Genomic DNA, 243,793 nt, shown 5'->3' with positions numbered 1-243,793 from the left:
GTATCTGGAGATAACGTGGATTTATGGTACAGCGCAGTACCATGTGTGTGTGTGTGTGTGACACTGTCAGCAAGTGGGATGTGATAGAGTGAACTGATGAGTGTGGGAAACCATGCGATGAGCGGGTCACAGGAAACAAGATATCATACCTGACCCTCTTTAATCCGCACCGTGAAATGATCTCTACACGTACGCTCGCACACGCACGCACACACAGGCCATGTAGTATGTGAGCATGCTGCACAAATATTATTCTTTCAGTATTCATTTGGATGTTTTTAAACAAACACGCTCCTAGTGTCTGGGTGTTCCAGCAGCAATGGTGAGGCCCATTAGCGTCCATGGATGAGTGGCAAAGACTCACATGAAGGATGTGCAGGGGGGTCAAAAAGGTACCGGCAGCGAGACGAGACGAAAAAAAAACACCGGGGATGAGAATGAGGAGACAAGATGGTAGTAGCAGAGCAGGATATTATTTCATGCGGCTATAATGAGGAGTTCTAAGTAACAAAAGGCCGTGATGGATGGCATGCAAATGTATTCAAATGCACTGCTTGTATGTCATTTGTAAGGGAAAGTGTCGAAAGAATGCCTTAACACCGAGGAATGATGGTTTTTAAAGTAGTAATACGCTGTGTTTAAGAAGGAATTAATGGGATCAAATGAAATCATTTTGTGTTTTATTCATTGGGTTGCTGGGCAGGGAAACAGCACATTAGCTGATTTGATTGATTTGTAATGTTAGAAAGCAATTATTGGGTTACTTGGTTTGTGCATGGCGTTGAGAAAAATACAGATGTGGATTTTGACCTCCAATTGTTTAAAAGTGTTACTTAAAATCCCTTTAAAGACAAGAGAAATCTTGTTTTCACGTAGAAAGTTTGTAAGTTGGCGGAAAATGTAACGATTTGACGTTTAGCTGAAAAATAATGCCGTAAATGTCTGCCAATTGAAATGAGCAGGACATTACTGTTTTTATATAACCCTAACCCTATATGTATGGATACTTGACCGGGTTATAATAGTTTTTCATTACAGTTTTTGTTTTAATTGTCAGTTTTAATTATTTTAGGTTATTTATTATAGGTTTTATTTGATTCGTTTTGAAAGGGTTTCATTTTAGTTGAGTTTTTAGATTTAGTATCAGTTTTGTTTTTTTAAACACTACATGGAGCATTTTAATGCACAATAAATTCTTTTAAAAAAGAATAAATGTACACTATTAACTAACAGAGACAAAAAAAAAAACAGCGGCGAAATTGAAATGGCACAGATCTTGCTTCCATAACAAAGCTTGTCCTGAAATATTTAAATCACCTGTGCGCTTGCTGACGTCTTGCTGAGCAAGTGGGTCGTGGTTTTTCAGGTGAAGGCGGCGCTGACCTTTTGTGTTGTAGCGGCGGCTGCATGAAAGCAAGTGGCACACAAAGAGTTCTATTAAGTAGAGAAGCAGATATCATGAGGGGGGGGGGGGGGGACAAGAACTGTCGGTAACAGTCGTGAGTTAAAACAACACACACGTGGATGGATAGAACCAGGCCGGAGTTATTAATTCTCTCTGTGAAATACGAAATATTCTCTGTGCATATTTCTCCAGCCAGGATGGGAATCATTGTTGTGTGTAATTATGAAGACAATGTTCAGAGGGATTATCAAAGAAGTGAGGGGGAGATAAGGAAGCGGCAGATGAAGAGGGTGCGGGCACAAGAAGAAAGGCAGCGAAGAAGGAGGCGAGGGGGGGGGGGAGGCGAGGAAGGCCGAGGAAAAGAGAGAGTAAAGATTACCTCTTCTCTATTTGCGGAGCTATCGTTCCCCTCTCCCGCCTCCTTGCTTCCGTCTCTGGCTGTATTAGCATGATAAAGATGTGGCGGAATAGGGCAGCCGGCAGGTCTTTGGACACGCAGACAATGCTATCGCCCGAGCAGGCGTGTGGAGAGCAGCTACCGTGGGACCCTGCGAGGCACATAAACGCCATCACGCATGTAGGCGCCGATACAAAGCCGCGCAAACATGTCAACACGCACGCGGAGCAGAGCGCGTACGGATTAGAGTGCCCGCGAGGATTTCCGCTTCAAGAGGGAACATGCGCTGAAAGAAAACTGGCTATGTTTACATCTTTGCACTTTGATCAAGGTTGTCAAATCAGGTGATTGATACAAGTACGGGTTTTAGAGCATATAGGTGTCAAACTCAAGGCCAGATACGGCTCGTCGCATCATTTTATGACAAATTGTGGATCGAATTGCTAATTGTGGACACTTTTAAAAAAACTATAGATATTGCTAGCAATTTCTATTATCATTTTTCAAATCTTTTTTACTCGTCTCAAAGCTAGTTAACTCATCAGTTGTGAGTCATAATGGCCCTGCGAAGGTAACTGAGTACAATGCGGCCCGCCACGAAAATGAGTTTGACACCCCTGCTTTCGAGTAAACATTACATTTCCTCATTCTCGAGCACCGCTGAATAGTAAATGTGCATGCAATTTAGCATTCACATTTTTATACAAACAACAAATAAGACCAAGAACAAAAGTTATCAATTCATTTGCAAGTCCCCCCCCCACTTTCTCAGCTGACTATCTGCTCTGGGAACATCATTAAGGCTCTTGCCGGCTAATCAGTGACACACACACACACAAACAGCCGTTCACAAACGGATGGAGCTTCTTCAGAGATCTGGAACATTCTCCGGGTCAGGCTTGGAGCCACGGGCCCTGTGGGACGCCGGGCCACCCCACTGCTTGAGTGTCGGGCCGGGGCATGTCTCCAGACTGCAGGCTCGTGACGAGTACACACACACACGTACTCTAGCGGGGGCCCGTGTGTAAACATACTGTACGCACCATCATGGATGACAGCGAGTGCATGAGCCTGTGACGTCCGTCCGAGCGTAACACATACACTCTGTGAAAACACATGGAACTGTACAAACAGCCGCGGCGCTAGAGAGTTCCATCTCACGGTGACAAAAGCCTCATTCACTCACGGATAGCAAGAAAAGTAGCACGCTAACAAATGTGTCAAAATGTTCAAATGGTAGAAATTTCAACTCTTGAACTTGTCATAGAACATTTCATCATCATCACAAACACTCGTAGAAGATTATCCCTCTCTGATAGGTTGCCGCGTTACCACAACAAGCTTTTTCAAATGTGTCAGATGCACAAACATGCAAGTGGAAGGCGACATTACAGCTGTCATTATCACACGTGAAAGGGCTTTCCATTCTCTCGCTCACGTTTGCGACCAAGGCTCGAGACGGTGAGGAGCGTCGAAGCTGTTGCGACAAATAAAGTTGCGCATCTCCCAGCTTAGCATTAAACGCGCGAAGGCAGCGCTCCCTGCCAATCTGAGGCGCAACCTTAATCCATCTTTTATCCTTCCGTGCATCTTCTGCTGCTGTCAACCCCCACCCCAAAAAAAAAAAAAAAAAAACTGCCATCCATCTCATCAATCCCCTACTAACAATCGGGGTTTTGTCAACGGGTTTTTTCCATTATTGTGTTGCAGTGAGACCGACCGCACGTCTCACCTCTGCAAAATGGTGGAAGAAAAAAGGTCAGAAAAATGCACTTGGATCCAGAAACGGAAAAGTGTAGTTTGCTATCAACTTCATTGACTTCTGTTTGGCTTTTTATGTGGAGGATGAAAAGTGTGGCTGATTTATTGTGTTCCTGCGGTGGATGTTTTAATGGAAATTGGCAGACATCTTTGTCTGCGTGTGAAAAGTTGTCGTGAGTGGAGGAAAGAGAAAGAAACAGCTGTTGCTTGATGTCCCACTGGACACACAATTACTTGTGTTCACCTGGGACGGAAGGTATCATTAAAAAAATAAAAATAAAAATACAATATACTTCACAAAAAAAAACAGTTTGTTGAAAAATGATAAGCTTGTAATTAATCAAAATTTTTGTCGCATTAAATCTACAACAAAAAGTGTCGCAAAAAGAGACAAAAAAAAGATTATTTTGATTTCCAAGTACAAGTGATGATGTAATGCATACACACAATATAATGTCATAGCTAGTAAAGTTTGTTAAATATTTTTTTTTCCCCCACTGGTCATTTGACAAATATATTTTGCCACCCAAAGATAATTTTTTTTATAAAATTTTCTACAGGAATATACTGTAAATCCTGCCAATTTTTCCTCATTTAAACATACCCTTACAAATACACCGTCATAGGTCAAAGGTCACCTGGACTTTAGAATCTTGGGAGGTGATACAATGTTCATCTCATATGCAATGCACAAACACACCTCGGCGTAAAGTGAGCTTGAGCAGGAGGGGGGGGGGGGGGAACTAATTGTTTCTAGACAAGGCGACCTGAGAGGCACCGGAAGGGAGGACGGGAGCAAATGAGCGAAGGAGACGGGGAGGAAAGCGAGGGGCTATAAATTAAGGAGGTGCCGGATATTCGCTTTCCACATGGCTTTCGCTTCACAGACAACCACGGATACTTTATCTCTGATGAGACCACACACACACACACACACACACACACACACCGTTGTCCATATGAAATGATAGCACCTTGACGAGGCCCTCTGCAAAACAAACCACTCAATAACCGGCAGATAATGGAGGCTGCAGGTCAGGCTTCAACATAAACGCGCGCACACGCACACAGACACACTCACGCCATTGTCTGGCCACTAGTTATTAGCGCCCGTGCTAAGAGAGTTTATCCATAAGTGACCTTAATTAAGTGGCTAGCGCCATTAGCCACGCGGCTAAGAGGCTAAGAGCCACCAATCTGCATGTGAATGTGTGTGTTTTTATGCTAATGGCTTCTCAGAGGTGTGCGGTGGAATACTAAACGAGAGGCTCCGCGCGAAGCTGCCCAGGCGAGACAGTTTAGATAAGTTACTCATGAGGGACAAAGACAAAAAACAGAGCGGAGGGCTAGAGGGGCTACTTCAAATGCAACCGAGGGCCTCCATTTACATGCACTGGCGCGCACACACACACAACCAAAACTACCCGTTAGAGGGGAAACATGACTTTTTTTGTCATTAGCTATGAAAACAAAAAATTATTCTGATCACATTTGGAGATACCCCCCAAAAAAGATGTTGTTAGTATATTATGCTCAGCAAAAACAAATCCTTTTTATTCATATAATTTTATCCAGGTCACTGAGCTAATTAGAAACTTTATGAAGCAGCCACCCCTCAATGTCCGCAAAAGTTTTCTAACAAGTTTCATTGAATTGAAAATTTTTTCACATCTATCCAGCCTCAACAAAAAACATTTTGGCCTACTCAGCTCAAGGTATTACGTCTCAAGTTGGTTGCACAAATGATCCAGAAGGTAACGACTGACTTGCAGGTTCTTACTCGCTTGTTCTTTTTAGACCTTTGAATTTTACTGCACTGGGGACTGTTTAAAAAAAAAAAAAACAGTCCATGTTCCTTGCAGGGTTGAACTGATATTTTTTAAGTATAGTTTTAATATGTAGTTGTGTCATTAGCCAATACAACAAAAATCATTAATGTCTACTGACTTGGCTTCACCTGTCCAGAGGTCCCCGTGTTTTTGTTGTTGCTGTAGCTAATGGATTCTCGCCATATTGCCTCATAAAAGCTGGGGTCGCTGGTTCAAAGGTCGCCGCTCCCCCTTTGATGTGACCCGGACATCCTGGGAGGAAGAGGAAGCAGAGGAAGAGGATTCTTCATGGATTAGTTGTAAAACACACACGCGGCCTCATTGAGTGTCAACGTGTTTATATAATCAATCACAGCCATTGCTCACAATAACCTGCAATCCTTGCGTATAATTTTTTTTTCCAAACATTAATTCAAGACTATATGTGAATAGATTTTATTTGAAAGTTCGGTTTTCGACTACAAAGTTAAATACAACTGATCTGTGCTTAAGCAGCAATTTTTCCGTATAGCACTAGAGGGAGCTCTATCTAGCTCATTAGGAGTCGACCTTGAAACGTCGTAAACCGAGGACCCCGAGAAGCATGTGGGGGTCATTTGTCGGTCAGAAATATGAAGACTTTCTCAGCTGTCAGCGCTTTTAGGGCAACAACCATGCACGCCGCCGTCCTCCCTGGACTTCAACTTCTACATCATGTCCAGTCTTCCTCCATTATCTTTTTACCTCCTACACTCAAACCACCTGACCAGCATTAACTCCCTTCGCTTCTGTCTTTCGCTCCTTCTTGTTCTTAACTCGTTGGTCCGCTCTCCACGCGTTGGGCCAAATAGATTTTCAATTATGTGCTGAGTGCCTGGAAGCTTTTGTATTTCCCAACCTGACCCCGATACAGCTCACACTCCTGCGCCTCCACTTCCAGCCTAATGGAGTGGCGGCAAGGGTAGCAAATGTCTTCTGTCTTCACTCCAATTTGAGTGCTTAACTTTATTAGTCCACACCTAATTTTAGAAAAAAAACAAAATCTTCTTCAACATAGTAGTTTATTAATCGTGATAAAAATATTTTTTTAAATTGCTAATATTTAGAAACTGCTTTTGTATTTACTGGGGCTGTCTTTGTGCGATATCATCTTATGTCATAATCATCCAAAACCTAGATATGAAAAACACCAGATATAAAAAGAAAAACTTTTTAATGTCACTTCAACCTCAAGAGTTCGTAAAGTTTTCACTCACTTTCAGCTCGACTTCAAAATGATTAACAATGTCGCCTCTTTAGTCATCTCCACGCATTCACAACAACTATTTGCAATTATGCTCATGAAGTCCTCAAACACGGCCTCTCGCCGCATGCATGCCTGCTTGCCGGCGCGTGTTCATTCCAGTTAAGCGGGGCGAGGGGTCAAAGGTCAATGGCCTAATGCCTTATCGCGTATGCACCGTAGGCAACCTTATTACGGCGAGCTTAGACAACAAACACACACACGTGAATACGTTTATCGTCTGCATGCACGGCTGGGCCGCCGGGTTTTGTTTGGCGCTTCCTTGTTTGCGGCCTAGGGGCCTGTCGGGCGCACGCACACACACACGTAGAATCAGTATAAAGGGAGAAAGGGAGAAGGCCTGAGTGCTGCAAAGAGCCTATTAAAACAGATTGTCCCCCCCCCAATGAAGTCATGACCTCGTCCCATGCAAGCTGGCAAAAAAAAAAAAATCCCCCGCTCTATCTGAGCAACTGTGTGCATAATTGTTTTCGTACAGGCTATGAATAGAATTAGAAGACAACTTAAATAAGATGGCACTCAACAGGGAGCAAGGCCGAGCAACCCTGATTTGTTCGACATCATGGATTTAAAGTCATCTTTAAGGCATTAAGGTAGCGCCATTCGCTTGTGGCTTCCAACTTGGTGATTCTTTTCGAACTATTTTATACCAAAAAAAAAAAATCACAGAATATATTTATTTATGTATTGAAAGAAAAGGAAAAATAATAGCAACATTTGGATTAGCGTTGTGTCTGGCCAGTTTGGTCTTTTTTTTATATACTAAAATTTTTTTTTTGTTCCAAGTTTTTTACTCAACTTTAAAGGATGCTAACGTGGGATGAAGATTGTCTGTTTTCAAGATACTCCAGCATCTTTACTGTCAAATAGTTTTTTTTTCCCAACGCATTTCAAATAAAAGAAAACAATTTGTGGCAGCCGCAGGTTTGTGCTTTTAATGGACATTGTCGCCTAAATATAAATGCTCCTATTTGAAGTTAATGTGTGAGAACAGATGGCCGATTGGGAGCGCAACCGGCGAGAACAAGTCGGCCTTCAAAGGAGGGGAAGAGGACCAAACTAAATAATTGCCTCCAAAATTGTTTTCCAATTAGCCTCATGAATCAAACCTCTGCCCTTTCGTGTGCGTGCGTGTGTGGGTGTAGGCGTGGCGTGGCTTTGTTAAGGCCTGAATGAGTCCTTGATGGGCGCAGCAGCTTGGGTCTCTGAGGGGAGGAGGTGAGGTGGGGGGGTCGACAAGAGGGGGGGTGTAAGTTGATAATTGCAAGGGAACTTGGAATCATTCTGTCCATGCCACTCCTCCCACCAACACACACAGTAGCGTTGAGAGGCGGTCGCTTAAACAAAGTGTACCAACCCACCTCCCATAATTCCCATCTCTTTGTCTGTCTCTGACGCTCCACTTTGCCTTTCTGCCAGAGCGTGTGTGTGTGTGTGTGTGTGTGTGTGTGCAGTAGGTGGTGTTACAATCTAGCCTCAGCTGCTGCTGTGTGCGAGGGTGAATTACACGCCGTAGTGGAGTGTTGACAGGAGCAGCTGGACATCAGTGAGCCATAGGGCGTGTGTGTGTTTGTGTGTGTGTGTGTCTATGTGTATATGTGTGTGGCGCCCCCCTCTGGTGCAAAACTAGATTGCAAATACAAGCAGGGTGGACTGGACTTGACAAGCGCAAGACCATGGTGAGTCAGGGCCAGCACAGCAAAGCGCTGACCTACATTTAGAACATTTACAACCAGATTTTTATTTATATTACACACACACACACACACACTCCTTCGCTCTTTACCGCTCAACACTTTCAATATTTGCAATGACTCATTGCCTTCTTGCCTCCTTGACTTTGTTGCCTTCTCCTGGCGTCTTTCCCTGAGATTCCCTACACACATCTTTCTTGGCACTCTAAGAGTTTCATTTGTGTGTTTGACCTATCAGAGAGCCAAAGCGTGCCAAAAAAGAGAGGCCTCATAAAGACATCGCCATCCTCACGGCTGAGTGCGGTCAGAAAAGGAAGAACAGTGATGATGCATGCAGCAGAGTATGAAACACAAACGTCATCCGAGATGTTAATCACACGGTTGCTATCTTTGACCCTTCACCGCCCTCCGTTTTCGTCTTACAATCCTCATACTCCATCAACGGCAAACTCCGCGTCAACATCTTTAAATCGTACCAAACCCGAGCTCCAGTAATAAATCTGACGGCGGCTCGTCCCGCAAACACGTGAGTTATACGTCCCCGATTCTCTGGCGCAGCTCACGAGCGTGAACCCTCCGCCTCGTCCTTCATAAATATCCTTTGTGATGTCACCGGCCTGTCACTGCGGTTTGGAACCGGTGCAAAAAAACGCGATGATTTGGGTTTCGAACAAGCACGTTGGTGAAGCTACTTGAACATCTGTCAAAACAGAAGCTTCCATTTACTGTAGTTAGCCTTTTTACAGCATCCCATGAACATCACCCGTTCTATGAGACGAATTTAACATTCAGATTTTGGGCTCTCCAAAATTCCATTCCAGTGTCATACAGAAAGATTGTGTCAGAAAAGTCACGACAACATCGGCAACACTAATATATATACTGTATGAAATGGGCGAATGTAAAAATCATATATTTAACCTAATCAGGATTGACGTACAGGAGGTCATAAAAACTTGATTCTGTGAGAAACTACCAATAACCAAAAAATCAATGAAGCCTGTAAATAAAGTGGCCATTGTGCCCGCTCATTGTAGAGATAAACTGTCCGATAGCAGCAGGCATATGATTTGGCAGGTGGGAGGTGACAGAGAGGTGTTGAGGGGATTGCGGGGTAGGGCTGGGGGGGGGGGCTTTCAGCGAGGGACGTGGCGCATATACATCACTTCATCTTTAATTAGCTGTCATCAGCTTCTCTCCACAGAGGAAGCGGCCACTGATAATTAACCATCAAACTCGCTCTCGCCCCGTGTGGCAGAAAGAGGAGATAAGGACGCGTTTGGCTAAAGCGTCATAATAATCAAATGTGACTGGATTAAAGGCGGCGAGGGATCTTGGCGATTAAATAAACGACTCAGTGAGAAGTAACAGGAAGAGTTGCCGAATTATGCAGCCCATGGTTTCCAAGGTAACTCACACTTACTGCCCTCAACATGATTATCGCTTGTTTGGTGTGAAAAGATCCTCTTTGTTATTAGTGTACCCAGCGAGGATATAAAGGTGCCCTTTGCACTGCCTGACTTTTCTTTTCTCGAGAAGGAAAAACATGAAAACCAGGCTGTAGACAAGAGCAGCTAATTAGAGAGAAAACAGCGTAAGTGGACATATGCGCACCGAGAGACGCGTCGGCCAACACTCGACGGGACGGCGCCGTGGGGGTGCGGGCCGGCGGGCCGCTACGGACGCATGTTGTGGTTTGAACGCCGCACGCCGCTGGCACCGACGAGCCGGAGGCCCCGCGTGGAGCGGCGAGGAAGGGGAGGAGGCCGTCGGGCCCGCCGCAACCTGTCCTCTGCGTGGTGTTTGTGTAGTGAGCTGCTCTCGAGTGCTTTAATTGGATTACGCTTCATGAGGAAACAAGCTCATGAGAGCAGCAGCACAATAGCAAGCCAAAGAAGCCGGTTCGCCGATTTGAGAGGCAAAAATTACGTCTCGTTTAAACACATGCTATAGCAGAAATTAACAATCACAGATTTTTCACGCTACCAAAATCTGGGCTGGACGTACGCACGTTATAATACTTCAATGCGTTTGTGTCACCTTGCACGTGCAAAGCCAGGTACTAGCTACAAGCTAGCATTAAGTTTCGGTTAGCGACTGTTGTGGCTAAATGCTACAAAGTTGCTCTTCCGTCAATAATGATCACTTCCATGACTGCGAATGAGCGCAAATTACGAGTCTCGTTCTCATAAAGGCACGACGAGGAGTAATGCGGAGAAGTCGTGCTAATTGCTACGATAATCTTACGAAAGATCAGAAATAAGTGCTCGAGTAATCCAGTACACTTTTTTGATACAAATCTGTTTGGAATTGCCTTCAAGTGAAGCGTTTCCAACTTTGAACAGCATAATAGCAGGAATTTTAATTTCTTTAATTAATTTAAAAGTGTCTAGAGACACAGTACGGTTTATATCAAGAGAATGTATGCTAACCATTGATCTGGCGTGCAGGGGTACTAAAGCGCAACATTACATATTTAGTTTGTACTAAATGTAAACCCTTAAATGGTTTCTTTCATGTTTGTAATGAATCTTCACTTGCCGCCTTTACAATGACGAGAGGGGTTAAAATAATCAATCTCCTGGGAGAAGGTGGAGAGCAAACAAAATAAACAAACAGAGAATCTTTTGAAATGACACCTGTGAAAATATTAGAACATCCATCGTCGTTGACGACACAGATGCTCAAGCTATCTCCGTCTGGAGCGGAGGATGAGGAGCGAGTTATAGAGGAGGATGAGAGGAGGTGAAGACCACAAAGTAAGACCTCCAATGAAAGAGGAGGCCAGAAAAATATTTTGCAGACTCCAATTTAACTGTCTACTTTTGTTTTGCAAATATCTTCAGCTCTTCTGTTTGTGAGCGTTTTTAGGTGTTGTGCTTTTGGGTTTGCATCGGAAATGTTCTGCATTAATAAAGTCAAACATCTTAAGGCACAACCGTTGATGGAAAAAGAAATGACAGCAGAGATGGGCCCAAAAAAAAAAATGCGATGGAAAGAAATAGAGGAGGAGTAGAAAAGTGATTACAGGGTCAGTTCGGTTTGGTCCATTAGCTGCGTTTTGGACAGAAAAAAAAATCCATGGAGTAAAATGGGAGCCAAATCATTTCATCAGCTCCTCTGCCCTAATTGCAGCCATATGCAATTTTAAAGGCCTCTCTTCCTTTCTAATGGCTCCCTCGAGGAAGTCATGCTTAATTGCTGCAGCTGGCCACGAGACTTGTCTTTTTCTCTCATCCTTCGCTCCTCTTCTCCTTCTCCTCCTCCCCCCTATGGGACTCACTGTCCAATTGACAAGTTGACATGTGGAAAATACAAGAAACTCTACAAGCTCTAAGAAGGGGCGTGGTTTCAAAATTCAGGTCATTTAATTTGATTTGACTTTTACACCGCTGGCCGAATATTTGCGGTGATGATTATCAGCAAGTAACACAACTGCTAAAAAAATACTCAGATGCTACTACCGTATTTTCCGCACTATAAGGCGCACCGGCTTATAAGGCGCACCTTCAATGAATGGCCCATTTTAAAACTTTGTCCATATATAAGGTGCTCCGGATTATAAAGCGCATAGAATAAATAACGTTGCTCAGACGTTAATGCAATCATAATATAGTAACACTCGAAATAGTGAAAACACAATATATCAATAACTCAAGGTTGCTCAAACGTTAATATCTATAAGGCGCACCGGATTATAAGGCGCATTATTGGCTTTTGAGAATATTGGAAGTTTTTAGGTGCACATTATAGTGCGAAAAATACGGTAGTAGGATTGATAAGTTTTGATCAAATAAACTCTTTAAAAATATTCGGCAACTACCATGCAGATATTTTTCCTAAAAACTTATACCTCATGTATTTACGGAAAACAAAAAGGAAGCAGGATGCATATGTGAACAAAAGTCATACATTACGAGTTGGCAAAAGGTGGACCTCCAAACAAGCAAGAGAAAAAAAAAGGATGAAAAGCAGCACGGGAGGGACGGCACAGATGGACAGACGGCGAGCAGGAAGTGGAGAACTCAACCTGCCTCGGCTGTGAGGGGCACCTGCTTCGCGGCGGGACCTCCTCTCCCCGTCATGTCCTAATCAAATTTACTACTACCCCCCCTCCCCATTCCCCGACCACAAGAAGAATCCGAACAAGAGTCCCACTGAGTGTTACATTCAAATAATAGTCACCTCCAGCTACACTCACAGTATGGGACGTTCACAAAGGTGTGCTAAATCTGCACACACACACAAAAATACACACGCTCACTCACACAAAAAGAACCAAGTACCAAAAAGAAGCGACAGACCTGCTTCCCTTTGTCATAATGTCAATAAAGCAATGTTTATCAAGTGTGTATCGCTCCTTCAAAATTTTCATTGGATATGTCTCCATCCCGTCTGTAATTCACATTCCCTCTCACTACTCCGACGTTAGAAGAGAGCGAGGGAGCGAGCAAGAGAGGTGTCACTTTCAGTGAAACAGCTTAATTCCGATGTCAATGAATTAATTAGATGTGTTAATGAGCTAGCGACAGCTCACCCAAATTAAATTAATACCGTAATAGCCTCAGACAGCGAGAATTAGCTTACCCATTTCAGTAAACGCTTTCTGGAGTGCGTCTGCGCACACACACACACTCACACACTCGAACAACAGCCAGCCCCGCAAGCAAATCAGCATCCAGATGTAATTAAGTGACTAATTAGAGAAGCCTTCAGTGTCTCGCCCTCCCCTTCGCTGGGTCCTTCCTATGAGCATCATGCGAGTTCATTTTCAAACTCATAATTGTGACGCGGTGATTTCCGAAAGTTCAACAGCTTGGAATTCCAACCTAATGTCGATATTTTATCCAAAGGTCCAACATGTTTAAGTATGATCTAGAACTTCACAATTATGATCCCAACATTGTTTGGGTTGTAATGTTGTGCTTAGTCGGCTTGTGAGAGAGAGAGAGAGCGAGAGAGCATGGACTCTGCAGGGATGGAGCTGTTCACACAAACACCATCTGTTAACAACAGGCTCACCTGCTAGCAAACATTTAGCTCAGGATCCATCTCACCTGCTCTTCATCTCTCGCTCACATATACACACACACACACACAATTCGGCAATGTCAAAGCAGAGGATAAACTAATTTCCCACTTAGTCAACTTGACAATATCACCTGCGTTGTAACCTAGCGGATCTCCGGAGAATTCTTGCAATGTGTTTGCATGCCCGACCAAAAGAAAAACGACTTCAAAAATGTAGACGTAGAAAAAAAACAGAACGTTTGACACCTTGGAGAAACTTGAAAATTATCGAGTGGGAGAAACCTATGAGGGGAGGGAAGGAAGTGAGAAAAGAGGGAGATGGAGACTATTACCAAAGGTGTATGACTAAATTAACTTCTCATCAACACTAATTAGCCCCTTGTTCCTTTCTTCCCTCCAGGTAATACGATGAGCTGTGCACTTGTGTGTGTGTGTGTGTACCTATGTGTGTGTGTGTGCGTGCAACAGTAAGCACACGAGCCAATTTTCAGTGCACTTTATTTCCATTGCTGTATTTAACTAATAACCAATTTCATTAAGATTGCTTTTACTTTGAAATCGATGATCAACATTTTTGCCAGTTCTCTGAAATAATCCTAAATTATAGGCATGTTTTTATGCGATGCATCGATTAAACAACAAAATTATATTGAAATGTTTTTATAAAATTATACATGACAAAAAACACATTATCAAACCAATAACAATTAGTTTTGTAGTAAGCTCTTTAGGAATAAGTCGTGCTAGCAACAGCTGTAGCTAACATTGGCTTTTTCGCCCAAAGGTTGATGCTAGCACTGCAATTTTGTTGAAGCTTTCTGCGACTATCAGAAATACACACTTTCATAATCGCACGTCGTGTGGAACAGTTTGAGCATCAGCCTGTGTACCGTACCTCACTGTATATTAAAAAATGTACAAAAACATCACCCCTCTCCTTAGAGAAAAGACTAGCACCCGCTACTAGCATACAAACATTAGCGGTAAGAGATGCATAAGAGCGGTGAGGTAAACAGTCAAAGACTCATTGCTCTTTTTCCAAATGCAAAAGGGAAAGCATAATCAGATTATTCAAAGAGATGCTAATTAGAACCGTCTTCCCTCCAAAAGATGCTATTATGGAAATGACGAAATGAAAACTAGTCATGAAATGCCACAAAAGAAACGAGGCTCACTTTTGTTTGTTGTTATGTGTTTTGTTTTCCTTATTCTTTTGTCTTCTGTTGGTGTTTGTACAAAGATAGAATTTAACGGCTGTGGGTAAATAAACTGATATAATACATATTCATGCTTCTTGAGATCCAACAAAGGTAGCTTTGCGTACGTTTTATATCCTCTGTTCCCAATCCCTCTTGCAGTAGCCCGCTCTTCCTTAATTATCCTCCTTTCCTTTAAATGCAGCACCTCCCAAACAAGGCGACGTTGTTTTCCGCTAATCCCGTATTTTTTTACGCTTTCGACGCAAAATCCCGTTCACCTGAGGTAAGCGTACGCGAGCTGAAAATAAACGGGGGCTCTTAACGCGCAATGCCAGTGTCGACGTCACCTGGAACAATTCTAATTACAATAACATTGTCTGCTAATCCTTTAAATGGGAGCCAAGCGCTAAATCAGTTTGATGACGCTCCGCTTAGCTAGGTTTCGCTGGTTGGAGCGGTAATCCTCGAAACCAAAACACTAATCTCTTCTCCGCGTCCGAGCCGGGCGGACGGGAAGCACAAAGTTGCAGAAGAGATGCAAAGTTTCCGTTTTTTTTCCCTTTACAAGCGGCTCACGCAGAATTACATGCTAGCATCCGTGACCGTGTTTGTGCGTTCATGGTAAATCACGCTGCGTCGAGCTGGTGAAACATTCAAATCTTGTGTAGAACAAAAAGGATCGACAGAGGCCAGTTTGTCTTGAGATGCCGGGCCAAGAAAATGATTGCGAGCCACGGTAACATTATGCACACTTTGAACATCACCATCACAACAGCAAGTGAGCGACTGAGAAAAGAAGTGAATGCTAATATTTAGCCAACATGCTAAAGAGCGTTTCAAAGCATTAGCTCATCTTAACGTTGACAAAACATGAACCTGCTATGACAAAGTCAAAGTCAAAGTCAGCTTTGTATCTATAATAACAATAGATACATAAATTGATATCAGTACCGAGAATGTTAGCATTTGCTAACTTAGCTATAGCTTGAACAAGACAGTTGTGGTTGTCAACTCAGTTTCAACCACCTTCATTTACCGGCTCTCTTTAAACTAACTTTCACCATCCACTGTTTACACATGATTTCTAAGTCAATTAGCTTCCCTGAAAAAAAAAAACAACCAAATAAATACACTTCTGACAGGTAATAATACAAAATAATGACTTAACCTCGTCTCCCGTTTCCTCCTAATTATTCAAAGTGAGCGCTCTGATTCGTCGGTTCTCTTCAATTAGCGTCGTGTTAATTAAAGAGCATCATCATCATCATCACGTTCTCGTCAGTAATTAAACGCCTGAGTGTGATTACTTAACACAGCAGGGCTCCTGATGATTCATTCGCCGTCTGGTCCTTTTTATGAGTGTACGTGCGTGCGCGTGTGTGTGTGTGTGTGTGTGTGTACATATAACATTTTGTGATGCTAGAGCAAAGGAACAGATTCTCCCAGTCACACTGCATATTAAACACCGCAATAAACGCTGCATATGCAAAGACGCATGAATGTGTGTGTGTGTCCGAGGAAGCCGTGCATGTGTGTGTGTGTGTGTAGCTCAGTGGCTGATGAGGTGTCAGGAGGAAGTAAATTGCCTATCAAGAGAGCTCTGCCTATTATTATTTGTGTGCGTGTGTCAGAGGCCTTTGCGTGCTCGTCTGGCTAATTAGCAATCACAAGACACACCGATGTGTGATGACCTGGGAAAACCACAACAAGACATGCTAACAACATGGAGGAGAACGACTATCCTGCGTTTGAATGAAAGAAGACTGAGGACAATGAGACAGCAGAGGGTGCAGCAAGGTGGAGACTATGGAGTATCGTATTCGGTGCGGCGTGATTGAGTCGTGCAAAAACTCAAACCGTCTGGTTGCAAGTAAAACATCTCTGTTGGACGCACGCTAATTGAATGCACGTACATATGTGGATGTGTGTGCGTGGGTGTGAGTTGAGAAAGTGCGCAAGACGTTTGTTAACCTACCGGCTTACGATGGATATTAAACCGGCAAACACACACGTACGCGCGCATGCACACACACGGGTGTACTCGGCAGGTGAGCATAGCTGAGTTGACACTTTGTCAGCACTGTGTAATTTGACATAATGAATGCAAGCATCGTTACTGCTGTTAATTGGCCATACTAATTATACTCGGAGGATGTCATTAGATGGAAACGGATGCCAACTGTGTGTGTCTATGCGTGTGTGTTTTAGTGCAGTGTGGGGCAGTGCAGGTGTGTGTTTGTGTTAAAAGGGGCTGAGCGGTAATCCAATTCACATTCTTGTTAAAAAAAAAAAAAATCTGCAAAGTCATCTCATCGATGCCCGAGTTGTAAATGACATTCATCTCTGTGGAATTTACAAAACCAATTCATTACAAAAAAAAAAGATGGCCACACTACAATAAAGAATCACCTTATGGGCGTTTCCGGGTACCGATAGTGTTAGCTAACATACTAGCCTAAACAAGAGCTAGCGCGCACACTATTAGCGCCCGTAATCAAATTCTTGGCTATGGTCTTGCAAATCCACTCATGACAGCCCACTTATGTTGAACACGAGCAGAGCTGCAGCCTTTTAGTTTGGCCTCTCCGAAAAAGCGCGTAAAAGCTTCATCACGGGCCGCGCTGATGAAATTAGCGCCTATTAGCGCCCCCGAGCCCCATCCCCGCCCAACCCTTCCTGCCCCTTTGCTCGGCCCACTCCCACTTCCTCGCCGCGCTCTCACTTGGAGTAGTGTGTAGATTTAATTTGCCGCCACGACTCAGGAGCCACTTAGCAATATCTCACTGTGTGCGCGAATTGATTGATTAGGCCTTATCTTGTTATCTGGCTCTGTGGTCGTTTGATAGGCCTGTTTGTTCTCTCACGCCTTTTCTCTGTATCTTTTTGCCTCATGTAATTTCACGCCCCCCCGTGTATGCGTGTCGGCCTCCAGCCTCTCGGTCTACTTTCTCCCCGTAAATGTGGGAATCGGACACTGATTAGGAGGGATAGCCTTGCAAGATCGGAATTAGGAAATTACACGGTTACGTCGTTGCCGACCCCCACTTTATCCCCACGCATGCCTCTCCTGCCACAAAGACAATATTGTAACGGAGAATGTGCTTGAATTGCTTTGTTCATGATGGCTAACTCTGTCTGTCTCCAGAGCTGATGTTGTTTCTGCTCAAGGGAGTTGGTACTTCGACAATATGAGCCAATTTATTACTAAATATGGTGGATGGTTACTTACCAAACATTTGCATTAGCAGAGCAGACATGAACGGCCATCATAGAGCCCAGAGGCTTAAACTACTGCTGTTCCTCATCAGCAATCCCAGCAAAGTCAAATTCCGAGTTAAAACCACAAAAAAGAATAAAATCCCAAATTTGCCAGCACTGAATGCATGCTAAAATAAATCGGCTTGACTTTTAGGTGAAATGTATTTTAATATGCAGAAGGTGGAAAAGGGCACACAGAGGTGAAGACTAAAGATGTTTTTTTTTCAACGTGCGCCGTGACAGACGGCAGCGAGCAGGCAACACGTGACTCCCAGCAGAGACCAGCGAGCCCCCCACATCATTAACACCTCCCGCCGTGCTCCGCCGGGCCTCAACCGACCGGGGACCGCCGAGGCAAAGAGCGAAGACGAAGGAAAACGCTAGAAATGCGTGCTATGTGCTATTTCCCCGACTGATCCTCACTTATTTGCAAATGAGTCAAGAGCAATTAAGTGTGCCCGACGGTAAACAAACAGTACAGCTCAAACATGGTGGACATCCGGCAGAAGAACGTCAAGACAAGGAGGGCGACACAAAGCCAGGAAAGAGAGACGAGGAGGAGCAAGAAGAGGTAATCATCAAGTCCCAGCAGACAGATCGAAGCTGAGTGGATTCTATCGTACGGCATCTCTCATTTGTATGCTAATTTACGCTATTAACACACACACACGCACACACAGAGCAGGAGCTCAGGGCGTGGCTTAATAAATACTCTCTGATTGCTGTTTGTTTTAGAGATGATGCTTTGTATTGTGGTCTATGCGTATGAAATCCTACTAAAGAATTTTATTTTGTGTTAAATCCAAGAAAATTTGCATCACGTCGGATCAAATTCTGCACACGCTACATTTCGTATGAAATTTAACTGAACTGGTTCATAAATAAAGCCGTTGTATTTCTTTTTAAATGTAATACTAAACACGCTTTCTTGTATGAAACATTATATTTTTTTTGTATCAAATCCTTCATTTTATTTTGAAAAACAACTCAAAATCAGAGTGACTTCTTACATTTTGGCATAATCTGAAAGAATACTCTCGACTCCTCAGTACGGCAGTAATATTAATCGCTCTCTGCAGAGGATAAAGATGATATGCCTGTGATGAAGTGATGAATAATTAAAAAAAAAAACTGATTAAGGTTTTGTTTACTGACACATAAAGACAAAACATACTGTTTAGTGATGTGCATTCACGCTTTGATTTGTGTCTAAAATGAAATGCTTACTGAAGCATGTTGGTGAGTTTGAAACTATTGTGATTAACTTTGAGGCCTGAGAAATGTTGGCGATTCACATCACTCGCATAGCTACAAAAGAAAAATAGCAATTCTTTAAGAAGCTTAAAATGTGTGTACGCGCCATGCTCACATTTTGACACACGCTAATCATCACTTGACTGCCTCATGTCACACACACTTAGAGAAACACAAAGACTCAGATGTCAAGCGAAATTCTCAAAGGACTGTCTCGCTGTCGACGTGTGTGTATGTACAGACCTCATGCGAAGGGTTGCCACGGGCGACATCCACAGGTCCGTGTGGACTTTCTTCGGCCGTAATGGTTTTTCCAGGGCTGGCGTGTTAAAACAAACTGGGAAGGAAAAAATAATGAAAAACTGTGTTAACTTTTTAAACCCCAATCCCTCCCCCCCACCCACAAAAAGTGATTTACTAACCAGTGCGCCGTGGTAAATTAGCGTCCTCCAATTTCTCTGGTCGAAAAACTCTTTCCAGTGGTGCCTTTACAACAAACGGGGCAATTTGGTTGGGGAACATATCTCAAAGTAAATTACACAAAACAGAGATGAAACTTTATGTATTTAAAAAACAAAAAACAAACAACAAAAGATTGCCTAATCTAAAATTCCATAATACAGTCTACTAAAGTTGCATCTACTCTATGTGGCAGTTACAAAGCTTTTAACAAATGTACAGACAATACTCAGGCATATATATTTTATATTATTTGGGACAAACGACAACTATATTGCAGATTACAGTCACTAAAAGTTTACACCATAAAAAGCCATAATTAATCACGATTGGTTGTTTAATTCCTTGGATCAGGTGACACTGACGTCTTAAAAAGCACTTATGTGAAAATGAAATATTTACAAATTTGCGATTCAAACCCCGGAAATAAAAAAGGGGTTGAATTATGTCTCAGTTGGAATTGATTGGATTATCTTACCTTAATGCCTCGAAAATTTTGAGAGGGCCCAGTGGACAGCTCCATGACAGTAGTCCAAAAAACACCCAAAACAATCGGCTGCTGCCACACAAACGACACCACTTTTTTTTTTCTGAATGAAAATTGACTGAGAATTCTATTAATTGACATAGAAGGTCATAAACTTCTTCGTGGTGCAAACAAAACACCCTTGTTGCTAAGCTAACGGTCAGACCAGACCGTAAATATGTTGTGTTTAATCATTCAAATCACCTGCGTATTTTTTTTTTCAGATATGAAAACAATGCCGCATCACGTGGTGCGGAACGGTTTTAACGTAAAATCTATTCCTTGGCTCAAAGGGTTGAAAACTACTTCCCTAAAATTAATACATGAAAAAACAATTGTTTTACAAAAGACGATGCAGTCGGCTAATGACTCGTTGATTCCTTAAGCGCTAACCGGCATAGATGAAAAGGCACATGTTGTCCTCTAGTGGCAAAAAAACGTCATTGCAACATGTTCACTTGGCAATAAAATTCTAATTGGATTGTGTGGAGACATTTAATGTTAATTATTGCGGTCGTCCTTTATAGTGGTGCGGAATCGACTACAACTAAGATATATTTTCCTCTCATAATTTTTATTTTACCAATACCTGATCCAAGCACCAGCCAGGACAGAAACATAAACTATTCAATATAAATCAGTGGTTCTTAACCTTGTTGGAGGTACCGAACTCCACCCGTTTCATATGCGCATTCACCGAACCCCTCGTTAGTGATTTATTTTGTGTGTGTGTGTGTGTGTGTGTGTTAAATTCTAGAAATATATATTTTTTACTGGTGCACAAAATGAGCCATGCATGAACATCACCTTGTTCAAAGAACCAAACCAACACAATGCGTGAACTCACAACAAATTACATACCGGTGAATCAGAATTTACACAATAAATCAGGTTTGTTCGGACCTCCTCAGCGGAGGCTCTGTCGAACCCCTGAGACCCACTCACCGAACCCCTAGGGTTCGATCGAACCCAGGTTAAGGACCACTGGTCTAGACAATATCAATATACAGTAGCGTACTCGGCATAAGTGTTCATTAAAAACCAAGACACTTTATATTCCTCCAATAATACCTGCGGCACTCTGATCGGTCTTGGTACTACGACATACAATTGTAGCTGGAGAAAGTATGCAATAAGAACAAAGACACTCACACACACCCGCACTTAGCCATCGACTCCACGTTTCAGTTAACCTGCGCTTTGTCAATTTGTCCTGTCAAACGGTGCAAGTACGTCGACTACGTACACACTTGCGTGGGGCGGTAAAAGCCATGCTCACGCAGGTGCTTCAAAGACTTAGAGTTCAATAAGTCAGCCATTTTGGTTTAGGGAACCGACAATGGCATTTTGTAGCGGCACTAAAAAAAAATACAAAAAAAAATTCCCCACACAAACAATAAAAAACAATCAGGCTTGAAAATCTGATGGAAGAACAACATCGTATTGAATCCCCACTCCAATATTGTTCCAATAAAATCTGTTTTGTTTTTTTTCTTTTTGCAGGATTTGCTTCCAAATGATGGCCTAGGCATTGCTTACACGATTGTGTCCAAACGATTTCGGGCTTAAGATGTCCACATCTCACGAAAGAAAAACAAGCCGTGCCGCCAATGGTACACAACTGAGGCTCAATAGAGGCTCAGAGGTATTTCAGTGATGCGCCAGTCGTTGATGGGTGTGTGTGTGTGCGTGTGCGTGTGCGTGTGGGCGTGTGCGTGTCCACAATCGTGGTCATTGTGATTTTTCGAGTCATTTTTTAATTAGGTTGGATGTCTTTTTGTTAGCATAGATTTCCTCGACAAAATATAAATATTAGATGGATTATTTAATCGTTTCACTTTATCACTTTAAGCACAGTACTACATACAAATTGTTGCCATCTATGTTAATTAGTCTTGTCAGTTTTCATTCTTAAAAAGTGCTATTTGGTCTGTATGTATTTACTCCAAATGTTAGCGAAAGTAAGCTCCAATAATTAGTAAGGCTCTTTATCCTTTCCATATAATTTTTCTTTTCATTTAATTTTGTTTTTTCAACTTGGGTCACTATGAAGCATGTACTTTTGGCAAAGAGAAAAACACACGCACAATTTCATCCTTGGTGGATGCAGCAAGTTTGTTCAACACTCACGCAATGATTAATCAATCAAACATATGGTGTGTGTGTGTCATTCAAGCCCTAAATGTAGCCGCCGTTTGTGAATGAGCTCATTCAAAACAAAACAAAGATCGACGACTTTATTGAAGATAGGGAAAAAAGAACAATTGAGCAGCAAATCAAAGGAAAAGCAAATCTAACTCCATGCATGAGCTTAATCCATGACTAAATGCGCCAAAACTTACCAACTAACTAAATGCGCCTACAGTGGCAGCAAATGTAAGCTTAATCAACGACTAAATGCGCCTATGGTGGCAATTCAATGGCAAAATGTACAGTGGCAAATCAATGGTCGGAGAATGCATGCAGAGACCAATCAATGGCGGGCGGGCGGGCGGGCTGCCTGGCGCTGGCTTTTTCTGCCTCCACCTTCAGCGTGCTGTGCTGTGCTGTCTTCTAGGCGGCCAGCTGAAGCAGCAGATGCACCAGGGTGACCGTCACCAGCAGAGCAGGTGAGTAGGACAGGACGCTGCCGCTGCCACCGCCGGCGCCGCTGCCGCCTCCGCCTCCGGAATTGTTGTTGTGCACAACAACTGTGTCAGTGGTATTGTCGCGGCCGCCGCCGCCGCCGCCGCCGCCCGTAGTTGTCGGCTTTTTGGTGGTGAGGCTGCTGTCGCTCGGTTTCGGATCTGAATGGGAGAATGGCAATTGGAAAAGGTCAGCTGGCAACGTTTGAACTTGCCGCACACTTTTGCGCGCAGCACCGCGAGTGCGCTTTGTAAAGGAAAAAGTGCCGCTGAATGGGCTAGCTTCTTGGTTAGCTTCCACTGCCAATGAAATGCAAAATGGTTCCGGCTCAATCAAAGCTTTTCGGGTCTCGTACCACCGAGTGGATTGTGCAACATCAAACTCACCCGGAAAGTTGACAGTGAAGGACTCAGTCTGGTCGGTGTTGTAGGTGGCCTTGTAGGTTCCCTTGTCGGCTGGTGCCAGGGTGTTGAGTATCAGACCTTCGTCCTTGGTTCCTGGTTTCACGCAGCCGGTGGGGAGATCGCCGTCCACTTTCGTCCAGGTGACAATACCAGTAGAAACTGATCCTGAGATTCTCAATTTGAGGTTTTCGCCCCGCTTGCCATTGCATATCACGGTAGATCCCGTTTCTCCTCCAAAGCAGTCGGCCACTGCCAGCACAAGAAAAGCAGATGTACATTCTGGTAACACGGGATGGATTGTGAGTGTACATTTAGCAAAATTGTTTGGTAATCATTTGGCTAAGGTGCTGTCATGTGCACCTTCTAGTTTTTCTCACTCAAGCCTGCAAATGTGTGTGCGTGCGTGATTGTGCCTATATCAAGAAATGGTGCACAAAAAGCTTTCGTGTGGCGAGCGGCTTTCCTGCAACATCAAACCTTGGATGGAAAAATGTTCTTCGTCGCCCTGTTTGCCGCCCGAGAACTTTGCCTCGTCTTCGTCGTCCAGGTTGTTGATCGTCAGGGTAGCCTCGGTGACTCCACCTGGGTACTTGGAGTCGTCGGCCGAAATCGTGTCCTCCCCCTTCTTCCACTTGATTGAGCTGACAGTTCCGTCTTTGAGCCCCAATTTGATGATGCCATCCGGCTTGCCCTGGCACAGCCCGGGTGTGGCGCTGGGGCCACCTAAGCAGTCCACCACTGCCAGCACAAGAAAAGCAGAATCACTCACTCTGGTCTGTGCGCAAAGTACATTGGAGCAGAGACTGTGGCGCTAAGTGGACCCTTTGAAAAGGACGCCGAGATGTATTTTGGTCAAATTTTGGACATTTTTCTCCAACTTTTCTCCTGAGCATAAGAGAGTTTCCCTGTGTGGAGTGTGTGCGTGTTGTCCCTGTGGGCGTGCCTCCCCCCCACACACACACACACACATTCCTAAAACATGCGAAGGAAACGGTGCACAAGAAGCTTTCGTGCGGCCAGCGGCTGTCCTGCAACATCTAACCTTTGACCTGGAACTTTTCCACTGGTGATACGTTTTTGGCCGTGTACTCTCCATCGTCCGGTACATCCAGGGTACTGATCGTCAGGTCTTTGCCCTCCATCGTGTACTTGTTGCTGGGGGTAATGTCGCTCGCTCCCTTCTGCCAGGTGGCAAGAGTCACACCGGTAGGAAGAGCGCCATTGACTTTCAATTTGAGCGCTCCGCCCTTCTTGCCGTTGCACGGCACAGCTGTGCCAGCAGTGTTGCCCTCGCATTCTGGTGTCCCCTCCACCAGCACTGCAAAAGCAGAAGAGGGCAAAGTATCACCCACTCTGGTCTGGTCTGTGTGCAAAGTACACATTTGAGGAAAGAATGGCTATTTGCCATGTTCATTCCTGAATATGAATTTTGCCATTGTAAATTGTTGTCTTTGTTATTTACGTGACACCACTGGATCCGAATTGTGTCGGTCTTGTCTTCTTTTCGAGGAGTGTTGTTTCAAACAAAAACAAAGGGAACATATTTGGATGACCTCTACTCCTCCCTCCCCACCAAGTTGTGTTTGTAAAAGCAAAATGTGATTCCCTTGGTTTCTGAATCTATTATTTTGTACAAAAAACGTCATGTTCTGTTTGAAAATGCAAAATGTGATTATTGGTCTTTTTTTGGTGGTAAAACAAACCAAATCTATTCGAAATAGTGTATACTGACTGCAATGAAAGCGGTTCGAAATGTTTTGTCATGAAAGCGGTTAGAAATGTTTTGTTTTATAGGTTTTCTGTGAAACCAAATTAACATTTGGATTAGAGAAAAAAAAAGCATGTGCTGTTTGAAAAATTAAAAAAAAAATCTAAATTGATTCTTTATAGTGTAGACCGTTTGCAATTAGTGGTTTTAAATATTCTTATATATTTATAAGATACTATATTGAAGTATTCTTTTAAATAGGGGTTCTTTGGTAACATTTTGATTATTGAACATGCAAAATGTGATTTCCTTTGTTTAAAAAAAATCTGAATTTAGTCTTAAAGACATTTGAATGTTTTTTTTAAAGGCTTTCTTTAAAATCATGTCTTTTAATTGTTTGAAAAAAGGTTTGAATTCAGTCTTAACAGTGGTTGCAATGATAGTTTCCACGAGTGGTTTGGAATGTTTTCTTTTTTGTTTGTTTTTTTTAGAATTTCTTTGAAATCAAGGTAACACATTTTAATGATCTATATTCAAAAAACGCCATGTTTGGTTGGAAAATGTATAATGTGATTTTTTTTTAGAATTTCTTTGAAATCAAGGTAACGATCTATATTCAAAAAACGCCATGTTTGGTTGGAAAATGTATAATGTGATTTTTTTTTAGAATTTCTTTGAAATCAAGGTAACGATCTATATTCAAAAAACGCCATGTTTGGTTGGAAAATGTATAATGTGATTTTTTTTTAGAATTTCTTTGAAATCAAGGTAACGATCTATATTCAAAAAACGCCATGTTTGGTTGGAAAATGTATAATGTGATTTTTTTTTTAGAATTTCTTTGAAATCAAGGTAACACATTTTAATGATCTATATTCAAAAAACGCCATGTTTGGTTGGAAAATGTACAATGTGACTCCCTTTAAACAAAAATCGGAATTCATTCCTAATAGTTTGCTATTAAAGTTTCCACGAGTGGTTTTGATTTTTTTTTTTTTTTTAAATATAGGCTTTCTTTGAAATCAAGGTAACATGTTATCTAGATTAAAAAAACGCCATGTTTGCTTGGAAAATGTATAATGTGACTACCTTGAATTGTGTAAAACAAAAATCAGAATTCATTCCTAATAGTTTGCTTTTAAAGTTTCCATGAGTGGTTTTGATTATTTTTATTTTAAAATATAGGCTTTCTTTGAAATCAAGGGAACATGTTATCTAGATTAAAAAAAAAAAACGCCATGTTTGGTTGGGAAATGTAAAATGTGACTCCCTTTAATTGTTTAAAACAAAAATCAGAATTCATTCCTAATAGTTTGCTATTAAAGTTTCCACGAGTGGTTTCGATTTTTTTTTTTTTTTAAATATAGGCTTTCTTTGAAATCAAGGTAACATGTTATCTAGATTAAAAAAACGCCATGTTTGCTTGGAAAATGTATAATGTGACTCCCTTGAATTGTGTAAAACAAAAATCAGAATTCATTCCTAATAGTTTGCTTTTAAAGTTTCCATGAGTGGTTTTGATTATTTTTATTTTAAAATATAGGCTTTCTTTGAAATCAAGGGAACATGTTATCTAGATTTAAAAAAAAAACGCCATGTTTGGTTGGGAAATGTAAAATGTGACTCCCTTTAATTGTTTAAAACAAAAATCAGAATTAATTCCTAATAGTTTGCTATTAAAGTTTCCACGAGTGGTTTCGATTTTTTTTTTTTTAAATATAGGCTTTGTTTGAAATCAAGGGAACATGTTATCTAGATTTTAAAAAACGCCATGTTCTGTTTGAAAATGAAAAAGTATTTCAAAAAGTATTTCAATTTATTAACAAAAATCCGAATTTAGTCTTTATAGTGTATAAGTGATGTGGCAGAGAAAAAGCAAGGCACACACACACACACAACAAAGTCCTAAGTCTCCTAAATCCAGTTTTATTCATGCGCCTAAAAGCTTGCGCAAAATGGTTAGCAACATAGGAATTGAATTCAACGCCCTTACCTTGACCAAGTTGCTGGCTGTACACGAGCACCAAGCATAGCAGCTTGGAGAAGTTCATCTTCTTTCGAGGACGACCAGGAAAGAAAGGAGGGAGCGTTCGGCGCTGGAGCTGGATCTGGATCTGGAGGTGCGAGCAGGCCAATCCACTGAATCAAACAAGCCGAAAGAGCTCAGCGAGCGAGCCTCTATAAAGCGCTCAATCGCCGTCATCTTCAATGGCGCGTCGAAAGTTTGCACATTTGTTGCTCGTCGATTGGCTGCATTTGGGAACTTTATGACGAGTGCGCGCGTGCTACACGTACGCAAAAGCGGCCGCGTAACCTTATATAACCCCCTTTGTCTGACGCCATACAGCTGCTTGCTCGTCTCCTTAAAGTCTTTACGGAATGTCATAACTGTTGCGCTTCCGAGTCACGGCGAGCGGCACGTTTTGTCCTTTCAGAAGTCTTTTCGATTCTTTTCCAAATCCACTCAACGGATACAGAGCCATCTCCTCGACATTCGGGTGCCCCTTATCCCGGTGGTGCCTTTAGTGGCAGTAGTAGAAATCGTCGCGATCAGAAAGACATCCAACCTAATTAAGAAATAACTAAAAAAAAAAAAAAATATATATATATATATATATATATATATATATATATATATATATATATATATATATATATATATATATATATATATATATATATATATATATATATATATGACAATGACGACGATTGTGGACACACACAAAGACCATAAAGGAATGCAACGTCACTGAAATAGCCTCTCATAAAGGAATGGAACGTCACTGAAATAGCCTCTATGATTTCACTTGCGTACCATTGGTGCCACGGCTTGTTTTTCCTTTGTGAGATGCGGATATCTTAAGCCCAAAATTGTTTGGACACGATTATGTAAGCAATGCACAGGCCATCTTTCGGAAACAAATCCTGCAAAAATAAAAAAAAGATTTTATTGTAACAATATCGGAGTGGGGATTCATTACGATTTTGTTCATCCCACTGATATTCATGCCGGATTGTTTTTTATTGTTTGTGTGTATAAAAAAAAGTGTTGTTTTTTTTTGTTTTTTTTTTAGTGCCGATACAAAATACCATTGCCAGTTACCTAAAAAAAAAAAAGACTGACTTTTTGAACTCTAACTATTTGAAGCACCTGCGTGAGCCTGGCTTTTACCGCTTCGATTGTAATGAAATACAAACAGTAACCATTATACGAAACCAAATGAAAAACAAAAAAGATCATGAAACTGCAACCAATATAGAATTGGAAATAAAATATGCTAGAGCTTTTCACGCAACATGCAACTGCCAGTTACACCGAAAAGAGGAATGCAATTTGTTTCGTAAATCTACGGGTCTTCAAAAGGGAAACAAACTCTTCATGAAAATAGAAGACATTTGGTTTCAAGTTCCAAACTTTATAATTGTGAGCAAACGTTTCAAACCTTATATAAATGAATGTTATGTTTTTAAATTAGAGGTCCATATCAAAAATTCAGTACATGACAAAAATGGCTTCGAGCGTAATGAAATAGACACAGTAACCATTATGCAATAGCAAATAAAAAGCAATTAAAGATAAAAGCATAAAAGTACAATCAAAATAGAATTAAAAATAAAATGAGCTACAGCTTTTCAGGTAACATGCAACTGCCAATTACCACGACAAGATGAATGCAATTTGTGTTTTATAAATCTAAGGGTCTTCAAAAAGGAAACAAACTTGTCAAGAATAGAAGAAATTTTGTTCATATTCAAAAGTTGTTGCGAGTGACGTCATGCCTCCCGCAACGCCTCCACAGTGCAAAGGCACCCGCCCCGCGATCGACTTGATTGATTGGCCTGAGCTACCAGCAGCAGTTCAAAACCATAAATGCATGTATCACTCAACTTTTTTATCCATCCATCCATCCATCCATCCATCCATCCATCCATCCATCCATCCATCCATCCATCCATCCATCCATCCATCCATCCATCCATGTGTTGATGTTGTGAAAAATGACCACGCCACAACTTGAACAGTGCAAACGTGGTAGGATCAATACTTTTTAGCTCAAATAAAAACAATTAGCCCTTCAAGCACCATCAGTCTAGACCAGTGGTTCTCAACCTTGTTGGAGGTACCGAGCCCCACCAGTTTCATATGCGCATTCACCGAACCCCTCTTTAGTGAAAGATGAAAGTCCTTTTTTCAAGTTCAAGACATCGATGTTTTTTGCTGGCGCACAAAATGAGCTGTGCATGAACATCACCTTGTTCAAAGAACAACACCAACACAATGCATGAACTCACAACGAATTACATACCGGTAAATCAGAATTCACACAATAAATCAGGTTTATAATCAGGTCGAACCCCTGAGACCCACTCACCGAACGAACCCCTGGGGTACGATCAGACCCAGGTTAAGAACCACTGATATAAATCATAGCACACTACAAATACAGGTCAGTTTAACCATATTAGGATAAAAGCCTCTTCAAGTTACCTCTTAATATTAGCGTCCCCAATCCTATTAAAAAGGTAAATATACAATAAATACCATGTTTAACTACAACTTAGCAGGCGGTAAACATGGAAAATGTTGCATCAGAGCCTACGCCCATTTTAAATCATTTCAGATCCAATATGGATCACATCAGCTAGCCAATGTCTGATTTAACAAAGCAGATTATTTTTGTCAAGTCAAAAAAATAAGTGCGGTAAAACTATGTTCCATGATCTATCTATCTATCTATCTATCTATCTATCTATCTATCTATCTATCTATCTATCTATCTATCTATCTATCTATCTATCTATCTATCTATCTATCTATCTATCTATCTATCTATCTATCTATCTATCTATCTATATGTGTGTTAAGTAGATTAAGAGTGTAAGTGGATTAAAATGAACTGAAGCCATCATTAACTTCTCATGCTGAGAAAGACCCCCCCCCCCCCCCCCCCCCGCCCTTCCAGTACCACAAGAGGGCAGCAAATGAGTTTACTGCCAGGCGTCAGCCCTCCTTCTTGCTCCCCCAGGTGAACAGTTTGGATATGGGAGACTTTTTCTTTGGTTTGTCTTTTTTTACACCTGGGAGACGACATTTGGACACATTTAACAATACACCGAAAAGCAACACAGTTCCGCATTTAGCGCAAACATTTGTCAACCCTGTTTATTCACACGACTGAATCTGAAGTTCTAAAATCTGGTGAAATACTTACTAAAATTCTCCATCAGTTTGTTCAGCTCCTGGTCCTCCTCTTCCTCTCTGGTAGAACAGAACAGAGAAAAACAAAGTTGTGATTTCACCTCTGTCAACAACATCGTGTCAGTAGTGTTTGTTTGCAAGCTTACCTTAGCCTGTCTTCGTCCAAACCTTCTACAATGGCATTGCGGCCGTTGACGATCTCCATCAACTTGCTCATCAGCTCTTCTTCTCGCTTGCGTTCAAATGCCGTTTTCAGATGTTCTGTGAAGCATATGACACATTTTCCAGTCTTGAGTCACAGCTGGAGTAGAAGAAAAACAAAAAGAAAGTGAAAGGTGTTTGGTTCCTCACCTGGTTTTTCGATAAGCTTTCGAAGCTCCTGCTCAACACTTGGCTGCTGTTCCTCCAGGTCCTGGGTTTTACCGCTATACAAATACACATAATAGTCAAGCAGGAACTGATGTACGGAGGGAGACCTTCGGGCCAAAAATCTGTCGGACTAATCATTCGACTCGCCGGCGTCTCACATGTAGACGAGCTCAGACTCCCGCCGCATGGCCACCTGCTTGTTCCTGATCAACGTGAACCATTCCACCATCAGCTCGTCCATGAGGGAGTCATCCTCGCCTTCTGAAACGCAAACGGCGAGTCAGTCGTACATATATATAGGGAGTATAAAAAGTCCGCACACCCCTACGCAACTGCCAGGTTTTTGTGATGTAAAACACATAAACAGACCAAGGGGAAGGATTTGACTGAAATTTGACACTCGACTGCGGAAACAAACCGTCTTCGCTGTGCCGGAGTTTGGCCTCCAGCTCCACCCCTCTCTTCTCCAACTGGTTGAGATTATCTTCGATCTCCATCAGCTCCTTCATGATGGCCTCTTTGGGAATGAAGTCGGGCTTCATCTGCACATGAGGGCAGTCAGTGGTAAAGAAGCACAAAGTGACACGTGGCTACTGGTGATGGCGGTAACCCCATCATTAACACAGAAGCATCCAATCGCAGCAATTTTCCCTTGAAGTCACCTTCAAGACTTTTGATTCCGACGATGTTGTCGTGTTTATGGGGTGACCATTACGGATGCCTGAGAAAGCAAAGAATGAGAAAAACAATGCAGGGACTTGCACAGTCACAGGAGGACCCCCGAGCTGCAATAGAGCATCTGCTGATTTGGACCTTGGGATGAAGGAGGGTTCACGGGTCTTAGAGACACCTCGGACAACTCGGAGACTCCGGCGTTCTTAGACGGTACTTCAGTGGAGGACTGAGCTGTGTCGTCTGATCTGTAGTGAAAAAAAAAGGGGCCAACATTATCCATCAATTTAATGACAGAAAGGAATATGTAAAAAAAAAAAAAAAAAAAAAAATGTAAAAAATAAAAAAAACATCAAGAGTCACTAATAAACAAAAAGGCTTACTTTGATTCTTTAGGGACAGGCTTGAGCATGGACCTCCAGTCGCTGGGCATCTCCGTCTCTGCTGACCAAGAACATATTTGTGTGAAATGATATGAAAGTAATCATCAATAAATATTTTAAAGCCATGCTAATGTCAGTACGGTCAAATTGATACCTGAAGTGTTGGGCGGTGCTGGCTTCGAGCCCCCGAGGCTTCTTTCTGGAGCTCTGCTTCCGAGTGGGCTCGTGTCGGAACCGTGCGGCTGCAGGTCGGAGAGGATGGACGGGTTGACTTTGAGCTTCACCCTCGCCCTCCTCGTCTCCGGCTCCTTGGTTCCGGTCTGGACCCGGGTTGTGCTTAAGAAAGGGGTTGAAAGGAGTGTTCAGATCTTCTCCACTGGAAATCAACAGCGTCAAGTATCAGTTGGGGTCCTTACGCTGAATCACTTTTCTTGGCCGGGTCTGCCTTTGGTATTTGCTTACTGTTGTCGTTTTCTTCTTTTGAGAGTTTCTTAGCGGTGTCCACCGCTTTTGCTTTAGCATCCTCACCGACTCCAGGTTTCTTATTACCTCCTTTGCCCTCATCGAAATGCTCCTGTAATCGACTTTTGCCCGTATTGGCAATATTTACAATTGCGACATTACTACGCTGATTTTCATCGTGTTTCTTTACACCCGCTTTGTCGTTGTTAACGTCCACCTTGGTCTGAATTATAACCACCTTGGCGACATTTCTCGCCGCAGATTGATCTCCTTGGGCTTTCTTAACGGGATCATCAGACTTGAACTCTTTCGGGGCGATATCTGCAGTCTTGGTTGCAGGTTTCTTGTCGTCGCTCTCGGCCTCAAAGAACTTCATTTTGGACTGGATGGTCTTGGCCGCGGTGGCAGACGTCCGAGGCGCTGCAACGGGCTTGGTGGTGATGGCAGCCGGTGTAGTGAGAGTGGTGTCGGGAATACTGGGTCGGTTCGTGACTGGACAAGTCTGACTCTGCGTAGCAGCCATGATGAGGTTCAAAGCAGCTCTATGTGGAGATGAAGTTCTGCCAGAGATACCGGAAGGGGGGCTTGGTTTGTGGGGGGTTGAAGCAGGCCTGTTAGGAGATGAAGTTCTGCCGGAGATGCTGGAAGGGGGGCTCGCTTTGTCGGGGTTCGAAGCAGCTCTATGCGGAGGTGAAGTTCTGCCGGAGATGCTGGAAGGGGGGCTTGGTTTGCGGGGGTTTGAAGCAGGTCTATTAGGAGATGAAGTTCTGCCGAAGATGCTGGAAAGAGGACTGGATTTATGTGGGTTTGAAGCAGGCCTATTAGGAGATGAAGTTCTGCCAGAGATGCTGGAAGGTGGGCTTGGTTTGTGGGGGGTTGAAGCTGGCCTATTAGGAGATGAAGTTCTGCCGGAGATGCTGGAAGGGGGGCTTGGTTTGCGGGGGTTTGAAGCAGGCTTATTAGGAGATGAAGTTCTGCCGAAGATGCTGGAGAGAGGGCTGGGTTTATGGGGGTTTGAAGCCGGCCTATTAGGAGAAGACGTTCTGCCGGAAATGCTGGAAGGGGGGCTTGGTTTCTGGGAGTTTGAAGCCGGCCTATCAGGAGCTGAAGTTGTGCCGGAGATGCTGGATGGGGGGCTTGGTTTCTGGGGGTTTGAAGCCGGCCTATTCGGAGATGAAGTTCTGCCGAAGATGCTGGAGAGAGGGTTGGGTTTATGGGGGTTTGAAGCCGGCCTATTAGGAGAAGACGTTCTGCCGGAAATGCTGGAAGGGGGGCTTGGTTTCTGGGAGTTTGAAGCCGGCCTATCAGGAGCTGAAGTTGTGCCGGAGATGCTGGATGGGGGGCTTGGTTTCTGGGGGTTTGAAGCCGGCCTATTCGGAGATGAAGTTCTGCCGGAGATGCTGGATAGCGGGCTGGGTTTCTGGACTAGCGATGAGGGGCCCAGTCTGGGCGGCGCCGTAGGCGTCACCATCACGCTGTTGCTTTTGGCGAGGCCTGTCGAAGGAGGAACACTCGAAGGCGCATCCCTTAGGTGTGAACTTATGATTGGAGGGGCCAGTAACCTAGGAGATGAGGGGTTTGGAAGACAGAAACAGGAAGCAATATCAGAGACACCTGCACAGGCGAATGCGTGACAATAACAAAAACACCATCCTATCGGGTCAGATATGATCAATAAGTCTTACCTTGCGCAGTTCCTGTGGTAGAGCTTCCCGTCAATGAGCTGTCGTTGCACCAGATGAACGTGTTTGTTGCAGGACACGCACTTGTTACTCAGAGTTCCTACTTCGTTGGATTTCTCAGCAGCAACGTCCTGAGAAAGGTTAGGAGTGCTTGCATACATTTGTGTGACATTTTCAACAGCCGCACTTTTTGGTATCGGTTGTACCTGTCGAACGGTTCTGGGTTGTCTCGGGCGGGGGAGAGGTGCTGTGATGTTCGCTAAAGAAGGTGGATTGTTCTCCTTGGCAGGCTTGGATGAAGGGAACACCTTGGACATCACCGGCGCGTTCTTTTTCCCCGACGGCCCATGGGCGAGTGGCTCGGCGGGACGCTTCACCGCCGCCACACCACCAACTGGGAAAAACACAGATGTGTGAGACGTGATGAAGATGATGGGAGGAGAACTAGAGATAGGCGGTGATACTCACTTGGGGAGCGTCCGTGGAAGTAGTTGTAGTACTGCGAGACGTACGTGAGGATACTGAGGCGGTCCGGAACTTTGAGCGCCACCATGTCTTCCGCATCCAAGAGCGCAGGAATTCCGAGCTGCTCTTCGGCGACCCGAAAAGCCTTCAAAGATCACCAGCAGAGGAAAGTAGACTCAAAAATGACTGCTATTTTAATTTCCAGTCAGTGTCTAATTCACAGGCAAGAATGTGATCTTCATTATATGATTTTGTGACATCCATTGATTATCTTTTTACGATCAAACAATTTTTTATGAACGTCTGCATGGGGCTGCCAGATGTTGTAGGGTGGTGCATGGGTTTGGAAAAGCTGTTCGACAACTTCAAATGTTACAAATAAAGAAAGTCAAGCACCAGCAATGGTCATAAATCATTAACCAAGAACATTAAGAACGTGTCGTAAAAACGGATTAAGTTTGCTTTGACAGATGGAACACTGTCCACACTTACGCAATGAACACAAGAGGAATTGTACTATCCCACAGTCCGGACAGATCCGAAGCGAAATAGCAGGAATGCACCTGTGCGGCCAAAGCGTTGACACTTTTTTTTTTTTTTCCTTCTCAAAACATGTTTAAACACTTGAAATCTCTTGAAGCGCTCCCATCCTTTGACATTCCTCCGGAAAATAAATGAAAGCACCCCTACTAAGTAATGTCAATGGAAAATGACAGAACGACTGGTTGGAGTTCCTCAAGGTTCCGCGCTTGAATCAATGTCATTTTAAAAATAATTCATTTTAAAAGCCAAAAGATGGGACACGTGTCGAATTTTACTCATGACGTGAGCTTTCTAGTGATTCCCCTCATTGTTACTCTAAGTACTCTAATTGTAAATTAACTTTACTTAGGAAGTGCAACGAGAAAATGCGTCTTACCAAGCCGTTCTGGAAATTGTGATATATTAGATTCGAGATTATAGTGTGGGGAGGGGCGACTCATGCTAGATGTTGGTAAACTCTTACCAGGTTGTTGTTCTCGTAGACATTTTCTTTCTTTAATGAGTCGAAATCGCTGCAAGAGGGGGAAAGATAATTATTAGGTAACAACTGCCAACTTCCTCATCTGTTCATTCTAAAAGATGAATCTGCCTTCTTGAGTCATGCTCAAGCACCTCATGACAATGACTGACTTTAAACACAGTTAAATCCTCAGTCTTGGATTATCGGAACATTTTGCGTGAGATCACTGAAGCAATGTTTTGTAGTCTGCGACACAAACAGGTTTGAGGGAGATGTTGGGACAAGCCCTTGATATCTGGGAAAAAAATGTATAAAATGAAACAAGGAGCACATCTTACTGTTTTCTACAAACCCAAACAAAAGCACAATTCATGAAAAGTCAGCTTGACCCTAAAACACATATTTTACTCCTTCTTTCCTATTCAACAGTCAAGTTTCAACAAGTTGGTTTCATCTTGCGAAGAAAAAAAAAAAGCACCAACCCACATGGCGGTCCCCAGGGTTCTGTACTTTGCCCAATGCTTTTGCTATTATAACAATTCCAATGCGATCTAAATCAAGACTTGTTTGGAAAAATAAAAATGCCTTTACGGAGAAAACTAGAATGCCATAAATCAACATAAAACAAGGACCTCTGCCAAGGCTAAACAATGTGACTCATTATCACCTCCTCCATTCCAGACCAATAGGTATCGGTATTGTGTAGAAGTGGGTGTGAACTTTAATGTTTTTGTAAAAGAAAAAAAAACAATAGAGGGAAGGGAAAGTCAGATAAGATTTGGAATTATTGACTGATAGGTATCTAGGGAAGTTAAACTAGGATGTGACCAGTAAATATTAACACTGATAATACAACCGACTTGAAATACAGTATTCAAGCTAGTTATATATATTTTCCGTGTTATCATTGGGTAGTTTGGCTTTTTTTTTTTTTAATCACATCACTATGCTAGCAAAGCTATCTTTTGATGGCAGACTGGAACTACTTTGTATGCAAGTGTTGTCCATTGTGTAGTTAAAGACAGCATATAATTACATTTTTACTTTATCCCAAATGACGTTGCAGAGTCCGTTTTTGTTCCTAATATATCCAGTTAGGACCCACTTCTACGTTTACCAAACTAAGTGATTCTACTTAATTACACAAAGCTAGTACTCTTCAAAACTTTAGAGGTAGCCCAGCCAGTTGAGCTTCTTCCTCATTTTTAAGTAGCAACGATCCCAAAGTTAGTCGACTTAACTAGTCTCATGTTTTATGTCGTACTCACATGAGATCCGGTCTGTGTTTGTGAATGATGGCACAGAAAGCCAGGCCGTCGCGGAACGACGTGGTCATGTTAGTGACAGTCACATCCCGGTAGCCATCACACTGGACCCGGCACCACTGCTGGAGAGCCTTTACCGCCGACATCCCGCAGGGCTCGGTGGCAGCTCCGCCGCGGACTCCCTCTCCGCGGTGGTGGATCCCCTCCCCCGACTTGCCCTGCTAAAACCGCGGGGTTTGCCTACGTCCACAGTGGAATACACTCGTGAAACCTTTTTCCTCCACGGCCACGCTGGAGCATGAGGGTTCCTGAGTATGGACGATGCTGCGCCCTCGAGAGTTCACACCGATATCGACCAGTCAGCGGACACCTCTGGAAGGTTGGTCGTGACGTCTATGTGGGCGTGGCTTAATATGCGCATGCGTATACGAATTTACTGTAAATTGTTTTTTTTCCAATAAACACAAGTTCGTAAAGCAAATTTGTGTGGTTGAAAACCCATGTAGTTATCTTTGTATTAAGTTTAATTTTACTGTAAAGTTAAACAAGGACTAACAATAAACAACTTTTATGAGGACTTATGTGCCAAACTGCTGCCTGTTGTTAAATTCTCTGCTCCTAACCAATATTTTTGCTTGCAATTTCTATGTTAGTAAACAAGGCACAATCAGCCTGTCCTGTCTTGTCTGCTGGGTGTGTCAGTTTCACACGCATGCAGCATAATTTTCACATTCATGCAGCATAATTCTTTGGCCCGTAATAAAGCAGGGAGGTGCAAGATAGCTACTAGTCATCTTAATGCCTACATAAATACTGTATAGTGTGACTACTAAACCAGCCATGCATATTTCACACTGATATGGTGCTTAGCTTATTATTTAAAAAAAAAAGTAGTGGGCCCAATAAAGGGGAGATGGAGAGTTTACAAAAATACAGGGGGAAGTCAAGAAAAAAATCTTAAACGTTTTATGTGGCCGGTTTAACAAAGCTAAGAATTACCTAACAATTTTATTAACCGTTTAACAGTCAATTAACTGGAGAGATTTCTCTTACCCCAGCTTCTTTAATTTGAATTTTGCCTGCTCAATTTAGAGCAGTTTGAGGTTCCTGTCTCGGGGTTAGGGTTTCTTTATAATTATAAATATTATCGGTTTGTGGCCATCCTACTGCTGCACAGAGCTAACCTGAACTTCATCTCCAACAACATGAGCGGCCCCAGCCCACAAAAGTTTCACGATAATAACCTCGGTGGTCTCAAGTGATCTTCACTGGTGATATCAGGGCTACTTTTACATCGTGACATATGCATGACCATGACTCACGATGTAACACAAACATTTGCTTTGGTGACATATTAAAGACTTCTTGTATGACACGTGAGCCCAAACTGTGATTAACAATTGTCACCTCATGATTTTTCTACCATTGTAATCACTGATTGCATAAAGATTAGCTTTTTTTTTTTTTTTTTTTTAGCGGATTCAATATGCCTTCCTCATGCTACGAGCACAAAGACAGAAAGTATGCGCGTGGTTGTTATGTTTGTGTCAAGTCTCAAGACCGCAAAGCGCCACGTTTTGAAAGAAAAGCATTCCACGACAGACACAAAAAGAGGAAATCTGTTTTTAGGCGATTTTTATGACTCCCAAAATGTCTCATGCCTATTTTTGCAGGGAATTTATGCTAATCTAACCCCCCTCCCTTTAATGGAACACTACGCAAGAATAGAGTGATTGTAGGCCAAAGCCCACCAGCACCCCCCACACAAATAACTAATCCTCCCAAATCCACACAGGAAATGCCCTTGTCAGAGGAAAATGCTTTTAGACAGACCCCCGCTGCTCTTTTCTCTCTCTCTCTCTTTGGCCCCGCCCCCTTATGACCAACGAATGAGTGATTTACGAATCATCTGGAAATAGTTAGCATGTGAACAGACTGGCTTGTGTACAGCCTTTTAGCATAGGGACTTATATCTAGTGGTTGACTTTGATTCAAGAGGCTTATTTTTAATTTTTGTTTTTGGAAGACCAACACCGACATGGACAGCCACATCGATATTTTTCTCTGACAATACGGTGAAACGGCAAGAAGTGAATTGTAATATGTAATAAAACGTTTTTGGAATGTTCCCTTAGATTTAAGGGTTAAAACTACAAATGTTGATGTTGAGGTGGGGGAGTGAATACAACTGAAAATGGCCATTTCTGTTATTCAAATACTTTAAAACCAAATTTTATTGCTACGCAAACAAAACCGGCCAACATGAAATTTTTTCAGGCAGCAAACAGCAACTTTGCAGGAAAATGCAAACGAAATCACAAGATACCAGTGTTCATCTCATAAATTAGTGCAAAAGAAGCAGCGCTGACAGTTGTCTCCGGGTTACTGCACATCGCTTATTGCCGCTGTGGAGGAATCTCAAAGACGTACTTACATTAAATCCAAATTAAACATCAATGTATTTTTGTTTTTGTGCATTTATGTGCACTGACATATCCGTTTGGACATTTATTCAAACCTTGCCAGGAATGCACCAGCGATGAAAACAAACCCCTTGAGTGAAGTTATAGGGTGCTCACAACCAAGTCACTAAAATAGTCAATAAAAAAAACGTTGGCTGGATTTTTGCTGCATTGAGTGTCTATTTTTTGTCAGTCAGTCAGTCCTTCAGGCTTACTTGGAGAACCACCAGCAGCTACAGTAGAACAAAGCAAGCGGTGGGTCGGTCGCGGGGCTCACAGCCAGCTGATGGTGAAGTTCTGATTGAGGTTAAGGTGGAGATCTGCGACTGTTAAAACCTGCCAGGACGCAGAGACAGTGAAGCAAAGATCAACAAGTGCTACTAAAGCCTAAAAAAACAATCTGCATTCTCAGGCAATAGTGGAAGAGAATTGCAAACTTGTGTATGAATAAAAGCATCTCCTCCACCTCACCTGGTTGCTCCTGTATGCAAAGGCAGCATCTGTGGAGTTGACCAGCACCTTGCTGGGCTTCTTCTTCACGCCGTAGAAAGACACCGACTGCACCGTGATGAGCGAGGCCTCCAAGTGGGCGCGGAGCACCTGCGAGCTCATCGTTTGCTACGGAACCGAGGGAGGAATCAGAAAGTCAGTTGCCATTTTTATTCGGTACACTTTTGTCGTCTACCAAAATAAATTTGCTCTTAGACAATGCCCCACCCCTCACTTCAACAAAGCTCCTTTACACCAGGAAGTCAGCCTTCCTTTTTAATGCAGCTTTTTTTTTTTTGTCTGATGGGTGTGTACAACGTTGTGACAATTGACCCGGTTCTGCAAGTTTCTGCCGCAACGCAACAAGCACGTGTGCGTACGGTACCTGAGCCACGCTGAAGACGATGTAGGCGTACTGGTTGTTCTCAAAGGTGTCGAGGCTCTCTCCGTCGTCCCAGAACAAATCGCCGCAGGCGGTGCCGTTCTCCGATAACGCGGTGACTAGATGAAGAGGCTGCCCGCTGCTCACCCACAAAGTCAAGTTGGGAGTCTGTCAATTGCAATCGCATCCACTCAAAAATAAGGAATCTCCCATTGGCACATTTAAATCCAGTTTGAGGTTTCACTCACTGATTGGAATAAAAAGACCATTGCGATTACCTGCGTCGGAATAATAGATCCTTCCCGCAAATGCAGGTTGATCTTATCGAGGGGAGCAGAGAGTCGCACTTCTTCACCTGTGCTGTTGATCGAGTCGCCCTGGACGGGAGCCGCGCCGGCGGACGTGTAAGAACTCCCCGGCAAAGAGGCAAGAACTCAGCGTTCGTCACTTACCGTGTAGTAGTCATACCACAGACCCTCTGGGAAGTAACCCTCCACAAAGTCGACTTTAGCATCTAACACTGGAGTCACCAGTAGACTCCGCCCCCAGAGGAACTGCTTATCAATATTGTATGTTCTTGTGTCCTTAGGGAATCTATTGAGAGCATTGGGGAGGGGGATAAAAGAAAATATCTAAAAAAATAATCATTTCAATTTGAAAGTGACCTTTCACAAATCTGATAGCAGGAAAGAGCAGCGGCACATGAATCTAAGTGAAGGGTCGATTTTACAAATATTGACAATAAATATATCTTAGTTGCTGTGTTGGCACAGCGTAAAAATGATGATGAGGTCCGTTTAAAATCTCTTTGCCTAAGTTTTTCCCTCCTTTTACTTACTCAAACATGAGCGGCCGAGCAACGGTGTGGCCCTTTGCGTGCGCGTGATGAAAGAGCGTGTAGAGGAGCGGGAAGAGAGAATAGCGTAGCAGCAGAGCTTGCTGCATGGCGACCCTAGCGAACGGGGTGAACGCCGTCGGGTCTTGCGGCTGGAAGCAGAAAAAGAAATGACAACGCAATTCAGTCCAAGAGAAACAATCGTAAATCAATTAGCAGTGACCCCGTGGTTAGTGACGACGCTTTGTGTGTCTTCGGGACGCCGACCTTCATGTCGATGGCGTTGTGGTTGCGAGCAAACGGATAGAAAGCGCCCAATTGTGTCCAGCGGATGCACAGCTCCTCCTCCGGCTGCTCGCTGAAGCCGCAGATGTCTGCTCCCACCAACGGAATGCCCAGGAGGTTAAAAGTCAAGACACCTGAAAGGACATGACACAGACGGAAGCTAAAATGGCAGTCCCTGGAACCGCCACTCTAAATGTCAGAAGAAGGAACTTGAAATATGGCTTTGTGAGTTTCTTGCTGACCCGCTATGGAGGAATAAAGGTCCGGCCATTGACTCCTGTTGTCTCCCAACCAATGGCCAGTGTACATGCCCTGACTGGGGAAGGTGGAGCGAGAGATCACAAAAGGTCTCTTGGCCAAGATCCTCCTCAGAGCGCTGGGAACGTGACAAGACGACCGATCAGAAAGCAAGACAAAGTGGATGTGACTGGTTTCCTCAAACTGTACCGACTTTGCAGATGCTTTGCCTTCCATGAGTCCATACAGGCTATGAAGGTTGTAGTGTGTCGATTGGTTCTGTAATGCGGATGCGCACACTGTTTTGGCCTTCAGAACACCTCCTAGCACACCTAAAAGGCGTATCGGATGTCATGTGACTTGGAACGACATTGATTCTTGCCGGATCAACTTCTCCCACCTGGTGTGTACGGAGGATTATCCAGCTTGTTTGATGGGCAGCTGTTAGTGGATCCATCTACGAAATTTGATGGTTCGTTCATGTCCTAAACAAAATGACAGAGGAGGTTGGGTTTAACGACATGAGGAACATTTGTACACACCCAAAAAAAAAATGTTGCTAGTTCATCCCTATATGGTTGACAAAATTATTAATTATATTAATCAGCTTTATTGACCAAGTTTGTGATACTTACAATCCATAATCCATCAAATGGCACCTGGTCATGGAACCTCTTAAGATTCTCGTACCACCATTCGTGGGTGACATCGTTGGAGAAATCGGGAAATACCGTCAGGCCCGGCCACACCTGGAAAAAGAGACCCGGTTTTTCTTTTCTTTGCGCCCCGTCTTTGAAAGCATCCTCACCTTCCCAACGAGTGTTTTTCCTTCCGCGTCTTTGATGAAAACTCCTTTCTTGAGTCCTTCGTCGTACGGCCAGTAGGATCCTTCAGGCTGGACGCTGCTGATACCGACATCCTGAAGGCAAAGACCATCAGACTCTACCACAAAACAATACGCGAGTACTCGAGGTCTGTCGCGCTTACAATGATCGGCACGTAGCGCTGGTTGTGATGGTGCAGGTCCTCCACCATATCGGGGAGCGTTGAAAAGCTAATCGGGTCAATAGTGAAGTCCAGAATCCGGTCCATGTGGTCGATATCATTCCATTGGACATCCTTGAAACCAAAGACAGGGAGAATTTTTTTTTTTTTAACGTCTTCATGGTTTCCGACAGACTATGCTAATTCCACACTACCTGAGGTATCCCATAGGTCCTCATGCGCTTGACCATCTCCCAGGTGTCGTTGCTGGAGTTATAGCCCCAGCGACACAGGTGGTAACCCAAAGCCCAGTAGATGGGCATCGCCGGACGACCTAAGGACCCCGATCATTGATTGAAATGAAACTCATGTAAGGTACGCATAATGAAAAATAAATATCAGTATATTTACACCTGAAAAAGTATCAGGTACCAAAATGTATGACTCAGTGTCCTTTTGAAGAAAAGAAAAAAAAAAAAAAAAGACCAACACTCAGAGCACCTCTGCCACCTAAATGTTGCAGATGTACAACCACATTTTATTCTAGCGTCATTTTTAAAAAAAGAAATCACTATTTGAGATGATTACACGATCCAAAGTTACCTATTACGTCCAGATACTGTTCAACTACTGATCCGGGATCGGGACCAAGGAAGACGTAAAAGTCGAGGATCCCACCGATTGTGCGCCAGGTGAGGGCCGGGGCAGGCTGCAGGACAACATCTGGAGAAATAGAAAATGGAAGTCAACGGAAAACAAAAGTGGCCTCTGCTCTAATGCCTGCAGTGTCTCAATTAAATATCTTCTTGAATGACTAAATGCCACATCCTTTTTGTGGCTACAAATATGAAACCAATTACATTCAGAGTAAATCTAGTTCCGTGCCTAACAGCAAGTTTTGGAACACGCTGACCCATTGCATTGCTGTTCAGAAGGAAGAACCCATGCGCATTGCTCTCCTTCTCCATTCCAAGATAAAAGGGATGAACTCCATACAGATTTGTTTTAACCTGGAAAGAAACGGACATTATAGAGCGTCATCTACATCAGAAGTCCTCGGTGAAGCTAGGAATGAGGAAGTCCCATCACCGTAGGAGGAACATCCCTGGCCCACATGGTGAGCGTGTTCCACTGGACGTCATGCAGGAAGCTGGAGCGGTGCTCCCCCAAGCCGTAGATGTGTTCGCTGGGCAGGGAGGTGGAGAACTGCAGGAACTGATCGGCGTAAAGGAGAGGAGCCACGGTGGTGTTCAGGCTGAAGGAAAACAAATAGGATGGACCCATGGAGAGATTACAAACTGGATGGATGCAAAAGTGTGAGACCTCATTGTATAACTTACAGGACTGCTCCTGTAGAGATCCTCCTCACGACGAGACCGAACGGCTTCTTGGAGAGCTCCACGCTGTAGTCGGGAGTTTCTGCCTTCTTGGTGAGAGCGGGAACGGCAATGGGAACTTCGTAGCGTGGACTCGAAGGGTCTGTGATCTAGTCGGAGGAAAGGGGGCAGCCTTAAAATGAGGTCCACATTAAGAATGGGCAAGGCATCAATTGAGTAAAAATAATAGCCTGGCAAAAGTGCTTCACTTACCCTGACCCGGAGCCTCGTCTCCGTCTCGTAGCGGACATCCAATTCCAGACTCATAACGTCTGCCGGGTAGTAAGTCTTCACGTCTTTGACAAGCGTAGCTCTCATCCCCAAGCTTGTGTCCTTCATGGACTCGATGGAGTAGGAGGGGAACTCCGGGGAATAGAAACACCAAGGAACACCGTTGCCTCCCGAGGGCTCAGCTTTAGAAGAAGCAGGGATGAAGCAACAGTTCCTCGCTTCGCACATCTCTCTGGTCACCACCACTTCTCTCTCCGGGTAACAGTCAAACCGCCACGCTTCCGGGATGAGCCCGCAAGTTTCCCAGGTCTTGGTGGTGTTGGCTTTGGCCGGCGGCGGGTGTCCGTGAGGCAGCAGGCTCGAGGGGCGGTGAAGCCAGAACATGGTGCCCAACAGCCAGCCGCCGCAGAGGAGAAGAAGCAGACAGCCGATCACCAGGAGCCCCGTGGTGGACGAGCATGGCATACGACGGGGGAGCAGAGAGGCGAATTCCGTGCGTGACGCCTTCGGAGGCAGAGAACATCATCGTTACTGAATAAATCTTTTTATATCTTAATGACAACATCTCATGACGCATGGAGGTGCGTGTTATTTGGCCGTTGGGGAGGGGAATAAACAAAACAAGCTTTACAGCTTAGTAAAATGGAGCAATATTAGTCGTTTTATTCAAAATAAGACACCTGGGAACTGTTTGAAATGGGGAAGGGGGTATAGTTTAAGAAAGTAAAGCTTTCTCAATGGGAAACTTCATTTTTTTTTTCTTATCAAGGGGAAAACACATTTGACTTTTGACATTTGACAGACTTAATAATAACTTATTAACTCACTGGATTTTCGTCCTCGTCGCCAAGTTGATTGACTTCAGATAGCTGGACATCTTCAGGTTTGAGGAGCTGATACGACACCATGACGCTCCCACGTGTGGCTCTGAGATAACCGGCAGGTCAAAGTGCAATAAGAATGGATTTCTCTTTTTGAAGGTAGTTAAAAAGGTTTTTTTTGGGGGGGGAACAATAAATACAAAATTGACTATATCAATTAGATCCCCCACAAAAAAAATGTGTACGTAAGGACTACAAGTAAAACTTTAATCAATTTCCTCCACCATTACTTGAATAATAATCCATAATAAAGGGAAACATTACATACCAACACAAACACAATCACATGCAACATAAAACATCCTATCTTGAAACTTTATTTACAAAGTTTCTTCTTTGTAACATTATATTAATGTTTTCATTTCATAGTATCTGCAGTCAGAATTATCATGTCATGTTTCATACTAAGCAGCTCGTATGAAATGACCGTTCCAGCCATTTTTGCTTGCAATCAACACAACGCTCTTACCTTCGCATATTCCACATTGAATATCACATAAAGACGACTTTAAACGTTTCCCCAAAAAATACAACTAAAGTGGTTCCGTCGTAGAATATTAACTCTATGTAATTGTAAATAATAATTACGATTTCAGCGGATAGTCGCTAGCTAGCTAACTCGATTAGCAACAGCGGCAGCGGTTAGCGTGATGAAGTACAAAACTAAATGAAAGTTTCTTAACCTGCTCTTACCTGAAGGATAATGAGCAGCCAAATTAAGGCATGGGCATGAAGAAAAACATGTTTTACGTTGACTTGGCAATGGCAGACACGGTCCAAGGAGTGTTCGATCAACGCTGACGCAATGTGCGTCTGTTTATTTGTGTGCTGCATTTAAAGGCATCGAAATTTCGAGATTCCGCTCGAGAAACCAAACCAATTCGCCCTGGTTGGATTTAAAATGTCTCTTGCTCATTGTCAACCCTAATCGAGAAACTTTATTGGGTATAAATTCTGTAGCTATAAAGACATTTTAAGAATTCATTAAAGTTCGGTGGCGTTTCGATTTGTCCTTCTTTGACCCCTGTGTTGCGTTCAGGAGTTGCTTCGGAATTTGTGAAAACAAGTATTTTAAGTCATAGCTGCATTAATAATATGAGAGATCAGTAATTGATTTATTTTAAACGCAATTAGTAATACCTGAAATAAATACTTGCCTCAATGATTACAGATTTGTCCTACATTTCAAAATATTGATTAAAGAGTAAAAGCTAATTAGAATGAGCTGTACTTCATAGATATAAAAGTAAAATAACCACAAATTAAATTTGGTAGGAAAAAAGTTGTGACCATGATTTTTATTCTCACCATGAAATTGATTTTAATTTTAGCACAAGGTGAGATTGGCCCCAAGGTTGCTTCAGCGCACACTTGTTGTCTACGTAAAATGGCCAAGCTGCAGTTGGTGCCTCCATGAGGAGCCCTCAAAGAACCCAGCTTGCGAAAGATCCTTGTAGAATTTGGACACAGCTTTTGAGACAGACAAAGCCACAGGGGGGAAAAAATTGCACACTTTCATTCTATTTCCAGAGCGTTTTTTTAGATTTCAAATTCTAGTACAACTTTCTGGAGAAGGGCAACGCAGGCCAAGCACATTTGTGAGTACAAGACTGTCATAAGAATAATAAAAAAACAATATACACAAAGGCAAAATGTTTGTTGGCCGCCATAGGATGAATACAATCAAGTTGCATTTTCACTTTTTTTGCTCCCATTTATAGCACTGTCCTAAAACTAGCAATCTAAAAAGATGCAATATTTGGATAAGGGTATAAGTCACGCACGCACTCGGAATATACGTAGCTCGACTTGTGTGACTTGTGTGTTATTTAATTAAGCTGCGAGTTAAATATTTTTTCCTTAAGAATTAAAACCATCATGTTAATGCTATTGAGGATTCCATGATTTTCATGGAGCCGATTGGTTCAAATTGGCAACAGAGAAATCCTATAAAATGAAAATATTTGGGAAAAATAACATTTTGCCTCATATAACCTTTCAACACTTACACATACACTATGTTTAAAAAGATTTTTAGGGCAAGTGACGCCATTTTAGTCGCAGTAATTTTGACGCGTCGAGTTGGGGAAGTATAAGTCCATTAGTGGACACCAAGTGGCCACCTCCTTAAAAAAAAAAAAAAAAAGGCATTTTGGTGCTTGATCCATAGTCCACAAAAGCAATATTAATCAGAAAACTGCGTTAGAACATATAATAATCAATTTTGACTTGACTTAAATAATATACGTTTTACATGATTTCTCTATTCTGTGGATTTTCATCTTCTACGAAATGGCCCGCAGCAAAATACAAGCTCGGCACCCCTGCTTTCCAGTCAAAAGCGACTCCTGTAGAAACCACACCTCTATCTAGGTGTGCTTTCTAGAAATAAATCCTCTTCACATTTGACACTTTGACTACACACACCAATCCAGGACTTATTGTCCAATATGTCTTCGTCTCCAACGCTGAAGCAGGAGTCCTCCTCCGCCTGCAGGAGCTGGTGCTTCCGCTTATGGAGCCTGAGGCTCTGCGACCGGCTGAAGCCCCGACCGCACACGTCGCAGTTGTACGGCCTCTCGCCCGTGTGGAGCCTCAAGTGATTCTTGAGGCTGGAGGAGCGCGTGAAGGTCTTGTCGCACTCGGGGCAGTTCAGCTTGTCCCCGAAATGGGTTTTCTCATGTTCCCGCAAGCGCCCCGACTGGTTGAAGCTGCGCTCGCACATGGAGCAGTGGTAGGGTTTCTCGCCCGTGTGCGTAAGCCGGTGTCGGTTCATGGCGCCCGAGTGGGCGAAGCACTTGCCGCACTCGGGGCAGGCAAAGGGTTTCTCTCCTGTGTGGACCTTCTGGTGGCCTTTGAGCTGACCCTTCTGGGTGAACTGCTTTCCGCACAGGGCGCACTGGTAAGGTTTCTCGCCCGAGTGGATGCGCATGTGGATTTGCAGCGCCGACATCTTGTGGCAGTCTCTGCCGCATAAGCCGCAGCAGTACGAGCTTGTGATCCTGTTGTTCTTAGGCTGGTCCTTCACCTGGGAGGTCGGCGAGATGATTCCGCCTGATGCATCCTCACCGTCCTTTGGAGGTGCTGTGGAAAAAAAAAAAACAAGCAAGGGACACTTAGGCCTACTATGCCACTGTACTTTCATATTAGCATGTTTCAAAGGTGAGACAATTAATTGACAACAATACACAACAAAAATGACTTGCCTCGCGTTTTCAAAAACGAACCCGACAGAATCTTTGCAGAAATGCACTTACTGTTGATAACATCATCGTCTTCTTCTATTTCCTCCTTCAGGGAAGGTACATTTCTGTCCACGGCAGGACATTCTGTAGCCAGCGCTTCATCTAGTCAACAGAGGAAAAACAAACAAAACTGGGCAGGTTAGTTGGAATCATCCGCATATTATCTGGAAAAGTAACGTGTCATGTTAAAGTACCGCACAAGGGTTCCTCCTCTTCCTCCTCTTTCACGACTACGCTCATGTGCGGGCTGGAAACTTCCTTCGCCTCCGCCTCATCGGAGTTATTTTCAACCTCGGCCGCTTGGTCACAGTTGACCTCCTCTGAGGAGGAGGAAGAAGAGGAAGAGGAGGACGACGAGAAGGTGGCGGAGGCCTGAATGCTTGGTGCGGTTTGAATGACAGACACCTAAAAAAAAGTTAGTCACTTAAAAAGACTGATAATAATCAACTGACTGAACTTCAACTGCTCACCTCAGTGCTGATGCTGTCGACCTCCAGGTCTCGCTCAGATGACTCTCCCGCTGCAGTTTCAACCGCAGATGCTCCATATTTAATCTGCGAGCAAGACTTCCTGTGGTTCCTTAGGGTCCCCGCCAAGGAGAAGTGTCTCCCGCAGTCGCCGCACATGTACGGCTTCTCGCCCGTATGTATCCGAGTGTGCCTCCTGAGCTCGCCGGGCGCCACGAACGACTTGTCGCACTGCGTGCAGCTGTACGGCTTTTCCCCCCTGTGCGTGCGCATGTGCGTGGTCAGGGTCCACTGTTGGGCAAAGGTCTTGCCGCAATCCAAGCAGTGGTAGGGCGTGATTCCGGTGTGGAGCCGCTCGTGGCGCACCAGCGTACCCGACAAGGCAAACCTCTTATCGCAAAAGGAGCACTGATAGGGCCGCTCGCCCGTGTGAGTCCTCTGGTGATCCCGCAGCTCGGCGGCGGAGTTGCAGCTCTTGTCGCAATCCGAGCACGGGAACTTCTTTCTGGTGAAGCCGGCGACCACCTCGGAGTGCATGGCGTCCAGGTGCGTTTTGAGGTGCCAGTGGCGAGAGAAGCTCTTCAAGCAGATGGAGCAGTGGTACGGTCTCTCGCCCGTGTGCGTCCTCCGGTGGAGTCGCAGCTCACCCTGGCTGGCAAAGCGTTTCTCGCAGAAAGTGCACGGAAAGGGCTTTTCTCCCGTGTGGACCCGCTCGTGGATCATAAGCAGACCCTTCTCGGGGAATCTCTTGTCGCACATGGAGCACGGGAAAGGCCTCTCTCCCGAGTGCGTACGCAGGTGGCGCTGGAGTTTGGAGGCGTAAGGGAAGTCTTTCCCGCATACGGAGCAGGTGTGGAACGAGGCCGGCTTTTCATTCTCGCTCTGATGGAACGCCGTGGAGGGAGGTTCTGTGGCTCCGCTGCCTGGGCTGCCACTCTCTCCTGGGTGGAAAAAAAAAAAAGACAGACTTGTAACTGTGAAAACCACACAAAGTTAATGACAGTGCTTGACAGGCCAACTCCAATACGAAAGCGATCCAACTCACGGAGATCAGACAAATCCACTTCTTCACCATCAGAGTTGATCAGGCAACCGATATCTTGCTGCTGCTGCTGTTCCTCTTCGGTCATTGTGATCACGGACCGTCCAAAGCAATCAGGACTCTCCGAGCCCATCTATGTCTATGACAGATCCAGTGATCAACAGTTGATTTATTTATGCTAATTATGATCCAATCAAATTTAAAAATGACATTGGATTAGCCTTTCGGAAATGGATGGATGGGATTTTGTTTAAAATCTGATATGCATGTTTACATAGGTGTGCACTCGTCTGACTAACACTGATTTCTAAACAATGCTTGAGATAAAGTCTAATGGCTTTGGTTTAAATTTGGGGACGGGAGCAAGAAGTTTTTCGTTTACATTTTTGCACAAAATGCGACAAAACATACATCTTGGCAGGCCCATTCTCAACCACTGCCTCCTTGCTGGAAGTCATCCATTGTGAAGCTCAAGGACACCTCAAAAGGGAGGATGCTTTGTTCGAAAGGGAGTGTGCATCGAGCCGGGACGTCACACAAAACGACAATCTAGCTTTAAGTGATGGAATTAACACGACAAACGAGTAAATACGAAGTAGCGTGTAATTATTTAACGTTCCGTTCAACCCAAGTGGATGATTTTCCTGTGCCACTTCACTGAGTTACCAAGCTAGCTTAGCAGCATTAGCCCACTGGGACTGTTTATTTCGCCAGCATTCGTTTTGATAACATTTCTGTATTTAATCACAAACAATTCTCATTAACACACACTCACTCAACTAAACGCATATCAAATGCCACTTTAATTGTTGTTGGTCACTGCTGGGTCTCAGGGTTCACTCGGTAAATTAGCAATTAGCGTTATGATTCGCCATAAAGACGACAACAAGTCCCCCTCCATTAAACACAATTAAGACATCGAGCGGAGATCAGGAAAAAAAAAATTAAGTTTGTCTCGCCTGTCTAACAAAGACATGGACACCAACCTGAGCGTAAATGTCTTCCCTCGGGTTACAAAAAAAAAGTAGTCCTCCACAAAAAAGGTTTCATTGAATATGCCACACAATTCTTCTACTTTTAACCCACATCTTCTCTATTCTAAGTATTAAAATAACTACCAATTGGGTATTCCTACTAATGGCATTGCTCAATCTAATAAAAATTGGTGTTGAGATTTTGTCCGCTTACTTAGCCCTAGAGATAGCACCGCGGGAACTTCCGGTTTATATTTTTTTCCCATTGCACAATAAAAGCTAAACTAAGTTAAGATTCTTGTTGATTATATTCTGTACGGTCAAGTTAATTAACACGACTGGATAAATGTGTCAGGAAAAAAATATTTATTTAACGTAGGCGAGGGGAATTTACAAGCAACATCGAAACTTCCGGTTTGAAATCAAAATAAAAGTCAACTTTTATTGGTTTCAAATGACATCTGCTAGCCAGAAGCTCAGCTGTAATGCTTTGAACGGGTTAGTTTGCGGCCAGCGGGCAAGGCACGAACCTCGTCTATCCCCTAAATCTGTTCAATCTGGGTAGTTTGGAACCCTAATTATATCATGTCAGATCAGAGATTCAATATGTAAACGTGGACACGTAGAAAATTCCATTTCACTACATTGCGATGTTAATTTATATTCCATTATTAAATATAACAAAACAATAATTTGCCTTATCTCTGTGTACAGTGAGTGTGATGGTCTTCCAAACATAAAAAATATAATCAAAACTTCTGTGGCAATTGAATTAGATCCCAATAAATCCACGTTTAATCCTTACATTTATTCTGTTCACATCTGTACATGAATGCATCGTCATAGCAGAAAACAAAACCTTGACACCCGACAGCTTTCACAACACATTCAGCCATAAATGTACAGATTTAATCAGCTAGCCTCTGATCCATAACCAATATTGTCATTATTCGCATATATCCGTCTCTCAAATATATATTTGGATCTTTTTCCGAAGGGCATAAAAATACGGGTGGGCTCTTTATTGGAGGACTTCTCCTGTGGAAATTGGGAGTTTAGAGGGAAGGGAAGGAGCAAAGATGACTTCTAACAGCTTAAAGAAGGGCTTGCAAAAATGTTTCTCAATGGTCATAAACCTACAAGCATCTTCTAACATGGATACACTGGGAGATTCATTAAAGTGAAAAAGTAGGCAAACAACGACATCAGAAGAAAGCATGAAAGAACGCTACCAAGGCACAGAGAGATGCAGAGTAAATAAATAATTGACACCGGGTTGAAGGTGGGGCAGAGGCAGTTTTACTAACCGACAACAGAGGGCGCTCTAGCAGCTCAAACACCCCGATGTCTATCATGAACTATGCTGGATGTACCTTCTAAAGTTTTGAAATATACGATTATCTTTTCAAAACATTTTAGCAGGCCGAGAGGGTTACACCTTGTGCTTGTATGCGTTGTTGCATAATATTTCCATTTCGAGCAAACACACCACCAAAACAACCAGCAAGATTAAAAAGGGAAGTGAATGTATGTTTATTTGGGTTTTGCAGAGGTGGGATTAAGTCATACATGTCTCAAGTCTTAAGTCTGATCTTACTGAGCAAAGGCAAAGTCTTTTTTGTTGTTGTTTTTAACTGACAGATTTTATATACCGTAAGAGTCAAGTTCATTAATACCGAGTCAACATCAAGTCAAGTGAGTCCAAGTCCTCCACCTCTTGTTTTGGTGCCCGCCCTGGGATTCCTGAACACCCATAGTTGCGATCGCTGGCGTAAAAAGAGTGTGAATTATCGGGGGGGGGGGGAAAGGACATTTCGTTATAGGGTGACACGCGCTCAGAACTGGACGACGACAACAGCAACAACGACATCAACAGAGAAACACATGATACACACACGCATACACGAGTTGGGAGCTTCAGTGGACCGCCCTCCTTCATCCACACGTAAGAGAAGCAGGACAACTGCATTCTCTGCAGAAAAGTACACACATGGCCTATTTTGCATGATTTTTTTTTTTAAACCCTCAACTGTCTGCCTCCTGTCTGTCTTCCTTTCCCTTTCGAGTCAGTCCATGTGCTTTGATTTTCTTCTTGTTTGAAGAGATGAGATCGATTGTGCTTCTCAGTCAGCTCAGAGCATCATAGGCCATGTACTGTGAGGTGTGTGTGTGTGCGTGTGTGTGTGTGAGCTCGGTGGGCATCGTCACCCATCAAGTGAAGAACACCTTCTTGGACCCACGGGTCCAAACACACTCTTTTGCAGCCTCCGCAGCGGTTTCCCGACGCTACCCGGCGAAGGACGGACAGGAGGACTCGAAACCCGGGAGCTCAGTCGAGCATGGCGTCCAGTTGGTCGGCCAAGTCGTCAAACATGCTGCCGATGTCATCCAATATGGACACGGTTGTCTTTTTGCTGGAAAGAGGAGAATTTCAATTTGTGCTTGAATCTGTGATGTTGCTTTTCAATAAACTGTAAAGTGCTGTAGCCTCAATGGCCGCTGATCAAGTTTGAAGGCCAGAGGCGCTAATTAAAGCTGTGCTCATTTCAGAACACTTGTAACATTGTGCTGCCCTACTTGTTCAATTCATCCAATCATGAAATAGTTTTTCATGAAGCCCCCCCGCCCCCACCACCAAGTACTTACTCATTTTGTGCATCGTCTTCTTGTATTTTGTGCTCGGCAGCCTGTAAAGCTGCCGCTAAAGATGCGCTGGTCTCCTCCAAACCATGTTGCGCCCCCTTCTCTTCCTCATTATCCTCTTTGTGCTTCTTCTGCTCCCTCTCCTTCCTTCTCTCCTCCTCCTCCTGCACTCCCTGCAAGTCGATGGAGAGTCCAGCGATGGAGGAGCGTGGCGGTTTGACGGGGTGAGGAGACGGCGTGGAGGGACTCTGGGCGGGCGAGGGAGACGTAAGGGGGAGCCCTGGTGATAGGCACGGGGCGGAGGGGGTGTCGGGAGCGGGAAGGGGGGAGGTTTTGGGAGTCGGCGAGGGGGTGGCGGCCGCGGGGCTGGTGGCTGCGGGGCTCACGGCGGTGGAGGCTACGCCAGGTTTTCCTGGTTTGGGTGCTGTTGGAGGGCCGCGAGGTTTGGGCGACACAGGAGGGGGAACACGCTTTGTCTCTGCCGTAAAAAAAATAAGAACTCAATCAATCATTATATATCAAAATTTTCATATTGATGTCTCACCTGGACTGTTGGTCGTGTCAGCGCTATCAGGACCGGGTATCGGGACCCGTCGGGTCGGGGTTGGAGGGTCAGCTTGCGTCTTTCTCAGCGTCACTGAGGAAGGTTTGGGCGAGACCGGTGGCTTTAAGGACTTCCTGGCTTCCATCCACTCACAGCTCTTCTCCGTCCCGTCTGATGCTTCCGACACGGGTCTCCGCCTCAGAACCACGCCACCGTTCTGCTGCTGGCAGCCGTCGCTCGGACTTTTCGAAGAATCTGATTGATTATTGCTTATTTGGCCTTCTGATTGCTCAGCCACTCGATGCCTCCTGCGTATCGTGTCGGAGCCGGTTGTCATGGTGACGACCGTGGGAGACACGGACGCTACGGGGTCCGTCGGAGAAGGGCGAGGTTTCCTCCGAAGTGTCGCCGAGCCGTCTGAGATTTCGGCGGAGGAGGAGATGATAGTGGAGCGGGGCCTCGGTTCTGGACGTTGCTGAGCCGGTACCGGAGGGGCCTCCTCGTTGCCTTCTGGTCCACTGATGGTCCTGCGTCGATTCAGGACGTCATCATCTTCTGATCCAAGGCCGCCTGAGCCGGTCTGGCGACGGAGTGTCGGGGGGCTCACCTGTAGAGTACACTCCCGTTAAGATAAATGTGCGCACACAAACACACACATACACACACACACACTTATATTTATGTATGGAACTCTAAAGAGTGGGGGAACAGTATTTATTTTTGTTTTTGAGGAATTTTTGTGAGTTTCGGTGAACTTATTTTGACATCGGTGGACGTGACTTGGCAGCCTCTTGATCTACCCAATCTTACGGTGGTGAACGGAAGCAAACGAGTGCGGTGAAACACGTGACAAAGACACACAAACACCTGCAGGTAGTTGGGGCTGCTTCCCAGATTCCTCGGCAGGGTTTTGGCTCCGCTCACAATGGACGTCTCGAGCATGGCGGCGAGGCTGCGCACGCTCCCAGAAGCCCCCTCTGACCTCTCCAGGCCCGCCGACTCCTGAGCTCTTAAAGCCGAGCCCAGGCTGCCGCAGTCGCTGGCTCGCCTCTCTCTAAAAGTTGGCAGGCCGAGGAGCCCCTCCCCTGGTGCTTCTCCCTCCCCGTCAGGCCCGGTGATCGAAGAGCAGGACCGCTTGGGCGGCGTTGGCGGCCGACCTTTCCGGCGAGGGCGGAGTGTGACCGACGACTGGCTGCGGTTAACGGTGACGTCGTTGGCGACCGCGGGGCTGCGGGCGGAAGTGCTGCGGCACACGGTGGCGTAGCGCGAGTCTGTTTCGGGGCCAATCAGACTGTGAGTTCTCCGTCGCTCCTCCTCCTCGCTGGGTAGCCGGAGCGTCGGCACAGGCGAATCCGCCGCCGTTGCCTGCCGGGTGGAAGGTCGCGGGCGAGCCCTCGGAGAGGCCTGCTGGTTCTGAGCGTGCTTAGGGGTTTGTGGCGGAGTTTGCGTGGGGGAATTTTGAGAGACACTCGGGCGTGGTTTCGCTAACGGGCTAGAACCACCCTCCCGCTGTTTCCTCGCCTCTGTGCGGGGCTCCGAGACGCTGCCGCCTGGGCTGGATGGAGGTGTGGACGGACTCTGTCGGGCCTCCGCACTGATGTTTCCTCTCTGTAACTCCTTCAGTCTCCTCACTCCTAACATCAGCTTCTTCTGGTGGCCTGAATGAAGACCAGCGGAAGTATGTCAAGAAAACATTTTCAAATATCCCAAATGACTCAGTGGCACCTCACCAAGTTTGGAAATGCCAATCTCCTGAAGATCCTCCAGGCTGATGTCGGAGATGAAGTCGATGTTTTCATAACCGTTCTGCACCAGGACCTGGTAGTACTGACTGAGACTCAAGTGAGAAAGGAAATCTGCCAAATTGCCCTACAAACAAACACACACATAGTGTCCGCTTTTAAATGTGGAGCTGCCAAAACTCCAACGATCCTGCTCGTTTGCAATTTGCGCAGTACACGTGAGAACCTTACGGGCTTGTGGTCTGGCAGCCAATCCCCCGAGGGCAACTTGCTGATCTCCGACATTAACTTCTTCCGATGTCCTGGCTTCATCACCCCGATGGCCGTCATGTCCTTTGACGCAAACAAAAAGGTCAGAAATTTACCACCATCTTAACGCGTCGTCCAAATTTGTGCATAGGTTGCGCAATATTATGTCTCGATAATCGCTAGTGAGTGTCCCCTGCCCTTGAGGGGTTTACATCATCCTGCCGCGTCAGCTTTAATGCGCATGACGGGTGGAGCCTTGACAAACAAATGAGGCGGTACATAAAGAGGGGGGGGGGGGTCTTGACCTTACCTCGGGGGTCATGCGGCTAACGGTGTCTAGATCATATCCCGCCGTGAGGAAGTGGGTGGTGTAGAACTGCAGCTGAAACTCGCCCAGCCATGCCACCACTGCCTGCTTCTAGAACACAAAACACTGCTGCATGAACCTAGCGCAGAGACACAACTCCCTACTAGCACAGAAACTCATCATCTGGGCCAGATATGTTTAGCAGAGCAGAAAAAAAAAAAAAAAAGGCTCTGCATATCTAGATTGCCGTTATTGCTTTTTGTAAGTAGGGTGAACTGACCCTTTAAATAGCTTTTTGGCACACACGCTGAATGATGTCCGCGGTCGTGTCCGAGATAATTCCCTCATTTAGGGCTCCCTGCTCGATTCGGGATGTAATGGGTGAGCTGGCTCAGCAAAGTGAAAAGAAATGACTTTTCATTTTCCCCACCAACAAGGCACTTGAAGGCATTGCCTCGCTCAATGTTGTGCCGAGATCCCGGCGACAAATCACACTCGGCCTGTCTTGATTGAGGAGTTGATTAAGTCGACTTCCTCCGTGACTAAAAGACTTCTCTCTAATTATTTTTGAACTTAAAAATTAATCCATCGTGTGGAGAGCAGAACCATAAGCAAAGGAGAGAGAAAATAGGCCCAAAACTCACTTTCCCATCGTCTTCCTCGGTCTTGCGCTCGAATGGCCGCTGCTCGTGGACATTGGAAGTTGAAGAACCTTTTCGGGGGGGCAGAAAAATATGAATGTCAAAGCAGACGTTTGGATCACTGGATAATTAGAACAGACAGGTGGCCTTTGGAGAGATCAAATGATGACAAACCCGATCCACATCACATTGTGCTATTCTATTTCGGAACGTGTTTTATTTGTGACAAATGTCCTGACTCTTCTGAATGGTTGTGTCGAATCACATCAGAAGTAAAGAATTCACCATTTGTCGGAACTGACTTTGAACAACAAAAAAACTCGTGTTGTATTTTCGCAATACTTTAGCTCTTACTCGCTGATTGCTCGATGGACTGCGACTGCTCCAAGAGATGCTCCTTGGCTTTTACCGACTGGGACAGGACGGTGGCCAGGAGCTAAAAGAACACACAAACACTTTTGCTCCATATAAAGAGATACACGCAAAGCCACTCAAAATAAGTGCACCAAAGCCACAACAAGTACATCGGTAAAAGTTGGGACCAAGCCCGGTGAATGACGTGGGTGTCAGTGTCGAGTTGGCTAGCTGTTAAGTGGCTAGCTGCTTAGCTAATCCGTGTGTTGACATCTTGTACCTTGACCCCCTCAGCTTGCGCATGCAGGCCCGGAGCGTTAAGGCCATGCGTGTTGACCCCCGGCGTCGGTGCCGGATGAGGGCTAGGTGCGGGCGTGGTCAAGACGTGCGTGTTCCCCGAGCCCTGCAGGCTGCTGGACGACCTGGCGCTCCCGAGGCTGCCCACGCTGCCGCTGCGTTCGCCCCCTAGAGGTCGGAGGTGGCAAAAAGCAGTGTCATTTGCAAAGTCAAAAATCAAGCACACGCTGATGTTTACCTGCCAGCGGTTTGCGCAGGACCCAGATGTCCTCACTCGTGCTGCTCTGCTGGCCCAAAGTAGGAGAACCCTGAGGACTCAGCTCCGTGGTCCGTGAACCTGCCACACACGCCAAATGACAAACACTTATGACCAGACACTTTTTTTTTCCTACGTTACACAAGCAAGAACAAGATGTGTACCCGTTGGAATGGCATTTCTGATTAAATAAAAAGTGATCGATATGTTTTGGAAATATTGACATTGTGGGGGAATTGTTTTTTCTTTTTTTCTTCAAAGTCAAATTTCAATTCATTTACACGTAAAATGTACAACTCAACTAAAAATTGTTTGCATGCTATGAAGCCATGGGGTAGGATTTCAAAATCTGAACTCTCAGATTACTAATATTGTATTTTTCCCTCTCTGCCCGTTCAAAAAAACTGACCTGAATATCAAATGTCTCTTATTGCCCAAGAATAAATCTTAAAAGGTTACTATGAAGTGTTCTACTGTATGTACCTGTCTGACTTTGCTGCTCCTGAGAAGTGGAGAGAGGAGTAGACAGAGGAGGAGGCGGAGGAGGAGGAGTGGAGAAAGAAGGCGGAGAGATGGGAAGAGGCACGTACCCGAACGAGGAGAAGCGAGGGAGGGATTGCCCGGTGGGGTGAGGGGTAGGAGGGGAGGGCAGGTGCAAAGGGAGGACCTTGGAAGGGGGGTAGGAGTGTCCGTTGAGCGAGCCAACGGGACAGGGGTTGGGCCTGCGCAGCAGCAGCGTGTGGCACTGCTGGGAGGGGGACAGGCCTGGGCTCGGGCCAGGAGGAGGATGATGAGGAGGGGGGAGGAGGAAGACGGACAAGAAATGCAAAAACAAAAACAACAACACAACACGACAACTCATCAGCCCACTTAAAAAAAACAAAATAAGAACGTAAGAATCATCAGAAGAGAATGTATGAGAAAAAAAACGTACTTGTGTCACCGCAGTAAGAAGAAAAGTATCTATCTCGAAATTGCGTGACTTTCCATTTGAGGGTCATTTCCTGTATGTGAGGTTTCCAATTAAGTTTTTTTTTTTGTCAATCATTATCAATAGTCCAGCAATGTGAAAAACAATCTTGCTGATGCACTTTTGGAAATCACAATGTCCTAGCTGTCCTAGCCACAACAATGTGTATATTTACAGTGGAGTTTTTTTTTTATAATAGAAACGGGAGTGTACACTTATAGAGATAGATGCTTTATTGTTTGTGACGTATGAACAAGCAGCACAAGCATGCACAACAGTAGCCATCATCACCAAGCATCCTTCCTCATGTGAGCACACGGGTCACATGATCACAAGACCAAGAATAGACTTTTCGTTTGACATGCGATGAAGCCGCGGGGAGAAATTGTGTCAGTAAATCTTTACCCACAAACCAACTGGAACCTTCACAAAATGTGCTTGATTTGCGAATACCAACACCAACATTATCTGCCAACCATTGACAAGCTACTCAACATTTTGCTTTATCTTGCAAATAAAACAAAAAAATAAGTCATAGCGTCAAGTCATGACGGCAGCAAACGTAACGTTGGTTGGCGATCCCTGTTGAACTTTACTGTAAAACTAAACAAAATCTTACAAAAGTCTACTAGCTTAAAGCTAACGGGCTAACATATTTGAACTTTGTGATTCAGGCCACTGTCGAATTTTCAAGTTCATAGACTGTATCGCATATCTGGACAGTATGAATACATCAGATCTGAACCATCACCCAGTTTTATTGGCGAGGGAGCTTAGATTTAGGAGTATTACTATCACCAGTCAAAAATTTGAGAGCTTTGGACACCACTTTTAGTCACTGGCGGAGCTAGGATTTTTTTTCCTTGGGGGGCTCCGCCAGTGTTATACAATGTCCAGTGCCGATTTACAGTCTATGGTTGTATTCATTGGGTAGGATGGAATAATAGGAGAAATATATATGGAAAGGAAAAAGATGGGTTGAAGTGATGTTTTGGGTGGGAAAAGCTATGAGTCACATGTTAAAATGGAGCTTGTAAGCTGTCTAACTAATGATTAGCTAGAGCTACATAAAAAGGCCGCTACGCACGCACGCACGCACGCACGCACACACACACACACACACACACACCCACGGCTGTGGTGTGGGTGTTCACCTGCCCTCTTGATGACTTCCACCATGTTGGACGGGAAGTAGCCCACGCGGTCATTTCCTGTGCGATTATCGTGAATGCACCCTTTCCACCGGCCGTCCGAGTGCTGCTCTAAAACCTGCCGACGCAAACAAAGTCACACTCGGAGCGGAAATGGATCAATTAGCTGATAATTTGACACATGATGATTTGACACACGTATCCTGCAGTTCATTTTTTTGTACCGTAATAATGTCTCCCGATTTGATGTTGAGGCTGGTGAGGTCGTAGTTGTTGCAGTAATCCTTCAGCGCTCGCACCTGCATGGCAGCAGAAGCATCTACAAAACACAAGCCGAGCCGAGCAGAGAAGTGCTGAGGTGAACGGCAACGGAGATTTGCAATCTCGAAGCGAAAGAAGACTATCATTTTCATTTTTGTCCAAAATAACAAAATATGAAAAAAGACTTGGTGCATCCTCACTGTGTAATTCCCAACCACACTAATGTAGCAAATGGTCAAATTTGGAATTTGCACTCACCTCTGAGGAGTTGCTTGATCTCACGGCTGGCCTGAGTGGTGGTGAACTGGTTCACAATGTCCAGTGCGGTTTGACTCAGAGTGTTCCTCACTCCGGCACTGATCCCACTCTGAGTGAATAAACAACAGGAATCACGATTACATTTTCTGTGCAATTTCTAATCGACCTGAGAAAAAATAAAAAAATAAAAAAACCTCAAATCCTGCCACTCTATTTAATTTACAACGCTAAGAATGATATTCTTTCTTGCAGTCTTTCTGCTCGCTTGCCTGCATCCTTCTCCTTCAATTGTGGAATGTTCTTCCAGTCTTACATTTACTCAATGAGTCAGTGCAGCCATCATCCAAGAAGACTGACAAAAAAAAAAAGCCCCACAATGACATTTTGCGGCTAAAATTTCCCCATCTCTCAAGCATGACTGACTTGTTTGCTACTCAGACCGTTTTGCACGGAGACTGACAAAAGTGGCAAAAAAAATAATAAAGCAGAACAAATCTAAAGATGCACCAACCAATACAATATAATGAGAATAACAAATAAAAATAAATTACAAACATTTTTAGCATATAACCCCTATAATATTATTAAATAAGTAGCACAGGTGAAGCAACTCAAACTTACTTCCAGCAGGAGGCGCACTACCTCTGTCTTCCCACAGAGGGCAGCCTGATGCAGAGCTGTACCAGACTCGGACTGTCTGTTGATATCAATGCCGGCCTGAATCAGCAACCTGCAACGTGGATTGCAATCGAGCAGTATCACATTGAATTGTCTTTTTACAGACAGTGCAGACTAAAAGTGTTTGATATCACGAGTGACATTTTCAGACCGTATTACGTCCATGTGTCCGTTCTTGGCGGCGAGATGAAGAGGCGACACCCCGTTGGGGTCGGAGGGTTTGGGCTCCAGCATGGCGGCACACATGTTGCTGCTGAGCAGGAGCTGAACCACCTAACACAAATATACCATATTAGATTAAAAAGATGGATGAAATCACGCTTAAATTCACAAATAGGCTTCAAAGTGCACGCAATTAAGTCGGCATTGTCGTTTTGAACTGAATGTCTTCTAATGCTGCATGGGAGCAGTTTTACGCTGCTACTGATACAAATTTAATTAAAAAAAAAATAAGTTATGATTTTTGTTTGGACCAGATCGAAAGGTTGACAGAAAACGATAGGGACCTCTCCTAAAATGTTTATTTATGTCAGTGGTGCCTGGGCCTTCAGCGGGGATTTACCCAACTTAATCCATCTCTTAATACCAATCCCAGCGAAAAACAAAACAAAACATCATACTCCCCATAGATGCTGATTATTACATTTAATAATGTGTCCAGACTGCTAGACATGTTTTGCTCGTTGAAATTGCTTGTAACTCTGCTCCGACGAACCAGTAAATTTGAAATCAAATTGGTCCCATTGCTAATATAGTTTGTATTATATCATGTAGCACTTCTGATTCTGAAAGTTTTGGGTAGATCTTCCCGTGTCAGAGTAACCAGGAAATTTGTAATTTTTAAAAAAAATAATTGCTATTGATGAATATTTGTTGTTGCTAACTTTGTGTAATGACACCATCTAGTGGCTATAAAAAAAATTACACCTCATGACGTTATGAAAAGCAGACATATATTTCAACAAAAATTCCACATCCTCTCACAGGAAGAGTCGTTCAAACATTAGATGACTCTACAGCCTCATGTCCTCCGAATAAGTGGCGCTAACAGCTTGTGGCTAATGCTAGTGGGCTAATGTGGCTAACTGACGCGCTAGCTGTATTTTAGTTTTTCGAGAAGAACATCATTGAGGTAAATAAGCAGAGAAGGCCTTGCTGACCCTGACCACTCACCGGCAATTTCCTCGTGGCGTATTTTTATTTTGCTTTTATTTATACTCACTGCGACGCGTCCAAATTCACAGGCTAGGTCCAGCGGCGTTTTTCCCGCGGTGTCCGAGATACACGTGTTGGACTGGTGTTGCAGCAACATCTCCGACTGCAAAAACACAAAGCGGTGCTTGTAAATGTCACGCTTCATCGCTAAAAAAAAAAATAACACGCACGATACAGAAAAACACAAGTGTTACCCCGTCATAGTGTCCATGCTGAGCAGACAGGTGGAGAGGGATCTGTCCTTCGTCCGACTGTCCGTTGACGGACGAGCCCGCCTTCAGCAGCATTTTCAGTGGTTCAGTCTTGCCTTGCCAGGCGGCGTAATGCAGAGGACGCATCCCTACACAAACACAGGTGACACCCTTAAGCAAACAGATGTCGGGAATATGAAGTCACAGAATTTCTGATTCTGATTTTTTGCATATATCTGTCCTTTCTGACCTTTCGTACCACTGTACTGTAATTCTACAGTCATAGTAAAAAGCATGGTAATGAAAAGGCAACTTCCTTGGCGGAGGTAATAACGATTCTCAGTCGGTAATTTATTGCGGTGTTTGCTGTGAGGCGCATCAGATGATGCCTCTCTCGGGAATTGCCGTCAAATTACTTGTTCCACACTCCGTGACCCCGTTATTACAGCGCAGGAGTGTCAATGCTTCCGGGACCTCCGAGACAAACTGCGGGAGGCCTGCAGAAGAGCTTGTGAATGAAAAAAATATATAATTTTTGAACCAATTTGGCTTATTTTAGAGTGCACCTTTTAACACTTAGGAAAACATGGCTTTTAGTGTACACTACACTGCTTTGAATCTCCGCTGCTATATTTATAAAAATCTTCACCCCCCCCCCCCAGGAAGGATGTTGGCCCAGCTGATTGGCTACCTTCCAGGTTGTCCTTTTTTTCTTCCGAGGCAGGAATCAACAAGGCTGGTTGGTTATCTTGGCATCTTAAGCGACATTTTATCTGCTGGCTGTCTTAACACGGAGAAGGCTAAACGCTTTCCACTGAAGGTGAGGTCCCACATTCACTTTCTGTTTATGAAACATATAAATGGTATAGTCTAAGTCGACTGTGTTGACCCCCACAACGGTTGCCATTTCTCGTAACCTTTTGATTCGTTGTAGAATTAAAAAAATGCTTTGGACCAATAACAAACATGTTACCAGGCCCCTTACAGTTCTCGAGCCAGACTTTGGACCACTGGAATAGGGTCTATAAATCTAGAAATACAACAAGGACGTACACAAAGCCTCCTATATCACTTCAGGAATGCAATGAAGAAATAATTGATGGCTTCCTCGCAACATCTTCTGTGGTGAGCTACTCCAGGAGGTAGAGCACAATGGAGGGGGGTGGGAGTGGGGGGGTCTGCGTCCATTTAGAGACGCACCGTGTATGATGGCAGACTTGGGAAAAGGCAGTCTTCCATCCTGGGGGATTTATGTCTCCCATCTGCCCTGAGACTTCTGTCTTCTCATGTTCTGCCAGACTGCGATGGATGAAGATATTAGAGGAGGATGGCAGTGGGGGGTGAGGGGGGGGGGCTTGAGATAAAAAAAAAAAAAATGAAAATCTGGGCTGTGCTCCTTCCTCTTGGCTCTCGCTCTCACTTCTGCTCTCTTGTTTGCTGTGCACACAAATCTGTCGTTTTGTACAAATATTATTTCGGGCCTCAGAAAGTTCAGCGTTTTATTACGTAACAGGGCCTTGTTTTTCCTCTGTATTTATTGCCACATCTGCTTTTCACAAACAGCATCAACAATAGCGCGGGCACCTTTGTGGGAGCAGCAATAAAACCGTTTTAGATCTGGTGAAATAATTGTTCTATTGTTTTTATTGTGTTACAGTAACCCGGGTTGGCCACAAACCACAACCACAAATCTGTGGTTGTCAGTTTTTATTCTTGTAAAAGAACAACTTTTTTTTTTTTATTCCTGGGGCTGGAGTAAGTCCTCCTTGGCAGTAGTTGGCGCTATGCTACAACAGTTTGACACCTCAGTGAAACATCATCACCTCCAGAAAGGAACGTTTTTTTCCACCATTGGCACAGTGATGTATTTGTTTGTCACAATGACATGCAATATGCAAATATCTTTTTTTTTCTTCTTACCTTTATTGTCTTTAATGTCCACGGCTGCCTGAGCCTCCAGCAGCAGAGAGATCATCTCCTTATTGCCACTCAGAGCAGCATGATGCAGAGGCGACAACCTTCACACATATATAGATGATGTGAAAATGTTACACCTTAACACACACGCATGTGTAAGATCATAACTTGAAGCCGAGTTAATCTTCGGCGCAGAACAGCTCCACCCCTCGGCTCAGTGAAAGAGCGATGTCGGTGGGTGGGGGGTGCAAATGACCTACTTCCATTAATAAGCAATTGCTCTGCCCTAGAGCCTGGCATACACTCATGTGTGTGTGTGTGCATGTGTGAGTGTCTAATGGATCCCCCGTGAATATAAAAGCCGGGCCCTGGAGCTGAATCGACCAATCATCAGTCATTAAACATGCAGCGGGGACCGATGATGCGATTCCAATCAGCGTGTTAAAAAATCCCAAACCAAATGGAACACAATGACAAACCAAGCATACGCGCACATAAAGATCAGCCAATCACAAAGTCTAAAAATAGCCGGAACTCAAGAGTTGTGGATTGTAGGGAACACTGACACACTATTTCAAAAAATGTCCACTCATGTAGCTACAGAGGTGGGAAGTATATATATAAATTTACTCTGGAACATGTATGGAACTTTTTAGATGAATTACAGAGGCCGGAGTCGTTTATATACCTTTGACTTTATCTTGAGTATTTTTTTTCTTAAGAAAAAAATGATTGTATAGACATATTCGACCTCACTTTCAGGTGACAGGAATTGGCAAAATGGCCGCCATTTTGAGAAATTCACGTCAATTTTACTGCTTAATTTTTATTCCACAAACACAATATAATCAGAAGACCGTGTTTGAACTAGTAAGGGCACCTATTATTGTCAAGAAAATATCTGACTTGCCCTTTAAGCATTCATTGACAATTTCAGGCCTGTTCTTCTGTCAAAACTTTCACATTAGCGATCACAAAATAGCATTATGTGAATGAAGATGTTTCTCCTTACCCATCTGCATCCTGAATGTTGACGTTCACCCTCTTGGCTGCTCCGAGGAGCTCTGAAACGCAAGGAGAATTGTTATAGAAATAGTCTACATTTCAATATATGAAAAAAAAAATAAAATACATTAGGGATTCATGTATTCTCGGCTTTACATATTCATTTATTCCCTGCAGGTTTCCGGAACGCCGCAGAATTTTGATGCCCTTTGAGTGCCGCAAAACATAACAGCGGTTCTTCCGGAAAGGGCTGAGCTCAGAGTAACTGACCAATTGAATGGAAGCATAAAGTCACAGTGAGGCTGTGAAGGAGCCTGCAGGGTCACTGCAGCTTGTGAATGACAACTAGTTGCTGTAAAGACTTGAAAGGCCAAAAATTGAGGGAAAAATCTTAGAGCAGCTATTTTGTCCTTACCAGCAGGCTGTAAAAAGTCAAGAAGTGCAAATGAGATGTTCGGGTTATAATAGTCTGAGTTTTTTTTTCAATATTACAGTTCATTTTTGTTTTGTTTTGACTTTTTAGTTAAATTTTGGGACGGGTAAGTGCCTATACCAGGTGTTGGTACCGTGCTGAAACTCGGCTTTATTTCAAGGTATCGGTACTCATGACGATGTCCGATACTAGTATCTGCTGCCCTCTTGTGGACATACAGTAGAAAATTAATTTTAAGCAATTTTAAGTAAAATGATAGAAAGGGCATTAAAAGTACAGTGGTATCGGTACTTGGTATCGGTATCACTGACGACTCAAATGTTCAGCACTCCTACTGGTATTGGTCTAAAAAAGGGTTGTAGAAAATCCCAAATTTATTTCAATTAGTTTTAGAGCAAGTTGGTTAGTTGTTAATTTTTCTGAAATAATAGTTTAATATTATTATTATTTGTAATATTGAGCAGAAATAAATCATATAGTTATGATTACTATTATTCAAATTTGTCTCAACGTATCCTAAAGTCAAGGATGGAAAAACAAAAGTATTTTCCAATTTGCTGCTGGCAGATGTGGGTTTATCTTTGCAAAAAAAAAAGCGCAGCGTGACGGCGTGATTTTTTTTTTTTTTTTTTACCGCATATATATTCCTGATGTTTGGGTGAGTGTGCATGGAAGTGATGTAAGTGTGCGTGTGGGGATAACCTTGATCTTTGAAAGCACATAAGAAGGATGAAGACACCAAACTGCAGCAAGGAATGCTCACACACACACACACACTCAGAGTGCTGGTTTGGTTCTCTGCGTCTACTTTTTTTTTTTTTGGTCAAACCCTCATAATCCATGCACCAGGCCGTAATCTGTCGCTGTTCTGTAATCTGGGCAAAAGCTTTTCCCCTTCTCTCCACATCCCTATCTGCACTTCATCCCTTCATCCTGCTCTCACACTCTAATTTTCCCTGTAATTTGCTAAAGAGTGGCAGCTGATTGGTGGTCGTGCAGTTCTGTTTACACTCTGCAGCTGACAAGCGCGTGTGTGTGTGTGCGTGTGTGTGTGTGTGTGTTTGTTTTTGCCCTCTCTACCGCCATCACTCTTGGATTAACTGTAAAAAAAAAAAAAAAAGCGCCATCCCTTCCCCCCAGTTGGACTAGCAGCGGAATCAATGAGTACAGATATCTGTGTCAACGTCAGACTGTCAGTGAGTCACAAAAGCAAAGCAGCCTGCATCAAAAATAACTAGTAAATAGGATTTTTACAAATGTATATATTTATTTTTATTAAGTAATTGCTTTAGGGATTGGGGATATTAACATAGACAAAGAGTATAAATAAAATCATTTATGCGTAAATTTTAAATATAGAAATATATTTAAATATTTAAATATATGAATTTGATTTTTGGAATTTAAAAATACTTCATTAATTTAGTACTTATCCAGTTTTCATTTATTATCACATTTAAAAAAATGGTGTTATTTATTGTAATGAAAAGTAAAAATAAATATTAAGAAAAGAAACCATTTTGCATGCACTTTTAAATTTTTCCTGGCTGCTGAGTGATATTGAGCATTTTATGCAATTAATTTTCTCATAATCGGTGTCGTTCGGAGTTCAAAATTCCTATATGTTAATTTTAGCCATGACGCTGCAACTGAGACTCTGTTACCGTGGCAACCGCTCGACGTGTCATTGCATATGCAACTCGCATACCGTCCGCCGCTTGGCTATGATCTGATATTCCCGCAACAAACTGATCTCGCACGACAATGCGCTAGAAATCGCCCCGACTTCATTCGCATTCAAGGCCAATGAGCTTGCTGGCGGGCAACTTTTAGGAAGAGACTCTCAGTCTCAAGACCACCTTCTTGAGATACGAAGTGGTGGGGAGTGAGCTTCTCCTGGGTCTTCATTACTAGGATTTCTCAAGTCCTGTTTCACCTCTGTCTGCACATTTGCACACACGTGTAAAAGCGAGCTGAGGCTCACACAATGTGTCGTACAATGTTATTTCTAGCCAAAAATGCTAGTCTAAACATGGTAGTGACTGTGTTTGTGGAATGTGAATTAAGCAGCAAATTGCACCTGCTCCTATCCATCTCAGGAGGCGGCCATTTTGCCACTTCTGGTCGATTGAAAATGACATCACGGTTGCTCAGGGCTCAGCTTGCAAATGTAACATGATTTTGGCTTCTCACGATCATGAAAACATTTTAAGCAAATAAAATTTGCCATTTAAGTTCCTGCTATTAAAATGACCCTGAAACGCTCTTTAATGGATATAGTAACATTCAAAATTACAGACGGGTTGTCATTTCAATTAAATTCAATTCAAAAAGGCAGGGTTGAATATTTTGTGGATATTTACTTACTGAACCAATTGGAGCATTGAAATGGACTCAAGAGTGAATCAAATGAAAACACAACCCGAAGAATCAAAATCAAACTGTAAAGAATAAAAACCGAATCAAAGACTCAAAATCGAATCAAATCGTGAGGTTCGTAACTCATTCGCTCCCTAAGCCAGATTTGTTTTCAGACGACATTAAATCGACGGTAAAGGGTCTGAAAAAGGGTCTGGCGTTGAATTCAACCCGATTAATCGGAATGCATGTCGGCCGGGCCCTAGTAACGATTCTCTAGCCAATATTAATATTCCTGACTGCACAACCTCTCCAATGAAGCCAGAGAGTTGCAGTGATCCTCCAGCAGTGAGGCCTGTTTAATTATTCAGACGTAAATCCGCTCTCCTGTCGCGTCGCACACCTTCCATCACTCACCCTTTAACCTCTCATCGTGACTTCCTTTTTTTACCTTTCCTCCATGCAGCCTCCCAGCTTACTCGCCCTTCCTTTCCTCTCTCTCTCTCGCTCTCTCTCTGTCAGCACACACAGTGGACTGAACACTCAGAGCTGATTTGCTCTGGCATTTGAGGAGAAGCATTTTTCTTCACCGTGGCACTGCTAGCTGAGACGAGTGCAGAGGAGAAAGGGGACTGTCGGGCCCAGCCCAAAGGAGGCGAAATATAACAGAAAGGAGATCCAATCAAAAGGCCAGGCAACGAGGGGGAAACGAGTTGAGGAGGAGGTGAAACAGGCGAGGCGGCGGCGTAAGGCTGCGTTGGCAAGACTGTAATTGAAATCTAATTATCACCTCCAGCCCTCAGATGACACCCCGTCAACAACTCTCGGGCACGTGAGCGCCGGCGTCGTCACGTGCGCTCTCGTCATCATCACACTATTAACATCTGGCGTCTTTACACACCAATAATCCCCCTGTCCCGAGAGCAGTGGGAGGACCTTGGTGCACTTGCATCTCACGCACGCACACACACACACACAACCTGTGTGTGCAGTTTGTCCAGAAATCCCAGAAATATCTTTGCACGCGTGCAACGTCATCACTATGATGCTGACGTCACAACATATATACAGGCATCCTCCCATCCCTTCGTTCCTCTCAAAGAATACGCACACACATCCTCTGTGGATGAGGCTACTTATGCGTAAATGCAAAAAAAACATTTAAATGCAGTTTATGTCCATTTCAATTATCTCAGGTGCAACGTCACACATAAATCACAAACATTTATACTTGGCGCGCGTGTGTGTACGTGTGGTTGTCGGGCATCTACTCACTGGCTTTCCCGGGCCGAGGTCTCTGCAGGAGGCGCTGAACTGTCAGCAAGTCCTCGGTCTTGACGGCCTGGAGAAGCTCCTGGTCCTTCCCCATGTCCTTCACTCCACGTCCCGCCGCTCTCCTCCGCCGTTAATCCGTGCTACATCCCGTCGCCGCTCGGGGCCTCCCTCTGGAGCAGAGGCGCGCGAGGGAACGAGGTGCAGCCCGGGGGACAGAGATGCTCCAATTCGGGGCCCAAGCGGTCCGCCACCGATTCCGCTCCACCACTGCCGTCCCTTTCAGCGTTTCGGCAATTCAACTCGCGTGTGTGTGAGTGCGTGCGTGGATTTCACCGGCTGTACGCGGCGGTGGAGCTCTCGAGCGCCCTCCTCCCAGCTCACGTGTCACGCACGCGCAGGGGGCGCGCGCTCCCTCCTGGCGCCAAAATGATGGACAGGCACGCGCACGACAGGAACACGCGCCACGCCAGTTGCTGTCATCACCTGACCTGAGTTCCTGCGAAATAAATACAGCGGGTGGAGTTCTAGTCTTTCCGTAAACACGTTTGTAACTCAAAACACTCGTATTGACATGAATGAAAGCCTTACCTGAAATATTTTTCAAATATGTTCAAATGTGGACGCGGTGATGATTTTTAAAGACCCTATTTTGGGGGAAGAAGGGAAATAATATACACATAATTACATAATCTGTGACATTATCTCAAGAAATTTAAATGACACAGTACATAAAGAGGAAAATACCCCTGTTACACAAATTAACATTATGATTGGGTTCCAGTAACCTTATTGTTACCCCCGCAACCATTTCTATGCACAGCACATCGACAAAAAATTATGTTTTTCTGCCCTCTAGTGGACAAAACGGCTGCAATAGAGCAGAGGTTTTAATTGCGTGTATACAAATGAGTTGGGTCTCTGGAGGGCCTTCCCACCCATCGAGTGTGAAATTCAACAGACAAATAAAACTTTGATCTGCCTTTTTCTAAAAATGTGTAAATGAGCGAGCCGTTCTGCACTAATTTTCAAAAAATTGCCCCCATAGCAACTTCTCAACGCAAAATGAGGTGACTACTTATGCGTGGTGATGTATCGATGTCCCACATACTTTTGTAATCTGCACTTTTTCCATCCTTGGGGTGTTTGGAGAAAAGCATGTCACAACACATTATTTAGTCACCAGGAAACTGTAATAAATGATTAAAAAGTATTTTAGATAATCCTTTACTCCTTGAATTGGTTGTACATCAAATGAATGGAAGTCTTCTTATAATCCAAAAGTTAAATTAGTATAGAAAACATTTCTGTTAAAACAAAATACTAATATACACATGACCTAAATTGAAATTGTACCAAAGTTGGTAATATCACCAAGATGTGAGGAAGGAGGAGAGTAATTTCTCCCAAAATAATTGATCAAATCGAAAATGCAAGCTCATAACATTTTGTCATTTTCCTGATCCAAAAATACATTGAGAGTTTTTGAGTAAAAATTGAGACTGTTGCTTTAAATTTACTTTTCAGCTGAAAGCCCACGAGGAGGCAGTAGATTTCATTATCGACGTACCTGAGCCGTATATGGGCGTTTTAAAAGTGGGGCTTCCTTATCACTGATCGGAAAGCAAACAATTTTTGACCAGTTTTCTTTGTACTTGGGGATTTTTCGCTGTTGATTTGGTTCATGGATAAATTACAAGCTGCCAGGAATGAAATGCTTGTACCGTATTGGCCCGAATATAAGACGAGTTTTTTTTTTTTGCATTGAAATAAAACTGAAAAAAGGGGGGGTCGTTTTACAGTCGGGGTCTAGACAAAGTCTTTTTTAAAACTTGAGTCTTGAAAAAGAGGGGGTCGTCTTATAATCGAGGTTGTCTTATATTCGGGCGAATACGGTAAGTTATTATTTCAATCAAAATACTTTTTCTTTTTTTTTCGCAGACAAGTCCCTGCAATATACATTTATGTACACAATATAATGTTGCATTCCCACTATATCGAGTAAGGATACGCATGAACATAGTCTTTCACCTCACAACTGAGTCCTGCTAAGTTTCTTATGTTCTCTGCCCCGTACGTCTGAACCAGAGCCCTCCTGCAGATCTGCTTGAGGCACTCAGGCCGCTGCCGGCGATACGGTGTGGTCAGTTTGCGTGACGGGCTGCTGTAGTAAGCCAGCAGATCAAAAAGGGAGGCGAAAGTTTTTTGGCTCCCGCAGAGTCCGAAGAGCAGCTTTTTGAGCACCACACGGACGCTGGTTGGCCCTTCGTCGCTGTGGTAGCTCAAGGTGAAGAAGACGTCCGTCTGCCCGCTGTCTCTGGAAAGACAACATTCCGTCATTTGTTTGTTGTTGTTGCGGCTTGTCCTGTCAGGCGTTGCTACAGCATGAACTGGGAAATTTTACAGCAGATGCCTTTATCTTTGGAATGTTTATTAGTTTTCATATATATTTTTTTTAAATATAGTAATGGAGTATTTTTCATGTGCAAGATTTAAAAAAAAAATCTTCCTCAGCAGGGGCGGCACTAGATCTTATGGATAAAGGGCTTAGCCCCCAGGGGGTCCAAGGGAGGTAAGCAAGTACAGAGTCTAATAACACAACTCACTGCTCTGAAATACTTTAGAAGTCACTGAGATGACATTTTGGAATATTTGAAGAATAACAGGACTCAATGATGTTGAAATCAATCATATTTAGCATCACTTTCGCTTTTAGCTAACTAACTTCCAGACTTGAGTTACCTGATGAGGAAGGTGCCCGGTGAGGTCAGCCAGAGGATTTGGTGCGCCTCCTCCATGTTCATCGATCCCCAGTAGTAGGAACTGTGCTGGAGCTGCTGGTAAGTGCGCTTCACCAGTTTGTACTCCTTCCAGCTGTTGAATGGACGCTGGTGAGTGGGCAAGTTGGCGGCGGAAGCTCCACTCTGTAGAGTACATATTTTGTGTCTGGTTAAAATTTTCAAACATACAGGGCAGATTTTTTGGGGGAGTAGAGGATAAAGAATATATGCCTGCAGAAAGTACGGCGATTGGTGATTTCATCCCACAGAAATGTTTCAAAACCGAAACTTCCTATGACGCTCAAAATAGTATCAGACGTCATGTTTGCGTGAACAGATGCAGGGTGATATTTAAAAGTGAAACTATCATATTTTCAGGTCACTGCCTTGCTTTTGTTCGAGGTTCGCAACGCGAGCCAAGTATGTACCTGACACCAGGTTTCAAGTTGATCGTCTGAGAGGTGGAGATTATGCAAGTGGCTCCATTCCAACATCTCCAGTGGCCTCTCGGCAACATCCTGCTTCTCGTGTTCCGCATTCGGGACTTGTTGAGATGGCGCAGGCTCGTCTGGAGCTTGATTCTGTTTCTTTTGTTTTGAATTCTTTTTCTTTCTTACTGCTCTCTTAAGCTTATCTCTAACCATCCTATAGTATAGGGAAACCTTTGCTGGATGACTGCTGGGTTCACCATTTTCTCCGCCGTTGGCCGCCAGCAAAATCTCAGTTCTGGGCGCCATCAATTGCTCGGTCCATTTTGTGGCACCATGGTTCTTCTATTCCACGTATAAAGAGGAGCACTGGAAGCGTCCTGATGTCACCCCTTGGTTGACTAGAGTTGATAAAGCAATGAAATGCAGATGAGACAGATCATTTATACACGTGGGATTATTTTCAATCGTCTAAAAAAAAAAAAAACAAGGGCGCAGAGGAGGACTTAATTCTTATTTCTGATAACAAATGTGTTGTTTTGCCTTTTTAGATTTAAAATTCTACATAGGTGAGTATATTTTTATGTTAAATCACAATAAAGGAAATTAATTTTACTCTGGAAAACAATGAGCAATGTTTTTGCCTTTTCTCTATCCTGTATTGGGACAAACTAGTAAACAAAAAATCATTTCTGCATTTGTTTTTCAGTTTTAAATGTTGTTTCCCCATTAAGGTGATGGAAATCAAGATATGTTATTAAATACGATTCATTGACTACTTGATAGTTACGGAAATAATTGTTTGCTGCAGCGCTAATTGTTGTTTCGGGGCATATAATTACTTCTAGGTGTTTTACACAGCAACATTTCTTTAATCAGTTTGCCAACTTGTCTTACTAGCTCTGAGAATCTGCTGTATGTCAGTTCAGCATGTAATTAATACATTTGCAAAGAAATTCTGTAACCAATACACAAAGGCATGTCAAGCACTTTGGTTCCCTTTGAAAGATATTTTAAAAGCAATTTGAATTACAATGCTCCATAAATTAAAAACAGCAATTAGGAAAAACACATGACAGACCCTTACATATTGTTTAGCACCTAACCTATGCATGGATTTCGTTTTCAATATTTTTATTTTAAAAAATTTGAAATGTTTTTTTTTTTTTTTAGGGATGAGTGCCCCCCCCCCTTTATTTTATGGAAAACACATTTCAGTGTTTTTTGTGATGTCAAAAATACTTCGATATAAAGACATTTAGAATCATTGTATTTTCTACGCAGATTTTTTCTCTTCGCAATTCTTGTATGTGAAATCTTGATAAACAATGTCACGGGCAATTAAGTTGTATAGCTTAAGAGTTATTCAACATAACATCCAACAAGATGTAAACAAATGTATTTAAATTAAAGAAACGTGCAGGACTAGCCCATCTCCGCTACAATACAATCAAATAAACAAAAATAAAACATGATTGTACTTACTCGAGCTGCAGAGGGTTGTTGCAGCTTGCAACTGGACTGGAATCATTACATTTACTTTCGATTTAACACTTGGAGGAGGAGCACAGTAGAGGAGGTGTGTCAGCTCTCGTTCGGGTTATGCTAAATCACGTGACTTCAAATCAGATAATCGGGAGAGCGTCGACTTTGGCTTTTATTACGACTACTAACTAGGGAATTAATAGCCGGTAAACAGGAAACGTTCATGGTAGCATAGAAAAAAAAACACTAGTTAGTAGTTTCATTAAATTACATCATGGCCTTGCTGATAATAATAATAATAATAATAATAATAATAATAATAATAATAATAATAATAATAATAAACAGCAATCTAAACTAATTACCAAAACAAAATACCATGTACAGATATGCCCCCAAAAGAGATAAAATAGCAATTATATAATATTATAATTTCCTTATTCCTTTTTTCAGATTCAACCCAGGTTCTTTTAAGTACAAACTGAAAAGTATGGAAGCCTATTTCTGCTGGTGAATTTTGCAATGTTTTTTAACTCTCAGAGCTTGCACATTTCTGTTGGGGAAAACAAAACAACCTTTATTATTTTAATCCATGTTATTTTATTAACTGTTACATACCTGATTGGTTGGCGGACATGATATTTTTGTACTGGCGGTGCACAATAAAAGCAGTGATTGAAAAATCACACTTGATAAAATTGTCTAGCCGTGCATTGTTGTGCCTTTTTATATGGTCTCTTTGTTTCTTTCACATAATAAATAATGGATCACAAACTTAACCATGATTTTTTTTTTTTCAGGCAGTGCAGTCCTTCACAGCTTGTTTTTTGTCCTGCCTGTGTATGAAATAGGCCGTCGCCGTTACCAGCAAGATACCATAAGTAGCCAAGACGCACTGGAAGAAAGCAGATAGAGATTTTCCTCACTTCTGGTTGGATGAAGATAAAATGTCCTCATGTACAAGAAATCCTCGAGATATACATTGAAATAGTTTTGTGTCACATACATTTCGGCGCCCCTGCAGCGTGTAGCCATTGAAGTACTTTCTCAAACCGGTCAGCTCCGCCGGTGCTGGTGCTTTAATGCCAAATAGCTGTCTCTGAAATGCCACATGAAAACAAGAATAATTTGCTGCAACTTTTTGACCACGATAATGCTTCCGCACTCAACTTGGTCATTAGTGCGGCATTGGGTTCATGCAAGTGCTTGAGTACTTCCAATCGGTCGTCGACATTTCGGTCTTCTTTGTGTGCTTTTGCTTTTTTGTTTCCTGTAACAATGATTTCTGCTAAAGGTAAGTGCCTCCTTGTGGAATGATAAAGGTTATCTAAAGAGAGGAAACTTCTTATCAGAGTGAAAGTGAAACAATGCAGCACCTTATGAGTCTTATGAGTATGACTACACCTTCCAATTATGATTCAATTCAAAGATAGTTCAAGAAAGTACGACGCAATGAATTTCTTGTTGCCATTTTACATACGTGAATGAAATTATCAGTAATGTCAATGTGGTATTTTCTTTTTTTAAGCGTTCCCCTCCAATAAAGAATGATTAAATAAATATATCAATACATTTGAAACTGTCACTATCCAGTTCGACGCAGTTGCATCTATTAACCCCAAACCGATATTCCGATTCAAATCATTTTTCCAAAATAAACTGGGATGCCATTTTGACTTTAATTGCATTTTGTTATACAACATTCGCAGAGTAGAAAAAAAATATTGCTTACCTTCACCTCTGTTATCAAGTGGCCAAAACTAGTGAGGGGAATACGCGTTTTAACTGGAGACGTCGGCATGACTGAACTGAGATACTTGTTGGACTTGGTTTAAAAGCAAGACTTTATTATAATATGCCACGTTGAAAATATAATCTATTTATTGTCTCTCAGCACGGAACAGAGGACACTTACACAATTTGCTGCACAAGTACAATGTGTTCCGGGTTGCTCTGACGACACCAAATTTCAGCCAATCATAAGGTGGCTTCATCACACTTAACCAATAGACACTTGGCTTTGTGAGCGTCACTCCATTTTGATACACGCTTGACATGTATGTTCAGAGTTTCACCACAGGAGGGAGACATATTCAGGATTATCACCCCACATGACTGCAGATTATGAGACAAATTAAAAATGTCATTTTTCTCCCGGGGTCCGTCCGTCCATCTAGTTTGGCATTATAGTTCTACAATATATTTAAAGAACAACAGGTATAGTTGTGAGTTTAATGGAGTGACAAGATGCAAAATCTGGAATATTAATTATGCTTCTGTTGTGTCGGTTGCAAACAATTTGATTCTTAGAAACTAAAATTTTATAATCTTCTTGATTGTGAGTCATTTTGTTTAAAATCAAATGGGATGGGTCTAAATGTACACTAAGCAGAAGGGGAAGGGTGAAATTAGAGAGAAGCCGCACATAATTTTGTAATTAAGAAAAACACGATTTATATTTTTCATTTTAACATCAGCCATTGTGGTGTTTCCTACAGTAAATACGGTAGAAGAGAGAATTTGTACAAAAGTGGAAAGCGTGGAACCAACCGATTTTGTATCATGTTTATCATATTTTAATCGGCCTTCTTCTGCGGTGTGCAACCTCGCCACTAGGGGTCAGTATAATACAGCCATTGTACAGTACAATTGGGTTTGACAACGTAACATGATTAGACGGACGCAACTAATTGTCGTATTCCCGCAGAGGATAAAGAACATATGTTCATGAGTATAATATTGCCACTCCACGTGTTTCTGCAAGGTCTTTCTTATCTAAATATTTATTTAAATATTCTTATTTAAATATCCATCGCTTAGAGTTTTAACTACCACAGCATCAATGCTAGATTAATTAGCTTGCCCATGGGCTTTTGTATACAAGCAGCAATATAGTTTGATTAATTACAAAATATGTAATTATTTGTTTAGTTTTACAGAATTTCACGTGTGTACTGCTTCTTACTGACAAATTAAAATTGAATGTAAATATAACTTTCCTGTCATGCTACTAGACAATCTGGTCGGTGAGGTTTTACAATACGCCATTAATGGCACGGAGAAACTAGTGGGATCAACTTTAAATCCTGTTTTATTTGGATTGTTTGAACCACAGAGCACTCACATTTTATTTGACAGATGATTGAAAAGAAATTGACATACTAATCTGAATTGTTAAAGGGGTGTGTTTATTTATTTTTGTTGTTGTAAGAATGATAAGAGTTTGCTTTTCTTGTTTGACCACTACATTGAGCGTGCTAATTCCTTAAAATCCACACAAATGCAGCACACCCACAATCTGTCTTGACATGATTATTGCGAAATAGGGGGGAGCGCAGGGAAAGTCCATTTAATACGCGTGCAATTCGAGTTACGATCATGGTCAAAAGTTCATCGCGAGCCGTTCGTATATTCGCATCGTCGTATATCGGGACCGTCGTCGATAGCGCGAGAGCGACAAAAAGGAAGCGAGAGAGGTAAGCAAGCAGAAACACTGACAGTCTATCAACAGGGAAGCAAGGGGGAGAGGGCACGCCGGAAGAAGCAACAGCGAGCATAGAACTCGTCGGAACCGGCCCAAAATCGACAGCAGGGGTAGGGAAAGCGACGATTTGGACGACGACGAGGGGCGGAGGAGGAGGAGAAGAAAAAGACACCTGCACCCCCGCTGCCACCTCCGCCGCGCCTCCTCCCTTCGGAGCCCCCCTCCTCTCATTCCTCTCCCTCGGACCGCCGCCGCCGCCGCCTCCACCATCACCACCACCTCCGCCGCCGCTTCCTCGTTAAGATGGCTGACCCCGGCAGCGACGGAGAGGTGGCGGAGGGCGCGCGCGGCTTTGCCCGTCAGGGCGCCTTACGCCAGAAGAACGTCCACGAGGTGAAGAACCACAAGTTCATCGCGCGCTTCTTCAAGCAGCCCACCTTCTGCAGCCACTGCACCGACTTCATCTGGTGAGGATTGCATGTATGCGTGTGTGTGTATGGACACAGGTGATTCACTTGATGCGGCAGCAGTGTTTCCCGAAATCCGACAATAGCGACAGTTGCACCACGGACGTCCGCGGCTTGGCTTTTTTTTTTTTTTTTTTGCCGCATCGCCACGCAGCCCCATCCGCAGGCACGCGGGGGCCTGCTGCATGCCCATGTGTGTCATTGAATGCGTCATGAGTAATTCACATTATTGGGCGAATACTGAACGGCATTCACCCGATAACGTGCAATGATCATCACGACAAAAATGCTTCATTTACATAATGCACAGCCCATTATTGTTATTTTAGTCTTTCCACATTTCTCAAATGATTCAAACCATTCCATCTTGAAAATGGTCACAAAATTCAGGATCCTGTAGCTTACTATTTTTTCACCTTTCCCCACAGTTTTTATGAATCCACCATATTATACATGATAATTGGCAGACATTTTACGCACTAATCTCCATCTCTCAACCTCCATTTTTCAATAATCCACATTGTCCATGAATATGCACTGTAAATGCACATGATAAACATATTCCATATTTCACTACCAAATCATCCTATTCTAATTTCAACATGTGAACAGTTTATGCTGGAGACCTCGGCTTCTTACGTTATTATTTTTGCTATATGTTAGCATACCTACTGCTAGCATTTGAGCAATTCTAATAAGAAATAGTAAATAGGTGAAATGTGCAATCGTCATCAGCCCTATTGAGTTTCTCACTGTTTTGTAACATTCTCCAATTCCCACGTCAAGTCTTATTGCTCTTGTGTCCGCAGGGGCTTCGGCAAGCAGGGATTCCAATGCCAAGGTAAGAAGACTGCTTGAAGATGGCTGTGGGTTTTCGAGTTTGTTGTCTTAAGTGGGCCTCAGGTCTGCTTTTTGTCACCGGCTGAGCTCTCACTGTGCTGGTGTTGGCTAGTGTTTACGCACAGAGATGAATGAGCAATCAAAAGAGAGTCCACAAAACCCCCCCTCTCACTTTCTTCTCGAGAAATGGTGGGTTTGGAGTGCTGGTGGGCGGATGGTTGATCGTGGACCGGTCGGGTCAAGGTTCACGTCGTCGCCACAGCGACCATTACTCACAGTAGGCCATTGAAAGGGTGACGGACTTTAGTGTGGTTCCCTCCCCCGTAGCACAGGCGGCCTTCACTGAGGTGCTTAGGTGCCATCACTTCATCAGTGAGAGGAAAATGAGTCTTCAGTGACATGGATATTGCCTGTGCATGACCAAGCAAGCTGTGAACTTCTTTTTGATGCTGCCTTGTTTGTTTTTATCACGAAGAACTGTTAATTATACAACACTTGTATATCTATGACCTTGCGTGCCTCCGCTTTTTTTTTTTTTTAAGCTGTGGATTATTCTAGTTCTTCTGTTCTTTTTTTTCCTCACGCAAGAATAACCGGTGAAAGCTTTTTGTATTATCCAACCATGTTGTTTCTGGCTATGTTCCCTGCCCATCAGCAGATCAGAAGCAATTAACCCCGCAGGTCATAGCGGGGTTACTTGTGATGTTATTGATCATCTTCTGTGTTGCTCCAGTGATCAAACAGTAGATCAGCTTCCTTTTGTGGCAGGTTTGTCCGTCAAAGGGAGAAAAGGTTGACGAATTGACTGTACCTTAAGGTCCATGAAAATACAGGGCGTGCCATTGCTTTTGGCGAGTCCATTATGACAGACACGATCCATCTAAAGCTGTATTAGCTTTTTAAATCTCCAAAACGTTGTTGCATAATCAGTGTGGCACAACCACAGTAATAAACATTGCTGTTGGCTACGTCAATGAATAGTCCCCGATGAAAACCCGAGCTGCTTTTTGGGGTCTTAACTAGAACGAGCAGGTGTGTGCAGTGCGCTATCGTGATGGGAGGAGCGCCAGAACGGGAGGAATGTCAGACATGTGGTGTAAACGTGCTCTTACCTGTACGCTCGTGTGACAAAGGTGTCTCCTGTGCCTTCTGGGTGTGTTTCCGTACTGGTTCTGCAGGTGAAGACTTCTCCTTTGAATCCTTCCTTCACATGTTTAATGCAGTGTTTGTTTGCTTGTAGACTCCCACGATCACTATAAGGAAGTCACATTGGTTTAATTTCCTGTGGAAGTGTCTCAGCGTCGTGATGAAATGGTCTGGAAGTCTCTCATATTTTTTGTAGCTTTTATTTTCCTGTGGGTTACACACAGAACTAATTAAATGCGATGTAATCAACAATGGCGTCCAACACAAAAGAGGCAATCCGGCAGTGAGTTTAAATGACATGTCCGTCGCATATATAAAAATTCTCCCCGGCTAACATCGCTGTTGACAAACTTGCAACCTTGGCACTCTTCAAATGTCATCCTTGAGAAGAGTTTGCCTCATAAGGTGTATTTCTTCTTCCAAGCAGGCCAGAAATGACTTCATTGATTTATCTGCAATAATTCATGTCAGCACAAGTGCATCTCCTTCATTACAAGGAGAAGTTTTCATCAGCAAGGAAGAGTCCGTGAATCAGGTCTACTCGACTAACAGGCACATTCAGATTTGTCATTTGGAGTCCCGACTCTCATCCATAATTATTCTGCTCCCGTCAATACGAAAAAGTTAACTGGAGGTGCCGAATTTCATTCTCACGCCGCCGCTTGGCACTCCGTTGGCGGCGGCTCATTTGCAACAGATTTCATTTGCTTTCTGGCAGTAATAACGACAAAACTTGTCACGATCAGATTGGACAGCAAATCCCGATGATCGCTGTTGTTTGAATTGATTGAGCGATCATTGATCGTCAGGTTTGTGTTACAGCTCAGTTTGTTGTTGCCGTCGGAAACAGACAGGGCGAGCAAGCGTGCTTCCACACGTCTTTTAATTGTTTCTACTCTGACGGCACTCAGCCCTTTTGAATTGTATTTTGAGCTAATTATTTCGAAAGAGTTGGCTATTTCAACACACGTTCCCAACCAATTTAGATTTCCTAAACTTCCTCCAAGTAGATATTTGCAGGAATGTTTGTCGAAATGTTTTGATTTGCCGTTAACGCCGCCAGTCACTCGGAAAGGGGCGGCGTCGGTAGGCTCGACTGTCAGGCTCGGCTTGGTTGCTAGGCAACAGAGCAAAGACCTCCACGGCGGGTCACTCGGCCTGTCTTTCTGTTGCATGCCGGAGTGTGTTTTGTGTGTGTGTGTGTGAAGATTTATGAACAGAAGGCTAGAGTGCGACTGTTTGCTGGTGTGCTGTTTCTGCTTTTTCTGACACACTACAAACACACAAATTCTCCACCCAGATGGACACAACCTGATTTTCGCACTGTTTAGCAAACATTCAAGGTTGGAGTGTCTCTTTTGCGAAAGGTGTCTGAAAAGCAGATGTGTGATACTTTTGTAGTGGAAAAGGCAGTCATGAATGAAGACAGATGAGGCCATTCATGATAAAATAATACCAGTAGAGCTTCAAGTTGTGCTGTGAAGCACGTTTTGGTCAGACTGGCACCGAATGAAACTCGGCAGCTTGGAGAGCGGCTGTTCATTATCGAGCAGTCGTTCTGAAATACAGCGAGGTTGATTCCGTTATATCTTTTTTATTTCTCAGCCGATTAATCGGTTCAAATAATTCATATCGGTGGGGCCCTCTGCTCTTTGTAAAACTTTACATTTGGCCTCAGCCGGAGAAAATCCTGCCTTTTATTTTTTTTAGGATTGTGATCAATTCACTAGCTTGGCCATCGAATGACTTTTTAATTTGTACAGCGCTCCTTTTTATAGCTGCATGAATAGTTATTGTGCAATTGCCTTGATGGCAAGTGGCCGGAATAAACTGTATTTAATGTTCAGTGTTTATTAATCACTTAGAGTAGTCTCCATGGTAACAAAGGGTCAGAGCTAGTTCGACCTGCTTTATAAAACAATTGCGATCCTGATTTGTAAAAATCTGTCCTCTGGCCGATGGACTGTGTTGAGGAAGTTAATTCTATCTATCTATCTATCTATCTATCTATCTATCTATCTATCTATCTATCTATCTATCTATCTATCTATCTATCTATCTATCTATCTATCTATCTATCTATCTATCTATCTATCATTAATTAAATCCTTTTATCTATCTATCTATCTATCTATCTATCTATCTATCTATCTATCTATCTATCTATCTATCTATGATTTATTATTTAATTAAATCCTTTTATCTATCTATCTATCTATCTATCTATCTATCTATCTATCTATCTATCTATCTATCTATCTATCTATCTATCTATCTATCTATCTATCTATCATTAATTAAATCCTTTTATCTATCTATCTATCTATCTATCTATCTATCTATCTATCTATCTATCTATCTATCTATCTATCTATCTATCTATCTATCTATCTATAATTTATTATTTAATTAAATCCTTTTATCTATCTATCTATCTATCTATCTATCTATCTATCTATCTATCTATCTATCTATCTATCTATCTATGATTTATTATTTAATTAAATCCTTTTATCTATCTATCTATCTATCTATCTATCTATCTATCTATCTATCTATCTATCTATCTATCTATCTATCTATCTATGATTTATTATTTAATGAAATCCTTTTATTTATTTTTTTTTGCTTTTTATGACCTAATAAACTAAAACATACACAACAGTTTTGCAGAGGCTCATTTGGAGGCTTAGCTGGCTAGCTAGCATTTCTGATGTGATTCCAATGAAGCTCTTAATCGTAACACTATAATGATGCTCAGTTGGGTTACCGGCAATGACCCAACTCCATTCGCTGCTTCCTTCTACTTTGCTTCACAAACAGCCTCAACTTCTCTAAAAGATATTTTGCAAGCTTTCGTAGCTTAATCCAAATGGGGTTTTGCAACATAGCCACGATGTGTTTGTGCTCATCTCGGAGCAGAACGCCAAAACAAATCAACAGGCTTGTTTGACAAGGGTGACGTTAGCTATTGTAGCTTTGCCGAGTTGATTTCGATTCATTCCTCCATGCTGTGATGGAATAAAAGTACAACTAAATATAGGAATTGGCGGGAAGGGAAGCTGGAACAGCTGAAAAACTATTGTGAAATGACTAATGGCACATAATTGACATATTGATGCATCTATTTATATTTTTCGCTTGGTATCGGATTGCAAGTGACAGATTTTTTTTTTCCTCTCTCCTTTCTTGTCACAGTGTGCTGTTTTGTGGTCCACAAGCGCTGTCATGAATTTGTCACCTTTTCCTGTCCGGGTGCCGACAAGGGGCCCGCCTCCGACGTAAGTCAATCAAATATACATTAAATGAATATTTTGATGGTACCTCGACCAATGAGAAGCGTGAGAACAATACCGACGAACTTTAAATTAAAAATTGTCACAAAGTCATTTTATTTTATGTTTATTTATTTTTCATTATTTAATTTTGGCTTTATTTATTTATGTATGTATTTATTTATTTATTTAAGCTTCGCCGCAAGTTTGGAATAGTGGGGCAGTGAATTAATTATCTCCCCCATTGTACATCAGTACGTTTACCCAACCGGATAATTTAATCCTAACCTACCGACTTGTGGAGAAAATGTATTTGGCTAAACCACATCCCACCCTCTGCAACGCTAGGTAGCAATATAGCCGTTTTCAGCTTGTTTTTCCTCTTGACCTCTCGTGTCACATCAAATCAAAGTAGCTTTGGGTAGCTGGTAGCAAACTGGTATAATGCGGCGCCGTCAAACGGATGACCACTTGCTTCGAAAAATGCTCATTTGTCACTTCTTTTCATTTTTCTCTCTCACATTTACCGTTTTCCATCTCAAGGAGATTTTTATTCCATGTATAATGCCAAAGAAAAAGCCGACAACACCACACGCGGGCTCATAATGAAACATTTGGTGCTCGTTGAACGCCATGATTCAAATCAAGAGTTACGGCCTCAGGTTGCGTTCGAATGAAATGTTCACATTAACGTGCTGAGTGAGATCGAGTTAAGATTATTAATGGAATTAGCCATGTCAGCACTTTACGCTCACGCACAAACTCAGTGCCCATTTCCTGTCAACGCGATGACTCCAAATCACATTTCGACGCGCTGTTAAAAGGGGAAAATGTGCTGCGTGGCTGCTTCAACTTAATGGGCCAATAGCTCAAGCGAGTCATGCATCCTTCACTTTCGAGCCTCGTCCAGCCGTGACGTTTAATTCTAAATTGCTTCTGTTATGTGTCTTAGCAGGACCCTCGTAGTAAACACAAGTTTAAGGTGCACACGTACTCCAGTCCGACCTTCTGTGACCACTGCGGCTCGCTCCTCTACGGCCTGATACACCAGGGGATGAAATGTGACCGTACGTAAAGAGTGTGTGTGTATCCTGACACCTAGTGGACACCTTGAAACATCACAGCTGGCTAGAAACAATATGCAAATTCCATTCAGTCCCAAAATGCACAACTTCAGATAAATTTACCTTCACCTGATTTGTTTCTATACAGATATTAGATTTGTGATTGTATTGATCAAATTGGATGATATAAGACATTATTACATTAATAATGCTGAATTGCTTGGATGACGGTGTGTGTGCGCTACCGTGTAGACTGCATGATGAACATCCACAAGCGTTGTGTGGCCAACGTGCCGAGCCTTTGCGGGACGGATCACACCGAGAGGAGAGGGCGTATCCAGATCTCGGCCCGGATCACAGACGACACTTTGACCGTCACCAGTAAGTGCTCCCCCCTACGGTGGACGGAAACACTCACAATAAGGAGGTGGACAGACAAATAGAAAGCCCCTCCTCAACTTCAAAAGAGAGAGAGACCAAAACTGGAAAGTCCATTAGCTGATCAATAATGCAACGATTGGCCCACATGGCCTGTTGGACATTTGTCCATGTGCCAGCTTTGTCTCTCGCAGACAGCTCTGCATTGATTATGGAGCGCAAGCTAAACTGTTGCTAAGTGTTGTCAAATGCAGCCGGGGAGCAAAGCGTTGAGCGTTGGTAATGATGAGCATCTTAAAGACCACGCACGAAAAACAGTATTTGGTCTTGCTCTGTCCCGTATAGTCAAAGAGGCCAAGAACTTGGTCCCGATGGATCCTAACGGCCTGTCAGATCCTTACGTGAAGCTCAAGCTGATCCCTGACCCCAAGAGTGAGAGCAAGCAGAAGACCAAGACCATGAAATGTTGCCTAAACCCTACCTGGAACGAGACCTTCACTTTGTGAGACATCTTCTAAAGAGTCCCGTTTTTATCTTTGTTCTTTCATCACATGTCAAAAGTATCAGATGCCTTCCTTACCTTTGCTTTTATATCTTCGCCTCCATCAGTAACCTGAAAGAAAGCGACAAGGACCGCCGCCTGTCCGTGGAGATCTGGGATTGGGACCTGACCAGCAGGAACGATTTCATGGGTTCTCTGTCCTTCGGGATCTCAGAGCTGCAGAAACAAGGCGTAGACGGGTGGTAAGACGAGAACATGTGTCAGTTTGCTAAGTTCTGTTGACAAGGCTGTGCTGACAAGTATCTAACCTCGGCCCAAGGTTTAAGCTTCTGTCCCAGGAGGAAGGAGAGTATTTCAACGTCCCCGTCCAGCCTGACGGTGAAGATGGCAACGAGGAGCTTCGACAAAAGTTTGAAGTGAGTCGTCTTCTTGATTTGATGTTGCGATCTTTAACTCATTCAGACGTTTCTATTCTCGTCAATGGGAGTGAATGAGTTCATCTCAACATTTGCAACTTGTTTTCTTTCATTGCAGAGGGCAAAAGTCGGTCCGGGGAAAACGTCAGACTCGTCCTCCTCCTCCTCGTCCGTCAGCAAGTATGACAGCAACGGCAACCAGGACCGTATCAAGCTCTCAGACTTCAACTTCATCATGGTTCTGGGAAAGGGCAGCTTTGGCAAGGTGCACTACGTTCTTCCCGCAAGCTGAAGGAAAACTTACTTTTCAAACATTTCCCGATCGTCCGGCTTGCCGTAGGTGATGCTGGCCGAGAGGAAAGGTACGGACGAGTTGTACGCCGTGAAAATCCTGAAGAAAGACGTGGTGATCCAGGATGACGACGTGGAGTGCACCATGGTCGAGAAGCGGGTCCTCGCTCTTGCCGGAAAACCGCCTTTTCTCACACAATTGCATTCCTGTTTCCAGACTATGGTAGGACACAAAAGTAAGATCAAAAATGTCCGCCGTGGGTAACCGATCTTCGTTCGAATCTCCAGGACCGATTGTATTTTGTGATGGAGTATATTAACGGAGGGGACCTAATGTACCAGATCCAACAGGTCGGGAAGTTTAAGGAACCTCATGCAGTGTGAGTAAAGCCTCGTGTGTAAATTTAATGCGTGCATACGATTGCACGATATCGCCAGAAAATCAAAAAGCCTTTCGGTTTTTCAGGTTCTATGCCGCCGAGATCGCCACCGGCCTCTTCTTCCTCCACTCCAAAGGAATTGTGTATCGGTGAGTGTGTTTGTCACCTGAGAACGCCGCGTTTGTTCACAATCCTCCTCGAACCGTAGTATGTACTTATCACCTGCAAGTGTGTCCGTAGGGATCTCAAGCTGGACAACGTGATGCTCGACTCTGAAGGCCACATCAAAATCGCCGACTTCGGCATGTGCAAAGAGAATATGTCCGACGGTGTTACCACTAAGACGTTTTGCGGGACACCCGACTATATCGCCCCTGAGGTTCGTTTACTCTTTACGTTTTTTTTTAAACCTCTTTGAATGAGACTCACTTCTTTGGTGTGAACATTCCAGATCATAGCCTACCAGCCTTACGGAAAATCTGTAGATTGGTGGGCCTTTGGCGTGCTGCTTTATGAAATGCTCGCGGGGCAGGTTGGTCTCGCATTTGCCGAAAAAAGCACAAAATAGTGACGAGAACACTTACTAAGTTGTCGCTTCCGTGTCCAGCCGCCTTTTGACGGGGAGGATGAAGATGAGTTGTTCCAGTCCATCATGGAGCATCACGTGTCCTACCCGAAATCCATGTCCAAAGAAGCTGTGGCCATCTGCAAGGGGGTGAGCCCACATTCAAATGAACTTTCAATACGGATTTGAGTCTTCAATGACACACACGGGAAATAAAAAATGACACACACCTTTGATTAGATTTCTGTGTGATGTCTAGCTGATGACCAAGCACCCGGGTAAGCGTCTGGGCTGCGGTCCCGAAGGCGAGAGGGACATTAAGGAGCACGCCTTCTTCCGTTACATCGACTGGGAAAAACTGGAGAACAAAGAGGTCCAACCGCCTTTCAAGCCAAAATCTGTGAGTACTTGCCCTCTCTGGCTGTTTACTGCCGTGGGAACGATTCACACACAACACAATGTCAGGTAAGTCGGGGTCATTCCTTGCACGCAACCATCGCCCGCACTTTGTCATTGTGGTGATGACTCAGCAATATAGACCAATGGAAATCCGCAGTTCACGAGCTGTGCGATTTTATTGGTTGATGCCATGTTTGCGTTGCCTTTTTTTTGGCTGGGGGGTTGCAGCCTGGGTTATAATAGTTTTATTTTTTTATTTTTTTTTTTATTTCATTTTTATTTATTTTTTTTAGTTCATTCAGATGGAATTATTTATTAGAGCAGGCTTGTTTGTTGATACTTTTTGAAAATGATTTGTTTTCGTTTAGATTTCATGAGATTTTTCTGTTTTGAAATAGTATATGCCATATTTGTCGCGCAATTAATTAAGTCAACTACAATTTTAAAATTATTTGACCTTATATATATATACGGCGATACAGAAATAAATACATTTAAAATGAACCTCCAAAATGAAGCTTTATATTAATTGACAAAAACAAATTTGATGGCAATGTAAGACAGAATTACAGTTAGTATATCTTTTTTTTTTTTTTTAAGAAATATTGTTTTATTTTGTTGGATTTTTTTTCACTTTCGCTTATTTTGTCAGTTTTCTTGAACTATAATAACCCGGGCGGCATCCCTCATCATGCTCACTCCCATCCCTCCATTTTCTCTCTCTCTCTCTTCTCTCCCCTCTTCCACGGCAGTGCGGGCGTGACGCCGAGAACTTTGACCGCTTTTTCACACGCCACCCCCCAGAGCTGACCCCCCCAGATAAGGAGCTAATAGCCAACTTGGACCAGGAAGAATTCCAAGGCTTCACATTTGTTAACCCGGAGTACCATCACGCTACTCACTGACCTCGCTGCACACAAACACACACAAACACACACACACATCAGTGCAATAGTGAGCCAGAAATTACCATCATGAGCATATGCAGGCAAAAAAAAAAAAAAGTCTCACCATTCCTTTAACATGGTAAAAATAAGCGCATGTAAGAAAAGAGAAATATCAAATTTGTAATATCAGCTCTACTGTTTCGATCACAACTGCAGGTTAAACTAAACTAGCCTCTCGGTTTATTTTAGCATATTCATGCTACTAATGAGGAGAATTGTTTAAAAACCCGAAATGACCTTCCTAGGATTGTTTGTAAGTGCTGAATATTAGTCGATTTTAGACACACACCCGCCAAAATATTTGGTACAGTCGTACGAGAGGTCAAAAATGTGATAATCGCACAATTTATTATCATCGTTTACACTGCATCAGGTTGTATTATCGTCTTAGTTAAGACCAAATATTGTTTACAGCTCTTGTATTCGATCCGTGGCTGCCAAAGTGCCAACTGAAAATCATCAGAGTGCAGCTAAGCCAACATCACAAAAAAAAAAAAAAAAAAGACCCGTGCGTGCCAGTTTAGTTGGAGTCGTCCATTTTGGACTGCACATTAGAACAAATGACACGATAACCTCCGAAAAAAAAAATTCATCGTGACGAGATGTGCGTTCAACAAAGTATTGGTCACGTGTCGTCACGCCAGTGAAGACGTTTACGCACTTAAGGCAATGACGGAAAACATAGGGGAAGAAAAAAAATGTAATGAATATATCATTGTTGTGGGTGAAAGAAAAACTTCTATGAATTGTGTTGTTGTTCTGTATGACTGGAAAGTAAGAATATACTCACTGGTGCCTACCAGGACACTTGTGCTGCGTCCGCGTTCTTCTTCCACATCTCCATCTGATAGAAAATAGAAAAACATTTAGAAATTGTTCATTTATGATCTACTTGTGGTTTCGCTAACGGTTCATTGCGCGCGTCACGCTAGCTAGTAAATATTCGAGCGGGTGAGTAGGAGAACCAACTTTTCTTCCTCAGTTCAGCCGGCCGCCAAGACACAAAGGGAGGTAGGCAACGTCAACATTCTTCCTTCATGTGCTCGGTTCACAGCTTCACCTCCTATCCTCTTGTGGAATCTGTTCTATGGATCCTCGTTTGTACTGGAATGTTTCTCTCTGCCGCGCAGGTGTTTGTCTCGGGTCTGTACTGTGACGTCAGCAGGTCTTTTCCGTTTTTTCGTTGTTGTCGTGTTTCCGGGTTTGTTCGCGCTTCTGTTTTTGTCACACTGGGGACCCAAAAGCTCCTGAAACAGAATCAATCATGTAGACTAGATCTTCATAAGTGTAATGAAGCGCAACCTATAAAGGTCAAAGGTCACAGAACCAGCCCTCGAGGACTGGAGTTTGACACCTGTGCAAAATTGATGATGCTAGTCAGAATAAATCTGTACCAAATTATCACAGTTATAAAACTTTTATTAAATATAAGGACGTTGGTCAAACTTGGATGGAATACTGTAGGACCCGAAGATTACAAAAAGTGTCTTTTACTGTCTCACCCCGGCAGATCACTGATCGAAATGTCTTTGTGTCTTTGGACTTGCCTTTCTTTCCCCCTCATCACTGTGCTTTAATGGAACTTTTTTTTCTGCTTCCTGTTTTGTCTCGTTAGTAACGAGTGATGGGAAAATGAAGCTTCAAATTTGCTTCATGAACTAGTTGGTGTATTTTTTTTTGACTCCGCTCGATGGCAGTGACTTGCCTTTTCTTTAAGCCTTTCTTTGAGCCAAATTTGAAGTTTCCTTTTCCCATCACTATTCGTTATACTTTTTGAAATGTTGCCCCAAATGTTTCTTTTTGACTTGATTTTTTTTTCTGTTTGTCAGAAATCTCGCCGCGACGTGGGCAACTTTGACAAGGAGTTCACGAAGATGGCCGTTGAGCTGACTCCGACGGACAAACTCTTCATCATGAATCTGGACCAGAATGAATTTCAAGGCTTCTCCTACACCAACCCCGAGTTTGTTATACAAGTGTAAAAGGGGGGGGGGGATGAAAAATGCCAAAATCTGAACAGACCTGCAGTGTCTTTCCAATCATCTTGTCACATTGCATCCAATCGTAAAGCGGACTACACACCCACAAATGCACGATGTGAGACTGCACAAGTGAGGGCTGCTAACAGCGGGACTGATCTTCTATTCTCTTACACGGTAGCCGAAAAAAAAAAAAAAAAAAAAGAGTCTCTCATAGTGTGCAGACCTCCGCCAAGGCTCAACTGTTGACAAAAGTGAAGGAAGAAAAAACATATTTTCTATGGCTTCTGATTTCAAAGCAAATAATCCAACAATTTGTGTATAGAGCATAATTCTATAATATAAAATATAACACCCCTACTCTAGTACATCAGGTTTCATAATAACAAAAATATAATAATACAGTTCGTTATATTTCAGCAACAGATGGAATTTTGTTTCTAAAATGTCATAGCTCAAAATAACATAGTAGAATCTGTATTGCGTAAGCTTTTATAGGTCAAACTTAAAAACATGAAAATATCTCCAAAACCTGATATGCTAAAGAAAAAAAGTTTTTTTTTTAAATCAGTGTCAAAAATGCAACTCTGATTAAAATTTGCTGTTGACCAGTATTTGGATCGACTTGGGCCAATGTTTTGGATTATCCATTTACCTCATAAAACAACTTTTTATGTTGTTTCATCGAAAATAATCAAGTGTTTTTTATGTTGGATGCAGTTTTGTGCAAATCAGTCATAAGATTTTTGTGTAATCCTGAAAAACCATTTTAATAGCAATCAAAACAAAATTGGTCACTTTTGTGCTTGGCGGAGGTCAACAATAGTTAAAATTGTGTTTCCAGGAGCTCAGTGTCAGCATGTCAATGCGGAGCGCAACAACGAACAATGTCGCAGTGTGTGTATTGATCCACAGGCAGCAGGCATGTTTGTTGTTTATTTCCTTCTCATCTGTCATGAACATTCCATGATCAATATGTCATGTATGTTATGTGCTCACACACACACACACATATGCAAGCATGCACGTGTCTGAGCAGGGTGTAGTAGCGGATGGGATGGTCCGGATTTTGTCCCGAGCTCGCACGTTTTGTCTTCCAAATGAGTCCGTTTTTGACACGAGGCAGCCTGCGCTCTTACCCGAGCCGTACTTTCCAATTAAATTCCGTTCACGCAATAATCAGCAACAATTACTTTCCGATTCATCGTTAAACCTGGAGTTATTAAAATTTGTAATCTTTGGACAAAAGTATTGGGACACAGTTTTGGTGATCTTTGCCAAGAGATTTTATCAAGCGTAATTTAACCCTTTGAAGGTTTTGGGGTATTTCCCCCCCCCCCCGTGAGGCAAAGTGGGCTACGGGTGAGAGCAGAGGTGATTGCTCGAATTCATGCAAAAATGGCTCACAAATGCAAAAGCAACTCTTCCCCAAAAAGGATTTTGAAGGAACATCATCTCTTGTCTCCTTTCTGGTGCCATGTATGCGCTCACCTATAGTGCTATATGTACTGTCTTTGTGGTGCAGCTCCTCCTATGCATGCCATAACTGTATTTGTTGCCCTTTTTATTTTTTAATTCTTAAACACAAATGACTAGAGCTCACAAGATTGCGTGCAATGAACATTTAATAGTTGTACTTGTTCTTATTCTGTATATGTTTCGGTGTATGTGTAAATAGAAAAGGACTCCAAATGGTTTTGATGAGTTTCATCATATCACCTATCATGCTTTTTATTGATTCATTTTTTTTTTTGAATTAGAGCTCCAAGTGATGCTTTTTGAGCATTTTTTTTTGGGACATATTCAAAGTGTGAAGGTCACTGAAAGGATTTGGAGGTGCAATGGCTCGTTCGTCACCGCTTGCAGCCCTAATTGATTTTTTAGGTCGGTTCTGAGTTCAACACTTCCATTTGTGACCGTTTAAAGCAGGGGAAGGAAAAAAAAAAAAAAGAGGGGAACATGGATGTCTACTATGCAAAAGGCAAGCAAAAGAAGAGGAAGACTTGGAAGACTTTTGTATAAATCAACCTGTGTAACAATTACTACTCTCATGTTGCATGCGCCGTCATTACCTGCGCGTGAGGCATCAACATTAAAGTATGAATAGTTCTCTGACTCGGATTCTTGGTCTCTCAACTTTCCAGCCTATTTCTCGAGTTTATCGCCGCAAAGATTGGAATTCAAATGACATAGAAGTGATTAAAAGTGAAAATTAAAAAAAAGATTGTACATTTTGGTAACAGGATTTTTTTTGGTAGGATTGACAACTGGTCTAAACATCGACCACACAATTTGGGAGTCATGGGTTCAAATGTAGATTGTTAAAATAATTGAGTAAAAAAATAACGCAATTTGCTGGTATTGCAAAACAACAATATGGCTTATTTTGCATAAAACAACCACTAAAATTTTGAAAAACTATCACAAAAAATTGGGTTGGATTGAAGTCGTGGATTAACCAAAATTGGTTTGATCCATGTGCTTATCAAATTTTATCCATAACTTTTTGCTCCAACCAAGCAAGCTCTAATATCAACAAGGGCTGGAGCTTTGTCAAATTTGAAATCTGATTGGTTCAAGAAAAAGTCTCAACGCTATGATGGCTCAAATTGCTAAAGATTGTTAAAGCCCGAGGCAAATTATATGGATTAACACGTCAACACAGAGGCTGGATTCTGATTGGACACACACACACACACACACACGAGTGGTGGGGGACATGCTGCAATGAGTGTCAAGCAGCATCTCCATCCCGGTAGACCCTGTTGCACATACCGAGAGGTTGTTGTACTAACCTTTTGTCTCATCTGCTGCTCTCAAAGAATTCCTTCATTTTTTTTGTCCACTTCAATACAAAAGGACTCCTAAAAAAAAAAAAAAAGCACAATGTTTACTTTCAAAAGACGACCAGCAAAGTCAATTGGCATTCAAGCAAGTGAATACAAGCAGAGATAAAAGGCAGCTTTTTGGGGGTTTTTTTTGGGGGGGGAGGCATGAGGCTGTGCAACCGGGGTGTGATGATGCTGATGACAACGGCGGGGGCCTTTTGTGCCTTCAGCCTCATGACCATCGCGGTGGGGACCGACTACTGGCTGTACTCGCGCGGGATGTGCCGCTCCAAGAACCTGGGCGACAACGAGACGGTCCGCAAGAATGAGGAGGTGCTCACCCACTCGGGTTTGTGGAGGACATGCTGCACTGAAGGTACAAAAAATTAATAATAACAGTTTTTAATGTAATATTATAGTTAAAATCATTGTATGACTATACAGCATCATTTTAATTGTTGCAATGGAATCTTGATCATGACATGAGTTGGCTCACTATTTGGCAAGCAGAGCTAATTTATTTAATCAAATTCTTTTGACTGTATTAATGAAGGGTTTTTAAAATTGAGTCATCCATTCACCAACCAGCAGTGACTATTTAGATAACGATACTGCCATTGGTTTATAGTTCCAAAACAGTGTTATGTATTCTCTATATTCTGTTATTTTCTGAAAATAAATAAATGAATAGAATTTTTTAATTTTCTTAAAATAAATGAACAGAATTTTTAGGATTAAAAAAGTGTTAATTATTTTGTCAGGTTTCACTAAATGTTTTGTACCGCCTCACTGGTGCTCGTCTCCCTTTTTTCCACAATAAGTTTGGTTTTGGTAACCATGGTGATGGTCCCACGTCATCAATACTGCTCATCAGGACATATTCATCAATATATCCCATGTGACGCATGCATGGGGGGTCAAAAGGCATTGCGAGCAGCACGCCAAGTTGGAATTTCGAGTGCGCACTTGACAAAACTGAATGGACTCTAACCTCATATGAAACCTTATCAAAGTTCACACACCACCAAGTTTAGAGCAGAACTGAAGCCAAGCCAGAGCAGGGAGATCAATACGGAAGTCCATCAGATGATGCGCATCCCATTAAGCATTATGCAATTCACTCTTTTCAAGAGCATGTAAAGTGGACTGGGTCAAAGAGACAGAGTTAGTCATGCTGTAAAATAACACAGCAAAGTACTATAATATTACGAAAAACATTTACAGTCATGTTTGCTTCTCTTTAGGAACATTCCGAGGTGTTTGCAAAGACATCGATCACTTTGCAGAGGATGCCGACTACGAGCAGGATGCCGCAGAATATTTACTACGTGAGTTCCTGCTGTGATTCGAAAGTCACTCAAAAATGTATGGAATTTATTGCCATTGCACATGCGCAATAGCAATGACATAAGACGCAATGACCAACAGAGGGCGACAGAACTGAGAAGGTTTCTTAAATGAGAAAGAAAAACATAAGGAAAAGAAAGAGGCAAGCTTGGCTCAGAGTGAACATAAACGTAACTCGGGATTTGGTGTAAACACAGTTTTTCCTTTCAGGGGCGGTGCGAGCATCCAGCCTCTTCCCGATCCTCAGTGTGGGCTTGTTGTTCCTCGGAGGTGTGTGCGTGGCGGCCAGCGAGTTCTACAAGTCACGCTACAACGTCATCCTGACAGCAGGCATTCTATTTGTCTCTGCAGGTGTGCAACACGCAGACACTAAGGCACAAATCCTGGTTTTGAACTAAGTCTGCAAAGGCCTAATTATTGGATGACTGGGAAAATTATGAACCAGAGAGTCATAGTTTGGTGGATGTGAGTGACGTGCTGGATACATTCTAAAAACAGTTGGATCAAAAATAACCCAAATTGGGTAAAAAAAAAAAAGTGAACCAACCTTTTGGGTTATTGATCTCAACCAAAAAGTCAGATCGAAAAAAACAACCCCATACAATAGCGCCAAATTGGGGAGCTAAATTGAGAGCTAGCTTAAGGGGTCCATGAAACATTTTTTTTTTTTCAAAACAGTCTCTATAGAGAATGTAAGCAAATGTGGGGGGAAAAAATTCCCAGAAAAATTACAAAAAATACTCTAAATGCCGATTATCTGGCCTGGCTGGAACCTGGGTGGCATATTTCGAGGGGTGTCAGTGCCACCTTGGCACCCCTTCTAGCTCCGCCCATGTCCTGATTGTCAATAAGTGTTTACCGAGTTTTTTTTTTGACTCTTCACTTGTCACTCTTCAGGTTTGAGTAACATCATCGGCATCATCGTGTACATATCGGCCAACTCCGGAGATCCCAGCCAGAGTGACAACAAGAAGAGCTACTCCTACGGCTGGTCCTTCTACTTCGGGGCGCTGTCTTTCGTCCTGGCCGAGATGGTGGGCGTTTTGGCGGTGCACGTGTTCATCGAGAAGCACCGGCAGCTCCGTACCAACGGCCGACCCTCCCTGGTCAAACCGCCCGTCTCGCGTGGCTCGTCCAACTATCGCAACCGCTACTACAACAACCGCCCTCACAGGCACAGCAGCAGGAGTAACCACAGCGGCACCGTCGACTTCGCCCCCGACTCACTGCGAACGTCCCTGGTGCGGGAAGCGTCGCTCTCATCGGAGGCCAAGATGGCCGCCTTGCCGGGGTTGCCCCCTCCGGTTAGCTCGGAGTACATGCTTTACACGCTGAAGGACGCGGACGTGTTGTTGGACAGTTTAACGGCCGCGCCTCGGGACGATGATGACATACTGCCTGGAATGTGTGCGAACAGCAAGAGAACCACTCCGGTCTGACGCAAGACGAGATGACCTCTTGTTTAAGAAGAGCACAGAGACTCTGATGACAGAAACAATTACAAAAAGTGGTTCTCAAATTTTTTACACCCTAAAAACGCCCGACAAGTTCCACCATCATAACTAAAATGACATTAGCACACTCCCGTCACTAAGGGGGGGGAATAGAGGGCTGCAGAAATGCTTATTCCCAGGCATGAATCTAAAAAAATTGTGATTTTTATTTTATCATAACAATATACCTTCGAAACAACAACGCTAAGAACTCATCAATGCCAAGCAGGCTACGGACAAAAAACATTGACAACAAAACCTTTCTTTCTGAAGCAGATAAATCACTGACTTGTCTAAATGCCGTAGTAAAGCGTCAACTAGTGAGACGGAGGACTTAATAATTAATAATAATTAATAATAATTGCCGTTCATGTGGACCCCTCAACTCTCGATTCGGGTGATGGGTCGAGCTTAGTTTAGTAGGCCAGTAAGACCTTCAAAAAAAAAAATAATAATCATCTTACCACATCTGTGTGGATTCAAATTCATTTGTGTCCCATTATTTTTGACTTGTACACTGAATAAAGATTTCTCAGAAACTTATCATTTCAGTGCCTTGTGGTACCTCTCGTGTGACGAGAGCCAGGCGTGTTTTCCCGTAAAAGCGTGTGGGGGGCTTCACAGAAGGAATCCAATGATAAAGGAAAGCTGGCGTCCTGCCAGCTAGCGGGAACGCACTTAAAATTCCAAAGTAAATATAGGATATTTTACGCGATGAATTTTGCGTTGCTCTGTGAGCGGGTTGACGCTGATTTCATTCCTCATGACTGTGAGTCATCCTGTGCGGAAGATAAGCCGAATTTCCCATAAGGACAAACTTTCCCAGAATTCTCTCGCTCTGACTCTCTCTCTCTGGCTCTCTGTCTCTCTCTCTCTCGTCATGTGACTGCAGTGACCCATTGATGCTTTCTTTCTGAGCTCCAATGCTGCTTTCTCGCTCACTCACATCGAAAGGCAGTAGGGAAGACCGTCACTCTTACTTTCACTTTGCACTTTCAACTTCGGTTTTTCACAAGGGCAAGGCACTGCGCACTTTTTGTTACCAGTCGACTCAGAAACAAACTCGGAATAATGTTTTGCAGTTACTTCTTTTGGACTTTTCTTTCACTGTCTGGCATTTTAAGCAACTTCCATGTATGCGGCTGTGGTAAGTTTAAACGCTTTGGCTTCCCTTGAGGTTAGACTTAAAAACATTCTTCGATCAAACAATAGTAATTATGTCAAATGATTTTGCGTCATGAATTAAAATGCCTTTGGGTTCGATTGTTTGTTGTTAGAAAGCTTTTTGTCTTTACTGCAGGCAGAGTTTGAAGCATATTTTTAACTTGTTTAAAAAAAAAAAAAATTTGGACTCACCATGAACTTCGACAACATGTGAGAAACAGGAAGTGGGCTGTGGACACTTGCCAACGACGACATGACTGTCAAACACGTGTAAAAAGAAGTTAACTGAGGTTACTCTGTGACCTGAGATCTTCCACTGCATGATTCAAATTCAAAAAAATGTCTTGCTCCAAGAATTCCCTTCTGCTTCCCAGATTACAACTGCACGGACAAGCCAGTGTTCACTCCGTCCAAACTGGTGGTACAGTTCGGCATGTCGGCTTCCGCCAACTGTTCCGCTTGCCAACACGCTTGCCAGAACAAATCGGTCGGTTTGGAAAAGTCAATCGGCGAAGAGCAAAAAGACGGGAGAAACATTTTGTGGACGGTGGACAAAATGAATGCCTACCCTTCGTCTGTCACGTGCTACTACAACAAAGGCAAAGGCTCCCATTGCTGCAGCAAGCTGCCCATCACCGTCTACCGTAAGAACCTCCAGTAACTTAAATTTAGAAAGTAACTCGCCCCACACTGTCATCAAAAAGAAAGAAAAATAAATCACAAAAGGAAGTGGTTGTTTATCTTACCGACTCTTCATTTTGTGCCCTCGCAGAGTATCCCAAAAAGGTCGAGGTGGGCTTTCATGATCTTGAGGGGCCGATGCTGGAAGGGAAAGAATACATTCTGTACTGTCATGTGGTTGAAGCTGCTCCCCTCAGAAACCTTATCGTGATCTTCTACCAAGGCGGCACCGAAGTGAGCCGCAAACACTCAAAGGACAGCATGGAAAAGAAACCGGTCAACATAAGCTTCTTGACGTTCATTAATGCTACCAAAGAAACCAATGGCGCTCAATATGAGTGCATTGCCCAGCTGGACATGGACCCTGATAAACCACCATACGATATGCGATCTAATATCTTCACCACAAATGTTCTCTGTGAGTCATGAACATAATAACAATAGATCTGTAGAAATTCTTTTGTATATCGGCCTGACTGCTTCGGCGTTTTTTTTTTTTCAGCAAAAATCAATCTCACCAATGTATTTCTTTCTCAATCAATACGCAGATAAGCCTCAATTTGACGGACCTGTCTATAGATTGATCACCCTGACAGTGGGGGATCCCCTTCATCTCAACTGCTCCGCCGAGGGCAACCCGAGACCCTCGGTCACGTGGGAACTCCCGTCGGCCGCCGCTTTCGAAGGCGATGTCTTCTCGGTGGACTCTGTCACCACGGAACACAAAGGAGAGTACAAGTGTTCCATTAACAACAGCGTGGGGAGGACCACAGTTGTGTTTAACGTGGATGTACGAGGTGAGTTGATGAATTTCACCTCAACGTACTCGAAAAATCTACGGAAATACTTTCAAGTTACCTAATATATGTCGGTATAATACTTGTAAAAGTTACCTAAATATTTTCGACCTAATATGCCGAAAATACCAAAATCCTACCTATAAGCTACCCAAATATAAAATCAAAAAAATACATATAAGTAAATATAAGTTATCTAAATAAATCTTAAATGATCCCGAAAATATTCATCAACGGAGCTGTTGTAGTAATTGACTTCACTTATACCGATGCTAACTTTGTCACTCTTTTGTTTTCTTTCTTTGCAGTCAACTACATGAATATTATTTTAGCTGTAGTAGCAGTGGTCGTTGTTCTCGTGGCCATTGCCATCATCGCGATGTGCGTCCATTGCTACAGACTCAATTGCACTGGAAAGTACGACATGGACCCGTCGCGCTTCCTGACGGAGAGCTGCTGTGTGGGGGAGGGGGGGGGAGTGTTATGTGAATGAAGGTGCTGCGGTCCGTATAAATGTGTGCATATTTGTGCAACTAACTTGCTGCTGTTGGGTATATGAGGTCCACAGTTGTCTTTCTTCTGTAACACTGACAACAACGGGAAAGCACAATGAGTCCCAAAGGTATTAAAGCATGTGCAGGAAGTTGTTTTCCTTTCCTGTTTGAGGTAACGCCCGCCTTCCAACAAGCTTATTGGCACTTGCGTTTTTGACCCAATTCAGGACTATCTGCAATATTTCCATTGTTGTGATACAGACCCAGATGCAACTGGACTGATGGACATTGTTCAACAAGGCTTGCTGTATTTAATTTTTTTTTTTTTTTTTTAACATTTAATATTTTTTACATGATATCAATGAAGTACTAAACATGTTCTCATTGTGATTACACCCTTGAGATTTTCTGCCTTGTCTGTGTTTTTTTGGGTGTCCTATGTTGTGTGTAATGTATGTACAGTGTGTGTATATATATATATATATATATATATATATATTCCCCCTTAAATACTTTTTGGGGGTTGTGACATTGCCTCAAACTGAAATTGCTCACCTGGAATAAAAATAATGATAATATAGCATATGCTTCCATTGTAGTATTTGATGTATAATTTAATGAACACCAAATATGTTATTTTATTTATATTTTACTAGCCTGGATAAGTGACAAGTGCCCTCCAAACCACATCCATATACAATTTACCAAATGTATGCCCCTAAGTGTTTATTTAGCATAAAAAGTTTGTCATCAAAAATGAACAATCGCCCTATTTGAAGTACTCGACTATGTACTGGAATCTGATTGGCTAGCTAAAGACCGAACCCTGGCTTTCACCTATCAGGTATCAGATAACACTGTGACAGCACTACAGCTAAGTAAAAGCCAAAAATAGGATTTGTGTGAGCTTGTGGCTCACTAAGAGGATCAAATTGGCGTTTAGCTTGTGTTTAGCGTAGTTTGCAGTCAGCGAGTTGTTAGAACGTCGCCGTTGGACACACTTGGACTGAAGGATGAGCGGGGTAGCTATCGACTACAGCGCCTGGGATCACATCGATATTTCGGACGACGATGACGTCACCAACCCTTACGTCGACACGCCGAGCTTGTTTCGGATGAGACACCGGGTCAGGAGTATGCCTATTTAATTGACATTTTGAAATGAACTCTTTGTTGGACTCCAAATAATAAACATGGTGTTATACTGCTCTCCATCATCGCCAATAAAGTTTCTCCCTCACGACCCACAACAATAAGCAAAAGTGTATATATATATTTTTTTATGAACTTACGACAATTCTCAGGCACGTCTGGAGAAGATGGCCGGGTTCCAGCAAAGGGGAGAAGACCTGGAGAGCAACCTTGCAGAATGCGGCAGGCTCCTGGAGGAGGCCGAGCGACGACTCCGAGCGATGGAGGAAAGGAAGACTGAGGTGGAGGAGGCCAACTTGACCAACGTCCGGGCGGAGGTGAAGAAACTGAAAAAGGACAAAAGATTATTCGAGAAGATGAGGGAGCAACACAAGCGTGAGGAGAAAAGGCTTCCCTGGAACGTGGACACCATCAGCAAAGATGGCTTCAGCAGGGTAAGACAAAAACATTCCTCCAAATGCAACCACCATCTTACAAATATGTACGTGTGTCTCGTAGAGTATCGTCAACATAAAACCGAAAGAAGAGACACAGGAGGAAGGCGTGGAGAAGTACGGCGAGGAAATCAAACACTTTGGTAAGACAAAGTCGTTTGATTTTACACAACAAATGACGAAAGAACTATAAGAAAAATATTCTATATTCTTCCATATAGGGAATTTTCACCTTCCCTCTGTCGCTAAGTACTTTTAGAGAGTTCTGTTGATTTTCTGAAATTTTCTTTGCATTAATCGGTATCAAAGAAGACGTGTTTATGTACGTTACACTAGGAATGTTACGGCGTTACGACGACAGTCAGAAATATCTGTCGGACAATCCCCATCTTGTGTGTGAGGAGACGGCTAACCGCCTTGTGGTCATCTGTATTGAGTATGCGATCGATGAGGTAAGAAAATTATCTCCATCTGGGTTATAAAACAGAATATTTAAAAAAATAAGTCTACCTTTTCCGATTTAGAAGCACGCCTTGATGGAGCAGGTGGCCCACCAAGCCATCGTCATGCACTCCATCTTGGATTTGGGCCGAGCATTGAAGGCGGACCCGCGAGGCTGCTTCAGGCAGTTCTTCTCAAGTATGAAGGTCAGTAGAAGTCGAAACTCGGTCCTTGAGTTTTAGTCTCGTTGTCCTCACGCACGTGTCACAGAATGCGGACCGGTTGAACCGGGAGGCTTTCCAACGTGAGCTGGAACTGCTGAAAGAGCGTGTAAGGAGCTGCGCACGGATGCGGATGGAGGAGGCCAGGGAGGAGCTGGAAGAAGAGGAGAAGCAAAAAAGATTGGGCCCTGGTGGTCTCGATCCTGTTGAGGTCTACGAGTCACTGCCCAAGGTAAATGTTGGACTTAAGCACTGGTCCATCTGCGTTGACGGCGATCAAATTACTCCGCCTGTGGGTTCCCTTGTGAGAGTTTCCCGTTTCACTTTGTTTGCACACAAACATACGGCCTATTGATCTCGTCGGGCAGCACAGACGACTCGAAATACACACAGGCGGGGTTCTGACCTGCTGTTGTCTCTCCGTCAGGACATGCAGAGGAGCTTTGATGAGAAGAACATTGAGATGCTCCACGAAGCTATGGGCAAATTGGACCTTGAGGTGAGCAGATGGATGGTTGATGATGATGATGTGATGATGACATGGTGGTGGTCTCCACAGGAGGGCAAGTATCACCTGGCAAGGTGCATCGACTCTGGACTGTGGGTGCCTGAGACCGGAGAGAACGAAGGTTATGGAGAAGATGACGAAGAGGATTAAACTGTGTTTGGAAAGACATAAAAATATTTTGATGTTTTTGAATAAAAACTGCCAAGTAGCAGCTCATAGAGCTTTTTTCATGGAGAGTTTTTTTTTGTTACATGTGCAGATAGTTCAAAAATATAAAATTATCATTTCTTATTTAAGTTTGTTAAGGCCATTGTAATATTTACAATAGCAGATTTACATTTCTAAATTGCTCACCATCAAGCTGTTGGCCTGAGTGGTACCAAGAAAATATTTTTTTTTGTAGGGGGGGCAAAATTGATTAATAATAATTAATAATAATGTAAAATAATTAATACAAATACTACTAATTAATACATATTTAATCAATATAATTATAAATATTTTTTTTATTTTTAGAGGGAGTGCATGGGATACTGAGGCTGAGATTATAATTGGCCAATGCATTTGGTAATAAACGAGCGGGGTGGGGATGTAAAGGGCTTCTCCGTGAAGATGGTAGGGGGGGGTGAGGACACGGTGTGCGTGTGTTTGCTGTCTGGCTGGTTGGTTGGATGAAGAAAACGAGGAGGAGGAGAAAGAGAGAGGAGATCCGAGGAGGGTGGGGAGCTGCTATTCATGAAGACGCAGAGCGCTTGTGACACATGCACGGCTCGTCTGCAGGCAGCCAGCACGGACAGCGACCAGGAGGAGGAGGAGGAGGAGGAGGAGGAGGAGAAGGAGGAGAAGGAGGAGGAGGCGGGAGGAGAGGAAGAGGAGGCGGAGGACCGGCCCGCCTTCATCTGGACGCCATCAAGGTGAGTATGTTGTTTTACAAAATGCTGCAGCCTGTGTATGTTTGAGAGGGGCATCCCTCGTGCTGCGTCTTCATATCTGCCTCCTGCATGTATGTCACTGTGCCACCAACCTCCTCCCCCCCTCCCAGCGTGTATCTGTGCGCATGCAGACGAGTTGACCCTACGTGTGTGCGAATATAATGCCAGGTGATCAGAAAGCACAGCGGGACAGCCACAGCCTCCCGACGCAAAAAAAAAAACGGAATTGGGTCATCGTCGGAGGGCTACGAGTAATTATATAATGGGAGGGAGATTCGGTTTGTTGCAGTACGCTCTCGGAATTAGCTCCCGCAAGGCCACCACAATGACACCGTGTTTATGTTGTGCCAGCGTCGTGTTCCTCAAAATGACAAGAGGTCCTCATGTGATTTATTTTTGATGTGTGCGTAAAAGTATGGAAAGGGGTGATTCGGGTAATAGTGGTTTGTTGCGTACTCACCGGCTTGGAAGTGTTTGAATTTCAGATGAAGTGCGTTTTAAAGTGCTTAGAATTTGAAGTTTTCTCGTGGAAATGGCTTTCTGTCTGCAACAAAGGAAAATACGAGAGAGTTCGTAGCAGTCATGTTTTGCGATTTGTCATAATCAATAAAGTTGTGAAGTCGTGTTTACAAGGGGACGTTTGTTGTGATAAAGTCACAATTGCACAAAAGTTGCAACGTTTTGACGATGAAGTTGTATTTGCTAAAACATCAGAATGTTGCAAGAAAAATATTCTGTAATATTATATATACACACACACACACACACACACACACACACAGCTCTCTTACAATATCTGTTGACCTTGAATACTTCTTATTGTGCCTCACAGGAAGAAGCGAAGAGACCCTCAAACTTGTGACCTTCCAAGATGACTTCCAAGCAGTGATGCTCGTCATTCCGAGAGGTCACCGCAAAACACGACGCTCTTGGATTTTTCTACTGCACCAAGGACAGATTTTTACGAGGTTGGAACTATGCAAGGAAGAGTTGGATTAGTGGATTTGGAGATATGTTTTTTTCCAACAGTCTCCCAGCTGCAAACCCTAACTGGGGTGTGTTGTTGCCTTGCCTGGACCAAGCAGGACCAAATTCTGGTGGAGCTTCATGGGAGACACTCTAACATGGAGTGAGCTCTGTGAACTGTATCAATATATTTAATAGTATTAAAAAAAATAAAAAGTTAGCCAAAACCAAACAAAAACGACGGCGACCCAGAGGGGGGACCGAGGGGTCCTGTTTGATCCACCTGAACCCCGAGGTGTCAGGAAAGCCCAATGGACGCAGAGGGCGACCCGGTTTAAGGCTCATAAACGACCCCCTGACCCCCAAGCACTTTCTACCTGGGTTTAACCTTGGAGTGACCTGCTACCTCTCCGGTCCTGGCTCTCCACCTGCTTTGCTGCCTGGGTTCCGGAACGCTCCGCCCTGGGGCCCAGAACGAGCCAATCAGGATGAAGAAGAGCCGCAGCGTGCTGTCGGTAACTGGAGAAGAGGTGAGGTAGAAAAGTATCAAGAGCAATGTTGAGAATTATTTTTTTTGTTTGCGATTTCATGCAGCAATCTAAATCATTGTGCTGCTCCTTCAGGTGTGCTCAACCTGGCCACCGGGAGGCAGTATACTATTATTCAGTCAAGCTGACACAAACAAAGAACAATAGTTTACATTTCCGTGGTAATTTTTATCAAATTAGAGTTATAATCAATACAGAGGCAATATTTGAACGGGCCTTTAGGTCAAAAAAGTTCACGTTCACTTGAATAAACACGTATTTGGGGTCTACCGCCGTGAAAGACTCGCACACTCGTTGATTTCCACACATTTTGACCTTCCTTTGTGCTTTTTGTAAAGTGAAGGAATCCACTTAGATGATGCCAGGATGCTTTCATCCAGAACGAAGTACATGAGAGCATGCATTATTCAAACAGGCTTTTATTGATCTAACTCGGCAAGTAGCTTTTTGGAAATGACTATATATTTAGATGCATCCTTCCACATCTGCTCTGGATGACAACATGAAGCGCAGCATGGGAGTAACACGGCACGGTTGCCTAGCAACTGCTATCGTCCGCCCCCCCCACGAGTGTTTTGTTGCTACGTTGCTGCAGTGCAGATCAGCATCCAAGAGTGCCGTCTGTAACAGGCTTATCTCTCGCTCTCTCTCACACACACAAGCATTTTTAAGCTTTTTAAGAATGCAATCAAGATCGTGGTTGAGACGTTGGTCTCCTTGTTTTATAGGGTGAAGACGTTCAAATAACGGTTGGCGCAGGGGAAAAGCCAGAGTCGCCGCGCTACAGCCGATCCTACACGTCTGGGGCCACGCTGGGGGCGGAGCTACGCAGGGGTAGGAGCAGGAGACTCTCATCTAGTCTACAGGTAGTCAACGTACAGCACGGGCCACCCGCTCTGGTCTGGCAGCCATGACATTTTTTTTTGCTTGCCACAGGTTCCCTGCTGGCTGCGCCCTCGCGACCGCACTCGCTCGCCGGAGGTCCTTAGCAACGTGGCGCGTCCCACAACGCTGCCACTCCGCATCCCGCCGCGCATCTCCATCACGCAAGCTGACGCTGACAGGTTCGCACAGCCTGCCACCTCCACGAGTTTTCTCCAAGGCATCTCCTCAAACGCTGTTTTTGTAGTTACGAAGGAGAAAATGGCGTCTCCCCCGCTCACACGCCGCTGGGCTCGCAGAGTCCAGGACTCACAATCAACACATCCTTCCCCCAAAGCCAGAGGAGGGAGTCCTTCCTCTACCGCTCGGATTCAGATTACGACATGTCGCCAAAAACGGTGTCGCGAAATTCGTCCCTGGCGAGCGAAGGGTGAGCGCATTCATCATGTACTGCTTGGACCTCCAATGTGAGGCCTGATAATTAACTTTTGAGTTAATCTGAATATCCTTTGCTTTTTCTAAGTAAGATATGAACAAGCTACTTGATTGTTAACATGTTTGTCATCTTTTAGTCACACAGGGGAGGACTTCATCGTCACTCCTTTTGCTCAGGTGAGTGGAGCTTGGTCCAGGACACCGTTCCATCATTACTGTAAAGGTGTTTCAGCTAAGCTGAGGTTTAGTTTGGAACATTCAATTTCCATCGCAGGGTGTGTAGTGCATGTGTAAATTGACTTTTGCAATGTGTGTGTATTGTGTTTAAGGTTCTGGCTAGTCTGCGATCGGTGCGGAGCAATTTTACCATCCTCGCCAACGTCTCCACGCCGACAGTCAAGTCAGTCATTGGCGTAACTGATATGTCATTTATTTTTGCGTTTATTAACATATGTAATTTTATGAATGAATTACAATTGTTTGTCGCATTCTAGAAAATTTGATGCCTGTTATTGTATTTGTACCACATATTGTACTGCACCTTTTTTTTCAGGAGATCTCCGCTCGGTGGGCTGTGCGCGAGTCCCAGGGCCACGCTGTGCGACCAGCAATACCAGCAGCTCGCCTTGGACACGTTAGAAGAACTGGACTGGTGTTTGGACCAGTTGGAAACCATCCAGACGCACCGCTCTGTCAGTGAGATGGCATCCAATAAGGTAAAGGATAATTTTTTGTTTTGAGAGACATTAATTGTAAAACAAATGCGGAATTTTAGCGGCATCATGTGACTTGACCTCTGGCAGCAGGCACACTTTGTGACCTTGTGTTACTTTGACAGTTCAAGAGGATGCTTAACAGAGAGCTGTCCCACCTGTCCGAGATGAGTCGCTCCGGTAACCAGGTGTCAGAGTACATCTCCAGCACCTTCCTTGGTGAGTGGAGCCATATTCTAATCATAGCAGAACAACTTCAGCAATTAAACTGTGTGTGTCCGTGTGTGTAGACAAGCAGAACGAAGTGGACATCCCGTCACCAAATCTGAAAGACAAACCGATGAGTCAAATCAGCGGCGTGCGGAAATTGTCGCACAGCTCCAGCCTCTCGAGCGCCTCCATGCCTCGCTTCGGGGTCAACACCGACCATGAGGACGAGCTCGCCAAGGTCTCGCCAAAATCATTTTTATGGCCTACTCGACTGAGAACTTGATGTTATTCTCCATCGCCAATTCACTACATCCGTCCTGCCCGAGTGTCTCTGACAAAGCATTCGCCATGTCTGAGATCATCTGCATGAACTTTATTGAACAAAGTTGTCCATATTGCATATTTGTTTGTACACTTTTGAAGCAGGAGTTGGAGGATTTAGACAAGTGGAGCTTCAACATATTTCAAGTTGCTGATGTCTCCAACAACAGACCACTCAGCTGCATCATGTACACCATTTTTCAGGTAAAACATTTTTGTGAGAGAGGAGATGATATCCTTCGCATTGTTTGTTAGCATTAAGCTAAGGGGACTTCCTTGAGCCAAAACTATTTTGTGATTGTTTTAAATACATGGCACTTGATCTTCCCAGGAACGAGAGCTTCTGAAGAACTTCCGCATCCCCGCTGACACCTTTGTCACTTACGTGATGACACTGGAAGACCATTACCACGGCAACGTAGCGTACCACAACAGCCTCCACGCTGCCGATGTCACCCAGTCCACACACGTGCTCCTCTCCACTCCGGCCCTCGACGTATGTCACATGAGAAAAAAAATGAACATGAGTGGAGACCCTACTTCAAAAAATTTCAATGTTCCTTATTTGGGTCTTTCCTCTCAGGCTGTCTTTACTGACCTGGAGATCCTTGCTGCCCTCTTTGCCGCCGCCATTCATGATGTTGATCATCCTGGAGTTTCTAATCAGTTCCTCATCAACACCAGTGAGTCCCACATATAAGACGAATGAGATTCAAATGACATATAAGTTCCAAAGTTCATTTAAGATGGTGCTCTGAACGAACAGAACACAGATAATGATCATGGCGCTGTGCTGTTTGAACACTGCAATTAACAGGACTACAGCTCCTGCTAATTATGGAGTAAAGAGAAACGAGAAACAGTTCGAGCAAAGTACGTGAGAGAAGACAATTGAGTTTGTAGCAACTTTGAAAACTTGTTCCTCATCAAAATGAAGTGTTCAGTTGGAAGAGAATTGTTCACGTTATAATGACACGCAGTAGAGTCCATTTTAAATCTCGGAGTAACTGCGGCGGCGATGTGTCCAGACTCGGAGCTGGCACTGATGTACAACGACGAATCGGTCCTGGAGAACCACCACCTGGCTGTCGGCTTTAAGCTCCTACACCAGGACAACTGTGACATCTTCCAGAACCTTACCAAGCGGCAGCGGCAGAGCCTTCGCAAGCTCGTCATTGATATCGTTAGTGCCTCATTGATATCATGTAATTGTAGTTGCAATGAAAATCTGAATTTTTTTTCGGGGGGGGTTCATCCTCAGGTTTTGGCCACAGACATGTCCAAACACATGACACTGCTGGCAGACCTGAAGACCATGGTGGAGACAAAGAAGGTGACCAGCTCTGGCGTGCTCCTCCTGGATCACTACAATGAACGCATTCAGGTGGTTTGCCAGATTGGAATTTTTTCTTAATGGCATGAGATCAACGTGCTCGAGCTATGGAGTAAAAATTAAACTACGTAAATAGATTGTAAATGTAGGTCATTGTTGCAGGTCCTGAAGAACATGGTACACTGCGCTGACCTGAGCAACCCGACCAGGCCCTTACCTTTGTACCGGCAGTGGACAGAGAGGATCATGGAGGAGTTTTTTCGCCAGGGCGATAAGGAGAGGGAGCGGGGCATGGAGATCAGCGCCATGTGCGACAAACACACCGCCTCTGTGGAGAAGAGCCAGGTGTGGATTTGCTCTTTCGACATGATGAGTGATTTTTACAGTTGTCAGAAACAAAAGCATATTTAAGTCCTCTTGCTCTTCAGGTGGGTTTCATCGACTACATCGTCCACCCGCTGTGGGAGACGTGGGCCGACCTGGTGCACCCTGACGCCCAGGAGCTTCTGGACACACTGGAGGAGAACCGCGAGTGGTACTTGACCACCATGCCTCAGTCTCCGTCGCCTCCTCCAGACAGACACTTGCAGCATGATCGCTTTCAATTCGAGCTCACGCTGGAGGACTTGGAGCACAACAACCACAACCATGTCCACACGAGGACCGGCGGCGGCGGAGAGAGAGCTCCTTGCCCTGACGGCCAAGGTGAGACTGAGGACGAGAGGAACCACAACCGGGAGCAGAACGGCGTGAGTGATGAGGATGAACAGACTGGTGAGAAGGAGGAAGAAGAACACCACCCTGCAGAGGAGCAGATGGAAGATGAGATGGGTGAAAAGGAAGAGGAAGCAGAGGATGGGGAGACTAAACAAGGGGAAGATGAAGATGTGGACGCAGGGGAAATGAATGAGGATGAAGGAGTCGAGAATGTGGAGGAGGAAGAGCAGGCAGAAGGAAACGTGGAGGAGGAGGATGGAGCAGAGGGAAATGTTGACGAGGAGGAAGATGAATCATTGGCGAATGAGGAAGAGGAGAAACAAGAGGAGGACGTTGGAGAAGAGGAGGTGGAGAAAAATGATGTGGAAGAGGAAGCGAATGCTGAGAACGAAGACGATACTGTGGAGAAAGACGAGCAGGAAGAAGTCGAAGAGAAAGATGGGGAAGAAAACGAGGAAGAAGTCGAAGAGAAAGATGGGGACGAAAACGAGGAAGAAGTCGAAGAGAAAGATGGGGAAGAAAACGAGGAAGAAGTCGAAGAGAAAGATGGGGAAGAAAACGAGGAAGAAGAGGAGAGTTAGTGGTGCCGACAAAGCAAACCGGTTCGGTGAGAAGATGAAAATAATTAAGTGAGAGCCAGCCCGTCACTCACGCGCTGTCCACTTGGAAATGTCCGAGCTGAGACGTCGTGGGCAGAAGCTCTGTGGGAGGCGGCGGCGGCAATGCAAGCCGCTCTTAAGGACCTTCGAACAAGGCTGACAAAAATAACACATTACATGCAAATAAGTTTGTGCCTGTTCTCTCGAGATCACAGACTATACTCGCCATTGTCTTCTGTGTCGTCCACGACCAAGATTCAACCACTCCTCACTTGTTTGTCCTAAAAGGAAAAAAAAAAAAAGTGCAGAAAGTGAAGTCTGTGGTTTTGTTTTCACACTTGTAAAGTGTGGCAGTACTGTACTGTCAAGAAGTCATCACTAATGATTTGCAGGCAACAACACCCGGTATACTCACTGACTCACTCAGACGCGAGCCAAAATGAGGGCCGGCTCGTCGTCTATGAATTAAGAGATTGTGGGTCCGGGCTCAAGGGTGTGACGGTCTTCCATAAATCAACTTTTTGTTTCTTTTGTAAAAAAAAAAAAAAAAAAAAGAAAAAAAACGAGAAATTTTTGGCACTTTATCACCTGTTACATATATGTACATAACAAACGTGTATTTTAATCTTCTGATGTCATCTAATAAATATGATGGATCAAGTGGAACTATTTTTACCTTTTTGCCAGTGAAGGAAAAGTTAAGAAGCAGTTCCAGGCAATTGTATTTTTGGTTGTTGTTGTTAGGGTCATCTAATCTAATGCAATAAAAAAATAATTGAAAAGAAAAGAAAATACATGAATACTTTTGAAAATATGCACTTAAGAAGAGAGACAGTATGAATGGTGTCCTGGCTTGTCCAACAATATCATAGCCCATGGACAAAGATTGAAAAGAAAAAAAATCAATATGATTTTGAATTTGTTATTTTAAAGTGAAATTAATGCAAAAATGGTCACAATAATTCATCGATTTGAGTCTTGATTGTATTTTTGGTTGTTTGATTTACAAACATTGCTTTCCTGATTCAGCAAATAAATTACTGTATCATTATTTATCAAATGAACAGATTAAACAGTTTCAGAAGGGTAACACTGATGTGGTCTTGTTTTATTCGCTGTAAGTGATTCATAGAGTCAGCTAGGGCTTCAGATGCAAAATAAAGAATTGGCACAATGGAGGTCCAATAATTCCAACTGCAGAAACACAAAAAGTCTTGGATAAAAGAAACAAAATCTGCGGTGTCAAGATTAATTCCAAAGCAAACCTAATAATATGTTGGGAAATGTTGCATGTATCAAAAGCAAAGATAGTTTAACTAACTGACCTAAATTACTAACAACTGACCTAAATAGGAAGAAAAGTCCAAAGATTGTGATGCATATAAGACTTCATTGTCATTTTGAGGCTCTTGAGTGAAACAGTGCCCGTGAAACCGAGTGTGATAAAGAAAAGTGTGCGAGTGTGCGGCGTTTTCAGCAGCCAATCAGAGACGTCCAGTCCGGCAAGTTTTGTATCTCTCCGTGCTCATTCAACTGTTGGTGTCCGTGTGTCAGAGTGAGCTTGTAGCGCAGACACATTTTACACTGAGGAAGCAAAAAAAAAAAAAATCCAGACATGAAATGAGTCAGGCAGAGTCGACGACCTTGGCAAGGTCAAACGGTGCCATCAAGATAGGTGGAAATGAGCGGTAGTAGTATTTTTTTAAGTATCCAGTCAAGTAGGTGAGAAATGCAGAATATATCGCCTGTCTACATGAGATGCTGCACTGATTGTATTCAATGCATTGCTTAAAGGATTATTGCACCAAAACAGGAGGATTTTTAGCATTAGCATTAAGCTAGCTGACAGAAAGCCTAAGCTATGCACATTTTCATAAAAAACAAGATCTGAGCTGATTCACCTTGTGTGGATTAGCTAACAGGATGACCTGGGCAATGGCAGGCGGGGGCTGGAGGGGGTTGTAAGGAGGCAAGTGTGTTGTTGACGCAGGTTGAAGTTTTACCGACATGGTCTGACAGACAAAAAAAAAAAAATTACAGTATGCTCATTACTCAACTTCAATGTTTGAGGTGGTTTTTTTTACCTTAGGGACAGCAACTTGAAACATGAAATCTTTCACTCCCAGAGAGGAAGTGTTGACCGTGGAGATGACCACTACGGCAACGTCAGGATGACCGGGTGGCGAGTTCCTGGTGAAATGAAGTGTGACGTGGACGCCGCAGTGGTCGTAGATGGTGATGGGCTCCAGCTGACCTGCAAAAAGGATTCAACGTGTCAGGAAGAAAAAAGAAAAGACTCAAACACAAATGTGGCCCTTCAGCACTTTGCCCAGCCCAATAATAAATTATGTACTAGACTTGATGGTCTCCATGGGAACAAAGATATTTTTCAGCCCCTGTTGCGGACATGCCCAGTCTTCCGAAGGTGCTGGTGGTTGAGGGTGACTTGAACAAGATCCTAAACTCGTTAACTGTTGATCCTGTGACCTGACAGGGGGCAAAAAAAGTACCAATGGCACACAAAATTCAACTTGTCATGTACATGAAAATGTCACGTGTTGGTTGGGTTTGGCAAAGTCATTATCACCATATGTTAATTTCCTTTGGTGAAGAGACATTTTTCCCACATCCGCGGGCTCTCAGCAAGGGGCCCCTCTCCTTGTTCGTTGGCTCGACTTCTCCATTGAGCTGTGGGAAACATTTATGTACATTTAAGTTACGATAAAATCACATTAAAGAATTGAACTTCCCGTTGAGTGAAGTCTCACCTGCATTAGCTCGTCAAAATATGATTTTGGAGACAGAAGAAGTAAATCTGGAATCATAGTTACACATGTATCAGTGGTGAAGCAGACCCATTTAAAGTTTATAAATTATATTAATTGAATCAACAATATTTAAGGATAATTGTGGCGCTGGGGTCTCAATACTGAAAGGGTTCCTGATGTCATGATGCCTATAAATAGGGAATTTGCGCCCCCTTGTGGACACACGTATTTAAGGGATCTTATAGAATTAAATCATTTTTTTAAGTCGACTTCCCATTTAAGTTTTTTGTTCAATTTGTCGAATATAGTTTTTCCAATTGGCTTGACGACAGTTCTAGAGGGAAAAAAAATACCCATGCCTGATTGCGGAGGGTTCTGTTCAACCGCAGAGTTTTCGGTGTAATCCAGACAAGAGGAGAAGAGTGGTGAGGAGTTAACGGACGAAGGCGAGTCGGTTTTTCTGTCTGTCTGAGGCGAGTCGAAGGCAGACAGGTCGATGAGGTGGTAGCTCTTGATTTCTCGGGGACTTGTGGAAGCTACAATAACAACACTCGGTCATACAAACGAAAGAATACATCAGCGGGTCACTAATGTGTGTGGTCTCACTATTTATGTCTGTCGCTGCTTCTTCCCTTTTTCCGGTACATTCTCGCCTGCCGGTTCGCTCCTTGTAGGCATTGACGACCAGGGTGAGTTCGTCGTTGGCCGCCAGGATCTGCGCCAGGGCCTCGTCGTCGTCCACCGTGTCGCTAGCCAGACGAAAAAGGCTCGGCCTCAGGCGCTCGCAGCTCTCATAGAGATCCTAATAGAGAATTCTAGCGTTACATTTTGCAAAGGTATGTAAATAATAGTCACGTTACCTTCACTTCATCCATGGGTTGTAAAGATGCTTCCTTGTGCTCGTCCAACATCTCTCTGAGCTGCTTGGTGCTACTCTCCACTGCCTTCAGAGTCATTTCACGCTTTGAGGCTTTCTCTGCCTTCTCCTGCTCCTAAACAACACACACCAAAACAATTGCTTGACTATTTTATTAAAATGACACTATGGCATGTTTCATAAGAGGGCTCACCTCTTTCATTGTGCTTTTAATGAGCCTGTTGGCAGTTTCCAAGTCTTCAGGACGGCCACTTTTTAATAATCTGGATAGGAGCTGGAGGAAATAAAATAATTGTAGGGATGAAGCAAACCTCACACACCACGCAAACGTTCACAAACACACCGTCGCTTTGTCTTCTTGGTCAAAAACGGAGTCTGTGGCTCTCTGTGGTGGAGGGGCCATTATGACTTTATCTGGTAATTTAGGATCCTTTTTTATCACCCCTAAAAATAAGCACATTGCATGAAGGATATACAAAAAAAATATTAATATCGATAATAATGTGAACACGTGAGACAACTTAACCGTACCTTGTTTCTTGAGCATGGAGTAGGCGTCCTGGATTTTTGTTTCCTCTTTGAGCCAGAGTGTCCAACCATAAAGAACCTGAATCAGCCTATCTTTGACCGATGGGGCAGTCCAAGAACCCAAGAACTGCACAGAGGAAGTTGACCGAGTTAAAACAAAACTAACAGAACCGTGTTAAATGACCAGAAGTTCATTCTGATTCCGACTTGACATCCGAGCACCGGTCTTGATTCTTACCTTTGGCGACAATACTTTAATGAGCTCGTTGAGGAATCGGAATTTAGCTGCTTCGCTGCGGAACTTCTTGCCGCAGTTGTTCATGCACGCCTCGAGAACCTAGGAACAAAGGAGCAGCGACAGCTCACCACCGATTGAAGGCAACGAGCTAACCTTACGTCTTCTTGGCTAAATCCAACTGCGAGGACAACCGCGTCGCTGGATGTCACATGAGGGGTCAGAAGATCGGGCAAGTGACACTTAAAGTGGAACGACTACGCGGGTTTTGGATCCATCGTGAAATCCATCATGTTCAGGCCATCATGTGATAAAAGTTAGTCACATGTTCATGCACTATTAACTCCACACAATTCAATAAAATACTACGCATGATCTTTTACATTGAGAAGAAATGGGAGAAACCTCGAGAAGCCACCCCAAGCAAGACCAATCTTCATGCTAACTTTAATGAACTTGCTAAAGGACTGAAGTTTTAATTACTTACAGTCAGAGCTTGAAGAGCCTCTTTTTCTTGGGGAGACTGAATTTTATGAGCAAGAAGACTGAGGGCAACCTGTGGACTGACACAAACAAAAGAAGTAAAATGTAGCAGATATGTTGACAGTATTAAAAGCAGCATGAAACTTTCCCAAAAATCAGATTAAAGTGCTATTTGAGTACCGTTCCGATCAAATTTCAAGTACTTTCAAGCATTCGACAACTATGGAAAAGCTCATATTAGCTGTTAGCATATCGCTGATTTGGTGTTGCTCCTCACACTTGGATGAGATGCCATAATGTATGTCAACATGGATGTGTGGCAACATTGTTGTGTTTCAACCGTAAACATAAATTTATTGTGGACACATCAACAGAGGTTTGGAACTCATTTGAACACTCTGCTCACCCATCAGTCTCCTTGTTGACCAATTGAGAGAAGGCCTGGATGCAGTCCCACATGTCTTCCTGGTTGTTCGGGTCCGTGGCCTGGTCTGGACAAGAGAAGATGTTTTAGTGTTAAAACACAATGACAGTCAACTGATCATCAAAAAAGTATTACTACCTACAAATTTCAAAGATTGAGATTATTAATATGAGATTATCAGATTGAAAGACCCCTTCAAGGTGCCTTCAACATTCTGTCGAATTCTGTTTCTATTAATAATTCATTGTAGAAAATGTTTTAGTCTTAAATACAACATTAGGACGTTGTCTAAAATAATTTTGGGTAATACTATTGTTACTATTGTTCCAGTGTACCAATGCAAAACACAATTTTTCAATTTAGTGTTCTTATGAAAAAGAAATTGCGAACTTAATTGTTTTTCCGTGGCTTTGTTAAAAAGAGTTAACCAATAAGAGTTAAAAATAAACATAATTCAGAAAATTTGAGTCACCAAGCATTGCTCTCACTTTAGATATAGCTTTAGTTTAAGTGATAGCTGATTTCATATATTACCACAGTGTTATATTTTAAGTACTTGAAACATGAATTGGATGATTGTTTTTGCAAACATGACGAAATTAGCCGCCCCAAAATAAATATCACGAACGTTCGCCTTTTATCATTAGCAAGACGTGTACGCGCACAGACGAAACTAAAACAACTTCCTGTGACAAGCGTCTCCTGTTCGCCTCAATATTTCCACTTCAAAACGCGTAATGTTGACAAACACGTGATGGAAAAAAAAACCTTTGTTTGAATCGTTAGTGGCAATTTCTTAGTCAAAACAAAACTATAACTTCCAGACATGTCACGAGTCTTTCCGCGCGGAGATGCGTTCAATGACATTGCGTCCCAAATTAAATCCAAAGCGCGGAAACCGAACCAAGTCAACCGAAACCGATACACTTCTACTCACTGAGCCATGAATCCAAAGTTGGACGGCTGTCGCCGTTCGCCATGGCCGCTTTTCTGCCGCAGCACGTCGAGAAGTAGTTGTCGACGTCTGCGAAAAGTGTCACTTGAGGGGGAAGCGAAGATGTCAAACTGGCTTACCCGCGACGACACGTGACACTCATACCGCACTCGCTCGTCACACTATTTACACTAGTTGCCCTACTTAACTCAATCTTTTGTGCATAATAAAATCAAAATATATATAGATACATTAAGAATGGTCAGAAAAAAGGCAGGGAGGAGGACAGGATAGAAGGAGGAAGAACGCTAGAAGGAACCTGGAAGGTTGGGAGATAGGAAATAGTTTGATGTAGAGAAGGAAGGAAGGGAGGATGGAAGAATTAAGGATGCGAGGTAGGGAGGAGGAAACCAAGGCTGTATTAAAAGAAAAAAAATGGGGACAAAGGGAGGATGCAACTAAAGGAAGGGATGTTGAAGGAAGCTAAGTTGGTTGAGAGGGCGATAAAATGTTGCATAGGTGGGCAGAAGTTCAGAAAGATGGTGAGAAGGACGAATATGAGGGTAATGTGAAAAGAAAAAGTTTGTAATTACAGTTGCTGGGATGAAAGGAAGGGAGGAAAACTCTCCCCAGCCACTTCACCAAGCTCTTCTAGGGGTTCCTGAGGTGCTCCCAGATCAACCCGGAGACCAAACAGTCTCTCCGGTGTGTCCTCGTACATACCTGGAAAAACCTTGGCAGGGAGGTGTCGAAGATGCCCGAGCCACCTCATCTGGCTCTACTCCTTCTTCACACAACCATCATGATCCCTTTTTAGTGGGTGTCTGAATTGAGCAATGCATGCCCGATTGTCTATTCCGGCGACACTGCAATTTTAATCACATGCACCAATTACTTCATCACGCTTACACTAATCGCACTGGTCACACTTTTTACTGTATAGGAAGGAATAGAAATACAATCGGCCGCAGTAAATTGCAAGTCGTTCACTGTTGTGCACGTAAATAATTCCAACTTTGTTACTTCAATCAGTAGTTTGTTTTGCTTGCGTCAATAAGTGTCCCACAAAAGCTCTGTGCGAAAAAAAAAAAAGTCTCATCCTGGACTTCTGGGATGGCTAGCTTGGCTCGTCAATCAGGAGAAGCTTCTGGATTCGATGGATGGACTCCACGGGCCCCAAAGCCACCATCATCTCCGCCACGCTGGGTCCTTGCTAGAAGGGGAAATGAAACCAAACACAAGCAATCCAAAATCGACTTCCTCTTTGCATTTTGCTTCTATGGGAGATGAGTCTATTTAAAGAAGATTTATTCTGGACTTTGAGTAAGTGTGAGCTGGGAAGCCCCACCGTTTCTTCCCACATTCTATTTTTTTTTTTTTTTGTGTCAATTTACCTGCAGTCCACTGAGAGTCAGACGTAAGAGCATCATCACATCTCTGTATTTGGTGCCTTTGGTTTGCTTGGCCAGGGTCTTCAGATCTTTGTTGATTTCATCCACGGCCGCCGCCTCTCCTCGTTTCTCTGCTAATCTGCAAAGCAAAGACATTCGCATCACGTTGCTGGAGCGGTGTTACTCGTAGGTGAACTCAAGCTGCATACTTGAGCGCCAGCGTGGCGACGTGCTGGGCCTCTGCGGAGAGTGCTGCCACCTGTTGACTGGAGAAGGAAGGACGCACCCACAGGTACGAGTAAGCGGGACTCACCAGGTCCCGCAAAGTGGATATGTGGCCCTGCAGAAAGGGAGAGAATAGTTTCAATATGACTGGCAAAGCAACAACAACAAAATACAAATTGGATATTTTTTTTTTTGCTGTCACCAGTGGTGGTGGCCACTTACCTTGCGCAAGTGTAGAACCCGCCTGATGTAATCCTCATGCAGGACATCTTCATCCTGAATCTCGCTCGTGTAGGCCTCGCGGATTTGTCCCTGCAGATCCTTTATCAGAAAATTGCATAGCTTCTCATCTTCAATATGATCCTGCAAGTGGATTCTGGGGGAGGGAAAAAAGGGACGTTGAGAAAAAAAAAGGACTATTTTATGGAATAAAAGGGGACATTTTATGGGATGGATAAAAATGTAACATAAAATATACAATTAAAAATACAGAATAATTCCAATTTCAAGTTTGTTTTAAATTATGGAGGGAAAGAAACATGGCAACGTTATTCTGAAGTTAAAGAAAAAAAAACTTGTAATTAATAGACTAAAATGTGACAGCAGCAAAAACTCACTTGTTGAACTCTGGAAGTTTTTCAAGATCAAGCAGTGCAGAGTGCGTGGTGATCTTGGAAGGGTTAAACTCGGAGATCAGCTCATCTAACCTTCGTCCCACTCGATTGGCTACCGATTCAAATTCATTGTTACCAGATGACCACGACTTGAAATGCCACACTAGCAAACATCGCAATGAACATTTTACCACTCACAGCTGAATCCCGAGCCGCAGTTGGTGATGATGTCCAGCAGAGCCTCCGGCAGGATGCCATCTTGCTGAAATCTTTGGATGAATATGTCCCCCTGCCTCTTGGATAGTTTACTGCCATCCTTGTTGGTCAACAGCGGCAGATGTCCGAAGGCGGGCGGCTGCCATCCGAGGGCGCGGTACATGAGGAGGTGCTTGGAAGTGGAGATCAACCACTCTGAGCCCCGAAGTACGTGGCTGATCTTCATGTGGTGGTCGTCCACTATGTTAGCAAGGTGGTAGGTGGGGAAACCGTCTGCTTTTATAACCACGGGGTCACCTTCCACCTGGCGGGACGGACAAAGGAAACAAACCTGACCATGATCCCTCAAGAGTTTCCACCAAGAAGTCAAGACAAACATTTTCTTGACAATAATATGGTTCATGCAGCTCCACTCATCTAAATACTAGTTAAGATTTGTGGCCTATGAATCTTCCTCTACCTGCGCCACCTCGTGACGATTCCACCCAAAGATGAGATCCTGAAAGGGCTCCACTCCCTCCTCCAGACGGAACCTGATGACATGGGGTGCTCCCTGGGCCAGCTTCTCTTGAACCTGCTCATCCCGAAGGTGTCGACACCGGTTGTCATACCTGAGAAAGGCGATGACAAAAACCTCAATGCCAGACAAACATTCTGTCTTGTCTGAGCGGGTCAGAATCACGTAATGGAGATAGAACCTGGGAGTCTGTCCGATCCTCAGAGATTCTTTTTTGAGCAGCCCCAGCCTCTGGGGGGTGCAGAAACAATGGTAGGCGTGGCCGTTGTCCAGCAGCTGTGACGCCGCCTGTCTGTACAGGTCCAGTCTTTCCGACTGCTGGTACGGACCAAGTGGCCCGCCTCGACCTGGACTCTCATCTGGAGGTATACCTGGATGACAAAATAAGCCTTGAAAAATCTTTAATGTCTGGATTACATCACAGTTTTGTTTTACCTGCCCACTCTAGCATGTCCTCTATGGCCTTAGCCGCCCCTGGTACCAGCCTGCTTTGATCCGTGTCCTCCAGGCGCAGGATGAACGAGCCGCCGTACTTCTTGGCAAAGATGTAATTGTAGAGAGCCGTGCGGAGACCTCCGAGGTGCAAAAAACCTGCCAAAAACATTTGTGTGCTTTTATCAGGATAAAAAGAATGGAAGGGCATCCACCTGTGTTAAATAAATCATGCAAGTGACTCCCTCATGGGAGAAGCTGAAAGTCACGCAGGCACGGGGAGAACATGCAAACGCCACAGCCAGAATCCAACCTCTGAACTCTGAGGCGGCCATTTTGACCTGTGCTCTACCGTGTCAACAAAAACTTACCGGATTTAAACAACAAAAGTCAAAGACTTTAGAAAAACTACCTTGACACAGATAAATATAGAGTTGGACATGAATTCTATTTAGAAAAACTACCCTGACACAGATAAACACAGAGTTGAAAAAGCATTTTTACTTTTAGAGGAATATTCTCTCTACTCAAATATTTGTGAATCAAATGATTTTAAAACGAAAAGGCTACTGCAACTTCAGACTCTCTAGTTTTTACCTGCGACCTTACCTGTCGGGCTTGGGGCGAACCTGACCCGTACATCGCCTGGCGCCGTGGTGGTGCATCGTCTGCTGAAGGCGGAGTCGAGCTGGCGTCTAGTCCGTAGTCTTGACGCCGGAGCGGGGCAACGAAATCCATCGAGAGTAACCACCCGGTTAAAATAGCAGCGATAAGTTAGGAACCACGACCAGGACATGTTGACTTCAGTCGGTTCTGTGGGTCACAACGAAAACAAAAAGACCCAATTTAGGTTGTTTAAGGTCGCTATCCAAACAATTAAAATCTCCATTACATAGACGTTTTCTTAATACGCATTAAATAAAATGATAATTCATTTCAAACATGATTTATTTCCACTCTTTTAGGCAGCGGATATGTTGACTAGACATTGGAATGCGATTGGCTGATTTTCTTCTTCGGGTGAACTCAATTTGAATGTCATTGTTTCGTTACTGCGACCTAGCGGTGAAAAGAATCACTTCACTCAATTTATATTCCCAATTAAAATTCTCAAGAAACTAATGGGGTAACCCCAAAAAGAAACATTTTTAACGTAGGAATGTAAGATTTAAGTAATGTTACGTCACAATTTGAGCTGTTATTTCACCCAAAGCTAATGTAAGGGTAGTTGGGTTAGTATTCTGATTAAATGGTAGGAATTAACCTATATTTTAATCCATCCATCCATTTTCTATACGGGGAAGAACATGTAAACTCCATACACTTAGGTCAGAGCCTATATTTAATAATTGTGAATTCTTATCCCTACACCTCACCAGTTTGAAGCCTCTTCAAAACTAGTTTGACCAGATTCGTTGGCGTACGCATTAATAGAAAGTATTTGTCACACACTGTAGCATACTTCCTTCATGACCGTTATTCATTACTTATAATAAATCACTATTCTGCATCACACAAAACATTGGTGAAAAATTAGCACTGAAAAAAGGTCAATTATATGATTAGAATTATGGGGTCACTCAACTCCCTTTAAGTTCCTTACCAACAAAGAGAGAGTCTATTAAACATATGAATACATAACATAATAATACGAATAAAGTAAATAAATGAATAAATAACAAATAACACTTTATGAGGTGTTGTGTATAGAATATAAGAGGTGAATGAAATCAATTTTAAAAAAAATTCGCACCTTCCATGCATGCTTTAACACTGCGGAAATAAAAACAAAAAAAAATCAACACAACACGCCCTTCGCCCCTCCCTACAGTTTAGGGGTGACACCTTCCGTGTGATTCTACCTGGAGCTCACTGGTACACCTGCTTCTCAGGTGTCAACACACGGACGGATGCTGAAGGAAAAACGTCATTTGGTAAGATATTCGGCTTTGCTTTAAGTTTTATTGTTCCTTCAAGGCAACCACTTCTATTTTCGATATGAGCAGCATATCTTCTTACATTCAAAACTTGATTGTGTGTTAAGTACCTTATTGTTAGCTGAAAAAAAAAAATCAACATTAACTGGAAATGAATATTTACAGTCAACCTGAGCAATCTTATGTTGTGTATACCTGGCAACAACATGCCTAAGACATAGAAACAATAAATTAATTTTTGTATTAAAATTAGTTTGCTAAAAACTTTTTACTAAACATTTAATTGAAACATATTATAACACTGTCATAGGTCTACATACTTTGTTGATGTATATTTTATTTGTTCTTGTATAATTTCTATAATTTAACTTATTTGTATATATTAGAAAATATATTAGTCCGGCCTACATTAATTATGTAGTGTCCACTGTACGTGTAGATACTGCAAGTACAAATATGCATATATATTAATCTGATTTATGAGTCTTATATTAATATCACAATTGTTGAGTTGAATTTGAAAAGTTGTCACAGTGAACGCTTGAAAGACCGCAAGTGTTTTGCAAATTCATAACGCTTAACAGCAGTATAAAATTGATCAATAAAATAAAAAAAATACATTTTGTACGCAACCATTTCAAATAACAAAAACATTTGAGCAAGATTTGAAAGGAGGAAATAAATTCATCATTTCCTCAAAGGTTTCAAAAGCACTTCGGGAATAATTTTAGTAGTCAACAAACAGGAATTCCTGACAGGATGATAAAACAGTCAGAATGACAATAAACAAAAGAGTGAAAATAAATGAAGAGGAAATACTCTCAACTTATTATTTTCATACTTCGAATGTCTCTCTGACATTTGGACTGCAGATTAACTGTCTTGTTTAGTTTAGTTCGACAACATCCTTTCAAGGAAGAGGCGAGGCTGTAAATTTCCATAAGTTTAGCTTCTTAAAAGAAAACTGAAACCAAAATATATTTGTTTAAATGATATTTTAATGTATGCATATTATTTTCTGTCTGTCTGTTGATGATTGTTGCCCTCTCACCTCCCTCCCCATTTTGTTTTCTTAAAAATAGAGCATCATGAGCTCTTTGTGTTTATTGTTCAGATGACAATAGTGTTGAATTTCAGCATTCTTCTCTCTGGTGCAGAGAGACACAAGAATGATGAAGGTCATAGGTAATACTGACAAGTATTTTTGTGGCCACTCCCTGATTTCTATCATCCGCTCACATTGCAGCACTTTGCAATTTCATCGACCTCGCAAAATATCCAAATTTGATGGAGAATTTCAATTGTTATGATCCTTAAATTTGCATTTTGTCACCATGGTGTAATGTCTTTGCTTCCTTCCTTCCCCAGCGAGCACAAAACTGTACTCATCCCCATGAGACCAGCGGCATCATGAGATCAAGCTACATTTTCCTGCTACTTTACCTCATCTGGGGTTGTTTTGGTAAGAGCAGACGGTCAAAAGAAGGCTGAAGAATTAATCAAATTCAAATTATAGATAATTTATAATATATATATATTATCTACATCATTATATATGGTTCTATATTCCATAGTTTCATTTATCACAGCTTTCAAATTCAAATTATATATAGTTTATACATCATTATATATAATTATATATTGTAGTTTTATTTTTCACAGCTTTAATGAAACTGGTTTGGCGAGGAGGTATTACAAAGGAAAAGTTTCTGCTCTTTCACCTGGATTATCTCACAATGGGAAAGATAAGGTGTTGCGTAAATATGTGGAGCACTCCGTATTCAATTTAACATCTTATAATACACTTGTTTTTTTTTATCTTTCTATTTCTATATTCTTAGGTTGTATTCTTTTTTTCTATGCCTTGTCATCAAGTCTATAAATAACACTGACTAGTTTGGGTTTTCTGTCAGCTGAAGCTTTTTGCTTCAATCTAAAATTTTATTGATGACAAAGTATTCAGATGAAATATTATTTTCACTCCTCCCCCAACAGGTTCATCTAGTCAACAAGGGTAAGTTACCGAGAGGAATTTTTCCAAACGTTTCTATTCCCTCAATGATGACTTTGAATGATCTTGGTTTCGCATGACCGATGAAGCGAGCTAACCTGCAACTCGACCGGCCAGGTGAGTGAAAAAACGATCTTTGCATGAATAGCAAATGAATCAGCAAAAGGAATTCTGTTATTATTCTGTTATTATTATTTTTTTCCTTTCACTCAATTTATGATTAGAATCAAAATACCAAAAAACCTGACTGGACACTTTATATGTTTGTTTTTTTTCTAAAGAGACCAGATGCAGCATCATGCTTCCTCCAGTGTGTTGGTTCGCCTGCATCAAACACCGGAAGAGATCACATGAGGAATCTAAAAGCAATGCTGGAAGCTGCAATGGATGTTTATACCTTCATGGTAGGCTTGGTCCAAGATGACACTATGATGGAATCATTTGTTTTCACACAACCTGACAACTGAGACAACTGAGAACTTACCCCACGTTTCCTACCCATCTCCTTTCCCCTCGCAAACAGAGATCCAGCGCCAGAGGAGTTGACCTCAGCTTGGAGGGAGCCATCTTTTTAGATCCAAATGTGGAGCCTCTCCACAATGAAGCCCTGGTAGAGATGTGGATGGAGGTCAATGTGAGACCACTTTTGACCTCAATCAACAGACACGTCCTGGCCTGCCTCAGCACCAAGAACTTCAGCTGCTCCACTTACCAAACAATGTACATCTGTCGGCTCGTGAACAAACTCCTTCTGCGTATCGGCGGCTTTTTGAATGCTCTGTCCTCTTCTCGCAGGGTGAAGGAGTTCAGCCAACATTTCTCCGAGATGATTCCTGCCAGACAAAAATGGATCTACTCATTCTTCATGTATCCCTTCCTGTCAAGACATGGAATCAATGGTAATACTTAACCATCATTATGGATTTGTCATTAAAGTGATTTTAAGAGGTTTCACCACCCCAAAAAAATGTTTCTTGTTTGCCTCTGTACAGGTTGCGTAAATCCAAACGAAAGTAGTGAAGACTGGCTGATGAAGAACTTCGGTGCGTTCAGTGTCATCGCTAGAATTTACGACTTACCAGCGCTCAACATGGTTTTCAGCGGCGTGAGTCCCTCTCTGCCTTTTTCTTTTAAATCAACTTTATGACCACCAAACAATATCTATGAAAAATGTGTCCATTAACATATGTTGCCCATCTTTGTGTCTCTTCTCAACCCAGCTGGAAGTTCTTCACCTCCTGTCTCCAGCTCAGAAGGCTGAGCTGCTGATGAGGCCCGAAGTGGCGGGCTTGAGCAACGACTCCCTCTCGCTGATCTTTCATAGTTTGATGACACATGATCCACCACCCAACACCATTCATTCCAGAAGGAACCCCAACTGGACCGAGCCTGGATACCCCCAACAGGAATACAACCCTCCGCCCCCTCACATCACCCTCAGAGAGGTATTTTAACTTTGGCTGTGTGCACAAATAATCTTCATACAATTAATCCCTGCCCCACTTCCAGGTGATCCAAGGCATCACGATGACTTTCAAACCCATCACAAGCTTCGTCCATGACTTTGTCGCCTTCACCAAAGAGGTACAAAAATTCTCCTACGGTTCAAGCACATACGGGATGTCTCAATATATATTCCACGTTTCATTTCACAGAGAGACGTGTCAGAAATCAAAAGCAGCACACTGATGCAGTTCCTGCTCAACTGGACTCTGGCAGAGGTGGCGAGTCAGTACAGCCCGTATCCGGCACCCGTCGCCCCAGAGATGCTGGAATTGGACAAAATGGAGGACTGGTACCGACATGTTGTCCTGCCCATTCTACGGAGGTTCTCTGATGACGAACAAGCCCTAATGAGTGATCATCTGGTGCTCACCTTTCATCATGTGTTGTATGTTCCACCAATACTTAAGTAAACATTTATCCATCCATCCATCCATCCATCCATCCATCCATCCATCCATCCATCCATCCATCCATCCATCCATCCATCCATCCATCTATCCATCCATTTATCCATCCATTTATCCATCCATCCATCCATCCATCCATCCATCCATCCATCCATCCATCCATCCATCCATCCATCCATCCATCCATCCATCCATCCTAGCTAGCTAGCTATCCTGACTGGCTAGCCAGCTATGGCTAGCAGGCTATGGCAAGCAGGCTATGGCAAGCAGGCTATGGCTAGCAGGCTATGGCTAGCAGGCTAGCTTAATCATCACATAAGTGTGATAGAAAATGGAAGGTTTCATTTAGGCCCATTAGCTTAATAAAGTGGCACATTATGTTTTGCAGTAACTTGGATCACAACGTGGACAATGAAATGGCCGACATCCAAGATGTTTGCAGCGTCACTCTTGATGGCAATCCTTGCGGGGTAAAACAAAAAACAAAACAAAAAATATATATTGTTTTTAATTTCTGTTTGTCAAAAATTCTTCCTGGTCATCAACCCCCTCCAGTTGACTGACGCAGTTGAAAAGACGGCACGAATCATGCACTGTGCAGCTCGAAGCAACCTGACCATGTCTGAGGAGAACATCATGAGGCTGATTTTGGAGCTGACGGAACGTCTTAATTTACTAATCCAGGAGTTTGCCACAGCTGTGAGTTCATAAACCCTTCTCCTACTCAAACTCATATGTTTTCATGATGACATCTTCCATGTTTGCAGAACTTCACAGAGGTGGCATCCGACTTCCGGGAGATCTTTAGCGAGGCCGACTCACACGCTCTTACTCAGGAAAACCTCCACGACCCGGAATTCATCACCATGTGGTTCCACATCAAGCTGTCACCCCTCCTTCCAGACATCCCCATCAGCTTGCTCTCCTGCCTGAGCACCAACAACTTCTCCTGTCCAGCTTATCAAACCCTGTGAGTTTGCCACCCGTTTCTTCTCACCCTCCAAGTTTTTAGGAGGAATAATATTCATCATCTGTCGTGGTGCAGTGTTGCTCTCCTCAGCAAACACATCAGCTACTTTGATCCGCATCCAGTCCACCACCAAAACATCTACACGCACTTCATCTACGTCTTCCTGAACACGACCAGTGAGTTAAAATGACAATTTTATGATCTTTAGCTTTTCATGAATCGTATTTGATGAAGTCTTATGTGTATGTTTCAGACTTGTGTTTCTCAGGTAACAGCAAAGAATGGCTGAGGAAAAATTTCGGGTCCTTCTCGAAAGTTCCTAACATCACCGACTTCTATGACCTCAACCCAAACTTCTCAAGTGTGAGTGGCACATATGAGAAGTCAGCAAAGTGATGGCCGGACCACATGTTTTTTTTTTTTACCTCAGCTGGAAGTTCTGGACGAGCTGTCTCCAAGACAGACGGCCCAGCTGATGTTGGTGCCTCTCCCAACTCCTCCTGAGAAGGACGTCGTCATCCGTGAGGTGTTTGATTTCCTGCTGGAGTCTCCTAGAGAGAGGAAGCTTCTTGAGGTTTTGCATCATCTGCTGCTTCTGGTTCCTGAGGTGACTACTCTTATGGGCCTGATGGTGATGACTCAGCAATATTTCAGGATAGTGAGCTGAAACGTTGATTTTGCAGGTTCAACCTCCTTGTGCAGTCTTCAAAACCATGTGAGTATTTTTCGAAATGACTATTTGGTTAAAATAACTTTTCATGATTTGTGTTCTACTTTTTTTTTCCAGTTTTGAACAGCTACAAAGAGCCATCGTGTCCGTGCCACCTGATATGGAGATCTATATTCGAGAAATACTGGACCAACTCATCCAATCCACGCCTGAAGGTAGAGAAGAATGCCTCACGAGCACAAATATTGCATTTAAATATTATTGTGTAAATTATACTGGACATTTTTTTTCTCTCCTAGACTGTCTGCCTGACAACATCCAGGTAAAGTTTTCGCTAACGACATTTTTTATTCAATTTCAGACACTTTAACTCACTTTTTGTTCTTCCACAGTGCTTGGTGATTCCAATCAATGGTAAGAAGTGTTTTAAAAAATCACAAATCTGACATTCACAGTTAATAATTCTAATTTTGTGCAATTTTACAGCTACTAGCGTCTGCGAGAGAATCGACAGGTATGTCGTAAGCTAAATACCATACGTCGCCACGCTGCACGCTTTGATATTGTAATTTGCTAACGTGCTAATCGTGCAGCTCCGACCTTCATTTGGCCTTGAGTACATCTATGGACGTCCCTTGCAACTTTACCTTGGACGAATACGCGTGTGGACAGGTAACGTTTTATTTTTTACGTTGTTTTAAATTAAATAAATTTAAATTATTAATTTAAATAAATTAATTTAAATAACTGGATGAATTCAAATGATTAATTTAAATAAATTAATTTAAATAACTGGATTAATTCACGGTTGCTGGTCAAAGCAAAACATATAACTTACTTTATATATTTGATCCATGTCCAATATCCAGCTGCAGAACTTCACGGCCAATCAACTGGCGTCTCTTCTGTCGTGTAATCTCACCGGAGACAGCAAACGGTCCGTCGTGCTATGGAAGATCTTGCTCAGTAATCTTTCCACCATCTTGGATCCGGCTCTGGACATCCTGGCCAGCATGGTTTGTGAAAGAAGGAAGAAAGGAAGAAACCATTAAAAATAAATGACGATTCAAATACGATTAATACTTTTTTTTGCATAGCCTGAGAATACAATCGGACCATCTGCTCCTGAAATTCTGGACGTGATCGGTGAGATCCGCGTGGCAGTGCTGACCGACGAACAGCTGAGGAACAGCAGCGTCATCACCAGATGGTTCTCAAGGCGCCTGAAGGGCTTCCTGCCGTCAGCATCCAACAATTTCCTGCGCTGTCTGAGCCACAGGAACCTCAGCTGTCAATCTTACCAGCAAATGTAAGAAACCCAACGAAACAAAAGCATATCATGGTTTGGTAATGAAATATATAAGCGTAAAAGAAGAAAACCGATAAATAAATAAGTAAATACATAAATGAATAAATATATTACTCATCTTACTCTTGATAGCTAGCAATTTTCTCAAAATGCTAAGTGGCTAATGTTTGACGACAAGCTAATTAAGCTAAAAGTTAGTGGTAAAAGGTTTTGGCTCAAGAAACCAATTTTTTTATTGTGTGCATAACCAAATTTTACATTTCACATTGTATTATAAAACTAAACTATTACCGTATTGGTCTAAATATAAGACGACCCCCGATTATAAAACGACCCCCTCTTTTTCAAGACTCAAGTTTGAAAAAAGACTTGGCTAGACCCCAAATGTAAGACGTCTTATATTCGGGCCAATACGGTAGTTTCGAGTGAAACTGTCATGCTACAGTTACTAGTTTTTGTTTGTTTGTATTTTTTCTTCAACTGGAGACTACAAGACGAATATTTCCTTCAGCCTGCCTTCTTCCATAACTGGAGTCTCATGAAGATAACAAAGCGCTTCTCAATGTTCTTTTCAATATCAGCCTGGACGTTTTCAAGCAACTCTTTGACAAGATCACCGACAAGGAGCGGATCTTGCAGGAGTTCATCGTTAAGTTCCTATCTCGGCCAGACTCAGGTCAGCTCGTCTCGCCCTCACTCATTTCAAATCTTCACAATGATTGAATAATGAATGAACACACAACTTCTTGTGCAGGACCAGGCTGCCTCTCGGGGTTCAACAGCAGCGCAGAGTGGCTGTTGGTGAACGTGGGTCAATTTTCCGAGTTCTTGACCCTCGAAGAGATTCTGCAGCTCAACCCGGAGTTCGACCCTGTGAGATTTCACTCTTAACAAACAACTGACCATCGTTACCTAAGCAAGATCAAAATCAATGCCTCGTTTTAGCTGGAGGCCCTGCCTCTGCTGTCTTTACGCCAACGGCTGGACTTGCTGTTGACTCCGCCTCCCGGTCTCCCGGAGACAGACGTCATCATCAATGCGCTATTTGATCAACTGACCGACTCTCCCGAGGAACGCTTGAAAATTCCAGAATTTCTCAAACAGCTTGTGGGATCCCTTCAACCGGTGAGGAACAATCAGTGGAGAGGGTTGAACGAGATTTTTAAAACTTTTTTTTTCTTCTCTTTTCAGCCATCCAAAGCTAACCTTTCCTGTTCCTCCTACGAGACACTGTGAGATCACGCCTAAAATGTTTTTGAAAAATGACAAATTGTATTTTTTTTCTCACAAAGGCTTTGGACCTTCTTCAGTCAAAATACTTAAATTACTGCACACTTAACACACACTTGTCACACTCTGGTTCAAATCACAACACGTAAGAGGGGTGAACATAATGTCCCCTTGAAAATGGAATATTTTCGAAGATGAAATGTAACCTTGTTATTACTGCTGTCGTGCTCCAGGTTCACAAGACTGGACCAGGCCATGCCAACCGTTCCTCTCCATGTGGCGTCGTCCATCTCTTCCAGCAAGCTGGAGCTGACCAAGCTCCTTCCACCGGGTGAGAGGATAGACAGGAAGGCATAATAATTATTATTGATAATAATTAATCTTTTTAAAATATATTTTTTTAAAAAATAGCAAACAAATAATTTAAATAATTTTTAAAAATGTCAAAATTGTTTTAAAATTAAAAAAAATGACACTTCTTTACATCTGTCTTGAAAATGTTATTTATTTAGAGTATTTTATAATACAATTTTAAAGTAAATCTTTTCTTTGACAGGTTGCGTCCTATACAGCGGAGAGGTGACGATGCACAAAACCACTTTTTCCTCAGCTTTAATATTTGTAGAAATATTTTTTAACAATATTCCATCTTTTCCTCAATCTTCAGTGCACTGTAACCCCAATTAATGGTAAGTCATTTTTTTACTTTATTCATGACATACTGTTTCACTGTCACTCACTCATGTCATGTTTTTCACAGACACAGCGATATGTATGGCGATCAATAGGTGAGTTCAGGTGACTAGAAAAAAACATGCCAGATGATTGACAGACGGGCATGTGGACTGTGTGTAATAAAACGTAAAGCCAAACAATTCTAAATTATACAGCACGGCACTCCAGCTCCTACTGGACAACGGAACCCACAGCGAACATCTCTGCAACTTTTCCGTGGAGCAAGTTGCATGTGCATCGGTAAACGTCACACCTCTTGTGATAATAACGATTTAATTTGGCTTTTCAGTCATCATTCATCTGTTGTTTCACACCGCAGCTAACAGCGCTAACAGCTCAGGATCTGGCCATGATCTTTACGTGCAACCGTTCTGCCATCAGCAGCAGCTTACCCATGTGGAAGCTCCTGCTCACCAAATCCTCTCACTTGCTGAACGCCTCTCTCGACCTCCTCGCCAACATGGTAGGGAAAGCTGAAAAAAGTTCATTGAATCGAAAATTAGGAAACACATGATTCAAGCAGTCGCTACATATCTTGCAGACATTTAACCCTGGGAATTCTTCGGCCTCTGTGATTTTGGACGCTATCCGAGAAGTCGAATTGGACACCTTCCCAGAATCCTACGTGAATGATCCCGACCTCATCGACCTCTGGTTCAACCACAGGCTACGGCCGTTTCTCCACGCAATCTCGCCGGATTTCCTCTCATGTCTCACTACCAAGGATTTGAACTGTATCAGCTACCAACAAATGTAAGCCGTCGAACGTAATTACAAGTAGTGTCGAAAGAAAGGCCACACTAGCTTAATGCTAATGCTAATTGTTGTCATAAAGTCGGAATGCTAGCTTTCCTCAATACGATGCAACATTTTTGGTTGCTTTTGGAGAAGGTCGAAATGTATTTCCATCCAGATGATTTGAGATATGAGCACGGTCAGGGAAGAAACCGAACTCATATCTCAAGGCACCATTGTAATCGCATCCACTTTGTCACGGCGACAGTTTGCAGGCGCTGAGTCACGTCCAGCCGAACATGAGCATCACCGTCCAGACGTCCGTTTTAAGACGATTCATCGTGACCTTCCTGACTCGCAATGACACCGACGGTGAGTTCTGCCGTCATAAAAAAATCGATTCGAATCGGGAAATTGGTTTGACATGAGCATATTGAATCAAAATTTTTGGTTCTCCGGGATTTTGGGGGTCCAGATCCCGGCTGCATCGCCCAAAGCAACAACAGCGGCGAATGGCTGCAGTTGCACTTGGCCGCCTTCTCTCACCTTCTGCTCCTCAATGAGATTCAGCTGCTCCACAGCAACTTCTCAGCGGTACATTCTTACACCTCTCCGCCCTTTATTTTTCATTCCCAAAATCTAATTTGAACATTCCTGTGTGTGCAGTTTGAGGCCTTACCACAATTAACGCTGAGACAACTCGCTGAATTGTCCTCCACGCCGGGGGCACTCACCAGCCGTGCCCAGGTCGCCATGGTGATGATGCATGTTCCCAACCGGTTCCTGTCCACCTTCTATGACGATTTCTCCCCATCTATCGAGGTTGGCGCGAATTTAGAACAAACACTCAGGCCGCATTTAGTTTAACCATCTTTCATATTCTGCAGGGTAAAGAAAACCTATTCCCTGTCCCAGTGAGGGCGGCCATGTTGGAAGTTGTGTTCGATCGTGCGAATCTCACCGATCCATCCGTCAGCGACGCCGCGGTGTCCGTGTGGCTCCGGAGACGACTACCTCCTTTGCTGTTCCAACTTTCTCCGGAGCATGTTTCGCCGTTTTTCAAAATCCTGTCCTCAAAGAACTGCAGCGTCGAGCAGCAGGGGTAGGACAAATAATCGGGTTCAATTTCGAACTACATTTCTCCTAAACGGTCAACCTGGTGTTCACTTGTTCCTACTTTATATAATCCTCAGAGTTCAGGAGCTCAATATCACCATTTCAAGTCTCAGTGAACCAACACAGACGGAAATACACGACCACATCGTTCAGGCTCTTGAAGGTAAGGACACCGTTGAAGGATAAACTAAAAATTCCTACCTCCTCCAAGGAGAATGAAGTTTTAGATAGAGTAATCAAAACTTGACATCATCCTATCTTTTTTTTTAATTTGATGACATCATTTTCCATTGCAGGACCAGTACCTCTACGTTGCTATGCCAACAACCAAAGTTACTTCCGCTTCCTGGAGAGTTCCTTCCTGGGCTTCCAGCTACCCAACCTGACCAACTTCCTGTTGCTCATTCCTCAGGACAAGCGGAATCAGGTTTGCGTGTGTTCACAAGTAACACAAACTAAGGACGAAAACCCTGTGACAATAATCACCTTGGTGTTGATTTAGTTGGTGAGCTCCATAGCTCCATCGGAGCTCGGCAGCTACCTCCGCCGGCCTGACGTCGTTGACAACGTTTCTGAACTTTGCACCATCTTTGACAACTACCGCGAGACACCCTTCTTCTTGGAGACGGTGGGGATTCTGTTTTTGAGATTTGTTGTTTGCATGACCGGACTGGTATGCATTACTCGAAATTTTTATTTTTAGCAATGTCTTCACATGACGTTACTGTCATCTCCTCACTGCAGGAAACACTCCCGGCAGAAGTGAGGAAGCCCACGCTACCCTGCGTGTGGCCTTTGGCTCTCAGCAGTTCCACCAGATCGGAGGTGAACGTCTGGTTCGATCGACGCCTCGCCGACTACTTGGAGTTCCTCACAAAGGATCTCATCGGAAACGTTACTACCTTCGACACCTCCTGCTTGGCCTTTCAGAAAGTGTATGTTCTCTAATTCCAAGGTGTTTTCATTTGTTCACTTTAGAACGGAATGATGCCAACCAAGTTTATGTTGCTAACCAAAACAGCAGCACATTCAGACCGAACAGCAGTTCAGATAAATTCATAAATAACAAAAAAAAAAACAGATAAAGGTCTTTTCACCCAATGTGTTCTTTTTTTCATTTTAGTGTCTCCGTTCTCGGCCCGTTCAACTTTTCTGCCGTGAATTTTGTGAGGCGAGATGTATTTGATACCATCGTGACCTATCTCAACTCAGGTGGGTGCAAGAAGTTAAAAGTTTGGACCTGTAAATTTTTTGTCACCACTCTTAATGATTTTGAACATGAAAACTACATATTTAGTCACACTGTCAATGACTCTGGATTGAAAATATGAATAAATCTTTTTTTTTTTAAAGTGTCTGAGCCAAAGTGTTACAACGCAAGCGACCCAGAACTCAACTCAACTGCATGGTTTGCGGAATATATTGGACCTTTCATTGAATTTGTCACGCTGGAGGATTTTCTCCTATTTGGATCCCCAGAGGTACTTCCAAGGAATATTTTGTAGAGTAATTTACAATGTATTGCAGATGACGGTCTAATTTGTGTGTTTAAACAAAAACCCTGCTTCTTGTAGCTTCTCCAGGTGTTCACTGTGGACCTCCAGAACATCGCCATCTTCAACCAAACCGTCCTCCCTGTCAATGTCAGCAGCTACTACACAGAGCTGCTATACAAGCAGGACAGCAATTTTAACCCCATATTGTGAGTGTTTATTAAACAATTAACCCCTATTACATCATCAGTGTAAGTGATGTCAGAATTAACCGATTAATCGATTATCAAATTAATTGTCTTCTGATTTCAGGCTCTCAAAAGAATTAATTCCTTGATTTCTGAGGACCATCTGATGTGTGACATTGGCTAACTGCTGTTATAAAACTATATCCGATTAATCGATGGACTCAGATAGAATAATTGATCTGCCGCAGACTCAACACTAGAAAACTGCTGTTGGTTTATTTTGTGTGAAATCTTTGATAAATCTTTGCAGCCTTCCTCTGCTGTTTCGATGCTTCGCACCAGGAATGGCGTTCACCCAGTTATCGGCAGATGAAACCATGATCCTTCTGCGCAACCTAACCACCATGTGCACTGACCTGGATCCACAGGTGGGCTCCTTCGCATCATTTATTACCACTACAATCTCAGAAGGGTGCAAATTATCGGATCAATATTGTCACCTCATTTGTGTCGTTATATACACGATAAGAGAATGAAACAATCCTGAGTTCAGGTGTTTTGCCAACAGGTGGGCGCTGCTTTGGCGACTAACTTCGGGAACAAGATTACCGCCGCAACAATCGTGGCCCTCGGCGCAGAAAGTACTGGTATGTCAATGGGCCAGATCAAAACTATTGACCCCAAGGATCTCTTCGCGGCCTTGGGCACACTTAGCAACGTGACGGGCTGGCGTACAGGCCAAGCCAAGGCCGTTGTCCAGGCTCTTCTATCCTCGGGTCTCATTCAGGTATTGGCCAGCTTCCACTTTGTATTAACATTTTTTTTTTAAACATGATGCTCTGTTTTATAAATCATTTCTCTGTTTATACTTTTTTATGCTTTATTTTCTATGTGTGAAGTAATAAATGGTGTTTGGCAGATCGACAACGCGTCGTCACTCATGGCGTTGGGTTCTCTCATCATGGGCGTACCCGCAAATATTTTCAGGAACATTAACGGATCTCAGTTAATCATGCCATCCAATAATACCCCAACATTCCTGACGTACATCGTCACCGCACCACCGATTATCCACCGAGTTTTTGTGTCCCAGGTAGGAAATCCACGCTCGCCTCGTGGTTAGCATTTCTACACACGATTGTTACGATACGATTTTAGAAACTACGGACATTAAGAGCAAAACTTGACATTTTTAAAAAATATAAGCCGGTTTAAAAGAATTTACCTTGTCCGATTAGATCATCTCAGTAGATAGCAGCAGTGACGTGATCGTGGAGAACGTTCCAGACGATTTGGCGACGGAGATCCCCGGCACTCTGCTTTTGGGCGTGAGCAGCAATGAGAATGTTCTCAGTAGGCTAAACAAAAAGAAATGGAAACGCAAGCAGGTGGGACAAAACTTTTGCGAATCTTTTCGATATAAACATGTGCTGTCAGTACGATTTTTAATTTTTTTTTGCGTAGGCTGAGTTGTTCTTCGAGGTGGTCGCTGCGGAAACGGCCACGACGCTGCTGGGAAGCGCGAACAAGTGAGATTTATTTTCTCATTTACATTCAAATGACCTTTTTTTATATTATTGAGCGTGTTGTTTGTCTGCAGTTTGTCGTCGTCTGTTCTCCAAGGCTTCACGTGTACTTCAGTGAGGACCTTCGAAAAGTCGCAAGTCAAAAGGCTTGTCCGAGCGTGCCGGAGGAGAGGCAGGAACAGGGTCCGGCTGGCGGAGACTCAGGTGAGCTGTTGGCGCATGCGCATTGAGAGGGTTCAAATAGAAGGGTGTCAAAAAGAAATAAGAAACCCTGACATGTATTTTATAGTTTACCTGTTTTTGTTTTGACAGCTAACCTGCATGTACAACAACATCAGGGACGAGTCGGACGTCAGCAACTTTGAACTTTACCCTCCGGATGTGTTGCTGTATTACAAGTACAGTCTGCTCTCTTTGCCATAATGGAAATGTAAAAGCGGTTTGGGTAACTTTGCTTCCCTCCACAGTTACTCGCTGGTGCCTCAAGCCAACTGCAGGTCTTACTTTGAAGAGCTGGGAGAAGCCGACTTCTCCGTCTTTTCTCCCGTGCTCAGCGGCATACCGAGCGTTCTATTTGGGAATGCGAGGAGCTGCCTGGTGAGTTGATAAAATAAACATTTTGTCAATGAATTTTGTTTAATTCATCAGTTATCGGAATGGTTATCCTGCCAAATATCGGAAATGGCATCGGCCTCAAAGAATATATATCAATTGGGCCCTGGTAAAAAAAAAAAGTCACTCCCTGAAGATACTTTTTACTCTTCCCAAGGGTATCACGAGCCAAAGCTTGACGGAGGACGAAATATCCGTGTTAGGAAACATGTGTTGCACTTTGGACGGCGTCTATATCAGCAACTCGGACGAATCCATCCTGGGAAAGCTGCAAAACTGTCCAGAGCTCAATGAGGTCCAAGTCGCCGCAGTGGAAGCTCTCCTGGAGAGCGGCAACACAAGATACGGGTATTTCAGAAAGTTACTGATGCCACAAGATGGCGCCAATGCTCTTGTTATGTATTTTTAAGGGTCGATTGATTCTATCTAGTTATCGCAATGTCATGGCTGCCATTTTTGTGCTCTTACAGTATGTGCTTGTGTGTTGCTATCCAGACCTCCTTCAAATTGGACCATAGAAACCTTGGAGGCTCTTGGGATGTTACCTCTTTTTTTGACGTCGAACTTCTATGACAACTTCGACAGAGTACGCACACCGGTTGAGAATCACGAGATAAGTCCGTCTGCGTGACTCTGATAATTACTCGTTGCTTTGAAGGGAACAAAGCGGAGTTTCTTGAGGGACTTCTTGAAGGTTCTCAAGGAAAACGGTGTGGACAAACGGAAGCGGAGGAGCCTGAGGAGAGAAATCAGAAAGTCCATTCGAAATAAAGTCAAGCGATCACTCGGTTTGTTCTCAGCAAGTTTGCGCCTCCACAAAGTAGCTTACACACCGATGACCCGCCATCTTTGATTTTGTAGAAAGCGAGTGCACGGTGGGATACATCACACAGGTGAGCATCAGCGACGAGCTCTTCCCCTTCGACTACTTCGACGTCAACCAGTTCAACTGCTGCCTCAACGCCACCGTCGTCAGAGACAACTTGGGAGCCATCACGGAGAAGGTGGACCAGGACGACTACCTCAAGATTGTTCTGGAAAAGCTGCGAGAGGTGAAGTTTGATGGAATCAGTGGTTCTCAAATTGGGTGGAATAATTTTCAACGATGTAGGACTCACCCCAAAAAATTGTTTTGAAGGCATATGCAAGCCAATCAGGGATCCCGGAGGATCAGGTGGAACTTCTGGGATTGGCGTCACGTCAAGCTACGGGTGACGACATCGACTTGTGGAACATCACGTTGGTGGACACGCTCTCGGCTCTTATGGATCCATCCAACGGGCCCTGGAACTCAACTCTGGTATGTGAGCAAATGATTTCACGCTGGAAACACTCGCTAAGGACACGTTGGGCTCTCTATTCAGGCCAAGCAGATCATCACCAAATATCTGAGTCACGACGAGAACAGGCTCGGCAGCGCAGAGCTCAGCGCTATCGGAGGAGACAACTTGTGTTCCCTAGATGAAAATGTCCTACAAACTATTTTGCCGCAAAGTCTCAGGTATTGTCATCATCGTGCTGTTTGGTTTTTTTAAGACTTTTTGCCTATTTCACATCAAAATGTGTCTCCCGCAGAAACGCCAGCGTCTTGAATGTGTCCATCTGCGTTCTGGCGAAAAAGCAAGTTCTTTTCACCATCGCTTTAGAAGCTTTTGGTGGAACCACACGCTCAAGAGTCTCCGCTGTGGAGTACCAGCTCATAGAGCCCTTTTTGGGTAGGCCACCTCTCAATTATTCAAATTTGGATTGTTACTTTAACACTTTTCTCTCAACAAAATTTCACCGAAAATAACGGCTTGATATTAACTAGTCTTTTCTACCGTGAACTGCAGGGGGCGCATCACTGGAATACGTGAAAACATTGGTGAACAACAACATGAACCTGGAAACCTTCGTCTCGCTGGATCCATCTGTTGTTTTGGTCCGTATGCACACGGGGCCTTTCAATTAATAACGTTTGTGTCTAGTTTAGTTATTGATATCTTTTCACTCCTCCCAGGCCTTGAGCGTAGATGAAGTTCGTGATCTTTTGGGCACCAACTTGCCGGACTTGAAACTTTACGAAAACCATGAACTGGTGAAAGAATGGATCCAAAAGCAAAGGCAATCTGAGCTCGATACACTGGAAGTGGGGCTCCAAGGAGGCTTACCTGACAGGGAAGACACAGATAGTACCACAAACGCTCCAGCAGGCCCCACAAACGCTCCAGCAGGCCCCACAGTCGACTCGAACCAGCCATCAGCCACACCTACTAAAAGCTCCGGTGGTGAGTACTGAATTTAAAAAAAAAAATGTGTCAAATCATCCTTCCGATTGGTTCCATCTAACAAAACGTCCTTTTTCAGGTACCCGTGTAAGAGAAGAGGTCGGTGTGCTCTTCCTCCTCATCCTCCTCTTCATATCTACTGTATGACTGACAGACTGAAGAATTTAAAAAAAAAAAAAATTCTTTATATAACCTAGAGATTCCCAACAGTTGATCATTAGGTGTGCTGCTGGATATCCTCCAATTTCATTTGATTGCTTCAAAAATATATGTTTTATTTTTTATTATAAATATTGTTGATCACCGATTTATGCCAATAATGTTTCCTGACTGTCAGAACAATTAGATTCTCTTCTACTAGGATAATCCGATTATCCTGTCATTTACACAATAGAATAATAGTTCAATTAAATGGGTTCAGATTTAATAGTTAAGTACACAATAGATTTTATTTGATGGTGTGTGATTATTTTTTGTCCGACGTAAAAATAATCTAGTTTGGCTCAATAAAAGTTGAGAAACATTGTCATAATCAGATATTTTGATACTTCAAAATGTGCAATGACTTTATACTTTCATACCTGTATTTTCATGTTACCGGTGATTAAAATTGTCAAATGAAATAAGATATTGTAAGTTTTGTCAAAAGTGGAAGTAATTTAATATGTGTTTCTGTGGTGTTTCAAATATTTGGGGGTTCCACTAAATTTATTTATTTAAATTTCCACTGATTTAAAAACCAAACACAATAGCAAAGACAAAAAGAAATTTAATTAGTAAAAAAAAAAAACGATTCAATATTTCACACATACACTATTGCAGCATCTCATTACCTGAATTGTTAAATTGAAATAACAGTTCAGTGATTGAAAGTGTAAAAATAGATCCACTGGATCACCTTTGGAACACTCATGTGTTCAAATTTAAGTTATGTACACTTGTCAGACACCAAGCAAGGAAGGAAGATGGAGTCGTTGGCACTTAAATCCAAAACTTCATATACTTTGCAAGATTCTTACCTATGACCCAGCACCGAGGAGTTCTGATTCGTCACTGTGGTTTTGTGTCGCCACACGAAACAAAAACCAAAAAGTAGTGCAAAATTTTGAAATTAATTGGTCTACAAAATCAAAAAATTTTGCCAAACGTCTCTGATTGTAAAATTAGAAGTGTTGAACACAATAAGACATCAAATTACAACAACTGAATTAAATTGAAATACCATTATTAGCTCAACCCCCCCCTCCCAAAAAAAATACTTTTTGATGTGTGGTTTAACAAAAAACTGCATTGCATTAAACATAATAAATTAAATGGACATTATAAAGAAATTAACTGTTTTTATAAAGTGTAATCAGTCAGATTTTACCCCATAAAGAATTTAAAATATTTATGTACCATTTTGGTATTTTGTTGAACTGAGTGAAGGGGGGGGTTCAAAGAGGCAATGTTGTTATTTGAAAATCATTATCTTAAGCTTGTGTAGTTATGTGTTAAAATAAAATATCGGAAAAAAAGATTTCTGCCGATTTAATCGGTCGGGCCCTACCTGTGAGTGGAGGTACCGTTTCAATTTTCACGGCATTCGTTTTACAGACTGCCGATTCATCCCGGGTGCTCGAGTGTCCCGTAGCAACCGTCAGGAGGCCAAGTGGCTTGCCGCTTGCTTCCCCGCGTCCGCCTGCTCCTCCTCCGCAACTTCAGCCTCCGCACTTTCCTTCAAGGACTTGAGCATCATCTTGAGCATGATGTTTTGGTTGAGCAGGTTCTCCGAGGCGTCGGTCAGCTCTCGCAGCCGCCGCAGTGCCTCGGCCAGTTGTCGGTCCTTCTCCCGCCGCTGTTCCTCCAGGTGGAGTTGCTCCTGCCGCAGCTCGGCGTTCTGAACTTCCAGTCCACGAGCGTCCAAGCGCAGCTGCCGGTTGTCTCGCCAAAGCTGCGCTAGCTGCTGGGAAAGCAGCTCGCGGGCTTCATGCAGCGTCCGTACCTCACGTTGGAGGGCTTCCAACTCTGCCCGGAGGACGGCGGCGTCCAGTCCCGAAGCGTCCGATGACGGGGGTTCCTCCTGGTATGGGGTTGAGCCGGAATGCTTGAGGATGAAGCGAAGGAGGTGTGGAAGAGTGATGGGAAGATCATTCGGGAACTTCACGCTCTGCTGTTTTCTTCAAAAACAAACATACAAATATAAAAATGATGTCGTGCTCTTCCCCGTTGGGCTTGAATCAGTCGTGCATTTTTTTTTTCCCCTATGATGAATGCTGAAACATTTCTACCGATTCTTCTTACCTGTATCGTGGGAAGAAAAGAATGGCGGGAACACGATCCACCATGAACTCCCACGGGAGGTCGTTACGTGCAACGTTCACCCTGCATACAGCAAATCGCACAAATCAATTTTTTTTTTTTTTAATCAGAGATGAACACCAGGTTGTAATAATATAAGTCATATATTTATTTTTGTTGAATTTGCACGGCGACTTTTTACCTCGCGATAACGACGCTGGTGTCCCGCTGCAGCATTCGAGCCAGCTGGATGAAGATGTGGTTGAGAGCAGAGCAGAAGCCGCACCACTGAGTGTAGTAGAAAAGCAGCACATCCTACAACAAACAATAACGGAAGATGTTGCTGAAACCGAGCCGAGGTCAGGGAAGGTCGACCTCACCTTTTCAGCATCCATGACGCAGGGCAGGAAGGACGACGTGGTTAGCTCGGTAATGAGTGGCCGCGGAGGCTCAGACTGGGATCCGTTGTGAGTCGAGACTGTCCGTTCACTGGGCTGCTCGCCCACCAAGTGTCTATGCAGGAGGCTGTAGGGGGCGCTGAAGTTCATGATGAAGGCCTCTGGAAGAAACATGAAAACCCCAAACCACTTACTCTTAGGAACTCGTGACTACTGCAAGTTTTTGTAGCCTTACCGAGCGACTCGGTGAGTGTGGCGGCGGGGTTGCGCTGTAGCACGTAATGCACCTCGTCCTTCAGGTTCACGATGGTCGCGAAGGAGTCATCCCCCTGCGCGTGGGCTTCTCGATGGCGCCACGACGAGACGTTTATGTTCCCCGGCGCCCCGAGCCTCACCGCCAGCGGCCAGTTGAGCTCCATGTCCAACACGTAGAACCTGAGCGTCTTGTTGGTCTGACAGCGAAGCCCCTTGAGGGCGTCGGATGAAGAGTTTTGCACATGGGACGCCTCTTTGGTTTTGGAGCTGTCGTGAAGATGAGGATGGACTTTCCCGCAGCAGGCACTGTGTCGGCTCAGCGGGTTGTAGCTGAGCGCGAAGCTACGACAGTCGAGGTGAAGGCCGGAATGCGGCGTGGAGGGGAAGGAGCAACGCGCCGGAGACGTCGGGCACACCTCGCAGCGCACGGTGGAGTCGGGGCCGAGCGCGGAGTGGCAGCACGGCACGCTGGATGGCGACGGAGTGTCGCAGGAGTGATAGCGCAAAGCCACATCTGCAACCTAGGACGGAAAAGTTTCTGTGGAAGAGCTCAACTGAAATGTCGGCAAGATCTACTGAGATAGGATTCAACAGTTTTGTCACACTTCAATGCAGTTTGCTGCTCAATCTGGTGTGCGTGATCTGGCCGCTAGAGGGCAGTATGCGTTTTCTGGTGTAACTGCTAATAAATGACTAATTTAATTAACTACCCACTCCATTTTCTTATCAAAACATGAAATTTAAAAGCGAGGAAGGGTAGAAAAGTGGGCAGAATAATAGAAAAAAAAAAAATCAGTATGTTTGATTGTGTACTCACCTGCCGCAGGAGGCCGTTGGGCTCGGAGACGAGGGGATCGTGCGGAAGAAAAAGCAATAGCGCGGCCCCTTTGCTCAGTTCGTGCTCCAGAAGCCGAGACTTGGTACCCGGCGGTTGCAGCCACTTCAGAACGCTCTCGTGGTTTTCAAACACCCAGCCGCATACGGCGCGCGACGTGAAGTTGCGTTCCCATCGAGGGAAAATCTGACAAGCAAAGCGACAACGCATAAATCTTGCATTTAATTTTTTTCATTCCTTTCTTTTCTCACCAAAGAAGTGTTAAATCTTCTGTGGAGGTAAACGCTTGCATCCTCTTTGAGCGAGATGACATCTGCCACCTGTCTGGTGGTGACCACCCCGAATCGGACCACGCCCCGAAAATCTGGATGTGACGCCAGGACTGAATACTCAAATACTACAAAGCGGGTACTCAAGTTGATCGCTTTACCTCTTTTCAGGGCTTGCAGTGCCGAGACGAGGAATGTGATATAACCCGGCGGCTGAGGCGACGAGTTAAACTGGAAGAAGCCAACCACTCGTGGCTGGGAAGAAGACAGTTAAGATCCAAAATAGATATAAAAAAGATGCCATCAGTACCTCATGACAAGAGAGGAAGTCCTGAAGAGCATCTCTTGACGGGAGATATGTGAGAGGCGTGATCACTTTGAGGATAAAATTTTCCACATAGGCCGCCACGAACGGACCCTTGTACTCGATAGGCCCGAACCTGATGCGGAAAGACGAGTCAAGTGATGAAGTCAGAGATTTTTCTTTACTGCCAGTGTCGTTTAGTTTGACTGAGAAAAAAAAAGGTTCTCCTGACCGTTGGTAAAAGAGGTGGATGGTGGGATACTTGTAGAAATGGTTGAGCCTCCTGCACTTGCCTTGACTCCACCAGCAGTTGATGGCCACAAACTGCACCTGTGGGTTGGATAAAAATGTTTTGAGTCACCTTGGTCTTCATTTTTAACACCAAATTGATTGACGTCATCTATGGGCATGGGTTGTTTTAGCTTGGTACCTGTTTTGCTAGTTTCTTTGCTACCAGCTGAACTTCTTGTCTGGCGGCCATGGAGTGCGCGCACCACGGTGCGTAGAAGAAGACAAAAGACACCTCAGCCACACTCCTGAGACGTTCCACCTGGTGAGAAGGGAAAAAGAAAACAAATAGCGGTACTACCAGGTCACACACCCGAGTCACAGATTATCCAAATCATGCACACATTTTAGTCTTACCTGATCAATCTGACCCAAGTAGAGGTCCACGACTGGAGATTCAGGGGAGAAAAAGCGCAGCGGTGGTCGAGCAGCAGCCACCACGTTCTTTGCACGACTGCAGAAAAGCACAAGTCAACTCTGAGTTTACATGAAAAAATATATATATCTGTTGTTTTGAGGTTGAGATCTACTTCTTCTGTGTTCCATCATCAAATCTATGTGTATTGTCTTCATGTATTATGTAGGCTACTGCATCCTGGAGGCCAAGAAGATGTTCACAACAGAATGAGCAGCACAATGTCCATTGAATGATCACCATTTACTCATTCTTTACTCTAAATAACTTATAAAGTACATCAAGTTTGTTTAATTTAACTTTATAACATACTTAGTTGGTGTTTTGAAAGACTGGGATGGATTAATACATTCATTTCAATGGGGAATGATGTTTTGAGAGACGAGTGTTCTGAGATACGAGTGCTGTCAGGATTTAAACTCGTAAAATAAAGCACGTCAGTAATTGGATATGAAGAAACTAATTCGTAGGTCACAGGACGAACCGTACTGGGTTCCTTGAGCCTCATTTCAGCTCAATAGCCAAGACGCGAGGAGGCTGTGGCCGCGTACCTGCATGTGAACTTGACGGCCAGTACGAGCAGAACTCCGAGCACGATGGCCCCGCACAGGAGAGCCGGTCTCCGAGCCATCAGACTCAGCACCTGCCGAAGACCCAGCCACGCGCGCCGCAGCATTACAGCCCGTCGGCGGCTCCTCCTTGTCCCATTTTGTTTTGTATGGCCCGGCGGCGGCTCGGACCATTCATTTGCCCGAAGTCAGTTGGGTGGGCGAGCAGGTAGCTATGTTGGATTGGACATAATCGTGGACGCCGCGAAAAGTACTCAAACACGGTGACCAACCTTTCTTCCACACGTAGGCTTTTCACTTCCGCAACAATGACGTCAGGGGTCATCTCAGAAAAGCTCTCGGGGGATTAAAACTCTCTGGCGGTGACATGAAAATTGATTGGAACAAGTGTATTTCATTTGGAAAAAAATATTTAGTATATACCATGTTTATATTAAATCAAAATACTAACTCATAATGTGCTCTTTTAAAATTTGCGTGTTGGGTTTTACTTTGTGTTGACACACAGTCCCTATGTTGCAGTGACGTCATATTTGACTCATGTGAAGACTTGACGCCGCTAGAGGGCGCTGATAGCTCATTTTATTTAAGAAGAATTTAATAATTGAACTTAAAAGTTAAAAATTAAAAAATCTAGAAGAAAAACACACAATTCCATCGTCCTAAACCTTTTACAGTCTCTTTATTTTCATAAAAAATGCTAAAAATAAAGTCAAAGTCACAGTGTTGAACATAAAAAGTGCAAATAAACACCAAATCAAGTTGTCTTTCAGAAAGGCTTTAGTGAAACCAGGTTTACGCATTCTTCTGGATTTGTTAAAAAAAATGTGCAATGTCTCATTTATTAGCAGTATAAATCAAATCAATTCCGGAATGTTCTTCCTAAAAGTGGAGTACTCTCTCGGTAGTCTTGCCGTAGTCGTGTTGATACGAACTCCACAATTTTCACTAAACAAATGATACATTGCAAAAATTGTGACGTTAAATTAATGACACTTAAGGTAAATTAATGAAAATAAGTTTAAAAAAAATAATAATTATAACACGTAAACACATTTGTTCATCTTAAAGATCAACTTTGACCAGGGCACACTTATGATCTTGACCATTGGCATACGAATCAAGAAAAATGTGTTCTCAGGCTCGTCCGTGTCACTGACATACAGTTCTGTCATCATCGTTTTATGTCCATCTCGTCCAATATCGTCCGACTCCAGCAGACACTTTCCGGATAAAGTAAAACTTCACGCAGCAAATGAAAAGGCTGCAAGTACTATTACTAAAAAAAAAAATAATCCACCAGCCATTGCTGCATTTAGCAGTGCGCAGCCTGCATTAATGCACCGCCGTTGCCGGGTGCCGAAGTTGCCTCACCAATAACTCAATGTTCATGAGGGGGTTGATGTAGAGGGCCCAGTAGAAAAGGCAGTTGCAGACCAGTTGGGGCACCAGAGGCCACATGAGTCCAAAAGCCAGTCCCTGGGATAACATCGCCCAGACGTGATTCCACATCATACCAGGAAGTGTCCTAAGAAAAAGCAAACAAAAAAGATGATTAAATTTACACTGTTTGCCTTGTACAAGCCCTGATCCTACCTGATTCTCGCCGTGGTGCAGAGTCTCCACAACGAGCAGCACTCCAACATGGACAGCAGGACGGCATTGACGATGACGAAGCAAGACGTCCAATAGTGGACGGACAGCCAGTCCCAGGCAAACTCTGCTATCAGATGGTATGGGAGGAGAAAGTACTTGACCATGAACTCACTCCACTGTTGCCAGTTGGCTTCCGTCTAAAGAGCGAGAACAGAGCCAAATTGTCACGTTGGGTATGTCAAAAACGTTCAAAGTCCAGTTTGGGAATATGTGACCTGTGTGTTAAAGGTCCGGCTCTCCAATGATTGACTGGTGAGCGCGACGGACGGGCAGCAGGTTTTCAGAAAGGGCAGGAAACTTTCCGAGTAGTCAAATAAGTATAAGTAGAAAAGCGTCAGACGAGGGGAGCGCTTCATGGCGTAAAGCAGGAACAGGGACTTCCCTGAATGGGCTGCCTAGTGCAAAAAGAAAAAAACACCTTGATTAATTGAGAATCCGTTGGTTCCGATGTTGGAAAGAAATTATTCTTGCCTTGTATTCCCACAGGTTCTGAGGTCGGACTTGATGCGCTTGAAGTCTGTACAGTTCATCCAGGACGGCGTGTCGGTACGCCTGATTCTGGATGTGGTAAAGTGGCTTCAAGGACTCCTTCTTCTCCAACAACGTCTGTAATCTAAAAGTTAGAGAAATTACAACGCAGACTTGCAAGGTGTTGACAAAACAAAAACAAAACAACCTTAGATCCCCTTAGATTTTTCCCCTTGATAATTGAGTGTCCTCTTGTACCTATTATTGGAACTGTCCGGCTGAAAGAACTTGCTGGATGATTCCGGTCCCAAGCTCTCCAGCCAGAGGATCATTTCCTCCGGCGTCCATGGCAACACTGATTGACGGACTAACAGGTCCTCTTGGTCCACTTCATGGCTGTTGGTCCACTGATTCAACAGCAACGCCGCCTGCATGTACGTGGGTTACAATAGTCATCTGAAGTGGGAATTGTTGATATATCGCTAGCAGTGACCTTCAACACTCCTCTTCTAGAAAATATGATCTGAAATATAAAGTCAAATAAATGGATCCACGTACCGCCATACCCAAGAGCGTGGCAACGACTGCCAAGAAGATGAAGCCCGCTAGTTTGGGCTGCTTGGTTCTTGATTTGTCCAGATTGTCGCCATACCTAAACATTCAAAAAACGACCGCTTTAGGAAGGTGGGCCTCCGTTTCCAAAGTGACATCATGAGGAGACTTTCTCACCTCTCAAAAGCCAGAAGAATCCGGGAGATTTTGGGGTTGTCTTGGATCTCGGCTCGCCTCCGTTGCACCACCTCGCTGAAGAGCTTATCGGTTGCTTCTCTGATAATTATATGAAGCTGTCGTGTATGAGGCCCGAATCAAACATTCGCATCCTTGTGAAAAATCCTACCTCAGCAGTATGTTGACTTTGGGAAAGCCCGCCCATCTCTGGCGGCACTCTGGACACTCGTTTTTGCGAGAGGACTCCCACCACAGGGCCAGACAGTGGCGGCAGTAGTTGTGGCCGCAGGTCAAGGTGGTGGGATTCACCAGGACGTCGAAACAGCAGTGGCAGGAGAAGTCTTGCTCGGAGATTCCTTTACTCTTGGAAGGCTGTGTGGGTGAGGGGTCTTCTTCTTCACATGCTTCCACAGTGCCTGGTGGACAATCCCCTCCATACATCTGGGGCAGGAACGTAGATGTGAAATGATGTCACCGGTTAGAGAAATTAACCCACTGCGTAAAAGATAGGAGGCGTAGTTGCCTTTGCCCAAATATTCAAAAATAAAAATACTAATGGAGCTGCTGTAAGCCACAATTCATGCTCTGATGCTCACACACGGACTCAATGGCATGTTTCAACATGCCGACTATTCCCATTACAGCATTACTTCTACAAACATAAAATATGTGTACATTTTAAGCGCATTTAGATGATTTCTTTGAATTATGGAAGAACATGTTCAAGTTGTTTTTCTATTTCCCAATAATAGGGCGGAAAGCGTAAAGTTTCGTTTCTCTGTAACGTATGTCATTCATGAAAACAACGAAGTGAAACTTCGAACGTACTTAATGAATATGTTAAAGGTTTTGCCTTGGCTTTCAAGCTACTTCCACAAAAAAAAACATTATCGACATTGTTGTCAAGAGCTTAACTTAATCAATGTTAGTCAAAAGAGCACTAATAGCCAAGTTCATAACAGAGCTAGCACGTACCTTAGGAGAGTCCCAGCCGCTGACGACCGGTGACGTCATGGTCTACTCAGTTTGTAGTTTGCATTTGTTCTACTGGTGAATTCAAATCGAATGTAATCTCTGAAAGAGAGAAATGACGTCGTCATAAATACGCTCTGTACTCACCCAAGTGCACGTAGACGCCAGCGTGTCATCTTCCTCTTCCTCAATCTTCCTCGACGTGCGTGGGCGTCAAAACACCTCAAAGTGGAGAATACCAAGTGGCAACAATCACTCACTCCGTAAACTACTTTTTCACATTATTGTTCATCTTTTTTGCACAAGTAACCCAGGCTAAGAACATCATAATTTAACATTCATTTATCTTCCCATTTATGTCCCATAAAGTGAAAGTGAAAGTTTTTATTCATTGGGTTTCAACCCAGCATAATACTTGGCTTTATTTGAGTGTTTTATTGACTGTCTGCTCTAATTTATTGTTTCAATATAGTTTTCACGTTTTATTTTTATTTTATGAAAAGTACTTAGTATGTAACTGTGGTTCTTTTTAAAGTGCTCTATATGTAAAGTTGAGTTAAGTAAAAAAATAAGAAATAAAATAAAAAGTACCTGGATATTCCCGGGTGGCATAAAATTTAATTTGGAATCGTCACTGAGGGGTGGTACTTCCGCTTCCGGTTGGACTTTTCAAAACTGTTTCTTTTTCCGGTTCCGCTCTCTTTCCTTTCCTGCTGCGATGGACGAACATGTTGCTGTGCATTCACTTACCTCTCAGATCATTTATTTAATAACAAATAATGGCAAAGATAACCCAAATAGTTTCTTGTTTTGCTTTCGAAATTCGTACCGCTACAGAAAAAGAAAAACTGAGGTTTTTTTTGTTTCTTGACACGTTTCTGCGCTCGACAACGTGTGACCTTTAGCCATGTGCGCGAGAATGAGCAAATTTGTATCAAAATCGCTTAAACAATTTTTAAACTATTTTATACAACACGACATGAAGTAAAAGTTTGAAAGAGCGTCTGATCTGAGTGAGGGCGCATTTCTGGCTTGATGCGAAAAACGGTGAGGGTTTTAATTTGTACAGTTGATGGATTTTTAAGCTGATGATGACAAATCAATAATCTTTTCTGACACCTACTATGACAGCTGAACTTCAGCTCGTGATTCTAATTTTCATCCTGAGGCTTCGTTATCATTGTTAATAATTAAAAATTTGGTTGTTTTTTTAGTAATAGTAACCATATTTCTTTCTGATTTTTTTACACAAGGTTGAGACTGGCCTGAGTTGAGGACGCATTTCACCTGATAAATTGGTGAGTTTCTAATTCAACTGTCAGTGGGTCCCTTAATAGCCAGTGATGACTAATATTATTTTCTGACACCTACTATGACAGCTGAATTTCAGCTTTTGATTCTAAAATTTTGAACTGAGGCTTTTAAACCTGATCTAGAATAGCATTGGTTAAAATAAAGGTGCTAATTTCTTTTTTTTTCCTTCCCATCTTGTACCACAGGTGGCAGCACTCTCCACTGCTGAATGTTGAAAAAGAAAACTAGCATTGGGCTCCAGCACTTCTGCAACTTATTATTGGTGTAGAAAATATAAAAAAAACATTGTGCAAGTTTCATGTTGATTGCAAATGTGCCGACTCGTTCACTGTTAAATCAAATAAAAAAGTGAATTTAGGAGCAACAGAACAAAGTGTGATTTTGGATATGCATTTAAAAATTCATTGTCAAAGATATAATAAAATATTTTAAATGCCTTTTGTTTCCCTGTATTGGTTGAACGCCGAAGATAACGTCAATAAAAGTAAACCTCACAACGACCTGATTCATTGTCCTCATTTGCGTGCGCGCGCCCCACGTTTGCATGCAGGTGCGCGCGCACGCTTTGCCTGGCAAAGCAGGCGGCCGCCACGCCCCTAAAGTCCTCCCGCATCCAGTCGCACTCTCGCCGCATCCTCTTCATCCACATCTTCGCTGTTAGCGGGACTATATATATAAGCAGGGCGACGTCAGAGCTCATTACCGACCACACAACGTCGCCTTCGCCCGTCATCGGCTGCTGATCACCCGGCGGACTTTCCGGTAGGCCCCGATGCGCGAATGCTTTCCTTCCTTTAAAGCACCCGATCTAAAATTCTGCGTATTATTGTGCTGATTAATTGAGAGGGTTGGGGGGGATGACATCGGAAGGGGTCTGATTTGGTGACGCGCTAACCGTGACAGACGCACGGAGGGGCGGATGCTGACGGAGGACGACAGTCGACCTACTTACGAGATCCATTAAACAGATGAGGGGGATGTGTTTGTTGGCAGAGAGAGCCGTGATCGACGAATCCTTAGCGGGGGTCTCAAGCGTCCTCTTCCGGCTTTATGAGCAGCATCTTGGTAGGGCGGGGCACACAAGAACAGAGGCGTTATATGAAGATGTAATTATGTATAAAATTAAGTGTTTAAGATCACTGTAACGTTTGATTCTTCGGTACTCCCCAACGTACCTGGTATAGGACGGAATAACAAACTGGACGTACCTGACCCCTGTATAATTAGTTCAAAATCATTGGGAATTTTTTTTTTAATTAAGAATTAGAATTATTAAAAATAAACAATGACCATGTAGTATTTGAAAACCAGATCTATTTTAAGAATGGCAGCTTCAATAACACTTATTTTCTTGTTCTTTTAGTGTCACTAATATCAACTATGGACGACTTAGACGTTCCCCAGATGCGGAGGGAAGTGGAATCGCTTCAGTATCAGCTCGCCATCAACAGGGAGAAGTCTTCTATCACAGTCACTGAGTGAGTTTGGTCACAACTTAAAATGATTAAAAATGATCATCTGAGGAAATTAATATATGGACAATTATGGGCCTGCAAATACAATTTCTCAAGTGACATTCAAGCTACTACTTTAAAAACAACTGATGGTCAACGAAAAAGAGTGATAGTGTTGCCCACCACGTTCACGATCATCAAGTGCGTCTTCTTCTTCAGGTTGGTGAAGTGGATCGAGAGCTGCGTGTGCGAGGACCCTTTTCTGAACCCGGAGCTGATGAGAGCCAATCCTTGGGTGGAGAAGGGGAAGTGCGTGATCCTCTGATGATGGCATCAAAATACGTCTCCACAGTTAATGCACGGATGCACCACATATAATGTGCGCGCACACCCACACACACTGCACTAAAAACACACACAGAGCACACACTCACTCAACTCACACTACGACTATTTATTTATTTGGATTTTTTGAATGCTCTTGTGTAAGAACTGCCGTGTGTGTGGTGAATGTGTGCGTGCGTGCATGCACAGCACCGAGTAGCTTTTAGATGTTTGTTTTTATTGTCTCTTTACACTGTCAATCAAAAATAAAGACTGTTTAGAATTTAACAAAACAGGTGGAACACCTTTTTTTTTTGGGTGGTGGTTGAGAGGAGGGTGCTACAGAAGTTCCCGGATGTAAACATTCCGACGCACGGCGTTGGACATTCCCTCGTTGAAGCGGAACCACACGTCGCTGTTGCCTACCGCCTTCCCCATGGCGAGCACGATACACTTCTGGCCTGCAGAGAGAGAATAAAATTTCAAGAGCACAATCAAAGAAATTTCTAAATTCCATATAATCATTTTTATCAGATGTCTGTAAAATTATAGCCAGTTTTATTTCGTGAGGAACAAAAAAATTTATTTTGGTACCTGTGTCTGATGTGGTCGTCGTGGTCGTCTGTTTGGGTGCAACAGGGCGGCCGAAAAAGTCCACCGCTTGCTGTCAGGACGCAAAAGCATTGACACTTTTTGCCATATTTGTTACAACTGACCCGAGGACGCACTGAAAACTCACTAGCAGTTGCTAAATCAGTCTCAAGTCCAAAATGACCTAAATGAAGGTCAATAAATACTTTATGTGTCATCATCCCAGTTTAAGTTCCAACATGAGGGACTAAATCCCAGTTGGGTCCAATTGTCCTCATTTCTATTTAAGACAAGCAATGCTACTCATTAGCACCACCTAAAGGCAGCCGCTGAAACCTACACATAACAAAAAAAATAGCATCTCACCCTGGGCTCCACTGAAGTCTGCTTGACAATGTTCTCCAGCCTCTGATGATGGTTCCTGCTTGATTTGGGAGCAGCGCTTGGTTTCTCTAACTCCTTCTGCATGCCACACACAAAATAGTAACTAAGTTGTTATAACGGAGTATGAATAGAAGAGCAATTAATCATCAGGCCAATTTAATCTGTCCCTAATAATAATAAATTTTAAAAAGTGTAACCACTGTGGGATTCCGCTGTAACATCAGCTGCTCAGCCCTCCTCATCTTCTCCTGCTCCATCTCCCTGCTGATGGTTTGCTTGGCCTGATAGGTCAACTGGCGACGTGGAGGCAGGCCCGAGAACCTCACCACGTCTTCCACACGCCTGCAGACACGCATCCGCAGTAAGAACAACTCCACACATATGCTGAGTGTCCTTTACAGTCTTGAGGGGAGAAGTGAGTGTTCACGTTTCACGGGTTATGCAGTACATCTAAAACCAAACCTGCATTTAATCATTTTTTGAAACCATAATCCTCTTAGCATTGCTCTCCACCCCCCGTACTCTCCATGCACTCAATACATTCCTATAATTATCACAACATTAATTTCTATAATGGCGTGTTATTGCATGTTTTCATCAATGATCGGACTTGGCGGCATGTTCGGGTTGTTGTCCTGTTGCGTAACCCACTACTACATCATTACAAAATACCAAGTGACCCGTTTTCATCTTACAAAATATTAAAAAAATAAATAAGACTAATACTAAAAACAAATAAAAAAAAAAAAAGGATTATGGAAAAATCAAAACTATTCAAGCCAATTGTAAAAAAATAAAATAATCAAAACTAACCGAATTAAAAATAAATTTAAAGCAGCAAAAAAAACTACAATGAAAATTGTTTTGTAACCCTGGCGTGTGTACTCACGGCTCCAGGATGTACGTGTACTGCCCCTCGGGCGTGCGGTCCTGCCGGTACGAGAGGTTGTACGCCAACATGGTGTCGATCAGCTCGCTCATCTGCTCCTTTTCTCTGCAACTGAAGAGCTGCGGGTTCACCTGGACGACATGCGAGATTTTATTCATCTATACCTTGCCATGGGGTCATGACTTAAGAAGAGCTTGAGGTATTTCTACGAACGGGGCGAAGCTTGGGACAGATGATATCAAGTAGCAGCGTGAGAATGTCCAGGGTGAGGTTGAGATGGCTGATCCTGGTCTTGATGCGAGCGGGAACGTCAGACAACATGGTGGACAGAGCGTTCCTGCTACTCTGGAGAAGAGTGCTCGCCTGCGGAAAACAACACACCGATTCACGGTTCTCAGTACAGTAGTCTACTAGGCCCGAGTGTTCAAAGCAGAAGTTTTGGGATTCATGATCTGTATGTATCCATTCAAGAGTTACGATTCACCTCCTGGTGGCTATGTGGGTAGCTGATGCGTGGCACGTGAGGGTGCGCGAACAGGAAGTGATAAGCGACGGACAGGAAGGGAAGGTACTTCATGAGAGTGAAGTTCTGCCCGTGCAGGATGACTCGATTGAGCCGGTCGGAAAAGACCATCCAGTCCAGAGCGTCGCACACATTCTGCAGGTTGGGATCGCGGACTCTCATGGAGAGGAAGTTGTCGTACAAACCCTGAGGGGGAAGGGACGATGAGATCACGGTGTTACCGGTGCTCGAAAATGTTGCATAATATGGCAGGTTTATTACCTGAGAAACTTTTTCATACTCTCCACTAGATGTGGCCAAGTCAAGAATGTGCTGGAACCTCTGACCGCCGCCTCCTGAACCGGGGACTTCCTCGAAGCGCTCACCGATACGTTTTCTGAGGAAATAGGTGCAGGACGTCGATTCTGTTAAGTCCGCAACTTGGGCGGTGTAAGGCAAATGAAATCAATTTTGATTAAGATCCATACAGGTGATCAGATTTGAGAACATTTTGATTCCGTTTCATGTTAATTTTTTTTTTCTTTTTAAATTTTGGACTGGTGTGGACAACTGCTCATAGTTTGAATGGAGCTACTATACCGTTTAGCACGTGGCAACTGGAAGATCTCCTGCCACAGATAGAACAATCCTTTATTTTGGTCCTTCTGGCCCACAGAGATACTCTGGATGATCCTGCTGTTGAGCTGCTTGTGGCCACGGCCGAAAAGGAACTGCAAAAAAAAATAACACAGTGGTGCCTTGATTTATAAGTTGGATTTGTTCTGTAACCATACATCTTAAATCATCTTTCGCCATTCAAATAAAATGTCATTAAATCGGTCCCAGCACACAATAACGTTAACATTGTAAGATGTTTTTTTCCAACAGGAACTTTAGAATAACATTAGTATACCTTCAAAGCTCAGCAATGAGACGTTTAACATCGATGACCTCTTCTTACCTGAAGTGTGTTAATGCAAGACCTGATGTCGTTGTCTGTTTTCTCACACAGTAACATCAGCGTCCCCGTGTCCACCTTCATCCCTTGTCGGAGTGAAATCTGCAAAACCAAAGACGCCAATATACGGTTGAGGGTTTTATGCGTTAAGCGACTTGACATGTGCGTATGCCGTGTACCTCCGCCAGTCTCTGAGCTAGACGGGAGGTTTGAGTCTGGGGGAACGACAGGAGAAAGGCCTGCTGCCTCAGCAATCTGAGAGCTGGAACATAACTAACAGAAAAAAATAAATAAATCAAAACAAGCTTCTGACTTCATGCTGCTGTTTCAACGTGAGAGTTTTTTTTTTTTACAGGTCGTTACAGATGCAGATAATAGGCCGCAGCAGAATGGACTCTTTCTTTTTTTTCCTCTTTGTAGAATCGGCATCACTGCTGTGCCCGTCTTTCCTATTCAGGGTCGCTAACAGAACGTTGATGGCAGCCTGCGCAAAAAAACCCAAAAAATATTCATGTTTTTTTGCGAATCATTGACAGCTTCCATGAAAATGTTTTTCAGTAAGGTGGTCGTCGAACACGTACTGCCGGGGCGCCGTCAATTTCGTCGATGATGAGGCAGTTTGGCCTCTCGCCTGCTCCTAAAACGGATTTCATCTGCGTGGCCGAGTCGATGCGTTTCTGGAACACCTCTGCGCTGCGATCGTCACTGCGCAACGGCAAAATCGTCACTTTAAGGACTCGAAACAAAAGCGTAGCCAATAACTCTTTGCATCTCTAACCTGGCGTTGACTTCCACAACATTGTAGCCAGCGTGCTTTGCAATAACATGAGCCAAGGTGGTCTTCCCCAAACCCGGCGGACCGGACAACAATGCCACCTAGAGAGAGTGACGGAATCAGTTCTTGGAATTAATAACTTATTGAAATTCACGTTATTGTAGAGTCTCAATAACCTTAAATTTGGGCCGTTTGTACTGGTCCAATTCAGCTTCCAGAATCTCCTCCGTCATCTCCATCTTGCTCTTAAATCGATTTGGATTCGGATTGGCTTGATCGCTTTTGAAAGAAGTTTGCGCGGGGGCTTGTCTGTCGGACCTCGGTGGGCGAGACACTCTCTCTTTTCCGTAAACCACGGTGTCCCACAGCTTCAGCCACTTCAGCAGACAACGGTTGGTAAACTGTAAAATAATAATAATAATAATAAATAACATACAGTCACTCATAGTCTGTGAGTCTCCATTGCATGTCGTACATCATCACTAAGCAGCTCGGTGTAGTGGCGGGGAGAAAATCTATCAACCCAGAGTCGGAAGCTTCGACCTTCAGAGTCTTCCGGATCAACCTCTTTGTTCTCTTCCTCCTCAACCAAAACATCATTCGCACTGCTGGAATACGATACAACATTCAAATCAAACGCAGAGAATCAAACGTGGGAAAGGAAGCAAGGTTTTAAAAAAAAAAAAAAAAGTACCTGGCTAGTAGCTCTGTGAGGCGCTGTGTCTCCTCCACAGCCTGCTGGTGGCGCTGTAGTTTAAAAAGTAGGATAATTTACATATTGTGATTTTTTTTTCCCTAATGTGTGGACAATCTAAATGGATAAGCGGAGAATTTCTCTGTCGATAGAAAAGTTTTTTTTCTCATCATCATAACGCCACAATTAATGGGTCATCTACTCACTCGGTCTGCCGCTTGTTCTCTCAGCACACTAATTGGCACAGCGAGCAGCCCCAAAGAACCCTGAGAGTCTGGTACCAGTCTGCAGTCTGCCACCTTGACCCAAACAATCTCATTTACTAAGATGGAGTAAATTACGATTTATATTTTGTAGTCCTGCTTTATTCATAACGCTTCAACTCACTTTCTCTGCTTCGGTGTCCTTCTGGCGAAGATAGACGCGTGTCCCCGACGAGTGGGTGACGGTGATGTACTCGCCTTCTAGTGGTGGTCTTCTGTGCACATATGACTGCGTTGCCAAGGCAACAGGTTGCCTGGGAGACTCTGGGATTGTTTCAAATCCACTGATATCTAGAGCAGCATCCGAGGAAGACCTGGAAGGCAAAAAGTTTTAGTTTTGATCTTTAATTGCTCACACCTCATCTCTGACATTAACATCTACAGAAATGGATGCATGGATATGATTTTTAGATGAATATTTAATTATTTTAGTTCTCCTACGCGGCTGTGTGAGATTGTTCATAGTGTTTTGGAGAGGACGGCGGTGTGATGCCATCACACTGCGCAGAGTTAAAAAGCCGCTTCACCACACTGGTGTCCTGCTTGTGACACTTGGCATTTGGAGCTTGTGGAAGGCAGGGGAAAAAAGAAGAAAAATAGAAAGGTCAGAGTGGAAATGTGCCATCTGGAACAGAATTAAACAGTCATCGTGCAATGGAAACTCACTGATTTGCTGACCAGTCAACTTCTGGTTATTGATGCGAGAGGCGTCATCATTTGAACTTCGTCTGTGACGCTTTGCAGGATTGGGGGATTCCTCTAAAAATGCAAAAAATAATTAGTGGAGTAGAACAAACATCTCTGCAAAAAGCTAAATAACCAGTTAGGTGTTTATACGGATAAACTGGTGCTTTATTGATTTTTTTTTAAATAACAATATATGTCGAAAGGTGCTATAAAAGCAAACATACAAAAAAGCAGCTGACAGTGGAAGAACAAGAAAAAGAGTAAGATTATATGTGACATGAAAGTGGAACAAAAAAATTTACTTTAATGAAAACAATTTAAGTTTGTCAGAAACTTTTACAGCATACAAGCCTTGTTTATGTCCTCACTTTCCAACTGAGCCAACGCATCCAGTTCGTCGGCGAACTGCTCCTCAAAGTTGTCCTCAATCTCAAACATTTCGTCATATTCATCCATGACTGCTTCGGTTCAGAGTTCAAGAAATGTGTTTTTAATTTTGGGGAAATTTCAGTGTTTAAATACAACGTCAAGATCAGCCCTGACCAAAATGTTTTCCCGGCATTTTTAAGTTGCGGTGCTCCGTTTCCGGATAGGTGAAGCTATCAGGCCTCTGATTGGTTGTCTGTTTTCTCTTCCGGGTTATCGTGCAACACATATTTACTGACCAACAGAGGGCGCTCTTCTCAATAAAAAGTGTATAAATCTTATGGAACGTTGCATTTAAAAGTACAGTTCTACCAAATACAATAAATTAATTAAAAAGGCACCTTTTCACAAAATAGACATCAAGTAACTGGTTGGAAGTACTTACTTAGGCATTTGGAGTTAGTTTGACAGAGCTCAGCCAGATTTGCCTGGAGAAAAAGAAAAAGAAAAAATCAAATAGATAGGCACCAGGCCAACATTGAGCACGTTGGGTTAATATTTTATCCAACAAAAATACAAATCTACACATACAGAAGAATTAAATCAATCAAGAAATATATTACCGGATTATCAATGAAGCTATGCACATTTTATAACCACCATTTTCTAAGCAGAAAAACTTTGCCCTGTCAGGGGAATCGATCATCTCATCTTCTACACTTTGTGCTCCATGTCGTGCGCACATGTGTGTGTAAACGAGATTAATGATGATGGCGCCCCTGTCAACGCCATCTGCTCCTCGGTTTGGAAAAACAGGCCGGCCTCTTCACATCACGGAGCATAGATCTGGATCCAAGGTCTTGCACTCGTGTTGACCCTTTGGATTTGCATTCATGATTGCAATCGAAATTATTTGTGTTCCATCATCCTTTTTTTTAAAGTATTGATGGCAGGTATCGGCAGTCTTAATGAGTACCCGATACACTGACATAAGGCCATCATTTAATACCTGGTCTAACTCCACTTGACACTTAACAGCACATGTTTGTGTGTTTAGACACTAATGATTCACTAATGATTCACACAGCCAATGATTGACTATCAGTGTGTGTGTGTGTGTGTGTGTAGACTACAGTCTACATTGACATCTGCTTTACTCCACACTCATTTAGAATACACTCCATTACCCCTTAGCAGGCCCTATGTAAGGGTGTGTGTATGCACGCAACATTAAGGTGATGTGGTTAATCCCGTGTGTGTATGGGGGGGCTCTCTTTACACATTATACAAGATATACAGACACACACACGTGCTCACACACCTTCACTTTTCGCCTTACTTTGCTGTAGACGGCTCAACTGAGGAGTCTAACTGATGCCTTCTTCGAGGACTTATGAAAAAGAGGGTGTGAGGTCTTAATGGGGGATGCAAGTGGACTCTAGGTTTATTTTGAGATATTGTCCAAGTGTGTAAGGATGTCCAATTCTACCACCAACTTTTACGCGCTGTCTCAATCCTTCAGCTTCTCTGACATCATCGTCATAGTTACCTATTTTCTTCTCAACCTCGCCGTAGGAATCTGGGTAAGTGGCAAAGATGCTTTTGGGGATATAAATGTTCAGTTTTATGTGTGTGTCAGTCATCATGCAGGGTGAGCAGAAACACGCTGAGCGGCTACTTCCTGGCAGGGCGAGATATGGCCTGGTGGCCGGTGAGTTCTCCTAAATCATTTTTTACGTAAATGTTACAAAGGTTTAAATTCTAAAACTATATTTGCAATGATTAGACTAACACACGGATGATTCAGTTATACTAAATTGTAAATTTTGGAGTGTAATAATGTTGATTTTTTTTCAAAACCGTATTTTAAAATGAAGTCTTTTTGGGTTATCATTATATTGTATTGCACAAAATACTTCTATAGCATTATTTAATGTGATTTGGGGGAAATAATAATTCTGCTGAACTACAATAAAACTTTGATTAAAATAATTTTTAAACGTGTACACAAAATATATATATATGTTTAATGTAAAAGAAAATATCTGCTGTCTTTCCTGGAGTTAAAATTGAATTAGACTGGTGAAGTATTATTTCAAACAATTGTAATTATTTTTATTATTTATTTTTTTAAGGCCCTATAATGAACTCCAATTTATTATAATGCTAAAAGTACCTTGTCATGAACTACAATCATTTACTCCAGTCAAATTTTCCAGATTGGGGCTTCGCTATTTGCCAGTTCAGAGGGCTCGGGTCTTTTTATCGGTCTGGCCGGGACGGGAGCTGCTGGGGGCATCGCTGTTGCAGGCTTTGAATGGAATGTGAGTGGACAAGCTCATCCGTGCATAAACCAAAGCAGAAATTGTGCTGTTAATATTTACAAAACATCATGCATAATGTGTGACTGGAAAAATAATTTGTCATATATGTTGAACTCTGCTCTGCTTCACCTTTTTTTCTCAGGCCACTTACGTATTGCTTGCTCTGGCCTGGGTGTTCGTTCCTGTCTACATCTCCTCAGGGGTTCGCTTGCACACACAGACACACACACACACACACACACACACACACAGCTCTGCTTGTCAGGGCTGGTTCTGCAGGTATTTTAAGGTTCCAAAAGAGGCATTGTCTTTACACGCATTCCCCACCTTGAAAATTCCCCAGCAGGGTGTCACACAACTCCACCACACATCATTAAATCTCTACAGCGTCATAATTAATTTCAGAAAAGAGGGAATCGCAAATTGTGTTGATCAGCATGTCACACGAGTGTGTTTGTTCAGATCGTGACAATGCCCGAGTATCTGGGTCGACGATTTGGAGGCGAGAGGATTCGAACCTACCTGGCTGTCCTCTCACTGCTTCTATCCGTCTTCACCAAAATATCAGTACGACACACAAAAAGACACACAATGATGGCAATACACAAAAACTGATATTTGTTCATTCCTTTGCATTAGACTGACCTCTACTCGGGAGCTCTTTTTGTCCAAGTGTGTCTAGGATGGAATCTCTACCTGTCCACTGTCCTCATGCTGGTGGTGACAGCGCTTTACACTATCGCCGGTATGCAAAGTGTTCAAAATTACATTCACAGACACACGTGGAAACTACAGGTGTCAAACTCAAGGCCCGGGGGCCAGATATGGCCCACCATGTCATTTTATGTGGCCCGAAAATTCGTGTGTCATGACTAGAATTGCAAATTGTCTTCACTTTTAATAATATCTTTTTTTTTTTAAATATTTGACCAATTTGTACTCGTCTGATTTGAAAATGAGTTGTTTTGTAGCTTTTACTGTATATAATATGAGGTGCTCTTACATTTATTCGGGTTGACAGCCCTCCGAAAGAAGCTATGACTACAATGCGGCCCGTGAAAAAAATGAGTTTGACACCCCTCCACTAGAGTAAAGATGGATGATCTTTACAGATGCTTGTAAATTATACTGGGGTATAATGAAAAATGTGCTGTGACACTTCATTTGGTACAATCTAATGAGGTCCAATGCATCAACTCAAGATGGCTAATGTCATTGCTAGCTTTTCTCTTTCAAACAGGACACTGGTGCTGTTTCTGACTAAAATTTCCATTTCCAACAAAACATCAGATAATTCTTACCTAACAACATAAAGATATAATTGAAACATTCAAATAAAATGACATTTTCAAGATAGCATTTAGGTTCTAGCTAGCCCTGACAAATATGGCGGCTCATGCTAACTTCCGCACAGGTGGTCTTGCAGCTGTCATCTACACTGACACTCTGCAAACACTGGTGATGATCGTAGGAGCCATTATTCTCACCATCATGGGTACGTGTATTTGTTTCCACCACGGGAATATACTCGCATAATCAATGATTGATCGTCGTCCACAGCGTTCAACAAGATCGGCGGCTACAGTAACCTGGAGAAAGTATACAGCATGGCGGTGCCGAGCAAGATCATACCCAACAGTACCTGCCACCTGCCTCGACAGGACGCCATGCATCTGTTCCGAGACGCCGTTACCGGAGACCTGCCCTGGCCTGGCATGACGCTCGGGCTCACCATTCTGGCAACCTGGTACTGGTGCACTGATCAGGTACTGTAGATAAACTTTAACATCAAAACAAATTTAGAATAATATTTTTTTTTTCGAGACGCGACAAAAGTCAAAATCTCAGCACGAATCGGTTTTATTCACAGCATTCACTTTTGGTCCCACATCAGATTAAACACCGCACGATATCTGTACAAGGCAAATGTTGTCAACAACAAGCCCCGCCCCTTTACATGTCAGTGACCAATCCCAGTGATTTCAGCATAGGAACCCGAAAGTTCGTAGACTTGACTCACGACACAAATGAGTTTGGTAAGTAAAAAGATTGACAGTGCAAAAATCTGAATGCGTCAAGTAAAATGAAGGTCGTTTGTCCGACTGTTAATTATTAATCCAGTCAAAGATATGCGAGCATACATTTACACTTCACCTTGAGTGTAATTTGGTTTTCTCGCGATATGTAAATCTACATGTGGTCTGAGCCTAACGATTAAAACAAAATTCCATTATTACAGTAAGCACCACCCACGTTAAAAGCACGTCAAGCAATCCCGGCTATCATTTCTACCTGGAGGCCTTGTTGCTGCTATTTTGAGACATCTTCTTCTGTGAGGTTCCACCTCGTACCTTTAGATGTTTCAAATTGTTCAGCTTGGATATAGGTGCGATTTCTCCAGAAGGATTGGCTGCCCGCAATGGCGAGGAAGTGTTCGCCCCCTTCCTGTAGCCCGGGCTGTGGCGGCGCGGTGAGCGGCTGGATCGTGTGTCGGTTCGCATGAGGGCGGCGTCCGGTTGTAGCGTTTGTCCGTGCCAGTAACGATGACCTCCGATCACGGGGTTGATGGCTCGCTGCGGGCGATGGAAGCTCCCCGGTTTGGCGATGACGACTTTTGTGCCTCTCAGCCTCCCATCGCGACCGGGAGATCTTGAAGAGGAGAACAACTACGCAAAGATAGGAAAGCCGTGTTAGCAACAGCCGTCATTCGGTGCATCACCTGGAGTACCACCTGGACTAATACTTGGTCCCATAATACTTTCATTCAAGTCTTTTTTTTAATAACATTTCACAGGTCTGAGGTTCTGGGTTCGAATCTGTGTATGCCTTCCCGCCGCTGAGTGAACAGTACAGAAAAATAATAACGTTCATATTTGTTGGCATTCGCAGGTGATTGTCCAACGATCCCTTTCCGCCAAAAACATGAGCCACGTGAAGGGAGCGTCCATCTTGGCTGCCTATCTGAAGATGCTACCCTTCATATTCATCGTCCTCCCGGGCATGATCAGCCGTGCTCTCTACCCAGGTTAGCGCTGACATCCCTATTGTTTGTCTTCACCAACTACTTCTGTTGCACCCCCGTATAATGTCTGCGTGTTGTAGTACAAATTTGGTACGTGATGTAATTTTTGGATTCCTACAATTTGTCATTTGACCAAGCTAACGTAGCCATCTGGTGAAAAAATGGAGGCAAATTGTAGGAAGGGACGTAGTCTCACCTGTCCTAAGCGTCGGTGCGGTGATCTGTAGCCCTGCCTGCGGAGTTGCTGCGACTGGCGGATGAGCGCTGCGCTGTCCTCCGTCTGGGCTGGGGGCTCCCGGAGGTCCAGCATGCTCTGAGAGAGGCGGGCCATCATGTTGACGCCATCCATAAGCCGGGGACCACGGCCGGACCCCGTGCTCACCCTGTCGGCTAGCGGGTCGGCGGGCTGCTGCTGCTGGGCGCAGTCGTAGTACTCCTCCTCGGACACCGTGGAAGCGCTGGACGGGGCTTGGGTCCCCGCTTGGTCGCACATGACCTTGGTGCTATCCTGGCTGCCGTTGTCGTTGCTGCCCGAGTCGGCGCCCTCCTCCTTGGAGGCGACGTGGGCGAGACCGGGCAGGGTGTTGTTGGCGCTAGGTGTGTCGTCGATTTTAACAAGAGTGACCTGTGTTTCGATGGGCTGGTCTGAGGGGGAGGGGTCTATGACTAAGTGTAGCGTTCGCCGTTTAGGGATGGGAGGTCCTGCTGCTGGCGCTTCTGGAGTTTCTCCGGAGTTGTCCGTCGGCTGAGGTTCTGCAGAGGCGGCGTGTGTTTGTTGTGTCTCCTGCGTGAGAAGTGGATCGGGCTGCTGCTGCGAGGCCCCTCTGGAATCTGTTTCGTCCTCACCGTCTTTATTTGGAGTTGCTTCTTCCTGCCGCTCCTTGTTGGGCGCACTCTTAGGAGCCGAGGCGTCACCGGGCGCAGGTTGCTCGTCACCTTTCGCCTCCTCGGTAGGCTGAGTCAGCGAAGAGCTGAAACGAATGGCCTGACTGACCGCAAAGCGCTCGGACCTCTGCAAGTGAACCTGATGAGCAAGTTTCTCGTCCCTGATGTTGATGAAACCTATCACGTCGCTCGGCGGGTCCGGGTCCGGCCAGGTGGGGAGGTATGGGATCAGGTAGGCTTTCTCCATGTTGACCAACGCCGGATGTATCTGGGGCTCCTCGGAAAGCCCCTTCAGACGCCCCTTACGAATTTTTAACCCAACGGGAACCTGTGAGTTCTTGTTGCTGGAGTTCTGGTCCGAAGACGTGGTACTTGTGTGCGTTCCCGCGGCAACCAACGCGTACTTTGGGTTGATGAGCTTCTTCGCAACGGAGGCTGGCACCACAACAGGGGCGGCCTGAGGGAGCGGGTCGGGAACGGGTTCGTCCACCATGGGAACCTTGCTGAGAGACACGCTCCGTGAAAGGAGGAACAGTTCCCGAAACTGGAAGTCAAAGGTCTCCATGGCCTGTCCAGTGATCACCGTGATGAGGTTACGGTCCAAGCGGGACGAGGACCACGTGAAACTGGAATGGCCACAAAAATTAACTTTAAGGACTATCCCAAGCAAGATTTATTGATTAAAAAATCATTATGTCGAGCTCACCTGTATGAACCGGAGATAGCTCTATCTCCGTCTACCAGGAGGAACCTCTGGCTCAGGGACCCACGAACCTTTTGAGCTGAGCGTGTGAAGAACTCCACGCCGCCACAGCAGCGCACACGAAGATTCTAAACACACAATTTTCACGTGAGAGATAATCGAGACGAAAAAGACACCAAAGAGTTTTTCAAATTGGCGGACTCGCCATTGACAACCACGGTGTTGTGTTTACCGATTCTACAGGTTATCCTTGTGCTTGGTGGACACACCCTTGTTGTGTTTGTCTTTTGATGTGATAAAAGGGTGCGGTGCGAGGCGTTACCTACCTCGTGGGTAAAAGTTGCGGGCGGAATATCACAAAGGGCATAAGGACAGATAAGACGTTTGAAAAGAGAGGTGGGCAGATGGGTTGTAAATGGAAATTCGTATTTTGACAAAAACGTTTCCCGTGCTTGCAAAAGTGTTTTTCTGTTACTGCCTCAACTAGTTTCACTTGGAGAAGCGATGAAACAGGAGAAAACGTAGCCTACGGGTGACTTGACGGGTCGCTGCTTGTTCATCACGGCCTTCAAGTGAAGACATGTTTGGGTTCTTACTTGACGACATTTGGATTGGAAGGTCGATGTCGGATTTTTAACAATATGTGATTTCTGGATTTCCTCGCAGTCATGTTGATAGGGCGAGCAGAAAAAAAAAATTCCGCCCAGTCCAGCTTGAAAATATTCTTATCAAGAGGAGCCATCTGCTTCAAAAGCTCTTATGAAAACATCATCATACATGTCATATGTATGGCGTGTTACCTTTAGATGACCGCGATGCATATCAGCTCGGCCACACATGGAAAGAAACGAGGACACCGCTCCCGTGTCGATGATTATGTAGACGGGAACTTTCCGTCTGTAAGCGGCGTCCAGCAGGTCTCGGAATATGTCCACGTCAGTGAAGGCGTCCATCACCACGGCTATCACCTGCACACGGACGGACATAAATCACATATTTTCGGGTTTATTACAATTATTTATTTTTTGTAGCGCTTTTGGAAACTTGAGTCTCCATTTTGTAGTGGTTAAAAACTCCCTTTAATTAGAAGAACAAGATTTCTTTGTTCATCCTAGCTAAAAGCTGACTCGTAAGGCTTCTATCATGTGATACAATGATGTCATGTTTTTTTTTTGTTTTTTTTAAATGCGCTCAGGCATGATCTAGCCAGTCTTGTTTATTGAATGCTTTGCATGTGCGAAAGCGACACGTGTGTGAGAACCAGAGTATCAATCCTGGACAGGTCTGCAGATGACAAGGCATGATGACCCAGTTAGCACTGGCAATTTAGAAAAAAATGCTGAGTATGTCAAATTTCATTTTTACTCCTATCAGGAGGTTTGACAATCAAGTAAGAAAACGAATATAAAGCAGAAATTATGATTAGTTGCAGCCCCTGAGGGGGTAAAAGTAAATGTCAGAGAAGTTTAAAAAAAAATTTGAAAACTATATTTGAGTTGATTTATTTCCCACCACTGGTGAGCTGAATTCTACCTTATTTGCTGAAGCGATGCTCTTGCGCACGACCTCCTTAATGTGCGATTGACCGTCAGCGGGGGGCTGCGTGTACACGTTCACGCGCGTCACCCCACGGTACGAGATCGCTTCAGGCCAACCGAGGTCCAGCTCCGCCACCGAGGCCTCGGACCGGTCCGGCCAGTATTGGAGCGAGACTTGCCCGTCCAATGCTCCATCTTCTCCGGATCCTGGGGTTGTATTCCCCGCGTGTCCACCGGGGGTCTCGGGTTTTAGGTAGTGCTCGTGCCCGGGCCGGTAAAGCTCTGCCGTGTGGGTGATCCGCTCCAACTCGTGTTCTGAGAGGAACTCCCGCACGTTTTTCTCGCGGAGGTAGTCCGTGAACGCACCACGGCCCTGGGTGATGAGCTTCTCCAAAGCCAACCGCTGGTCCTCACTGTAGAAGAACTCCGGCTTGCTCTGGCAAACACGCCAGTTGACGTGATGGTCGTCTAGGCATTGGATTTGAGACAACGCCATTGCCTCGATGAATCCACTTCAATACTTAAAACGCGGCGGCCCGTGTAAACTTCCCAAGTTACCCCGCTTTCATTCCGGATCTGTCGTGAGCCTCACCGGGAAGATAAAAACATGAGCCGGACTCCTCCGTCGTGGAACTTCTCATTTGAAAGGAAATAAAAGTCCAAGAAAAAGGGGATAAACAAACACGTTTTTCAACGACTTTCTCCTACGCAAACTCAAGGTGTATGCATAAAATTGTCCCCGCCCAAAGCCACGCCTTACACCTGCCCGAGGGGGAGTAGAGACGGGACCGGGAGCTCGTTTCACCCGGACCCGGCGAACATGGGGGAGGCAGGACCGAGAGGCGGGCAACTGTCGGATGACAGTCAGCCAGTGAGTCAGATTAGAGCGCAACACTCCGGAAAAGAATATAAATCCCCTTTTGCATTGGAGTGTTGAAACAAATCGAGTGACTCAGTGTGACGAGACACCTTTTGTTCGCTCCGGAGGCCCAGCCGAGGGTGACGGCTCCCCGGCGGCCACAGAGCTCCTTGAAAGACCCCCAAAAAAAGAATTTTGAATGACTACGTGGCACGTACAAACCTCATGTGCAAAAACAACAATAATCACTCAAATTAATCCAGTTTGCGTCCAAGTATGAAAAGTTATCCGACGTTTGCAAGGAGAGCGCGTGGAGGTGCCAGTGCGTGAGAACCTGGAATCCGGCAACGGAAGCTTGGATACCGGGGGACCGAGAGGCGGAGTGTCCGGTAGTCCGTGGAGCACAAACTCCACCCTCTTTCTGGGAAGGGAAAGAGAGGCTTGTTTTCACCCCTTAAACCTTGAACAACATGCAATCTAGAACAAAAATGACTATTAAAAAAAAAAAAAATCTAAGGAAAAATGTGGTACAAGTGGTTTGACCTATTACGGTAAAAGCTACTCTTATCTAACTGTTGGGTAAATGACGTAACAGTGTGTTATCAGTGCAAAGCCAACAGATTTTAGATTGCTAGGCCACAATAAAATATTTGTGGAGTAGATTAAATGCCATGTTTAGGAATCTCCATTCTTTTTTGAAAATTTGGCACAAAGTTCTATCATCATTTGAACATTGAATAATTTTCAGTGCCTGCTTCTACTCGAGTGCTTATCTTCAATCAGGCAAGCCAGAGCCTGTTGCATCCCGGGTTATAAATAATATACGATTTGTCATTATACTTAGTAAAACTTAATAAAAGAGGGATGTGAGAGATGCAATTCGGGAATAATCATTTGAACGCTGAACCCCGAAACTATGATGCTAGTTACCTATTGTTGGTTTTGGTTCTTCCTGGAGCTTTGCCGCACCCGACCGCAGAGTTTCACGGAAACAGACAAGTAATGGAAACAGCAAATAAAAATAGCTTGTGTGAATGTCACAACTTGTCTTATTGAGTATAATATCAGTGTCAGTTTACACGAGCTGCGTTATCTTTAAGTACCATTTACGAACAATTTGAGTACCCTCTCAAGAGAAGGCGAAATAAGAGCAAAGGCACATAAATTGTGAATGAGAAGAATATTTGGTTACCCCGTTCCACGTCGTTGTGTGTGAATGACCTCTGGATGGTCGACCTCCTCATGTTTCAGACACAGTGGGATGCGTTGACCCCGAGGAGTGTGTACGAGTGTGTGGCGCCGAAGTGGGATGCTCCAACATCGCCTTCCCCAAACTTGTCATTGAGCTGATGCCAAGCGGTAAAAAAGAAAGCCTCAAATGTAGATTTGCACGGCATTTGAGTTGAATTGAATTTGTTTGCGTGTGTCCGAGACAGGCTTACGTGGTCTTATGATATCGGTAATTATGGCCGCTCTGATGTCATCGCTGACGTCCATCTTCAACAGCAGCTCCACGTTGTTCACCATGGACATCTGGAAGAAGCACCGGCCGCGGGCCTCAGAGAGAGAGTTGCTGCTGGTGGGCAGGTATAAAACGATTGAAAAAGTCCAAAATGAGTCGGAAGAAAAAAAAAATCACAATTGTTACTCACGTCTCACTAAATTGTAATTTCTCCACTCAGGATCGTGACGGTGATCTTGGTGGTGGTTAGCGTGGTGTGGATTCCCATTTTGCAGTCTGCCAACAGCGGCCAACTGTACGTTTATATTCAGTCGGTGACCAGCTACCTGGCGCCGCCCGTCACGGCTGTCTTCACCCTGGCTGTCTTCTGGAAGAGGACCAATGAGCAGGTGCTACCAACAAACGCTTCCAGTTTGCTCTATCCCTAAAAAAAAGAAGAAAAAAAAAGATCCGATACCAATTAACCAGTACCAGACTCCAACTGGCAATTACATCCATCCAGAAGGTGTCAATCCTCCAAATTGTAGCCGAACACACACAATTGCGTAACATGCTCTTATATGGCCATCATATCAAAGTTCATTACAAACTTAATCCCTATCTGAAGCGGACTTCTTTGCAGAGCATTCTGGAGTGTTCCCTTCCTGCACTTTTATTAGCCTCATATGGGATACAGCCCAGCGCTAACATTCCTCAATCATCTGTGTGTGTGTGTGTGTGTGTGTGTGTGTGTGTGTGTGTGCACACACTCGAGCAGATTGTTTTCATTCCTGGTCTTGGAATTGACAAAGGCTAATTTAATGCAGTCTCCCGTGCAAATGAAAGTGAGTGTTCATGTCTGATAACAGTGTCAGAGTGTAATTTTATTACCGTGAGATGAAAAAAAAAATGATTGTAGGGTTGCACCGTCGAACAGGAAAGATAAAAGACGTGTCGTGCACTTGGAGAAGTAAACAGTAAATGCTCGTAAAGACCGGCCTAACTTGAGCTCAAGAGTAAGTGGATGTTTTTGCAAAGCAACTTGAGGGTGTGTCGGCTTTTTTTTTTTGCTGACGGACTGATTTCCTTTTTTCTCCTCGACTCCCTTAGTGTGTTCTTTGAAATCACAAAAGAGCATGTAAGAATCAAAGTGTCTGCAGAACTAACTAAGTCCCAGAATGCCTTTGCCTCCAATGTTTTGCTCGTTGCATTTCATGTTTAATTTCAAGCCGAGCCCATATCTCTATTACGCGAAACAGACATTTTTTTTTTTTTTTTTTTTGGGCTTTAGCTCCTGGCGGTAAAAGGTCAGACGTGAGCAAACAAGCAGTGTCACATGCTGCAAACAGTAAAGAGAACAAAACAAGATCTGGCAATTATTTTTCTAGCGTGTACGTGGGAATATTACACTCTTAACAATTCACGGAGCACTTTAAGAAAGCTAAAACAAAATACTGTACTGAAACACAAACTCAAAATTTCAAACTGTATATTATATTTTTTAAATTGTTGAACGTAATTATTTTGTATTAAACCCTCCTTATGTATTTCCAAACCAATTCACAGTAATTATCTCATGACCAACTCAATAACTAATAGAGCGCTGAAAATGAATAAATAAATGAATAAATAAATGAATGAATAAATGCATGAATAAATAAACAAACAAATAAACAAACAAATAAAAAATAAAAATAAAAAATAAATATATAATAAATATTTATATATATTTATATATATATATATATATATATATATATATATATATACTTTTTTTTTAAGTTACACAGGTGCTTCTTTTAATGTTTGTTTTCATGGCCCCATAACTGACTGATTCAAACCACACCGATGACATTCTTTGCAGGCTTAAGAGTGTCACTGCACGTGTGAAAACGTAGTTGAGAAGTTAAACAATAGGGAGAGGAGTTGCATGGTGAGAAAAAAAAAACACACACCCAAAGTGTAACTTACTCCTGCTCTTGGCACACTCTCCACTTTTTGAAACACTTACCTCAATTAAACAAGTTTGAACCACTGCCGTTCATGATGTCACAAAAATACTTCTTTATTTATTAGTCTTAAGTGTTATTCCAGAAAATGCAATAAAATTTAGAATAGTGTAAAAAAAAAATTTCTTGTCTTCTGCTTTAGAGATTCATCCAATGGAACCCGAATGTGTTTGTGTTGTTAGGGTGCATTCTGGGGCCTTATGGTGGGTTTGGTGGTGGGGGTGTGCCGGATGGTGCTGGAATTCGCCTTCCCCCCTGCCAGGTGTGGCGTGGTGGACTCGGCGCCAGCGGTTCTGCGCCGCGTCCACTACCTCCACTTCGCCATCTTACTCTGCGGGCTCAGCGCCGTCGTGGTCGTTGTGGTGTCCTTGCTAACGCCGCCGCCCAGCCACGAGCAGGTACGCGAAACGAGAGACACGTTTGATGTGATTGACTGCCAGCTCATATTTGTGTTGTTGATCTGTTTATAACTAAATCCGAAAATCAACAACGATGCATGCAATCGGCTTCACGGTACAGTTGAACTTTTGTCACCTCATGAACGCCTGCAATCTGCTGACTTGACTGTCCAGAATGTGAACACGACTCACGCAATGACTCTTCCTTTAAGCTGATGCAAACATGGGAGAGGTTTTAAAACATCTCCATATCCAAAAACTGCAACCAGTGAATTAAGCTTAAATAAACCAAAGTGCCATTTAGAATGTGATTCAGCAAAAAAAGTCTTTAGTTTTCTTCGTACAATTGCTTCTAAAGCAACAAGTGAGTACTCACATGCATTTTTATTCATGAAGGCGCCCAGAAACTTACTTGGCCACAGCAAATACATTCTTTGGGTCACCAGCCAAAAAACTGTTGACCAGGCTTGAGAACTGGAATGCATTTCAAGTGGTCATCTCCATTTTTGTTGTTAGTCTTTGCTCTAAAGAAACAAGTCGTAGAAATTGGACCCTGCAATAATATGAAAAAGAAAATCTGGCTTCTTTGTCATGGCTATGGTGTTTTAAAATTTCAGTCATGTATTCACACAGAAAAGAAGCTGTCTCGAAAAGTAGGTCACAGTCACAGCTTTGTGACAAAAATTCCTTGCAATCTTTTATCTTTACTATTGACATTGCTTATACATGTTTACATTGGAGCAAATCCAGACAGATCAAATCAAATTTCTTGGCCCACACACGCCCAGAAAAAGAATAAATACATATTTATATTCCAAGTATTAATAAATATTTCCCCTCTCTGATCTTCAGTTGAGGAACCTGACCTGGTGGACTCTGACCGAGGAGTCTCCTAGAGAAATCCCTCTACAGAAAATGTCCTCAGTCAGCCACCGAAGTTCTCAAGGTGCCTCCAAATCACCACGTACAAATACAGTAATCCCTCGTTTATCACGGATAATTGGTTCGGAAAAGCACCCGCAATAAGTGAAATCCGCGAAGTACGGTCTTCAACAAGAAATACGGCAGGATAACGAGTTAGCGCAAAGATGCTAATTCGCGATCGTGCTAACACGCAAAAACGGACTTCTAAAGGAATGTAAACGAACATTTGGAGCAATACTACATTCTCCTAATAGTTACACACATTTTCCCTCAATTTATAAGTTTTATTTTGACTTTTAAATGATTTTTTTTATTGGGGGCAAAAAAATCCGCGATGTAGTGAAGCTGCGATAAACGAAACGCGAAGTAGCGAGGGATCACTGTATTTTCATTGCAATAAATCTCATTTCCTGTTTTCCTATTTTAATTATGCTAATAAGTGTTCTTATAAAAACTATTCCTCTAATTTTAAGGCTCCATTGTACCCTGAAAAGAACGCATCCATACCAAATGATGACACAGTAATTGAGCAACTTCCTGTTGTGTGTCTGTGTGTTCAGATTCTGAGCCAGCACGTCAGCTGACTTGCGGTAACGGCCTGCGATTGTGCACCGCTGCATTCCGCCGCGTGCAGGAGACTCCCAGAGTTCCGAGCGTCCGCGAAAGCGCCTTCTGGTCTCGGTTTTGCTGTGCGAACGCGCTCCTGCTGGTCAGCGTTAATATTTTCCTCTATGCATACTTTGCCTGAGATTTAGGGCGAATACATCCTGCCTCGCCCCGATGTCGTTGAGCGCCAGCCAATATCTATAACAGGAACCGCAAACTCCACTAACCGCCGAGAAGGGGAAGGGAGTTTGTTCATGTTATTCCTATAAAGGGAAATAAATGAGTGGGATTTAAATATTTTAAAATATTACACCTAAAAGCCACATCGGTAAATTTTTGTGAGTTGTGTAATATTCAATACTAATACACTTTCTTTTTAACTTTTAGCTTAAATTGTTTTTTGTGTGTGTGTGTTGATAAGTAACTATGAAGATAATCTAATTAAAAAAAAAAAAAAAGCTTTGTCTGTCATTGTCATGCCTTTGGAAAAATACATCCAATGTGTGATCTTTTTTAATAAGATTATTATATGCAATTTCCTTAATTTGTTTTTACTTTTTATGTTTTGTCATCTGATTGAGGACTTTTTTGTGTTCCTCTCAAATATTTTTTTTTGTGTGAATATATAATTAAGAATCATTGTTGCTCTGTGTGTACAGAATAAGAAACTGGAATTAAATGTTAGGCAAATTTGAATTTGTTGGTCTTAATTTTGAGCAGTGGCAAGCGGTTAGCACTTCAGACTAGCGGTTAGCACATCTGATTGTCTCACAGTTCTGAGGTTTAATGTTCCAATCACTGGATTCTGGCCTGTGTAGTTTGCATGCTCGCCAGAAAAGCAGAGGATAAGCACTACAGAAAATGGAGGGATGATGTTGTTTTTAACATATAACAAAGGTAGGAACTCCTCATATTATTATTATTTTTAGCATTTATTTATATGAACTTTATTCAGCTTCTCTGACATTTGCAGGAGCGGTATCAATACAGCAATAGTAAAATATGTATTATATTTCTAATAAAGCTTGATAAAGGGTTGTAGGAGAAAAACAGATATACATGATATATACGGATATTGTATATAAGTGTAACTTGGTCATTATAAACCATCATTTAAAAAGTTGAAACGTGCAAATGTTGAGAATTTTTTGCCGGAAAATTGAAACTGCATGATAATGATTAAAGTTTAGGTTAAGTGTGATTTGTATAGAAAGTGAAGTGACATAAAATCTGTTAGTGAGATAAAATTCAAATGCTGACACAGCTTCGTGGCGAATTTCTGATATACGTTTTTGTCAGTGGTACAACGGCTGGACGTACTGCGGCGGAAAGACCCCGACCCGTCCGCGACAGCGGCCCCTCCAGCACCTTGAACTGGAGCAGTCCAGCAGGTCGATGAGGTCACCGCGCAGGAAGTGCAGGTGGGTGGTGTGCGGCGGGAAGTAGTCGCACAGGGCATGACCCAGGCGAGGTTTCTGCATACACAAGTAGCAGGTCCGTTTATGAACATTTGATCTGGCCCACCATGTTCACAGTTACCCCCCCCAAAAATGCTTGGTACACATTTTTTTCATAACTTCATAGAACCCCCCCAACCTGTGTTAATTAAAGACTCGTACCCCCAAAACCTGTTCCAGCAGCTGCATGGAGGACGACTCTCTCAAGGGATGAGGGCCATGGAGGCGAGCCGAAGGGAGGGACTCCAGAGAGGTGCTCTTGTACGGGTTGGGATAAGGGTTACGGCCAGTGTGGGAGCTCTGGCGGTGGGACATGTCCGAGGGAGGGTCTCGGAGGCAGACCACCTTCTCCACAGCGATGCTGTGAGTCCTGTAGAAGTCCACCAGCCGATTAAGGGAACTGAAGGACTCGTCCCAGATGCAGTACTGACCGCCCCCCTCCAGCACTCGGAAATGCTCCACCCTGTCACCATAGCTGCCGGAAAAAAATGTGAGACAAAGTGAGGACAGAGCATGTTTTCTTCTTCACAGCCAATTTACGTTATCAATGCAAAAACATGCATGGTAGGCCATAAAAAAAAAAGCCTCAAACCATAATAGGATTAATTTTCTTTTTTGAACCCAATGCATTTAAATAAAAATATAATTTCACAGAAATATTCAGTAATGTCCAAAATATCATTCATATTTCCCCTTAATTCAATTTTTAAAGTTAGTTTCCTTGAAGATATTAATATTCACTGATCTACACGATAGCCAGATTTTGTCCCGGTATATTACCGCCCTCTGTTGACCGTTCTGAGTATTACGGAGCACGGTGGCATGACAGCGTCTGTATATTAATACAGCTCGCACGTGACGTCATAGGCCAGGCAGACGTTCTGTTGCGACATTCATACGTGCACGTCATGTACGCATTACACATGTGTCAATTGCATAACATACTACATGCATTTCATTAATAATATGCTCTTATGTAACGGCCCTGATTATTGAACCCATGCCATGATTAAAATGGGCCCATTGTCACTTTTGGTGACCCACATTGCAGCTTCGCGTGCAGTAAGTGTCCGTGAGGATGTGATATTTTTAGTCAAAATAGGTTCTTGCCGAACATATTTAGCCTGACATACGCACGCTCACAGACACGTGGATAGTGCAAGTTGCTAATGTGCTCACTGGAATGGAAAACAGAAAAAAAAAGCACATTGCAATCATGTGTATAGATGCCATTTGAAATATCGCTTCTGTAATAACACAGTAATTACATTGAAATAACATCATATATTTGGTACCTGAAGCATCTTCCTGACTTAATCCACCTTTTAATATCACTATTAAAATCTTACAATTATAGGGAGATGTTCAGAATCAATATGATCTAATATTATAACACAATAAAAATAAACACAGTTAAATTAAACACATCACACTGACCTGACATGTTACTTATTAAATATATTTGAAGAATGTGTGCAGATCAAATAAATTTTGAAATCCTCTATACTCCATGGGTAATGAAGGCCACACCAAAATGAAAACATTACTTTTGTCTAAATGATGCTCTTACAGTCGAACAGTAATAATAACTTAGTAATAACAGACAACGGTCTGTTGGGGGGGGGCAAGGCTGCTTTCGCTTACCTAACGGAGAGGGAGAACTCTCCAGGAGCTGACTCGCTCTCCCTGACCACAAACATGCCGCTGTCCCTCCAGTGCAGCCGGCGCTCCGCCTCCAATCTCGAAACCCGGCCCGCGAACCACCTGCAAGTACCAGCGACGACGCACAAGGAAGGCGAGAGAGAGTTAGAAAGATGGACTCGTGTAGTAATCCATTTCAATTCAATAGAATCCAACACTTATGCAAAATATCTGTTTTATTCTAATATTTTCTTCTTATGTAATATCTAGTCCCTAATTATTAGGAACAGCTGTCCCTATATGTTTTTATGCAGCTCTTGTATTGAATGGCTTTGTTCTTATATAAGAAAAAAATGAAGAACAAAAAAAAATACTACTACTACTGCTAATAAAAATGAAAATCAAAGATAATAATTTGGTCTGAATCGAAATATTACTACGTATAATACAATTTACAAAAACATTTGTAGTGACCGTCAGCTTGGGACTATTTATATGTTGTGAGGATCATTAGCACATTTATTTATGCAACCATAACGTTTTTATGAGCTCAAATGACGTGTTAAAAAGTTGACATGCAATCTAACCTTTACTTTATTGGAATACTCATTAATTATTATGAATTAATTATTTAATATAGTCAACTGCAAGGTTTTTAGTACAGCCTTATAGTCAGGCATGTGGGCATCACACAAACGACTGAAACATTTCTTACGGATGAGGCAGAAGAGAAATGTAGTTCTCCGGCACGTAGCCCCTTTTGCCTCCGATCTCTCCTGCGAACCAGCACGAATCCTCCTCCATTTCGGTCACCTACGTTACAACACGTGTTATTACGGCTCAACGGTTTCACCTCGTTAACATTTACCTTGACGATGTCCCCTTTCTGGAAGCTGAGCTCGTCCGCTTCGGATGCGACGAAGGAGAAAAGTGCCACAGCCTCCATGCTTTGGTGTCAGGAGAGGAACGAGGAGCCACCAGCAAGCACGCTTCACTTCATCAATGAGGAGGGATGACAGGAGTGAGATATGAAGATCAGCGGCGCGGATATGTGTGTTGCCACTCATTAGTTAATGAGGAGAGGTTCTCTACCCGTGTGTCCCTCTGTTCCTCCATGTGACTGAGTTTCTGTGTGTTTGCGTGTGTGTGGGTGGGGTGGGGTCAGGGGGGGTCACGTGAACGAAGCGAATGCCTGCTGTGGCTTCGACTCATGTCCGCACACATTACGGATACAGTTGAAGGCAGTGGGGCTTAAAAAAAAATTACATAATCAAATTAAAAATTGTAATACAACTAAAATAACAATATAGTCATATAAAGGGTCATTTACAATAATAATAATAAAGACAAATTTAATTTTGCTTTTTTTTCCCCCGCCTAAGTCGAATATGATGTACATTGTTATTTTCCACTATTTTAGAGATGCAAACACAATTAAATTTGCCACTCATCCTGAAACATCACCCTAAAACTCGTCATTGCAAACTTTTTGTGATGAGTGAAAATATGAGTCAATAACAGTCCACTATGACTTCTTGACCTCCGTCCTTTCTGGGGTCTGCGAGAGCACCTCCTGCGCTCAGGATGTCCTGCAGCAGAGACTGCAAGGAGTTGTGAACGTGATCGCTGCTCTGGCTCAGAAGACCCCGCCGCTCATCTAAGTCCAGTAACGTCAACACCTCGCACACGTTTACGTGGCGGCCCGCGTCTCCCTCGCTCTTCAGCAACTCCCTGATCTCCCTCCCCCAACCGTATTCAGGCAGTTCGCAGGACACGTCCATCGTCAAGGCGCTCGCCGGGGAGATTGCGTCTCTGATTGTAATGAGGAGTTCACAAGCTTTCAGCGCAACGGGTCGGTCATAGTCCACCAGGCTGCTGAGCAACGCAGAGAAGACGCCTTGACCCGCTAAAGTTCTCAATGCCGACTCTAAAGCGGCATCTGCGTCCTTGGCCGGTCCATTAACGTCCGTGTAAAATGTTGCATAAGGGTGATTCTCTGCACGGGTCCGCCTTTTGTAATCCAAAAAGGCAGAGTCCAGTAAAAGCTCGGCCAAATCCAGCATGTTCACCTTCACCTCCCAGTCCAAATCCAAGCTGCCGCACGAGAAGACCACACGTACTGACTCCAAAAGAAGTGAGGGTGGTGATGAAGGAGGGCGGGAGCAAACGAAGAACCAGGTCTTGAAGTAGTGGACCACAGCCCGCCGAGCAAAACCCTCCGTGTCCTTGTGGAGAATGTCCAACAGATGTCTCACTGTGTCAGTCTGGAGATAGAAGATGATCAAAAACAGATCATTCACTAAAGGAGGGTACATAGGTAATGCAGATAAGTTTATATATATTTTTTAAAATTTAGAACAAGGTTAATCTCTCACAAAACTAACTAAGACAAAGCCTTGCGAAAACGTCATCTATTTTAATATCAATCAGCTATGATTGAATGAATTTAAAAACCCTAAAGTAAAATTGAAATTAAAAACAAAGTACCAAAAAAAACCCTATAATATAAAAATAATAATCTCTAAATTCATCAACCTGTTCTTGAGGTAACTCAGTTTCCTGTTGCCAGCAGGGCACCAGACCCCGTGCCAGTGCTGTGACGGCACTGGCCCTCACGTAGCTCTCCGGATCCTGCAGCGCCTCCCGGAGCAGCGGGGCGGTACTGCGATTGCTCAACAAGGAGGCGTCAACCGATCCCAGGGAAGGGATGCACTGCAGCTGCCCCAAAAACTCAATGGTGGAGTCTCTCACCTCCCAACGTGGATCACAGGCACGCTTCTTTACTGTCATTAGGAGATCTAAATGAAAAGTTGTCATTTTAAATCGGAAACCGGAATCAAACCTGCACTTCTGGACATGCTAACCAATGCATCACTGTGTTGCCAATTCATGTTCAACTGATTCAAATTTCTATATAATTTCTATATAAAAAAATAGGTAGTACGCCTGATTGTTGAAAACTACCTTCTCCGAGTTGCTGCGGAATGGATGACTCCAAAGTCCAAAAACTCATCCACTGTAATAAGGCCTCGTAGGACTTTTTTAGGACCTAAGAACACAAAAACTGGACTTCCTAAAAACCTTTAAAGACTTCCTGGGACAATTATAACTCATAAAGTGACTACCACGCCATTTACAATGCAAATAGTACTTACAGCGGGGTCTGAATTGGGTTTACACAAATAATGTACCAGGATTTCAGAGACTTGGTTCGTTGTGCTGTTAGCCCCTGAAGAACAAACATCAGCAAATTTATAACTGTGTACATCTGTCGAGAATGTGAACAGTCGGTGATGTTGAAGACTCTCACGTTTTTTATTTTTATTAATTACTATTTTTTTTTTTGTTATTTTCTCACCTGGGCCGGCGCTGAGTGAAGCCAAAGCATTCAAAGCGGATATCTGAACTCTGCCACTGCTGACGATACAGCGGAAATCCTCATTTCGTCGGCCGTTGAGCGAAGGCCACGAGGAGGTCAAAGTGTCACCACTGCACATTCGTAGCAAAGCAACAACAGAGAGGACGATTATAGCCGGCGCGCACGGGAGGACGTCAAGAGGCTAAAGAAAAAGAGAGAATTATATTCATGTTAGTCCGTTTTGAGCCACTCCATGAACCACACACATCTAAATTTTTATTCATCACATTAAGTCTCACCATAAGCGCCACCTCGGGCGCCTTTCTCAGACAGGAACAGATCATGGAGATGAACGCTTTTTTATTCTTCAGCTGCGCTGCCATTGTTACGTTCTCCACAGCTAGGGCTGAAGATAGTTTTACGTAACAAATACAAACTGTCGTTTGGATGCGTACTTCGTACCTGTTCCGAGCAAGGGCTGCTCAGTGACAAAATGGAGGGGCAGCAGGAGGATTCTCACTGCCTGGCTTGTGTTGACAGCATCTCTTGATGCGCATGAGCGACTTCGGGAGAGAAACCAAGCCGCGGCTTGGACGAGGTCAAAGGGTTTGTTGACATTCAACATAGAGGACAAAAGACGCTTGGTCACGTCGTCACTCTCGGTGCTGCAAATGGCAAATTCGGAGAAGATACGAGAGATGGATATTTTAGTATATGTTGAGAAATGATATGATTATAGTATCAATTAAAAATACAGCCGATCAAAAATTGCATTCGACTATATTGCAATGTTGATATAATAGTGTACCTATATCCGGCCATAATGACATCCATTAGAGGAGATGTGATCCGACTGTCTCCTGCCTCAGCCAGCTCTTCTAGGGAGGCAGCAAGCGCCTTGAGCAGCTGTTCCCGCAGAGGGTGCTGAGCCTGTTCCAGGATCAGTGCCAGCAGACTGAGGAACCGTGCATGATCACTTGCTAGCTTGCCTTCTTTGAGTGACTCCTTTATGTGGTCAGAGGTTTGCAGGACAACAGCACTGTGGTCTTCACTGGTTTTGATACTTGCATGACCTTCTTCTGGTTGAGTGGCGAGCAGGATGTGGACCAGCAACTGCTTGGCGGCGGAAGCAACAAATATGCTTGGATCTGACTGGAGCTCTAAAAGTGGTTTGAGGAAACCTAGGCGGAAGTAAAACCATTTAATCGTTAAAACACAGTGGTGTGGGATTTGGAAAAAAAAATCTTTTTAATGCAGGTGAAATTTACTGTTCAACTAAATATAAATTAAAGATAATTATGCATGTATTTCAACAACTAGAAAACACTGCCTTCCAGGAATCAGTTTAGCTTAATGCTATCATATATGCTAATCTTAGCGTTGATCGTAACACATCCAGACAGATCAGCACAAACGTTAATAACTATTATATTACATTTTCCTGAATCTCTCACAGTAATATTAGAAGAATATCGTTGTTTGCTATATTATACTGTACTGCCTCCTAGTGGTCAAGGCGGCCATAGCTTTTATAATTGGATTGAAGCAATGAATTATGCTCATTTTTTTTCCGTATTCTATTTTTCTATCTTTTAAACAAGCACTATTATGGAGAACTCTCTTCCTTAATAAGAAGCATAAACATTTTTGTTTTGCTTTTGGAGGGGTTGATGGATTCATGTCATTTCCATACTCTCAATGGGAAAATTGATTCGACAGGAATGTTTTGAGCACAGGAATGGTCGAGGCGCCATTGCATTCTCAATGGCAGCAAAGAGAAGAGAAGACAGACCTGACTGCACAAAGAAAGTGAGCGCCTTCGGGTGCAGCAGCATTCTCTTGAATCCATAAAGCCAGCCAATACGGATGCAGGGATCATCCCAGAGCTTGGTGTCCTTCCAGTGCTTAACGCTAAAAATCACCTCCAGAACCGAGCGCTCCTGTTTGGAAAAGCAGACAGAAATTGAACCGATTGATCATTTTTCATATCTAATCTGCTGACTGGAGGGGTCACAGAAGTTCCCCAACATGCTCCTTTAAATCGTTTGATACCTTTATATAAATATTCACTGTCTACCTGGAAAACTCTGTAGCCATTCTCGGTGGCCGCCATCAGGCCGCTGAGTTTAAGAGTGAAGGAGAGGATGCTGGGATCAGAAGTGGAGTTGGAAGCCATGGTAGAAATAAAGTCTAGAAGACACGGGCAACTCTCTGGAAGTGATACACCTGCAATGAGAGACAAGGCACTATGGACCTTCAGAAGTATTAAGACTCCTAAATCGGGTTGATATAATTGATTGATTAGGTTAAGTTCACGATTAAGAAGCACATATTGCACAATATAAAATAGTGATTAATTGATTTTCACATTTGGATGTATGGGAGTTTGTGTAGCTTCTGACAAGTGCGGCTAACATTTTCACCTTTCGAGCTACAGGTAACACAAACCTGCTTCGGAGAGTTCGGTAAACCGGTCCAGTAGTTTCTCCAGGCTGGTGTCATCGGGCAGAGGCTTCCCGGAGTCCGCCAAGAGCGCGCACACGCCGGGCAGTAGTGACGCACTCTCCCGATCCATGCTTGTGTACGGATGTAATAAGACAGATGGCGGATTTATGACGTGAAAAAAATTATAAGTACTTCATAATGTACACATAAAAAGAGATGTGCTAACTTTCCCATTAGCTCGCGGGAAATCGCTTTAGGTGAACTGCTTCCGTTTCCTTCCTTTCCTGAGCTTTCAGAACCGACTTCGCTAACTTACATCAGCACGGATGCAATTGAAATGGTCCGTCCAGATGTTATACAAGTCTACTAAATTCCAGCTTCACTTCCTGGTTTGAGAACTGCTTCCTGTGCCACATTTCCGTCACGTCGTCCATTTTCACTGATACCGCACATGGTGTCACGCCGGTCGAACCGTCAGCCTCCCGTTTTTCTCTCCGATAACTTCGTGGCCACGCGCAAACACGTCCCGTTATCTGTATTAAATGCAAGAAACGGTGGATATGGTGGATGACCCAGAGTACGAGGAAGAAGAGCCGTCCTTTAGTGACCCGGAGGACTTCGAGGATGACGTCGACGACGAGGGTGAGTGGAGGCAGGAAAATCGCCGGCTTTACGGCCTGTTAGCATTATTAGCCGCACTCTCAAGGCGGAGTATCCATCGTGTTATGTCGTATACACTTTGTCATGGTTTAAAAAAAATAAAAAATACTTGAGCTCGAATAAAATATTTTGTGATGGAAAAATTCACGTTTAAAATATGACGTCTCGGTTCCATTGAAACAGCTGTATTATAATATCGCAATTACTTCCTCGATTTCCTCAATGGTAGAATCGTTGCATTCAAGAACTTTAAGAATTAAACTATAAAAGAGGTTTTTGATTATTGTTATGATGACGATGTAAAATCCGTGAGCGTGGACCAGAACAGGTCTGACAGTATTGGCCTACATTGGTAGGGATTTACTTTTCTACAGTACCACTGTGTTTTTTTTTTTTTTTTTGGTACGATTACCTCCAACAAGTGCAATATGAATTATCACGATTTAAATGCACGCACAGTGGATGCTAATGCCTCAATGAGCTTTTGAACAAATTCTCATTCATCCTTCCCTGCAGAGCTGCTGGGCGACATCCTGAAGAAGAAACCCCAGGAGGCTGACGGCATCGACTCCGTGGTGGTGGTGGACAACGTCCCGCAGGTTGGCCCGGAGCGTTTAGAAAAGCTCAAAAATGTCGTCCATAAAATCTTCTCCAAGTTTGGAAAGATCACCACCGAGTTCTACCCGGAGACCGATGGCACGACCAAAGGGTAGGACGACTCCTCTTTCTGATGGCTGAAGAAGAGCTGTATAATAGATGTATTTTTTTTCTTCCAGTTACATCTTTTTGGAGTACTCTTCGCCCAACCAGGCTCTGGAGGCGGTGAAAAACGCAGATGGCTACAAACTGGACAAGCAGCATACATTTAGGGTCAACCTCTTTACCGACTTTGACAAGTAGGTTGCTAAATCCACCGAAAATGGAAGATGTGACGTGTTTAATGTGAGTAAATCTCATATTTCTTTACGTGTTAAAGGTACATGACCATTAATGACGAATGGGAAACTCCGGAAAAGCAGCCTTTTAAAGACTTTGTAAGTGCGGAGATCAATTACTGTCTTTTAATGTCTCTTTGGTTATTCAGCCGTGTCAAATTGAAGGACTCAACTTGTGTTTCGCAAGCCCAATAAGTGTGAATCGCGACAGTTTTGCGTTGCAGCTCAACGCTTTGTATGTTCAGGGTAACATGCGGCATTGGATCGAAGACCCTGACTGCCGGGACCAGTACAGCGTGATCTACGAAGCTGGCGAGCGGACGGCCATTTTCGCCAATGATGCTAAAGATCCGATCGTCTCTGAAGAAAGGGCGGTACGCCGTTAGATGTCAATACATTATGTGTGGGGTGTGGTGGGGGGCAAAATCACGAACCCACGTCTGCGTTTGGATGCAGCGCTGGACCGAGACGTACGTGCGCTGGTCTCCCAAAGGCACCTACTTGGCCACCTTCCACCAAAGGGGCATCGCCTTGTGGGGCGGCGAGAAGTTCAAGCAGATTCAGAGGTTCAGCCATCAGGGCGTGTCCCTCATCGATTTCTCGCCTTGTGAGAGGTGAAAAAGTTGCGCAAGGCTTCCACCACGTTTCGATTGACTGCGGAATTTTGCCAAACATTTCCTCCGATGCTTTGTGTGTCTGGTGCCGTGCAGGTACGTCGTGACCTTCAGCCCGCTGATGGACACCAAAGAGGACCCGCAGGCCATCATCATTTGGGACATTCTGACAGGCCAGAAGAAAAGAGGTTTCCACTGCGAGAGCGCCGCTCACTGGCCCATATTCAAGTGAGCGTTTGTCGCCGCTTCATCGTAAGCCTGGACTGCTTCTCGCGCCGAGTTCAAACGGCTTGCTTGTTTTCAGGTGGAGCCACGATGGAAAGTTCTTTGCCAGGATGACTCCAGACACACTGAGCATCTACGAGACTCCAGTAAGACGATGAAATAGGAGACTTTGAGTTGTGTTAAATGTTCCATTCCAAACACTCCCTGTGTCGCTTTCAGTCAATGGGCCTGCTCGACAAGAAGAGCCTCAAGATCAGCGGAATCAAGTAAGGGGTTGTTCCTCCGCATGCTTTCGTGGCTACCTTGACGGCTTCTCCAAATTCCAATCTGGTACGTCTGAACGCGCAGGGACTTCTCGTGGTCTCCGGGCGACAACATCCTCGCGTTCTGGGTGCCTGAGGACAAGGACATCCCGGCCAGGGTGACTCTGATGCAGCTGCCTTCCCGCCAGGAGATCCGAGTGCGCAACCTCTTCAACGTGGTGGACTGCAAGCTGCACTGGCAGAGGAATGGAGACTACCTGTGCGTGAAAGTGGACAGGACCCCTAAAGGGACGCAGGTACGTGCAGCGAAAGGGAACGACACAAACCAAACACGGGCTTGCCTTTTTCCCCGTCGATTACTCTGTCGATGAATCGGATAGCATTTTTGTTTGAATGAGTAAAAAAAAAAAACAACAACAACAATTACTGTTTGACAATGACCATTGTTTTTCAAAGTAAAAGCATATGTTTTTAAATCTTTTGTTTCGATGAAATACAAAAGATACATCCATGTGCTTTCTCGAGCGATTGGTCAAAATTTGACAATGACGACTTGCTTACTGTGCATGCGAGTTGAAATGGCTTTCTTTTTTTCTTTTTTTTTACGTCCTATCCAGGGCGTGGTGACAAACTTTGAAATCTTCCGTATGAGAGAGAAACAAGTTCCTGTTGACGTGGTGGAGATGAAAGGTAGAAGTAGACGGGAACGACGTCTACGGGGTAACAACAAGCAAAAGCGGGCGGCGATTGAACACCTCTTTCTCGAACAGAGAGCATCATTGCCTTTGCGTGGGAGCCCAACGGCAGCAAGTTTGCGGTGCTCCACGGAGAGTCTCCCAGGATCAACGTCTCCTTCTACCACGTCAAAAACAACGGCAAGATCGAGCTCATAAGTATGTTGACCGCACGGCACGGAGAGAGCGCTTGCACGTGTCTGTAACGGCGCCACTCAGTGCAATTGTTTTGGCTTCTGCAGAGATGTTTGATAAGCAGCAAGCTAATAGCATCTTCTGGAGCCCCCAGGGACAGTTCTTGGTTCTGGCTGGACTCAGGAGGTCAGTCGAGTTGGTTTTTGTGTCTGAAAAAGGAAAAAAAAAAACCAACCCTGATGATTGGGCTCTATTGGTGCGGCACCTCATTTGATATTTGCCCTTTTTCTCCTGTAGTATGAACGGCGCGCTGGCCTTTGTGGACACATCCGACTGCACTTTGATGAACATAGCGGAGCACTACTCGGCCTCCGATGTGGAGTGGGACCCCACCGGACGCTACGTGGTCACCTCTCTCTCCTATTGGAGCCACAAGGTGCCGGGACACCTTCCGCTGCCTGTCGGAACGCCCTGCCGTTCCTGACCTTTAAATTCCCCCTCCCCGTCTTGTAGGTGGACAACGCTTACTGGCTGTGGACATTCCAGGGTCGCCTGCTTCAAAAGAACGCCATGGATCGCTTCTGCCAATTGCTGTGGAGACCCCGACCCCCGAGCCTGCTCAGTGCAGACCAAATCAAGGTAGGGCTGTTTGTTTGCTGTTGTTGGCGCCGTTGTTTTTTGTGACATAGCAGTACAAAGCTTTAAACGGCTTGCTTGGGGTGGTGACCGTTTGTACGTCTTGGGTATTGCGTGAATAAACTCCAACTCAAAACTCCAACTCAAAGGGATCCTCGGTTTACGACAGCGTCACGCTCCTTTGGCAGCAACCCAACACGTGCTGTCATCTATCACCGTTCTGATGATAACTCAAATGGATTGAGAAAATGATTCGGTCCAATATTTGTAGGAGGAAAAAAATAAATAAAAAAAATAGGATGTTGCAATTTTGGGGAAAATGGTTAGGGGGGGAAAATGAAGTGAAGACTAGACTCACGTTTTTCCGCTTTCTGATCACTAAAAATGATCTCCCTTGTTGTGTCTCTTGTAGTTGATCAAGAAAGATCTGAAGAAATACTCCAAAATCTTTGAGCAGAAGGATCGTTTGAGCCAGTCCAAGGCTTCAAAGGTTTGTTTTTTGTTTTTTTTGTGTCGAGACAACTCTCATTTCCGCGGCAACCATTGGACGCAAGTTCGCCACTCGTCAAATTGCACCGCACGTCAATGTTTGTGTCTGCGTGAGTAGGACTTGGTGGACAAGCGAAGGGCCATGATGGACGAGTACCGTCGCTACAGGGAGCAGGCGCTGCAGATCTATCGGGAGCAGAAAGAGGCCCGCATGGAGCTCCGAGGAGGTGGGGCTGCATTTCCAATCTCCTGATTACGGATGACCTACCTCATTGCTCTGCTCCTGTGTGCTCACTCGCGTCTTCTCACGATTGTTCTAGGAGTTGACACCGACGAGCCGGACAGCAACGTGGACGACTGGGAGGAGGAGACCATTGAATTTTTTATCAACGAAGAAATCATTCCCATCGGAGATCTGTAGTCCCCTACGCAGGTACCGACGAGGTTGATTTACGCTGCTGCAATGGCGAGGAGAACCAAATGACGTTTGAAGTCGTAGAATGGAAAGTGTTAGTGGAAGTCGGACGGATGACTAAAACGATCGATTTGATCGATGATTTGATGACCTCGTAATTTTCTGGTCCCGTTAATACCTTTAAGAGAAGAAATACACACTCTACCTTACCTTTATTTTCTCTCCGGCGCAGTCCATCCGTTTTTGTGTGGAAGAGAAACGCGGCGGCATTGACTGGAGAAGGACGACGACGACCACGCTGTGAATTTTGGGCTTCGACGTCCCGAGTCTCGACATTCACCTTCTAGTGACATCATCAGAGCACGCCTGGCGGATCAACGGCCACATAAAGGGACCGACTCATCACCTGCCTCCCCCCCCCACCCCCGGTCTTCTTGCCCTTCGTGGGACTTGATATTTACTAATAGCGCCCCCTGTTGTTTAATTGGACTCGGGAGCGGTTCCAGAAATGGCCTCTGTCGTCATGCTGACGTTAAGTCGGCGTGCGGCGCAGAGTGCCTTAGCAGTGGGGTGTGGAGGTGCTAAACATATTGCCTTGTTAGTGAGTGTGCTGATGTGGCGCTATAGTGGCTTGTATCCTCCTCCTTTCAGACTCGCCTTTCACACAGGGAGGGGGTGCGCAGCGGGAATAACTTTCAATAAACAGTCGGACGAGATTGCATTGTGTTTTTATTATCATCATTTTTATTATCACCACTTGATATTTTTTATTTCATTTGCAGGGGAATCAAATGATAACTATTGGCGGGATGGGAACTTGCGAGCAGCTCAGGATATTAGAAAGCAGTAGTTGACTTGAGAAAATGGAACTCTATCATCGTTCATTACTTTATATGGCAAATATGCGACGGGCTTCCTTTTTTTTTTGAAATAGTTTTTGGGGGGGAATAAATAGAGGCTTTTTGTTTGTGGGCCCTCGAGGCACTGTTAGGAATGCTGGCTCTAATCATGGGAGTGTGGTCGCCAGACAATTTTGTCCCATTCCGCATATTAGTGAGACATGTACAAATGTTCGGTCCAAACTTTCGGGATTCATAAATCAAGTCCTGTGTATGCTGACTTGCACTGTTACTTAACAAATAACCGTCCATTTTCCGTCGCGCTTGTCCCCACAAGGGTCGCGGGTGTTCTGGAGCCGAACCCAGTAGTCATCGGGCGGTTGGTGGGAGACACCCTGAACTGGTTGGCAGCCGATCGCAGGGCACCTTTTCCAAACACTGCCGTGTAAACGTAGAAGACATTGCGACACGTTCAGAGTAGTTGTAATAGCTGAAAGGCATACTCAAACTCCCCCCATTGCAATTTGTGAATTTTAGTTTTCTGCGGAGTTACATTGTTGAGGTGCTTATGATGTACTATGGTTCTTGGGAGTATTCTCTTTGAATACAGTGTCTTGGAAAATCCTAATTGGCCCCTGCGCGTCTAAAGGTGATTTCACATGCCACCAGGTGCTTCGAATTAGAGTTCAAAAAGTCTTTTTTTTTTTTAAGGTAACCGGCAATGGCATTTTGTAGCGGCACTAGAAAAAAACCCACGTTTTTTTTTGTATCCACGCAAACAATAAAAACCAATCCGGCGTAAACATCAGTGCAGTGGTTCTTAACCTGGGTTCGATCGGACCCTGGGGGTTCGGTGAGTCGATCTCAGGGGTTCGGCAGAGCCTCCACTGCGGAGGTCCGAACACGCCTGATTCATCGTATAAATTTGTGATGACGCTTATCTGAACTGGTCTTGCGAAAGCAACAGCAGAAGCCACAGTGTGTAATTTGTTGTGAGTTCATGCATTGTGTTGGTGTTGTTCTTTGAACAAGCTCATTTTGTGCACCAGCGAAAAAAAACATCGATGTCTTGAATTTGAAAAAATGACTTTTAGCTTTCACTAAAGAGGGGTTCGGTGAAAGCGCATATGAAACTGGTGGGGTCCGGTACATCCAACAAGGTTGAGAGCCACTGCATCAGTGGGATGAACAAAATCGTAATGAATCCCCACTCCGATATTGTTACAATAAAATCTTTTTTTATCTTTGCAGGATTTGTTTCCGAAAGATGGCCTGTGCATTGCTTACATAATCGTGTCCAAACAATTTCGGGCTTAAGATGTCCACATCTCACAAAGGAAAAACAAGCCATGGCACCAATGGTACGCAAGTGAAATCATAGAGGCTATTTCAGTGACGTTCCATTCCTTTATGAGAGGCTATTTCAGTGACGTTGCATTCCTTTATGGTCTTTGTGTGTGTCCACAATCGTCGTCATTGTGATATATATATATATATATATATATATATATATTTTTAGTTATTTCTTAATTAGGTTGGATGTCTTTCTGATCGCGACGATTTCTACTGCTGCCACTAAAGGCACCACCGGGATAAGGGGCACCCGAATGTCGAGGAGATGGCTCTGTATCCGTTGAGTGGATTTGGAAAAGAATCGAAAAGACTTCTGAAAGGACAAAACGTGCCGCTCGCCGTGACTCGGAAGCGCAACAGTTATGACATTCCGTAAAGACTTTAAAGAGACGAGCAAGCAGCTGTATGGCGTAAGACAAAGGGGGTTATATAAGGTTACGCGGCCGCTTTTGCGTACGTGTAGCACGCGCGCACTCGTCATAAAGTTCCCAAATGCAGCCAATCAACGAGCAACAAATGTGCAAACTTTCGACGCGCCATTGAAGATGACGGCGATTGAGCGCTTTATAGAGGCTCGCTCGCTGAGCTCTTTCGGCTTGTTTGATTCAGTGGATTGGCCTGCTCGCACCTCCAGATCCAGATCCAGCTCCAGCGCCGAACGCTCCCTCCTTTCCTGGTCGTCCTCGAAAGAAGATGAACTTCTCCAAGCTGCTATGCTTGGTGCTCGTGTACAGCCAGCAACTTGGTCAAGGTAAGGGCGTTGAATTCAATTCCTATGTTGCTAACCATTTTGCGCAAGCTTTTAGGCGCATGAATAAAACTGGATTTAGGAGACTTAGGACTTTGTTGTGTGTGTGTGTGTGCCTTGCTTTTTCTCTGCCACATCACTTATACACTATAAAGACTAAATTCGGATTTTTGTTAACAAATTGAAATACTTTTTGAAATACTTTTTCATTTTCAAACAGAACATGGCGTTTTTTTAAAATCTAGATAACATGTTCCCTTGATTTCAAACAAAGCCTATATTTAAAAAAAAAAAAAATCGAAACCACTCGTGGAAACTTTAATAGCAAACTATTAGGAATTAATTCAGATTTTTGTTTTAAACAATTAAAGGAGTCACATTTTACATTTCCCAACCAAACATGGCGTTTTTTTTTTTAATCTAGATAACATGTTCCCTTGATTTCAAAGAAAGCCTATATTTTAAAATAAAAATAATCAAAACCACTCATGGAAACTTTAAAAGCAAACTATTAGGAATGAATTCTGATTTTTGTTTTACACAATTCAAGGGAGTCACATTATACATTTTCCAAGCAAACATGGCGTTTTTTTAATCTAGATAACATGTTACCTTGATTTCAAAGAAAGCCTATATTTAAAAAAAAAAAAATCAAAACCACTCGTGGAAACTTTAATAGCAAACTATTAGGAATGAATTCCGATTTTTGTTTAAAGGGAGTCACATTGTACATTTTCCAACCAAACATGGCGTTTTTTGAATATAGATCATTAAAATGTGTTACCTTGATTTCAAAGAAATTCTAAAAAAAAAATCACATTATACATTTTCCAACCAAACATGGCGTTTTTTGAATATAGATCATTAAAATGTGTTACCTTGATTTCAAAGAAATTCTAAAAAAACAAAAACGAAAACATTCCAAACCACTCGTGGAAACTATCATTGCAAACACTGTTAAGACTGAATTCAGACCTTTTTTCAAACAATTAAAAGACATGATTTTAAAGAAAGCCTTGAAAAAAAAACATTCAAATGTCTTTAAGACTAAATTCAGATTTTTTTTAAACAAATAAAGGAAATCACATTTTGCATGTTCAATAATCAAAATGTTACCAAAGAACCCCTATTTAAAAGAATACTTCAATATAGTATCTTATAAATATATAAGAATATTTAAAACCACTAATTGCAAACGGTCTACACTATAAAGAATCAATTTAGATTTTTTTTTTAATTTTTCAAACAGCACATGCTTTTTTTTTCTCTAATCCAAATGTTAATTTGGTTTCACAGAAAACCTATAAAACAAAACATTTCTAACCGCTTTCATGACAAAACATTTCGAACCGCTTTCATTGCAGTCAGTATACACTATTTCGAATAGATTTGGTTTGTTTTACCACCAAAAAAAGACCAATAATCACATTTTGCATTTTCAAACAGAACATGACGTTTTTTGTACAAAATAATAGATTCAGAAACCAAGGGAATCACATTTTGCTTTTACAAACACAACTTGGTGGGGAGGGAGGAGTAGAGGTCATCCAAATATGTTCCCTTTGTTTTTGTTTGAAACAACACTCCTCGAAAAGAAGACAAGACCGACACAATTCGGATCCAGTGGTGTCACGTAAATAACAAAGACAACAATTTACAATGGCAAAATTCATATTCAGGAATGAACATGGCAAATAGCCATTCTTTCCTCAAATGTGTACTTTGCACACAGACCAGACCAGAGTGGGTGATACTTTGCCCTCTTCTGCTTTTGCAGTGCTGGTGGAGGGGACACCAGAATGCGAGGGCAACACTGCTGGCACAGCTGTGCCGTGCAACGGCAAGAAGGGCGGAGCGCTCAAATTGAAAGTCAATGGCGCTCTTCCTACCAGTGTGACTCTTGCCACCTGGCAGAAGGGAGCGAGCGACATTACCCCCAGCAACAAGTACACGATGGAGGGCAAAGACCTGACGATCAGTACCCTGGATGTACCGGACGATGGAGAGTACACGGCCAAAAACGTATCACCAGTGGAAAAGTTCAAGGTCAAAGGTTAGATGTTGCAGGACAGCCGCTGGCCGCACGAAAGCTTCTTGTGCACCGTTTCCTTCGCATGTTTTAGGAATGTGTGTGTGTGTGTGTGGGGGGGGGAGGCACGCCCACAGGGACAACACGCACACACTCCACACAGGGAAACTCTTATGCTCAGGAGAAAAGTTGGAGAAAAATGTCCAAAATTTGACCAAAATACATCTCGGCGTCCTTTTCAAAGGGTCCACTTAGCGCCACAGTCTTTGCTCCAATGTACTTTGCGCACAGACCAGAGTGAGTGATTCTGCTTTTCTTGTGCTGGCAGTGGTGGACTGCTTAGGTGGCACCAGCGCCACACCCGGGCTGTGCCAGGGCAAGCCGGATGGCATCATCAAATTGGGGCTCAAAGACGGAACTGTCGCGTCAATCAAGTGGAAGAAGGGGGAGGACCTGATTTCGGCCGACAACTCCAAGTACCCAGATGGAGTCACCGAGGCTACCCTGACGATCAAGAACCTGGGCGACGACGACGAGGCAAAGTTCACGGGCGGCACCAACGGCGACGGAGAACATTTTTCCGTCCAAGGTTTGATGTTGCAGGAAAGCCGGTCGCCACACGAAAGCTTTTTGTGCACCATTTCTTGATATAGGCACAATCACGCACGCACACACATTTGCAGGCTTGAGTGAGAAAAACTAGAAGGTGCACATGACAGCACCTTAGCCAAATGATTACCAAACAATTTTGCTAAATGTACACTCACAATCCATCCCGTGTTACCAGAATGTACATCTGCTTTTCTTGTGCTGGCAGTGGCCGACTGCTTTGGAGGAGAAACGGGATCTACCGTGATATGCAATGGCAAGCGGGGCGAAAACCTCAAATTGAGAATCTCAGGATCAGTTTCTACTGGTATTGTCACCTGGACGAAAGTGGACGGCGATCTCCCCACCGGCTGCGTGAAACCAGGAACCAAGGAAGAAGGTCTGATACTCAACACCCTGGCACCAGCCGACAAGGGAACCTACAAGGCCACCTACAACACCGACCAGACTGAGTCCTTCACTGTCAACTTTCCGGGTGAGTTTGATGTTGCACAATCCACTCGGTGGTACGAGACCCGAAAAGCTTTGATTGAGCCGGAACCATTTTGCATTTCATTGGCAGTGGAAGCTAACCAAGAAGCTAGCCCATTCAGCGGCACTTTTTCCTTTACAAAGCGCACTCGCGGTGCTGCGCGCAAAAGTGTGCGGCAAGTTCAAACGTTGCCAGCTGACCTTTTCCAATTGCCATTCTCCCATTCAGATCCGAAACCGAGCGACAGCAGCCTCACCACCAAAAAGCCGACAACTACGGGCGGCGGCGGCGGCGGCGGCGGCCGCGACAATACCACTGACACAGTTGTTGTGCACAACAACAATTCCGGAGGCGGAGGCGGCAGCGGCGCCGGCGGTGGCAGCGGCAGCGTCCTGTCCTACTCACCTGCTCTGCTGGTGACGGTCACCCTGGTGCATCTGCTGCTTCAGCTGGCCGCCTAGAAGACAGCACAGCACAGCACGCTGAAGGTGGAGGCAGAAAAAGCCAGCGCCAGGCAGCCCGCCCGCCCGCCCGCCATTGATTGGTCTCTGCATGCATTCTCCGACCATTGATTTGCCACTGTACATTTTGCCATTGAATTGCCACCATAGGCGCATTTAGTCGTTGATTAAGCTTACATTTGCTGCCACTGTAGGCGCATTTAGTTAGTTGGTAAGTTTTGGCGCATTTAGTCATGGATTAAGCTCATGCATGGAGTTAGATTTGCTTTTTCTTTGATTTGCTGCATTTTGCTGCTCGATTGTTCTTTTTTCCTTATCTTCAATAAAGTCGTCGATCTTTGTTTGTTTTGAATGAGCTCACTCACAAACGGCGGCTACATTTAGGGCTTGTTTTCCCCCCTTAACGTTTTTTTCCTCACGTAAATATGTATTTAAGTATGTGTGTGTGTTTGTGTGTGCGCGCTCGCGTTTGTGGGTTCAATCTCGCGAGAAGAACCATCTTATGGCGCTCGCACCGCCTCGAGTCCGATTCCACCATCCAGCAAAGCAAGCAGCCTCCCATCCCTCGCCCTCCCCACAAAGCTTACCCGGCCGGCAGCTCTCACCACGGGCCTGAAGGACGGCCACACACCGCTGCCAGTCGACCGGCCGCCATGGAGCTCATCTGCCGGGTAAGTAACAAAACAACAAAACCCTCAATTCGATTCGGGATGTATTGAATTGATTGATATACGTCATGTTAAAGGAGGTTTAATCGCCGCCACGATGCTCCCTCCCGGTGTGAAGGGAGTGAAGGGAACAGAAGCGGTCTTTCTTCCCTCTCTCAATGGGGAGCTGGATGAAAGGATTGACGGGGAGACGAGCTTATTTTCTCGGCGGTTGCCGCTGGATGTGATGGAGGAAGAGCGCCAAAGTGTTTTTACGCATGAAAGGTCACATTGTAGCCCGTTTAGTGGTCGCAAAAATAAGCTTGGAAAAGAAGGGAAGAGCAGCAATCTTTCGGGGGTGATTACAATCATAAGATATCGCGGTCCGTCATGATGCGCGTGCAATGTGACACTTTGTGGATGTTCTTCAAATAGAAGCACCAAGTCAACACGGAGTGTTTGGAATTGGAAAGAAACCACAAGCAAGTGGAACAAAAACAAGTTCCTCTCTTTTCCAGGAGCTGGCTGGCTGACTGGCTGGCTGGCTGGCCGGCCGGCCGGCTGGCTTGCGTGCGTCCTCTGCGTCTTTGCTTATTTTACCAGCAAAACCAGGCGTTCCACCAGCAGACATTTCTCGTGCTTCCAAATACAATCATTTAAAAAAAAAAAAAATCCGACACTCGCGCTTCAAAAACTTCTTACAAGTACAGCCTAAAAAACATGGCTCTTCTGTGACTGGTTTTAATCTTCAAATGTCCTTACGGTTTGTCGCATGGACTCATTTGTTACACACGGATTGAACATGAACATTGCGCTTAAATAAAAGGAAATAAAAAGACGAATTCATAGCAGCTTGAAAAGAATACCTTAAAATAATCCCAACGTAATATCACTTGATCACCCTTAGAGATGAATGAAAATAGGATCTAAAATTTAGATCCTATTTTGATTCAGTTTTTATTATATTTATTTTATTATTTAGATTCTAAATAAATGTGGCGGGCCGTATCTGGACCCCGGGCCTTGACTTTGACACCTGTGCTCGAAACGGTCACATTTAGTGAGGTTTAGTATTCTGCCTAAAAAAAAAATCTTCATTTTGCCCTGTTTTATTGCTTCTCCTCCATTTTTTGTTTGTTTGTTGGATTTGGGCGATGATATTCTTCATGTAAAATACGTGCCTTGGCCCGATGGAAATTTGGATGGAAACACTGGTCTAGACTGACTCGAGTGAAGGTGATCAACCCCCTCGCCTCCGTTTGTTCACAACTCCGTGACAGCTGAGGGCCCACAGTAGGCCCACTGTACTTCCCACAGCCCCTCGGGTCACTTCCACCCTCCCGTCCTACAAAAATAGACAAAAAGAGCTCTAGTATAGAGCGTGGTGTCGTCATCTAACGCTGTCACTGCATTGTGTTTTAATCGTGCTTTGTTCCCACGCACTGCATACGGAGACTTTGGCGAGCACATTTTGTCCTTGGTTCTGCAGAGGACGTTCGTCTGACACAGTACTAGTAGGTACGCGTGCAGGGCACACGCAACCCAATCCGAAATGGAGTCGTTCAGTTTAAGATAGAGATAACAGTGACAGATAGAAACTGGTTGGGAAGAGGGCACAGTGGGAATACCGAGGATTACGTGAGACCAGACGGTGTCCTAGTTTAACATCTTTCTATGTTGATCCTTGTACATTGGGGCATTTTTATATATATATATATATGTATATATATATATATATATATATATATATATATATATATATATATATATAATTAAAAAAAGCCAAATTGTACGCTATTTGATATAGATATAGGTTTACGGTCTTGCTCTTTTTCAGATTTATTTTTGCTGCAGTTGATAACTCCACTTTGGTCATGCTCTTATGGATTGGTGTAATTCCACGTTTGACCAGTAGATGGCAGTCTAAATAGTTTGATGGTATAAATTGTGAAAGAACAAAATGAGCTTTGCGCAAAACACACTGAATATTTGATCCCCCCCCCCCCCCCCCCATGGAGTTCAGTGTGCATCAATTATATGCACATTTTCTCGATTTGCAGGCAAAAGCAAATTATGGGCAACAGCTTCATGTTTCTTGCTAAACACTTTCTCACAATGTTGAGATATTGCCAGCATTTTCTTCTTCATCTTCTTGAAATGCTCAGCCCAACTAAGGCCACAACGTCAACATCTTATTCAAATTTACGACGTCAAAAGATTTGTTGTTTCAATGAAACCGCAATGACCTCACTCACTCCATACTCGGGCTTGAGCAGTTTTACTCTGTTGATATTACAAAAAAGCCAAAATAGAAATCACATTTCCTGCTTGTGTCAGCTGCAGTTGCTGAGCAGGAAGCGTCTCCTTCCGTGATAGACGTCCTGCGCCATGGAGCTCAGATAACCTCTTCCTCTTTTCTGCACCAATCTCGGCCCCCCCCCCACCACCACCCTCCCGGAGCTTCCGCACTTTAACCATGGGAACGTGGCACGGCCTGCGCGTGGCGTTCATCCTGGGCGCTCTCTTCGCGATCTTGCTCATCATCGTCTACTGGGACGACGTGGGTGGTGGCTTCAACCTCTACCCTCTGCGGGACCGCAAACACGAGCGTTGCCCTCAGACTGACACGGTCCGCTCGCACCCGCCCCCCACCCTCCCATCATCCTTTGCGGGAATACCCAGCACCACGTGGGCCAACAGAAGTCTGCTGCAGCCGGGAAGAGAGGATGAGAAGGAGGAAGAGGACGAGATTCGGGATTCGGACGGAAGCCAAGAGCAGATTGCGAGGAAGCGGAGGATCTCCGATGTGTGTTCGGGGACGGACTTTCCCGGAAGGACCCGTGCATTTGAGCAGATCCCAAACAGGGAGTTGGACCACCTGATAGTCGACGACACGCATCAAATCATCTACTGCTATGTTCCCAAGGTAGCTAATATGACCACATGCGCTTCTGCGACTTAAAAAAAACATTTGGTATCGAATGTCTGCTCAGGTGGCGTGCACCAACTGGAAGAGGGTGATGGTGGTGCTGGCCCAGTCTCTGGTCTCGCCCGTCTCAGGAAAGCCTTACACCGACCCGGAGTTGGTTCCTCCGGACGTCGTCCACAATTCCTCGCTTCACCTCACTTTTGCCAAGTATGACACATGCGTGATTGATTACCTCTACCGGGTCCAAATATTAGATGAGCACTTGGTAGAACCTATTTTTCTTATTTGTATATTAAATGTTGCTTCATAATGATGCCGTAAGCTTTATAATATTGATAATAAATTCACCCAAGCTGCTACGACTTTGTTCCTCGATGCCACAAGATGGCGCCAAAGCAGCGTTTTAGGATTAGAGATGGCTTTGGTCTGAGCACAAAAGGAGAGCCTCAGTGGGGAATGAAGAACAGGAGGACCAAATGGTGAACAGTAATACAAAAAATGTATCCACCAGGTTCTGGCGTCATTATGGTTCTCTATCCCGCCACCTGATGGCGCTCAAGCTCCAGCACTACACCAAGTTCCTGTTTGTACGGGACCCCTTTGTCCGCCTTATTTCAGCCTTCAGGAACAAGTTTGGAAGGTGCGACAACTCAAGTCATACTGGGTCACATGACGGACTTATTCAACTCATCTTCTGTTTTGACCATCAGGCCCAATGAGGACTTCTACCGCCAGTTTGGCTCTGTCATTCTGCGTCGCTACGGCAACCTATCGGGGAGTTTGCCGGAAACGGCGGCTGAGGCTTTTGCGTCTGGGATCAAACCCACCTTCCAGCAGTTTGTCTCGTACCTGCTGGATGAGGACACGGAGAAGGAGAGCGTCTTTAACGAACACTGGCGCCAGGTAATACAGCACAAGACATCGCATTTCCTGAGTGCAACTTGCAAAATCAAAAATGTGCGTTAAGAAACTGATATTTGAACAGCCTCATGTAGACGAGCAAACAACATGACACATTCTTTCTATTATTGTTTGTGAAGTTCTTCTTTGTGTGTCTGTTGACATCATACTGCCCTCCGGTGGCCAAGATGTGAACACCATGGTAATTGAAGCAAAAAAAAAAAAGTGGGGTGAAAAGGGGGACAAAAGTCAAAAGTTGTCAAAATAACTACTCAGTTAAAGTACATATACTTCACGTACAGTTTTCCCACCACTGCTTGATCGTAACGAAATGCCAGTCGGGTGTACCAGTGACCTAATGCATATGTTTACATTCTACTATTTTATATTGCTGCCATAAAGTGCACAGTGTGCTAATGTCAACTTTATTTTGGCAGGTGTGTTACTTATAATAAATGCACCATTTTATACAGTTTCGCTTCAACAATGACACACTTGTGAGATTGCAGCCAACTTTGAATACCTCACTTAGCAAATACGGCTGTAAATCTTTTCGTAAACATAGTGCAAAGACAACAATGCCTAGTTTTGATTGACATAGAAGACTTTAAAAACTTTACAGGCTCCGGGTTGAGTCCATGATCCTCTCGAGTGATGGTTATATGGTTTGTTCCTTTAAGTGTTTACTTTAATTGTGAAAGTTAGTTGTATGGTTTGTTTTTCTAGGGCAGTGGTTCTCAAGTGTTTTACGCCAAACCTAATAAGGCGGTGTACTCCATGAAATGAATGCTTGTGTATTTATTTTAGGTTTACCGTCTCTGCCATCCATGCCAGGTGAAGTACGACTTCATCGGGCGACTGGAAACGCTGGAGACGGACGCCGAGCATCTTTTGAAGCTTTTGCAAGTGGATCACCTGCTGCGGTTCCCCTCTGGGGCGAGAAACCGAACAGCGGCCAGCTGGGAACGGGACTGGTTTGCCCAAATTCCTGTTTCAATGAGGACAGAGCTGTACGAGCTTTACCGACCAGACTTTGAGCTGTTTGGCTACCCCAAACCTGACAGCGTGCTACGCCACCAGTAGGGCCAAGCCCCCCCCGATGAAAAAAAAAAAAAAAAAGCCTTCCAAGATATGTCTGCAATGCTGTTAGAGCAAATACCTCATGAGACGACAAGTGCCTGCCAGTATTATTTTTGTATTTTCGTCTCAGCTGTCACTTCAAAGCTACTCTTACGCTTCATTTGCCCATGTTAAAGCACTTTGGTGTTTTTTTTTTATAAATTATGGGCGGATTAGGGTTTGATTGATTGATTGATTGATTGATTGATTGATTGATTGATTGATTGAACTTTATTTATCCCACAGTGGGGAAATTTGCTTGTCACAGCAGCGTACAAGAAACAAGTGCCAAATGTAAAAATGGATAAACAGGATAAGATATAAGAATTTATTTTGCTGGGTAATAAAAATGCGATTGCAAGAATTTGAATTTTGGATACTTTCAACTTGCTGAGGGCAGTGGATTTCATAATGGTGTGTTGTGGCAGAAGTAAGAAACACATGTTGGCAACAAGTGAATCCAGACACAAGAGAATAAAGACATTATTATGCACAAATAACATAATAAAAGAAACACTCTCTTAAATATACAGATAAACCATATTTATCAATGAATAGATTTTCAAGCCCGCCAATTATAATATACACTAAAATATATTTTGTAATATCGAAAAATGCTGAGAGGAGATTTCTGACAGGGTTCTGGCCCCCCTCCTGGCCTCTCCATCATTTCAAATATGTATAAAATATTTTCTCCCTTTAACCCGGGGAGAGAAAAACATTCTGGAGCCGTGTCTACCCTCTAAAACAAAAGTACCACCTGTGCACCCATTTTAACAGATCTTTCTATTCCCTGCCTTTTTTTACCGGGCCAAATTGTTGTGAAATAATGTGCATGGGTCAATGTAAGTTCACAAAGTGAAGAATGAGCGCCTCCACCACTTTCCATAGCACAAAACCGCGCTCTATGACGTTGTCAACTGCCTTGCTGTCTTTTTCCACGTGTTCCAGACGCTTCCTTCAAACCCCGCCCCTTTTGCGCTTTATCGCTGCTCCCATTGGCCGTGAGCACCATGTCCTCAAAACGAGAAAGCAGTCCCTCCCACTTTTGTTATGACGTCACGTGTAGTTCCAAACACGGAAATGCGTAATTACTGTTGCATTGCCGTTAAGTTGAAAAATGATAGCTGTCTAAAACAGCGACATGTCCGCCTCTTGTGATGTTAAAACCGACGCTTTGAAACGACGCGGACGTGTGGAACCCCGCTCTGGGATTTCAGGGAGCAATTCGACCTTTGGTTTTTGAGTTCGGTCCGTAGCCCCGAGGAGGAGGTGGGTGTCATGGGGGCTTTGGTGTGCCTGCTGTTGTGCCTTCTGATTCTCTCCGGGGAAGTCACAATAACTCAGGTGAACTTTTATTTATGTTTACATTCTTTAATGGGATTGTCACGCATATATATGTGATGGGGTAAATTATATGGACATCATTTGTTTGACATGCTTTGTTCTATTTAGTCCGTCTGGGTTTAGCACCAGTTTTACGCCGACAGAAAAAAAAAAAAAAAGTTAGAACACTTTGTGCTTTGACCATCAAAATATACACAGAAACAAAGACTTGTAAAAAAAAAAAAAAAAAAAAAAAAGGTTGATAAAATTAGAGATTCAAGTCAACTTTTTGATGATTTTTTTTGGGACTTTTGTTTTTTCCTAAGGATAAAAAAAAGTTGACAAAATTAGAGATTCAAGTCAACTTTTTGATGATTTTTTTTTTGGACTTTTGTTTTTTCCTAAGGATAAAAAAAAGTTGACAAAATTAGAGATTCAAGTCAACTTTTTGATGATTTTTTTTTTTTTTGGGTCCTGTTTTGTAATTTGGCCTTGTTGGGTTCCTGTACTGCTCATTTGTGCAGATGACACTTGTGACCCAGTTGTAGGCAAACATGGGAGGGGTAGATAAACCCTCATGAAGGTGTTTGTCTGGATATCCTGCTAGATACGGAACTCTGAATCTTTTATGGATTAAAAACACTGGAAGACCTGACACCCACCGCCACTCATTGTCCTTTTTATGGCTATCAGGTGGAGGGGGTCAAGGTGGTCACCTGCCCAGAATCCCTTCTGTTTGTCTCCACGCTGGACGGAAATCTGCATGCTGTCTCCAAAAAAACAGGAGACATCAAATGGACTCTAAGAGAAGGTTGGTTCATATAACAGGGAGTTTTCCATTTGATGTTATATTTGCAATTGTTTTCTTATATAAACATGCTTTTTTTTAATTGACAGATCCTGTTATACTAGTGCCCATCAACATCACTGAGTGAGTAACACGCACACTCAAGCGAACGCACCAACATTCTCACTCTCATGTTATATATATTTTTTTATTTTCTTCCCAGGCCAAGTTTTCTCCCGGACCCCAACGATGGCAGCTTATACATACTCGGTGGCAAGCACAAAGAAGGCCTAATGGTGAGCAATTAAGTGCAAAACTGTGTTCAATTCATAACGTGGTTTCGACGATGTGTTCACCAGAAACTTCCGTTCACCATTCCGGAGCTGGTTCAGTCGGCTCCCTGTAGAAGCTCCGATGGCATCCTCTATACAGGTGAGATGCATTCAAAATAAATCGGAAAAAAAAAAATGAGAACCTGACAACAATGTCTATATTAATCTGCCAGGCAAAAAGCAGGATGTGTGGTTTGTTGTGGATCCCGAAACGGGAGCCAAACAAACCATTCTGACAACGTCCTCGTCTGATTCCCTGTGTGTCAACACTTCTCTGCTCTACATTGGACGCACAGGTAGAACGCGTCGGATTTAAAGCGCATATTCGTTCCCCTTAAATAATAGCCGCGTTTTCCTCTCCGCAGAATACGTGGTCACGATGTTCGACACCGCAAAGCAGGAGCTGCAGTGGAGCATCACGTACAACGACTATTCCGCTCTGCCGTACGACGATGAACAAGACTATCGTAAGTGTTCATCGAGCAGGGGGGTTCGCCGGCAACCTTTGATACTGAAACGGTCGGCTTCTAGAGAAACAGAAACAGAAGCCACAAAAAAGTTCATATTTTTACCAATATGTATTAAAAAAAAAACTAATCGCATTAAGAAATGAAAGATGTGTATATATGTATGTTTTATTAAAAAAAAAAAAAAAAGTGTCCTATGTCTAATAGACATGAAAGATCATCACATGGACCATAATAGTCGGCATCCATTTTAGTTTTTTTTTTTTTTAAATGTATGTAATGTACTTTTGTCTTGGCTTTCCCTCCAGGGATGGCTCATCTTGTGTCCAGTGGTAATGGACTTGTGGTTACCGTTGACAGGGAGTCAGGTAAGGATTTCTTTTTGGGAAACGGAGCTCCTGCCTAAGTGAGATCCCAAATTGGTCCTCCCGTCCAGGTGACGTGCTATGGAGTCAAGATTACGGCGCGCCCGTGGTCAGGGTCTACCTGTACTCGGGCGACTCGCTCAGACACACACCCCACCTGTCGCTCGCCGTTGAGACGTTGCGCTTCCTCACCTTCTCCTCCGTCGCCGACGAGCGGACGGCAGTCCACTCCGTTTTGAAATGGCGCTATCAGTTTGTGAAGGAGGAAGCCAACGCACAAACGCTACTTGTGTAAGTCACGCTCGGCACGCACATCGTAGTAGAAGTGCCGTTAGCATTTAGTTAGTCTGTTTCAAATCACCTTTTTTTTTTTTTTAGATTTTCTCTCAGAACAGCAGTTGTCGCAAGTAGCGCTCGCAACAAAGCGAGTGACTTCTCAGTAACGCTTAATGGCCGTTTGTCAAAACAAGCCAGTGGTAATAAATTAACCAACTTTTTGCGACATTCCTCCGCTTCCAGACTGCATTGAATGTGGCTTGCTCATAGATGTGTTTTAAGAGCTAGTCAGACAAGAAAAGATCGGCTTGGCTGTTTAATTATACACTCGCTGGGCCAGTCGCTCCAGAGACCCAACAATTTTGCGTGTATCCAGAAATTCCCATGGAAAGTGTAGTGGAAACAAAAAAAACCATGGAGCGCAATCTTCAATTCTTCCATTTTCAGGGACCTGTTTTTTTTTTTAATCTTTTCAAAACCGTGGCTTCTTCTGTCTCTTTCAGGCCCACGCTCTACGTGGGGAAACTGGACTCCCACCTCTATGCTTTGCCTTCCTTCGTTCACCAAGGATTCTCCTTAGTGGTGAGTTGAGTTCCAAATGTATTTTCCGTGATCATTCCAGCCAAGATTTGCTCCCAGTCTGTAATAGGATATCACATGTGCGGCGAGACCATTCACTGGCCACTTCTTGCTCCCACGGCAGCCTCGGGGTCTGACCCTGGGCCGGATTGAAGGTCCTGAGACGGCCGGTGTCACGCTCATCGGGCAAGGGGAGTGCTTGATCATCCCGTCCACCGACGTGCGCTATCCTCCAGGGAGCAGCAACAGCCCTCAAAACCACTGGTTGTTAATAGGTACTCACACACACCGAGCCCCAACTGGACCGAACCAAGTGGTGGTTACTTGCGGCGGGAAATGATTGACATTCATATTAACGATTTAGATTAGCTCAATCTGAACAATTGGGAAAATGCGATGTTTCACAGGCCACCACGAGATCCCGCCAGTAGCACATACCACCATGTTAAAGGAATCGCGGCTCAGCCTGCCGTTCCCCAGTGACGCCGTCATCCCCCCTCGACCTTCTGCCCCGCCATCCTCGCGCACCACCAGCTACAACCAAAACGTGAGCCCTTTCAAGTCCTTCGGCAAGATCTTCCATCTCCCTTGTTTCACGGCGCTGTCATCCTCCAGTTTCGGTTGGTAGGCCAAAGCGATGGCGAAGGAGCCGTCGACGAGAGAGAATCGCCAGGAGCCCAGAAGTCGATCGGCGTGCGTTCCGTCTACATGACGCACGACTGCTTGGCTCTGACCGTGTTGACCGTGCTGCTGGGAGGCTGGTTGGCATTCGCTTTCTCGTACACGGTGAGTCGAGAACGCTCGGCCGCTTATTCGTTTTATTGAGGACATCGCGAAGGTGACATTTTGTGCTTCTCACTAGCGAGCGGCCAAGAAGCTGAAAGCTCTGCAGGAGCAGCTCGAGGAAACGTTTGAATCTTCCTGCGTCCAGTCCACACAGACCACCAACACGCCGACACCGACTTTCAGCTCCTCCGACTTGGAGCTTTCTACCAACACGAGCGTCTCCACTGGTTCATTCATTTTGTCACCGTAGCATATTTTTGAGCGCACACGTTCACGATAGCCTGAACAAAACTTCAAGGTCGCTGGTTGGCTTCTGTGCAGGTTCTCAGCATGCATCGGAAGATCTTGTTGTAATGCCTTCTTCCCTTGACAGCAGCACAACCTCAAGTATGGATGGACTTTATTTTCTTTCCATCCTGCAAATAAAGTTGATTTATTGCCGCTGATTTTCGGTCTACAGAAAACAGCGAGGAGGTGCACTTGGGTAAAATCTCCTTCACCACATCCGAGGCCCTCGGTCGCGGCAGCTCGGGAACGTTCGTCTTCAGGTAGGTTTAAAAGTGTGCCCACCGAGACACGGAGGTCATCACGATTTGACCTCGTACCGTACGCAGGGGCAACTTCGACGGACGGCGTGCGGCGGTGAAGCGAATCCTCCCCGAGTGTTTCGATGTGGCAGAGAGGGAAGTGCAGCTCCTGCGACAGTCCGACACGCATCCCAACGTCATTAGGTACTTCTGCACGGAGAGGGACAACCTCTTTAAGTACATCGCCATCGAGCTGTGCGCCGCCACCGTGCAGCAGGTCAGTGATTTTTATTTTTTTTATTGTTGTCACTTTAAATTTAAAATCAAAAATGGTATCGCTGACGTGTATCTTTTTCAACGTTATTGTTTGCAGTATGTGGAGGATCCATCCGATTTTCCCAACCTGAGTCCGATTATGTTGTTGGAGCAGACCATGTGTGGCCTCTCACACCTCCACTCACTCAATATAGGTTTGCGACACACGTACACAAAGTCTCAAATATGTAACACCTCCATGTTTTTTTTTTTTTACATTTGTGTTTATTGCAAGTTGGTCTGAAATTTATTCAGATTGCATTAAAAAGACTCAAAAAGTCTTGAACTTAAACCCAGAATGTCAACTTTGTATATGAAGTTAGCAAAACGATAGTTTTTCTCCCTTTTCTGCTCCTTCATCCAGTACATCGAGACCTGAAGCCTCGAAATATCCTGATCTCATTTCCCTGCGCTTCGGGTAAAGTCCGAGCTCTCATTTCCGACTTTGGGCTGTGCAAAAAGATCCAAGATGGTCAGAGCAGCTTCTCGCTGCGCTCGGGCGTGTTGGGCACGGAAGGCTGGATTGCTCCCGAGCTACTGGAAAACATTCCTGGCAGCAAGCCGGTGAGTCTCACGTGTTAGCTGTGTTGACTTTTCCTCGGCTGACCGTCGTTTCTCTTTAGACCGCCGCTGTGGATATCTTCTCCGCCGGCTGCGTCTTCTACTACGTGGTCAGCGGGGGGAAGCACCCGTTTGGCGAGACTCTGATGCGGCAAATGAACATCCTATCTGGAAACTATTCACTTTCGCAATTAATGGATACCATACACGGTGAGGATGGATGGCGTGAGCGTGTCTATGCTGTTTTTTGGGAAACCGAGTCTAAAATTGTTTTTATGATGATTTAGTAAAAACACACTGGATAACTTTTTACTGTCCCTCGATGTGTTCACAGTAAACAATTTTTTTTTTCCCAAACAACCTTAAGATGTTGCTCTCTGTAGTAAATGACAGTCAATAATTTCCAAGGGGAAAAAAATGTCTCTTTGGTTCCTGTTATTAATCATTCAAAGTTGTTCTCAAACCCAACAGGTGAGCTGCTAACTTGTGGTCAACAGTGGAATTACACCATCATAAAAAATCTAATTATTATTTGTACAAAAAAAAAGAGAACAGTGTTGCATCAATGCTAACGTTGATTTGAATTTTTTTTTTAAGTGACGTCAAATGTTGTGAAGGTCATTGAACGATGATGCCAGTCCATCGATTAAGCTGCAGCAATGTTGTGCCTCAACAGAAGACGTTGTAGCTGAGGACCTGATCAAGCAGATGATCAGCGCGGAGGCGGAGTCTCGGCCCTCGTCCGTCGGCGTGCTCAAGCATCCGTTCTTCTGGAGCCCTGAGAAACAGCTGCTTTTCTTCCAAGTCAGTCGCCTCACCTCCCTTGCTCACTCACTCTTTACTCACTCGTTTGTGTTGAGTCATGTCTGAAAACTAAAAGCATTTGGAAACTAGCAACTGGCTTTTCGTTCCTGCATAAAAACCTGCTCGCAAAAATCTTTCCAGACAGTTTTGCAAAACAAGCCACTTTGTTTCCAGTCCACAGGCAAGCAGTGAATTTTCTTGTTTACTATTTGTCAATTGCTGCAATTCACGTTCTCGCACAAGAATGTAAAAAGTACATCAAAATCCAGAAGTTCTCTGGAACCAAATTTTAAACTGTAATTTTCCTCAATGATCAAAGTTTTATTTTAGTTGCTGCGTGTGTGTATTTTATTTTTTCACCTAGGATGTAAGCGACCGCATTGAGAACGAACCAGTCGATAGTGACATCGTGGGGAACCTTGAAAGTGAGTGCCGAGTCGTGGTGCGGAGCAACTGGAGGCTGCACATTTCTACACCTCTGCAGACTGGTAAGGAGGATGCACAATGAAAACACACTCAGGGACACTTCATAAATCATTTTTGGAACACAATGCCTTTTTTTTCCCCTATGCAGATTTGAGGCGGTTCAGGACGTACAAAGGCAGCTCGGTGCGAGACCTGCTGAGGGCCATGAGGAATAAGGTCAGCTTGCGTTATCCCGACGCACTTTCTTTTTTTTTTTTTTAATCTATTTATTTGAATTGTATTCATTCATGGTTCCACAGAAGGCTCACTACCACCAGCTGCCGCCCGAAGTGCAGTACAGTCTCGGCGAGCTGCCCGACGGCTTTGTGCGCTACTTCACCAACCGCTTCCCAAAGTTGCTGATGCACACACACACTTCGCTGCAGGCCTACGCCAACGAGAAACTCTTTCACCCCTACTACATGCCCCCTGGCGCCAAGTAGCAGCCACAGCCATCTCACTCCTCCTTATTGCTTTTGTAAAGCTGTCACTGTTTTTAGATACACCTTAAGATATACCTTGGCTTGATTTGTGTATTTATTATTTTTTGACAGACTTGAGAAAGGACGTGTGCTTCTGATAAAGGCTTTTATGGAAGAAAAAGTTCATGCACTCCTAAAGGTAGCGACACTGACTGGCAACGCACAAAGTCAAATAAGTCTCCATTGATAACCACTGTACTCTACATGACACGTTTATACGCTTATCTTTATTGATTTGATCTGCTGTAGAAACAATGCTGAGAGATTTCCTGATTTTCTAAATTAAATCTCGACTTTGATTGCGCCTAAGATTGAAGTGTATGTATTTTTTTTGTCCTTTTGTAAATATTAATAATTTTATATGATAAATTGTGTAACATTTACCGTTGAGATTTAAGCATCAAACTTACTTTTAAAATGATCTTATTTGTATTCTGTTGTTTTAAAGTTAAATTTGTTCGCATTTAAGCTAACAGGTGGTGCAGCCAACATGATTTATTTTCACATGGAGTTAATGGAAATGTCTCCAGACGTCCTCCTAAACAAATGAAGTCATTCGGTGAGCAGTAAACAGGCAGTCAATTTTCTTCAATGAGTATTTTTACAAACTACGTCACTTAACCCAGATCATCATACAAGTATGACCCCCCCACCCCCCGATTATTTTTACCACAGCTCAGGGAATCAAAAAGTGTTTAACAGAATTTTACTCGCTTGTAATGTAAATATCGTAAAACACGACGGGTTTAAAAAAAAAAAGTTTTAGAAACATTTAAAATTTTCTCAAGGTCCGGTTTAGTAACATGTTGCACTACTTCATGCTGACCAGCAGAGGGCAATGTTTCACTCTTCATAAAAAAAAAACACGAGGGAGTCATCCAGGAGCATTTCACGGCCTAATCGTCTACTAATGGACGGCCGAATTGTTATTTTATACAATTATGTGGGTCGCCATTTTCTTTGTATGTCTGTGTAGTGTGTGTATGGACTAATTAGAGAGTTCAACAGTGTCTCCAGTCAAAAATGCCTCATGGGGAGCCATCATGTTAACCGCAGTAAGAAGGTAAGCCACAGACACACCACCCAAAAATGCACTGGTTTGGCATCTTGCTGCAATAGTTCTTAAGTTAACGACCATCTAAATAAGAAGTTCTGCGGCCCGCAAACATAAGTAAAGTATTTTTGCACTTTTACGTCAGTAAGATGCTGTAATATTGGACAAGAGGAGAACGAATATGAAGTGAATGTTGTATTCACTGTGTGTTGCTAACTGCTAAATGTATTAGCTTGTTTGTTAGCATTAGGCGAAGCAGACTTTCCCTGAAGCCAAGAAAGTTATGTTGTTTGAAAGTGTAATTCTCTGTTTTATGTCTCGTGTAGCTGGCATTTAACAGCTTGAAACCTATCACTTTATTTTTAACTGTTCACAAACTGTTTAATTGCCACTATAGCTAAAAGGCTGATTATATTTTTATTTGCTCTTGATTATGCAATTGAAATCAATATTTAATTCACTTTTAACAAGTGACCTTATATGCTTAATGTAAACACACCACAGATGCTGTTGTCTGCCCCCTTTATTTTCCGTATGAAAATTGTTGATATTATGTTAGTATGAGTTCAATGTGCCCAAAATTCTGTGAACAACCAAAGAACACAATGTCCTCCCTATTGTTTTGCACACCACAAATGTTGCTGTATTTTTTGCACTCTCCTTCTTTCGTAGAACACTGCAGGAGGTCGCTTTTGTGTGTGTGTGTGTTACTCTATTTGAGCAACAGGACAGGAAGTGGGCTCCGCAAAGGAAACTTGACCCCCTTCCATACAAGCCCCCCCTCCTCCCCCTAGTGGTACTTTTACTTGTCTTCCTCCCTTTGTAACCTTCACCCCCGCCCCTCCATCTCTTCGTTTCCATTTTTCTTTCTTTCCAGCAGACTTGATTCCAACTCTGCCATCATATTACTTGCTTCTCACTTCCTGTAGAAATCAGTGTGATTCTTATTTGTGCTACTCCAGAAACAATGACACGGTTTTTGCTGCTGCCTGTTCATTCAGGTGTTAAATCCTTTCCTGTAACCATTAATAGCATTTGTTCCATGCAGAGGATAAAGAATATATATATGTCCGAAAATACTGTTTGTTCGCTGCACTACGTTCAATCGATTGTTCAACAGGTTAAATAACGGCAACATAGACGCTAATTAACATTAAGTTAGCGGACTGAAATGCTAATGTGTTTCACATTAACTGCACTGAACTGGAAGATCTGCCTTTTTCTATTAATTTCTACATTTAAGATAGTTGTTTTTTTTTTTTTTTAAGTCTTCTCTGCCAAGTAGACCAGAGATTTGTGTGGAATTCTTAATCATGCATTGTCAAAACTTGTCACACACGAATAAATAAAGTAAAACAGCTTTTGGGCAAACAGCAGTGTATTGCACCACAAAATACAGAGCCAATAAGGCACCCAAAAATTTAAAAAAACAAAAAAAAAGCAGAAGGTCAAAATGAGGGAACACACGTCTCTCTCCATCATGTCCTTCGTCCTGTTTTTCATCCTTTTTTTTTCACTCCACGGTTTGTCCTTTTTGTCTCAGCATATATCCAGTGCTGTGACGACATCTATTTACATGATTTCAAAATCAAAAAACAAAACGCTGTGCCATGTGGGTTAGTTGGACATTTACAGTGCTGCTGTTAGAGAGTGGTATTTTTTTTTTTTTTTGCCGCACACACACATAAATGAACAAATACAAGCGAGAAGACAATCCGACGTGAGATCATTATCATCGTCTTTACCCTTTCTGCAAGTTCACTGACGGGACACTTCACATAACGCAGCATATGACCACCGAGGCCCAAACGTTGGGTCATGTGGAGCTCCCTGCCCCCCCACCTCCCCCCGCTCCGCCTCCTGACTTGATTTAGTGACTGTGTTGGCACTAGTCTTTAAGACGTCCAGAGCAACCAAACACTTTGAGCGCTTGTCTTGTTCAAATTTGTAAAAGTAAGAAAGGGAAGTGCGTGTCTGAAATGGGTTGGGTCACAGCTCCACAGGTTGTCTTAGAAGCACATTAGCGTGTCCGCTCCATCGCTCCACACCGTTAGGCTTCCCGGGTTTTCCTTTTCCTTCAAGAATGTTTTGAGTGTTACTGCAACATGATATCCTTGAGATTCTCCTGCAGGATGGTGTCCTTGACCGCGTGGAAGACAAAGCGGATATTTTCGGTGTCCACCGCCGTGGTGAAGTGGTGGAAGAGCGGCTTGCCTCGGTTTCTCCTTTTGCGGCTGAACGACTGCACCAGGAACGCCTGCGGGAACAAGACGGCGCAACAGTGAGTGTGTCTCTTTTCATTGGACTGCGTTATCTGCTTGTTTACAAACACAGTGATGCTTTGAGATGCAAGTTTGAAATGCACTTGAACTCCCGGGGCCCTAAAATATATAATATTTTTTGAGAGAAACCGTTTGTTTTCTTATAAGGAAAAATATCACTCTAAAAGATCTCGTAGAATTTGAAGGATTGAACAGTTTGCCAATACGGATGGGTTGAAATTTTTGTCAGCACCTGCACATCCTCCAGCCGGCGCGGATCTCCCCTGAACTCTGGGAAGTTCTTTCGGATGTCGGCAGTCCGGATCTTGTCCACCAGTAGGTCGGTCTTGTTGAGGAAGAGGATGATGGAGACGTTGAGGAAGAGCTTGTTGTTGACGATGGTCTCAAAGATGTTCATGCTTTCCACCAGCCGGTTGGTGCGACGGTCCTCCATCAAGACCTGGAAATGACACGCACGGGTTTCAGCAAGGGACTAATTCAACATGACGCCACGATTGGAAAAAGGCAAGCCTTCCACGATGGGACATTGTCTTGTACGTTTCAAGAATGAAGATGAAACCGCCGGCCTGGTCTGAAGCCTTCAGAAATGGCGGTGGTCAACTTTACAGCAATCAAAAAAATCAGTCATATGACCGCTTATTGGAAAAGGAGCCAGCGCCGAGGCAACAGTCGCGTTTGTTCAAGGCGAGCACAAAGAGAGCTTTGTCTCTTGTCCATTTTGTGGTTTTTGGAAAGGACACGCGGCTGGAGAAAGAAGCCACTGTCTGCCTGGTTTGTGACCTCGCCGTCCCGTACCTGATCGTACTCGGACGACGACACCATGAAGAGGATGGAGGTGATTCCGTCGAAGCACTGGAACCACTTTTGCCTCTGCGACCGCTGCCCGCCCACGTCCACCATCTTGAAGGGAATCTTCTTGATGACAAAGTCGTGCTCCACGATGCCCTTGGTGGCTTTGCGAGCGAACAGAATGTCCTGCCGGCTCGGGGTGTAGCTCTGAGGGGAGACAAGGACAACGGGATGACACCAAAACTAGATTTATTCATTTTACAGGCCAACTTTGGCTCGACGTGACTCACCAGCTGACCGATCCGTTCCAAGTTATCCAGGAAGTATTTGACCGACTCACTCTACGGACAAATGGAAGGGGGGGGGGGGGGCAAAAATGCATTAGTCGTAAAATAATACATTGTCATCAGGAATTGATATTAATATTGATGATGAAAACATGGGAAGTGGGAAGGCCCAAAGGTCACATTCAGCCGTCCGGTCATTTTTTTTGTGGCTCACAAGCACGTGACTAATTTTTTTCCATAATTTCAAAACTGGACATAAGAATAATAATAATCAAAAGCAAGGGCAATTGTTATTATCTTCTCATCGGACATTGAAAAGCTCAAGAAGCTCTCAGTCATAGCACAAGCTCTGAAAGTTACAATCGATCAAAGGAAAAGTAATAAACAGAGATTCCGAGAAAAACAACAAAAAAAACGTTTGAAGCACAAGTGCAGGGAATATGTCCAAATTAAGATTCGTTCAACCATAAAAAGTGAACTGAAGTGGCTCCACATAGATGAAAAGGTTCCCACGTGTTTGCGCCAACGTGATTAAAACCCATTCCTCCACGGATGTTGTCACACACCGCGGCTTTTTTTTTCCACGACAAAAGACGAGAAGCGTGGGACACGCGGCGCAATTAACAAGCAGCTTGAAGGTCTAAAAACGGGGAGCGTGCGTCAAAACATCTCCCGGTGTACATTGCGAAATGAGATAGGCCAAGTGGACGACTCGATAAGATGTCAGACGGGACTCGCTGACCCACTTTTTTGTCCATCCATGTTGTAATCACCAGCAAGATGAACCAAGAGAACAATTTGCAGCAACGAGGATTATTTTATTTTCATTCAATAACTTCCATTCGCACATAATCCATAAATGACAAAGGGAAAATAATCCGACTTTATCTACAATATCTGAACACCTAACTTTCGTTCTTAATCACATACACACACGCCCGCGCACACGTGAAAGGAAACAGCTGTGTGTGTGTGGAGACGGTGACGAAAGAGACGGGGGGGAGGGAGGAAGCCCGACAATCGAGATACAAAGTCACTCATAGCGCTTCTTCATCTTGCAAACTTCCTGTCTCGATGAAGAAACAGATTCATTCAAGTGACGTTTCAAAAGAATCGGTGTCAGTGGCCCGCACATGTCGAGCATCAACCCGGAGGGGGTAGGACCCCCGTCACCCCGCTGCTGACCTGCAATGTCACACTAGAAGAAAACACACAAAGCCGTAAAGCTCCGATTGGCTAAGCAGGACATGGAGGGGAATTCCCGGACATGAAGGGATGTGCAAACCCACGCAGGCAGACACACACACACACGCACTTTGACTTCCGTCAGCATTAATTGCACCATGTCGTGAAAAGATAAATTTGAAATCGAGTTTATAAAGTGCAATATGAAGCTTTTAATGGCATTTGCTGCAGAGTTTTCGATGGAAATAAAAATATTGTGTTTTGCGTGTGGTTGAGCGAGTGGAATGTCTCCATGGCACGTATGCAAAGATTACTGGCTTTATTACGACAACCTCAACGGGCTCACGTTGTGTGTCTGTGTGTGTTTAGGTACACAAAAGTCACATGACTGTGTGTGTGTGAGAGAAAGAGACTGGCCGTGCCACTATTGTTTGACGGAAAAGCAGCTTGACCCCAATGGTATTAACTCCGAGTTGAACCGGGCCAACAAATGATCGTACGAGATCTTTATTTTCTTCATCGTTTTTGACGAATTGAGAGTTTTTTTTTTAACTAGGAATGGGCCGATTAAGTAACTATCCTGATTAAACCGTAGCGTGTGAGGAGCCCGAGTGGACAAAACCAATCCCTGGCCCTCAGATGCACCTTTTTGCGTTTAATCCAAAATCATTTTCACGCTCGATTAATCGATGGAGCCTTCCACGCGGATATCGTATCGGATTTCATCGACATTTGGATGAGAACTGATTCCTGTCTGACTTTTTATGTTCTCCCCAAAATATCCAAATTGTCCCACGCCGCGTAAATCTTTTGGGTTCTTGTACTGCATCTTCTCCACACGCGTGTGTGTGAAGTACAGTCCGAATTTCGCCACATCCACTTTCCCAGCGGCCAAACCCATTCTGTCTTCCCATGTTTATTTCAAAGTTTGCCTTGTGTCGGCGGGACAGGATGCAGTGACACCGCAGCAGTAAACCATTATGTGTGTGTGTGTGTGTGTGTGTGTACGTGTACAGTAGACGGCGGCCTTTGGACGGACATCTGTTGAAGGCTCTCACACACTTACACAACGCTTCCCACAAAAAAAAAAAATTGGAGTCCCAACAAGACTTGTGTCGATGGCCCTATCCAAGCAGGGTGTTATCAGGGTGTGCCTGCGAGTAAACAAAATGCCTGCACGGGTTTGACCCCACCCCCTCCCCCAACCTCTCCCTTGCCTTCTTTCCTAAGTTCCCTTCTTTCTTCCCTCCCTCTCTGCGGCGTCTGCCTGTGGCTCGGGTCCAGCCGAGCCTGGGAAAAGCTGACCGAAAAAAAGCCTCTGCGGGAGAGGAGCTAGCGAGAGAGGCAGGGTGGGGAAAGGGGGAGAGAGGGGGGGGGGGATTGTAACCCTTGGCGTACGCTCATTACGACTTTAGAAATGGCTTGCAGACAGCATTGTGAATTCATTGTGTCAGGAAGCGGAGACAAACGACAAAGTTGAAAGCAGGCGAAAAACATGTACTGACGTGACCCCCCCCCCCCTGGAGGATTCTCGCGTTATTTTTTGGTGTATTTCTCGCAAAGTGTATTATTGATCAAATTGGAAGAGGTAGCGCAGTCCGTGATTCCAAGAGACATTGTTAACTACTGGACTAGCATGAATGTGGAACATAAGTTGTCGTTATTTTAAAATGACCCCGCCGGACAGGTCAGCGGTCAGCAGTGAGCAAAAAATAACCCCTTAGCTTGTGGACAGATTTATCTAAAGAGGATGTGACAATGGACCATCCTCACCCAGCTTCCCCCAGACTGGGATGTCCTTGAGCATGACGCCGATTCCCAAAACAGTTCCTCGAGGCCGAAAAAAAATAAATAAAGTGTGCCAGACACAAATGTGCACCTCTTTGTGTGTAAACGCAGGAGACTAATTTCATAAATATGCAAAGATTCATAACAAAGTTGATTAGAGCCAAACCGACGGTTAGCAAGCTAGTGGGCTAAAAGTGCTAGCAGGCTTTGCTAGCCCACAGGCCAGGGTCAGAATTATCTGATAAGTCAGCGCCACACTTGAAGGAAAGTTAACTGTTTATTGATGGATATAGATGTCAAATATGTAATTAGGAGACTTGGCAGTGAATGAGTTTGCGTCTCCGACGGCTAAGAGGAAGCCATCTTGTTTAATTCATTTAGCAAATTCATTTGTTCTGTTAACGCTTTTTTCTCTGGTTTATTAAGTTTATTAAATGTTTAATTTCACTGTACAGAGACTTGACATTAGCTGGTTTAAAAAAATAAAAAATAAAAAAAAAAGCAAAGCTTTAGCATAGTGCCCATATCAGCGCGAGCCTCCAGATAAAGCTAGCCGGCGTGACATAAAGCTGTTGGCAAACGTCTCGCGCACGTAGGCGAGACGGAAGTGCCGCCTGACTCCAGATTGTTTTGTCACTGATAGTAAAAGCGTAAGAAGGTAGAAGGTCGAGCTTTTTCGACCGACTGCTTTGCTTCCGTGTCAGGAAAAGACCAACACGCGGGGAAATAAAAAGTGCAGCGGCAGCTAAAAGGGCTGGGCCGGTGGAGCAGAAAGAACAATACAGTCTGTGATACTTCCATGAAACTCAACCTTTTGCTTGCCATGAAGCATCTGTCTGCTCCATCACGGAGGACTTGTTGGCACTGACATGACGTTATTTGCTGAGCAAAGTGCTTCTCCAGTTCTTCTACAACTCCTTTTTTTTTTCCACCAGAACATAAAACGGCAGTTTTAGGAGTCTCCTTTTTTTTTCCTCCTCAGACATGAGAGGGTGGGAGACACTTGGAGAAATGATTATCTGACTGGAAAAAAAACAGACCGCTTTTAAGTACACCCTTGGTTCCTCTATTCTCTCCTTTGGTCAGTTGCTTCCAACTTTGTGGGGGGGAGTTTGGGGAAGACCCTTTTCTGTTCCAGCACGGCTCAAATCAAGTTCTTCACAGACGTTCTTGGATTAGTTCGATGGGTGTTGTGAAATTGATTGTGAATGAGTCGCTGATTGTCTGAAAACCAGAGTCTCAACTCACCAGCTGGAACTCGGAGCGTCTAGCGTAGGCCTGCTGGATGCCGGCGTCGGCCCACAGCGCGCTGAGCGCCATCACGTACAGCTGGAACTCGCCGGGCTCGACGCCCACGGCGCCTGCTCGGCCCTCCCACGACATCAACAGCATGCCTTGCTTTTCGTTCTCGCAGCTTTGCCAGCCGATGCCAAGCTTGTCACGGGCGTCCACCAACACGCGCATTCCCTGCGGGGGACACAAAATCAGGACCAGAGGTGTAATCAGTGAATCTATTCTCAAATGGAGTAACCCAAACACTGAAGCCTTCTGAGGACTTTTTTTTTGGGGTGGGAGGTCTCCTCGGGATCAAACAAACCCCACAAACCCTTGGTGTGGTTGTCTTATCGTTAGCAAGCAACCTTTTAATGAGCATCATTTGGGTGCTACATTGCCTTGTAATCAACAAAACAGTGTGTCTCTTGTTGCCACGGCGACTTTAACGGTCTATATATAATACAAGGAGAGCAGCCAAAGAGGTTGATCGTTGTCTCCGACGATCAGATGTTTATTTCGAGTCATGCTGAGTTTTGTTTGGAGTTAGCAATCGATCCCAATGAATATTTCATCAATTTATTTCATGTTTATCAATCCCTCATACGCAAACAAGCCACTTAAACGTGACTTCTGTGATTGTCGTTTTTATCCGCTGATTCACGAATCCAGACGAAAACATGACCAAACAAAGACACATTCGGAAATAGTCAGATTTTTTTCCGAGATGCGGTTCGCAGGAATTCTCGTGTTGACAATCTGACTGCGATGACCCTCGGTGACCTCTGTGACTAAGTAGTGTGTCTAAGATGGACAAAAAAAACCTAAACAAACACAGACGCCCCGCAGCTGAACTGGTGTTTACCGCAAAGACAGCCGTGTCTAACACTTTGTATGACACACAGCAAGCAGAAACATTTGGGAAAAAAAAAAAAAAACATAACTATGAGTGAGCTTTGACTCACATCCCTTGTTCAGCATGGAATGAAACTTGCGCCACATGTCTCGGATTTGTTCCTCAATGTTAAGCCATTTACTGTTTGACAAAAAAAAAAGATTTGATTTGCGGTTTTGAAAGCTGTCGGTGGCAAAACATCCAAATGCAAAGCAACACATTCCAGTTATTTCACTCGTGTAAATGTTATTTGGTATTTTATTGGATGTTTTACATGGCGGGAGGAAAAGCAGCTTGTCAGCCTCACTGTGCTATTTTTTTTTTTTTTTCTTTCTAAACGTCTCTCTTTTTTTTTGTTTTAATTGCCTGCTTTGCGGAGACGGACGGGGCCTGTATTTGCTTTGGATGTGTCTCTGTTTTCTATCTCTGACAGCAACGAGGTATTCCGCTGGCTCATAATCTCTCTTCAGGACCAGATAACGTTCTAAAAATCTACTTCGGCATCAGGTTTCTTCTTGCCAAATATATAAAGACTTTGTTTTTTTTTTTTTAAATGCCACTTAAATCTTTGTCAAATATACCAAATATGGAGTTTTGTTTTATTTCCAAAAGGTTGTGTTTCACAAGTCTAGACGCAGCTTGACACATTTTGGAGCTGACATTAGCTGTAAAAAATAATGCAGGATGTCTGCTGGACAGGAAACGGCATCTTTTTTTGTTAATGCAATATCCAGCAAAAGAAGAACTGAAAGTGAAAGGTTCCATCTCAAGGTTAACCAGATGTCTGGATAAGTTTTCGCGCTTGAGATTGACCGGCCAAAGGAGAAAAGCTAAACTGTAGCTACTATACTTGCTGTCCTCAATGATACAAAAACAAATTTACGTCCCTCATGTTCCGACCACGAGATGCCGTTTCGATGAGCTCACCGACGGTAAACCCTGATCTGGTTTTGAACGGTCAAAGCGTAAAACAAAAGAAACGACAACTATTTCCAACCATCGTGACTTCTCCTATGACATCGATTACTCAAGCGCATTCGGAATTGTGTACAAATAAGTTACGTCCCAGACCAGGGAAGGTTTGGAGAAGCATTGTGTTGGTTTTTTGGTCTAACTGGAGCCTTTCTTTTCCCAGCGTGGGCTGAGCGGATGTTCTCATCCCTCAGGAATAGTCTGGTATTGTTAGCTAGTGAAGGAGGCCCGGCTATGGCAGCAAACAAAAGGACATTTACACACATGGACACACACACGTGGACGCACACACGCACGCACGCGGGATAAAAATATGCATTGTGTCAACAAACCACTCTACAGTGGGAGGATGATGTCAGTTGCAGGACAAACAATTATTCTAGTCAACTTAATAGGATTTTTATAGATAGGCTAAATCATCGGTGTCAAACTCGAGGCCCGGGGCCAGATACGGCCCGCCACATCATTTGATGTGGCCCGCAAAGACAAATTGTGCTTCAAATTCGTACTAGAATTGCAAATTGTCTTCACTTTTAATATCTTTTTTCCAAACTATTTGACCAGTTTTTACTCGTCTGATTTGAAAATGAGCTATTTGTCCGTTCGTTTTGTCGCTTTTACTTTATATAATATGAGGCGCTCATACATTTATTTGGGTATCTGAAAGAAGCGGCCCGCGAAAAAAAATGAGTTTGACACCCCTGGACTAAATGAATATATTGATCTTATAAATAAGGGTCGATATAGCTTTTCTTAAATCTACTTTGCGCAAAAGAGCTGTGATTGTCACTTATTGAGTTGAGTACAGTAGTTTACATTTCCATTCCATTGAAGTGACTTACCTTCAGTATATTTTCATAAATAGTGTCCCTGAAGTCCAGCAGTGCTTTCTTGTCAAACTCTTGTCCGTTAATAATGCGCATCTGCTTGAGAAAAGTCGACTTTCCGCTCTCTCCTGCGCCGAGCAGCAGGATCTTCACCAGCCGCCTCACGGCTCTTCTCTCCCGTGCGAGCATAGCGTCGATCTCCCGGCTTCTCCGACGAGCCTCCCGCTCCTGCGCGGCGTCCCTTCCCCGGTTGCTCTGCTTGCTGCCCGCGTCTCGGCTCGCCTCAGCCGGCAGCAGACAGCGGCTGAGGGTGCGGACCACTCCCGACATAATTTGCTTCAATAAATCCTCAGCGGACAAATGTTCATCATAAGCCCCCCCCCGGTTCCCCTTGTTAGGCCTACATTTAATTAAAACTGTTTTTTTAGGGTTGAGATCATGTCTAATTTCAACGGTCAAAGCGAGCGAGCGAGTAACGTTGACGTCTGTTCGGTCACCGACAGACGGGACGAGTCTTGGTTGGAGCACGCCATGTAAACTCAAAAGAAAAATGCAACGCGCTTGAAAAAAAAAGTTTGAATCTCTACAAAATATCCAGTTAAATCCACTTCGTGTTCTTCAAAGTCAAATAACAAGGCAGGCTGTAACGTCCAAGGCGCGTCCAAACTTTCCCCAACACTGCAGCCGAACAGCGGTGGTGAACTTGGGCAGCGGCCGGGAGGGTGCGACTCCGCAAGGGGAGGGGAGGGGGCGGTGGTGGGACGGCCCAAGCAGAGGTCAGTGTTACCACAAGAGGGCGCCCGCACTCATCTGTACCGCTCAGCATGACTGTCGCATGAACCCCGGCATACTCGCGAAACGACATTTCTCCATCATTTATTTATTTATTGGATATTTGAGGGTTTTTTTCTCGAATAGTTCGTAAGATTTTTTTCTTTCCAAATTCATTTCAATAAGAGTCAGTTATACTTTTAATTTTGTTGCTATTTACCATTACCCTATTGTCCATGAATATATTAAATGATTAATTTATTGGTTCTTTTGAGCTATTTAACTTTCAAAGGGGCATACAATAAGTTATGAAACAATGCTGAGTTGTACTTTGTTATATTATTTCAAATGTGACTTTCTTTTTTTTATGTAAATCACTTGAAGTCATGTAGAATAGAACAGAATGTCTTTGTAAAGGTCTCACGGAGTCCCTTTTGACAGAAATGCAAAATAGGCTGTTCTCGAATCCTGGGCAAGGACACAAGCGTTGTATCGAAGGTATTCATATTGAATATTTTGCCAGTGTGTCATTCAAGGAAATGAAGGTGCTCCCAATAACACTGACTTCTTTTGATTATCATTCAGCTGATGTCATATCTTTGAAATATAGTACTTGATTAATTTCAGCTATCACAGTTTTTACTGTAATTATTTATACCTCAGTGTTTCCCTCTCAATGACATGGCTAAACCTTTTCTCCCAAAAAATATGTAATGCTGAAAGATTTCTTTAAAAGAAAATATGTCATGCTGGGAAAAAAAGCACAAAAAAATGACAAGATAAAAGCACAATGAAACAACCTTCCCATAGTGTGAAGGCCCGAATTTAATTGAGAGTTGGAACTAAATAAATGTGAAAAGACACCCTTGCTGTACTGTCCCTCACCTAGGCCTTCAACAAAATCTGCGATTAAATGTAAAATTGTCTCGCAAGCAAAAGGTCACTGGAGTTTTTTTTTTATGAGCGTGGGGCAAATGCTTCTGATGTTTACGTGCGGTGTGTCCTCAGTCAAGGTCCGTGTGATTTTGTGTGCAAAGTTTTTTCATTGTCAAACGTCTTTGCTACAACTTTACAAGTGTCTTGACACATTGTTGACTTGTACGACAGACTGTGACGAGGACTGGGCAAGTATTCGTTTTATTAGGGAAGGAGGGCTTTTTATTTCTATAAATAGTTATAATAATAGCAGTCAATGTGATATACTCAAACAGTGGTTCACAAATGTTATCAAGACTGAAATTGTAAAAACAAATGAACAAACAATAAATATGGCTATGTCAAGACATGGGTGTTATTCCACTTAACGCCACAGAGGACGCTGTTGGCTAAGATTTTAAAAGATGAAGGGACCTTCTGACTTTTCTAAAATTCTTGGAAGGCACAGTCGGATCACTAATTGACCAGGATGAGTGGAGACCTAAAGAACACCACGTTCTTTACACACCCAAATGACAGCGTTGCCTCTTCTGAGGCGCAGTGTGAATCAAACTGAGCTCCAAAGTAATATCGCCCAAATATCGTCACCCTCTCCCTCTTTGTGTAATTACTCTAAAAGCATTCTCATCAGGCATGCGGCAACACACACACACACACACAACTTTGTCTCTTCCTGCCTCGGCTGTGTTGCCGGGTGTTTGCATGAGTCATTTATATGCTAATGAACGTAGAAGGCCTTGTCAAGTAGTGAGAAGGTTTGTGTCAGAGTAGAAGAAGAAGAGAAGCGAGAAGAGATGTCGCAGATAAGACAGGAGAACCTTAAAGACATGCCGTGGATTTCTTTCCTTCAAAAAAGTCATCACAACGCATTTTACGGCTTGGTGTGAACTATGTTTATCCCATTCGACCTCCTCCTGCACCTTTTCTATGCTGCGATTGTGATGAAATACTGTTATTGTCTGGATGCTGTCTGACTGGAGGTATTCCAATACCAAACAGACCCCCCCCCCCCCCATCCTCCACCATACCTGACTAAAATGCCAAAATGGCTTGAGTGACAAGCCCGCACTCCACTCAGCACCACGTGCCTCTACCTGTTTGCTGCTTCCACTGAGAGACATCAGACGGATCAGAGCCAGCGGGTGATTGGAAGCAGATATCTTTCATGTCCCTAACCTTTACTTTTTATTTTTTATTTTTTTTTTACGTAGTGGCTTTGACAATTTCAAAATAGAAATTGGACGCTTTGGTAATTCATATGACAGTCATTTAAACGAAATAAAAAGGCATTTGGGATTGATAGGCTAGGCTAGGCTAAACTAAGCTAGGCTAGGCTAGAACAAAACGGCTTCAATTTTGTTGAAAATTACCGTATTTTCCCGACTATAAGGCGCACCTAAAAATCTAAAATTTTCGCAAAAGCCGGCAGTGCGCCTTGTAGTCCGGTGCGCCTTATATATGGACCAAATTCCTAAATTTAAACTGGCCCGAGGCCTCGTGTCATGATAGCAATCATAAGTGGCCCGCTGAAGACTATGAATCATGAATCAAAAAGACTATGGATCATTATTTTGTGACTGTAAAGTAATTTGTTGCATCTGAAGTTGAAATGAAAAAGTTAAAATGGAGAATGATTTGATTTGGATTAAAAATCTCACATGATGCATTAAGGGTGCGCCTTATAGACCGGCGCGCCTTATATAAGGGCAAAGTTTTAAAATGGGCCCTTCATTTAAGGTGCAACTTATAGTCTGGTGCGCCTTATAGTCTGGAAAATACGGTATGGTTTATTTCATAATGTACATCATTGGATACGATTATTGATGTATATTTATTTGTGAGATGAAAAGTTGAATTGTTTGGGAAAATGAGATTTATTTACTGTAAACCAGTGGTTCTTAACCTTGTTGGAGGTACCGAACCCCACCCGTTTCATATGCGCATTCACCGAACCCCTCGTTAGTGATTTATTTTGTGTGTGTGTGTGTGTGTGTGTGTGTTAAATTCTAGAAATATATTTTTTTTACTGGTGCACAAAATGAGCCATGCATGAACATCACCTTGTTCAAAGAACCAAACCAACACAATGCGTGAACTCACAACAAATTACATACCGGTGAATCAGAATTTACACAATAAATCAGGTTTGTTCGGACCTCCTCAGCGGAGGCTCTGTCGAACCCCTGAGACCCACTCACCGAACCCCTAGGGTTCGATCGAACCCAGGTTAAGGACCACTGTTCTAGACAATATCAATATACAGTAGCGTACTCGGCATAAGTGTTCATTAAAAACCAAGACACTTTATATTCCTCCAATAATACCTGCGGCACTCTGATCGGTCTTGGTACTACGACATACAATTGTAGCTGGAGAAAGTATGCAATAAGAACAAAGACACTCACACACACCCGCACTTAGCCATCGACTCCACGTTTCAGTTAACCTGCGCTTTGTCAATTTGTCCTGTCAAACGGTGCAAGTACGTCGACTACGTACACACTTGCGTGGGGCGGTAAAAGCCATGCTCACGCAGGTGCTTCAAAGACTTAGAGTTCAATAAGTCAGCCATTTTGGTTTAGGGAACCGGCAATGGCATTTTGTAGCGGCACTAAAAAAAAATACAAAAAAAAATTCCCCACACAAACAATAAAAAACAATCAGGCTTGAAAATCTGATGGAAGAACAACATCGTATTGAATCCCCACTCCAATATTGTTCCAATAAAATCTGTTTTGTTTTTTTTCTTTTTGCAGGATTTGCTTCCAAATGATGGCCTAGGCATTGCTTACACGATTGTGTCCAAACAATTTCGGGCTTAAGATGTCCACATCTCACGAAAGAAAAACAAGCCGTGCCGCCAATGGTACACAACTGAGGCTCAATAGAGGCTCAGAGGTATTTCAGTGATGCGCCAGTCGTTGATGGGTGTGTGTGTGTGTGTGTGTGTGTGGGCGTGTGCGTGTCCACAATCGTGGTCATTGTGATTTTTCGAGTCATTTTTTAATTAGGTTGGATGTCTTTTTGTTAGCATAGATTTCTCCGACAAAATATAAATATTAGATGGATTATTTAATCGTTTACCGAAACAATTAATCACTTTATCACTTTAAGCACAGTACTACATGCAAATTGTTGCCATCTATGTTAATTATTCTTGTCAGTTTTCATTCTTAAAAAGTGCTATTTGGTCTGTATGTATTTACTCCAAATATTAGCGAAAGTAAGCTCCAATAATTAGTAAGGCTCTTTATCCTTTCCATATAATTTTTCTTTTCATTTAATTTTGTTTTTTCAACTTGGGTCACTATGAAGCATGTACTTTTGGCAAAGAGAAAAACACGCGCACAATTTCATCCTTGGTGGATGCAGCAAGTTTGTTCAACACTCGTGTGTGTGTGTGTCATTCAAGCCCTAAATGTAGCCGCCGTTTGTGAATGAGCTCATTCAAAACAAAACAAAGATCGACGACTTTATTGAAGATAGGGAAAAAAGAACAATCGAGCAGCAAATCAAAGGAAAAGCAAATCTAACTCCATGCATGAGCTTAATCCATGACTAAATGCGCCAAAACTTACCAACTAACTAAATGCGCCTACAGTGGCAGCAAATGTAAGCTTAATCAACGACTAAATGCGCCTATGGTGGCAATTCAATGGCAAAATGTACAGTGGCAAATCAATGGTCGGAGAATGCATGCAGAGACCAATACATGGCGGGCTGGTGGGTGGGCGGGCTGCCTGGCGCTGGCTTTTTCTGCCTCCACCTTCAGCGTGCTGTGCTGTGCTGTCTTCTAGGCGGCCAGCTGAAGCAGCAGATGCACCAGGGTGACCGTCACCAGCAGAGCAGGTGAGTAGGACAGGCCGCCGCCGCCGCTGAGCGTAATTGCCGCCTTTTTGGTGGTGGTGCTCCTACCGGCTCCTTTCGGATCTGAATGGGAGAATGGCAATTGGAAAAGGTCAGCTGGCAACGTTTGAACTTGCCGCACACTTTTGCGCGCAGCACCGCGAGTGCGCTTTGTAAAGGAAAAAGTGCCGCTGAATGGGCTAGCTTCTTGGTTAGCTTCCACTGCCAATGAAATGCAAAATGGTTCCGGCTCAATCAAAGCTTTTCGGCTCTCATACCACCGAGTGGATTGTGCAACATCAAACTCACCCGGAATGCTGACAGTGAAGGGCACAGTCGTCGTCCCGTATTCGGCCGTGTAGGTTCCCGCGTCGGTTGGTACCAGGTTTGGGATCATTACCTCCACTTCGTTTGTTCCGCTTTTGACGTATCTCGCATCGGTAAGCGGAGTGCCGTCCTTCTTCCAGGTGACCTTCGAGTCAACTGTGCCTACGACTTTCAATACGAGGTCTCTGCTCAGCTTGCCCACGCAAGTGGTATCGGTGCTCGGGCAGACTGGCGCCACTGCCAGCACAAGAAAAGCACAAGTGATCAAATGAGAAAGAAATGGTGCACAAAAAGCTTTCGTGTGGCGAGCGGCTTTCCTGCAACATCAAACCTTGGACGGAAAAATGTTCTTCGTCGCCGTCGGCGCCGCCCGTGAACTTTGCCTCGTCGTCGTCGGCCAGGTTGTTGATCGTCAGGGTAGCCCCGGTGACTCCACCTGGGTACTTGGTGGTGTCGGTCGTAATCGGGTCCTTCCCCTTCTTCCAGGAGATTGAGCTGACAGTTCCTTTTTTGAGCCCCAATTCGATGCTGCCATCCTTTTTGCCCTTGCACAGCCCGGGTGTGGTGCTGGTGCCACCTAAGCAGTCCACCACTGCCAGCACAAGAAAAGCAGAATCACTCACTCTGGTCTGTGCGCAAAGTACATTGGAGCAAAGACTGTGGCGCTAAGTGGACCCTTTGAAAAGGACGCCGAGATGTATTTTGGTCAAATTTTGGACATTTTTCTCCAACTTTTCTCCTGAGCATAAGAGAGTTTCCCTGTGTGGAGTGTGTGCGTGTTGTCCCTGTGGGCGTGCCTCCCCCCCCCACACACACACACACATTCCTAAAACATGCGAAGGAAACGGTGCACAAGAAGCTTTCGTGCGGCCAGCGGCTGTCCTGCAACATCTAACCTTTGACCTTGAACTTTTCCACTGGTGTTACGTTTTTGGCCGTGTACTCTCCCTCGTCCGGTACATCCAGGCTCAGGATCTCCAGGTTTATATTTTTAACACCATCAATCTTGTACTTAGCGTTGTCACTTTGAAGTGCGGCATCCTTCTCCCACTGGACATCCGGGTCAGCGCTAGCAATTGTCTTTTTGACTTTCAATTTGAGCGCTCCGCCCTTCTTGCCGTTGCACGGCACAGTCTTGCCATCAGTCTTGCCCTCGCATTCTGGTGTCCCCTCCACCAGCACTGCAAAAGCAGAAGAGGGCAAAGTATCACCCACTCTGGTCTGGTCTGTGTGCAAAGTACACATTTGAGGAAAGAATGGCTATTTGCCATGTTCATTTCTGAATATGAATTTTGCCATTGTAAATTGTTGTCTTTGTTATTTACGTGACACCACTGGATCCGAATTGTAATCCGCCCTGCGTAAGACCAAATTGAATGTGTCGGTCTTGTCTTCTTTTCGAGGAGTGTTGTTTCAAACAAAAACAAAGGGAACATATTTGGATGACCTCTACTCCTCCCTCCCCACCAAGTTGTGTTTGTAAAAGCAAAATGTGATTCCCTTGGTTTCTGAATCTATTATTTTGTACAAAAAACGTCATGTTCTGTTTGAAAATGCAAAATGTGATTATTGGTCTTTTTTTGGTGGTAAAACAAACCAAATCTATTCGAAATAGTGTATACTGACTGCAATGAAAGCGGTTCGAAATGTTTTGTCATGAAAGCGGTTAGAAATGTTTTGTTTTATAGGTTTTCTGTGAAACCAAATTAACATTTGGATTAGAGAAAAAAAAAGCATGTGCTGTTTGAAAAATTAAAAAAAAAATCTAAATTGATTCTTTATAGTGTAGACCGTTTGCAATTAGTGGTTTTAAATATTCTTATATATTTATAAGATACTATATTGAAGTATTCTTTTAAATAGGGGTTCTTTGGTAACATTTTGATTATTGAACATGCAAAATGTGATTTCCTTTATTTGTTTAAAAAAAATCTGAATTTAGTCTTAAAGACATTTGAATGTTTTTTTTTCAAGGCTTTCTTTAAAATCATGTCTTTTAATTGTTTGAAAAAAGGTCTGAATTCAGTCTTAACAGTGTTTGCAATGATAGTTTCCACGAGTGGTTTGGAATGTTTTCGTTTTTGTTTTTTTAGAATTTCTTTGAAATCAAGGTAACACATTTTAATGATCTATATTCAAAAAACGCCATGTTTGGTTGGAAAATGTATAATGTGATTTTTTTTTTAGAATTTCTTTGAAATCAAGGTAACACATTTTAATGATCTATATTCAAAAAACGCCATGTTTGGTTGGAAAATGTACAATGTGACTCCCTTTAAACAAAAATCGGAATTCATTCCTAATAGTTTGCTATTAAAGTTTCCACGAGTGGTTTTGATTTTTTTTTTTTTAAATATAGGCTTTCTTTGAAATCAAGGTAACATGTTATCTAGATTAAAAAAACGCCATGTTTGCTTGGAAAATGTATAATGTGACTCCCTTGAATTGTGTAAAACAAAAATCAGAATTCATTCCTAATAGTTTGCTTTTAAAGTTTCCATGAGTGGTTTTGATTATTTTTATTTTAAAATATAGGCTTTCTTTGAAATCAAGGGAACATGTTATCTAGATTAAAAAAAAAAACGCCATGTTTGGTTGGGAAATGTAAAATGTGACTCCTTTAATTGTTTAAAACAAAAATCAGAATTAATTCCTAATAGTTTGCTATTAAAGTTTCCACGAGTGGTTTCGATTTTTTTTTTTTTTTAAATATAGGCTTTGTTTGAAATCAAGGGAACATGTTATCTAGATTTTAAAAAAACGCCATGTTCTGTTTGAAAATGAAAAAGTATTTCAAAAAGTATTTCAATTTGTTAACAAAAATCCGAATTTAGTCTTTATAGTGTATAAGTGATGTGGCAGAGAAAAAGCAAGGCACACACACACACACAACAAAGTCCTAAATCTCCTAAATCCAGTTTTATTCATGCGCCTAAAAGCTTGCGCAAAATGGTTAGCAACATAGGAATTGAATTCAACGCCCTTACCTTGACCAAGTTGCTGGCTGTACACGAGCACCAAGCATAGCAGCTTGGAGAAGTTCATCTTCTTTCGAGGACGACCAGGAAAGGAGGGAGCGTTCGGCGCTGGAGCTGGATCTGGATCTGGAGGTGCGAGCAGGCCAATCCACTGAATCAAACAAGCCGAAAGAGCTCAGCGAGCGAGCCTCTATAAAGCGCTCAATCGCCGTCATCTTCAATGGCGCTTCGAAAGTTTGCACATTTGTTGCTCGTTGATTGGCTGCATTTGGGAACTTTATGACGAGTGCGCGCGTGCTACACGTACGCAAAAGCGGCCGCGTAACCTTATATAACCCCCTTTGTCTTACGCCATACAGCTGCTTGCTCGTCTCCTTAAAGTCTTTACGGAATGTCATAACTGTTGCGCTTCCGAGTCACGGCGAGCGGCACGTTTTGTCCTTTCAGAAGTCTTTTCGATTCTTTTCCAAATCCACTCAACGGATACAGAGCCATCTCCTCGACATTCGGGTGCCCCTTATCCCGGTGGTGCCTTTAGTGGCAGCAGTAGAAATCGTCGCGATCAGAAAGACATCCAACCTAATTAAGAAATAACTAAAATATATATATATATATATATATATATATATCACAATGACGACGATTGTGGACACACACAAAGACCATAAAGGAATGCAACGTCACTGAAATAGCCTCTCATAAAGGAATGGAACGTCACTGAAATAGCCTCTATGATTTGACTTGCGTACCATTGGTGCCACGGCTTGTTTTTCCTTTGTGAGATGCGGATATCTTAAGCCCAAAATTGTTTGGACACGATTATGTAAGCAATGCACAGGCCATCTTTCGGAAACAAATCCTGCAAAAATAAAAAAAAGATTTTATTGTAACAATATCGGAGTGGGGATTCATTACGATTTTGTTCATCCCACTGATATTCATGCCGGATTGTTTTTTATTGTTTGTGTGTATAAAAAAAAGTGTTGTTTTTTTTTAGTGCCGATACAAAATACCATTGCCAGTTACCTAAAAAAAAAAAAGACTGACTTTTTGAACTCTAACTATTTGAAGCACCTGCGTGAGCCTGACTTTTACCGCTTCGATTGTAATGAAATACAAACAGTAACTATTATACAATACCAAATGAAAAACAAAAAAGATCATGAAACTGCAACCAATATAGAATTGGAAATAAAATATGCTAGAGCTTTTCACGCAACATGCAACTGCCAGTTACAGGGAAAAGAGGAATGCAATTTGTTTCGTAAATCTACGGGTCTTCAAAAGGGAAACAAACTCTTCATGAAAATAGAAGACATTTGGTTTCAAGTTCCAAACTTTATAATTGTGAGCAAACGTTTCAAACCTTATATAAATGAATGTTATGTTTTTAAATTGTTTGATGTCTTGTCTTCAGTGTTACGTCCTGAACGACTGGAACGCTTATTTTTACGTTAGTGTTTGAGATCGATGGAATTCTTTTCTCCTTTTTTTTTTTTTTTTTTTTTTAGACCTCTGCGTAAACAAAGGAGATTTTCTCTTGCCGGACATAATTTACCGGAGCTGTCGGCTAGTGAAACAAACGGAGCCCGAAAGAGTCGAGCCTGCGAAATACGAGCATGCCGTTAACGATGACAAACAATCGTAAGTTGTGCAAGTCATAAATGGCTTACTGTCGCTCGGCACCGGTACAGATAGCGACTAGCGTTTAGAAGCGATAAAAGCAAGAACTGACTTCAAACTTGTTAAACACGAAACCCTTTTCACACTGCACTTATGGAAAATTGCAGCACGACAGTCGTAATTTCAATTCAAGCCATCATTCTACTACCACACGCATTCCAATCGTACCACTTGAGATCCGAGGGAAAAAAAAATAATATTGTGTCATGTGAGCCCTGGAGTGTAAATCCAGGCGTGATGAAAAGCTAGTTTTCATTCCTTCCTTCCGTTTTTTTTTTTTTTTTTTTGGGGGGGGGGTGTTTTTGCTCTTTTTCAGACACTTTCTCTCCAGCGACTGGACTTGCGGTGTCCGAGGTCAATAGCGGGCCATATAAGATGTGTCGACTATGTACAGTATTGATGTGGAGGCTCTGACCTCACTTCCAGCCACTCCAAAGCTTAACAGTGAAAAATTGGCAGCGACAATAATAACTTAGCCTGGGGGTACAATAGACTGTGGGCTCTCAGGTGGATGCTGAGGTGGACCGTTTCAAAATGGGATATCAATGGCAGCAGTGCGGCGGCCAGAAGGGCAGTCGCGACCTCAGAGCCTCGCCATGATTCAAAGTGTTTTCTGGCTATAACTCGCACGGAAAAACAGCCAAAGTGTCCAAGCTCACTTTTGGCCCATGATTGCTTTGAGTAATAGCTGCTGAAATTTGGAAACAGGGTGCAGGGAAGAAGCTCTGGCCATCTGTCTTACAGGAGCATGAAAATAGAAGAAGTTTAAAAAAAAATAGATTCCCCCCCCATGTGTAGCGTTATGGGAATAAAGCTAGATTTTTAGCATGTAGTTCAAATTTTATCAATAAATTGGAATGCAAAAAAAAAATACTTTAATCAAGATATTTTGATGGTAATTCAATGTGACTTATGGAGACGAGTTCCGAAATGAGCGGCTTCACCTTGAGAAGCATTTCATTTTGGGAACAAAGTCTGCTTCCATTTCTTTGCTTTTACGTCTGCCATCCCTGAAAAGATATGTCGTAAAAAAAACAAAAACAAACGTATGGTCAAACGGGGCGTGACATCACAAATTCGACGAGTGGAGTGATGTCCTTTTTATTCAAAACAAAATTACAAACCCCAAAAAGTATTTTTTTGTTTTTTTATTTCTTTGAAAATTTGATTAATTTTTAGGCCGGCATTTTTGTTTTTTTTGCTTGAAATAACCCTAAATACGAGTATTAGACCAAAATAAATGAACTGTACACAAAAAAATAGTGTTCTTTTTTAAGATGTATTACATACTGAAAAATAGAACACCCGGAGGTTTTGTGCGACTCATATCACCGCAACGGCATTCCACCGTTCGAGGAAATTAGAAGCTCCTAATAATGTCAGATTACAACTCGGACGAAATCATGTGGCGTGACAATCATTGTGTGTGAGTTTGGTTAGTACTTCTGTTCTGTGGGACATTTATATCCTGAGATAAACTGTGTGTATTTGTGTGTGTGTCGCTCCATTCACACGGCCATCTGTGTGTGTGTTTGTGTGTGTTTGTTTCGCCCTATCTGAAATGGCATCTTTGTTGTTTTACCATCCATTACTCACTCTTTATTTGCGTGTGTGTGTGTGTTTGTGTGTGTGTGAGGAAAACCATTTGGGAAAACCAATTACCTCAGGTAAATAGCATAAGCTGGCGCTCTTAGATTTAGCCAAATAGTGAATTTGTAAAATAGGAAAGGCGATGGGATGAAAATGACCCGCCTCAAACCACACACACACACACAGACACACACACATCTACCTTCCCCCATGCTTCATAAAAACCTAAAAGTTCACATCTATGAAATATTACCCTATAAAAGATTTTTCAAATCATCCCTCAGAACTCCTTTATAAAGAAGCATTATTATGATTATGAACTTATCACATAAAATGTGAGAAAATTAGGAAGGGGGAAGGAGACGTTCTAATTAAAATAATGCAGGAGGAGCGTGGGGGGGGTGAAAAAAAAGTGTCCTCAGTAATGGCGGCAAGGAGGAGAGGAGAGGTGGGGGATTATCTTGTTTTTCCCAGAAACTTTCTCATTTTAAATCTTCATTAGTCCCTCACTCAGTCTTCCATCACAACAGTTGAAGTCTTGATTATTTTCATTGGGTTCCTGCAGAGGGCATCCATCTTTTCCTTTATTTTTGTCAAGCTTCTCTCTGCTGGCCCTCTTTAAATGTATATATATATATATATTATTTTTTTTTCTTTGGCTGTATTTAATTCAACAATATGAGGTATGACAAAATAAAACTCTAGAAGCCAGGCACGTCTTTGGGTAATATAATAAGCAAGCTTGGAGAGGATAAAGATCACTAACAAAATAATTGAAAATCATTAAAAATGACATTTCTGCAATTTTTGGTGTTGTGCAGGAGGAAAATGTCTATCTTCTTCTCCTTTTTGACCTTCACCAAAATGTGTCCAGTTCAAGAGGAGGTGGTGTCAAGCATGTCTCTGGACGACAAACACTTCCGATGACAGCTCTGTTGGAGGCCGAGCGACGCTGAGGACCCGTCATGGCCGCCGGCACAATCCCAAGTGAGGTAAGCACGTAGCCGTCGGGGCATATGACAAAATTGTTCAAATCATTTCATATTTTGGATATTAGAAACCAGATGTGCCTGGCTGTCAGTCCACCTCAAGGCTGTTGATTTCATCTTCAAATACCTTGTGCGTATTTAATCGTTTGACACTTGGTGTGGAGATCTTAATCAGACTAATCCTGGATTACTAACCCATTATCACAAATTGCGTATTTTTCAATGAAATCTAAATGTGTGCTCTCACAGCTGTGTATTTGTGCGATAAATCCAATTTAAGTGGCCTATTTGAAATAGTTTGGTGCAGATTTCCCGATACTTCGTCAATAAATGCATGCTGGGAAATTCAGCTCTTACGACTTTGACATCGTTTTTTATTTCTGCCGCGAATCTTCTGAGTGACAGCCATGTAACTGCATTCTTCTGAGCGTAACGGTGTGACACCAACACACACACACACACACACACACACACACACGCATGACCTCTTTCACCCGTCCACTACGCTCAGGCCACGGCTTTCCTGCATGAGTGAACACACACAATTCTGAGTAGCCACCAGCAAGAACAACACGCGCCCTCGCTGACCCACAAGCCTGCAGCGGGCTTCACATCACACCCAATACTAAAGCACACGTTCAAAACGACGTAAATAACATTTTACAGATGTATTTCGCAACAAAATGGCTTCCTTTCCGTGCCATCCGCTGTCGCAGATGCTCTTCTCAGGCGTTTGTTGAATGCCCGCGAGAACGCTTAAACACAAACGCAATCGACATACTCGCGCCCGAAGCTGCTGTCGGCCACAGCTTACGCTTAAACACTCACGCGCGGACTCAAATTGAATTTGCGCGTGTGTTTGTGTGAAGTGTATTCATCTGTTTATGTTTTCAGTAATTAGAGAGGCGGGATTATGACACACACACACACACACACACACACACACACACACACACACACACGGGTGTCAAATGAATATCTGGAGGAAAAATATGAACAAAAGCAGGACAAGAGCCGAGCGACAGCTCAGCAATGTCTTCAAAGATGATTTCTAAGAGAATTATGAATGAGTCAGAAAAAATGCGAGCTGTGAAAGTTTATGTGCGTGAGCGAGAAAGCATGTGAGAGATCCCGTGCATATATGAGAGCGTGTGAAAGTCAGTAAGTGTTTGCTAGCAGCCTCTACATCAGCAGTAAATAGCAGCAAGCTCATTTCAGTGTGATCAGCCAATTCATTATTAAAGCAGTGTGAGCTCTCCAAGATGAAGAAGCACTTAAGATTTTTTGTGTTTGCGCACTTAATTAAAGCTTCCACGCCATTGCTTTTGTTCCTCGCCGTTATGTCGTTTTACAAACGGCAACAATTCCATTCGTGAAAGACAATTTTGTTCTTGAGGCACTTTGTGTTACAGGGAGAAATCACTGTCAAATACTTTATTACACACTCTCGGAGCCAGCGGGTAAAACTTCATAAATTCACAACAAGCCCTTCAAATATTAAGAGGCGACTTTACATGTGTAATTTTACACATTAAGAAAATAATTAAAAAAAAAAATCATAATAATAGATAATTGGGATCAGTTTTAGGGAATTCAAACAAATCAATCGCCAATTTGATGACAAGATTATTTATTTATTTATTTATTTATTTATTTATTTATTTATATTTATATATTTAAATAACTAAAATAACATGTTGAAAATGTCGTCTAAGTGCACTCCGGCTCGCATTGCAGTTCGATTCCAGTTTACGTTTGCTAAAGTTAAACTTTATTTCATTTTTTTTTTTTTCTAAACAAATAGCAAGAGTGTCAAGGGCGCTTCAGTGGAGGTTTGTTAGGTCTGATGATTTACTGCTGTTTCTTTCCATTATGCAGCCAATTTTCAACCCCTCATGCGAGCTTGAGATTGTTTGCAAAATTCAAACAAAAAAAAGGTAGATGAAAAGCTTTGAGCGAAAAGCAGATTATGAAATATATCAATTTTATTCATAGAACTTTGGTATCGGTAGTGGAGTTGGAATAAGTCTGCTGTGAGAAAACACAAGTTATCTCACAGGATGATGAGCTCATTTCATCACTAAAGCATCTGTTGGTCCTCTGCCACCCTGAAATTTGAAAATGTAGCTATTAATTTGAGCTGTGTGCATTTTGTTTCCAAAAGCAGAATTTTTTTTTTCTTGTTTAGCACCATTCATTTTCTATTAATGATATAGAGGACTGTCCCAAAACTTTTGTCTCTAAATAGTATAGCTTACTTATTATGAGCATTATTTTGCACCAATACAATGAATCCAAATTGAGATGTTTTTTTTTTTTTTTTTTTTTAATCAGTGGAGTTCCTCTAGGCAATGATTTACGTCCATTACTTTTCTACGATGGAAGTAAAAGGAATGTATTGCGAAGCTTTTGTTCATAAATTTTACACCAAGACATTCATCCCAATTTTATTTTATTTTTTTCAGTGGCATTCCACAGGGAAGCGTTTTAGACCCATTTATTTTCTTTGAAGAATGTTTTTTTTCCTGTTATTTTGAGATTTGCAAAGAAGAATACAAAAAGAGACATAAATACAATTAATATTATAATAAAACCTGCCACCTCCGTATTTGGTGTTTCCCCCGGCGTTCATTCTGTAGATTCGTAAAGCATATTTGTTTTTATCATGGCCGTCTGCTAGCATCTGTCGAGCTAGTGCTGTTTTGACAGCCGTTTCAAAAGCGCGGTTAGCAATTTATATGCAAAGCAGACAGATGAGGAAAACATTCATTGGAATGACACACAGTGAAACGGGAGGAGATCTAATTGGACAGAAGCTCGCACATTGTGACTGCGCCAGAGATTGCTTGCTTGCAAATAACGACCACCGTAACACGTTTTAATACAAACGCTCAAGATGTTCGGAAAAAAAAACGGAACAAAAATCAAGATGACATAATATCAATAGAGTTGAATCTAAATTTTGTAATAAATGCAAGATTTAACTGATCATATTAAAAGAATTACAAATACTCAAAAAAATTAAGAAAAAAGGTCAAAGGTCATGTTTCAGATCTAAATTTGGATTTGGACTCAGAGGAGAGTTACCGAGAAGGCATTCTATTATATTCCAAATCTCACGGTGAATCTTTCTCGCCGCATGCTCGTCAGCTTGGATCCTTCTTCTGACACTTCATCAAAAGCGCGTACGCCAGAGTGGAGGCAGAAATAAAAAAAAAAAAAAAAAGATGGCGTCCGCCATAGAAGCCGCTGAAGAGCTCTCATGTATCATCTCATTACACTTGCTGCGCTTATGCACACGCTGGGGTGGTGTTGTTGACGTGTTGCGTCCCACGAGTGAGTAGCCATCCGACAGACGTTATTATTTGAACGAGCCTGCCATATTGTGAAAAAGGATTTTCCAAACTAGAGTCACACTGGATGACAAGGTCTTCATCACAAGGACGACAAAGGGTTCTGTTGTGGAGGCGGGGAGTAACAAAACATCTGTCTTTTGTGTTGTTGTTCTTGCAGGATCTGATCTGCGCCGTTGTGGGAGTGAACACAGACTGAGCACAAAATGGTGAAAGCGTGAATCTTTCAGAGATTAATGGAAAAAAATCTGTGAGTATGTGAATTTGCTTATGCTGCACTTTTTATCCATCCATCCATCCATCCATCCATCCATCCATCCATCCATCCATCCATCCATCCATCCATCCATCCATCCATCCATCCATCCATCCATCCATCCATCCATCCATCCATCCATCCATCCATCCATCCATCCATCCATCCATCCATCCATCCATTTATTTAGATTTTTTAATTGATCATGTAGTTTTAATTCTTGGAAGAATTTCAAATTGTGCAATTTAAGAGCGTTTGATTTTTTCGAGGTTCCGTTGTGCCTGAAACTAAAGCAAGCTACAAAAGTTTCGAAGCAAGAAGTGGAAAGAAAAAGTATCCAGTGAGATGATAAAGTTGCTATCCGGCGCTTTTCTTGTTGTTGTTCTGATTAATTAATCAACTGCATCTCTTTTTAGTTGCACATCATATGCTAGCGGAAAAAAAAAAAAGTATCACACAGAGAAGAAGTCGCTCGTGTTTATTCATGAAGCCGCTAAAAATACAAAAAAGTTTCAGCATTGCCAAACTGGGAGAACATCTTGAAAAAAATGTTCCTCTGTTTTGGTCGGATTAATGCGAACACGATCAGACGAAAACTTGTCTGTCGCTTCCTGTGTGTGTGTGTGTGTGTGTGTGTGTGTTAAAAAACAGCTTGGCAGCCATTTGGATGTTGTTGAACATACACGCACACGCAGATGTAATACGGAGTGACGTCTCGGATCAGAGCTCTGTGACGAAGTGAGTGAAGCGGCGAACGTCTTTAATGTAACACCTACTCATCTACATCAGACGCAAGTCAAAGGCAACGACACACACACTTTTGCTCATATGCTGCTAACAAATATTCATCATGATCGTGATTATCATGCTTAATCAACTTGAATCAAATGCAACGAGAGCTTTCCCCCAACGGGAATTACGTCCCACATTCGAAACACCAGCGGTGATTTTTTTCGCTACAATCGAGGCCAAGCTAATGGGCGACGTTTTACGCAGCGTGTGACCAATATGTTTTTATGGATTATTTGGCCCTCGTTGTCTGGTTCCACTGTTAGGGACTGCAAATTGGCTGAGACTTGAGTGACAAGTCGCGGGAGTAGTCCAAAATTGGGGCGAAATCATGGCGGCTCACTTTAGCGGATGCTATGCTGTTGGAGAAACTCTTGAATGAATGCAAGGTGTGTGTGTGTTTGTGAGTGGTCATTCTCAGCACTTTGGTAGATTTTTTTTTTTTTTTTGCTGGAGCAAAACAATCACAATAGACGGCTGGGCAAACCTATTACGATGTGGCTCAGGGCTTTTGGGACACACACACAGTAACCTCCAGTGACTTCAACATGTCTCATGACCTTTTATACACACCGTGGGAACAAGACAGAAGAATAGAGGAGCAGAGGTGTTGGGCTTTGTGTGTGTGTGTTACTTGCACTACTACTTGTGGTCCTTTGTACATTGCTCATTTGTTATTGACAAAGCACTTGGCAAAAAAAGTTTCGATGGATATTTCCGATGCATTATTCAACTACAGTCATGAAGGGGAATCGGTTTTCACTTCTTTGCCATTCTATCTGAGTAGAAGTGGAAGTGACCATCTGGTTCCAGAGCTGGTAAAGCACGACTGCAAGAAGCGCACGAGCATTTTGTTATCCCACATAGCAACAGAAGAGCAGATATCAAATCCGCCACGGCTTTGTTTACGTAACATCGGCCGGCGGTAACGAGGCAATCCTCCCGTCTGAACACTAATTACGACCTTCCCCCTCCTCCATCATGGCTGGATGGTGCTGTAATTTGGAGTTAAACACCGATCAATTAACATTCGTCTCATCCTGAGAAAGATGGCGCTGTTGATGGAAAAAGAAGCTTTGCTCCCACACTTCCCGCGTGCTCGCTCGGGGAAAAACGAGGTCAATAATGGCTTGCTTTATCTCATCACAAGCCATCGCTCTTCCTCCTCCTCGTCTTTGTCCTGGGTGACTTCTCTTTTCACACACTTCACCGAACTTCTATTTGCCGGCGTCACCGATTAGACCCACTCTGGAGTTTTGTGTGTTTGATGACGTGATTAAAAAAAACACGCCGGACTAGGATGGAATCGTAATTGGCCCGCCACACACCAGTTGCTATGTTCTCCTGTCTGTGTGTAAATTATTTTCGGCACTTCTGGACTTGTTGACTCGTCATTTGCGCGCATCCTCCTGTCCAGACTTGTGACATCACACATGGAGAAACTGCGAAGAAACACGGGAACACCTACAAGGTGTGATTTACCCACAGTTGCTACTGGCTTTCAAACGTGGAATTTTCCTGAGACTCATGCAATTAAATAAAATACATCCTCTCCATCCCAGAATTGATTTTGCACACATTGCAAAACACTCAATTGTTTGCATGTTCAGTCTCTTCCACTGAATATTTACAGCCAACTTCCCTTAACACAATTGCAACTTGCAGGTGTGTGTGTGTGCACATGTGTGAGCTTGTTGGAGAAGGTGTAGGGCATTAAATTGAGCGATGGAGCACTCCTATTGATTTCCACAGTCGAGGAAAAGTAATCTTCTCTACGCTGGATCCACTCGTGTGGAGTTGTATGTGTGTGTGTGTTTGTGTGTGTGTGCTTGGCGATCCCTCTGTGATTGAAACAGTGGTCAGAAAGAGTATTAAAGATTTGATAGGCTCTCCCTAGTCGGTACAGTAAATCACTCCAAAGTAGTGGATAATAATTGTTGCCGTAAACATCGTCTCAGCCACATGTGTGTCAAAGCTTTGTTTTTCTGCTCTCTAAAATAAATCAGATATTTTTTGACAGAACACCCAAAAATATTTGGCATCAAAATAACGCTGATATTATTCGAGCAATGTTTTTTTGGAGGATTTGAGGTTTATTTTGCGTCTGACTGTGACTGAGCTTCAATATATTTTTTACTCCGAGGGTGGCCTTTACCGGGGATTTAAAAAAAGATACCCTGCCGAGCAGATGTAATGTGAATCGAGGAGGGCGTATTCATCTCACGTTGGAATGAAATGGTGAAAATCAAATCAATTGGATTCCCATTGAGATCAGGCATAGCCACATTACAGCTCTTTTGCATTCACCAAGTTCTTTATCAGGCTTTCACACAGACTAGAATGGCAATCATCCAAGACAGCACGACGCGGTACAATTTCTGACTGAAACAGAAAACAGCTCTCAGGACGTCGTGATGCTATTTGCTCGTTGTGTATTTAATCAGAGAAACCTGCCTAGGTGCATGATTTGACGATTTGTAGTTTTCACTTTTGTTTTATGTTGATTGCCAGAGTTTTGATTAGCCGGCTTACAGGGCAGGGAAGGGAGGCCGGCCTCATTTGCGTGATTGCCAGTCAAAACAATCATTATGTTATGAGGCACGATGAGCTGTCAGTCTTCTTCATGCTGATTTTAAACGTTGTGTGGAAATGTTAGCTAGTAGAATACTAGCGGTTAGCATTTGTGATTTAAACTTCAATGTTTTTTCATTCGACGACTGCAAAAGCATATTTTTTAAGTCGCCGCCGGAGTTTTAGTCCCTAAACTGTTTGCATTACAGTGCAATGCAAAGCATCTTTTTAATCATCAGCAAGGGACACTCTCTTTTAAAACTGTGGCTAATTAAATTATATTCATTTGGCACAGTCACAAGCCCATCGGGACACGAGGCCCAAAGCCAGAACCTTGGCAAGTCACTAGCGACTTAATTTTCATTTGAAAAAGTTATCGTTATTTATTTTTTTTGCATCTCGGATTCCTGTCGATGTACGGCTAATAAAATATATTTTCCCCCGGTACTATTCTGTAATTTATATACAGGGTATAGAATATGATTTGCACGGCAAATTACTGAATTACATTTAAACCCCTGCTGTAATTAGCACTCAAGTCAGTAGAGGGCGCTCATGTAACTGCACAGCATATGCAAAACCTTTTCACGTCCCCAAGAACAACAAAATGATGTTCAGCAAAAATTGTTCTATTAAGCTTCTTTTTAGGAACGTAAGTAGAACCCGTTGTGACTTTCACTCCTTTAACAGAAACTACGTAAGCTCATTGCCAATGGGAAATGTCGGAAGAATTCATTAATGTCATCACTTTAACAGCCGCAGAAGTAAACATGGAGCCCTGAAGTCAGGAACGCACCCACACTTAAAATGTAATGAAGAGCTGAGAGTGGGTGGATGTGTGGAAGAACGCCTGTAGGAAGATGAAGACTCGGATGTATAGACTGAGAGAAGATAAACGTCGAGAGAGGGAAACTGGAGACTCTCCTGTGTGTGAGTGTGTGCGGAGGTAAAGATAAGAAACCAAGGGCGAGAGTTAAAGAAGCAACATGTTAACGGCGAGAAATGATGGCAGAGGAGGAACGAGAGCTTGTTGGCTTCAGTGAACAAGTGGGGAATGACAAAGAGAGTCATAAAGGCACGGAGAGTGGGACAGGTGAAGTGCGCCATGAATAATGGAAGGAATGGCAAGCAAAGAAGAGATACAGAGCGCTGAGGAGGACAGGGGCCAAGTAGAGGGGGTGAAATATGTCAGAATTGATAAAAACCTGTGGGACCACCAGATCCCGAGACCGAGGACAATAGATGGGCTGAGTGCTGTTTAATGTCTAAATGTGCTGCTGCACCTTTTTTGTTCTAACGTCAGTATGTGTTAGCATTAGCATCAGGCTCGTGGATGGTGTTTGATTTTATGTTTTGCTTGACTTAGTGGCATTAAAACAAGCCTCCTTTTTTTTAGGAATTGGTCATTATTTGACAAATCTCTGCCTGTTGTGAAGTGTGAAGAAGTGAGGCTGCTGCTCATATAGCGAGTCGTCGCAAATCAATGGAATTGATACGGCGTGCCGAAGCGTTGGTAAGACACTTATTTTCCAATCTTTACTGCTGGGCAGTCTAACTAAATTGAACAGATTGAAGTAAACAATTCAACAATTCAGGAGGCTGCAGCCACTAGCATTTAACCCTTGTAAAAACGATTCATCAACATTTCTTAGACATGTTGAACTTAAAATCTGACGTGTCCAATTCCTCAGAAAATGACAATATGCTTGATTTGATATATCAGCCTAATCAGGCCTGTTCTTGCTTTTTTTTTTTTTTTTTTTTTGCGGCAGCGGGAAGAGGCTTCATGTCGTAGAGGTGATGGAAGAGAAGCACTTAATTTAATTAAGCAGCTTTATCAGTCGTCCCTACGCTCATATTGTGAAAGAGACCTGTTTGAAAAGGCTATAGCTTCCTAATTACCCTTTATCTGCTCGTTGAGGGACTTCGGACTACGACCATTTTGTCGGAGAACTGGAATGAACCGGTGAACGTGTGAACTATCATCATTGCATTCATACGTGCGTCATCCAACACGTTGAGATGATGAGCACATTTATATGAAATTATGCAGTTCTGTTCTCAATATATATTTATATTAAAAACTGGACATATTTATTCAGTATTTCATTTTAATTCATTTCTGTAAAGGCGGAATTTTCAATTGAAAGGCATAAGAAGGTTTCAAACATGGCTGCTAACTTCCCCGTGTAACCTCTAAGGAGACTTTTAATGTCGCTCAGTATTGGCTAATCCATCCACGGGCTTTATGTTTTTTAGTCTGTCCGTCCAGACTCGCTCCTGTGTGTACAATATCTCAGGAAGACGTGAATGGAATTTTATTACAACTGGCACAAACGTCCTTTTCGGGAAGAATGGATTAGCAATGTCAAAGTCACAGCGGGCCAAACATGTTTGACAGGAGGACATAAACAGACTTATCTAACCGTTTCCCGTCCATGCGCCGTTCATACGAGAAGGTGAAAAACATTAGAGCGTAATCAAAAAGGTCTCTGTGGTCTTCTCTTCGTCTGCATTCGCAGAAAGATTTTAAAAAGAGCCCCAGTGAGACATCTACTTAAGAAAAAAAATATGCTTCCATCAAATAGGTTGATTTTAGGAAAAGTAGCTCGATCTCCTTGTACATTTTGGATTCTGCACTCAGATTTGTATTTTTTGGTGCTATTTTTTTTCTGTGATTATGAACACAGCTTCAGATATTGCCCAACAACATAACTAACTAAAAGATATCAACTAACAAAGTTTAAAGTGCTGTTAACAATAATGAATTGACTCAAATATCTGACTAAAGTAGCTCATACTACAATGCTAAGTTAGCATTAGCACAGTAAACAAACGTCAGGCCTGGAAATGTACAAACAAGTACACTAACTTACTGCCTGGTACTTCATTTACACCGACTCAATACAGGTGATATAGAAAGTTAATCTCCGTATCTATGGCAACCGATTTCTCTCCGATTGTGATTTGTTCTCAGCACACATTTCATCCTTCGACGCTCTAAGAAGAGCACAAGGTGACGCTGAAATACGAATGGAAAAAAAAAAAAAACGTGTACTTAATCCGATTCCATCTGTCTTGCCGCTCGTGGCTGATATTTACCAGTGTGTGTGCTTGTACAGAAACAGAGGGGAGGATTGAAAAGAGGACGATGTTAACTAATCTCTGTCAGCAGGCGACTTCCCCCGAGAGGCCGAGTTCATTTCACGCATACACCGATAGTTAGAGCATAACACGCTCGCTCAAAGACAAGAAGATAATCCCATCGGTTAAATACGGCAAAAAAAAAAAAAAGACGAAACACAATGGCATTTGCATTTCAATTGCACCATGAACGTGGAAAGCGCACTGATTCCATACTGCGTCGAAAGATTGATGTTTTGTTTAAGAGCTCTGAACGAGGTACAATGAGAGAGACTTTCGACATGGCGTCTTCTCGTTTTGGAGTTATTTTGAGGCGCATGCGGCAGTTCCTGACATCTCGGGCTGATGTTTTTAGTCATTGTTCAGACTCGTCAGGACATAGGAAGCTGAAAAACTGTTGTCATGCTAATGCATTGGGACAGACAAGAAATACTTGGAATGAATGAAACCGGTTCAGTACAATGGAGGAAAATATTCAACGTTTTTATCTGACAGGCGAACGGAGAGTAATGCATAATTTATCGGTTCAAAGTCGCTTCAGCGATACAATTTGGACAAAAATTAGCTAGCATAAAGCGATTGCTCGGGGCGAAAACAAATCGCTAATAGACGTGACTTTGTGGCGGCCATGTTGGCAGGGGCTCTCATTAGCTTAGCGTCACCAAGTATGGTGTATCAAACCATGACTGAATTTGCTTCTACCCTTCCAATCCCTCAAATTTCGGAAACATAATAAATCCCCAAACAGACGCTGATATCTCCGTTGAGATGAACAGAGCTAATTTGATTTTATCACTTCCCTATACAAATTGCCGTGAACCTCATTGTGCAGGCCTGATATGGTTGTGGAGGACAGTCATGTCACGGCTAATATCTTTCGTAATTAGGATCCGAATTGGCGCCAAAAGTATTCCAGCACGCAATCAGCGGAACTCGTACTTGGCTACAAAGTTAGCGCAATGACATTTTTCTATCGTATCACTTTCTAACCGACTCTCGCTTCTTGTGATTGACAACTCTCAAAATCGCTTTTTCCGAAGTCCCAGCGTGATTAGGCAGTGCCTGAACAGCTGAACATGATGAAGCGTGACCGCTTCTGTTTCGGCGTCCAATGTGAGCCGCGGTAGTCCGCGCGCCGCTAAATTGCTTTTCAACAACTATATAATAACAGCGGTGGGGCAGCATTTGTAATGGCGGTAAATAACGTCAAGAGGTTTTAAGAGAGCACTACATCAAACGGGAGCGTTGAAATATGCAACGTTTTTGAAGAATGTCGCCCGAGCTGTTAGGAGACAGCGAAAGGGGGCCGTGTTGAACGTTTTGGTTTGCGGCGGGAGAACATGGTTTCGATTGAATTTATTCGCAGCCTCTGCAGCTGAGACTTTTGTGTTTTTCCTTAACACACACACACAAGTATACACATCTGCCATGCCACAGATGCGAATGAAAAGTAAATGCCTATAAAAAAAAAATCAAATCATCTCATGGTTCAAAAGGCAGGTGTTCCATTGCCTTTTCCTGATTTGTATGTGTGTGTGTGTGTGTGTGCGTGTGTGTGTGTGTATGCATGAAATTTTGCATGCATGTCATCAAGCGGTTGGTTGCGTGCACTTCATTTGCCAGTCAACCATCCCACACCTGGTGACCTTTCAGAGGTCAGGTCATCGGCTGAACACGAGCTGTGATTGGTCCATGTGACCTGGCACACGCACGCAACATCCATCAGTGAGTACCCTATACTCATTTTAAATTTTATTACAAACAAATCCGAGGTCGCGTACGTACCTTTGTTGCCCTTAGAGGCTCCACGATAATTCCGTCTTGTGTCATTTTTGCCCTTTTCTACTGTGACGGATGAAGGAGCAGCTAGCCTGTGGGGGGCAGTGTAGCTCTGTGACCCAATAGAATAGAAGCACCCATAAAAAAAAAAGAGAGAAAGCGAGAGACATGGTGACCGACTAAGCACCCATGTGTCAATCTTGTCCACTTTTGTTGCAGTCCTCAAAGGTCTGGTGGCTCTTACTTCCAAGCACATCTTAAAAGTTACAACTCGGGCACTAGATAAACAATGGACAAGGTCGTGCAGCAATTGTGTGTAAGGAGGAAAAAAAGCACCTCTAGCAAGCACCCTTCCATACATGATGTGTATTTCCTGAGTTTGGTTTGAAGCAAACATTAGTGTTGAGTGATACGGTCCACCTTGTTTGACAAGCGATGCACTCGGCTATTAACTGGTTGTGACATCTGTTTTGAAGGCGGCCGTGTGTATTGTGTGCATCCATGCGTGTGTGTGTTGACTCATAGAGGTGATGTGGGGGGTGTTGACAGCGTGTCCTGAAATGCATCTGTGACAGATGTGCATGTGGAAAGCATGTCAGGGATGTACATGCACCAGTTACTAGCTCAGCCAGGTGAGCGCATGTCCGCTTCAAATATGTGTGAGTGATTTTTTGTGCGTACGTGTGTAAAACGCGGAAGCATGCCACAAAGAGTTTTGGATTGATTTTTTTTTTTTTACTCACACTTTCCAGGTCAATAAAAAAATAAATAATACTAATAAAAATAAAATAAATCTAAAATTAATATTAAATATATTACTATTAAAATGACTTTAAAATTAATTGCAACTAACTGAATTGAAAAAAACTAAATAAAATTAATTTAAAATTAATGTTAAATATATTACTATTAAAATGACTTTAAAAACGAATTGCAACTAACTGAATTGAAAGAAACAAAATGAAATAAAACCTAACAATAATGACAAATCCCAAACTAGAACCTTGATAATATTCTATGGCATGCATTGACAAAAAACAAGTTTGAAGGACAATAAAAGGATGTTAGGTTTGATATCATGACATCAAAACGCATAATGACTAAAACAAACATACAAAAATAATCATCCTCATCACAAAAATTATAAAACCACTTTCTATCTGCCTCCTTGCCAATGACCCTCACTTTTTTTCGCAGTCCAAAATTGATTATGTGTAAATCCTTATGCGGGAGCACTTTAGGGATCAGGTTTCCGTGGTGACATATTGATTCGAGCGAGAGGAGGATGAAGCAATAAAATGACCGACGATGACAAAAAGTACAATGATTAACACTTGGCAGATGAAGAGCGAACCTACCTCTTTTTTTCCCATCCCAACCTTAAATAGTTTTTATCTACCGAGACACTTCATTTTCAAAAGTGTCTGGTGATGCTCTTAATTACTTTCTTCGTGTGCATATTAGTTGATTTGCATTCCTTAATTAAAAATGTTGTTTTGTTAGCTCGTGTAAGCGACTGGCTGAAGGAAGAAACAATAAGGAAAGATTTCGGAGAGACCAGCCGTGGGGGGGTGTAATAAAAAGTCCGTTTGTAAGCCTCCAGAGTGAGGAGAACATGTATACAGTATTTGACGGATATGGGGAATTGAGTTCTCAGGATGGTGGATAAAGGGCATCAAGTCAGACGGATGAAAGGGACGAAAATGAAAGCTAAAGGCGTGCTTCCCTCAGGGTGCGCCGTCATTTTCCCTGGGAGATCAGAGAAGGATCTCCACACCCAATCGGACCAAAAGGGGTCGGGAATGCCTCGCGGCCGCTTGCTTGTACAAACGTTTGCCGCGCCGCGTGCATTTATAACAATAACGACAAGAACGCCAATGCTAATTTGATGCTTGTTTATTTGATTTTCTGTTTTGGTGTTTGCGAGGCTTCAGCACACGTTACAAACTTACTTTTTGTGGCTAAATAGCTTCAAACGTTGTTATTGTCTGAAAATAATCCAGAATTGAAGCATTAGTTGAGATAATGCCGCACGGCTCTCGCAGTTCTGGAGGATTAATAGATTTGTTTTTTTTCGTCTGTTTACAACACTTTAAATTGATTAAGAATGACCGTGGTGTGGACAGATAAATTGTATTGATTTGTGAAAAAAATATCAAATTGACCCTATTTGGACAGATGGGGGTTTCAACCTGGCAGCGTTAATATCGTTATTGATTTTGATATATTTTGTGATATTGGAAACAAAAACAACACGGGCAAAAACAATTTCACTCCTCATATGGAACAACTTAACATTTATATTGCGATGATGTCGGTGGTTTGACACACTGTCGCTAAAAAGATTTTAGTAAAGGTTTCTGTGATTGTTTTTTTTACACATTTAATACAGACGTGTGGATATTAGGAGGCTGACTGTTCACCTCTATGAGTTTTATCTACCGTATTTTCTGCACTATAAGGCGCATCGGATTATAAGGCGCACCTTCAATGAATGGTCTATTTTAAAACTTTGTTCATATATAAGGCGC

At 43.3% G+C, this 243,793-nt stretch overlaps 29 protein-coding genes, 5 long non-coding RNA genes and 2 other non-coding genes across 69 annotated transcripts; 15 read left to right on the top strand and 21 right to left on the bottom strand.

The window, feature by feature from the left end:
* Positions 1 to 1,811: 1,811 nt before the first annotated feature.
* LOC148399622 (uncharacterized) lies at positions 1,812 to 20,482 on the bottom strand. 2 transcript variants are annotated; one of them, XR_015857982.1, is made up of 5 exons: positions 20,048 to 20,482; positions 19,533 to 19,596; positions 19,354 to 19,447; positions 5,511 to 5,644; positions 1,812 to 1,953 (listed from the first exon to the last, which is right to left on the bottom strand). It is a non-coding gene; the product is annotated as an uncharacterized LOC148399622 (long non-coding RNA). The 2 variants fall into 2 exon arrangements; XR_015857983.1 differs by having other exon boundaries at positions 1,814 to 1,953; positions 5,521 to 5,644.
* A 1,763-nt stretch (positions 20,483 to 22,245) lies between these two features.
* Positions 22,246 to 25,765, top strand: LOC148399621 (uncharacterized). Its single transcript, XR_015858080.1, has 2 exons — positions 22,246 to 25,434; positions 25,685 to 25,765. It is a non-coding gene; the product is annotated as an uncharacterized LOC148399621 (long non-coding RNA).
* Positions 22,319 to 27,085, bottom strand: LOC148399620 (uncharacterized). Its single transcript, XM_088374094.1, has 5 exons — positions 26,826 to 27,085; positions 24,167 to 24,442; positions 23,602 to 23,862; positions 23,107 to 23,373; positions 22,319 to 22,881 (listed from the first exon to the last, which is right to left on the bottom strand). The coding sequence occupies exons 1-5, from the start codon at positions 26,881 to 26,883 to the stop codon at positions 22,649 to 22,651; spliced, it is 1,095 nt and encodes a 364-aa protein (XP_088230220.1). The 5' UTR covers positions 26,884 to 27,085; the 3' UTR covers positions 22,319 to 22,648.
* Positions 27,086 to 29,779: 2,694 nt separating this feature from the next.
* On the bottom strand, positions 29,780 to 37,625 carry micall2b (mical-like 2b). 2 transcript variants are annotated; one of them, XM_088374254.1, is made up of 16 exons: positions 36,340 to 37,625; positions 35,075 to 35,123; positions 34,072 to 34,213; positions 33,810 to 33,997; positions 33,607 to 33,734; positions 31,876 to 33,483; positions 31,614 to 31,795; positions 31,460 to 31,520; positions 31,218 to 31,324; positions 31,067 to 31,125; positions 30,823 to 30,946; positions 30,563 to 30,665; positions 30,387 to 30,460; positions 30,182 to 30,296; positions 30,049 to 30,095; positions 29,780 to 29,914 (listed from the first exon to the last, which is right to left on the bottom strand). In XM_088374254.1, exons 1-16 carry the CDS (start codon positions 36,480 to 36,482, stop codon positions 29,838 to 29,840), a joined length of 3,207 nt encoding a protein of 1,068 aa, XP_088230380.1. In that variant the 5' UTR covers positions 36,483 to 37,625; the 3' UTR covers positions 29,780 to 29,837. The 2 variants fall into 2 exon arrangements, with proteins under 2 accessions (XP_088230380.1, XP_088230381.1); XM_088374255.1 differs by having other exon boundaries at positions 31,460 to 31,517; positions 36,340 to 37,624.
* A 912-nt stretch (positions 37,626 to 38,537) lies between these two features.
* On the bottom strand, positions 38,538 to 45,349 carry gaa2 (alpha glucosidase 2). The gene is made up of 21 exons (XM_088372764.1): positions 45,192 to 45,349; positions 44,445 to 44,544; positions 43,600 to 44,121; positions 43,351 to 43,496; positions 43,100 to 43,265; positions 42,924 to 43,020; positions 42,614 to 42,733; positions 42,226 to 42,344; positions 42,014 to 42,145; positions 41,835 to 41,945; positions 41,662 to 41,775; positions 41,427 to 41,511; positions 41,241 to 41,358; positions 41,032 to 41,165; positions 40,772 to 40,923; positions 40,508 to 40,656; positions 40,122 to 40,263; positions 39,948 to 40,046; positions 39,673 to 39,837; positions 39,270 to 39,416; positions 38,538 to 39,134 (listed from the first exon to the last, which is right to left on the bottom strand). The coding sequence occupies exons 2-21, from the start codon at positions 44,523 to 44,525 to the stop codon at positions 39,072 to 39,074; spliced, it is 2,862 nt and encodes a 953-aa protein (XP_088228890.1). The 5' UTR covers positions 44,526 to 44,544; positions 45,192 to 45,349; the 3' UTR covers positions 38,538 to 39,071.
* Positions 45,350 to 45,998: 649 nt separating this feature from the next.
* Positions 45,999 to 50,481, bottom strand: LOC148399617 (uncharacterized). Its single transcript, XM_088372769.1, has 6 exons — positions 50,239 to 50,481; positions 49,256 to 49,391; positions 48,214 to 49,151; positions 47,938 to 48,148; positions 47,756 to 47,845; positions 45,999 to 47,582 (listed from the first exon to the last, which is right to left on the bottom strand). The coding sequence occupies exons 2-6, from the start codon at positions 49,383 to 49,385 to the stop codon at positions 46,864 to 46,866; spliced, it is 2,088 nt and encodes a 695-aa protein (XP_088228895.1). The 5' UTR covers positions 49,386 to 49,391; positions 50,239 to 50,481; the 3' UTR covers positions 45,999 to 46,863.
* Positions 50,482 to 50,998: 517 nt separating this feature from the next.
* LOC148399616 (caskin-1-like) lies at positions 50,999 to 69,681 on the bottom strand. 2 transcript variants are annotated; one of them, XM_088372762.1, is made up of 23 exons: positions 69,560 to 69,681; positions 68,972 to 69,467; positions 64,913 to 64,964; positions 63,904 to 64,001; positions 61,987 to 62,132; positions 61,800 to 61,895; positions 60,729 to 60,850; positions 60,521 to 60,629; positions 59,900 to 60,008; positions 59,605 to 59,699; positions 59,384 to 59,498; positions 57,743 to 58,024; positions 57,242 to 57,340; positions 56,987 to 57,171; positions 56,707 to 56,788; positions 56,356 to 56,423; positions 55,715 to 55,822; positions 55,387 to 55,488; positions 55,144 to 55,282; positions 54,281 to 55,071; positions 53,414 to 54,020; positions 52,873 to 53,347; positions 50,999 to 52,640 (listed from the first exon to the last, which is right to left on the bottom strand). In XM_088372762.1, the coding sequence occupies exons 2-23, from the start codon at positions 69,063 to 69,065 to the stop codon at positions 52,556 to 52,558; spliced, it is 4,059 nt and encodes a 1,352-aa protein (XP_088228888.1). In that variant the 5' UTR covers positions 69,066 to 69,467; positions 69,560 to 69,681; the 3' UTR covers positions 50,999 to 52,555. The 2 variants fall into 2 exon arrangements, with proteins under 2 accessions (XP_088228888.1, XP_088228889.1); XM_088372763.1 differs by lacking the exon at positions 57,743 to 58,024 and having other exon boundaries at positions 69,560 to 69,678.
* Positions 69,682 to 70,179: 498 nt separating this feature from the next.
* Positions 70,180 to 74,425, bottom strand: LOC148399615 (suppressor of cytokine signaling 1-like). Of its 2 annotated transcripts, none has more exons than XM_088372788.1 (4): positions 74,280 to 74,425; positions 72,177 to 72,577; positions 71,711 to 71,892; positions 70,180 to 71,285 (listed from the first exon to the last, which is right to left on the bottom strand). In XM_088372788.1, the coding sequence occupies exons 2-4, from the start codon at positions 72,483 to 72,485 to the stop codon at positions 70,961 to 70,963; spliced, it is 816 nt and encodes a 271-aa protein (XP_088228914.1). In that variant the 5' UTR covers positions 72,486 to 72,577; positions 74,280 to 74,425; the 3' UTR covers positions 70,180 to 70,960. The 2 variants fall into 2 exon arrangements, with proteins under 2 accessions (XP_088228914.1, XP_088228913.1); XM_088372787.1 differs by lacking the exon at positions 74,280 to 74,425 and adding an exon at positions 73,662 to 73,729.
* LOC148399614 (ATP synthase F(0) complex subunit k, mitochondrial) lies at positions 74,238 to 75,632 on the bottom strand. Its single transcript, XM_088372789.1, has 3 exons — positions 75,394 to 75,632; positions 74,668 to 74,760; positions 74,238 to 74,556 (listed from the first exon to the last, which is right to left on the bottom strand). Exons 1-3 carry the CDS (start codon positions 75,460 to 75,462, stop codon positions 74,458 to 74,460), a joined length of 261 nt encoding a protein of 86 aa, XP_088228915.1. The 5' UTR covers positions 75,463 to 75,632; the 3' UTR covers positions 74,238 to 74,457.
* A 1,334-nt stretch (positions 75,633 to 76,966) lies between these two features.
* Positions 76,967 to 91,903, top strand: LOC148399613 (protein kinase C beta type). Of its 4 annotated transcripts, none has more exons than XM_088372771.1 (17): positions 76,967 to 77,612; positions 78,422 to 78,453; positions 82,797 to 82,879; positions 83,826 to 83,940; positions 84,190 to 84,318; positions 84,661 to 84,817; positions 84,925 to 85,059; positions 85,137 to 85,233; positions 85,352 to 85,498; positions 85,574 to 85,747; positions 85,813 to 85,904; positions 85,991 to 86,053; positions 86,145 to 86,283; positions 86,356 to 86,436; positions 86,512 to 86,619; positions 86,729 to 86,869; positions 89,645 to 91,903. In XM_088372771.1, the coding sequence occupies exons 1-17, from the start codon at positions 77,449 to 77,451 to the stop codon at positions 89,795 to 89,797; spliced, it is 2,010 nt and encodes a 669-aa protein (XP_088228897.1). In that variant the 5' UTR covers positions 76,967 to 77,448; the 3' UTR covers positions 89,798 to 91,903. The 4 variants fall into 4 exon arrangements, with proteins under 4 accessions (XP_088228897.1, XP_088228899.1, XP_088228896.1 ...); XM_088372773.1 differs by having other exon boundaries at positions 76,969 to 77,612; positions 83,829 to 83,940; XM_088372770.1 differs by lacking the exon at positions 89,645 to 91,903 and adding an exon at positions 87,621 to 88,626 and having other exon boundaries at positions 76,971 to 77,612.
* LOC148399611 (uncharacterized) lies at positions 77,903 to 98,032 on the bottom strand. Of its 13 annotated transcripts, none has more exons than XR_015857871.1 (15): positions 97,877 to 98,032; positions 97,373 to 97,448; positions 96,028 to 96,883; positions 92,803 to 92,992; positions 92,590 to 92,658; positions 88,785 to 89,062; positions 88,606 to 88,659; positions 86,700 to 86,827; positions 86,489 to 86,609; positions 85,538 to 85,742; positions 85,126 to 85,474; positions 84,896 to 85,033; positions 84,183 to 84,332; positions 79,565 to 79,705; positions 77,903 to 78,862 (listed from the first exon to the last, which is right to left on the bottom strand). It is a non-coding gene; the product is annotated as an uncharacterized LOC148399611 (long non-coding RNA). The 13 variants fall into 13 exon arrangements; XR_015857870.1 differs by having other exon boundaries at positions 96,819 to 96,883; positions 97,877 to 98,031; XR_015857873.1 differs by having other exon boundaries at positions 92,803 to 92,987; positions 96,819 to 96,883; positions 97,877 to 98,031.
* Positions 92,786 to 95,988, top strand: LOC148399612 (voltage-dependent calcium channel gamma-3 subunit-like). The gene is made up of 4 exons (XM_088372790.1): positions 92,786 to 92,998; positions 93,867 to 93,950; positions 94,180 to 94,320; positions 94,867 to 95,988. The coding sequence occupies exons 1-4, from the start codon at positions 92,788 to 92,790 to the stop codon at positions 95,406 to 95,408; spliced, it is 978 nt and encodes a 325-aa protein (XP_088228916.1). The 5' UTR covers positions 92,786 to 92,787; the 3' UTR covers positions 95,409 to 95,988.
* LOC148399610 (intercellular adhesion molecule 1-like) lies at positions 96,329 to 99,178 on the top strand. The gene is made up of 5 exons (XM_088372784.1): positions 96,329 to 96,609; positions 97,001 to 97,270; positions 97,399 to 97,725; positions 97,856 to 98,104; positions 98,413 to 99,178. The coding sequence occupies exons 1-5, from the start codon at positions 96,534 to 96,536 to the stop codon at positions 98,595 to 98,597; spliced, it is 1,107 nt and encodes a 368-aa protein (XP_088228910.1). The 5' UTR covers positions 96,329 to 96,533; the 3' UTR covers positions 98,598 to 99,178.
* A 152-nt stretch (positions 99,179 to 99,330) lies between these two features.
* Positions 99,331 to 101,518, top strand: LOC148399609 (hsp90 co-chaperone Cdc37-like). Its single transcript, XM_088372786.1, has 8 exons — positions 99,331 to 99,725; positions 99,903 to 100,184; positions 100,249 to 100,327; positions 100,521 to 100,636; positions 100,709 to 100,831; positions 100,896 to 101,078; positions 101,274 to 101,345; positions 101,406 to 101,518. The coding sequence occupies exons 1-8, from the start codon at positions 99,612 to 99,614 to the stop codon at positions 101,502 to 101,504; spliced, it is 1,068 nt and encodes a 355-aa protein (XP_088228912.1). The 5' UTR covers positions 99,331 to 99,611; the 3' UTR covers positions 101,505 to 101,518.
* LOC148399608 (uncharacterized) lies at positions 99,874 to 105,822 on the bottom strand. The gene is made up of 6 exons (XR_015857880.1): positions 105,659 to 105,822; positions 103,078 to 103,771; positions 102,747 to 102,830; positions 101,253 to 101,454; positions 100,695 to 101,000; positions 99,874 to 100,076 (listed from the first exon to the last, which is right to left on the bottom strand). It is a non-coding gene; the product is annotated as an uncharacterized LOC148399608 (long non-coding RNA).
* Positions 103,115 to 110,100, top strand: LOC148399607 (3',5'-cyclic-AMP phosphodiesterase 4C-like). Its single transcript, XM_088372765.1, has 16 exons — positions 103,115 to 103,782; positions 104,529 to 104,666; positions 104,737 to 104,864; positions 104,930 to 105,112; positions 105,255 to 105,294; positions 105,447 to 105,517; positions 105,671 to 105,833; positions 105,956 to 106,049; positions 106,121 to 106,278; positions 106,467 to 106,565; positions 106,693 to 106,857; positions 106,945 to 107,044; positions 107,390 to 107,544; positions 107,623 to 107,745; positions 107,857 to 108,039; positions 108,123 to 110,100. Exons 1-16 carry the CDS (start codon positions 103,741 to 103,743, stop codon positions 108,990 to 108,992), a joined length of 2,712 nt encoding a protein of 903 aa, XP_088228891.1. The 5' UTR covers positions 103,115 to 103,740; the 3' UTR covers positions 108,993 to 110,100.
* LOC148399606 (ADP-ribosylation factor-binding protein GGA2-like) lies at positions 110,098 to 116,133 on the bottom strand. Of its 3 annotated transcripts, none has more exons than XM_088372774.1 (17): positions 115,983 to 116,132; positions 115,263 to 115,364; positions 114,308 to 114,392; positions 113,906 to 113,981; positions 113,422 to 113,520; positions 113,187 to 113,310; positions 112,999 to 113,099; positions 112,849 to 112,929; positions 112,639 to 112,770; positions 112,385 to 112,580; positions 112,138 to 112,314; positions 111,779 to 111,825; positions 111,598 to 111,698; positions 111,364 to 111,497; positions 111,095 to 111,264; positions 110,912 to 111,022; positions 110,098 to 110,594 (listed from the first exon to the last, which is right to left on the bottom strand). In XM_088372774.1, the coding sequence occupies exons 1-17, from the start codon at positions 116,029 to 116,031 to the stop codon at positions 110,484 to 110,486; spliced, it is 1,896 nt and encodes a 631-aa protein (XP_088228900.1). In that variant the 5' UTR covers positions 116,032 to 116,132; the 3' UTR covers positions 110,098 to 110,483. The 3 variants fall into 3 exon arrangements, with proteins under 3 accessions (XP_088228900.1, XP_088228902.1, XP_088228903.1); XM_088372776.1 differs by having other exon boundaries at positions 115,263 to 115,349; XM_088372777.1 differs by lacking the exon at positions 115,263 to 115,364 and having other exon boundaries at positions 115,983 to 116,133.
* Positions 116,134 to 116,176: 43 nt separating this feature from the next.
* On the bottom strand, positions 116,177 to 134,415 carry ears2 (glutamyl-tRNA synthetase 2, mitochondrial). 6 transcript variants are annotated; one of them, XM_088372779.1, is made up of 19 exons: positions 134,187 to 134,415; positions 131,126 to 131,245; positions 130,844 to 130,978; positions 129,822 to 129,902; positions 128,901 to 129,015; positions 126,994 to 127,159; positions 125,911 to 126,148; positions 123,315 to 123,435; positions 123,087 to 123,209; positions 119,264 to 119,467; positions 118,658 to 118,813; positions 118,404 to 118,593; positions 118,166 to 118,316; positions 117,688 to 118,009; positions 117,493 to 117,601; positions 117,098 to 117,251; positions 116,860 to 116,990; positions 116,654 to 116,789; positions 116,177 to 116,472 (listed from the first exon to the last, which is right to left on the bottom strand). In XM_088372779.1, exons 10-19 carry the CDS (start codon positions 119,448 to 119,450, stop codon positions 116,377 to 116,379), a joined length of 1,632 nt encoding a protein of 543 aa, XP_088228905.1. In that variant the 5' UTR covers positions 119,451 to 119,467; positions 123,087 to 123,209; positions 123,315 to 123,435; positions 125,911 to 126,148; positions 126,994 to 127,159; positions 128,901 to 129,015; positions 129,822 to 129,902; positions 130,844 to 130,978; positions 131,126 to 131,245; positions 134,187 to 134,415; the 3' UTR covers positions 116,177 to 116,376. The 6 variants fall into 6 exon arrangements, with proteins under 6 accessions (XP_088228905.1, XP_088228904.1, XP_088228907.1 ...); XM_088372778.1 differs by having other exon boundaries at positions 125,911 to 126,036; XM_088372781.1 differs by lacking the exons at positions 130,844 to 130,978; positions 131,126 to 131,245 and having other exon boundaries at positions 125,911 to 126,036.
* Positions 120,518 to 138,014, top strand: LOC148399604 (uncharacterized). 2 transcript variants are annotated; one of them, XM_088372761.1, is made up of 65 exons: positions 120,518 to 120,588; positions 121,960 to 122,053; positions 122,587 to 122,605; positions 122,692 to 122,719; positions 122,884 to 123,006; positions 123,126 to 123,322; positions 123,398 to 123,501; positions 123,595 to 123,707; positions 123,823 to 124,047; positions 124,112 to 124,186; positions 124,258 to 124,493; positions 124,904 to 124,985; positions 125,071 to 125,214; positions 125,283 to 125,485; positions 125,561 to 125,661; positions 125,739 to 125,848; positions 125,916 to 126,092; positions 126,169 to 126,200; positions 126,273 to 126,370; positions 126,455 to 126,477; positions 126,548 to 126,569; positions 126,642 to 126,669; positions 126,749 to 126,827; positions 127,025 to 127,171; positions 127,253 to 127,464; positions 128,046 to 128,140; positions 128,219 to 128,337; positions 128,410 to 128,589; positions 128,656 to 128,696; positions 128,928 to 129,025; positions 129,251 to 129,273; positions 129,362 to 129,383; positions 129,455 to 129,482; positions 129,585 to 129,669; positions 129,749 to 129,892; positions 129,971 to 130,182; positions 130,433 to 130,536; positions 130,640 to 130,758; positions 130,831 to 130,986; positions 131,052 to 131,266; positions 131,358 to 131,443; positions 131,577 to 131,707; positions 131,783 to 131,908; positions 132,025 to 132,215; positions 132,404 to 132,492; positions 132,634 to 132,761; positions 132,855 to 132,982; positions 133,272 to 133,389; positions 133,530 to 133,748; positions 133,881 to 134,054; positions 134,200 to 134,349; positions 134,426 to 134,490; positions 134,562 to 134,691; positions 134,800 to 134,885; positions 134,955 to 135,084; positions 135,257 to 135,447; positions 135,595 to 135,685; positions 135,758 to 135,887; positions 135,961 to 136,151; positions 136,238 to 136,399; positions 136,464 to 136,600; positions 136,675 to 136,814; positions 136,932 to 137,020; positions 137,099 to 137,366; positions 137,446 to 138,014. In XM_088372761.1, the coding sequence occupies exons 1-65, from the start codon at positions 120,565 to 120,567 to the stop codon at positions 137,511 to 137,513; spliced, it is 7,755 nt and encodes a 2,584-aa protein (XP_088228887.1). In that variant the 5' UTR covers positions 120,518 to 120,564; the 3' UTR covers positions 137,514 to 138,014. The 2 variants fall into 2 exon arrangements, with proteins under 2 accessions (XP_088228887.1, XP_088228886.1); XM_088372760.1 differs by having other exon boundaries at positions 122,689 to 122,719.
* On the bottom strand, positions 137,098 to 143,310 carry txndc11 (thioredoxin domain containing 11). Of its 2 annotated transcripts, XM_088372768.1 has the most exons (13): positions 142,962 to 143,309; positions 142,353 to 142,449; positions 142,138 to 142,257; positions 141,940 to 142,037; positions 141,714 to 141,843; positions 141,565 to 141,658; positions 141,386 to 141,498; positions 141,117 to 141,320; positions 140,280 to 140,820; positions 140,027 to 140,205; positions 139,849 to 139,961; positions 139,650 to 139,730; positions 137,098 to 139,525 (listed from the first exon to the last, which is right to left on the bottom strand). In XM_088372768.1, the coding sequence occupies exons 1-13, from the start codon at positions 143,084 to 143,086 to the stop codon at positions 139,006 to 139,008; spliced, it is 2,415 nt and encodes an 804-aa protein (XP_088228894.1). In that variant the 5' UTR covers positions 143,087 to 143,309; the 3' UTR covers positions 137,098 to 139,005. The 2 variants fall into 2 exon arrangements, with proteins under 2 accessions (XP_088228894.1, XP_088228893.1); XM_088372767.1 differs by having other exon boundaries at positions 141,386 to 141,658; positions 142,962 to 143,310.
* Positions 143,311 to 143,642: 332 nt separating this feature from the next.
* LOC148399602 (bifunctional apoptosis regulator-like) lies at positions 143,643 to 146,958 on the bottom strand. Its single transcript, XM_088373896.1, has 9 exons — positions 146,808 to 146,958; positions 146,002 to 146,273; positions 145,833 to 145,931; positions 145,662 to 145,755; positions 145,362 to 145,531; positions 145,107 to 145,248; positions 144,851 to 145,030; positions 144,576 to 144,772; positions 143,643 to 144,507 (listed from the first exon to the last, which is right to left on the bottom strand). Exons 1-9 carry the CDS (start codon positions 146,844 to 146,846, stop codon positions 144,315 to 144,317), a joined length of 1,386 nt encoding a protein of 461 aa, XP_088230022.1. The 5' UTR covers positions 146,847 to 146,958; the 3' UTR covers positions 143,643 to 144,314.
* A 929-nt stretch (positions 146,959 to 147,887) lies between these two features.
* LOC148399601 (small nucleolar RNA SNORD60) lies at positions 147,888 to 147,976 on the top strand. The gene has a single exon (XR_015858403.1). It is a non-coding gene; the product is annotated as a small nucleolar RNA SNORD60 (small nucleolar RNA).
* Positions 147,977 to 148,139: 163 nt separating this feature from the next.
* LOC148399600 (small nucleolar RNA SNORD60) lies at positions 148,140 to 148,225 on the top strand. Its single transcript, XR_015858401.1, has one exon. It is a non-coding gene; the product is annotated as a small nucleolar RNA SNORD60 (small nucleolar RNA).
* A 453-nt stretch (positions 148,226 to 148,678) lies between these two features.
* Positions 148,679 to 150,258, top strand: gng13a (guanine nucleotide binding protein (G protein), gamma 13a). The gene is made up of 3 exons (XM_088373897.1): positions 148,679 to 148,880; positions 149,482 to 149,596; positions 149,792 to 150,258. Exons 2-3 carry the CDS (start codon positions 149,499 to 149,501, stop codon positions 149,895 to 149,897), a joined length of 204 nt encoding a protein of 67 aa, XP_088230023.1. The 5' UTR covers positions 148,679 to 148,880; positions 149,482 to 149,498; the 3' UTR covers positions 149,898 to 150,258.
* chtf18 (CTF18, chromosome transmission fidelity factor 18 homolog (S. cerevisiae)) lies at positions 150,114 to 156,247 on the bottom strand. 2 transcript variants are annotated; one of them, XM_088373893.1, is made up of 22 exons: positions 156,008 to 156,247; positions 155,619 to 155,711; positions 155,394 to 155,517; positions 155,077 to 155,266; positions 154,896 to 154,988; positions 154,690 to 154,742; positions 154,471 to 154,603; positions 154,172 to 154,396; positions 153,999 to 154,096; positions 153,802 to 153,925; positions 153,574 to 153,704; positions 153,400 to 153,493; positions 153,224 to 153,322; positions 152,863 to 152,993; positions 152,545 to 152,659; positions 152,245 to 152,469; positions 151,974 to 152,123; positions 151,761 to 151,891; positions 151,069 to 151,213; positions 150,854 to 150,949; positions 150,491 to 150,560; positions 150,114 to 150,357 (listed from the first exon to the last, which is right to left on the bottom strand). In XM_088373893.1, the coding sequence occupies exons 1-22, from the start codon at positions 156,093 to 156,095 to the stop codon at positions 150,236 to 150,238; spliced, it is 2,730 nt and encodes a 909-aa protein (XP_088230019.1). In that variant the 5' UTR covers positions 156,096 to 156,247; the 3' UTR covers positions 150,114 to 150,235. The 2 variants fall into 2 exon arrangements, with proteins under 2 accessions (XP_088230019.1, XP_088230020.1); XM_088373894.1 differs by having other exon boundaries at positions 151,072 to 151,213.
* A 1,062-nt stretch (positions 156,248 to 157,309) lies between these two features.
* On the top strand, positions 157,310 to 171,131 carry slc5a10 (solute carrier family 5 member 10). The gene is made up of 15 exons (XM_088373031.1): positions 157,310 to 157,588; positions 157,645 to 157,716; positions 158,225 to 158,329; positions 158,472 to 158,531; positions 158,792 to 158,896; positions 158,969 to 159,074; positions 159,744 to 159,824; positions 159,890 to 160,095; positions 161,219 to 161,354; positions 166,588 to 166,695; positions 166,773 to 166,923; positions 167,019 to 167,187; positions 168,969 to 169,184; positions 170,037 to 170,130; positions 170,669 to 171,131. Exons 1-15 carry the CDS (start codon positions 157,481 to 157,483, stop codon positions 170,854 to 170,856), a joined length of 1,905 nt encoding a protein of 634 aa, XP_088229157.1. The 5' UTR covers positions 157,310 to 157,480; the 3' UTR covers positions 170,857 to 171,131.
* Positions 160,172 to 167,417, bottom strand: sack1gb (scaffolding CK1 anchoring protein Gb). 3 transcript variants are annotated; one of them, XM_088373026.1, is made up of 9 exons: positions 166,989 to 167,417; positions 166,779 to 166,912; positions 166,529 to 166,682; positions 164,473 to 165,757; positions 163,740 to 163,907; positions 162,943 to 163,067; positions 161,734 to 162,862; positions 161,548 to 161,664; positions 160,172 to 160,995 (listed from the first exon to the last, which is right to left on the bottom strand). In XM_088373026.1, the coding sequence occupies exons 4-9, from the start codon at positions 164,971 to 164,973 to the stop codon at positions 160,618 to 160,620; spliced, it is 2,418 nt and encodes an 805-aa protein (XP_088229152.1). In that variant the 5' UTR covers positions 164,974 to 165,757; positions 166,529 to 166,682; positions 166,779 to 166,912; positions 166,989 to 167,417; the 3' UTR covers positions 160,172 to 160,617. The 3 variants fall into 3 exon arrangements, with proteins under 3 accessions (XP_088229152.1, XP_088229150.1, XP_088229151.1); XM_088373024.1 differs by having other exon boundaries at positions 161,548 to 162,862; positions 166,989 to 167,412; XM_088373025.1 differs by having other exon boundaries at positions 161,548 to 162,862; positions 166,779 to 166,909; positions 166,989 to 167,412.
* A 458-nt stretch (positions 171,132 to 171,589) lies between the features above and the next one.
* LOC148399595 (GRB2-related adapter protein-like) lies at positions 171,590 to 175,036 on the bottom strand. The gene is made up of 6 exons (XM_088373029.1): positions 174,905 to 175,036; positions 174,681 to 174,806; positions 174,528 to 174,625; positions 173,816 to 173,935; positions 172,334 to 172,646; positions 171,590 to 172,189 (listed from the first exon to the last, which is right to left on the bottom strand). Exons 2-6 carry the CDS (start codon positions 174,756 to 174,758, stop codon positions 172,010 to 172,012), a joined length of 789 nt encoding a protein of 262 aa, XP_088229155.1. The 5' UTR covers positions 174,759 to 174,806; positions 174,905 to 175,036; the 3' UTR covers positions 171,590 to 172,009.
* Positions 175,037 to 175,147: 111 nt separating this feature from the next.
* On the bottom strand, positions 175,148 to 179,969 carry brat1 (BRCA1 associated ATM activator 1). The gene is made up of 11 exons (XM_088373027.1): positions 179,619 to 179,969; positions 179,248 to 179,396; positions 178,963 to 179,110; positions 177,979 to 178,351; positions 177,633 to 177,835; positions 177,470 to 177,576; positions 177,171 to 177,372; positions 176,968 to 177,041; positions 176,777 to 176,861; positions 176,348 to 176,610; positions 175,148 to 176,076 (listed from the first exon to the last, which is right to left on the bottom strand). Exons 1-11 carry the CDS (start codon positions 179,743 to 179,745, stop codon positions 175,324 to 175,326), a joined length of 2,484 nt encoding a protein of 827 aa, XP_088229153.1. The 5' UTR covers positions 179,746 to 179,969; the 3' UTR covers positions 175,148 to 175,323.
* Positions 179,970 to 180,028: 59 nt separating this feature from the next.
* LOC148399592 (eukaryotic translation initiation factor 3 subunit B) lies at positions 180,029 to 185,437 on the top strand. Its single transcript, XM_088373028.1, has 19 exons — positions 180,029 to 180,257; positions 180,792 to 180,984; positions 181,052 to 181,171; positions 181,252 to 181,309; positions 181,456 to 181,584; positions 181,667 to 181,824; positions 181,921 to 182,052; positions 182,129 to 182,195; positions 182,269 to 182,315; positions 182,398 to 182,608; positions 182,930 to 183,002; positions 183,083 to 183,205; positions 183,289 to 183,367; positions 183,479 to 183,617; positions 183,695 to 183,820; positions 184,230 to 184,307; positions 184,425 to 184,533; positions 184,627 to 184,739; positions 184,954 to 185,437. The coding sequence occupies exons 1-18, from the start codon at positions 180,158 to 180,160 to the stop codon at positions 184,725 to 184,727; spliced, it is 2,043 nt and encodes a 680-aa protein (XP_088229154.1). The 5' UTR covers positions 180,029 to 180,157; the 3' UTR covers positions 184,728 to 184,739; positions 184,954 to 185,437.
* LOC148399593 (uncharacterized) lies at positions 182,746 to 185,425 on the bottom strand. The gene is made up of 3 exons (XR_015857917.1): positions 184,932 to 185,425; positions 184,575 to 184,764; positions 182,746 to 183,390 (listed from the first exon to the last, which is right to left on the bottom strand). It is a non-coding gene; the product is annotated as an uncharacterized LOC148399593 (long non-coding RNA).
* A 2,016-nt stretch (positions 185,438 to 187,453) lies between the features above and the next one.
* On the top strand, positions 187,454 to 191,572 carry LOC148399591 (uncharacterized). The gene is made up of 5 exons (XM_088373726.1): positions 187,454 to 187,664; positions 189,439 to 189,714; positions 190,019 to 190,279; positions 190,508 to 190,774; positions 191,000 to 191,572. The coding sequence occupies exons 1-5, from the start codon at positions 187,607 to 187,609 to the stop codon at positions 191,230 to 191,232; spliced, it is 1,095 nt and encodes a 364-aa protein (XP_088229852.1). The 5' UTR covers positions 187,454 to 187,606; the 3' UTR covers positions 191,233 to 191,572.
* Positions 191,573 to 191,701: 129 nt separating this feature from the next.
* LOC148399590 (carbohydrate sulfotransferase 12-like) lies at positions 191,702 to 197,191 on the top strand. 3 transcript variants are annotated; one of them, XM_088373724.1, is made up of 6 exons: positions 191,702 to 191,903; positions 194,217 to 194,805; positions 194,873 to 195,015; positions 195,320 to 195,448; positions 195,519 to 195,711; positions 196,543 to 197,191. In XM_088373724.1, the coding sequence occupies exons 2-6, from the start codon at positions 194,356 to 194,358 to the stop codon at positions 196,789 to 196,791; spliced, it is 1,164 nt and encodes a 387-aa protein (XP_088229850.1). In that variant the 5' UTR covers positions 191,702 to 191,903; positions 194,217 to 194,355; the 3' UTR covers positions 196,792 to 197,191. The 3 variants fall into 3 exon arrangements, with proteins under 3 accessions (XP_088229850.1, XP_088229848.1, XP_088229849.1); XM_088373722.1 differs by having other exon boundaries at positions 196,516 to 197,191; XM_088373723.1 differs by lacking the exon at positions 191,702 to 191,903 and having other exon boundaries at positions 193,617 to 194,805; positions 196,516 to 197,191.
* Positions 197,192 to 197,882: 691 nt separating this feature from the next.
* On the top strand, positions 197,883 to 205,208 carry ern2 (endoplasmic reticulum to nucleus signaling 2). Its single transcript, XM_088374448.1, has 24 exons — positions 197,883 to 198,174; positions 198,847 to 198,964; positions 199,051 to 199,084; positions 199,164 to 199,236; positions 199,300 to 199,372; positions 199,446 to 199,568; positions 199,638 to 199,739; positions 200,048 to 200,107; positions 200,176 to 200,395; positions 200,884 to 200,962; positions 201,084 to 201,234; positions 201,367 to 201,506; positions 201,575 to 201,745; positions 201,822 to 201,972; positions 202,067 to 202,132; positions 202,206 to 202,293; positions 202,360 to 202,549; positions 202,646 to 202,742; positions 202,952 to 203,151; positions 203,211 to 203,358; positions 203,825 to 203,952; positions 204,317 to 204,440; positions 204,527 to 204,594; positions 204,678 to 205,208. Exons 1-24 carry the CDS (start codon positions 198,109 to 198,111, stop codon positions 204,858 to 204,860), a joined length of 2,853 nt encoding a protein of 950 aa, XP_088230574.1. The 5' UTR covers positions 197,883 to 198,108; the 3' UTR covers positions 204,861 to 205,208.
* Positions 205,209 to 207,313: 2,105 nt separating this feature from the next.
* LOC148399588 (guanine nucleotide-binding protein subunit alpha-12-like) lies at positions 207,314 to 216,975 on the bottom strand. Its single transcript, XM_088374449.1, has 6 exons — positions 216,266 to 216,975; positions 213,533 to 213,751; positions 209,315 to 209,365; positions 209,031 to 209,231; positions 208,468 to 208,674; positions 207,314 to 208,210 (listed from the first exon to the last, which is right to left on the bottom strand). The coding sequence occupies exons 1-6, from the start codon at positions 216,578 to 216,580 to the stop codon at positions 208,049 to 208,051; spliced, it is 1,155 nt and encodes a 384-aa protein (XP_088230575.1). The 5' UTR covers positions 216,581 to 216,975; the 3' UTR covers positions 207,314 to 208,048.
* A 4,441-nt stretch (positions 216,976 to 221,416) lies between these two features.
* On the bottom strand, positions 221,417 to 225,321 carry LOC148399587 (hemicentin-1-like). Its single transcript, XM_088374450.1, has 5 exons — positions 225,118 to 225,321; positions 223,027 to 223,311; positions 222,462 to 222,722; positions 222,113 to 222,367; positions 221,417 to 221,887 (listed from the first exon to the last, which is right to left on the bottom strand). The coding sequence occupies exons 1-5, from the start codon at positions 225,173 to 225,175 to the stop codon at positions 221,751 to 221,753; spliced, it is 996 nt and encodes a 331-aa protein (XP_088230576.1). The 5' UTR covers positions 225,176 to 225,321; the 3' UTR covers positions 221,417 to 221,750.
* Between the last annotated feature and the right edge of the window lie 18,472 nt (positions 225,322 to 243,793).

This window comes from Syngnathus floridae, chromosome 4 (genome assembly GCF_059516105.1).
Source record: "Syngnathus floridae isolate MCC-2025c chromosome 4, RoL_Sflo_1.0, whole genome shotgun sequence".
Lineage (NCBI taxonomy): Eukaryota > Metazoa > Chordata > Actinopteri > Syngnathiformes > Syngnathidae > Syngnathus > Syngnathus floridae.
Note: the sequence above shows the minus strand (reverse complement) of the source record. Positions and strands in the feature narration are given on the sequence as shown.

What these genes read in the sequence shown, in the direction of transcription:
- LOC148399620 (XM_088374094.1), bottom strand. Translation starts at nt 26,883, where the DNA reads ATGAACTTCTCCAAGCTGCTATGCTTGGTGCTCGTGTACAGCCAGCAA. An exon ending in CAGCCAGCAACTTGGTCAAG is followed by an intron (nt 24,443 to 26,825) that starts GTAAGGGCGTTG and finishes CTGCTTTTGCAG; the next exon opens with TGCTGGTGGAGGGGACACCA. An exon ending in CTTCACTGTCAACTTTCCGG is followed by an intron (nt 22,882 to 23,106) that starts GTGAGTTTGATG and finishes TCTCCCATTCAG; the next exon opens with ATCCGAAACCGAGCGACAGC.
- micall2b (XM_088374254.1), bottom strand. Translation starts at nt 36,482, where the DNA reads ATGTCGGCGGTAAAGGCTCTCCAGCAGTGGTGCCGGGTCCAGTGTGAT. An exon ending in TCTACGAGAACAACAACCTG is followed by an intron (nt 34,214 to 35,074) that starts GTAAGAGTTTAC and finishes TGATCTTTGAAG; the next exon opens with GCTTTTCGGGTCGCCGAAGA. An exon ending in CGGAATCAAAAGTCTTGAAG is followed by an intron (nt 30,947 to 31,066) that starts GTGACTTCAAGG and finishes CCTCATGTGCAG; the next exon opens with ATGAAGCCCGACTTCATTCC.
- gaa2 (XM_088372764.1), bottom strand. Translation starts at nt 44,525, where the DNA reads ATGGTGTCGTATCAGCTCCTCAAACCTGAAGATGTCCAGCTATCTGAA. An exon ending in GGACCTATGGGATACCTCAG is followed by an intron (nt 42,146 to 42,225) that starts GTAGTGTGGAAT and finishes TTTGGTTTCAAG; the next exon opens with GATGTCCAATGGAATGATAT. An exon ending in TCGTCTTCAGCGTGGCTCAG is followed by an intron (nt 39,417 to 39,672) that starts GTACCGTACGCA and finishes TCGGTTCCGTAG; the next exon opens with CAAACGATGAGCTCGCAGGT.
- LOC148399617 (XM_088372769.1), bottom strand. Translation starts at nt 49,385, where the DNA reads ATGGGCTCGGAGAGTCCTGATTGCTTTGGACGGTCCGTGATCACAATG. An exon ending in TCGACAGCATCAGCACTGAG is followed by an intron (nt 48,149 to 48,213) that starts GTGAGCAGTTGA and finishes ACTTTTTTTTAG; the next exon opens with GTGTCTGTCATTCAAACCGC. An exon ending in AGAGGAGGAACCCTTGTGCG is followed by an intron (nt 47,846 to 47,937) that starts GTACTTTAACAT and finishes TCTGTTGACTAG; the next exon opens with ATGAAGCGCTGGCTACAGAA.
- LOC148399616 (XM_088372762.1), bottom strand. Translation starts at nt 69,065, where the DNA reads ATGGGGAAGGACCAGGAGCTTCTCCAGGCCGTCAAGACCGAGGACTTG. An exon ending in GCAGCCCCAACTACCTGCAG is followed by an intron (nt 54,021 to 54,280) that starts GTGTTTGTGTGT and finishes TGTACTCTACAG; the next exon opens with GTGAGCCCCCCGACACTCCG. An exon ending in GAAGACGATGCACAAAATGA is followed by an intron (nt 52,641 to 52,872) that starts GTAAGTACTTGG and finishes TCCTCTTTCCAG; the next exon opens with CAAAAAGACAACCGTGTCCA.
- LOC148399615 (XM_088372788.1), bottom strand. Translation starts at nt 72,485, where the DNA reads ATGGCGCCCAGAACTGAGATTTTGCTGGCGGCCAACGGCGGAGAAAAT. An exon ending in AACTTGAAACCTGGTGTCAG is followed by an intron (nt 71,893 to 72,176) that starts GTACATACTTGG and finishes TGTACTCTACAG; the next exon opens with AGTGGAGCTTCCGCCGCCAA. An exon ending in CCGGGCACCTTCCTCATCAG is followed by an intron (nt 71,286 to 71,710) that starts GTAACTCAAGTC and finishes TTGTCTTTCCAG; the next exon opens with AGACAGCGGGCAGACGGACG.
- LOC148399614 (XM_088372789.1), bottom strand. Translation starts at nt 75,462, where the DNA reads ATGCCGACGTCTCCAGTTAAAACGCGTATTCCCCTCACTAGTTTTGGC. An exon ending in ACTTGATAACAGAGGTGAAG is followed by an intron (nt 74,761 to 75,393) that starts GTAAGCAATATT and finishes GTGGCATTTCAG; the next exon opens with AGACAGCTATTTGGCATTAA. An exon ending in CGCTGCAGGGGCGCCGAAAT is followed by an intron (nt 74,557 to 74,667) that starts GTATGTGACACA and finishes GCTTTCTTCCAG; the next exon opens with TGCGTCTTGGCTACTTATGG.
- LOC148399613 (XM_088372771.1), top strand. Translation starts at nt 77,449, where the DNA reads ATGGCTGACCCCGGCAGCGACGGAGAGGTGGCGGAGGGCGCGCGCGGC. An exon ending in TGGAACGAGACCTTCACTTT is followed by an intron (nt 84,818 to 84,924) that starts GTGAGACATCTT and finishes CGCCTCCATCAG; the next exon opens with TAACCTGAAAGAAAGCGACA. An exon ending in ATGAAATGCTCGCGGGGCAG is followed by an intron (nt 86,437 to 86,511) that starts GTTGGTCTCGCA and finishes TTCCGTGTCCAG; the next exon opens with CCGCCTTTTGACGGGGAGGA.
- LOC148399612 (XM_088372790.1), top strand. Translation starts at nt 92,788, where the DNA reads ATGAGGCTGTGCAACCGGGGTGTGATGATGCTGATGACAACGGCGGGG. An exon ending in TGCCGCAGAATATTTACTAC is followed by an intron (nt 93,951 to 94,179) that starts GTGAGTTCCTGC and finishes TTTTCCTTTCAG; the next exon opens with GGGCGGTGCGAGCATCCAGC. An exon ending in CATTCTATTTGTCTCTGCAG is followed by an intron (nt 94,321 to 94,866) that starts GTGTGCAACACG and finishes GTCACTCTTCAG; the next exon opens with GTTTGAGTAACATCATCGGC.
- LOC148399610 (XM_088372784.1), top strand. Translation starts at nt 96,534, where the DNA reads ATGTTTTGCAGTTACTTCTTTTGGACTTTTCTTTCACTGTCTGGCATT. An exon ending in GCTGCCCATCACCGTCTACC is followed by an intron (nt 97,271 to 97,398) that starts GTAAGAACCTCC and finishes GTGCCCTCGCAG; the next exon opens with AGTATCCCAAAAAGGTCGAG. An exon ending in CTTCACCACAAATGTTCTCT is followed by an intron (nt 97,726 to 97,855) that starts GTGAGTCATGAA and finishes ATCAATACGCAG; the next exon opens with ATAAGCCTCAATTTGACGGA.
- LOC148399609 (XM_088372786.1), top strand. Translation starts at nt 99,612, where the DNA reads ATGAGCGGGGTAGCTATCGACTACAGCGCCTGGGATCACATCGATATT. An exon ending in TGTTTCGGATGAGACACCGG is followed by an intron (nt 99,726 to 99,902) that starts GTCAGGAGTATG and finishes GACAATTCTCAG; the next exon opens with GCACGTCTGGAGAAGATGGC. An exon ending in TGGGCAAATTGGACCTTGAG is followed by an intron (nt 101,346 to 101,405) that starts GTGAGCAGATGG and finishes TGGTCTCCACAG; the next exon opens with GAGGGCAAGTATCACCTGGC.
- LOC148399607 (XM_088372765.1), top strand. Translation starts at nt 103,741, where the DNA reads ATGAAGAAGAGCCGCAGCGTGCTGTCGGTAACTGGAGAAGAG. An exon ending in ACGCAAGCTGACGCTGACAG is followed by an intron (nt 104,865 to 104,929) that starts GTTCGCACAGCC and finishes CTGTTTTTGTAG; the next exon opens with TTACGAAGGAGAAAATGGCG. An exon ending in GTGAGATGGCATCCAATAAG is followed by an intron (nt 105,834 to 105,955) that starts GTAAAGGATAAT and finishes TTACTTTGACAG; the next exon opens with TTCAAGAGGATGCTTAACAG.
- LOC148399606 (XM_088372774.1), bottom strand. Translation starts at nt 116,031, where the DNA reads ATGAGGTGGCTCGGGCATCTTCGACACCTCCCTGCCAAGGTTTTTCCA. An exon ending in TTAAAAGCACAATGAAAGAG is followed by an intron (nt 112,771 to 112,848) that starts GTGAGCCCTCTT and finishes TGTGTTGTTTAG; the next exon opens with GAGCAGGAGAAGGCAGAGAA. An exon ending in TTCAAGTTGCTGTCCCTAAG is followed by an intron (nt 111,023 to 111,094) that starts GTAAAAAAAACC and finishes TTTGTCTGTCAG; the next exon opens with ACCATGTCGGTAAAACTTCA.
- ears2 (XM_088372779.1), bottom strand. Translation starts at nt 119,450, where the DNA reads ATGTCCTGGTCGTGGTTCCTAACTTATCGCTGCTATTTTAACCGGGTG. An exon ending in AGGATCGGACAGACTCCCAG is followed by an intron (nt 118,317 to 118,403) that starts GTTCTATCTCCA and finishes CGCCTTTCTCAG; the next exon opens with GTATGACAACCGGTGTCGAC. An exon ending in GGGTTCTACACTTGCGCAAG is followed by an intron (nt 116,991 to 117,097) that starts GTAAGTGGCCAC and finishes CCCTTTCTGCAG; the next exon opens with GGCCACATATCCACTTTGCG.
- LOC148399604 (XM_088372760.1), top strand. Translation starts at nt 120,565, where the DNA reads ATGCTGAAGGAAAAACGTCATTTG. An exon ending in TGCTCCACTTACCAAACAAT is followed by an intron (nt 123,323 to 123,397) that starts GTACATCTGTCG and finishes CTCTTCTCGCAG; the next exon opens with GGTGAAGGAGTTCAGCCAAC. An exon ending in TGGACATCCTGGCCAGCATG is followed by an intron (nt 127,172 to 127,252) that starts GTTTGTGAAAGA and finishes TTTTTTGCATAG; the next exon opens with CCTGAGAATACAATCGGACC.
- txndc11 (XM_088372767.1), bottom strand. Translation starts at nt 143,086, where the DNA reads ATGCTGCGGCGCGCGTGGCTGGGTCTTCGGCAGGTGCTGAGTCTGATG. An exon ending in ATCCACCTCTTTTACCAACG is followed by an intron (nt 141,844 to 141,939) that starts GTCAGGAGAACC and finishes TTTCCGCATCAG; the next exon opens with GTTCGGGCCTATCGAGTACA. An exon ending in ACTTCCTCTCTTGTCATGAG is followed by an intron (nt 141,659 to 141,713) that starts GTACTGATGGCA and finishes TCTTCTTCCCAG; the next exon opens with CCACGAGTGGTTGGCTTCTT.
- LOC148399602 (XM_088373896.1), bottom strand. Translation starts at nt 146,846, where the DNA reads ATGACGTCACCGGTCGTCAGCGGCTGGGACTCTCCTAAG. An exon ending in GCGGCTGGGACTCTCCTAAG is followed by an intron (nt 146,274 to 146,807) that starts GTACGTGCTAGC and finishes TTCCTGCCCCAG; the next exon opens with ATGTATGGAGGGGATTGTCC. An exon ending in ATTCTTCTGGCTTTTGAGAG is followed by an intron (nt 145,756 to 145,832) that starts GTGAGAAAGTCT and finishes TTGAATGTTTAG; the next exon opens with GTATGGCGACAATCTGGACA.
- gng13a (XM_088373897.1), top strand. Translation starts at nt 149,499, where the DNA reads ATGGACGACTTAGACGTTCCCCAGATGCGGAGGGAAGTGGAATCGCTT. An exon ending in TCTTCTATCACAGTCACTGA is followed by an intron (nt 149,597 to 149,791) that starts GTGAGTTTGGTC and finishes CTTCTTCTTCAG; the next exon opens with GTTGGTGAAGTGGATCGAGA.
- chtf18 (XM_088373893.1), bottom strand. Translation starts at nt 156,095, where the DNA reads ATGGATGAATATGACGAAATGTTTGAGATTGAGGACAACTTTGAGGAG. An exon ending in AGTATGAAAAAGTTTCTCAG is followed by an intron (nt 152,470 to 152,544) that starts GTAATAAACCTG and finishes CTTCCCCCTCAG; the next exon opens with GGTTTGTACGACAACTTCCT. An exon ending in TACAGCGGAATCCCACAGTG is followed by an intron (nt 150,950 to 151,068) that starts GTTACACTTTTT and finishes TGTGGCATGCAG; the next exon opens with AAGGAGTTAGAGAAACCAAG.
- slc5a10 (XM_088373031.1), top strand. Translation starts at nt 157,481, where the DNA reads ATGTCCAATTCTACCACCAACTTTTACGCGCTGTCTCAATCCTTCAGC. An exon ending in CCGTCTTCACCAAAATATCA is followed by an intron (nt 158,897 to 158,968) that starts GTACGACACACA and finishes CCTTTGCATTAG; the next exon opens with ACTGACCTCTACTCGGGAGC. An exon ending in GAGTTGCTGCTGGTGGGCAG is followed by an intron (nt 166,924 to 167,018) that starts GTATAAAACGAT and finishes TTCTCCACTCAG; the next exon opens with GATCGTGACGGTGATCTTGG.
- sack1gb (XM_088373024.1), bottom strand. Translation starts at nt 164,973, where the DNA reads ATGGCGTTGTCTCAAATCCAATGCCTAGACGACCATCACGTCAACTGG. An exon ending in GCATCGCTTCAGCAAATAAG is followed by an intron (nt 163,908 to 164,472) that starts GTAGAATTCAGC and finishes GTCCGTGTGCAG; the next exon opens with GTGATAGCCGTGGTGATGGA. An exon ending in GCTATCTCCGGTTCATACAG is followed by an intron (nt 162,863 to 162,942) that starts GTGAGCTCGACA and finishes TGGCCATTCCAG; the next exon opens with TTTCACGTGGTCCTCGTCCC.
- LOC148399595 (XM_088373029.1), bottom strand. Translation starts at nt 174,758, where the DNA reads ATGGAGGCTGTGGCACTTTTCTCCTTCGTCGCATCCGAAGCGGACGAG. An exon ending in ATTTCTCTTCTGCCTCATCC is followed by an intron (nt 173,936 to 174,527) that starts GTAAGAAATGTT and finishes TGGTACTTGCAG; the next exon opens with GTGGTTCGCGGGCCGGGTTT. An exon ending in TGCTGGAACAGGTTTTGGGG is followed by an intron (nt 172,190 to 172,333) that starts GTACGAGTCTTT and finishes TTGTGTATGCAG; the next exon opens with AAACCTCGCCTGGGTCATGC.
- brat1 (XM_088373027.1), bottom strand. Translation starts at nt 179,745, where the DNA reads ATGGATCGGGAGAGTGCGTCACTACTGCCCGGCGTGTGCGCGCTCTTG. An exon ending in ATGGCTACAGAGTTTTCCAG is followed by an intron (nt 179,111 to 179,247) that starts GTAGACAGTGAA and finishes TTTTCCAAACAG; the next exon opens with GAGCGCTCGGTTCTGGAGGT. An exon ending in CACTTTCTTTGTGCAGTCAG is followed by an intron (nt 178,352 to 178,962) that starts GTCTGTCTTCTC and finishes ACTTCCGCCTAG; the next exon opens with GTTTCCTCAAACCACTTTTA.
- LOC148399592 (XM_088373028.1), top strand. Translation starts at nt 180,158, where the DNA reads ATGCAAGAAACGGTGGATATGGTGGATGACCCAGAGTACGAGGAAGAA. An exon ending in TCGTCTCTGAAGAAAGGGCG is followed by an intron (nt 181,585 to 181,666) that starts GTACGCCGTTAG and finishes GTTTGGATGCAG; the next exon opens with CGCTGGACCGAGACGTACGT. An exon ending in GTTCTGGCTGGACTCAGGAG is followed by an intron (nt 183,368 to 183,478) that starts GTCAGTCGAGTT and finishes TTTCTCCTGTAG; the next exon opens with TATGAACGGCGCGCTGGCCT.
- LOC148399591 (XM_088373726.1), top strand. Translation starts at nt 187,607, where the DNA reads ATGAACTTCTCCAAGCTGCTATGCTTGGTGCTCGTGTACAGCCAGCAA. An exon ending in CAGCCAGCAACTTGGTCAAG is followed by an intron (nt 187,665 to 189,438) that starts GTAAGGGCGTTG and finishes CTGCTTTTGCAG; the next exon opens with TGCTGGTGGAGGGGACACCA. An exon ending in CTTCACTGTCAACTTTCCGG is followed by an intron (nt 190,775 to 190,999) that starts GTGAGTTTGATG and finishes TCTCCCATTCAG; the next exon opens with ATCCGAAACCGAGCGACAGC.
- LOC148399590 (XM_088373722.1), top strand. Translation starts at nt 194,356, where the DNA reads ATGGGAACGTGGCACGGCCTGCGCGTGGCGTTCATCCTGGGCGCTCTC. An exon ending in CTTCACCTCACTTTTGCCAA is followed by an intron (nt 195,016 to 195,319) that starts GTATGACACATG and finishes TGTATCCACCAG; the next exon opens with GTTCTGGCGTCATTATGGTT. An exon ending in TTAACGAACACTGGCGCCAG is followed by an intron (nt 195,712 to 196,515) that starts GTAATACAGCAC and finishes TATTTATTTTAG; the next exon opens with GTTTACCGTCTCTGCCATCC.
- ern2 (XM_088374448.1), top strand. Translation starts at nt 198,109, where the DNA reads ATGGGGGCTTTGGTGTGCCTGCTGTTGTGCCTTCTGATTCTCTCCGGG. An exon ending in AAACCACTGGTTGTTAATAG is followed by an intron (nt 201,235 to 201,366) that starts GTACTCACACAC and finishes GATGTTTCACAG; the next exon opens with GCCACCACGAGATCCCGCCA. An exon ending in CCACCAGCTACAACCAAAAC is followed by an intron (nt 201,507 to 201,574) that starts GTGAGCCCTTTC and finishes GTCATCCTCCAG; the next exon opens with TTTCGGTTGGTAGGCCAAAG.
- LOC148399588 (XM_088374449.1), bottom strand. Translation starts at nt 216,580, where the DNA reads ATGTCGGGAGTGGTCCGCACCCTCAGCCGCTGTCTGCTGCCGGCTGAG. An exon ending in TTTATGAAAATATACTGAAG is followed by an intron (nt 213,752 to 216,265) that starts GTAAGTCACTTC and finishes TGTCCCCCGCAG; the next exon opens with GGAATGCGCGTGTTGGTGGA. An exon ending in TGGAACGGATCGGTCAGCTG is followed by an intron (nt 209,232 to 209,314) that starts GTGAGTCACGTC and finishes GTCTCCCCTCAG; the next exon opens with AGCTACACCCCGAGCCGGCA.
- LOC148399587 (XM_088374450.1), bottom strand. Translation starts at nt 225,175, where the DNA reads ATGAACTTCTCCAAGCTGCTATGCTTGGTGCTCGTGTACAGCCAGCAA. An exon ending in AGAACATTTTTCCGTCCAAG is followed by an intron (nt 222,368 to 222,461) that starts GTTTGATGTTGC and finishes TTGTGCTGGCAG; the next exon opens with TGGCGCCAGTCTGCCCGAGC. An exon ending in CTTCACTGTCAGCATTCCGG is followed by an intron (nt 221,888 to 222,112) that starts GTGAGTTTGATG and finishes TCTCCCATTCAG; the next exon opens with ATCCGAAAGGAGCCGGTAGG.